The sequence below is a fragment of the Gobio gobio genome (genome assembly GCF_949357685.1).
Source record: "Gobio gobio genome assembly, chromosome: 24".
Lineage (NCBI taxonomy): Eukaryota > Metazoa > Chordata > Actinopteri > Cypriniformes > Gobionidae > Gobio > Gobio gobio.
In genome coordinates this window covers 28,315,127-28,566,761 of record NC_137120.1, presented here as the reverse complement: position 1 = coordinate 28,566,761, position 251,635 = coordinate 28,315,127, and the positions used below count along the sequence as shown (strand labels likewise).

Here is a 251,635-nt window from a genome sequence, read left to right as displayed (position 1 = left end):
AAAGAAAAGTGGTTCTTAAGTAGCACCAAAACATTGCTGGTCTAGAAGTAAGAACCGCTTGCGTCAGGGGCTGGGGGTGGGGTTACCGTGACCAACAAGACGAACACAAACTTGTGACCGCCATTTTTGAAATAGCAGCTAATGGAGCTAATAGCTGCTCGATTGTAATCTCCGTCTATACAAATTACGGCGAGCTGCACGAATGTGTTGGATTCGCGGTGTTTTGATGCCGATGTAGGATCATAAAGGCATGTGCATCAATAGTAACGCAACGTTCGCCATTGTTGATGGAAGGCTTGTTCGAGATGCATCGGCGATGTGCAGACTGATCGCTATATGATATCAAAGCACAATGAGAGCAGACGACTCCTTATGCTTTTGAATCACTCTTGCGGTATTTTGATGTCATACGCTGATCGGTCTGCGCAACGTTGATGCATCTCGAACAAGCCTGGTGTGTTTTAGAGCTTAGATCAGGCTCAAAAAATCAAGCCAGACCCTACCCATGCACGTTGTGTCCGAGTCCGGCCCGACCCGACACATTAACTGCAATTATGACCATTTTTTAATACGTCGGCATTCTGACGAGAACGAGCCTGTAATGAGCGAAGCGGAGCGGAATGACCAGGGTTGGGAATCGTGAGAAATTTTCCGGTTCTGGTTCTGGTTCCGGTTCCGCCTAACGATTCAGGTTCCGATTCCGGTTCCATTAAAATTATTAAACAACTAGTGGTAAAGGAAAAAGGCACAATACGCAACTCAAACAATCCATTTTGTGTTTATTACTTGCTCTAAAATTCATTTACAGGTTGGCAATGTCAAAAAAGTCCTGTACTGTACATATATTACAGTATTAATTAAGCCATTTTTTTTCTAATGAACACCTCTGAAATTGTCTTATTACATTTTATCTCTCTGTCTCTGAATAAAACCAAGTTATAAATTATATTTATTAGTTAAATTTATTAATTAGTTGTATATTAATTTAATAGTAATTCATTTATTCAGTGAACTTACCTAAACCATGGTGACTCAACGGTTGACATATATATATATATATATATATATATATATATATATATATATATATATATATATATATATATATATATATATATATATATATGCCTTTCAATATAAATCTGGTATAAGCCCTGTGGCACTCTGTGCCAGCAAATGTTTTGTCAATTGCTAGTGCAGCCTCCTTTGCATGTTATTAACTTTTCACATGTGTTACATTTTGCTTCATTATCATTCATTCTTTGGAAATGAATCCATACTTGTGACTTTCTCTTCGCCATGCTGGTGGTCAACGAGAAAATATCTGACGCAAAACCGTAAATGTGTAGCGCAAGGGCTTTCAGTGCTGAACTGCGTTGCACTCCTGGAAGTGGCAGGCAACGTAATTAATATTCATGATAAGGTGAGCCAGGGTTGCCAGGTTTTCACAACAAAACCCGCACAATTGCTACTCAAAACTAGCCCAAAACAAGCCCAATCGCTTTTCAGGGGGGCTTCTCCGGTGAAATTCGCATTTCCGGGGCTAAATATCACATAATTGGGGTTGCTTCAACCCGCGGACATGAAACACAGCCCGCGTCAACACAATTCCGCGGGAAAACCACGGACTTGGCAACACTGGCTGTCACGCTTTCAGCGCTTCGCACACACATTGCACCAGAACCGTTTTCGGAACCAAAACTTAGGAATTTCGCGCGGTTCTGGTATTTTTCAAAAATCAGTTTTGGTTCTGCATAAGAACCGGTTCTCGGTTCCCAACCCTAGGAATGACACTCAGCTCAATAATCCGCTCTATGCCAGCGCTCCACTCATGAACCCTCACCGGTCAAACAACGCTCACACAAATCCCACTCAGACATAACATTTATCTGTGCTGTAGTAGCCTACTATACTTGTGCCATTAAACAATGCATTTTGTTTCATATTTATGTTTAAGTATTATACTGTTATTTTTAAAGGTCCCATTTTTCCTGTTTTTTTTAAGCTTTGATTGTGTTTACAGTGTGCAATATAACATGTGTTCATGTTTCACGTGTAAAAAAACACAGTATTTTTCACACAATTTACTTATCTGTATACCGCTGTTTTCACTGTCCTAAAAACGGCTTGAAAGATTTCCCTGTTCTATGTCCCTCCTTCAGAAATACGTAACGAGTTCTGATTGTGCCAGCTGTTCCCGTGTTGTGATTCGACAGCAGCTTAGCGCACGTTGCCTGGAAAGGTCACGCCTCTTACCATAACGGGGAGATGCATGCGCTCAATGTTATTGTAAACATGTCTATATTACCATATCAATTTGAGCCACAAAGGTGATTTGACTCCGGGATGAAAATAACAGCATCTCGAACAACATGGCGACAAACACACTACAAACTCAACCGAACGCAACACTTCCTTTTCTCCACGTGGGAGAGCCACAAGACCACGCCCCCTTTTTTGCATACTCTTGTGGGCAGAGGTTAGTCAACAAACTGTTCTACTGATGTCATTAAAGCAGGATGTACAGGGATGTAGTCCAAACCGGCCATTCGCTGTAGGCTTTGAAAGGGAACTTCTGTTAAATAAAATATCTCGCTTGGAATTGAACTTTGAGCTTTTTAATTTTACAGGTATTATATATGCTCTAACAGCAACATTACACACTAACTAAAGTTTGAAAAATGGGATCACGAAGAACAGGACCTTTAAATTTCTTCTGATTATCAGGGTTTCCGCGGGGTCTTAAAAAGTCTTAAAATGTCTTGAATTTCAAAATCTAAATTTTAGGCCTTAAAAAGTCTTAAATTCTCTGAAGTTTTGAGTTCTAGGTCTTAAATAGTTTTAAACAGGTCTTAAATTGTTCTGCGTCCATGTAACGCTACCTCTAATGCTCATTGAAATGCTCCCGCAGCGCTTTTGTGTGTGTGTGTGTGTGTGTGTGTGTGTGTGTGTGTGTGTGTGTGTGTGTGTGTGTGTGTATTCCGGGCTGTTGTAGTTCTTTCTTTCGCTAGTCCAACTATAGTTCGCTGTATTACAACTACAAATGAGACCAGCATGCATCTTATATTGCAGCCAATCAGCTTTCATGTTATTGGCGCGGGTCTCTTTCGGATCGTACCAAAGACGCATCAAACGTGAAAGCGAAGGTGAATCTTTCTCACATCTCGCATAATGACCAAATAAAAGTATGATACTTCCGATAGCACTAAAAAGAGTTAATTAATAAGAGTTAGTTAAAATCAATGTAAATCAAACTCAATAGACACACAGACCGATGTCAGAATGGCTGTGGATTTTGTGCACGCGTTTGCCGCCTGTCAGCTCGCGCAAGTGTACCGAATGTGTCTTTCTAGGCTTAAACACATATATATATATATAACCCTAAATATATATAACCCTAACCCTAACCCTATCCCATTTATGTCTCCCCATTAACCTGATTATTACACTAATTAATTAGAGGGAGGGATTTCACAAGCGGTTAACAGTCCGCCGGCTTCCCGTAATGAGAACGATCGGTTTAAAGCAGCGCTGAACCATCAGCTGGACTAGAGGAGTTACTCTTGAACGATCATACACACATTAATATCCCTATGTTCTTATTGGCGGTTATGTCTTGACTCTTGAGTAAAAAAGTTTGGGACGTGTGTCAGTATTGTATCTGCACATTACTGTAGTTCTTAAAGTGAAAGCATACTAATATAGCTTATGTTGGTGCTCCTGTCTGTGTGTTAATGTTAAACAAACAACAACAGGGAAAAAAAAACGTTTGTATCCGTATCTTTAGGTTGTATTTATTTGTCCTATTGTAATTGGTTAATAAGTTTAGTACTTATTAGTAAAAACGTAGTTTTACTTGTATTAAGCAATTGCTTACTTATAAGATTTTGGGTATATTTCCCACCCAAAGCGATAATGTTATTAAAGCTAGATAGCACACCACTTTACCAGCCTTTTTTTGTAATACCAAACAAGATTCATGCATTGTGTTTGTTTTATTGTCATGTGTGACTATTGTGCATCTACAGTAATATGGTAAATGTGGCATCCTATGCAAAAAACAAAACTGGAAATGACCACCACAAAATCAGTAATTTTGATCTCAGTAGAAAAAAAAAATATATATATAGTGAAATCCTGAGATTGAGCTATGAGGAAGTGCAAGTTTACTAATACTTTGTTCAATTTGAATAAATTAATTTGCTTTGCAAGTAATTTTGTGATTCTGAATTTCATTTGTACGTTTTTTTTTATTGCGTGATATAGGACTTAAATATATATCCCTAATGGTCTTAAAAAGGTCTTAAAAAGTCTTAAATTTGACTTGGTGAAACCTGCAGAAACCCTGATTATGAAAAGTGCAAAGATGCGAGTGGGTCAGAAATGATTTTGGTGGTTATATTATATTTTGTTTAATATTAAGTTTTGTTTTGTAGAATGCCTTTCTTTAAAGTGAATTTCGTTTTGTATAAATTGTATCTTAATTTTAATAAAGGTTTCTTCAGCCAATTGCCTGGATTTAATAAATAAGAAGCAAATAGGCTATAGCAGACAATAAGCATGACTTGAAGTCGTGGGAGCGATCACTTTCATTGCACATGAACTGGAGCGCGTCTCATAAATAAACCGAATCTCAGCAGGCGACTTGCCTCCCAGACATGATATATATAAAAATATGTATAGAAAGCTTGAAATGTCCACTTTTAAACGAAACAATTTAAAACGAAAAGAAATAGGCTAGTTAAGCAATGCTCACTGTTCACGCGAGCAGCTCATGACTGGCGTCTCAGAGCGGTCCTGCGCGCTCCATCACTGCATGTGCTGTGAGTTTAACACTCATTTTAGACTAATCCTGACTTGTGCAACTTTGTACACATTTTTTCTTAGTTGTAGTATTAGCTCTTACTTTGCTATAAATATATATTATTTCTGATTATGACATAGCTTTCTGCCCACCCAATTGGGTACACAAAAAACACAAACGCTTGATCAAGGGCTCGGCCCGAGGATAGTTGGTTGATAATCTCGCCGGTTTGGGTCAAGTTCGGGCTCGGGCAGAGAATCTAAACTCAAGTGTGTTTCGTGCAAGTTACTTCCACACTGTAATACATTATAGATTACTTGTTACTGTTATTTAAAAGTAATTATTTACCTTACAATATTACTGTCTCAGAATTATGCGTTACATTACTCCTGCATTACTTTTGAGTTACTTTCATCAAAACAACTACAGAAGTAAAACTTAACATTCTAAAATGACAAAATGTAGACTACTACAGAGCATTTTACATCCAGTAGAAGGCTATCCAGGCTACTAACAATATAGCATATAATTGGCAAAGTGAAGGCTCAAGACAATGCAAGAAAGGATGAATCACAAACGATCCAAGTCTGTTAAAAGTATGGTAAAGGTATTGGCAATATCTGGGAAAAGCTTGGGTCTATTCATATTAGACACAACAGAACTGTAAGTAAACTTTAATGCCATGACAAGATGCACATTTGATCTTATTGTTGTCATTATTTTATTCTCTTTGAATTAAAGAGGTTCACAACACAAAACCGCCATGCACAAAGTGCAAGAGATGTTTTTTTTTTAATTGCTATGCTATTTCGCGGCGTCGATGGTTCTTTCGGTTTTAGGCAAAGGTTGCGTTTGACTGCATTGGCATTTGACTGTTACGTTCTTCTTGTTCTTATCTCTGACAAACTCGAAGTAATGCGCATACTTCCATCTTGCGAAAGTACAGTCGTCTTCTGCCATCTTCATCCATTAAGCCGAACCTGTTTAGGCTTAACTTTCGTTTGGCTCCGCAGCGTGAGCCTATGCTGACTGCGTGTGCGCCTCGTCTGTTTGAGGAGGTGTTTATACTCGACACGCTTGCCGTTGTGCTATTCTTTGAAACAACAGAGCCTTTAAGCCTTCTTTAGCAGCTTTTCTACTGGCCAGCGCGAGCTGTCATGTAGTCTTTATTTACAAACTTGGACACCACACGTGGCTATAAACTGACCACGAACGGGTAATAACTTACTTGCATTTTTCATTCGTTAATGTCTCACGGTCTTGCTGGTTTTTTTTTTAACTATTACATTTTGGGCTAAAAGTGGGTTGTAACCAAGCTCCCACAGTTTCTCTTGAAGCCAATACGGAAGTGACATATACTGACAGGCTCCAGAATGGAGCAGAATCTCATTGAGCCCCATGTTAAAATGTCCAACTTTACAGCAGAAAAAAACATGTTTACATCCTGGTACAAATTGTGGTTTTGGTCTATACGGCTAATTTTGCCCTTCATGACAACTGTGAGGGGGGTGAATTTTTTTTATAACTCATTCGTTTACATTATATAAAGCATGAAACGGAAGTTGAGATCGTCTTTTTCTCCTTATTGTGACGTATATCCGAGTGAAACGGCTTCTGACATTAGAAAAAATGTAGGGCGAGGCTTGATTTCGTTCTTCGGGAATTGATTGGATCGTTGGAAGTTGGGCATTGCTAACAAAATGGAGGCAGATTTGAAGTTTGCACTCAGTTGTGGAGAAAAACTCGATCTGTCTCTTAAAAAATGTATTTTCTCCCTAAATATTTTCTACACATGTAACTGAGCCTATTTCCTCACTTTTTGCTGGTTTATGCTACAGATTTTACTTATTTTAAGCCTTTTATGGCTTTATTTCTGTAAAACTTTTTTCTCAGCTTTCCCTTATAAGGGGGGTGCGCCGTAAGCGCGTTCACACACGCTGCTTTCCTAAGTGCGAGTCGTCATCACAAGCTGTTCGTCCGACTATATTGAGTAATTTTTACTTAAAAAAAGCTTTTATTTCTCATATATTTCTCTTTTTGTCTCAAGTACTTCTTGAAGAAGGTATTGTGTATACCGGGAAAAATGCACCTAACCACCATATTGCTACGATCAGTGACAGGTTTCTGAGAGGCGGTGCAGAAACATACATGCATAGCACATGACCGGGAGAGAAGAGAAGTCGTTTCGATGGGGGAGGGAAAGTTAACATATTTGATTAAAGATTATAAGGGTAAATGAATTTTTTAAAAATAATGAAGTGCACAGATAAATCAGTTATAGTAAACATTACAATATTAATATAAAAATGCGAATTGTAAAATTTTATTTCATGCCACCTTTAAAGTTCCGCAAAATTAAGGGTGTGGCCACTTTGAGTGACAGGTGGATAGCCATTTATCTCCTGTCTGTTAGTCATCGCGTCACTTCAGCTCTGCCCACGTCCCACCTTTTTGCCCATTTTCTGTTATCCGGGAGTGACGCACGATGACGCGGTGCCAAGATGGCAACGGCCATCTCGTCTATACTTTGCGCTTCAAAACCGCTCATCAGAATCCTATGGGTGACGTCACGGACACTACGTCCATATTTTTTTTTTACAATCTATGGTTGTAACGCAAGCGTTACTGAACATGTACCGAGTAAAATATTACTGAAAATGTATTAGTAATGCCTTACATTACTGCGTTACAGCTAAAAGTAATATGTTACTGTAATGCATTACTTTTGTAACGTGTTACTCCCAACACTGATGATGAAGTGACGTTTCACTCTTAGTTACCGCAGGCAGAAAACAAAAGAATAGGAAGAATCATCAGCAAAACTTGAAATGGCTCAGCGATTTACAAAAGAGCAAGAACTATTAGTGTCACTGTCACTTGATGGTGGATCTGCTGAAGAATCTGTCAGTGGTCAAAATATTTATTTTGAAGATGATAGTTTTGAGAATGTGTTTGAGATGGCGAATATGAGCCAGATGTTGGGAAATAAGCTCTGACGAGGACAGTGATGATAGTATAAAACATCTGCTCAAACTGAACCCTTCCAAGCTCCAAAAGGTAACAAAATATGCTTTATTATATTCTTCTGTAGTTGTTACTCTAGGTATAGATCCGGGTCACTAAAGACCCGAATATGTAATGATGATTGGCAAAACATTCATGCATTTAAGGGTTAAATATACATTTAAAAAACTAATATCATCCCATAACGCAAAATAACTTTTTGCTTGCATTTTCTTTCATATCAGCCCCCCCCCCCCCCCCCCAAGTTCTGAATATGGAATGACAAACAAATACGGTTTAATACAAATTTCTTTTAATTTGTGTTGTTTTTAGTGTTTTTAAAAGAATATGTTTTAGTGTGTGTTAGATTACAGCAAAGGTAATCTAAATGTAAAAAATAAAATAGGGGAGATGAGCATGTACAATTAAATATGCAATATCTCAGATATCAGCCGATAACCATTTATACATCTCTTTTTGCTCGCATCTGTTGCAAAAGTAATGGAATGACTAAGAAAAAAAAAAATTATCCAAATATATTCTTAGCTTTTCATTGAAAAGCAAAAATGAAAAGAAAAAAAAAATCCCCAAAGTAGTACAACTTCAAAACATAGATGCTGCTTCATTGCAGTATTAATATTTCACCTGACATTCATCCTGGCACCTTAACTATTTACAAATCTGTGCAAAATTTGCAATCTTTAAATACACTGAAATCATAATAGCATAACCACTGAGAAGAACATGAAACAGAACATGCATGTGGCATTCTGAAACGGACCAGCCATTAGTTTAAATACAACAACTGAAAACATTATTGCTCTCCTGCAGCAATTCGGCATAGTTTATGGTAGAGTTCAGAGTCCAGGAACCGCGGGTACGAGTTGTGCTCCATCAAGAAGTGAACTCTATTCTGGGCTGCTTTGAAGCTTGACTGTGTTGGGATCAGAAGGCTTTGGTGCAGGGACTCCTTGGTGTTGAAGTCCAAGTTGATCTAGAGAAGGAAGAATTGAAAGATATGAGAACGTGTGGCACAGCTTGATGAAAACGACTAAACTTGGCTGGCATTGACGAAACCTCACCTCCTTCGGAGACTCTGCCTTGACGAATTCTTCGAATATCGTTTTTGCCTTCGATCTGAGTTTTGATCTCGACCTGATCTTTCTAAACTCTTCGCAGGCCAACCAGAACTCGATATTCTCCTCGCAGTGTTCAGACTTCGTGAAAAGTCGGAAAGCAATTAATCCATCTGAAATATGAAAAAAGTCATCAGATCAGTTGGCATTTAATAACGTGGCTTATTTCCAAGTGTGTGTGTGTGTGTGTGTGTTTGGAAACATTTTATTGTTTTTAAAAGAAGTCTCATGCTCATCAAGCCTGCATTTATTTGATCAAAAATACAGAAAAAACTGTAATATTGTGAAATATTATTACAATTTAAAATAATGGGTTTCTATTTTAATACACTTTAAAATATCATTTATTTCTGTGATGCAAAGCTGAATTTTTAAGATCATCACTCCAGTCTTCTGTGTCACATGATCCTTCAGAAATCGTTCTAATATGCTGATTCATTATGAATATTGGAAACAGTTGTGCTGCTTGATATTTTTTTGCAACCTGTGATACTTTTTCAGGATTCATTGATGAATAAAAAGTTATAAAGAACAGCGTTTATTCAAAATGGAAACCTTTTCTAACAATATAAATCTTTACTATCACTTTATCACTTTAACCCATCCTTGCTGAATAAAAGTATTAATTTCTTTCACAACCGAAAGGAAAAAAAATACTGACCCCAACACTGTTAAAAAAAATATATATTTTAAATAAATGCTGTTCTTTTTGAACTCTTTATTTGTCAAAGAATAAAGCATCACAGGTTATATTAAGGTTATATCAATTATCACAGGTTATATTAATAAAAATATTAAGCAGCACAACTGTTTTCAACATTTATAATAAATCAACATATTAGAATGATTTCTGAAGGATCATGTGACACTGAAGACTGGAGTAATGATTCTGAAAATTCAGCTTTGCATCAGAGAAATAAATTACATTTTGAAAGTAGCCTAAATTACAATAGAAAACCATTATTTTAAATTGATATCAATTTTACTGTTTTTTATCAAGCGTGTGTGTGTGTGTAATGAACATAAATTTGTAAATATTTAGTAATAATTACATTTGCTGCTCAACAAGTTGTCCAGAGATTGTGCCCATTGAGTAACTTCTTCAGTTGTTGGTCTGTGGGAATATAAAGTCAGACATTTTAATTCATTTGAATTTAAATCAAAATATATTTTTTAAAGATTTAAGCTTTATTAAACGTTTAAAGTCCATGAATCCCACTTTGTTACATGTACAGAGTAATTAACTAAAGCGTCCATATGCTCACCCGTATGGTTTTCTTTGTGCCGTGGTTTGGCGTGATTCTCTCGTGGGAAACGTCTTGAACAGCATTCTTGGTGTCCAATTTGTTTTTCTGTTAAACACAATCAAAAAACATTAGCAACATGCGTATCGCTCGGCGTAAAACCAAATGCAACTTGATAAAATGCACTTCTCACTTTATTTCGCTTTGTTCTGTAGTCGTGTCAGGGTCCTTAAAGTAGATCAATCGCTCCTTGCTCGAATCTGGTCTGGAATTTCTCATTTTTGCCAATCTATCCATTACTATCAATTGAACTGAAACATGTTGTCTTGTAAGGTGCTGCTTTTATACACAAGGGCTGTGGGTGGGGCATCATCGGCAGGGGAAACATCTGATTGGTTGCCTTGCATCAGCATTTGAGTGGCCATGTACTTGTGCAAGTCTTGTTGGCAGGAGCACTGCAGTTCTTTCTTAAATAATCTTTCATCAAATAAAACTGTGTGTGTGTGTGTGTGTGTGTGTGTGTGTGTGTGTATATATACACACTAAACTACTGTATACGAAAAGAAACTAAAATACAAGGATTGTTTAACTCTTTTCGATCTTATTATTCCCATAACTTCCATTTGTGTTCGTAACTATTTTTGATGTCTACATGAAAAGTAGTAAAAATAAGGATTGAGGTGATCAAGTTAAGAGATGTACAAACCTGAGTCACTTGTAACTTGAGGATGTTAATGCAATATCCGTCTCAGACAAAAAGTCCTAAACAAACTGGAATGTTCCCAACCAACATTCCACATGGTTCTATTTGTGGAAGGCAAGGAGTGTTTATTTATAGAAACTCTTATCTAAAAATAGCTCATGTCTTTGTTACTGGTTTAATTACTTTGGATGTGATTCAAACCACAAAACTCTAATAAGCTTTGCCGTCTTCACTTTCTGACTAAATATCAGGCTAAACGGATAAGGCTGCTTTATGCATAAGTTGAAAGATTTTTGATTTATTAGATGATACAGGAGGAAAAAAAGCATTTCCTGAAGAAAAAGAGCAGTGGGTCACCTTTCATGTTTAGATAAGCTCTAACCCTCGCCTTTAAAGGGAAAAACATGCCTTTAAAACCTTCATTCAGAATCAAGGGCCTCACCAATAAACATATTGTGCTGTGGTGGAAGAGTAAACATCTGTGACAAGATAAGTTGTTTTGAAACCTTGACTTTAAATGGCTAAATTAGATCAACATGTTTGTAGCTGACAGACGAACCGTTTTTATTCATCCTTGAGCACGAGTGTTTGCGTTCTCTTGTGAGAGAAGAGCTTAATGCTTTAGCATACGCCAAACGAAGCACTTAATTGTGAGAAATGCTGCACAGAATCTATATCCATGACAAAATGCATGACTAGATGGCATTTTTTGATGTAACTTAAATGTCAGGTTTTAAAACCACATACCACAAGTGCGTTGCTCATCTCAGAAGGCTAATCTGTGAAATCTTATATACATGATCATGTTTTGAGAATGTACTTTGAAGCCTGATCTGTACAAAATTTCACAGATAGCTTTCTGAAATGAGCAATGCACTTGTGGCATATATATTAGCAAGTGAACATGTTGTTGATGTGTTAGAAGCAGGAAAAATGGGATTTGAGCGAGGTTGACAAGGGCCAAATTGTAATGGCAAGACGACTGGGTCAGAGCATCTGCAGCTCTTGTATCTAACAAAAGGGGTCCAAGGAAGGAACAGTGGTGAACCGGCGACAGGGTCATGGGTGGCCCAGGCTCATTGATGCATGTGGGGAGTGAAGTCTGGCCCGTGTGGTCTGATCAAACAGACGAGCTACTCTAGTTCAAATTGCTCAAGAAGTTAAAGGGTTAGTTCACCCAAAAATGAAAATTCTGTCATTAATTACTCACCCTTATGTCGTTCGACACCCGTAAGACCTCCGTTCATATTCGGAACACAAATGAAGATATTTTAGTGTAAAGCTGATGGCTGAGAAAGGCTTCAGATAGGCCTCCATTGGCATTCAGTACATTTACACTCCCAAGACCCATAAAAGGCACTTAAAACGTCGTTACAAAGTCCATCTCACCACAGTGACTCTACAATCATTTTACGATGCGACGACAATAGTTTTTGTGCGCAAAAAAAAATCAAAATAACACCTTTATCCAACTTGTCTTTGCCTTACGTGTGTGCCTCCACGACGCATGCGCGAGAATATGACGCAGATCCGGCGCTCGGACACATGACCCAGAAGCGATTTGTTGACAAGCAGAGGAAGACGCGCGTATCTAAGCTGTTGAAGTCTACATTGATCGTGCTTTAGGTCTCGGCGTAGTTCTCAAAATGGGACTAAAGTGTGCATTTCATGGATTCCCGAACCCCGGCGCTACGTCATATTCTCGCGCATGCGTCGTGGAGGCACACACGGAAGACAAGAACAAGTTGGATAAAGGTGTTATTTTGATTTTTTTTTGCGCACAAAAACTATTGTCGTCGCATCGTAAAATTATTGTAGAGTCACTGTGGTGGGATGGACTTTGTAACGACGTTTTAAGTGCCTTTTCTGGGTCTTGGTCTTGTGAGCATCAGAACTGGATCATAGAGCAATGGAAGAAGGTGGCCTGGTCTGATGAATCATGTTTTCTTGTACATCACGTGGATGGCCGGGTGTGTGTGCATCCCTTACCAGGGGAACACATGGCACCAGGATGCACTATGGGAAGGCAAGCCGGGGGAGGCAGTGTGATGCTTTGGGCTATGTTCTGCTAGGAAACCCTGAAAAGGGTTCATGTGGATGTTACTTTGACATGTACCACCTACCTAAGCGTTGTTATAGACCATGAACACCTTTTCATGGAGACAGTATTTCCTGGTGGCTGTGGCCTGTTTTAGCAGGATAACCATGCAAAAAGCATGGTTTGAGGAGCACGAGTTTGAGGTGTTGACTTGGCCTCCAAATTCCCCAGATCTCAATCCAATCGAGCATCTGTGGGATGTGCTGAACAAACAAGTCCGATCCATGGAGGCCCCACCTCGCAACTTACATGACTTAAAAGATCTGCTGCAAACATCTTGGTGTCAGATACCACAGCACACCTTCAGGGTGGAGTCCATGCCTCGACGGGTCAGGGCTGTTTAAGCAAAAGGGGTACTAACACAATATTAGATGGTCATAATGTCATGCCTGATCGTGTATATAAAATAAAAGAAACAAAGAATGTAAATATATTTATACTGTACAGACTTATATACACGCATGCATAAACATTTTAAATATATTTTTATTATAGTATGTGTATAAAGGAAAAAATATATGTTTAGATAATTTAGATATGGGTCTATATAGATATTTACAATATATAGTTATCCGTTCGAATAGACAATAGTCTATTAATAAATTATTTTATTAATAAAAAGAAATACCTAAAAATTACAAATTGATGTGTACAGTATATATTTATTTTAATTGATGGCGATCTCAAAATGTGGGATAATAGCATGCATTTAATGTCTTAAAATAGAACAGATAAAAGAAACAAATTCTCTGTCTGAACCTTTTGTGTAAACAATATGCATGTCATTGTCATGATGCACTGTGTAATTCACCTGATCCTATTCCCTTTGAACATGAAATACTGGTTCTCAGCCTTTGCTACTGGAAAGAGAACACATCCCTGAATAGCACAAATAGAGCGGTTTGTTCCTGTCACCAGTGTGGCATCAGAACTATGCATGTTTCCATTCATTTAGTCAACGAGATGCAAATATAGATTTGTGTATGTGATTAGTGTCAAAGCCTTATTTTCAGTCCAGCACTAAAGAGGATATGGAAAACGGCTTGATTTGCCTAGACATGGGACCATTAAAATTCACATGATGAACTTGAGGTTTTTACATGTACTTGCAGTACAAGTATGCTAACAAGTTGTGCGTGGGGTTTTCAAGAGGTTGCTAAGGTGTTCTGTCTGGTTGCTAGATCAAAGTTTACTGGCCTAATTCGAAATGGCCCACCTTCGTATCTTTCCACATGCAACATCCTCCATGATTTTATACATGAATAATTTGTCTTTTGCAACACAATGAGCTCTTTGACCACTTCCTATTTATGTCATTACAAATTGTACAGATGAATATCTGCAGCTCATGCAGGGATTTTTAGTGAACCTCAGCCAATCAGAAGATAAGCGTTTTTGGGAAAAAGATGACCTAGCAAATGGACTCTCTGCAACTCTGTTCCATATAAAGTCCATTTTTATGAGCCCATCCATCTCGCCCAGCTTTGCAGATGTCAGACCCAGTGTTTTTAAGAGACTTATCGTCTGTTATGGTGTTCAGACCGTAAATATCAGTGAGCGCCTTGAGTGGTTTGCAATGAGATTGTTGCCAAGTTTCCGTTCGAATAGACGATAGTCCAATAGTTTTACGCACAAGGTATTTCCCAGCAATGACACGCGTGCTGTACTCATGGGGGACTCCAAAAGTACCTTAACATGAAAACAAGAGCACTTCCTTTTGTTGAAGGCACTTGCTTTTGACATAAAAGAAGCAGCTTGCTTGGTGAACTTAAAATAAACTTTATGCATGGTATTTCGTGTATGTGTGTGGGCCTATGTGTCCAAGGACAATACAGGGAGTAAAAGTACAAAAGTACAGCTGTTCAGTTTGTCCTAAAACAGAAGTAACATTTTTTTTTGTCATGTCTGTAAGCTAGTATTACTTGAACAGACTTTCATATAATGTTCTACAACATAAATTAGACACAAAACCACGGTGTGGTTTGTAAACATAAGATGCTAACAAGCTACTATTCACGAATTTAAAGCAATAAATCAACCACATCCTAGCATGTACACAAATCTCTGAAGGTCTTCCTATCAAGTTTGCAGTGGTTTTCACCCCTCGCAACACACTTTTGGTCATGTTAGATCAACAGTTTTATGCTAGCTATTAGCTCTGCGTTAAAACGTAGCATGCTAAGGGCCAGATTTACTAAACAGGGCAAATTAGCATGATGGGAGTGGAAAGTTCGGCACGTGATCTACTGACGACGCGCAAATTAAAGAACACAGACGGAGCGAAATTAGGGATGGGCGATATGGCTTAAAATCCATATTGCGATATACATTGCAGCCTCTTGCGATAATGATATATATTGCGATTTAAAAATTATAATAGAACCATTTCAGAACGGGTTAGACCCTAAGAAAAGCCAAACTGCTAAATGTATTTAATTTTTTTTAAAGAAAGAAACGTTGTATGTAGTTTTGAGAACATTTATTGTGCAAAACTGTAATTATAACATATTGTTGCAGATAAATAAAATTCAAGTACACTAGCTGCAGAGACTTTAACACAAAAAAGCAGAATGTTTTAAAAACGTTCTGTGCGCACTTATACATATAACGGCAGTGAATAGCGACCAGGCTAAAACTTTACAAAAATTATACAAAAGTATCGCGCAATTATACAGGGAGATGTGTGCCAGATCTGTACCAATTTATTTGAGTATTTAAAAAAAATAAATGCAATTCAATAAGTTTATGATGATAATCATTATAAGTAAATAATACATACACATTTAAAGGCTGTATGCTGTTTAAAAGTAAACATTGTTTATAAAAAAGATCAAGTGAAAAATAAGCAACCATCTAGGCATAATTTTTATTATTATTAGTTGAGACGAATTATTATTACATAGAGACAAAGTTAAATCTACTGTAGGCTACAACAGAAGCCTAATATATTCTGAAAAATTTCTCACGCTAAACCAAACTTTTATTTTGACGGGTTGCCGTGAACACCTTTGAGTGTCTGTTCATTTTATGATATGACAGTTTTCTCAAATTAAATGGTAAATTCTCATGAAGTGATGGTTTATGCGTTCGTGTCCTCTATAGCAGTGTTTCCCAACCTTTTTTCAGTCATGGCACCCTTTGAAAATGTTCTCCATTTTGTGACACCCCCTCGCATACGTTACGCTAGGGGTGTAACGGTACAGATTGCTCACGGTTCGGTTTGTATCACGGTTTTAGGTTCATGGTTTCGGTATGGTTCAGTATTTGCTATGTTCAGGGAAAAAGGACTACTGTAAAATAAAAATAAAGAAAATAATAAGAACAAATAATTTAAATACAAGCAGCAGCACAAATAAATACTTTTGAGCAAAAGATACTAATAAAATAAACTATGCTTTTCAGGTTTTTCAGGTACGTCTAACATTAGTTTTCAGGTACAGAAAATGATCAAATGTAAAATAGCATTGCATATTTGACTGTATAAATTAAAGATTAATCCTATTAAACTTACAAAAGCTATTCAATCAAAGACAGTGAGCGAGTGTGTTTGTGTGCCCGCTCATCTGTGCGTTGGACGGCTTAAATCCGAACCAAGTCCAAACAATGGATGTTGCACCGGTCTTTTTTATCAGCTCCTCCATTTCGCTTTCAGCTATGTTTATTCAAGATGACCAATACGATGATGCATTGCTGCCAGTTGCAGCTCTTGGCTCTAAATTTCGCGGGTAGATTCTGTCATCAACGTGCATTATCGCGATAGTGCAATAGACGATCTCTATCGTAGGCCAATTTTGTATCGTTTATATCGCCCATTACTAAGCCAAATCATTTCCAAAATGACCAACACAATCTACCAAAAGCAGCGCAAATTAGCGCAAAAATAATGGCGCTAACACCAGTAAATTGACTAGCGCAAACCTTAGTAAATACTCTCCATAAATTTGCCGTCTGAAAGGAAAACTCCTACAAATGCAAAAGGTTTGTCCATGGTTTTTATGTTTTTTTTTCTTTTCAGCGCTAATTTTTCACTGCGCGTCTTTAGTAAATCCTGACAATAGTTTTTTAAACGGGTTTGCGTTGGCGCAAGCTGTCAGTAAATCTGGGACTAAGTTTCCTAAATCCTCATGTGTGATTGATGGGGAACATTATACACAGGAAACGACATAGAAGGCTCAACAAGCATTTGATATCAGTACAGTTTGGTGTGTGCATGTTGCTAATGCTAAAGGCAGTTTTTGAAATGAAGCAATTGATGCGTCCATGAGCTTTGCTTGCTGCTTAGATATGGCGAATTAGCATTCCAGATTGACTGCAAATTGACGTCACGACTGAACGGCTCTATATTTATAGCTTTTAAAATTCATTACGAACCAAATTGGGCATTAGCGTTCTGTGTGAGAAACCACGAAACGAATGGCTAAAGGCTTCAGTCCCTAAAAGGAGACAGTTTTCCGGTCACAGTTCTGCTTTGCCCTTGACCAACACATTTAAGTTTCTCCAGCGGGACAGTCCCTGCAGTTAGTGTCTACTAAATGGCAAGGCTTACAGAGGAAGGCTTGCGTCATGAACTATGTTAGCAACATTAGACATGCAATAGCAGAAATGTACGAGTTGCAAGATCTTATGACTTTTCAGTAGCTGCTGCAATGCACACTTCTCTGGCACTTATGAAGTCTGTCTTTCTTAATTCCCTGTTCTGTGGGAACTGAAACTCATCTGTTCCTGTTTCAAAGGTAATTGTTTCACTAAATAGTCATGGGATCTGTCGGTTAAAAAAAAAGGATCAATCCTATAATTTTGCTGTAAAGTTCACATTTAGTGGTGTTTTCGGTGTTTGATACAATATCGGTATTGGATGTACTGTCTTGTTTTCCTAAACATCCTTAAAACAAGATACATTTACTTGAGTGTTAAACTTCATTGGATAATCATGCATTCCACACAATATATTAACATCATATTGCTTATTTTTTATCGTATTAAGCGATATTGGATATTTAATTGTTTCTGTGTAGTTTTTATATTCAGAGCAATTTTATATTTAGAGCAGTAACTTAACCCTCTTGTGCTCAGACAAAAAAAAAAAAAAACATGGACATGATTTGAAAAGGTTCAATAGTCCTTAAAAAATAGCCACACTTGTATTGTTTGCGGTCAAAAATGACTGCATTGGAAATTAATGGGAGACAAATTTAATCTAGAGGAAACGTTTGGTACTGCGTCCACAATAAAATCTTACTGAAAGCTCATTTTTTGAGATGTCAACCTCAAATTTGGAACATGTATGTGTGACCCTGGTCCACAAAACCATTCGTAAGTCGCATTTGTGGCAATAGACAACAATACATTGTATGGGTCAAAATTATCAATTTTTCTTTTATGCCAAAAATCATTAGGATATTAAGTAAAGATCATGTTCCATGAAGATATTTTGTAAATTTCTTACCGTAAATATATTTATAAAAAAATTAGTAGTAGTAAAATGCCTTGCTAAGGACTTCATTTGGACAACTTTTAAATTATTTTTGGACAACTTTTAAATTTTAATGGGTTTGATATGTTTTGTTGTATGCGCCGACTCGCACGTGATCCGCGCTGCGCTCTCGTGTCTCTAGTCAACGTCTCTGGTCTAGACTATGTGTGTGCGCTGCGGCGGTGCGCGTGAAAGTAACATGAAACTAGACTTCATTCGCCTCGACTGAAAGCATATTTACACCGTCTGAATCATTTCCTATCGCACATATAGTGCACTATGTGCCATTCACCATGTAGAAAATAGTAAATGTGTGAACAGCTGACCGATTTCACACGCAGCTTCAGCGTCTATTTAAAGTGTAGGGGGCGGGCGCTTCAGATTCTAGAGAGCATTTGATTGGACAGAAGATGTGATGAGAAGGTGAAGTCTGCGATGATGTCATCAAAATCTGATTCATTTTACAGAAGTGAGAGACTGTAAGTTTTGAATGCTTATATCTCCTAAATTAGAATTCTGTCATTGTTTTGGAACACAAGAGTTTATTCATAAACTTAAGGCTAACAGTCATACTAAAAGCTAAAAACGTCCATTTTGATTTCAGGGGGCCTTTAATTCAGGGGGCCTCAATATTTCGATTTTTTGCACCCTCAGATTCCAGATCTTCAAATAGTTGTATCCTAACAAACCATACATCAATGGAAAGCTTATTTATTCAGTTATTATTAATATTTTGTGTGTGTGTGTGTGTGTGTGTGTGTGTGTGTGTGTGTGTGTGTGTGTGTGTGTGTGTGTGTGTGTGTGTGTGTGTGTGTGTGTGTGTGTGTGTGTGTGTGTGTGTGTGTGTGTGTGTGTGTGTGTGTGTGTGTGTGTGTGTGTGTGTTAACGCACATTAAAACAAACTTTGTTTGTTTTCAGTAATTAGCAAAATAAAAGAGAAGGAATCTGGGTGAACAATATGAAGGTATCACTATGAAGCAAACCAAAGACTTACAAGAAAATGGAGTCAAAAGATCAACAGTGTCCAATCTTTATTTTATCGTCCTAAAATATGACCGTGGACAAAACAAAAGTCAACATCCAACCAGTGGCTGCGGCTAATAAATAGTAGTACAACTTCATTTAAATTAAACGTTATAACGTTACAAGTAATGCCAACGTTTTTTGTGTGTGGCACACATGCTACAACTGTACTTGCTTTATTTTAATTTTTTTCATTCTTTATTTATTTAAACTTGACCTCTCTAGTAGGTAATTTCGTTCTGTAATGTGTGGCAATAAGATACTGATGTCGAAATAGGATAGGCCTACGTCAAGATCCTCTCACAAAAGTGTTCAAACCACCTCAACCAATAGGCTGAGGTAGTTTTTGTTACTAAAGTCATTGTAGGATAATGGCAGAGCAGTTCATAAAGATCTTCTGGAAGTGCCAGGAAAAGACGATAGTGTTGTCCCCACACTGTAGCTTCGGAAACCACCGGAAGGGCTTGAAGGAGCTGCGCCCTTATCTACACAGGAAGCACCCTCAGTTAAGAAGCACTCATGGCATTTCAGTAACATGTCGGACTTGTGTTTCTTGTCATTTTGCTTTGATATCAATGGCATGTTCCCAACCATTGCTCCTTTTTGTCTCCTGCTAGTTACAGAGGTTCCACGCGGCGGGGGCGCAAACTTTGGGGTTCTGGTCCGGCATACGAACCGGACCGTTCCAGTTTTAGCATTGGTGTGATATATCCATAGTCATCCTCGAGCATCATCCTCAGCAAGGGACTCGAGGAGGGTCTTGTACATCTCAGATCGTAGGAATCTGGGGTAAGAGTCACGTTCCATCAGACCGAAAACGATCTTCTGAGCCTCGTCGAAACACTGTGGCGTCGGATTCCTCACGTTCCTCTTGATTTCCTCCCGTGTGTGATAGTCGATGTTTATCTGAGATGCAAATGAGAGTCTTTTACGCTATGCCTTCACTGGAAGCAACTTATGAGATGGACTGTGCAAATATTGAGAAATTTCATTGGAAATATGCAAAATTAAGTCATAATTGGGAAAAATAAAGTTTTAAATAAAATTACTTACTTAAATTAACGAACTATATGCGTGAATATATTGCAAAATAGACAACAATGTGCCACTATTAGTATACAACAACATTACCACATTAATTACAACCATTAAGGTGTTCAGAAGCCATAGTTCATGCTGTGTAGGGACCAGTATCAAAAACATTGTTAATTTCTTTATTTCACATTCAAGCGTTGTTCCTTATATTTGTTTTATATCTGACATGGTTCATTTCCAGGTGTCTGGATCCTCTGCTGGAGGCTCCTGACAGTCAATGGACTACTTTTAGTACTTGTAAACTTATAATAATTATTTTTATTATAATATAACGTAGTATAATATAAATTATAATATGTTTATTTCTATTAATTATAATTAATAATATAACAAATAAAAATTATTGTATATAAATACATACATTGTTTCTTATATTATATGTTAATTCGTAAATTAAATATTTTAATTAAAGACTATAATAGCATTTTATTTATTATATGTTAATTAGTAAATTAAATACTTTAATAAAATATTATAATATAAATAGTAAATGAGTATAATATATAATTTATAATATTATAATAATAATTATACTAAATACCTTTTTATTTATGATACTATTTATTATAATTATAATATTAAGTAAATTATTATTACATAAATAATATAATTAATTATTTATTATTTGAAAATAGTTATTATAATATTTATATATTATATTATAATACATTTCTAGTAATTATAATAAATAATATAATAAATACAAATAATTATACATGCATAATGATTATATATTATATTATATGTTAATTAGTAACTTAAATATTTTAGTAGAATATCAATAGTAAATTAGTATAGTAAATAATGTATATTATTTATTATAATAATATTATAGTTATACTAAATACTTTTTATTATACTATTTATTGTTATTATTACTATATTAAATAAATGATTATTACAGTCAATTTAATTTATTGTGTGTGCGTATATATATATATATATATATATATATATATATATATATATATATATATATATATATATATATATATATAGCCTATAAATATATATATATATATACACATTTATATACATATATGTGTTGCATTGCTACTGTATATGCATACAAATACAAATGAAATATCTTTTTATTAATTATTATTTTTAAATATTATATTTATTATATTATATGTTATTTTATTATATGATATTATTTATATTACTACTGTCTATACATATGGTAAGCTAAAGATGATTTAGTGTTTGTTATTTAAATATAGAAGGTATAAAATTATTTGAAAAAAGATAGAGAAAATAAAGGTGTAGAGCAGCTCTGCAGCTCATCCAAAACTATATTGTGACACTACAGGCACTTCTAGTATATACATCGTCATTGGTTATATAGAGATTTACTAGCGTATAGCGACAGGGTGTTGTATGGTTTCCTCTACCTCTTTCGGAGATTCTGCTTTGATGAATTGCTCGAAGATTTTCCTCGCCTTCGAGCTCATCTTATGGGACGACGTTATCTTCTTGTAGTCCTCGCACGTCAACCAGAATTCAATGTTTTCATCGCTGAATTCTGATTTCAGAAAGGTGCGGAATGTGGCCAGGCCATCTGGAAGGAAGCAAATGCGGGTGCGCATCAAAACACGAATGGCGCGAATGGAAACCAGCACCTCTTTAATTTACTAGTGTTTTGGTTTACTCTCGCCTCAGCAAACCAATGCCAAAAATAGCTATCAGTGCTTTGAAAAAAAAAAAAAGAAGAAAAGACTTACATTTGGAACCGAGAAGCCGCTCCAGAGTCTGGGACCATTGTTGGGTGTCTTCTAAACTTAGCCTGCTGAGATCAGACGGGTTTGATTAGTTGACCATAACTGGATTAGGAGCAATAACTCATGTTTGAACTATTTTGGACGTGGTGTCCTTATATGTGTGTCACTTTTTCCTTACCTCTCCGGAGCAGATGAACTGGTGAACATACACTTTAGTCGGCACATGAGGTTCTTTCCTCTATGGAGAGAAAGTCATCTTTGTTGATGGCATTTCATCCTTCACACATCCAAACCTACGCTAAAGCATGCTGGGACTCATACTAGATAGTTGAGTAAAAATGCCTGAAAAACACACTTACAAGGTCTTGTTTCTCCTGAAGTCGTCTTTGTCCATGTTGAAATCCGTTGGGAGAGGTTGTGAGATTAGGCCAGGCATGGTAGAGCGAGGGCTTATTGCCCAGAAATCCACTGCCGCACGGTCCTGCTAGTGATCATGCTGCACTTGGTGCTCTACAGGTTTCCCTTCTGCGTATCCGGCTCTGCTTTTTATGCCCTGCGACGGTTGCTAAGGGCTTGTTTCACCAACAGGGACTCTGCGAACCACAGCAAAGAGGAAGCCCCATCGAACCATACCCCTCCTCCCAGTCAGTTGCTTGTGTGCGAAAAGTCTGTTACTTCATATTTTTAGACATGTAAATATACATGTACCTGCTGAAATGGCAGATAAGCAAATGACAACTTTGCATGTGTTGACGTTTTCATTAATCTACGGACGTAACAGCCTAAATGTAATGCCGCACAAATGAAAATAAGAGTCAAATGAGATGGTTAGGCTACTTCGTCTTTCTTTGTTTCACATTTTATTAGCACAGAAGAAGGATTCCTTCTCCAAACATAATGAGTAACTAGCTTCACCTGCACTAAAACAAGAGTTTAGATTGGAACCAAAAATACTTTTACCGCCTGGGGAACTGATGTTTTGCAAGATCTTTGGTTCTTTAGTTCTTTGGAAGAACCTATAATGAACTCCAGGGAAACACGTGGCCAGAAATATTTCTTGATAGGACAAGAGTTCTCTGCTGGACCAACTAAGCAAAATAGTGTTTTACTATTACTTTTTTAATGGAACCAAAATTGCTTTTGTTCAACAAAACAAAGTCATGTGGTGCAACCAAAATGCAGAAACATCTGTAGGTCTATGACTGACTGTGTGTGGTCTATACATCTCTGAATGTATCAGATAATTCAGGTTGTAAAATGTCATGTGGTACAACTTCACAAGAAAATGTAATGTTATTTATTAATAAAAGGGCATATGGTGTAACCAACATTCAGGGACCTGCAGGGGAAAGCATATACAACAGCCGGGGATTATGTCATGTGGTGCAACTCCACAAAATGAGTTATGTTATTTATTAATAAAAGGGCATATGGTGTAACCAAGCGACAACCTCCTGTCTTTCTGTCTTGAAGCCAACACGGAAGTGACTTAAACTGCAATTAATCGACGGGCCGCTAGAGACTGGCTCCAAAAGGGAGTCAAATCTGTATCTCCCCCATGTTAAAATGCCCAACTTTACAGCAGAAAGAAAATGTTACAGCCTGGTTTTGGTCTATACAGCTAATTTTGCCCTTCATTACAACTGTGAGGGGGTGAATTTTTTAATAACTCAACCTTTTAAATTATGTAAAGCCTTAAAGTTCTGCATAATTAAGGGCGTGGCCACTTGAGTGACAGGTGGATTGCCACTATGGTCGAGCTTGGTGGGCGTGGTTTCAGCAACCAGGCATCTCAGCTCCACCCACGTCCCGCCTCTTTGCCCATTTTCAGTTATCCGTGGCGTGCTGCCAAGATGGCAACGGCCGGCTCCGCCCACTTTAGGCTTCAAAAATGCTCTTCAGAAACCTACGGGTGACGTCACGGGCACCATGTCCATATTTCTTTTACAGTCTATGGGTGTGACCAACATGCAGGAACCTGCAGGGGAAAAACGTATGATATCATACAGACAAAATGTTTTTATGACAAGACAAGATGAGTTGAGGTTGTTTATGTCATGTGGTGCAACTCCACAAAAAAACAATAATATTTATAAATGAATAATTCATGATATTTGTAAAAATAGAAAATCTTATGAACAAAAAAAAATATATTATTATTTTTTTCTTATAAATATATTTTACAAAATTTTGTTAGAAATATCACAGTCATATGGTGCAACCAACATGCCAGTAAAAAGCATATTTTATGATAGATTCCTGTTGAGCCTCATGACTGTGTGTAAAGTGAGTATGTCTCTGAAGTTTTCAGATAATTTGATCTTTTTATGACAAGACAAAATTAGAATAGGTTGTAAAATGTCATGTGGTGCAAGTCCACAAAATGACGTCATATATTTATGAATTAATAATACAAATGTTGATATTTGTTAAAAAAAAAATTAACTAGGTAAAAACAGGGTTAAAAAATTTCCAGGAATAATGATTATTTTGTTTACACATGTATTCAATATGTATGGAAAATATTAGGCCTGTGTCGACGCTGTTAATTATTCACGTCAATATTTTTAGTCGACTGGATTAGTTGGGTACGATATGAAATTGTATTAGTACCGGTACTTTAAAAATGACAGCACTCTAATAAGAGCAGTTTTCTTAATCTGCGTCGATGTGTGACAGCTTGAGGACGTGTGTGTGTGAGCTCTGCTTCCACCGTTCACTAAACAATGGAAGCAGAACAGTCAAATATATACGAGCAGCTCAGGAAAAAAGAACGCAACAGAAAAGGGCGGCATGGCGAGTATTCAGGTAAACACAGGCGAATCGGGTGTTACAATGAATTTGGTCCATGCAGCTCTTAAAGGGCCGGACCTAATATTCTGTGTGAAGCAGGGCAGGGCAGGAACATAGGGTTTTTTAACCCTAAAACAATGAATAGTAAGTTGTCATATTATTCAATTACTTTTACAATTTTGTTGCCATGGTTTCGATTCAGTATTCAATTCAGAGGTATTTTAGTCTGGTATCGTATATCGAAGTCATAATTTTGGTATCGTGACAACACTATTCTATATAAAAAGTATTTGCTGACATTCTCTTTTTTTTTGTTATGTTGGTTTACGAACTTGTACCTTTTTACATTTTTACTCTTTTAGTTTTACATTTTGTCCAGGGCTTGTTTACATTTATACTTTTTTTTATATTACACTACTTAATGCCAACGTTGCAAGTTAAATTCAATGTTTTAAGTAAAATTGTTGAAAATTATTGTGATAAATTAGCCGATAGATTAATCGATAAATTAGTCGATAGATTAATCGATATAAAAATAGTTGTTAGTGGCAGCCCTAGAAAATACGTACTTGATGGTTACACCACATGACATTTTTAGTCATTAAATTTAAATTAAATTTAAAATTTTTGAAAAAGGTATAAAAGTTTTTCGAAACCAACATGAAAACTCGAAAGTACTTTAATAAAAACTAGATTTGTAAAAGATTCCCTTTATCATGGTCACTCATACATCATGAACCCTTTCAATGGACCATTTCTATGTTTTTTTTTATTTGTATGTGTATTAATCCTTAGTAAGTGAGCAAAGTTTTTTTCTCTATAAGTTTCTCCAAAAATGGATACAGGCAGTCAAGTGTTCACATTAGACTGCACGTGTTAATGAAAGACATCAAAGTCACATGACCGTCGCAATCTATCTCACCGCTCCGCTCATACTGTAACGCTGTCAGTTTCTCCATTGTGCGCAATTGAGCAATTTTGTGCCTCGGGCAATGTCAGCGCCTGAGAACATTACTCATTTCCTTTTAGTTGCCACAGTGACTGTGTTTTGGCAGCAGATGATGGTCAGATTGTGTGAGAGATTGTCATTCTCAGGCTGAAACTGACTAATTTACAAATATTGGTGAAATGGTTTGTCAATAATTGGGGCATCCGGTAGATAGTTTCATGAGGGGAGCTTCCATTAAACGTTCACCCGTATAAAATAATTTCCCCATGCCGGTGGTGTTACCACATGATTTCGCATCATTCTCATTTCTGAGTGACAACATACGTGTTGCGCTGAGGTGAGAAATGAAAGTATGGGAAAAATCTAATAATGAACTTACTTTTTAAGTATGAAACTATATATCCTGTTTATCACTTTAATTTATGTTTGTCAGTAGGAGACGATCTTAAAATGTCAACCCTGTTACCCTTGTGATTTATAATTTAATTAATATGAATGTGTAAGGAACAGTGAATGTTTAGAAGTAAATTAGACATTTTCAAATGATCAATTGTTTCTCCTAGACTGCAGTGACATTAAATATAGAAATTTTTCTTCTAAGAAAAAGTCAGAGATTTCAATTTGAATCAAATTTCTAGTTAAAAATGGAAAAATATAACACATTAATTATCATTCATTATTGAGATATACGTTAACAGTTTTCAGATCTGTTTTAATTTCTCAGCTATTTTAAGAGAAACATCAAGATAACTTTCTTCTGGTTGCATTTATATCATCAGCATCATATTTGAATGGCCAAATGAAACTTTTCCACGAAAAACCCCCTTCATAAAATCAAATAACGTGCATTCAGTAATATTTTTTTATTAAAAAGCATCTTAATCAAATAAAGTGGATTTTTTTCAATATGACGAGGACAGATATTTCTTAAAACAGTGGTGTCTTTATTACAGAATTGCTTTCCCCAAGAAAGGACATATGCTGCAGGCGCTCTACCATGCATCACACGGCCGTTGACATTCACTGTTTTGGTGGAATTTGAGGTTAATCAAACGTAGTTATTCTTAGCAGCTCAGAATTGCCTTTTTAAGCCTTGAAACTCAGGACGTAAGGCATTGTCACAGTGGGGTCAGGCGGTGACATGGATTATTATTGTACTTTATGGCAGCGTTTCTCACTTAAGGCCCATCTCTGCATCAGTTCGCTTGGGTCGGACATGTGACCAAAACACAATTCTTCACAGACTATGGAAAATGTCGTTTTTCTGTTCATAATTAGTCAGTGTCCATAGACGGTCTAAATATAGCTAATCCGCTATTTACAGTATGTTTGTGTGTTCTAAATAATCATAAAGATGGCATGACTCATTCTTTGCACATGAGGATATTGAATGGCTGAAAAAATAGTTTAAAAAGTTGTAGGTTGGATTAAAACATATCTCATGTATATGAAAACGGAGTGCATTGAATAGTTGATCTCAGTGTCTACAATTTGTTAATATAGTAATTGTTCTTAAAAATAGATAAATCCATATATATATACACACCGAACAGTCATAACATTATGACCACTGACAGGTGAAGTGATTATCTCTTCATCACGGCACCTGTTAGTGGGTGGGATATATTAGGCATCAACTGAACATTTTGTCCTCAAAGTTGATGTGTTAGAAGCAGGAAAAATGGGCAAACGTAAGGATTTGAGCGAGTTTGACAAGGGCCAAATTGTGATGGCTAGACGACTAGGTCATCTCCAAAACTGCAGCTCTTGTGGGGTGTTCCCGGTCTGCAGTGGTCAGTATCTATCAAAAGTGTTCCAAGGAAGGAACAGTGGTGAACCGGCGACAGGGTCATGGGCGGCCAGGGCTCATTGATGCACGTGGGCCCGTGTGATCCGATCAAACAGACAAGCTACTGTAGCTCAAATTGCTCAAAAAGTTAATGCTGTTCTGATAGAAAGGTGTCAGAATACACAGTTCATCACAGTTTGTTGTGTATGGGGCTGCATAGCTGCAGACCAGTCAGGGTGCCCATGCTGACCCCTGTCCACTGCTGAAAGTGCCAACAGTGGGCATGTGAGCATCAGAACTGGATCATAGAGCAATGGAAGAAGGTGGCCTGGTCTGATGAATCACGTTTTCTTTTACATCACATGGATGGCCGGGTGTGTGTGCGTCCCTTACCAGGGGAACACATGGCACCAGGATGCACTATGGGAAGAAGGCAAGCCGGGGGAGGCAGTGTGATGCCTTGTGCAATGTTCTGCTGGGAAACCTTGGGTCCTGCATCCATGTGGATGTTAATTTGACACGTACCACCTACCTAAGCATTGTGGCAGACCATGAACACTCTTTCATGGAAACGGTATTCCCTGGTGGCTGTGCATGATAATGCACCCTGCCACAAAACAAAAATAGTTCAGGAATGGTTTGAGGAGCACGAGTTTGAGGTGTTGACTTGGCCTCCAAATTCCCCAGATCTCAATCCAATCGAGCATCTGTGGGATGTGCTGAACAAATAAGTTCGATCCATGGAGGCCCCACATCGCAACTTACATGACTTAAAGGATCTGCTGCTAGCATCTTGGTGTCAGATACCACAGCACACCTTCAGGGGTCTAGTGGAGTCCATGCCTCGACGGGTCAGGGCTGTTTTGGCAGCAAAAGGGGGACCAACACAATATTAGGTCATAATGTTATGCCTGATATATATCATAGTTGACTTTAGGTTATGACTGTACCCTGTTACGATTATAATTAACTAAACTAAAACAATGGAATTATGATGGTAACAGGGTTGACTCATAACCTAAGAAAGTAACTTTAATTTTAGGTAACTTTAGGTTATGAATCAACCCTGTTTTATTAATGAATGTTTGTATTTATTTATTTTTTTGTTCCTTAATATTTGAGGAAAAATGTCTTTCTAATAAGCACTTTGTAATTTCATGATTTAAACTGCAACCCTGTCACTCAAGATGTTTTCGTATTATCTTTTTTCATATAAGGTAAAGTTAATGTTTTTGCTGTAACTGATTCCATGAAACATAATAATAACATAACATAATTTTCATAAAAGTTGTATAATAATTATAAAATAATTAGCAAAAGGCTGTTTAAAATGTTTTGAAAAGAAGACACCAGGACACAAACAAAAGTATTTGGTGTCAACTAACTATGTTTATCTTGAGATGTTACAATACAATTTATCAACACTTTTGTCTGATACAGTCTTTACAGAAATCTACTTTCAAAACCAACTTTTAAAAGGCACCCATTTCGCAGAACAGAACAGCCCATTTCTCAAATAACAGTGGAAATCATGTAATGCACCTTTATTCTCGATCATTTCCTGTAACGTTGACATTTTTATTTTTTCTCATTTATCTTATCGCTCAAAACCAGTGAAGTTGAGCATCTGCACACCACATATACTTTCTGTTCTCCTCAGTCATTTCCTCTAAACCACGTGCATATGTCCTCTTTCTGTGCGTCTGCTCATTAAGAAACCTTGTTCCAGTGAATTAGTTGTCAGTGGCACAGTAGGCCTACATTGGTTTCCTGGGTGCGTTCCTCAGGTTCTGATAGGCCTCAGATTTGAGGAACCTGGGGCAGGAGTCTTTCTCCATCAGTCTGTATATATGCATCTCCGCTTCATCAAAACAAGTGAGGTCAGGCTTCAACAAGGATCTCTCTATCTTCTCACGAGTGTGATGGTCGATGTTGACCTGTGGTGTTTAAATGGTGTTTAGTTTAAGCAAATATAGATTTTTTTTTACCCTTTATTAAGCCATTTTAAAATAGGTGTCATATTTTAGAAGTAATCTGGTGCCTTGCTCTTTCATGTTTGAATGTACAACTTTCCAGTTACCAAATATTCAACTACCATTGCACCTATTAATAAACTTTACTATGATGCAATGGCATTTCCGTGCTTCGTAATGCACTGTAACTGTTCCGAAAGGCCCTTCTCTTTTTAATGCTTTAATAAATGCACATACTGACCTCTTTTTGAGCCATGGGATGGAGAAACTCTTTGTAAATATCTGCTGCCTTGTTAGAGAGTCTGCCAGATGAAGTCATTCGCTTATATTCCCTGCAGGCAAGCCAAAATTCAATGTTCTCCGCGCTAAACTCAGACTGGAGAAATGAACGAAAGGCAGCCAGGTAGTCTGTTCGGAGAAGAATGTTCAAAATAATGTGAAATAATATACAAAGCTAAATAATAATATACATAAACTCTTAGGGGGTTTTCGCAGTGATGCCATAGAAGAACCTTTCAGTCAACAGTTCTTTAAAAAAAAAAAAATGCTTAGTGTAAATAACATTTTAATATAAGGGTCTGGTCATATTTGGCTGGTTTGGTTGGAATAAAACAAACTCTGGTGCTATTGCCCTGTAAAGGCCTTTGCACACTGAGTCAGAAATTTGCATGCAAAATTTTCGCACGTCAAAAAATAAATTCGACCTCACGTTATGTCAATCACGCTTGCACACTGCCTCCGAAACTTTCATCCGTTAAAAAAAAATTCGGAACAAGTTCGATTTTCTGCGTTTTTCGCATTCGTTTTTCCCATCTACAGTGCTGATGCCCAACCTAAAACTGCTGGCAATGGTGGTGAATGAATCGCCAGTGCTCAATACCTACAATTATATATACAAATATTATTGTATCAAAAATACTACAAATATTATTATATCACAGCTATAATTATAGCACACCAAGTCCCTGTAAACCGTGTGTGTGTGTGTGTGTGCGCGCTGATCCCTTACTGCCAGTGCCAGTCTCTGTTCAGGATCAATTGATTCACGGAAATTGGTGGTCTTCTTTTTAATATGTGGCTCCTGTATCACTAGACAAATTTTTCAGATGAAACATATGCGAAAAATTGCAAAGGCCTTTATGGTGTGTTCACACTTGTAGTTTGGTTCTCTTGGTTCTTTTGATCCCAAAACTGAAATTCACGTCCAAAATTTTTGCGTGTTAAAAAATAAAATTGTCTGCGTTTTTCGCATCCTTAGCAAGCGTTTTGTGAGGAGTTTTGACAATTACATTTGTAGGATGCAAATACGAAAAACTGAACATTTCGGTCTCTGCGTGCAAGGACCTTCAAGGCCTGTTCACACCAGGACGATTTTCGCGCGCGTTTATCGCCGACGTTTAACGCCTCGTGACTAAACAATGGGCGCCAATGTGAGTGTGCACACCGACGCGTAAAATGCCAGGCGTAAAAGTGTCATTTTAAAAAAAACGCCTTGGGTTCGTTTTTTTATTTTGACGTGGCGCGTTAAAAACTGGCCGACCAATGAGATCCGCGCTTTTGTTCACGTGCCTGGGGCTGCTGAAGTGACAGTAAAACACGACTTGGTGGCGCTCAAGCACAAAATCGGTCTTGCTGAGCACACATTGATACGACGAAGAAGTAGTAAGTAGACAAAGAAGAAGATGGGCTGCTAATGCTGCTTGCCAGTTAGCAAAAAGTGTGTGAATGGTTTTGGCCATAGACATAAATACATCTGTGGTTTTGGCAAGCACGTAAATACTGTCTCTCTTCTTCTTCTGTGTGACAAGCGAGTGTCAGAAGCGTAAAGTGCCACAGCACCACCTTGTGTACCGGGAGCGCTATCTACTGAACGTGCACGTTCACTCGGCGCATCGCCAGTGAAAATCGCTTGGGTGTGAACACTCAAGACGCGCCGAAAAACGTCACGAAAAACGCTGGTGATAAGCGCATGCGATATTCGTCCCGGTGTGTACAGGCCTTAAGGGTGCGTCCACACTTGTCATGTTTGGTTCGATTGCTCGGTTAGTGCGGTTCATTTGAACATATGTGAAGGCTGCCATCCGAACCCTGGTGCGCACCAAACAAGCAGACCGAGACCACTAAAAAGATGGTTCGCTTCCAAATTAACTCTGGTGCGGTTCGATTGATATATGAACGCAACACGGACCAAAGACATGTAAACGAACCAAAAACAGGACGTGATGTTACAAGATGCGACGCTACAAGTCAGCTGATTTGACGACGCGGAAAGATCGGTGTATCCAAAATGAGTAAAGGGCAAATGTGGAGCAACGAGAAAGTAAAGTGCCTCATCAATATATGCAGATCTTCGTTTCTGCATACAACGGAGGAAATCCTGCTGCTGTTTTGAATGTTTTGAACATTTTATGAGCTCTTCGTGAGTTCTCAGCTGGTAAAACTAAAACCATATGTACGCGCATAAAATGATCGTGCTTAATCCAGCACACAGCATTGTTTTGAATGTTCGGTAAGCAAGCTCCGTTGCGAAATATACGTCATAAAAGCCGACCCCTCAGGTTGTGACCGTGTCCCTATGCCTTTGGTTCAGTAACTTTAGGTTCGCTGTTAAAAATGCCAGTGTGAACGCTAAGCAGACCAGGACTATATGTTTTGTTTTTGTTTTTTTGTCCGGACCAAACGAACCGAACTTACAAGTGTGAAGTTTTTTATTAATTTGGTGCTATTATGCGCAGCTGAGTAAACAACACTTGGGTTTACTGTATGTGTATGGCATGAAGGCGGCTTTCTGGTGCTTGCAAAAGGACTCTTTTAAGCTTTTAACTGTCACTGCTCTTTTTGGCTGGACACCTGGCACTCTTTTTTTGATCGCCTTTTTTGTATAAAATATTTTTGTAATTATCATAAATTAGGTATCATTCGAAAGCTTATGAACTCAAAATTCATCCTGTGCAAACCGTTTTGAAATTGGACTTTGCGTTAACATGGAAATGGTACTTTAAATTCTTCAAGCAGGCTCCTCCCCTAGTGGGCGGTGTCATGTTTCATATTACAACATTTACTTGAACTACTTTATAATCAAAATCTTTTCTAATCTTGACAAAACACATATCATCGGAAAGGTCTGAGACTCAAGGTTCCATATTTGGTGACCGTTTTGTGATGGAAGTGACATTTGGACAGAAATTTACCGGAAAATGCATAAAAAAAACAATCAATGGAATTTCAATGACACTCGGTGGCTATATTTGGTATAGCGCCTAAACAAAATCTCATGGGAACTTCAATTTTTGTGATATCAACTTCAAATTTGGAACACAACTTGGTTAGACATATGGCTTTGATTTTATATTAATTTTAGATTCAAACATTTTTGTAAAATATATATTTTATATAAAATAAAAAATATTTAGTAAAGTATTTTTAATTTACAGTAAATTTAAACTTCCATAATATTTTAATACTTTCATATTGTGAATTTCATATTCCCTTCAGCAATAATCTGGCGAGAGTCTGCTTTAAAACAAGACCAAACTTAGGTCTATATTCGAAAGCATTCTTGAATTACAGCCCTTTAAGTTTGGATGCATTTTCATGTGTATGAATTGCACTCACTATATATAAATACACTGCAGGCTCACACTCGCTTAGTTAAATAATCCACACTATCATCCCTTACATGTGTTTTATTTAAGGCGAGGCACTACAGGTGAATAGGGAATTTTTTTTAAATGACAAGATATCACTGTGTAACTTCTCCAGTTTATTACTGGCATAAACATAGGGAAAAAAAATTATTACAAGTTTAATATGCAAACGAGGCCTTATATACTTAAATATGCACTCATTTGCATACATTTCCAAAAACAAAATCTGGAAATTGGAAAGGACCATGTTTCTTGGTTCTATTTGTTGACATATTAATTAGACGATAGGGCTTTTACAGAGGGGATTCTGGATATCTTATTTTGTGCTTTAGTAAATTAGATAATACTGACAAAAGCCTTAAAAAATAAATGTTTGCAATGTTTTTTGGAGTAAAAGGACCTATAACTCAGGATAGGAATGATATATCAACAAATCCCTCTGTAAAAGCCTTCAGAATATAGTTCAGTATAAGACTGCAAAAGTTGGTGCTTGTAAGTGCTACTGAAGTGGATATATCTGACTCTGAGTGTGAGGAAAAACTCATTTTGAGAAAACGGCCTTTAAAGTTTTATATTGTATAATTGCATACATACATTTCTATGAAATCCCCCAACCTATAGACAAATATATATTCAGTTCATTAATATCAGTAGTGTATAATATTTCAAACACATGGAAATTGATAAATTAATAAAATATGAATAGCAATAGCCTTAAGCTGAAGAGAACTACCTTAACAAACACACATAACAACAGTCACACAAACTGCAAAAGAACTGTCCCTGTTTGTTGTATATATCCATCTATAACTATTTGAATCTAATTCTGACGGGGTTTCATCGTCTAATCTGTTGATGTTTACTTTCTTTTTACTACCTCTTGCTACTTGGTCTTTTCTGTGAACGTTTATGAGCTGATTTCGGCGGTGTCTGCAGTATTTTCTCTCAGGCGGAGAATAGACAAGGAAACGGCAGCGCGTACCACGTAGTGAGAAATTCACATTGACCAATCAGATGTGGTTTTCGGCTGCAAACTTTCGCGGTTGGTTAGTTCTACAAAGGAAATTCCCATATTTGGATTAGACAGCGCTGTGTATGAGACTGAGAGCTTTATAATGATACCAAGCATGACATGTTTCTGTGAATGGAGACGGCACGGGAGCTCGCGCTAGAATAACTTTTGATGATTTTGTGTAGAAATCTAAAGGCGCATGTTGACAAAACATAATGAAATAACCACCTTAATGTGTAATGTTGACATTTTTTTTATTTTGACATGAAAGCTTACATGTTAAGGGAGCGTGAAACCACTGCATGAAAAACGATGTTTTCAGTTAGTGGTATTAGTATTTAGTTAAAGGGATCGTTCACCCAAAAATGAAAATAACAATAACTCCGATTTTATTCGTCTGAAAGAACGAAATAACTAAATACATCATAATCGGCTAAAACGCATGCGCGGGTTACTTTTCTTCCTGAACAAATGCGCACTCGAGTGTTGCTTTCACATTCACGTGAATCGCGGCACATTTGAGTGCAACCGAACTCACACCACCTCCTCCAGGTATTCTTGGGTTCAGTACCTCGGTGCGCACAGAGGTACGCATGACAGCTTTCACATTACAAATTTTTCATGGGAACCGTGCCCTGTTTCGGAGTAAACTGTCAGTGTGAAAGCACCCTTAGTGCGGTTCATTTGGGGTGTGTTCACACTTGGCATGTTTGGTTCGATTAACACATTCCCTGGTGCGATTGCTCTGTTAGTGCTGTACATTTGAATAAGTGTGAACACTGCCATCCGAACCACCTCTCGCATTCAGTTTTTTCTCGTCATAGTCGTGAGTTTGCCCATCACAGTTCGGTACAGGCATCAGAACCGCGCCTCCACGCAGCAGATTGTTTGTGTGTGACGGAGCGATTCCTGCTGCTGATTTTACTCCTTTACACATGTTGTAAGCTCTTCATGAATTCTTAGCTGGTCAAAATACCATCATAAGTATGCTACGCACATAAAACGAGCGCATTTATCCCAGGATGTTCGATAAGTTCCGTTTCAAAATAGTTAATATGTCATAAAAATCGTCCAATCAGGTTATGAATGAATCCCTATGCCTTTAGGTTTGGTATCTTTTGGTTCGGTGATAAAAATGCCAAACTGAATGCTAATCGGACCAGGACTAAATGTTTGGGGGGTTTTTTTGGTCCGGACCAAGCAAACCGTACTACAAGTGTGAACACACCCTTAAAGGGACACGCCGACTTTTTGTGACTTTAGCTTATTCCCTGTATCCCCCAGAGCCAGTCCATACTTACCATTCTCATCACCGTGCGTGCCATAACTCTGTCTGACGCACCCACCACTAACCTAGCTTAGCACAAAGACTGGAGGTAAATGGCTCCAGCTAGCCTACTGCTCAATAAGAGACAAAATAACGCCACATTTTCCTATTTACATCAAGGAACTGTGCTGCCGTACCATGGGTGCAGCGGCTCAATGATATTACACAGCGCCTGAAAATAGGCTAACTTCCGTCAACATAACCAACGTGACAAAGTGGGCCCTGTCCCAAATGGCACCCCAAACCCTTGCAGCCTTCCTACAAGTCCGCACTTTCATGACGTAACGGCACTTTGACTGTCGGGAAGAAGTCCGCTGCACCAGTGCGGTCTCGGCCGCAATCGACCGCAACGGCGCGCTCGCGAGCACCCTTTTGAGACCTAAAATGACAAATGGGACACCCTGCGGTCTCGTGGACTTAACGGACACGCACACGTGGCAGCCATTGTAATTCCACAAGACCGAAAGTGCACATGAAGTGAACCATTTGGGACAAGGCCCTGCTTGCACAGAGAGTGCTGGGGACTATTTTTGCACTCATGGGACAGCTCACAGCTCTTGATCATTACGCAAAAATGAGTGAATAGTCCCTAGTCATATCAGTCTAGAAAATCGCAACTTTTAATTTTCCGTCGGTCTTAGTACACGATGTGACTATACACATCACAACATGTAAATAGGAAAATGTGGCGTTATTTTGTCTCTTATTGAGCAGTAGGCTAGCTGGAGCCATTTACCTCCAGTCTTTGAGCTAAGCTAGGCTAGCGGTAGGTGCGTCAGACTGAGTTATGGCACGCACAGAGATGAGATTAGTATGTATGGACTTATCTAACTCTGGGGGATACGGGGAATAAGCTAAAGTCACAAAAAGTCGGCGTGTTCCTTTAAATAAGTGTGAGCACCAAACAAGCAGACCGAGACTGCTGAAAAGGTGGACCAAAGACATCTAAACTAACCAAAAACAGGAAGTAATGTCACAAGATACAACCCTAAAAAGGACAGAATGCTCAAGCATACTTGGTGTTTCTTGTCTTAGGTGCTACGTTGCTCATTACAGTTCGGTACAGGCGCCAGAACTGCATCTCCTTGTAGCAGATCTTAATTTGTGTGCAACATATAGGAAGTCTTGGCACTGTTTTGACTCTTCACGAGTTCTTATCTGGTAAAGGTACCATCAGATATACGCACATACATCAAGTGCATTTAGCCCAGCACACGGCATTGTTTTGGATGTTCTGTAAGCTCCATCATAATATATGCCATATAAGCCTTTGTTGTTATTTTATTTGTATTTTTAGGTTCATTCTAAAGACCCAAGAGAACCAAAGTACAAGTGTGAACACACCCTAGAAACTCTAATCACTATAAGAACCTTTAGTGTAATGCAAAGATTCCATGGATGGATGGTAAAGGTTTTTAATGGAACCATCAATGTCATAAGAACTTTATGTGTGTGTATATATTGAATAGTGGTTGAACTAACCTCTATTTTCTAGCAGATCAGCTAACTTTGGCCCATGTGTCAAACGGTCCTGTCTTAAAAAGACAAAGATATTAGTGCCATCCATAGTGAACAGTTTAAAATGTAAAATTGTGTGGTGTGACATGATGCAACATGCTATAGCTTCTTTTTCTAATTATTTTATGAAGACTATGAACATTTGTACTGTTTGAACTTAAATTTGTGTACAGAAAAATGTCACCGAAAAACCATTTAAAATGATCTATAAAGGCAAAAACATTTTCTACTATACATTCATATAAAGTTTGACCTAAAATTGTCTTATGCATCAGGTAGCCTACCCATGAACTGATTATTTCAGTTTGAATTGTTCTACACATGTAGATATAACAATATACATGGCTTATAAACTTACTGATAACTATCGGCTTCAGTCTTTTTCTGAATCAAAACACATCTGATGTTGTTTTTCTGCTTTTTTCTGCTCAACAGAACGTCCATTCTACGGGATGAAAATAAACATTGAGGTATCCATTCAAGCATATCAGTAGATTTAAGAGGTTTATGGCTATGCAGAGAGAAAAGTAAAATGATTTACGTCATTGGTTGTTTCTTATTCCGAATGAGATCCTTGAACTCGTAGATCCGAATCTTCGAGAAAAGCAGTTTAGGCATCGTGAGGTGGGGGGAAATATTCCTTCATAATGATCTGCTATATATGCTCCATGTTTTTGACAGACTTTTCCCATACGGTCGCCGGGCAGAAGGGTGGGATGTGTTCATACCTGAACATGTTCATACAAATCTCTGGATGCCAATAACACTACGAACCTTCCGTCTTTAATCCATGACTCATAAATATCACAATATTAGGTTTTCATGAATTGGGAACACATTATGTAATCATGATAAGTTTCTATGACAGCACGACATTTGAATGTATAATAATAACATTTAGGCCTTGAATAGGGTGTGTGATAAGAGAATAGTAGTTTCTCTAAGAAATGTTATATTGTTGGGCTTATGCTTTTTTAAATAAGATATTTAAGGAAAAGACGGAGATTTGAACGAGATCGGGGACTCGAACTCGGTCCGCCCAGAGCGCTTAAGGACAGTTGACTGTTTTTGGATGAAGAAAGTTTCTGGTCTGACTAAAACTTGACACATATGTAAAATATCTAGTAGTATGAGAGGCATCGTTCGATCTAATGTTACAAACATGTGAACCGGGTCACGTATCCTGTTAATGTTGTAATAGAAATCTTCAGTATTGTGCGATTCATTTGTAAACCGTCACCGCACCTCCAGTCAAGCCTTATCAATGAACACTTTCTTTGAGTTTCATAGTCACACCAAAAGTCAATGTTGGACTCGTTGAGGCGTATTGTTAGTCATGTGGGAGTGGTAAGAATCTGATGACTGTGTTTAGTTCATGATTGCTGGCTAAGCTAAATTAACTATGCTACAATAGCTACAAAATGCACACTTTAAAGGAATAGTTGACCCAAAAATGTAAATTAGCCCATGATTTACTCACTCTCAAGTCATCCTAGGTGTATCTTTTTTCAGATGAATACAATAGGAGTTAGCCTATATAAAAAAGAAATCTGGCTCTTTCTAATGGCAGTGAATGGCTGTTTCTGTTTTGAAGTCCATAAAAGTGCATCCATCCATCCATTATAAAAGTACTCCACACGGCTCCGGGGGGTTATTAAAGGCATTCTGAAGCGATGCGTTTGTGTAAGAAAAGAATCCACAAACTGTCCGCTAACTGTCGTACGTGTGTTCACGAGAGACTGGCGTTCCAGCGTGTGACGCAGGCGTAGCGTAAGTAAGGAATTATTGACGATGGGCCGTTGAAGTATTCCAAAAAAATGCACACCCAAGGTGGTACTGCGGTCACGACGCGAAGTTATGAGAGTGAGATAGAGAGAGAGCATGTGAATTACCGTTGTCTTTGCGTCTCTTTCAACAGTGTTCGGCATTAGCAATATACACATGCAGAACTGTAAGATCAGTGCTTTTATTACCTCACTAGTGAAAAATGTAATGTTGCTTTTCATTTGCTAAACTATTTTACTGATAAAATCGCCAGGGCCTGCGCTGACAACACGTTTCTGCGCGAGTGTGTGTCCTCACTATGTGGGAGAGCAGAGATAGCGGGAGAAAGCGAGTATATGCGTTTCGTTCATAATTAAACATAATTTTGTGGGAAAAACATGGAAATTATTTGTTGTTTTGGTTCTTTTGCTGTTATAGGCTGTCAAGACATTTGAAATAACTGAAATCATTTTGGCGAAGTGGTATGGAACTGTAATGCGGTAAAGACCTGCCTTGAACTACTTTTGCCGTGCGTTTCCCTGAAAATAATTGTACACCATAGAACATTTGTCGGAAAATCGTATTCAAGCATTCAAGTAGTATAAGTTCTGGTGACGAACACGGAAGCACAGAGGATAGCGCAAAACAAAACTTGGTTCTCGCGAGAACTACACTTAAAAATGAGGCACAATGTAGGCCTACTGTATTAATTTAACGGAATTTTCCGTATTTATTTTTTACAGATGTTTTACCTATTTGGAATTATTTCGAATTTCATTGCGTTCTATGTTAGGGTTAATGGAAATGTCCGTAAAATTACTGGACAATGTCCAGGTAATGAGCTGCCAGTACATTTTACGGACCGTCTTATGTCATACACTGGAACACGCGTACGACAGTTAGCGGAAGTTATGAGATTACAGTTTGTAAAGTTTGAAATATGGATATTTTTCTTACACAAGCAGATCGCTTCGCTTCAGAAGGCCTTTATTAACCCCCTGGAGCCGTGTGGAGCACTTGTTATGTTTTTATGTAAATATTATGGATGCACTGTTATGGACTTCAATAAACAGAAACAGTCATTCACTGCTATTATAAAGCTTGGAAGAGCCAGGACATTTTTTTAATAGAACGCCGATTGTATTCGTCTGAAAGAAGAAAGTCGTATACACCTAGGATGACTTGAGGGTGAGTAAATCATGGGCTAATTTTCATTTTGGGGTGAACTATCCCTTTAAGTCACACTTTCCCCTAGAAAATTAAACAAACAAATAAATAATACAAATGGTAAGGTTGACTGTGTGCATATTGACAAACTATTTGCAGTGTGAGTTTCTATCCGCAATCTAAAATAATTCAAACAATAATTAAAAATATATATAATTATAACTCATTTATTTGTTTAAGAAAATAAGTAGGCAGGTTATTGCAGTGTTTCCCAACCACGATCCTGGAGGCACACTAACACTGCACATTTTGCATGTGTCCCTAATCAAACACACCTGATTCAAATTATGATCTTATTAGTGGAGACGTAAAGACCTGAAATTGGCGTGGCCGATAAAGGCCGATAAAGTGTGCAGTGTTGGTGTGACTCCAGGATCGTGGTTGGGAAACACTGGGTTATTGTGCATAGGTTAGCATTTGACTTTTTTTTCCCTTTAACGGCTGCTTTATGTTGTGTGACCACCAGGTGGCATACATGGCAAAGAAAACACTCTCAAGGCACAGAAACATTTTATTTGGTCTTTAGAGATCACATTTTGCAAACAGCCACCAAGGGTGTGTCCATTGTTTTGTGAATTTAAAGCATTGGAATGTGGAAATTGCTGGAAGGAAAACTTAGAAAGAAACAATTGATTCATAGCTGTACAAAAATGACTATACATTTATGGTCATGCTTAGCTTTTAGTCTGTCCTAAAACTGAGTATCATTATATATGGGTGTACATAATTCTAAGACAATATTGAAAACCTTGAGATTCATTTTCACTGAAACCTGGAAACAAGAAATGTATTCAGTTTTTCACATAAATTGTGTTGAACACCATTTGTAATGAAACTTGCACTGATCTAATGCACAACAGAAGCTTGATAGAATTCTGTTTTCCTCATAATTGGTATGCATAGTAATGTGAACACAGCATAAGCTTTCTCTAGAGTTTGACTTTGAAGCTTCGTACTCTTCTAGCCATTATTCTCTGATTGTCTCCCATAGTGACTCTCCCTAACACCCACATCACCTTATGAAGCCGATACAAAGCATACCATGTGGCCACAATCAGAACTACACCGGTGACCAAGAGAACAATATACAAAGCCATCATGAAGCCACTGTATGGACCAGTCGACGGGACAGTCCACAGGTACACCCAACCATTGTAATGATTGTTGTGAACAATTTCAGGTCCGTTATCCAAGACAATTGTACTGTAGAATACCGGATCATTGTTGTAATAATTGCCTTGTTTTATGTAAATACGATCAGATGTAGGAGGAAACAGAGAGGCAGTTGTTGCAAAAGTGCTTAAAGTTGAAGGTTCAGTTGAAGTTGCTGCTTTTGTGCTCGAAGCCGAAGACGATTGTAGGGATGATGTTGCAGGAACCTCTGTGGGAATGCTTGAAGTCATAAACGTTGTTTGGAAAACACTCCGACCACACTGGAGCTCTTCATAGGTCAATGTTTGCAGCGGATGGTTTTGTAGGTGGTACGGTTCATAGCATGCTACTCCTTTGTCCAAGTCGTTGATTATCCTTGGGTTGTCGCGAATCCATTCTGCAATACCCATAATGCTACAATCACACTTCCATTTGTTGCCGCTAAGAGAGAGAACATTCAGCGCCCTTGTGTGTACAAAAACATCTCCGGAGAGATACCCTAGATGGTTGCCGTTCAGGTCCAGTGTTTCTAGTCTTGAGGTATTGCGAAAGATTGTCGCTGGGAGAGACTCAAACTTGTTACCATTAAGAATTAGAATCTGAAGACTAGTCAAAGTCGAGAAGAGCTCCGGATCCAACGCCCGAAGGTTGTTGTGTCTTAGGGACAGTTTCTTCAGGTTGGGCAGGCAACAGAAAAGATCCTTTGGTAGGGAGGTCAAATTGTCGTTTAAGTGTAAATTGAGAAACTGTAGGTTGGTCATGTTAGCAAAAAGGTTCCAAGGGACAGTGACGAGATTAGTTTCGTAAAGGGTCAATTCTTGGAGCCTCGGCATGTTGCCCATTAGCTGGTCAGGTAGGGAGATCAAGGGGTTCTTGTAGAGGGTGAGCTTGGTCAGGTTGGGTAAGTAGTAGAAACTCTCGGCTGGAATATACCGGAGTTGGTTGCCCGACATTGAGAGGGTGAGCAGGGATGGCAAGTGCCAGAAAAGACGTGGAGGAATCTCTCGGATGTGGTTCTTCTGTAGAGTTAACAACAACAGCTTGCTTAGATGGTCAAAGGAACCACTTTCCAGAGTCTCCAACTGGTTGGACGAGAGTGCCAGAGATTTGAGTTGCCGTAGGTTGTGAAAAAGCGTCCTTGGGAGGTTCCTCAGTTGGTTACCAGCTAAGTTTAGGAAAATCAGCTTGGTCAAGTTCTGGAAGACGTCGGCGTCCAGCTGGGCAATGCGGTTCTTGCTCAAATTTAGCTCGGTTAGGTTGACCAACCCCTTGAAGAGTTCTGAACTAATGGAAACTATTTGGTTGTCATCTAGCTGCAGTTGCTCCAAGTTGCTCTGCTCACTAAACACCTTGGGTGGGAAGACCGAGAGTGCGTTTGATGACATTTTGATGGACTGGAACTGTGGCGCACCATGGAAGGCTTCTGGTTGAATGGTGTCAAGAGTGTTATGCGTGATCATTAGTCGTTGCAGAAGAGAGAACGACTGAAAACTTCGGTCTTTGAGGACCTTTATGTTTGTGTCATTTAGCCAGAGTAGAAAGGTTGTGGTCGGGTCGAGAGGGGGTATTTCGGTGATGTTCCCAATGCATGTTGCGGAACCCCTAATATGACAAACGCACCCACTGGGACAGGGAGTACTGAGGGTGAGCTGAGGTAGAAGCTGAAGTAGAATAAACGTGAACCACATTGTCTCAAACTATGGAAAAAAAATAGGTACATGTTAGTATAAGAATCACATATTTGCCCATGTCTTCATTAAACAGTCGACCAATTATTATTTTCCGGAAATAAATTGCAGCATATTCTTTACTTGTGATATACACCCCTAAAAAAATTAAGAAGGAAAGAAACCCTGACCATGCTTTAAAAGAATAGTTCACCCAAAAATGAAAATCTTGTCCATACAGTGGAAGTCAATCGGTTCCAAAACAACATTGAAACTGAAGAATCAAAATCACTCTTTATTTTACAAAACAAATAAATTAATAATAATTATTAATAGTAATTATCTACCAATAATTCTGGTTGGACTTACCTCTCGCAAGTATTGAAGACTGTCTGGATGAAATGGAGGCGTTCATGCTTTTAATAACCATAATTTGGAAATAGCTCTTCCCTTTCTACACATATCTTGCTCTGCAGTGCAGCCCACATGGAAGACTGCATCCGTCTTGATGAGTTGCTGTTTTTTATCAGATTTGCCAGTGAAATAGTTTCAGAACTCATATTAATGTGCAGTGTTTTCATGTTTTGTTTTACCTTTCAGTCTTTATTATGAGGGCATTGTCTTCCCATTTGTCTCCCAATGTATATTTTTATTTTATCTATTTATTTTTAAATAAATGTTCAATAATGCAGTGTATGATATTAGGAGCTGTCCCTATTAATAATTAAAACAATGGCACTTTTTTTCTTATTCTTTTGATAAGGAAGTATTCAAATAAAATCAAATAACAATAAAAAATATTTTTTTTTTACCTTATTTTTGTTTGGCTGTTTTCAAGTTAGTTTAGTTTAGAATTTGCTTAAAGAGTGTTTATAATAAAAACATTTATGGACATTATTTTATGTAAATAATCCATATCCTTCATATGCTCATATGTGTCTGTAAGGGAAAATATCACATTTCATCACATCACATTTGGAAATGTTCAACAAAGTCTTAACACTAGAGGGAGGCAAACGCTCTTATCAAAGCAGAAGACACTCAGTTCTACATTTATTTTGAAATTATTCCAGTAAAAATATTCACTCATGCGTTTAATTATCAATAAAGAATGAGGTGAAAGCAACATCAATACATTTCACTTGAAGTTTTATTGATATGACATTTAAATAAAATACATTTTTGTTTTAAGAGTACGGTGTTGAGTACATTATGGCTATCATGACACATTATGACTACATATAATTCCATATCTAAAAATGCTCTGCTTGTTTGATACATCTTAAGGCATTAGTTTATTTTGCAGATTTTCTTGTTCCTGGCTCTTCACTTTAAGATCCTCAAACACAGTATTTCCAGAAACAGGCTTAAAAATAAAATGGAAAAAGTTAGTATGATACTAATAAGTGCATTTATATTTGACAGACACTTTTATCCAATGCATTTAAGATAGAGATATATATATGTATATGTATGTTTTTTTTTTTTTTTTTTTTTTAAGTAATACTCACAATCATCTCTTTTGCTGGTCATCGATCTCTCTTTTTCTATTGCATTTGACACCAATTTTCTTTCCAGATTTAGCTCCTCTTGGAGGGCCGCAAGCTGAAACAAAGATTTCAAACAATTAGCTTTCATATTCATATTTTTATTAATATACAGTATATGCCATACTGGGTAGATTACTTAGATTACAAATTGTAGTCCATTACTGAATACAAATTATATGTTGAAAATTGTATTTATTTAGCCGTAACCATGTCTTGGACATTGGGGGGGACCAACTTTTTTTATTTTTTATAAAGATTAAAGAAACAGAACAGTGAACAAAATTCTAGGTCTAATTCTAGTTGGGAAATAATCATTTTGGGACTATACAAATTTGACACAAAAAAAAACTAGACAAAAAACTAGACAAAACTAGACAAATTTGCAAGTCATATTTGCATCAAATATATCGTTAGTCTCGAGATTATTTCCGTTAGTGAATAAATGCATAGATCCGCAATTTGGCCATTTCTAATTATTGGGGGTAATTGTCAATGTCCATGGTGGTTATAGCCCTGTAATCTATTACATTTTAGGGTATGTAATCGGATTACTTTTAGATTAAATTTCACTTTACATTGATTTCAATAGGATAATTTTATACTATAGTGATATAACAATGGAATTTGTGTTCTTTTGAAAATGTATCATCAACAAAATGAAACACATGAAACAGTACATCAGGGTTTCCCAAACTCCAAGCATTGTATATTTGTATCTACACCCCTTCAAGTTTTTCCAATCCTGAATTCCTTTATTCTGCTGAAACCAAAGGAAGATATTTTGAGAAGAATATGAGTAATCAAACAGTTGATGGACCCCTTTGACTTCAATAGTATGGGAAAAAAAATACTATGGAAGTCAATGGGTGCCGTCAACTGTTTGATTAAATGATGAGAGAATTTTCATTTTTGGATGATATCCCTTAAATATATACTGTAAAACAAACTTTTTCCCATTAATTGCACATGAGCAAAATTAAACATACCTCCTGCAGCGCTGTGATTTTTCTGGCCAGCTCGAGTCCTGCGATTCATCAAGAACATGTAAGTAAGTGCAGGTTTGTATATTATAAGATGCTTAAAATTAATTTTCAATGTGTATACATATTCTAGTAGTAAGATAATCCTTATCAAATTGGTTTATTTACCTAGTACATCCTTTTCTTGGACAGGCATGATGTTTTTCCGTAGTAAAAATGCCAAAATCTGATTCTGGTTGTCAGAATCATCCTTTGAATGGAAAACCTGGTTTACTGTAAAAATGGATGCAGTTCAGCTCACAATTAAGAACTATGATCAAGAACTTAAAGGGATAGTTCACCCGAAAATAAAAATTCTGTCATCATTTACTCGCCCTCAAGTTGCACCAAACCTGTATGAATTTCTTTGTTCTGTTGTTCACAAGGGACGATATTTGGAAGAATGTTTGTAACCAAGCAGATCTTGGCAGTCATTGACCACCATAGTATTTTTTCCACACTATGGCAGTCAATGGCTGCTGAGATCTGCTTGGTTGCAAACATTCTCCCAAATATCTTCCTTTTATATCCAGCAGAACAAAGAAATGTATACAGCTTTGGAACTATTTGAGGGTGTGTAAATGATGACAGAATTTTCATTTTTAGGTGAACTATCCCTTTCATTTCAATCTGTCATTTAGTTTAAAATAATAAAAATGGACTCACCTGGACTTGCAAGGCTTCTTGTATGAACTTGGAGAGCACCAATCAGAAATAAAAGAGCAAAACGTGGAAGAAGACTTCCTGAGGGTTTTCTGTCCATGGCACTGAGTAAAAGCTCCTGGTGCGTATTTGCTCCTATACCTGACCGAACGCTCTACTGCTGGAGGCTCATCAGACGGGATACTTTTAATCAGGCGTGAAGACGTGAGAATGTGTCATCGACCGTAAATCAAAAGTGTGACGGTGTACGGTCTGTCAGAGGGCTATATCTAAAAGAGGGTCCGTGACAGCTGGGACTGATGTTGTGATGTGGTCTCAGGGCCAGCGACTAGCAATCAATCAGAGGCGGTGTGAGGACACGAGTAAATCACCGGCTCTACTGACTATCATTCATCTGTGGATGGCAAAATGTTCTTGACATTCTTCTTTTAATTTAACTAAAAGTAAGCGCGAGTCAGTGACTAGAATAACAAAAAAACAGTGTCATGATGGATATAATATATGATATAGCGTGTCATTCTTGGCTTTTCCATCTGATAGAAACTCTAATTGCATTAAGACTTAAAACATTGAGATCCATTTCATAATTAACAGGCCTGTTGTGTTAAAATAATATTTTTTCTTTATTTTCTGGGTTAGATTTTAGCTTTTTAACTATTTTCATTACATAACAATTATAGAAAAATTATTATATTATTTAAAATTAATAGGCCTAAATAATATTTAATAAATTAATATACTAATATAATTATATATATATATATATATATATATATATATATATATATATATATTATATTAGTATATTAATTTATTTATATATATATATATATATATATATATATATATACACTCACCTAAAGGATTATTAGGAACACCATACTAATACTGTGTTTGACCCCCTTTCGCCTTCAGAACTGCCTTAATTCTATGTGGCATTGATTCAACAAGGTGCTGAAAGCATTCTTTAGAAATGTTGGCCCATATTGATAGGATAGCATCTTGCAGTTGATGGAGATTTGTGGGATGCACATCCAGCGCGTTCCACCACATCCCAAAGATGCTCTATTGGGTTGAGATCTGGTGACTGTGGGGGCCATTTTAGTACAGTGAACTCTTTGTCATGCTCAAGAAACTAATTTGAAATGATTCAAGCTTTGTGACATGGTGCATTATCCTGCTGGAAGTAGCCATCAGAGGATGGGTACATGCCATGGTGGTCATAAAGGGATGGACATGGTCAGAAACAATGCTCAGGTAGGCCTTGGCATTTAAACATTGCCCAATTGGCTCTAAGGGGCCTAAAGTGTGCCAAGAAAACATCCCCCACACCATTACACCACCACCACCAGCCTGCACAGTGGTAACTAGGCATGATGGATCCATGTTCTCATTCTGTTTTCGCCAAATTCTGACTCTACCATCTGAATGTCTCAACAGAAATCGAGACTCATCAGACCAGGCAACATTTTTCCAGTCTTCAACTGTCCAATTTTGGTGAGCTCGTGCAAATTGTAGCCTCTTTTTCCTATTTGTAGTGGAGATGAGTGGTACCCGGTGGGGTCTTCTGCTGTTGTAGCCCATCCGCCTCAAGGTTGTTCGTGTTGTGGCTTCACAAATGCTTTGCTGCATACCTCGGTTGTAACGAGTGGTTATTTCAGTCAAAGTTGCTCTTCTATCAGCTTGAATCAGTCGGCCCATTCTCCTCTGACCTCTAGCATCAACAAGGCATTTTCGCCCACAGGACTGCCGCATACTGGATGTTTTTCCCTTTTCACACCATTCTTTGTAAACCCTAGAAATGGTTGTGCGTGAAAATCCCAGTAACTGAGCAGATTGTGAAATACTCAGACCGGCCCGTCTGGCACCAACAACCATGCCACGCTCAAAATTGCTTAAACCACCTTTCTTTCCCATTCTGACATTCAGTTTGGAGTTCAGGAGATTGTCTTGACCAGGACCACACCCCTAAATGCATTGAAGCAACTGCCATATGATTGGTTGATTAGATAATTGCATTAATGAGAAATTGAACAGGTGTTCCTAATAATCTTTTAGGTGAGTGTATTATGAAATTATATATATATATATATATATTATAATGTGTGTGTGTGTACAAAATGCTGATATGTTGTCTGTATTACTCATACATATGTTTTTATAGTTGAGAAATCTTGAAATGTGACATTTATACAGACCATAACTGAGTTTAAAAAACAGTGTGTGTGTGTGTGTGTGTGTGTGTGTGTGTGTGTGTGTGTGTGTGTGTGTGTGTGTGTGTGTGTGTGTGTGTGTGTGTGTGTGTGTGTGTGTGTGTGTGTGTGTGTGTGTGTGTGTGTGTGTGTGTGTGTGTTGTGTATAATTATTATGTATATATAAATACACACACATACATGTATATATTTAAGAAAATTTTTATATTTCTTATAAAAAAAAATTCTTTATATACAAGATAAATTATATATAGGCCTACAATATATACATGCAAATATTTCTTAAATATATACATGTATGTGTGTGTATTTATATATACATAATAATTATACACAGTACACACACACATATGTAAACGAACACAAACTTTTATTTTGGATGCGATTATATATATATATATATATATATATATATATATATATATATATATATATATATATATATATATATATATATATATATATATATATATATATATATATATATATATATATATGAATAAAAATATTTTTGTACAAAATGTTGATATTGGTATATTACTCATAATATTTCTATAGTTGAAAAATCTTGAAAGGGGACATTTATTAAACTTAAAATACCGATCATAACTGAGTAAAAAAAAAACTTTTTCACAAAAATTTCAGTTAGTTCTGACATGAGAACTGAAAGAATTCGCGCACTGCGCAGGTTTAGTGGGTGTGTTACGTTTGTTTGCTCGCGTGCGCGCGCTTCTCTGCGTGCCAGAATGTGAGCGCGTGCTTGCGTGGCATGTCCCGCCCTGCGATCCGTAGCAAACACACAGCTTTCCCTTGGTGTTTCGTGTGTGTGCGTGTGAGCTCACACAATATTGCTGTGGGTACAGAGGGAGGGACGGACAGAAACCTCGGGCTGGCGACAGAAACCAATCAGAGCGACACATTACCGAAGACATCGATCGGGATTTATTTATCTGACGGAAACCGCCATCAGTCTGTCAAACAATAACCTTCAGAAACCCCAGAGAAACATTAAGCGCTGACGACATGGCTGATTTTAGTATTGATCAGAACAACCTGCCTGGCGTAAAAGAGGGTGAGTGACGATGAAGAAGGTGGTGATGATGATGATGCGCGAGGCATTGTGTGTTTCTGCGTTAAAATAAACAGGCAAATGGCACGCGCTTGTCTCACGCAGAGAGAAACGCATTAAAACGCACGAGACGAGCGCGAGCTTCATTCAGATAGCCGTTGATTGCTGTCAGATTATTTAAAACCGACCAAAATGTTAGACATGGTTACATTATGTTGAATTATGAAGGTAAACTGTTTATGCCTGTCAGTACATTGGTCATTTTTTAAGATGTAACGTTACGGAAATATGTCCGTAAACAGAGCCATTGAACCCTAACCCTGTTATTAAAACATATAGTATAGACAGAGAAAGCGATTAATTTCTAGCCTGTTTTGTCTCAAATGTCATATACTAGATGGCGTGGAATGACTAACGTTAGCTTTAGTTGGTGTAACGTTAGTGTGAATGCTGGCACATGTGTTGACAGATTGGAGCAGATTCAGCATGAAATCTTCTGCATACTGAAGATGACTGTGGTGCAACACAAGCTGTTGATGGCTGATCATGTTATTAAGGGAAACGCTAGCTTTGCAGGATTTTAACCCACTAATTTTAACCTAATTTGATGCTCAAAGAGGATTATTGTGGTCGTATTTACAGACCTTGTCATTTCTGCCCCCAAATCCTGTGCTTGATAGTTTATTATCTGAGGTATGATTCAGTTATTGGTCTGAAAGTGAAACAAGCAATTATAGTAATTGGGGACAGAATGTTGGTTTCTAAACCTTGTAGTTATTTATATCCTATAAAAAAATGATTTTACCTGAAATACAGTCGATGGTTGAAGGAGTAGTTCACTTTAAAATGAAAATTACCCCATGATTTACTCCCCCCTCAAGGCATCCTAGGTGTATATGACTTTCTTCTTTCTGATGAACACAGTCGGAGTTATATTAAATATCCTGATGCTTCCAAGCTTTATAATGGCAGTGACGGGGTCCATTGAGTTTGAAGTTCAAAAAAAGCACATCCATCATAAACGTACTCCACACGGCTTTGGGGTGGTTAATAAAGCCTTCTGAAGCAAAGGGGTGCTTTTTTGTAAGAAAAATATCCATATTTAAAACTTTATAAAGTAAAATATCTAGCTTCCGGCAGACCGCCTTCCGTATTCAATTTACGGAAAAAGGGTAACTGTCTCGACGTATCATTAGAACGTAGCATGAGGTACATACATATGAAGTGGGACATGCCAAATTCACCATTTTAAGACATTTGATGTGTTTAAAATAAACTTCTTTTCGTTCAGATTGAGTTATTGGTGTGAAGCTGAAATCAATTTAGTTAATTAAGGACCACATGTTGGTTTCTAGTTATTAATTTAATTTAAATACATATTTTTAACTGTTAAATACAGTCCAAGACCATTTTAGGTCTAAATTCACAATTGTAAGGCGTTTGATGTGTTTAAAACGAACTACTCTTTCTGCTTGATTCATTTTATGATGGATAATAGTTCAACACAACAAACATGACGTTGGGCCTCAAATGCTTAAAAAAGCCATAAGACACCAAAGTGTCCCATATTCATGGAAAGTGGCCGTTAGACTCTTTGCATATGTATGAAATTCGTTGGTCACGATGTGTAAGCTTTGTGAATCATTGAGCCTATTTATACAACTAGAACCTAGATATACAGGCCTGAAAGACTAGTGAAAATGTGTTTTTCTCATTTCCATTTATTCTATTATATTATGTGTTCAAATTTAGAATATCACATTGTTATATTAATTGGTACCGCTCAAGCTACATAAACGTTTATCCAAAAGTGTACCACATTTCTCACTCACGGGTTTCTGTTTGTTTTTCCTTGAAGAATGTCCTTGTGGCTTTCTGTTTTCAGTTGTTTGGTGCGTTCAGCATTTTGTGTTGCAGCTGCTCTTTGCTCTTGGAGGCAATGTGGAGGATGTTTGCCTGGAAAACTTGCAGGCTTAAAAATTGTGCTGGTTTTGCTGCCTAGCTAAGATCTCTTGGGATGCGATTTCGTGTTTGCTTTGGAGAGCTTTCAGCTTTTCCTTGTGTAGATGTTGCTTGCCAGTCGCTGCTCGGGTGGTGTTTAGTAGTGCCTTGAGTATCATCATTCTTTATTTATTAGACATTTTAATTGATGTCATAGTCATACTGTTTGTGTCGCTTTAGGCTGTGTTTATTGCATTCTTTAGTAAGGCGTCACATCCTCACACATTTATTAAACTACACACAGTTTAATATTTTGACGAGGAAAGTAGGTTTTTAGTAAGATTAACATTTTGGGAGGAAAGAAATTAGTAGGCTACTTTTTATCAGCAAAGATGTGATAAATTGGTAAAAGGTGACGGTAAAGATATTTATCATAATTTTATAATAATCAATTAAGTTTTCAACATTGATTATAATAAGAAATTATTCTTGAGCAGCAAATTATATTAGAATGATTTCTGAAGGATCATGTGACACTGAAGACTGGAGTAATGATACTGAAAATTCAGTTTTGACATCGCGAGAATAAATTACATTTTAAAATGTATGAAAATAGAAAACGGTTCTTTTAAATTGTAATAATATTTCACAATATTACTATTTTTACTGTCTTTTTAATCAAATAAATGCAGCCTTGGGGAGCATAAGAAACTAATTTTACAAAACCACATACTTATAAAATGTATGTAAATTTATCAATTCAGACATTCAATAAAAACATTGAAAGCAAAAATATTTTTATCTTAGTTTATCTCATTGTCCAAAAATTGTCTAATTAATCAACATGTCCCGTATAGGCCTATGGTTTACCCAGTAGTATTTAACTGCATCAACTATTCCAGTTCTCATAACAGTAAGCCACGCAACTGCCATATAACCCAAAAAAGATTCCAGTGCAGGGTTTCCAGTTTTATTTCCTTCAGCTGAGACAGACGCGCTGTCCACCATGATGGGTTTTGAATTGCTCTAAATATGATTGGAATCACTTCGAAAAGGAAAATACAGTAATGTGCAGCAAGTCTAACAAATAATCTACATAAAATGAGAATGAGAATACGGCTGTAAAAGAACGTTGTGTTTCAGCGCGTTTGTTGAGGGAAGAGCGCGCCCACGGAGTTACACCTTCAAGACAAGCACAAGTTCGCTTGTGCATTCACAGCCTTTTGTGCCATTGTAAGTTGTAATATTATATTTATTATTCTGTGTATAAAATCACATACAGGATGCTTTTGGTTGAGTTAAAGGGTTAGTTCACCCAAAAATGAAAATTCTGTCATTAATTACTTACCCTCATGTCGTTCGACACCCGTAAGACCTCCGTTCATCTTCGGAACACAAATGACGATATTTTAGTTGAAATCCGATCGCTCAGAAAGGCCTCCATTGGCACAGTGCACGGTACACTCTCAAGACCCATAAAAGGTACTAAAGACGTTGTTACAAAGTCCATCTCACTACAGTGGTTCTACAATAACTTTATAAAGCGACGAGAATTAGTTTTTGTGCGCAAAAAAAACCTAAATAACGACTTATATCATGATGACTGATTTCAAAATAATGCATCATGAAGCTTCAAAGCATTATGAATCAGCGAGTCGAATCATGATTCGGATCGCGTGTCAAACTGCTGAAGTCACGTGACTTTGGCGATTCAAACCGCTGAATCGACTCACTGATTCATAACGCTTCGAAGCTTCATGATGCCTTGTTTTCAAATCGGTCATCGTGATATAAGTCGATATTTAGGGTTTTTTTGCGCACAAAAACTATTCTCGTCACTTTATAAAGTTATTGTAGAACCACTGTAGTGAGATGGACTTTGTAACAACGTCTTTAGTACCTTTTATGGGTCTTGAGAGTGTAAAGTGCATTGTGCCAATGGAGGCCTTTCTGAGCGATCGGATTTCAACTAAAATATCTTCATTTGTGTTCCGAAGATGAACGGAGGTCTTACGGGTGTCGAACGACATGAGGATAAGTAATTACCTTTAAGAAAAAAGCAATACTGTCAATACATTTTAAATAAATTCAAAGAAAGTTTGTAACTTTTGCTTATCTTATTTTGATCCCACATGAAAAAATAATATAGTATATTATAGTAAAATTACTCTAGTAAATACTATAGTGTTTTTGAACTGTACTATAGTAAATATACTACAGTAAATAAACAAAGTGTAGTAAATACTATAATATACTACAATATATTACAATTTACTGTAGTATCTTTACTATACTATGGTTCAAAAACACTATAGTAATTTTACTATAATATACTATAGTATTTTTTCATGTGGGATACCTTGATGTTTGTTTTTGTTCCTCATTTTTACACTATTTACTGATAATTGTTTTGGTATATAATCATATCAATATTAAAAAGTAGTATTTAAAAATGAACAAATAGCCTAATTTTCTGCCATATACAATTTCATAAAATTATCAGCTAGCTAACAACAACTTTGTTCTGGGTTCACCTCACTCAAGTCTAAACTAAGTGATTTATAGGCTATTTATTTTACTACACATTATGAACATAAATAAGCTGAAAGACTGTGGATAATTAAAACTAACTCTTACACCCACTCTTGCTAAATTGTGTAAGCACACGTGTGTTCCCATTTCAGATGTTCTGAGTAAATGATTAAACTGATTCGTTAGTTCAGTGTTGGACAGATCAGTTGTTCTAACCAGTCGTTAAAATGATTCGGTTCAAAGGAGTCATATAGGTCGCGAATCGGACATAAGCAGACGCTTTGTGTGCGAATCCCGTCTGTAAGAACATCGCGAAAGATTTGTCAACACACAGAAAACACTTCATAACCAGATAGGATTTGTTTCCCGTTTATAGAAAGTATGCTTTATGTCAGCTGGTCAGAGAATCAGTCAATGTTTTTTGAGCGCATTTCACACCCAGCGGTAATTTAAAGGAAAACATCGTCTGATAGCGCCACGTGCAACATGGATTCGGTCTTCCGACCTTTTGATTTTGATTAACGTAATATGTGAAATATTAGAAAGCTAAGAATACTGATTACAGAGAGCGTGCGAGCGGGGGAGGAGCTCTGATCGTTCTCTCTGTCACTCAGTTAACACAAGCGCAGCATCTATTCTACATCATTCATAAATCACAATAACTCATCAAATAAAGCTTTGGCGGGACAAAAATTTGTTTTGGCGGCCGCCAAAAAATTTTCAATGTAGGAAAAACCCTGTATTATCGTTCTCGTATAGACATGTGCCGGTAAACGGTAATACTATATACCGCAATAATGAACATGCACAATATTGTAATCGTGGGCACTTCAAAATACCGTGAATAATTATTTATTACGAATTATTCAGATTTTTAGAATGAATTTTAAGAATACTTTACCCATCAACCGTTTAAAATGAAAAACACGTCAAAGAGGAACGCGCACTGATGTAAATAGACCGTGCATGAGCCGAGCACATGGCGGAATGAGATGCGCTGAAGTGCACATTCATTCTTCGACAGCAGAGGGCGCTGACGGAACAGCAGAAATGCAGCCGTTTCCCCAGTAATCACATAACCTAATACATAATACGTAAAGACTTAAGACTATTCATTTTCAAACTTGCATTTTATATTTTAATCTGGACTAAATTACATGCCCTAGATATTGTTTGAATATGTTCTGACTGTTGTTCAATCACACACTTTACAAGGCTCAAGTATTTAACATTAGTTCCTTCATTAACAAACTGACAATGAAAAATACTTCTAAAGCATGTATTAATCTTAGGTAAATGTACATTTCAGCATACCTTTTGTTCTTTATAATTCTTTTGCACTTTAATCTGTTTTTAATATTTGTTTACTTTATACATTTTTGTGTATTGCTTTATTGTATTTAAATGTTTGGTTCTTTTGTTATAAGAAAGTGATTTAACCTGTTATAGTATGACAACACTTTTTTTGCAACTTATTTCAATATCGTGATAATACCATATACCGTGATAAAAGCTTCAGCAATTAATCGCAACATGAAAATTTGATACCGGCACATGCCTATTCTCGTATCATTTCCATCAACAATACGGTTTGATTAAAACCATTTCCTTATTGTCCGTGCGGAGGCTATTTCATGCACGACACTTGCATTCTGATTCTTTATAATGCAGCCTAAGCAATGCTGTTCAATAACTTGTTTGCATTATTTAGGTATATTCTTTTTATTTTTTTAGGCAATAGAATTTTTGGTAACATTTTACAAATAAGATTGCATTTGTTAATGCATTAACTAACATGAACCAACAGAGAACAATAACCTTTGTTGATGTTAGTAATAAAATGTTTGTGTTTATTAACAGTCCATTCACAGTGCATTACCTAATGTTAACAGACACAACTTTGGATCTAAAAATGTTGAGATTAACATGCACTAAGATGAATAAATCCTGTTGAAGTATTGTTCATTCATTGTTGGTTAAATAATGCTAACAAAAATTAAACCTTATTGTAAAGTGTTAAAAGTAAGTTGGCCATCGGAGTGTAAAATTAATTTGAAAAGGTAAGGAATCTTACACTGGTTCAAATAGGCTACTGTACTGTATAGGTTTAATTTATGTTGAAGTGTTTGGGACATGGCTTTTAATGGTGAGCCTTTTGTTTTTGTAATCAGGATCTCAAAGTCTATTAAAATTTGTATTTAGATTTATCGGCCAATATATCGGTTATCGGCTTTCAAATATAAAGAATTATCGGTTATCGGTATCGGCCAAAATGTTCATATCGGTGCATCCCTATCACTCACCCTCATGACATTCCAAACCCATAAGACTTTCGTTCATCCTCGAAACACAAATTAAGATTATTTTTTTATTTATTTAAATTAACAGAAGAGATTTCTGTCCCTCCATTTACAGTCCAGTCCATGCAACTACCACTTTGACGCTTTAAAATGTTCATAAAGAAATCGTAAAACTATTCCATATGAATTGAGCGGTTTAGTTCATTTTCTGAAGAGACTCGATCACTTTATATGATGAACATTGAATTTAGGTTTTTATTCAGTAGGGCTGGGTATTGACACAAATTTCACAATTCGATTTCGATTCACAAACTTTCGATTCAATTCATTTCTATATCGATTACTTTAGATATGTATATCCGGTACAATACATGGCCAATTTTCTCAAGGAAAAAAAATCTCTGAACTATGTTGTAAACTATGGGAGTCAGTTGGTACTAGGGTTGGGCATCGAGAACCAGTTCCAACTTGGAACCGTTTTAAAAATAACGATGCAATTGGAATCGTTTAGAAATTTTGTTTTCGATTCCGATCATCGGTTCCAAACGTGCAAGTTTTCGGAAGTGCTTGCCGCACACGTTTGTTCTGTTGCAGCCATGGAGCACGGTAAGCGGCGCTCAAAAGTGTGGCTTTATTTCACTTAAAAAAAAAAAAAGCCTGGGTCGGCACAGTGCAACACATATGACAAACTTATTTCTTGCGCGGGAGGATGCACTACAAATACGTGGTGTATAAATTAACGAGTGTAGCGTGTTTGAAATGCTGCGCAGGACTGTCCTCCTCAGGCAACCCTGCGCTAACCAACGTTATTAAAGGGATAGTTCACCCTGAAATGAAAATAAAGCCTTCTTTTACTTACCCTGATGTTGTCCCAGTGCCCTATGTCCTATGACATTTAAAATACTGTTCCTGCACGCGCTCCTTCCTATTATGGCAGTGAATGGCGATCAGCTAAAACATTACAAAAAATAAACAAATGTAGCCTATCACGCAACGATACAGGGAGACGCGCGCCATATGGAAAGTGTTCAGGGGGCACACTATAAGGTTTTGCGAGAAAGAAACCGTATTATTCAGTCAAAACACTGAGCTTGGCCGTTATTCTGAGCGCGCTCCTCTGTGTGCACTATGAGCCGTCAGCAGCCGCCGGCGCTCATGCCTACTATAATAACTCGCACTGTTGTCATTGCACCCAGGATAAGCACACACACACACACGCACCATTTTGAGAAATCAAGCTCAATAGAAAAAAACGCGATATATATTGCACGAGGCTACTGCGGCTTGGAGTGCGCACACACAGGAACACGCGCATTTGAACAACAGCTGGGTGAGTAAAAGATGGCTTTATTTTCATTTCAGGGTGAACTAACATTATCCCACCTTGTCATAATCAGGTAACTGATTGTAGTGTAATAACAAAGCCCTTGACCAATTGCGAATTGTGGTGAACAACAACATTACTGAAATTATTTTTCCGCCTCGTAGATAAATGTAGCTATACACAAATTGCCCACGCTAGTAGCAGTCCTAATATGACTGCTGTTAATGCTATTGTTAAACCGGGACTCGGTGTGAAACTCCATTCACCTTTGCAGCAAAGCAAGTGAAAATGCCAGCGGAGAAAGTCCCAAAACTAAAACTCATTATTGAATCAAAATACAATTTTCCTCTGTGAAATGAGCCTGTGACATGTTGTGACTCCACCCCTCAAAGAATCGGAATCGAGAATCGAAAAGAACCGTAATCGAAACTAAGAATCGGAATCGGAATCAGAATCGTTCAAATCAAAACGATGCCCAACCCTAGTTGGTACTACATTAGCCTACTAATAGTGAAGGTACAAAATTAACTGATTTGTATACAAACACTTAAATGACACTAAATTATGTTTTTTTTTTATAAAATAATAATAGTTATAATATTAACTTTACAATTACATAATCATATTTATACTCCAATTAGTTTTTTGAAATATAAACATTTGGCTGTCATAAAAACCTGCCAGATTTATTCATGGGCTACATACATGCATTCAATTGAAGAACATTAAAAATGACAATAAATATGTAATGTGGTGCATATAATTATCAAAATGCTCCTCTCTAGAGTTATTTTTTCTGGCTGATTAAAGCTTACTAACGAGTTTATGGACACTGGATATGTTTTTTCTGGGGTAAATGTGACGTTACATGACATTGTTTACATATTAGCCATTTTACTGACGTCTTTCTGCGGTTGAAACTTAAGCTATTCCATGTGACATGATACAGATTTCAGTAAGTTATCCTGTATCTTTTAAGACACTTTCAGATGATGATTTTCAATTTTACTTCACGCTGTAACTGGTATTAAGGCGGAAGAGAAGATCCGTTCATGTGCGCTCCGTGCTGCCGGTTCTTTTCCAGAGCGATCTCGCGCCAAAGCGGTATTTATGCTTTTGAATTTTGTAAAAAAATAGACGTAATTTGAAATCTGAGACTTTGTTTTATATCAATAGTGATAAAGCACAAAGATTATAGCGATTTATTGGATTGGGAGGTGCGCTACAATGTTTATTTAATTCATTAACTGAAAACAGGATGACTAATCGATTCTTGGGATTTAAGAATCGATACTGTTTGGTAAAAGTGAGAATCGATTAAAATCGAGAAATCAATATTTTTTACCCAGCCCTATTATTCACATTTAAACATTGATCAGCAAACATAAACAGAAGCTCAACCAAACCTGCTTGACGCACAAGAACAAACCGCATTGTTCCTAGTGGAAGCTCAAACGTGCTGCAAAACACAAGCATGAACCTCATTAGTTCAAACGTTCTGCGCAACACTCCTCATCGGTTCTTGTTGAAGCTCAAACGCGCTGTGTAACACGAGAATGAACCTCATTGGTTCTTGCTTAAGCTTAAACGTGCTGCGTAACATGAAAATGAACCTCATTGGTTCTCGAGGAAGCTCAAATATGCGTAACACAAGAATGAACCTCATTGGTTCTCGCATGTCAAGCGAACATGCCTGAGCTTCCATTTTCCACAACTGATGTATGAGTTGATGAATGTTTAAATGTGAATAAAAACCTCATCGTGATTAGATAAAGTGAACGAGTCTCTTCAGAAAATGTAATCTAAACTGATTGATTATGGATTAGCTTTACAATCTCTTTATGAACATTTTGAAGCGTCAAATTGTCAGTTGCGTGGACTGTCAATGGAGGAGCAGAAATCTCTCAGATTTCATTAAAATGTCTTAATTTGGTTTGTGTGTGAGTAAATGATGAATTTTTGGGTGAGCTAACCCTTTAAATAGTCTCATGCACGTAGAGAGGAAGCCCATATTAGATGCACACTCAGCAGCTAGATGCTTGTTGTCAATAGGGACTTTCTTGGTTCCTTCATATCAAATGTTACTCAGCCATTCTATAGTGCATTAAGATGCCTTAGTGCTTCACCAACCAGTAGAGTATAAAGGATATTTTGCGAAATGTAAAAGTTGGTCTTGGTTCCTCATGTAATGCTATAAATATCCTATAGTCTCAGTTCCACAGCGTATTTTTTTTATTTATTTATTTTTTTTTATTATATAAGATGCCACTGAAGTTGCTAATCAGCGGCAGATGGACGACATGTTTAATCACAAATCTGCAGCAGTGGCTTAATCTTATCCTCTTGTCTCGCCCAAGCTAAGAGTACAAACACGGACTGATATGAAAATCGCTAGCTAAATTAGTATGGCGTGAATTGTTTTTCACGTCAATATTAAACCTCTCGCTAAATTCACCCACAACTGTAGCACACAGTCTAATTATGGTGTGAAACTGGGTGCGTGTGTTTGGTTATATTAATTACGCTCACTTCTCAGAAACAGTAACGCCGTTTTCCTTGCAGACTGAAATGCAAAAGTTGCTTTTATCTGATTCAGGTTATCGGAGCATGTATCTGAGGCTTGAGGGAGTTCGTTTTTTTTTTTCAGTCACAAATTAAGTATGTGATTTCATCGCTTCTCCACCTGCGTTATGAACCGTGTCTCAATAGCTGGGAGGCTGCCAGGTGCAGAATCAGGCCTGTATAAAACATTAAAAGGCAAAAAAGAGCATGGTAAAGGGCGGATGTGGAAGACATGGTTTCAGTTTCTCAAGATAAATTTATAACTGAGGTTATAATGTCGGTTGCTTTGCGGTGTCAGACTAACACAGACCCCCCTTAAATGTGACCGTTCCACAGAATTCTTTTATTTTATTTCCCTTTTTGCACAAACATGATAGATGTATTTAAAATTCAGTTTGTTTTTAAGGTTTTTTTACTGGGAGAAATTTTTGATTTTCTGTCTAATATATTAAACCAAATGATTCTATATTGTAATGACCGATATATATCGCCCGATATATGGCTTTTTTTTTTTTTTTATATCGGCATCGGACGATCTTATATATATATATATATATATATATATATATATAAAAAAGATATTGGCCATCGCCCACCATGCTCTCTAAAGCCGTTTCCACCCCAGGACTAGGAACTAGGAACTTTGGGGTGGTACTCGGTGTGTTTCGACCGCAGGAACCAGGGTCTAAATGAAGTTCCGGGTAAAAATCTCCCCCTCAGAAAGTCCCTGTTTGCGAGGTAATACTTTTTCAAAGTTCAGGAACTTTCAGGGCTGGGACTTGGGCGCTGAATATGCTGATTGGTTGAGCTCACGCAGCATTTTTTTTCAAAAAAGTTCCTGGCACAAATTGTTCCGGGTAATTTCGGTGGAAATGGGGCTTAAAGGGTTAGTTAAATTAGTTAGAAAATTCTGTCATTAATTACTCACCCTCATGTCGTTCGACACCCGTAAGACCTCCGTTCATCTTCGGAACACAAATGAAGATATTTTTGTTGAAAGCTGATGGCTGAGAAAGGCTTCAGATAGGCCTCCATTGGCATTCAGTACATTTACACTCCCAAGACCCATAAAAGGCACTTAAAACGTCATTACAAAGTCCATCTCACCACAGTGACTCTACAATAATTTTACAATGCGACGACAATATTTATTGTGCGCAAAAAAAAAATTGAAATAACACCTTTATTCAACTTGTTCTTGTCTTCCGTGTGTGCCTCCACGACGCATGTGCGAGAATATGACGTAGCGCCGGGGTTCGGGAATCCATGAAATGCACACTTTAACCCCATTTTGAGAACTACGCAGAGACCTAAAGCACGATCAATGTAGAATTCAACAGCTTAGACACGCGCGTCTTCCTCTGCTTGTAAACAAATCGTTTCTGGGTCATGTGTCCGAGCGCCGGATCTGCGTCATATTCTCGCGCATGCGTTGTGGAGGCGCACACGGAAGACAAGAACAAGTTGGATAAAGGTGTTATTTAGATTTTTTTGCGCACAAAAACTATTGTCGTCGCATCGTGAAATTATTGTAGAGTCACTGTGGTGAGATGGACTTTGTAACAACGTTTTAAGTGCCTTTTATGGGTCTTGGGAGTGTAAATGTACTGAATGCCAATGGAGGCCTATCTGAAGCCTTTCTCAGCCATCAGCTTTCAACAAAAATATCTTCATTTGTGTTCCGAATATGACGGAGATCTTACGGGTGTCGAACGACATGAGGGTGAGTAATTAATGACAGAATTTTCATTTTTGGGTGAACTAACCCTTTAAGATATCGGCAAAGGACATCAAAAAAACAATATCAGTCGACCACTAGGGATGGGTATCGGGTAGGGCTAAATGATTTTGGAAAATAATCTAATTGCGATTTTTATTTTTTATTTTTTTATAACCAATATTGCGATTGCGATTTAATATGCAATAAATTTTTAAGCTCTTTATCTTCAGTATTATTCAACATTAAATCATTGTATAGTAATGGTGGGAATCTTTAGGCACGAACCTCACGATCCGATTCCAAAACAATTCTTGAACTTTTTTCTTTTAGATTAATCTTATTAATAAAACTTAAAAATTTTTAATTAAAACAATTGCATGTTAATAATGTTAAATATATAAACTAATATAGCTGCAAAACACAAAAGCTAGTCAATAATAAAGAGGAACAAAAAAGCATTACAAGCAATGAACAAAGAGTGCTTTCAGTATTTAAGAGTATCTGAACTGTGAGTGGTTTTTCTGTTTCAGCTTTACTGTTGTTAGGGATGGGCAACAGTAATCGAGTACTCAAACATGACAGCGATGATCGATCATGAAAACGATGATCGCCCTGACTTTAAAAAAAAATATTTGTCTATTTTTCTGATTGGTTATTCACACCTGCAAACTTGTCGCTTTTCGGCGACTATCGCCATTTTCTTGGTCAATTGGGTCATTTACGTGAATCGCGTAGAACCGGAGAGTTTTTGTTTTGGGGGGTAGGTTCTGTGCATGCGTGTAACGTTACCGAACGGTTTCTGGGTGCAATCTTTACCAGTTAACAGTCGGCTTGTTTTAAGCGCGGAACACACTTCAATCCGAGTTCCCACACAAACATATTAAGTATTTAGTCCATTTTATCTCGAAATTCAAATGAGAAATGCCGTTTTGACGCTCTATGTGGCGTGACTGGTCACTGATCACAGTTCAAGCGGCCGCACGTGAACGCGATCTTCAGTGAAGGCGATCGATCATTTCTTACTAAAGAATACACATGAATTACCATCTGAAGGTATGCTAAGGATACATTACAACGTACTGTCATGTGTATATATATGTGGTGTAATCGCTAAATCAGTGTTTCAACGGCGGAAAGACGTCAATATAACTGCTTATAAACTAAAAAATGTCATGTAACGTTAGCATCATATTTACCTCAGGCAGTCATTCAGTGTCCACAGAATTTTATTCACTAGAGAAATCAACTCTTTCACTAAATATATGCTCTATATTAGCATATTAATTATATTCTACTTAACCTGTTAGTGATGTCTTGATTGTTTCGTGCATGTTAAATAAACCTGTCATGAAAATATATTATGTATAAATTATTATATTTCAACAACGAATTGGAGAAAAAAAACTATTTTATAATTAGATTTAGAAGTTAATGCAAAAACTGCCTTATGTGAAGTTTACATGTTTGCATACAATGTGTTATTTGAGTGTTGATTATTATACCTAAAAATAAATAGCAACTGAATTTAGGCTAATAGTTTGGGCTCTATTTTGTTAACCTTTTAATATTAATGTGCAAGTAAGGGCTCCCTATATAATTTACAGAAATATCTTCAATAAACTTTTAGAATTGTATTCATTCAAGGACAGACACTTTTCTTCTTCTTCAGTAAACCACTGTTAAATATAAAAAATAAATAAAAAGCAATTTTGTAAAACTGCTCTACCGAACTCGTACCGAACCGTGATTTCAAAACCGAGGTATGAACCGTCAGTTTTGTGTACCGTTACTCCCCTACTGGTAGTCTTGTTTTTATTTTTTATCAATTATTTTTTGTGTCATGCGTCACAACACTTCCTTGAGTTCCAGGCGTTTCCGTGTTGTAAATAAAATCATTTTTAAAATATTAAATGTGTCATTCTCTTTAAGTCACGCTCAGAAATGTGTCATTTGCATATTAACACCCCCATTAACACATAAGATTACTTTTATGTTGTCTATATCTTTAATCTCATATGGACACGTTTGGTTGAGTTTAATAACTAGCTAGTAAAGCGCTGCCGTTACCATGGTGGTTCATTCTCTTCAGTTTCAGCTCACATGCAATGCCAGACATTATCGACTCTGGGTTATTTGAGACGGTTATATTCTTTTTAGATTTGCTATTTTCAGGCTATTTTCACTTTGATCAGGAAAAATTAAATTAACCTCTTAACAAGCGCCCCATTTTTGTGGAATTTTTTGAAAACGATATACCCAAATGAAAATGTCTGCAGCTCTTAAACCCTATGGTCTATATTCATAAACCTGGTCTTATTTTAAACTAGACACTTGAAATATTGCTACCCAAGAGTCATAATAACTCAAAGTAATATGGGAACAGAGTAATATACATGTAAATATACATGTAAGTGACTCACGTTTTTTGTTTTTTGTTTTCAATTAGGGAAAAAAATATTATAATTTAATGTTAAGAGCCTGAAAATAACTTAAATATAAAACTGAATGTCTAATCATGTCATGATTCAAATATGAGGATGATTCTCTCAGTAATGTAGCTTCTGTGAGCTTTTATGTCAAGAAAAGTCTAGGCGTCATTTCAAAAAGGCCATTTATTTCAGAACATTTGCTATTGTAAAGAGTAGTTTTTCATTCAAATAAATCTGCAATAAACTGCAATATACTACTAATTATAATGGATAAATAGTTACTGAAAAACTAAAGCAACTATTTACAGAGATTACAAAGTGTAAAAAACTCATTTAGCTGATAATAAGTGTCAGTGAGAGACAGCGCGCTCCACTGCAGTTGCGCCATGGAGAACGTGCAGCCAGCGCGCAAACAGTATTCACCAAAGCCTACTTACGCAAACTGCGCAAGATAATGCCTTTTGATTGGTTACTAAGTCCATCAATCAAACCTTTGTTGAAAAGGCATTGGCTGGGCACCGAGTGCCTTTATCCAACGAAAACCATGGGCGCAATGATTGACAGCTCACCAAGCCTGTAAGGCACTTCCTCTATATGATGCATCCCAGAAGAGTCTCTGATTGAAGGAGAGAGACGGGGGAGGGTTTAAAATACGTGGGAGAAGCTATTCTAGCAGGGGGAGTTTGCCAGACACGGAATAGAATCGATATTTCATTGAAAATGGACATGATTGATCACGCTAACTCAAAACTCTCTTGCAAACAACGGAGGATTTTTAGTTTTTTCCCTATTTTTTCGTTGTTTTGGATTAAAAAGTGGGATGCATTTTGAAGAATGGACTCTTACACAGAGATGTATGCGGGTGTTAATTGGATTCGTCCGATCTGATCTGAACGACAGGAGATGAAAGATGAGTAACGCTGATATTTTTCTAATGTTTACATGGCCGGTCCTTTAGTGTTTCATTTAACCCTTTCCTCTCTGGTGTATTTATTGCAAAAACAAGTTCAGAACATGAATCTTGAGTGTTTTAGCTTTCAAATGATGCATAGTTTGTGATAGTTGATTGAATATTTTGTATAAAACAAAAGTAGATAAAAGTACACACCCCCCCACTTCCGTCAACCCCCCCGTCCACGAACCGGTGCGGGTTAAGAAGTTAAGTGCAAGATGTGCAGAGCCAATCTGTCATGTGCAATATGCACCAAATATTAATATTATAGTAATGCACCAAATGAGAGGGTTCCCTGTATAGTTTACAGCATTAGTTAGGAGAGGTTAATAAAATATAACTATCAGTCTCGGCAGATATCAATCTGAATAATCGGTTATCAGTATCGGCAGAGCAACTGAGTATCGTGCATCTCTAATTGAAATCTTGTAACATTAATACAACCTCAGTGACCCTAAACTTTTGAACGATAGTGTAAATCCAATACTCACTCTAAATGCTTTGTTGTACATTCAGATAAATGCCATAACAATGTGTGAGATGCTGTTTATCCTGAGGTTGCATTGTGGACTTCCTGGCTGCACGGGATGAAAATGTGACGTAACTCTTTGCTAAAAGTAAATAATCAGATTTCTATCTCTTTTTGTCCGTCTGCAGTGTGCCGGGACTTTGCCGTGCTAGAAGACCATTGTCTGGCCCACAACCTTCAGGAACAAGAAAGTAAGTCCTTTTATAGCCTGTACTTTTTTTTTTAACTTGAAAGAAAGTTATTGCATGGAAGGTTTATGACCTGTAATCCTGAAGCTGTTTGTTGACACTAAATGAGTCATTAAAAGCCTTTACGGTTTTCCCCGTCCTTTTGAGAGCGTTCAATATTAATAACAGAAGAACGAAAAGTTCTAACTTGCCATCTTCCTCTTTTGCTGCGATGTGAGGTTTTACACCATCACCACAGATCACATCTATCATGTGTGTTTTGATGCTGTGAAAGATGCCGTACATGTCGGATGGCAACTGAAAATCACTCGCTTTCTCAGAAGGACCTAGACAAAATGTGGATGGCTGTAAGACAAAGCATTTGTGTTTTTGTGAATGGCTGTACCATTGCGAGGACACTCAAATCAAAAGGAACTTCCTCTTCCAGGAAGAGTCAGTATCTGTGTGTCATACAAAAACAATTTGTAGAAAGTTTGAAACCGCAAAAAAAAGGCTGTGTCGGTTTCCTGAAGAGACATTGCATTCTTTCAACTGTATGCTTTTGGAAAGATCTAAAAACTCCCTCTTTTAGATTTGATATGTGGGCAGGTGCTACAAACACAAGTTCTCTTGTGAAATGTAATTAATAAAAAGTCTGGCAAATTCATATTTTTGTGCGATCAAAAAAATGTGATAAGCTGCATTAATACAATAAATGAACCCATAAGAAGGCCCTTAACCGACCATGCCACTATTTTCTCTTCAGTAGAGCACTTATTTTAGTATTATTTATATACTATTTAGGAATATGCGATATATCGGCCAGCATATCGGTATCGGCTGACTATATGTAAATGTTTTACTGTTATCGTTATCGGCCCGATAAGATTAAGATTATTTAGCTGATATATTAAGGCCCAGTCCCATTTCTACCCCTTAGTCCTTTCCTTTCCCCTACCCCTTCGTTTTGCGCGTTCACGTGAAGGGGTAGGGGTGTCTCGATTCTCTTTTGGCTGGAGTGGTAGGGGTAAGGGGAAGGGCCAGATAGCCCTTCAAATGAAGATTTTTCAGGACCACACTTCGAACGAAGGGGTATGAGGAGTTTCCCTCCACCGACTAACGTTTTGCTTGAATAGGGGTCGACCGATATGCGGTTTTCAGGATCGATACCGATTATTACAGACCGAGTAGACCGAGAACCGATATTTTGAACCGATATATGTGTCTAGTGTAAAAATTGAAATTTAGGTCAAAATTAAGAATAAAAAGGCCTCTGACAAAGACTCCCTTTAAATTCTTTTACCATATCTTTAATTGGAAGAACTGTTAATATTAACAACATTAACATTAAGAATAATAACAACAACATAAAAAGTGCATGGATCATCCAGCAGCATTCTGTAAACATTTTGTAAACCTTAAAGAAGTACATTTAAACAACAACAAGCTACAAATGAACAAATAATGGAAAATAAATGTAATAAGCTCCCTGAAGTTTTAGAACTTTTTCCTGATGACACATTTAACATTTGTTCTTCTTACAAAAAGAAATAGGGCCTTTAAAGAGGGAAATGTGAATGAGAATTATAGATTGAGAAGAGAAATTAAATATTGAATTAAGAGGGACAAAGCAGTCTATAAGGAAGATTTTGAGTCAAAACTGAGGGCCAGAAAAAGGCCATCTAGGGTGTGTCTGTTTGGGAGGGGGTGTATTTAATAACAGGTCAGGATAGTAGCAAGCGAAATAAAAAAAAATTGTCTGGATTTCAGTTCAGATGCAGTTCTGGCTCAGAATTTTAATAATTACTATTCAAGATTTGATACCTATGATTTTGTACATGAAATTGAGCAGTTGAAAGGTGAATGAAGAGTAAAAGGTGAGCATGATTGTGACTTTTTTAACATGGGAGATGTGATTTACATTTTTTTAAACATTGTAAAATTTGGAAGGCACCTGGGCCTGATAGAATAGGAGGCTGATTATTTAAGAAATGCGCTGAGCAGTTAGGACCAATTTTTTATGAAATTTTTGCTCTGACCCTTAAACAATAGAGAATACCTGCACTGTGGAAGCAGTCTACAGTAATACCGGGACCAAAAAAACGCCACACACAGTCAGTTGAGGATTTTAGACGGGTGGCGCTCACATCTCTAATTATGAAATGCTTTGAAAAAACTGGTAAAGAAAGAAATTATGCAAAGAACCCAGTGCTCTTTAGACCCTTTTCAATTTGCATATAGAGATAACTGTGGTGTACAGGATGCAGTAGCCACCCTTCTACACTTAGTACTTCGGCATTTAGACAAGCCAAGAACATTTGCAAAATTACTTTTTATTGATTATTCATCTGCTTTTAACACCATTCAGCCACATATCTTAGTTAAGAAACTTATTAATGAATTTAGTTTGGATTTTAGTATGGTGGGATGGATTTTAGATTTCTTGGTGCAGAGAACACAGAGGGTCAAAGTAAATGACAGTGTTTCGAATTGGTTGGCATCATCTACCGGGTCACCTCCGTTATTATTTATTTTATATACAAATGACTGTACAAGTAAATTTGAAAATAGACATATCATAATTTGCAGATGATTCTGTAATTATTAGCTTATTGAGTGAGGGGGACTCAACGCATGGTCCTGTAGTTGATGATTTTGTTACCTGGTGTCAGGATGCTTTTTTTTTTTAAATGAAATGTTCTTAAAACTAAAGAGATGACTATTGATTTCAGCTAGAGGAAGCAATCTTCTCCGTACAAACAAACATCTATAAAAGGTATGAGTGTCGAGAGTGTTGAGCTGTATAAGTACTTGGTAGGGCTGGGCGATAAATCGATTTTATCGATTAACTCGAATGTGTAGTTTACGTCGATTTGTTTGAATGAAAATCGGTTTTCTTTTTAACATCCGCCGACGTGCGCCTCTGGCCTCCTGTAGTTCTGAATGGGCTCAGCACGTTTGCCAGAGATACACGAACAACACGGACAGTGTCATCTTACAACATACAGTGTCATTCGTAATTGGTTCGGGTTTTCAGCGTCAGTCGCAGAACAAACAATACCCCGCTGCAAAGTGTGTTTGAAGTCTGAACGGAACCGCGCTAACGTTACTCGTTTGAGCTGCACGGACGTTTCTCAGCTCGTAGCAGTAATAGACAGAGCAGCGGGAGCTCAGCTCACACACGGGCCGATCTCGTGACACCGTTACTACTAGGGGTGCTCCGTTTGATCGGCAACCGATCTCTATCGGCAGATAATCGCTTTGGGATGATTGATCGGCGGTCTCTAAATAGGCCGATCTCATGAACCGATCGCATGCTGACGACACATAAAAACCTGTGCCTGCCGTGAAAGCTAGGGCTTGACATGCAGCGACACCGTCTCATTCTCTTTCCGGCGCGGGTAAAATAATTATAATGCTGAAGGTGAGGTACAATTCATATTTCAATATGAAATAACTTACGCAGTCATTTGAAAATTTTCTGTGAGACGCAAGTTCACAAACAGCGCGAGTGAATCACCGCATGCGCGCGCTCTCTCTCTCTCCCTTTCATAATGCTCAAATGGCTTCACATCAGCGCATCGCGTCTGCACTAAAATCGAGCTGCACGGTTGACACAGGACGTGCCACTTGCAAAATCGAGACCGTGTCGCATCGTCACTAAAGTTTATCATTTGCATTTATTTTTAAGTCTTGCCAGTGTTCAAACCGCTCAGCACTCGCGCGCTCTCCAGACTGAGAGCGCGCACACACACACACACACAGGCCATCTCACAAAAAGCTTGCGAGTACAAATTGCACTGAAATGGTCAGATACACACAAATGTATGTACTAAATTACCGTCTTGATGAGTATGCACGTAAACCCCGTCGTGACTCGCGAGTGAACGTTTGTGCAACTGCATGTAACCGTATCCGTGCTCGCTCTTAAAGTGACAGCTGTCAAATAAACTGCTGCTGTCTCTGAGTTTCTCTTTGTCTTGTGTTGTTTGATGAACCTTTATGACACTGCTCTTAAATGACTAACTTTTGCAACCTTAAGTGTAAGGATTAATCTAATTTAATTTATTCAGGGAAGACCAATATAAATTTACATTTGATTTCTTATTAAATGTCTTTAGTATTTCTTACCTCAATACTAATGTTAGACCTACCTGAAAATGTGTCTTTAAAAACAAAAATGCACTGCATGATCAAATATTTAGGTGAGATAATTATATACATTTATATGACAAGAGTCACCTATTGGGGGGGATTCCCCCATTGTCAGAAATAAAATTTAGGCCCTGAATGAATGTCTGTAAAATTCCCTATAAATAATTCTACATGATAAAAAGAAGGCTTCAAATAGATTGGTATCGGTGATCGTATCTGCAGATACTGCTTCCTGTGATCGGCTCCAAAAATCCTGATCGGAGCACCCTTAATAACAGAAAAATAAAAACTTGCCATAGTTTTGTCCTTTGTGGCAGTAGCCAGTTTTGGTGTAAGTTTTACAAATAGCTGCCAATTATTAAATGTAATCAGTGTTTTGAGAGGCTACATCCCATTAAGCTGATCTGATGTGTGTTGGTCTGCCTAACCCCTCTTTGTTTGGAATCATTTTATGTTACTCTGCCTTATTTGGGAAAGATGGCCTACAGTAGCCTTAAAGCTACACTATGTAACTTTTCCGTCCACTAGAGGTCGCCTGTTCAAAACAAAGGCGTAGTTTGATGACGCCACGTTTGAGCGCAGAATCTCGGGACATGTGGTCTTCACCTCACAGCCGGTGGAAAACAGTCAGGATAGGACTCGGGCAGAAATCATGTTCATGGATGCGATTATTAACATTACTGTAGTGAAGCAGAGCAGGACCGAGTGTTGTGGAGCTGAGCAAGGCCGCAGGAGCGATTGAAGAGTTGCCGGCGGCACTTCCTCTTCTCCAGTGCTGAGTGTGAAGTAACGCAACTCTGTTTATCGTATTAGATATATCTGAGTGTGTTGAAAAGGAAGTTATGACGTTCGCTCAGCGGCTGCTATGACACTTGTTCACAATGCAGTGAGAGTAAAGTGTTTCACTGAATAAAACCGGAGACCGAGGGTGACGCAGATATGACTCAATCGACAGGCGACTCACTCACACACATAGCTCACACGTCCCGGCTCCTTGGTTAAAATAGCAATTTTCTCACGATTTACAAATAGTTGAAAACATTTGGGATATTCTAAGTACTCAACTGAACAAAATATATAACACTGGCCTAGTGATTTCTGGATGTTTTACTGCTAAAATCCTACATAGTTCACCTTTAAGTTATCTCATTTTCTAAAATAAACACTTGGTGGTTCTTCAAGATCTTGACTCTAGCCTATTTCTACAGTTTTTTTTCTCAATACAGTTAAAGGGTTAGTTCACCCAAAAATGAAAATTTTGTCATTAATTACTCACCCTCATGTCGTTCGAAACCCGCAAGACCTCCGTTCATATTCGGAACACAAATGAAGATATTTTTGTTGAAAGCTGATGGCTGAGAAAGGCTTCAGATAGGCCTCCATTGGCATTCAGTACATTTACACTCCCAAGACCCATAAAAGGCACTTAAAACGTCGTTACAAAGTCCATCTCACCACAGTGACTCTACAATAATTGTACGATGCGACGACTATTTTTTTGTGCGCAAAAAAAATTCAAAATAACACCTTTATCCAACTTGTTCTTGTCTTCCGTGTGTGCCTCCACGACGCATGCGCGAGAATATGACGTAGCGCCGGGGTTCGGGAATCCATGAAATGCACACTTTAACCCCATTTTGAGAACTACGCCGAGACCTAAAGCACGATCAATGTAGAATTCAACAGCTTAGACACGCGCGTCTTCCTCTGCTTGTAAACAAATCGCTTCTGGGTCATGTGTCCGAACGCCGGATCTGCGTCATATTCTCGCGCATGCGTCGTGGAGGCACACACGGAAGACAAGAACAAGTTGGATAAAGGTGTTATTTTGATTTTTTTTTTCGCACAAAAACTATTGTCGTCGCATCGTGAAATTATTGTAGAGTCACTGTGGTGAGATGGACTTTGTAATGACGTTTTAAGTGCCTTTTATGGGTCTTGGGAGTGTAAATGTACTGAATGCCAATGGAGGCCTATCTGAAGCCTTTCTCAGCCATCAGCTTTCAACAAAAATATCTTCATTTGTGTTCCGAAGATGAACGGAGGTCTTACGGGTGTCGAACGACATGAGGGTGAGTAATTAATGACAGAATTTTCATTTTTGGGTGAACTAACCCTTTAATTTAGAGTTAGTTTCATTTCTACAAATGGTGCAAACTCTGCAAGATTATAGATAAAAGATTCCCATTCCCCTGCCATTCAGTGATCGGCAATCGGCAGATCATGATCTTGGTGATCGGTAATCAATGATCTGCCCCAAAAATGCTGATCGGAGCATCTCTAGTTACTACACAGCGCTGGGAGATCCAGTTAGAAAGAGTTTGAATTCACCACAGTATAAATAACATCACTACTGCGAGATCTAGTGGAAGCGTTCAACGCAGAATTCTGTTATAAACCACAGATATCAGATCAAACACAGCTGATGTGGAAACAACATGAGAGAAGATCAGGGGTTTCAGTGACAAATCACCAACATTCACCATGATTTACTGTAGTAACACCACGTGGATTTAATGTTGTTGTCATTATTCATCTAAGGGTTAGTACAACATTTTGAGATTGAAATTCCAGCCCTTTAAGGGTTTTCAAGTGCTTCACACTTTTTCCGGCACTTCAAAGCTCTAAATATTATCCAATTTAAATTTTTAATGTTTTGATTTGTAAATTTTAAAGGTTAAAGGGGTATTGTATTGTGGAAGAAATAGTAATTTAAAAAAAAAAATTATAAAAATTCCTTTAATAATCACTGAAGCTGTTGGTCAGTTCAGTGTGAGACTATAAAAGAACAATGTTGTTAACCTATATTTAATAAGAGCAGAATATTTACATTTTCCCTATACTTTTTTGAACATTATCTACTGTTGTTAATAAAGAATAATTTTATCTGCATATCAATTCATAAACCTTTGATATGTATATTGTATATTGCAAAATATATGGTGCCCTAGTACTTGGATACCATTTTAGATAATAAGTTGAGTTTTTCACCAAATACTAAAGCACTGTGTAAGAGAGGGCAACAGAGATTGTACTGTTTGAGGAAACTACGGTCTTTTTATGTCGATAAAACATTGATGTGTATGTTTTACAGATCTTCTATTGAGTCTCTTATCTTTTTCATTACTGTGTTGGTTCAATTCCATAAACCCGAAAAAAAAGAACTGTCTGGAAAAAATTGTAAATCAGGGAAGTAAAATAATTGGGAAGAAGCAGATGAGTATGGCTCCGTTGTATCAAAGGCAGGTGTTGGGAAAAACAGAGTATATTGATGGATAAGTCACACCCTATGCACTATGAGTTTCACCTCCTCCCCTCTGGTATTCGTTTTAGAACTCCTTTTAGCAAAACAAATCGGTTTAGACCGATCGCACGCATTTCAAAATTCAATTATTTTATCGGTTTTGAAAATTACAGATAACCGTAAAAATGCTTAATATCGGCGCCGATAATCGGTCGACCCTTATGCTAGAAGGTCCTGGCAGAAGCTAGATATTTTACTTTATAAAATTTTAAATATGGATATTTTTCTTACACAAACCCATCGATTCTCTTCAGAAGGCCTTTATTAACCCCCCCTGATTACTATTATGATGGATGGATGCACTTTTTTGGTTTTAAGATTTTGGGCTGCCATTCACTGCCATTATAAAGCTTGGGTTAGCCAGAATATTTATTAATATAACTCCAATTGTATTTGTCTGAAAGAAGAATGTCATATACACCTTTGGATGACTTGGGTGAGTAATTCATGGGATAATTTTCCTTTTTGGGTGAACTATACCTAAAACAATAACACTAGTAGAGTGTTTTTTTATAATTGAACAAAAGCAGCTTCTTTGACCATTAAATCAACAGGCCTGACCTTTCATCAGCTTGTGTGTCACACATCAACTTTTAGTCCCAGTAGCAGATGGTGCTAAACTGAAAGAATTTCAGAGAACGAAAGCCAGAAAAGGTCTCGCTCTCTCTTTGTAATGTTCAAATAGCTCCTTGTAAGAAATGTTGCTGCCTTGACTGACTTGATCTATATCTATCACACAAATGTTTCAATTCTTGGCTTTTTTTTCCTTTTCTTTCTGGTACTCATTCTTAAATATAGCGTGTGCTCACAGTCACAGGATCAATAAAAAGCGTTCAGACTTTGGGAAGATGATGCACTGTGTCGGCTAGAATTGCGTCAGTGTCTACGATTTACTGCCTTGTCGACGCAGCACATTGACTCGGCCTTGAAATGGCAACTGGTTTGTTGTTACCCCTCAAATTGCCATTTCAGAGCATGTGCGCTCAGTTAAAATATATAATATGCAATGACATATTATTATATATGGCGTAGCGGTCAATCAAAGTGTTGTCTTTTTAATTATTAGTCCACAGTCATATTTTACAAACTTGCCAAACAAATGGCTAAAAAAAACGAATTTATCATTTGTTTTTGTTTTTATTATTATTATTATTATTAATATTGCATCAGTTGTTTTCAGTTAATTTGTTTTTTGTTTTCAAAAAATTGCACAAAAAACTAATATATTTTGTTTTTTATTATACATTTTTTTGCAATAGGTTTTTTTATACTGAATTTTTACATTTTAATATTGTGTAATTATAATTGTGCGTGTGTGTGTGTTTACGATATGACAATAGATTTTGTCGAATGAAACGGTAAAATGCTCATGAAGTGACTGGAGATGAGGTTCATGCATTCATGTCCTCATATATTGAGGAGGCAGAGGCTGAAAAACGTGTGTGTGTGTGTGTGTGTGTGTGTGTGTGTGTGTGTGTGTGTGTGTTAAATGAAACCACGCGTCTGCGCCATTCATTCACAAAGAGACACACAAAAACATGCAGGATTCATATTTAAATAGTCTTTTTGCAGTTTAATATTCACAGGTACTAGTATAGCAAATAGTTTTAAGTGTACTGACCAAGCCTGTAGCACTCCTCTCAGAAACTGAAGCCTCCGTGCCTCGATAGTCCCCAGGTGGCTGGTCCCAGTGTAGGTCCTAACCCCTGCCCCTCCGTGTTTTCTAATGGACGCGAGACAAACAATCAAATTATACTTCAAATAATTTTTTCCAAAAGTTGGTTTCTGTCATTTTAGGCAGTTTTTATCACGCTGATTTCATTTCAAGTGTTCGTTTTTTAAATAAGTTTAGTTTTAGTTAGTTATTTGATGCTATAAAAATGGGGGGTGTGACGTCATGATTGACGGCTTCTCTGAGTGAAGTCGTCATTGAGGCACCAACAGACTTTTTTCTGGATTTTTGGGAGGAGATTGGAGCTTTCGCACCTCTACTTCCTGCTCTCTACTGCGCAGACTCTGGTCCCGAGATCACTACTGCGCAGACTCTGTCCCAAATCTGCACAAGATGTCAGCGTCATATTCGGACCTCCGGAGGCTTCAGTTACTTCAGCGGAAGCCAATGAAGTCACGTCGTGTCGTCGTCCATATTTTTTTACGGTCTATGGTATTGACCCACGTTTTATTTATTCATCAAAACTTTGACAAATTCTGTGACATTCCGCGTTATGCAGTAAATTCCGTTTTTATGACTGGATTCCGTCTGTGTTTTCCCGTGTAAATGAATCCTTATGAAAAGTTATTTAGTCAAGAGTAGGGAGCAAATTTTTTTTTTTTTTTTGATTAACATTAAAACGCAGACAGCAGGAATGTTACATTATAATCTTTGATTATGCAGCAGACATTATACAGCTCAGTGCCTTCATTAATAAACCATCGGTTTGTTATATCGGCCTTTTTCGTGCATCTCTAAAATTAAGACATAAATAAGTTTTCTTACAAATTTGTATAAATATCATGTGCTTCAGATTTAAGATATGTGGGCAGTCGTGGGCCTAATGATTAGAGAGTTAGACTGGTAACCCAAAGGTTGTGGGTTTAATTCTCGATACCGGTAGGAAATTACCTAACGCGCCTTGTGTGTGTTCACTACTCACTTCTCCTAATATGTGTGCACTTTATTGGTTGGGTTATTTGCATTAGCCATGGTGTGAAGTGTGTCTGTGACATCTCAATGACAGGTTTCTCCTCTCTTACTCTTCCAGTCGAGAGCCACCTGGCCTCTAACGTCCACAAGAGCCGTCTGGTGCAGCAGGACCTGCAGGTGGCCAAACGTCTGCAGGAGGAAGAGGACCTGCGGGCCAAAGTCGAGAGCCAGAGACAACATCGCCGCATGTGAGTGACCTGAACACTTTGAAAAGCCTTTATGAGTCCAGAAAGATGCCGATATGTAGAGATTAAAGGTCAGACCGAACTGTTCCTGTTTTGTGAAAGAATGTGGAGACTGGAGAGGAAGGTTGTTCTTTTCTCTGACCTTCCCCAACTCTCGACAGCAGACATCTGATAGCAGACGCCTCATTGCTTCTTGTTTTTGCTGTCTGTTAAGATAAGTAGGTGTACTTTGAGTAGGAGTGGATGACATCAAACACCTAAATCAGTCCTTCTTGTTTTTTAAAGTTGTGTCTCCACTTTAAACACCGATTGTAATACAGATTAGTCTGGCTCCTGCTGCGCTTTGAGCTTGTGTCTGAACACGAAGGCCTTGTCGTCTCGTAGCACGCTGTTGCAGTAAAATGTTTTGACTTCTGCTCATGCCACATGCGGATATTGTTCCTTCCTGCTGGGCGACGTCTCAAGGCCTCTGAGCTGATGGTATCATCCGAGTTTGAGCATGGCAGAGCTCAAAGCCTGGGGGGAGACTCATTCCACAGCTCAGACATTGCAGTAGAAGATATTGCTACGTATTTTAGTCGTCCATTCGTTTGTTAGAAATATACACTATCTGTGCTCGGCAAGATTTTAATAGACACGTCAAATTGATCGACAATGTTACAAGATTTTTTTTTTTTTTTTCAAATAAATGCTGTTCTTTTAAACTTTTTATTCATCAAAAATGCTGGGGGAAAAACAGCATTACCGTTTTCACAAAAATATCAAAGGGATAATTCACCCAAAAATGAGAATTGTCATTTTCTCACCCTTAAGTTGTTCCAAACCTGTGCGAAATTTCTTTCTTCTGTTGAACATAAACAAAGATATTTTGAAGAATGTCGGTAACCGCATTTTCGAAGATTGTCGGTAATACAATGGAAGTTTCATTGACTTCCATTGTATTTTTTTTTCTATACTATGGCAGTCAATGGGTACCAGCACAACTGTCAACATTGGTGATAATAAGAAATATTTCTTGATTGGCAAATCAGCATATTAAAATGATTTCTGAAGGATCATGTGACACTGAAGACTTGAGTAATGTAAAAATGTATTCAAAGAGGAAACCGTTATTTAAAATTGTAGTAATATTTCACAATGTTACTGTTTTCACAGTATTTTTAATCCAATCAATGCAGCCTTGGTGAGCAAAAGAGACTCCTTTAAAAACAGTGCTAGGCCTGATAGTGGGCATTCCAAACAGAAGTGAGAATCCCTGTGCCCTACTCACTTAGAAGGGCAAAGCCCTTGAAGTGGGGACTTTGAAGGCAGCCGGGCACTTGTGTGTCATAATGAGTCCGCTTGGAACACACTTGGCGAAGGGAGCAATTAGGGTTGGGCGATGTCTACCAAATTGGCATCAGACGATGTCTACAGTGAAACGATGACATCGGGGGGTTGCGTTTGAACGGTAAGCTCCGTTAATGTGGCGCGCTCTCATCGAGAAAGAGAGAATGCTCACAGAGTTGAAAGGGCTTGAATGAAGCCCGTTTGGCTTCAGATAAAACTACTAGAGGATATAGCGCTGAAATATCATAAAATGTGTACCTTGAATGCAATGTAAGTCACTTTGGATAAAAGCGTCTGCCAAATGCATAAATGTAAATGTAAATTACCATAAACAATCCTGAGTGCTTGTGGTGTGATCCGCACCACTTTTTGAGGCTCTGCTCACTTCAACTAGAAACAGGAAAATGGTGCTAGCGTTCTGTCTCGCATCCGAATGGAAACATGGACCCCCGTCCACCATTTTAATATCATTGGTTTAGTTTGTGTAAAACATCTAGAAGCTTAATTCGTTTGGCGGTTTTTGCACAATAAAATCTTAGTGTTTAAATTGTGTTCATTGAACTGTTTTGAATGTAATTTGTATTGGGATCGGGAACATCTTCGATGCTGGCTCAACATCGTGATGTCTGTCAGCCAATGGACGATGGCATAATCTATCGGCCCAACCCTAGAAGTAATGAAAGACCACGTAATTTCCTCATTAGCTTCATGTGGAATGTTACCACGACAAAGTTAAGCACTGTAACTCTTGGAGTTACATTTGATGACCAGTTGTCCTTCAGAGAACACATTGCTAAGACAGCTCGCTCGTGCAGGTTTGCGCTCTACAACATTAGGAAGATCAGACCGTTCCTAACAGAACACGCAACACAGCTTCTTGTCCAGGCCCTGGTTATTTCTAGACTAGACTACTGCAATGCGCTTCTGGCTGGACTCCCCTCTTGTGCGATCCAAACACTTCGAATGATCCAGAATGCAGCGGCACGTCTGGTCTTCAACGAGCCCAAAAGGACCCACGTCACACCACTCTTCATCTCTCTGCACTGGCTACCACTCGCTGCTCGCATCAAGTTTAAGGCGCTGACACTTGCCTACAGAGCCACCACGCGCTCAGCTCCTGCATACTTTGACTCGATTCTACGACTCTACACCCCCACCAGAAGCCTTCGTTCAGCCAAGGAGCGAAGGCTTTTAGTACCATCACAGAGAGGCAAAAAATCCCTTTCCAGAACATTTTCAACGTTCCCAGCTGGTGGAACGATCTACCCACCGCCATCCGAAACGCTGATTCGTTGACAACATTCAAAAGTCAACTAAAAACTCATCTCTTCCATGAGCACTTAACCTCCTTTAAAAAAAAAAAAAAAAAAAAAAAATTCTCCTCCTCTTTCCCTCCCTACTCTAGCCTGTGCTACACTGAGAAATGTACACGGACTAAGTATTTCAGGCACTTGTTGCGCTCACTCGACTCTTCACGACCAATCGCTTATTGTACCCCCAAGTTGTAAGTCGCTTTGGATAAAAGCGTCTGCTAAATGCATAAATGTAAATGACAACAGGAATATCTTATTATTGCATGACAATGTAAATGTAAAATGTGTGTAATGTATCACAAGACAAAACAACTTGAATTATTCTGTTTATATGTTAACTCCAACTCTAACGCCCTATCTAGATTATAATTAATCACGAGGACTTGTCACCCTAGGTCACATGACCAAAAAACAATTAAATTACTTCCTTAAAGTGACCATCACATTTTCCCTTTGCTAACGGATTTGTGAAGGGATTCAGTCATTCACTTTCGTCGGGAACGCTCCTACAAATGGCGCCCCCTTTCTGAAGTGCCCTAAACGTGGCTTTGAGTCAAACTAATTACATTAACTAGGTTGTAATGGGATTGCTTTACTAATTACTCTCCGAACGGTAATCACATACTGATTACTTGTGAGTTAATCTCTCAAACTTGTATAAATCTTAACAGGACACCAGATTGTCCTTTCAGTTCTTTAGGATCAAATACATTTAAGCAATTTATTACACAAACATTTTGTCTTCTATCTGGGTGAAGTTGTTGCATTTTGTATTATTATTGATCATTGTATTATTTGTATTTATTTATATTAATCATCATATTTATATTTCATATTATATTCATATTTATATTCATATATTCATATTTAACATATTTCAATATCAGCAAATATTTAATTATTTATAATGTTGTTATTCATGTTCTACCCCTTTTGCAGTGTTTACAAAAATTTACAAAATTGTAATTTTATTCAGTGTCGTTTATTGTTAACTAAAACTATTAAAAATAATTTCCGGTAATTGAAATGAAGCTGAAATAAAATATAAATATTCAATGGAAAAAATTAACTTGGATGAAAATATACTATCTGAAGTGTAAGTACTAAAATTGCTAAAGTAGAAATCAAGCTAATTAGACTAATAAACATGACAAAAGCACATCATACAAATTACAATAACTAAAAACTAATTCAACATATTAATAAATACTATAATAGTTTATAAATTATGCTAAAACAACGCTGGTTTTATTGTTTGATTCCAAGTTTATTGTGAAAAAATTACTTCTTAATCATTAAAAAAATGTTCATTAACATCATTTAGCTAAAATGTATTATGGTGACAGCCATAGCTAATAGGAACATGTTTCTTTGTAGCCCATTGCCCTCAATGCAAGAGACTGGTCTTCCAAGAACAATTTCTTCTCAGACACAGGAAGAGAAAGCCATGGTGGCTGATTTGAGAAGCTCACAGTGTAGAAACTCAAGTGTTTTCTTTCCCTCTGTCCTGTCAGGGAACGGATCGACATTGAAGTGGCTCAGGAGATTCAAGAACAACTAGTCCGGCAGGCTGAACAACTGAGGCAGCAGGAAGAGAAAGATGAGGTGAGAACAGGCCGCCTTCCAGCCATTCACACTCTCGGGTTGTGTTGGTCATTGATACACTAGTGATTTAGCCACGCCCACAGCAGTCACGTTACTTCAACACTTCAGAGCACATACTGGCATTCTCAGTGTGTTATTCATCAGTAAGGCACTGGTGTAACCACACCCATGTTTGTTACATCACTGCAACGCTTGTCCCTCCACTCATTCTTCTGAATTTGTTTATGTGTTCCACTAGGCCATCGCCCGTAAGCTGCAGGAGCGAGAGATGAAAGAGGAGAGAAAACGGCAGAAGCAAATGGATGCAAACTTTGAAGAGGAGTACTATGAAGATAAAGGTGTGTAGAGCGCCTCCTAGTGGAAGGTGTGCAGTCGAGCAAAGATAAGGTTCGGAGAATAGAATATGCGTGTTCGCATCAACACATTTTGACTGCTGGAAAATCTGCATTTGCAAGGTTTTCTGCACTGCTGTTCGCCGAATCTACAGCTCACAATCAAATATTTTACCACAGTACTGAGTTTGAAATGCCTTTTCATGGTAGCCAGTGAATTCAATAAACGATCAACATACAATACTTTTTAATTAGTGGCACAAAAGCAAATATGCAACACAACCAGTAAAGTCTGATTCAGAAAAAAAATAACTTTCTTGCAATGAATCGGTCAAGACTCGCACATTATTGTTCTGAGCAGTGTTGTTATTAACTAAAACTACTAAAAACATTTGTTTATTGAAATAAAGCTGAAATAAAATATAGATATCGGATGAAAACATGAACTAACAAGAATTTAGAAATGTTGCCTTTGCAACTAACTGAAATAAGTACTATGATTACAAACTGAAATAAAAATAAATGTAAAAAGATTCAGAAAATATGAGCGCAAAACAACAAAAAATTAAGCGAATCTATAAATGAAAACTGAAAATATAAGCCAATTCAAAATATGAATATAAAATATGATAGTATATAAATAATACCAAAAATTACACTGGTTCTGTGTGTATTAATTGCTGAATCCGGTTACTGAATTAATAACTGAAATGTTTATGTACTAAAATTACAAAAACTGAAAAAAAGCTAAATAGACGCATTAAAAAACATTTAATAAGCTTGACAAAAAAAGAAATTAAGCACAAAAGTATACAAATATATCTAATTGAAAATATTACTAAAATTATAATAGTATTAGTGCTGTCAAATCGATTAATTACGATTTATCGCATCTAAAATAAAATGTATACATAATGTGTGTGTACTGTGTATAATTCTTATGTTTATATATGTGCATATATATTTAAAAATAATTGTTATATATATATATATATATACACACACACACACACAGTACTGTTAGGGTAACAGTTTAGGACCCAGGACCAGTAGTGAAAAAAGAAAACCAAGAGTCAGGAGTGCAATTAATTAAAGAAAAATTTACTGAAGAATAGTTGGCAGTTTCATCAGCAGAAGCCAGCTTCAAGTTTTACAAGGAGTTCGTAGGCCGCGCTCCCTCTCTCCGCTACCCGTACATATAGTTTCTCAACAGTTATACTCTTTTCAAGGACTAGCCACGTCATTACTGCAATTTGAATGATTCTGATTGGCTTAGAGAAAATAGATAGTCATAGTAAATTTCCACACATTGTCAGTTAATCAGATTCACGTGTCCATAGATCACTTGTTGACGCTTTCACCCCGCAATTAGGCACGTAGTGACCTTCCAGGTCTGGAGCAGGCGCCAGCTCGTCCAGAACAACAAATCCACCCATCTCTTAGGATGCCCATAATCCACCTCCAATACTGATCTGTAACATAGAATACTGCGCACATACACCGATACACAGTGTCTCCAAGGTTGGAGTTGATTGAGCTCCAGTTCTAACCAGAAAGTTTCCCAAAACATACTGATAACACGTGCTTTCTCACAGTGAGAGGTACAGACAATAGTACAGGCAATATTAGGATATATATAGTAGGGATGGGCATTTTTGTCAATTTCTCATTTCGATCATCGATAGGTCTCAAAAACGAGTACTCGAGTACTCGGGGGCGGGGCATGTCCGTCATTGAGATAATGAAAACTGTTATGAAAATGGTTGTTGACAAATACAAACGTGACATGAAAACAGGTATATGAAAACATGAACATATAAAACTAAAAATAACTGCTTGATTATGATGCATAAATGTCTTTGAAAAAGAAACATCTTTATAAAATGACCGTCTCAAATAACCAAGTCAGTAATATCGAGCATTGCCTTTGAGCAGAAACTGTGAAATAACACCACCCTGCAGAGCTTGCTAGCTGGTTAATAAACTCAACCAAACGCACCCTATATCAATGTTAATATGAAGATTATTATGAACCTATTACGACATAAATCAACACAAAAGGACGTGAATGCGCACGTGAACTTCAGCGTGCTAGATTTTACAGGCTATGGTTTGAAACGGAACATTTTGAATGCGCTCTTCCCTTAACAACACTGATACACGGACAACGAAAGCACACAGACACATTTTATTAAAATCGTGTTCTCATTATAATGCTATGACAGATTGACTCTGCACATCATGCACTTAATTGTATTATTCATGATCGAAGCGTTTACAGACATCACTGCGCGTTTTCAAACCTAACCCTAACCCATAACGAAAAACAACTTTAAATAAACTAGGTCTAGTGTTAAAAAATACGAGAAGAGTATAGCACTGCTCCATTACTAATGTCAATGATTCTGAGAAAGAAATAACCTATCTGAAAAGAATATCTGTCTCTAAACCATGTCGAGCTCGAGCATTAATGCATTTGAGCTGAAACTGAAGAGAATGAACAACAGCCGGTATAACGGCAGCCCTTTGCTAGCTTATTAAGCTCAACCAAACGCGTTTTATATTAGATTAATCAGATAGACAACATAAAGGTAATCTTCTGCATCTGCAGAAAAGGACGCGAATGCGCACATGAACTTCACGCGCTAGTCTGAGTGTTCTCGCTAGTTTCTCTGTGGATCAGCTGATACACGGGAAACTAAGCACAGAGAATTTACAGCATTTTCCACGGTGTTCTCATTATAATGCTATGTAGGCTATGACAGATTGGCGCTGCACATCTTGCACTAACCATTTAATGATCAGTGATTCCAGACATCACTGCAATGCACGCCTCAGTTTCACTTTATTTCGCCGCGATCTGGAGGTGTGCTGTATAACGCCAACCAATCAGACCTCCGGTACCGCGCAAAACGACGCAATAACCAATAAAATAAGAGACAAATATATATTTTTTCAGGGCGATTATCGTTCTCATGATCGATGATCGCTGTCACGTTCGAGTACTCGATTACTCGACCACTGTTGCCCATCCCTAATATATAGGTATATTGAAGCGGCAGTGGATTTCAGAATCCGCCCCCTTTTAGTATAAACATGCAAATATTTCTTAAATATATACATGTATGTGTGTGTGTATTACAATTTACATAATTATACACCATACACGCACATATCCTAAATAAGTTTGTGTTTACATAAGATGTGATTAATCGATTTGACAGCAATAATATAAATAATAATAAAATAAGACTAGTTCCAGATGTGATTTTTATTTATATATATATATATATATATATATATATATATATATATATATATATATATATATATATATATATATATATATATTAGTGCTGTCAAACGATTAAAATATTTAATCGCGATTAATCGCATTAATGCCATAGTTAACTCACAATTAATCACAATTAATCGCACATTTTTATTTATTCTAAATGTCCCTTGATTTCTTTTTGTCCCATTATTTTTTCTTATTTTAATGCTCTTATCAACATAGAAAAGTGGATCGGCTTGCTTTGTTCAAATGTTTGTTTTATTGAAAACAACATTGGCATACTGTAGTGTTCGATTTCACACCAACATTCTCACTTGAAGCAGTCATTCACACTTGGAGCAAATAATCGCTCACACAATGTAACACTGTCCATCAATAAAAGGGTGAAAAAAATACTTTGTTGCACAAACAGCCCCTTCAACAGCCCTTTCTAAGGGATCAAAACAGGGTGATACAAAATAAAATTACAAAGTGCACATGCAAGGTAAACTAGGACTCAGCCTATAGTGCAGTTAAACCAGGGGTCGCCAACTAGCGGACTCCGGTCCAAATCCGGACCGCGAAGCCTTTTGACGTAATGAAACAGTTAACGTTGCAATGCTCACTGTTGCGTTCAGACCCAGACGCGCGGTCAAGCATGCAGAATCACACCGGACGCGAATGACGCGACATGCACGCCGCTTAATTCGCGCCGCAGAATGTCTATTTGCGTCTTTGCATTGACTTAAATCACTCGCGCAAAACGCTTCATTCGCGTCCGGTGTGAATGCACCATCAGAGCAGAAAGCAGCGCTCAAGACAAGCACTTTTAGTTGAAGACCCCTGAGTTAAACCATGGCATAATACGTTTCTCATTTCGGCGTCTCACGCTTGCCATCCACGTCTACTCTTTTAATGGCCCAAACAAGTGTGGGCAGCCGCAGCGTGCCTGATGTTTTGTTTCCGGTCTATCTACATCCGGAGTGGTGTTGTAGTTTTTCTAACTTTACTAGTTGCTGCAACAGCATGTGAAAAAACTACAAAGTTTGTTAGACCAAAAAGAACGTTAATCTCGCGATAAAAAAATTGACGCCGTTAAAATAGGTTTGCGTTAACGTCGTTAATAACGCGTTTAACTGACAGCACTAATATATATATATATATATATATATATATATATATATATATATATATATATATATAATATTATATATATATATTATATATATATTTTTTTTCTTCTATGATTAATATTATTATATGCACATTTTAATGGTTACAAATATAAATAATTGTTTAATCATGTTTATTTTTGTACAGTTCTAATATGTTGTATATTTTATGTTACAAAATATTAGAATGTTGAAAATACTAATAATAAAATGTTTAAAAAAATGTAATGCAGTTAGGACCAATTATGTTAGGTTTTGACATTCTTGCACACATTCTTATGTGCATTGGGCTTTCCTGAGGTACTTATGCTTTAGGAAGCAATTACAGTAATGAACACATTTCATGCATTTCAAGCCTCAAGCCATCCAGATACTTTCATCAGTTTGTTGAGAAGTTAGACAAAATGTCAACTAACTTGACCGCATGTTAGTGTGCAACTTGCGTTTGTTTTGTAAACATTAGGGATCTGTGGTAAGGTTTTCCTGCCTCCATGTTGCATTCGTAATGAGTTTTACGAGTTTTTTATTTAGTGACTTATGCTACAAAACCGGACATGCAAGTTGTTCATGTCAACACTGCATCTGTTAACGCAACCCGCCCTGCATGGCTGCCCTTGCGTGCCAGTGTTTGCATTCATGTGTTATGTAATCATTCTCTCATGCAATCATTTGGACGTGTTTAGGGCCTCTTGCTGGTCAGCCAGTATCGTACCCATAGGGTCTGTTCGCCTCGTTAAGTACTCATTCAAACCTTTCATTCATAGGTGCTTAATGAAGAGTGTGTTTCCCCAAAACCCATAAAGCTTAAAGTGAAACTTCGGCACGTAATGCATTTCTTTGTGTCGTTGAAATTCTGTTCGTAAGGACCCTGCTATGACAAACACAGATTAGCACCCGCCTACAGGGCACAACATAAAAGATTCACCATCTCCGAGAGCGCTTTTGTGCAGGCGTATCTTTAGCTCTTTCTCTCTCGCTCCCTATCGAACCATGACAGCATAGCTAAGCTCTGTTCTCACACACCGGGATGCAAACAATTAGGCCGGGGCTGCGTTTCTGCAGTGATGTGTGGGGACATGTTTATCTGAACCCTCGACCTGTGAATCTGTGATAAAGAAATGGTTTTAGAAGGGTTAACAAGATATTTGCAGTCGAAAAGGTCGAAAGTTCTTGGTTTGTTGGCATTAATATGAACGAAAATGCACATGGGCCTTTTTATAAACGCCTAAAATATGCATTAATTTGAGATTTTGATGTAGAAAAAGGATTAAGGCATTGATATTTAGAAATCTCTGAAGATTTTAGAATGTTAAAATGAGAAATAAACTGGTTTGCAGCCAATAAACCAAATGTGAAATAACAGCTTAAAATACTATGAATCCGTGGTGTTTTGTTGTGAGGGGTTTATTTTATTGGTTAAAATAACATGCTTTCAGTGCCAACCCACATATTAATTCTTACTAAACAAATGCAGACTTTTCTGATGTGCTCAACTGGAGTTGTTATAAACAGGATACAAAATTATACTCTGCATATGTCAAATGCATTTTTTATAGATTTTTATATATATATATATATAATATATAAAATATAAAAATAGATTATATATATATCTGGAGTTGTTATAAACAGGATACAAAATTAACACCCTGCAAGTGTCAAATGCATTTTTTATAGATTTTTATATATATATATATATATATATAAATCTATAAAAAAATGCATTTGACACTTGCAGAGTGTTAATTTTGTATCCTGTTTATAACAACTCCAGTTGAGCACATCAGAAAAGTCTGCATTTGTTTAGTAAGAATTAATATGTGGGTTGGCACTGAAAGCATGTTATTTTAACCAAAAAATAAACCCCTCATAACAAAACACCATATATATATATATATATGGGTCAATGACATTATTTGCATATGTTTTGTGTCAAAGTGCATTATTTCCTTTTAAAATAATTAGATAAATTCACTTTAAAATCACTTTATTCTATAAAACCCATTTAGTTTGAATATATTTTTTGTACATTTTTAACTTCAGGCACTTCGAGTGCTCCTACAGATACGTGAGGCGCAGCAGGCGGTTAAAACGTGAGGGGCCCGGGGTGCATAACAGGCGTGCAAAGCGATCACTGCCAATAGAAAACTATTTTAAAAAGGTGCCTCTCACTGTAAAAAATTTGATCGGGGCCTAAGAAAACTATTTCAAATGGTGTCTAAAAGGATTAGTTCACTTTTAAATAAACTTTTGCTGATAATTTACTCACCCCCATGTCATCCAAGATGTCCATGTCTTTCTTTCTGCAGTCAAAAAGAAATTAAGGTTTTTGATGAAAACATTCCAGGATTTTTCTCCATATAATGGACTTCAATGGGCTCCAAACGGTTCAAGGTCCAAATGACAGTTTCATATCGATCGTAGGTGCCTCATTCTACTGATCCGTGCAGGCGGTAATCAGGCATCTACGTATACATCTATGACCAGGCTCGTATTTTGACCTCACTTAGCGGAAGTTATGGCGGAGCTCAGAGATGATCAAGTTCGTCTGATAAGAGGTCAAATAATAGCACAAATACTACTCGGTTTCTTGCAGAAACTGATTGTTTTGCTAGATAAGACCCTTATTCATCGTCTGGTATCGTTTAAAGCCCTTTGAAGCTGTACTGAAACTGTCATTTGGACCTTGAACCGTTTGGAGCCCATTGAAGTCCATTATATGGAGAAAAATCCTGGAATGTTTTCTTAATTTCTTTTCTACTGAAGAAAGAAAGACATGGACATCTCGGATGACGTGGGGGTGAGTAAATTATCAGCAAAAGTTTATTTAAAAGTGAACGAATCCTTTAATGATAAATTTTTTTTTTAACGAAATACTATGGCATTATTTTAGGTTCGAAACCTTTCATCAAACTGGCATAAATATCAGTAGTTTTAAAGCTGTTAGGAGAGTTGAAAAACTTTTGTCCAGCATTTTGTATATTCTCAAATGTCAGGGTGGCACAACTGCAAACATGGCTCTTTTATTATGAATTAATGATAACGGTAAACCATGATAATGCATCATCCAAATGATCCTTGTGGCAGAGTTAAGAGGTTTGCAGCTCTCTCTCTCATTTTATATCAGTTTTTATTTTTATTTTTATTTTTTTTAAACAACTTTTTTGAAGCTTTATTTGTTAATGACCCACACACACATATGTCACTTGACTATGGGATGTGTGGCATAGTTAATTTTGGACCCTGGCTGTAACCTCTTTATTTGAAGGGCTTGGTACTAATTAACAGCAATAGCTTTATTTACCATTACCATTTTTCATCCTGCATTATCCAGAGTGAACTAACCCTTTTGTACTAACCCGGTTAAGTTTTAATTCCCTCCTTGTTCTGCACTCCACCTTTTCTTTTACCTTCCACTCACTTTCACACAGCCTCCAGGAGCCTCCCGCACCTTCAACCAGACTTGCAAGAGCCGAGTACCCATTCCACTTCTCCAGGTTACAGAAAAGAGAAGCATCACAATTACAATCAAATTCTTTCCCCGTACAACTCTCCCGAGCCAGACAGAAAAAAACATCCCCGTAGTCGTCACGCAGAATGCGAGCCTGTTGAACTCGGCCGATCTAGGCATCCAGAGATTCCAAGCAAGGAAAGGATCCTAGAGTACTACTCACCTGAGCGGCGCACGAAATACTCGGAAGATAACTTGAAAGAGAGAAACAGACCTCTCGATCTCGATTGCACAGAACCTCGTAGAAGAAAGAAGCAAGATCAATGGGACGACCTGGAGCCTGTGGTGCGGCGGAAGGAGAAACCTCCCAAGGATTACTCAGCCGGCCAGGATAGGGTTTGGGACAAGGAGAGGAACAGGGATCGAGAACGAGAAAGGGATGGACAGAGATCCAAGGACAGGCCAAGAGATGGAAACCGGACAAGAAGTCAAGATCGACTGTTTAGCGGAGACGTCAAGGGGGTTGACAGGGGTAGAAACATAAACAGGGAGATGGACAGAAATGGCTATGGACATGGTAGCAGAGACAGAAAAAGAGAACAAGGGAGAGATGGGAATAGAGGGAGGCACAAAAGCAGAGACAGAAGCGTAGAGCAAGAACTAAACAGTCTCACCCCAACTAGAGGATTGTCAGAAGACAGCCTTGAGTGGGAGAATCTCAAGAGCAGGCCGAGGCTCCCGTCTGGCTCTAATGAGGTGTTTGAGGAGCCCAGAGGCCCTTCAAATGAGGGTCGGTCCCCTGGCCATTCCTCCAGAGAGAGAGGTATGGACCTGGGTCGGCGTGTTTGATTTGAACCTTCTTGGACTTTGCAGTGCCATCTGGTGGTGGGAGTGCTGTCAAGGCATACTCTGATTTCCTTTTTCCAATGCATTGGTGATTGTGGTTTGTGGGAATCTTGTGCACTAAATCTTGCCTGTGGCATGTTTGATCATTCCTTCTCGATCCCAAAAATAAAAATGGCTGCATGGGCTACTGTGTGAATAAATGATGAGGTTGATGTGTAGTTCAGTAGTGTTTTCTTTGGGCTGATATCCTCTAATGCCCCCTGCAGGACGGAAGGTTAGAGGAGAGTATGGCATGAAGGAAGCAACACATGGATTGGCCCACTTAGACATGCAAGACCTGGAGCTCAAAGACATGGAGGTGGCACGCAAGCTACAAGAAGAAGAAATTAAGGTATTTTGAGTGAATCTTCTCTGTGGTTTTAATTGTTGGTGATTGTCATAAAAAAAAAAAAAAGTAACCGTAAATCTTTTTTACAGGCGAGTCAAATTGACAAACGAGCCGCTCAAGTTGCTCAAGATGAGGTACAGCATGGTTCTTTTTTTCCCCCTCAAAATCAAAGTTGTTGTAACCTCCAGACCTAATTATTTTGGGTGTATTTTAAGGAATTAGCCCGACGGCTATTGGAGGAAGAGAAAAGGGAGTATAAGAAATCGAAAGAGAAGGAGAAGCAAGTGATAGAGAGAAGACGACCCGAGGTGGAATACAAGGTAAGCACTAACTTATAGACCTTATGTAACTGTTCAGGAATGAACTGCTCGTTTTAAAATCTTGCCAGTCTACTGACATTTATTATGACATCCGTTTCAAACATTACAATGCTCATGACTTTTTATAACTCTACAATAAGAAAATCCACTTCACCAGCTAATTACTCCTTGGCAGCGATGCCATAGAACTATACAGAGCTACCGCAAAAACGGTCCTGAATGCTGATTGGCCAATACAGCATTCCAGCCATGCTCAACCCTTTAAGATCATATTATATATAGTGATAGTGGCAGACAGAGGCTTCATGAAACACTGAAACAGTCTAACACGCGTCTCCACGGCGACCCCTGCTGGTCAGAACTGTGTAAATGCAACAAAAACCCAGGCCAAACATGCATAAAACACCTATTGCAAATGTTTTATTGAAAGTAAAATCTTTCAAATGCAATTAGCTACTCATCTATTAAAATTAAATATTAAGTGTATATATTAAGACTGTCCATCTGACGGTTTTCTTTAAAATAAGCATTTTTGTCAGGCTTCTATTGTATAGGTTTCTACCTAAGTACCGAAGTGGCTTTTAGAGGATGAATTCTTCATATGTTCTTTTTATCAGTTGTAAGGGCTTGTTTTGTTTGTTCCATGGATGGCTCAGATAAACAGGCCAATACGAGACTATTAACTACTATTATCCCTTTGAATTATACTTATGTCTAATTTAAACGTCTACATATGTATAAAACTGATCAGAGATCAGGTAAAACCCGCAGACACTAGTTCAATGGGTTCACAGAGAGCATCGCCCCCTAGCGGTGAACCATTGTCTTTATAAACTTTATACATTGGCTTCACGTTTTCTTTAGAGCAGTTAGCAAACCTGAGTAAAAACTAAAATGAAATAAATGCCTAAAAAAAAAACAAGAAAAAAATGACCACACACAAGTAATGTTCCAATTTAGCTACTTAAACACATACATTCTATGAATATGACTAATACTGATGATGAATGAATAGGCCTATAAGTTAAAGCTATTAAATAGCAGTTTTTGTTACACAAAGTAGCACTAATTTAAAAATACAAATTAACATGAAGTGAAAATAAAGTGGCATTTTGGGGTTATAGAAACAACAGTTACCATGGCGAATACACAATACCAACATGAACTGTTAATGAATCATATGACTGCTTTTATTTCATGACTTATGTTGCATGATCGTAGTTTTTCTTGCGCTTAATATATGAAGTGTTTTCTGCCGCTGGTTTAACTGGCAACAGGCTGCGCTCCAGACATCACATCATGGAGTGTTACTTAAAAACTTTTTATTCTATGCTAAAAACCTGCTATTTTTATTTGACTAAAAAATTATTCCGTTCTTCAAAGCTTCAAACGGATTCAGTGTATTTTTTGTATTTGTCATCTTAATTTGGTAATTATTCAAGTGAAAAATATTTAGTATAGGCCTATTTATGTTATTCTTTTTATTTATATTTTATCTGATCTGTATGCTGCTGTTTGCGCGGTAAAATAAACCAGTTAAAAAAAGTGTCTTTTTAATGGGTCACAGACACTCGCTTATTGTGTTTTCATTTAATGCCAATTCAATATTATAATCTTATCAGGTAACAGTTAATAATCGGATAATGAGCAGCTGTCGTTGGGAAAATTAGCCGAAATGAGCATCCCTACAGCAGTGTATTTTTTCATTTAATTTAATTATTATAGGCAACATTATGCCAAGATGACTGTCCTTCCTTTGCCGTACCTGAAGTTGCTGCATTTTGGCTGCTGTCTGTAGATTCCTTCATGCACAACTCGTATTCTTTCGGATGTTTCATAAGCAAATGTTTTAACAGCGGCTATTGTTTAGGGTCCTTGCCACCACGAGACAAATCGCCATTGCAAATTGAACATGTAGCTCGACTTGAATCGCCTTCTTTTGACTGAAAGTACTGCCAAACAACACATTTTCTGTTCACGAGTGCATTCGAACGGTCCACCTAGTAAACACCTTCCCATAATCAACGGCGGCCTAGGGTTCAAAAAGGGGTCAAAGCCTAGGGTTCAGTGGAAAAAAAATTCTAAGGTTCGACAAAAAGCAAACCCGAATCCTGGATTCGGTGCATCCCTAGTTTGAATATCGTTACACCCCTATGAAGCAGTGTTTTGAAATTGCCATCACGAATTACATATAATATGGTTTAATGGTTTAAATAAAAACCATACCAAAAAAATGTTTTAAAGGGTTGAGCATGGTTGGAATGCTGTATTGGCCAATCAGCATTCAGGACCGTTTTTGCAGTAGTAAATATGTAATGTTAAAAAAAAAAAAATATATATATATATATAGATGGATATATAAATGTAAATTTTACATTACATATTTACATGTTCATTTAAAAAAAAAAAAAAAAAACTTATTAAAAAAACAAACGCACACGTATTTTTATTATTTAAATATAAATTGTATACAAAATATTGTAATATTTATAATATGTATTTAATAAATATTTAAATGCATATGTAAATCATTTACAAAATTAATGTAGAGGTGTTTGAAAGCCATGTATAGGGTAAAACGGACAATATAATAAATGCTGATGCTGCTGAAATTCACAATATTCCATGTGGGCCTGGTGACGTAGACCCTGTCGACACTTCTGACATGCTCTCTTCCGCTCTGTCATATTAGCAAGTGCAAGAAGAGGTAGTACGACCACGGATGCGAGAAGAGGTGCGCAGCAGAGAGGACGAGCACCAGAGAGCACGCAACCACAAACCTGTGAGGTACTACATCTGACTCACTAACACCCTTGCACGGTCAGAAGTCCTACAGGAGTCTGACGTTCCTCTCGGTTCTTTGTTCCAGGCCTCCTCCTCCTACACAGCACTATGAGAACATAAACCCCAGCTATGCTTATGTGGAGAGCCCGTACACCCCTCGCCCTCCATCAAGACCAGAGGCGGCGTACAAAGGTTCACACTGCACCAGTACACCTGAGGTATCACACGTCAAATGCGAATGATTTTTTTTAATATACACATCTTTTATCTCGTTCTCTTTTAGGTGCCTACTACAGACAGTGACCATAAGCCTCCACTGCTGCCCAATCATGAGTCCGTTCGGCCCTTTACTTTGTGAATCAATAGAGAAGGAAGTGATTCAGAAACTACTTTGAGTTCACGAGGCTTTCGGCAGAAGCTACTGACACTTTAATTAGATTTTTTTTCCTCCAAGTTTCTCGGCTCTTCGTGTTGTGAATGAGTCTTTTACCCTGGAGTTATCAACTACTGGGCGACAGGGACAGTTCCTGTTTGCTTGTCTTAGTGTGGATGATTGGACAGGAAGGGATCTACTGCACAGCTCTTTTGAATATCCCTTTTCTTGGCATCTATCTTCAAGCCTGATCTTGATTCCACGTTGCATTGTCGATCAGGATACCGCAGAAATGTTTTTTTTTTTTTATTTAATGGAAAACATATTCTTGAATTGTGCTATATATTTATTGATTTATTTTGAGAGGATATATTTTATTTTTTAATTCGTATTATATTGTTTGACCCTTTCACCGGTCTATCCCAAGAGACTGTTAGCATAAACCGAAGCGATCAAATTTCTGGAGAACTATTTCATGCAAATTAGCAGCCCTGCTCTAACACATCTCGGCATCTCGATAAGCAGGTTCAGTCTTCAAACCAATCAAATATCAAGGTGAGGTTGTTAACGCTTCTTCATTTGCCCTCATTATAATTTGTGAGAGACTCGCCACGCACACTGTGGGCTCACGTACAGCTAGGGTTCGAGACGCTCAGCCTTTGAGTGCCTTTGTTATTCTGATATTTCCTGCAGTGTCCGTAGCGATCATCTCATCTACTTCATAGATGCTTCAGGACCTGCTAATGTGCTCTCCAGTGTTCAAATGCATGCTGGCTGAATGTGAACTCTGTGGGGGTCTATATGAATCTTGTCGTCCGGAAACAAAAAAAATGGCCAAAAACACATCTGTACTTTTTTTATTTTTATATTTTTTATTTATGATTCAATAAAAATCCTAAATACAAGTTTTTAGGCATGTAGTAGCATTGCTATTGGCACAGATGTAAACAGTTTTCTTGCTTGCATCATCATATGCAATTCATGCTAATATCTCAGTGTTCGGATTTACAGTGCTTTGCATTTGGTGGCAAACTTATATTAAGCAGGGACATAAAAACTGACCAGCAAACAGATCAAAAGCAAACATGTTTGACTACGGCAGCGGTTATCTGGCACTTTCCACAAATAGCGTACAAAATAAGGCTCTAAACTCTTGGGAAAAAAAAATATTTTTTTAGCAGAGGATCAATGAAAAGATGAACCTTCAGCAGTTTTGTTTTGTTTATTTGTTTGTTTTTTCAGCAGAGGATCAGTGAAAAATTAACCTTCAGAAGTTGTTTATTTGTTAGTTTTTTCAGCAGAGGATCAATGAAAAATTAACCTTAAAAAGGTTTGCTTTTTTGTTTTCAGCAGAGGATCAATGGAAAAAAAACACCTTCAGAAGTTTTGTTTTTTCAGCAGAGTTCCAATGAAAAGATGAACCTTCAGAAGTTGTTTTGCTTTTGTTTTATTTGTTTGTTTTTCAGCAGAGGATCAATGAAAAAAAAACACCTTCATAAGGTTTTTTTTTCAGCAGAGTGGCAATGAAAAGATGAACCTTCAGAAGTTGTTTTGCTTTGTTTTTTGTTTTGTTTATTTATTTATTTTTTCAGCAGGGTAGCAATGAAAATATGAACCTTCAGAAGTTGTTTTGCTTTTTGTTTGTTTTTCAGCAGAGGATCAATGGAAAAAAAAACACCTTCAGAAGTTTTGCTTTTTTTTAGCAGTGGTAATGAAAATATAAATCTTCAGAAGTTTTGTTTTGTTGTTTGTTTTTCAGGAGAGGATCAAGGAAAAGATGAAGTTTTGTTTTTTGTTTGGGCTTTTTTTTTAACAAAGAATCAATAAAAAGATGAAACAAAGCAAAATAAAACTTCCGAAGGTTCATATTTTCTAGATTCTTTGCTAAAAAAAAACAAAACAAAACAAAAAACTTATGAAGGTTCATCTTTTCATTGCCACTCAGCACAAAAAATAAACAAACCTTCTAGAGTTTTATTTTGCTTTTTGTTCCAGGACCAGTGAAAAGATTAATCTTATCAGGGGGTTATTTTGGTTTTGTTTGGGGGTTCTTCAGAAGTTTTTTTTTTTTCTTTCAACAAACAATGAAAAGAAACCTTCAGAAAAGTTTTTTTTTTTTTTTTGCAGTTTAAGCAGACTTGTCTAAATATAAAAACAATTTGTGACTAATTTTTATCAATTGTTTATTTCTAGCAAAGAAAAAAAATTACATTTTATAACTGATTATACAAATGAATAGTAACACTGTTGTAAATCTAGCCTAAATTCTCATTCACTTAAAGCTGATTAGTTTAGGACCAAATGTTGCCTTTTTGGTCATTCAAATAGGTTTAACAGTATGTTGTTGCTATATGAGATCATACAAAATAATAAATCTAGCAAGGGATATGTGCATTTATTTAATAGAAAAACCCATTTTGTACCCTATTCATGGAAAGTGCCGTATGCACCACTTTATCAGGGCATTTTTTTTTAATCCTTACTAATCAATTATTGCTTACATTCCATATTCCTGTCAAATGTGTTCTAAAGGGATTACATTCCGCTTCGCTTTTGGGAATGGGAATATGATTGTGTGGGCTACATGTAGCATCCTGTACAGAGACAACTTAAGACAGCAGCTACTTTTGTATCGCATTAGTGCCTCTTTAAGACCAGTGTTCGATCGCTAGTGCTCTCATGAAAATGTCAACATGCTAGTTTGTGCTGGTGCATTCCAATGAAAGGCATGGCCTGAAATGTGTCCAAAAACATTTAGGGAAAATATCATGTGTTGCCATGCAGCTATAGGCTTACAAGGTGATTAAGAACATTTTCTGTAAATTGTATTACTGAATCAGTTTTGAATCACTATGTGTGTGTTTTAGTGATGAATGTGCATATCTCTCTCTCTCTTTCAGTGCTGTGTCAATCTAGTGCATATCGCAGTGCGCTGTAGTATTTGAAAAGAAAATTGTATTATGATTCTGATACTAATTGGCTGGATTGGCCAGTGCCAAATGTTCAACATTCAGGGATTTTAAAAAAAGCATTGCTGTAAAACTGGACAATATCCGATGGTCACATGATCTGTTTGTTCTTTGGGGGGAAACTTCTGGTTTACAAAAGTTTTGCAAACTGACCTTTTCGCACCTGATATGCCATTGTAAATGTACGTGTATGTGTGTGACTGAGTGACAGACTTTAGAATTTTTCACTCAATGTATGAAGACGTTCATGCCATTTTCTTTTACAATCAGCTGCTGCTGGAAACGTTTGGTGACCGGCGAAAAGTGTTTGTATCTTGCACACTCATAGCTTCCACTGGCCAACTGTAAATATCAAATAAATTACTTTTAAAGGGTATGTCTGTGTCAATGAATGATTTGAAATCCACCATATCTGATTCCAGGATATAACCTGACAGAAGGTCTTGTACTGTATGTCTATTCGGTAAGATGTGTATTTTTTTATTTTATTTATTGCCAATTATTTGCCTCTGCATTTATTTGATCAAAAATACAGTTAGTGTAATATTACAATTTAAATTAACTGGTTTCTGTTGTAATATATCTTAATGTAACTTATGTGATGCAAAGCAGAATTTAGCATCATTAGGCCTACTCCAGTCTTCATTGTCACATGATCCTTCAAAAATCATTCTAATGCTGATTTGATGCTTAAGTAACAATTCTTAATGTTGCAGTTGCGCTGCTTAATATTTTTGTGGAAACTGATTCTCAAGATTCTTTGAAGAGGCTAGTTCAAGAAGAACAGCATTTATTATAACTTTTGTTGTAATATTACTTTCAAAAATGTGTTTGTCTATTTTAGCAATTTAATGTGCCTGTGCCAAGTAAAAGTATTAGCCTAATATATTTTTTTATATATTACCCCAAACCTTTGAATGGCAGTGTATCATGATTTCAAAGTATGTGTATGTACTTATATAAATAAAAATGATAACTTAAAACAGTTTTCAACTTTGATAAATTATATTAATTATTTCTGAAGGATCATGTGACACTTAATACATAATTATGAAAATTCAGCCTTGACATCACAGAAGTAGCTAAATTACATTTTAAAATATATTATAACAGAAACCAGTTACTTTAAGTTATAATAATTCAATCTAACTTTTTTTAAACTGTACTTTTGATAAAATAAATGCATGATATTAAAAGTCTTAGTTTCTAAACTTTTGACCGGTAATATACATTTAAAAAAATCTAAGTATCACTATCCAAGAAGCCATTTTGTTGTTTTTAATCATTTTTATTTGAATTATGTAATTATTTGTGAGAGGTTACTTTGTGGATACAACACTTTCATTAAATTAAAACTGGGTGGAAAATAACTTTCATACACATGAAGCCATCATAAACATTCATCATCTTTATTTGTCACTGACAATAGAAAACGAAGAGAAGCTATAAAACGAATAGCTATGAATGATCAAACGCTGGTGTCTTATTTTCTGAATAAAGGCCTCCATTACAAATGAATGAGGAAGTCTAAATGCCTCTCCTGGGCAGGTTCACCAACATGCCAAAGATTTTCACGGTTACTTGCATGTTGAAACACTGCAGATCCTATAGTTGTCCGTTGTCAATTTCCTTGTGTTCTACTGCCATCCAGCGGCAACCAAAAGTGTTTCTTGTAGACCAATACATTTATTTATGTGCCATACATCGTATTGGACCTTGTTCTCATTAGGATTGTAGATATGACTCCAGATACTCCTGGCAAGAAGCTGAATATCCGCAGCGCCCATTACTAGAAACAATGACTGAAATCCTAGTGTTCATCTCAGCCACGATTCCTAGCAATGTGCACTACAGGCCAACAACTCCAGGGAAACAGGTGTTATGCAACATCTGAAATAAAACACCAGTTCATTTTTGAAAAATCTCATCCACATGTCCAATATAAGGAACCTAATAACCTACCAGAAAATTATCTTGGAGCATCAATGGTTGATATTAGCTACATTTTAAGCAGGGACAGTGATAATTCATCTACAGTAAAAACGTATTTTAAACACTTCCCAATTTTGTATGATAAGCATAGGCCTATGCCGTTTTATGACCTAATATTAGGGGATTATATGGAATATTTGTACTTTTAAAAGGTGAGTTTATGACAGTGAAAGTATTACAAATTGAAATAGGCTACAACAAAAGCTAACTGGTCAAATTTGTCATTTGAACATGCTATTAATTTAAACCTATTAAATTTAAAATTGGACTAAAGAGCTATGAATCGTAAGGTGAAAGTGTTTGCCTCCTACAGTTCGTTTCATTTCTTGGAAGTTTATCTTTTCCTTTTCTTTTCTTATCTGATTTAGCAGTGAAAACACCGTGGCACAAAAGTAACATGCACATTGCATTTTCCTACTTAGTGGTTGTAGGCTCTCAAAAGTAGGATTTTGCGAGCCTACATAAACAATTTTGTTTAGTGAGAGCCACACAAATCCGTGTATTTTTCCCTTTAAAAAAAGAGAAGCATTAAACAGTTTTATTTGAACTTGGCGCGCCATCTTAAAAACGCAACGCACTGTGAGACGCGACGCAACTAGCAAACCGCCAGTCTGAGACGCGCTACATGTGTTAAATAAAAATAAAAAAAAACACGAACGCGCCATGACTGAACACCTAGGCTCTGTAAGTTTTGTTTGTATCATATTTAATATCACACTCAACTATGTCACTTAAACCGTCTGGCAGTTACGCAAACGGCTCCACGACAGTTCCCCGACTGTGACAGTTGCTTACCTGAGAGAAACGCAGCAACCGCGGTCCAAAAGCGAGTCTCGTGTCGAAACGTCGATAATTACACACCCAATACTCAGCAATGGCAACCTCCAAACAGTTTTAAACTGTTCACCTCAACACTTTCTCCTCTGTGAGTGAAAAGTGGAAGCTTTTAGGTGTGTCGGCGCGCAGGTGTGAATGTAGCTCTATTGGCTTTCCTTTAATTCTCGTCATTTACCCTTCTCGGGCCGATGAGCCTGCGGCACATCTTCAGGAAAAACCGGTACAGGTGGTCACATGAGGGTGTGTCGAGTCAGTGCTAATTAAACTCAAACAGGTTGGATATGCGTGTAAAAACTTATTCTGCTAAATAAAAAAATACCGATCAGACTATAGCTACTTGGAAAATAAGTCCACCATATTGGTTATAGTTTTGCTTTTTACAGACGCCTGAAACGCAAATCGAACTCGAAGTAGTAAAGCCATAGTTCAGTCATAAATTGTCATCAATTAGACAAGGCTACCGTCTTTCCTACAGAGCCCCTAAAGGGACATGGTGATGGAATGACATTTCATTTCCTCAGAAATTTTTTTTTTTTCATCACTGTGTCCCTTTAGTGGCTCCGTTTGTTACAAACCCCTCAAGACTTTCATTCATCTTCAAAACACAAATCTCTTTATGAATGTTTTCCAGTGTCAATAGACTTTCAATGGAAGGACTGAAATCTTCATTTGTTTCTGAAGATGAAGGAAAATCTTTTTGAACACTTTATGACAGAGTTTTCCTTTTCCAGAAAAAGTGTCAAATCTGTGGCGCTCTTGTAGTAGCTACAACTTGTGAAAGAAATCCATAATTCGCTCCACATTTGAAAAAAAAAGTTATGTTTGTAGCTATGATATAAGCAGAGTGAAAGCCACATAGATTCCCACAGTGTCGTTGTTGCCCCAGGCTGTCTTTCCAGGAATGACATCTGACAGGTTTGAGAGAGGCAGTCCTAGGGCGCATGCAGTTTTGACATGAACTTGTATAACTGATGTTTGGGTATAGGCGGTTACATATTAAAATATCTTTAGTAACTTTCAAAAATAAGTCGGTAAGAAACATTATTATGATATATGCTTGATAGGTTGATCTAATGATACAGTTCATGTACAATCAAACATTTAAAAATCTGAGAAAACCCAATATATTAATGTTATTTGATGTAAAAAAAAATATATATAAATTGTGATATATATTATTTTATTTATATATATTTTTTTTAATTTATGCAACTAATTGTTTACTCAAACTAATACACTAACACTTTACAACATGGTTCCATATGTACAGTATTAACTAACATTAACTAACAATGAGCAATACATTTGTTACAGTATTTATTCATCTTTTTTAACGTTATACAAATGTTCATGTTAGCTCATGTCCAATAACCCTTAAAAGGGCAAGACCATAAAGAGACATCAGAAAATGTAGTTATTATTTTCCATCTTATTAGGACACAAATAACACAATTGCATTATTTTTTTATAAACATGACTTTAATTTTTTATTTTAATGTCGCCCCTTTGGGGGTATAAAATCATTGAAATTGTGTTTTTTATTTTATTTTTATTACAACAAATGTATTACAACATTTTAGCCACATTTTTAAAACAATTATTCTCTCATAACTTAAAGTAAACATTCTTTGTAAAATTATGTTAACCAATAAATAGAATGCCTATTTATGAATATATTATAGACTACTGTATCTTATGTAAAATGCACATTTCTAGAGCCTATAAATTATCAACGTGACACAGACTTTGCTGAAAAACCTGTTGTACAATCTTTTTTGCTGTGAACTCTTTAATGATTTTTATAAAGATAAACATTTACTTGTCTGAAGCAACTTGGGTTTAGTTGATTATTCATACATCTTTTTTTAATGTTTATTTATTTATTTATTTTCACGTTAAGGTCAAAATGCTTTTTGGGGAACTTTTATTGGACCATCTCTCAATTATCATTGAATTGCAATGGTGCCATGTGTTCCCCAGGTAAGCGACGCACACGCACACGGCCAGCCACGTGATGTAAAAGAAAACGTTCATCAGACAGGGGTGTATTCCAGAAAGCAGGTTATGTGACATACAGTGGCAAGAAAAAGTATGTGAACCACTTGCAGAATCTGTGAAAATATCAATAATTTTAACTAAGTAAAAAAGATCATACAAAATGCATGTTATTTTTTATTTAGTACTGTCCTGAATAAGATTTTACATAAAAAAGTTTTACGCATAGTCCACAAGACCCCGTTTAAAAGTTTATGAACCATTATTCTCTATACTGTGTGTTCCCTGGATAATCCACGGCTGTTTTTTTGTTTTGTGATGGTTGTTCATGAGCCCCTTGTTTGTCCTGAGCAGTTAAACTGCCCAATGTTCTTCAGAAAAATCCTCCAGGTCCTGCATATTCTTCAGTTTTACAGCCTCTGTTTCATATTTGAACCCTCTCCAGTAGGGACTGTATGATTTTGAGATCCATCTTTTCACACTGAGGACAATTGAGGGACTCAAACACAACTAAAAAGGTTGAAACATTTACTGATGCTCCAGAAGGAAACATTGATCCCCTCTAATCGTTAGGCTGATTGGATTAGGATTGGAGTCGGATGCAGGTCTCTTTACATATACAGCTTTTGCATTCTTTTGTTTAGATTGTCTCCTCCTTTTGTTTAAATCCCTCCCCCTAAAATGTAGATAAATTACAGTGTAAACTCTTTTAGTCAGACTTGATGACCACAACGACCAAACATTACATGTCTCAATAAAGAGTAACTTCTGCTTAAAAGATATCCCAACATCTCCTGGTCTCTGCTTCTACAAGGACAAGAGTTTCCTACACCGCGTTGCCCTGGCCTAAAATCTAGTACTGCCACCTTGTGTTGATATTGTGAAACTGCATGATTTGTAAATGATGCGTGGCGGGTCACAGCTAATATGTTTTAATAGACAAGCGGCGGGCTGTTTGAAATTCATCCCTGGGCTGCATTTGGCCCGCGGGCCGGACTTTGGACACCCCTGGTTTATACCATCTGGATACTCAATTATCATGATCCATTGAACTCTGAGTTTTGGGTTTCAGAACTGCTGAATTGAGGTAGTTCAATCAACTCTTGAGTAAACTGACTCTGAGTTAAAGGTGAACTATGTAGGATTTTTGCAGTAAAATATCCAGAAACCACTAGGCCAGTGTTATATATTTTGTTCAGTTGAGTACTTAGAATATCCCAAATGTTTCCAACTATTTGTAAATCGTGAGAAATTGCTATTTAAACCGAGGAACCGGGACGTGTGGGCTATGCGTGTGAGGGAGTCGCCTGTCGATTGCGTCATATCTGCGTCACCCTCGGTTTCCGGTTTTATTCAGTGAAACACTTTACTCTCACTGCAGTGTGAACAAGTGTCATAGCAGCCGCCGAGCGAACGTCATAACTTCCTTTTCAACACACTTAGATATATCTAATACGATAAACAGAGTTGCGTTACCTCACTCATGACTGGAAAAGAGGAAGTGGCGCCAGCAACCGTGTCATAATAAAAGTCCCGCCGGCGACGATGCCATAATAACAGTCCCGCTCTTCAATCGCTCCTGCGGCCTTGCTCAGCTCCACAACACTCGCTCCTGCTCTGCTTCAGACTACAGTAATGTTAATAATCGCATCCATGAACATGATTTCTGCCCGAGTCCTATCCTGACTGTTTTCCACCGGCTGTGAGGTGAAGACCACATGTCCCAAGATTCTGCGCTCAAACGAGGTGTCATCAAACTACGCCTTTGTTTTGAACAGGCGACCTCTAGTGGACGGAAAAGTTACATAGTGTAGCTTTAAAGGAACACTCCACTTTTGAAAAAAAAATAGGCTCATTTTCCAACTCCTCTAGACTTAAACAGTTGAGTTTTACCGTTTTCGAATCCATTCAGCTGATCTCTGGGTCTGGCGGTACTTTTAGCATAGCTTAGCATAGATCATCGATTCTGATTAGACCATTAGCATCTCGCTCAAAAAGGACCAAAGAGTTTTGATATTTGTCCTATTTAAAACTTGACTCTTCTGTAGTTACATCATGTACTAAGACCAACGGAAAATAAAAAGATTTTCTAGAACGATATGTCTAGGAACTTTTCCAGTGTAATAATCAAGGAACTTTGTGACGTCCCATGGGTGCAGCAGACGCAATGATATTACACAGTGCCATAGAGTTGGAAAATGAGCCTATTTAAAAATTAACAAAAAAGTGGTGTTCCTTTAAGCGCGTGTACCACGACTATAAAAAGCCATGATCACTGGAGATCTGAAATTACGATTCACCATGGCAACAGCACCCATCAAAAAGACGTCTGCATACTTCCGGGTCAAACGTAAGTTTAATTCTTAATTGCTGTTATAATATCAGAGGTGAAAACTGGCAGAACGGTAAGTTATTGAACTCATTTTCATGGTATCCTACAGGCAAGAAATGAGTGAATTATATTTTATACTTTCATTTACAATCAGGTAAAGCTTTAAGCATAAAAGGTTCATGGGTGTAAATTAAAACTTTACAAACATTTGACATATTAAATCAATATTATTCAGTCTTTTTCAATGTGCAGCAGCTTTTTACACATAGTCTAGTGCTCTTTTCAGTTTTCACATAATGTTCTCTAATCCAACCTGTTACATTTCTGAATTTAGGTTAATGAAATTAACATTTCACTTCTACTCAGCCAACAGCAAGAAGGCAGAGGCTCACAAAATGATGGGAGCACCTGCACCACCACCACTGACAGAAGAAGAGATGAAGGAAGAATACAATCCAACAGAAAAAAAGAACTGTTGCTTTTGTATTTAGCAAATAAAGATGACCAAATAAATTGTGAATTAATTTGTTTATTTAACACCTGTGGTGTATGGCATATATTTCAGATTACCCTTCCGTATTCCATATAGTAATCTGTTTAATTTTCGGAAGGTGCGATGATGGGAATGTGTGTATCAATGCATCCAACCACATTGGAAATCCTAAAGGAAATTCTAATTATTAGGTCACTTCCAGAGGTTGCCTGATTTTTACACCACTGACCTGCAATCCTGTGAAACTCCTCTTTGATGCTCTCATGGGTTTGTGCCAAGCCTGTAGCACTCCTGTTAGAAACTGAAGCCTCCGCGCCTCGATCGCCCCCTGGTGGTTAGTCCCAGTATAGCTCCTAAACCCCACCTCTCCATGTATTAGAATGGACGCGAGACACACTAAACAATTCAATTACACTTCAAATTATTGTTTCCTAAAGTTGGTTTCTGTCATTTTAGGCAGTTTTTATTACGATGATTTCATTTCAAGTGTTCGTTTTTTAAATAAGCTTAGTTTTAGTTCGTTATTTGATGCTATAAAAACAGGGGGTGTGACGTCATGATTGACAGCTGAGATTGACGGCTTCTCTGAGTGAAGTTGTCACTGAGGCACTAACTGACTTTTTTTGGGAATTTGGGGAGGAGATTGGAGCTTTAGCTTTAATTTCTACATTTCTATAACTGTTTATTTTGCACCAACATAATGAATTGTTCTTCATCTGTGAGAGTGTGGGCGGGCTTTTGATAATCGCGCCTCTACTTCCTGCTCTCTACTGCGCAACTCCGGTCCCGAGATCGCTACTGTGCAGACTCGGTCCCAAGATGTCAGCCCCATGTGCGGGCCTACGAAAGCTTTTTTTTTTTTACAATTTTTTTACGGTCTATGGTTTGTGCCCAGGAAATGTCTCGGTTATGTATGTAACCCTCGTTCCCTGAGGAGGGAACGGAGACGTAAGGTCAGTGACTTACGAATGGGGGTTTCGCTTAGAAGCCTATCATCTTCGAGATCTTAGAAAACGCCCAATGGCAATGCAATGCCATGGGCCTGCGGAATTTGTAAAGCGTAACTCCACCCCACCTCGTGGGTATATAAGGAAGTACGCTGGCAATGTCGCATTATGTTACCTGCCGAGGAGCCGAGATATGAACTCCCGGCCGTTCCAGCGGTACAGCGGAAGTGGCAGAGGGATGTTACAAGGGTTAAATACGTAACTGAGACGTTCCCTTTCGTTCAGTCACTCCGAGTAACGTCAGTGACTGATGAATGGGAGTCCAGTATAATCACGCCACTCGGCTGTCGTCCGTGTGCCCTCACCCCTTGGGGGCATGGACGACCCTGCATCTGGTAAGCCAAGACAATGGCGTCCACTATCTAGTGAGATAACCTTTGCTTGGAGAGAGCCTTTCCCTTCAGCTTTCCACCATGACAGACAAAGAGCTGGTCTGAGGTCCTGAAACACTGCATTCTGTCTACATAAGCACGGAGGGCGCTGTTGCGGCAATTTTCTAATCAACTCTGAATAAGAGACAAATCTTCATAATTTAATAAAATGGTTTATTCTTTTGCAAAAGAAAAGTCAACAGTCGTACTGCCATCTGAATGTCTGCAGAGCATTGCCTGCAAGTCATAACAAAAGTGCAGCTCTTATAGTTGTTTTCAAACAAGGTCACACACAGCCCTCCTCCTGTAAATTTCCACACACACTCAAATAATCCCATATGTCTTTCATCCCACATTTCGGTGGACAGTAACCCCTAAGGTCACTTTGCTGGTCCCACCGTCTTGCTGATTTTAACTCGCAGTCCCGCATAGCAAAACATTATTTTATGTATATAATATTCTTTGATATATTAATATAATTATTAATATCCTTCGTTGATTAAATTCAGTCCCGCATAGCAAAACATTCTCTTATGTATATAATATTCTTTGATATATGAATATAATTATTAATATCCTTCGTTGATTAAATTTTCCATAACAGCGCGTACTGGACAAAGCAGTGCCAAGGCTGGGTCTGCCTCCTCCAAAGGCAGCGCTTGCAGGTTCACCACCTGGTCCCTGAACGGAGTGGTGGGAACCTTGGGCACATATCTGGGCCGGGGTCTCAGGGTCACATAAGCTCGACCGATCGCAATGGCTCAAAGGGAGCTCTCTGCAGGGTGGATAAGACCACTGCAAGGTCCCAAGAGGGTATGAGGTGAGTACGAGGAGGATTCAGTCTCCTCGCTCACCTCAGGAACCTGATGACCAGGTCGTGCTGACTTACCTTTTTTGTCTCTACAAGGTCGTGGTAGGCTGAGATAGCGGCCACATAGACTTTCAGGGTGGAAGGAGACAGCCTTCGTTCCAACCCTTCTTGTAGAAACGAGAGCACAGACTTGATCGGGCATTTCCAGGGGTCTTCTCGGCGGGAACACGTATAGGCGTGTCTCGTAGACAAGGCCCTAGCGGAAGTGATGGTAGCCACCAACCTACCGTGTCCCATCCAGAACTCACACGTGCAGGTTCCAGAGGTCGGGACGCGGGTGCCATAGGGCAGAGTCCTGCACGGGTAAAATATATGCATGTATATTGTAGATGCAGCAATAGAAAAAGAGTGCATGTGTTCTTCATTTTTCTTTCTTTCCTTAACTCTATAAATTATTTATCCTTTACAGTTTTTTACAATTGCTAGGACATATTTCCAAATAGGCTACTAAGGTAATTGTTTTTAAAAACTCTTTACACAGTGAGCACAACAGCAGTATGTGGGCTAATCTGTAGATCATTTATCATTGCTTTGACACACAATGCATTCAGTGACTACTTTCAAATTAAATGATTTCTTTTCACCATTAAAACTATGTACCTACAGACCAATTTGCACGTTTATTAAACTTAACATAATACAAAAATGAATAAGTTTCTACAGTAATATTGAAATATATTTTGAATTTTAAAAATAAAATACTATGAAAACAATTAGATGTAGCTGGACCGACACCTACACAGGTAGGCTTAGTCTTTCTATTTCATTACCATCTATACAAAAGGGGTAAACTCAGGAATAATTTTGTACTGTAATGTACTGAAAACTTTATTTAGATGGTATTTAATTTTAATTGAAATAATTCAAAACAGAGAAACTGATTTGGGAAAAAGTTTTTTATTTTGATTTGCTCCATTTGTTTTGGTTTATTTGTACAGCTGATGCATCAGTGATGTTTTATTCTCGTCACACACACTCAGGCAAAATCATCACTCCATCATTACAATATTGTATTAAGGCATTGACTTTTAAATGTTGTTTTCTCCACTGACATACAAATGTGATTCTATCCCCATGTGGTGAGAATATCTTTTGCCGTCCGCCATAATACAGCTGTATACCTCTTTCATCCATTTCCTCCACCGTCACTGTACAGGGCTCTGCAACAAACACATCTCACTGTCAGTGTTACAATATACATTCATTGATTCATCAGAACCAGATCTACAACTTCAACTACAAGATTACATCAAACTTACAAAAAATATTATAAATAATAATAATACAGTGAGAAAAGCCTCACATGTCTTTGATGTATATGGTGTAGATGTTCATACTTACTTAAACACTTAATATCTCCTCTCCATTCGCCTTGTTCACAGGTGTAGTATTTGGAGTCACGGTGATGCTGAACCAGTGTGTATTTATTAAAGCAGCCATATTCAACTCTCTCCCCTGAATCATATTCATATTTTATCATTTCTATTGTATCTGCAAATTCCACTTTTGGTGGAGGCCCACATTTCCCTGAGGACAAAGCAAAGTTATTTTTAATTTTGGACTATTTTTAAACCACAAAAAAAAAACTTGCCACACATGCCTTTTTATGGCCTTAAACCAGAACATATTACAGCTTTTTTCTTTCTTCCTTCTTTTTTTCAATTGCTAAAATCCCTTTGTCCAATCTGTAGTCACACTTTCTAAACACAATTAGCACAACATCCATCTGTTGTTATCATGCATGCCATCAACACAATTCATGTTGTTTTTACACAATATACAGTCAATTAACATGTTTCTAAAAATGCTTTTCACATAAACGTACCCCATACCAAAATCATGGATCTGTCTGGTCTTATTTACAAACGCTTAAACACAGCATGACAGAAATGAAGACCTAATGTTCCAAATCTTGAATATACTATTAAAAAATCTACTGCTGCAACAACAGCTCGAAAGTACTGGAAAAAAATGGTAACGCTTTAGATTACAGCACAGAAAGTACAGAATAAGTAAAATGAATTTACAGTGTAACTTTCGATAATTATAGTCAAGTCAAGTCACCTTTATTTATATAGCGCTTTTTACAATGCTGATTATTTCAAAGCAGCTTCACAGTGTTAACCAAGAAAATACAACATCAATATCAGAATGCAACAATGTAATATCATTGTGCCGCTGCACCCATGGTACGGCAGCAAAGTTCCTTGATTACTAAGCAGGAATGAGAGAATAGTTCCTAGCTAGACTGCACTCTAAAAAATGCTAGGTTAAAAACAACCCAAGTTGGGTTGAAAATGGACTAACCCAGCAATTAGTTTGTTTTAACCCAGCAATTGGGTTGTTTTAAGCAAACATTTAACCCAACCGCCGGGTTAAAAACATCCCATTCACTGGGTTAAAACAACCCAATTGCTGGGTTAGTCCATTTTCAACCCAACTTGGTTGTTTTTAACCCAGAATTTTTTAGGGTGTGGGTAAACCCAGCCTGATCTGCCGGCGATTTGATTTCGCCCTGCAACTCAGTCTGGAAACCGTACATTCATTTCTACTGCTTTCGTTACACTTTTGCAGGAACCAATCACAGACTGGCTTATCCACCTGGTGCGCTATTGGCGGGTTTAACACGATGACGGATAGAGAAGCGATGGGTCGTTGCCCGTTGATAACGCCTCTTGTAGTCTGATTGGTTGACGGACTATCCAACTGCGTACGGAGTCATTTAATTTATGCTCGTTTATCACGCCTCTTGTGCAGTAGAATATACATAGCAGACTCCCCAGGCCAATGTTCAATCTTAAATTGAGCTTGGTCTGGTGACAAGTTCCTAGCCATATCGGTCTAGAAAATCGCAACTTTTAATTTTCCGTCTGTCTTAGTACACAATGTAACTACACATTACAACATGTAATTAGGAAAATGTTGGCGTTATTTTGTCACTTATTGAGCAGTAGGCTAGCTGAAGCTGTTTTGTCACGTAAACTCAGGAAAAACTAGAGTGAGGACTCTCATATGCAGGAAAAAATTGGTTTATTCTAACAAAAAGAAACATAACACAAAACAAAACCCACGATGGGGCAAAACATAATCAAAATTACACATAGAAACTCAAACATACCAAATAGGAATCACAGGGAAACGGGAGACGTAGACAAGACAACGTACCGATAAAGACTGTGAACACAAGGGAACTATTTAAAGGGGAAGAAATCAGGAGGGTGCGTCGGACAGAGCTAACTCTGGGGGATACGTTGAATAAGCTAAAGTCCCAAAAAGAGCACCAGGGCTCATTCAATACCGGGTTTCGGTAGCCATAGTTTTTAGCATTTTGAAATGTAGAATTTCTATTTTTTTAACAACAAATGGTTGGGGCAGAAAATTAACTATTTGGCTAAGTGTGTGATGCAAGTGTTTTGCTGTGTTAAAAGTTTATAAAAATATTTTAAGTTTTGGTAAACGCTTGTTAGCAATTTTAAAAAAAACTGTAATGCAATGTACATTATAATATTTTTCTAAAATGCCTTATGTATTGAAAAGATCTGGGTTGGATTTTTCTATATAATGTATTATAACTAGATCTAAATTTGCATCTAAAGTTGTGTTTATCCATGAAAACTCACTGCCATGGTGCTAGTGCATAGCTATGCTGTTGCTAGGTTATTCTGGGTGGTTGCTAGGATATTGCTTCTTGGCCCAAGTCAAGAGAGACTTGTGTGCCGATCAATTACGTACCAAAGTTGAGCATTTACTTTAATATGATCAATAGTGATGCTTGCAAACACTGCTAATAAAACTCGACTAGTAAACCTGTGAACCTTACCTCCTACACATTTAGGGAATTGCTGCACATCCCATTCTCCATTTGGCGTGCAGGTGATTTTGCTCGGTCCTTGTAATTCTGATCCCCTCCCAACACATGAAAGAGTTATTGTGTCTCCAGGTCTGATTGAAACCTCAGGCCCCGGGTGTTTGTCTGATCTCATGTTTGCTGGCAGGTTTGCGACACACATTACCTCTAAAGAACAGAAAGATCTGATCAATCAATCATCCTCCATGTGAAAAACATCCTTACAACCCAATCTCATGGCAATTTGTACATATTTTACAAGGTGGCTAATTTGTACGACCTCACTCACTGTTTGCTAAATCGTACATAGGGGTGGGCGATATAGCCTCAAAATTATATAAGATATTTCAAGAATATTTGCAATAATGATATTTATGACGATATAGATAACAATATATGGAACAACATTTTATTGGTGATTTCAGCTGGCAGCAGCAGCATTTATTAGTGCAAACAAAATGAAGGGCATTTTCCATCCTTTTCCAATGAGCTACTGTCATTGATGAAAGATTTCCTAATTTGAAGAGTAAATCTATTGTCATCAGGTGGCAGCAGCAGCATTATAGTCACACAGCATGAGTCAAATGTACGCAAAGTAAAAAAGTAGCCGTGGTACAAGTTGGTAGTGTGTTCCCTGGAAATCTTAAGTAAAAGTATAACATAACATTTTAGTGTAACAATAACTAAAGTAATTTATGGTCTGTCTGTATACTCGAGTCTGATTGGCTGGAAGGTGTGCAATAAAATCGTTTAATGCACAGGTAGTACCAATTCAGTTGAATCACCTTTCTATATTAATGCACTGTTTACATTGAAGCGCACACACACATAGGCCTACATCACTTGCATACAGAGCGCGGAGACTGCGCTGCGCACACACACAAACATTCATTTATAGGGTTACATCGCTATTTTTAAGTAATAAACACACATCTTCGTTGTTAAGAGAAGCACTGAACAGACACAGGTACGAAATCAAATGCTACAATTCATTTATTCAAATAAATGTAATCTTCCGTACTACTTTATCTCTTTATCTTTATAACTGATCTAGCATTAACTGACAAAAATAACCGTTGATTTTACCCTTCTGGTCAAACATCAATAACAGCTTTAAGTTGTCAAACTTAGCAAATGACCATGGCATAAGCGCTTCACATCGGCCGGTTCTTTGTCTTCTTTGTTGGAAGTCTGACCACTTGTAACCAGACCACTTCCATACTACTGAAGTAGCTCCTTTTTAGGTAAATCATCATCAGAGAGACTGACATGCTGTTTTTACTCTCAGGGAGGTGTTGTTGTTGTACACGCTAGGGAACGTAAATGCGACATATACGTCATCGCATCGCTAAATCATCGCAAGATGACTTTTTTATCATGTAAAAATGGGCTTGTTTGAGATACACCTCGTCTCGCCTGAAATTCAGCCGAGACTAGGCGGCTGCAGTGAGGGGAGGAGTGAAAAAAGTGCAGGCAAGACGGTCAGGTCTCTCTTCTCGTAGTGGATCAGACACCTACAAGATCAAAGGTGGATATCGCGGGATTCACACTCGTGCGCTTTGCTGCTGATAAACTGGATGTAATTTAAGTTCTGTTACTTTTATATGAAAATATTATGAACAAGACATCCAAAGTTTTTGTTATTTATTTCCATTCGAAAGACGTGTTTATCAATCATTACTTACATGTTTTCATGTATTTTATAAATATGACAACAATCACATAACCCACAGAGAGCTCGCACTGTCCGAGAGTTTGGGAATATTCACACTTAAAAACATGACATCAGAGTTTTAAAATCAAACATTTAAAAAAAGAATATACATCACGGTTGTTTAAACCAATAAGTATTAAGCTGTGTCGTCAGCAAGTCGTTTCCCATCATGCTTTTGATCAGCGCAGTCGGTGGAGAGCAACTGCGCCCGACTGCAGAATCTGAGACTTCCACTTTGCCATCGCGAGAGTTTTTTGACACACGTCAGCATGAAACTGAATTAAAGAAGGAGTATACATCTATGACTAACAATCTCATGAAAAATTCAATATGATGCATATCCTGACTAAGGTCTGTTAGCTTGTGTGAGATTTGTGATTTAACAAATCAAATAAATTAAATTTTTCTACTTAATTCACAATCAGTCCCAGCTGTTGTTCATCATGTATCTAGTCAATGGTGTACCCACTAGGTAAGTGAATGTGATTTTAGATTCATTACATTTTAAGTGACTTTTTTTTAGTTAGCACAATGACACTAAAACACTAATTTGATTTTGAATCTAGAGAGCATCGTACAAATAAAAACTGTGTAGCGCGATCCAGTGAAAACTGATAATGTTTAACATTACAATAACATTTTAATCTAGCAAAGATGGACTAAAATTACCAATCAAATTCTAAACTTGCGGCTAAAAAAGTGTTTATTATTGGTACTAGTGCGATGCTATGCTGTTACTAGGTTATTCTGGGTGGTTTCTAGGACATTTCTTCTTGGTCCAAGTCACAAAAGACTTGAGTGCTGAGGAATTGCGTACCAAAATTGAGCATTTACTTTAAATGTGACCAATACCCTTACGGAGTTTATTCTAGTGTGTGCTATTAGTATACTTCTTTTAAACAAAAAATAATAAAATAATATACTTTCAGTCTACTTTTTATATATTTCTCAGAAATATACTTAAAAATGCACTAAAGCGTACTTGACTCATATTGACATAAAGGTCTAAGTATATTTGGCCTATACTTGTACTCAATCTTCATATCAACATATACTTAGAAGTATAATTAAGTATACTTGGCTTATAGTTGTGGATTGAGTAGCCTATTAAATATACTTTTTTCATAGTTTTACATACTGTCTTATAAATGTACTGTGATGTATTAAATGCTTTCAAGTTTGAATTTGAGACAACTGAGATTCCGTAGCAGTATTGCTAGGAATGTTTGGAAATGTTTGGCGCGTGCAGTTTGATTGCGAAAGTAAAGAGAAAAGTCAACAGGTCTCACGTGTGTTCTTTGATTAGATACATAACACTAACATTGTTTGAAAATATTGATTTATATATATTTACAATTTTATATTTATATAGAAAACAGATATGTCCCTAATTCATAATAAGTATGTGCATTTTTGTGTAGGCTAGTCCACTGGAAGTGTACATAGGAATTTACTTCGAATCTACTCTTCTCTTTACTCTCTGCTATTGACTGAATTTCTCCAAGTAGGTATAACAGCAGACCAGAGATCTCCAAAATGGGGTGTGAACTCCAAAAGTGGGCGGAGTCTTCAAATGCAAAGACTTTTGCTATTGGCTCTGACTTCATCCAATTGTCATTGACTTACATTTCAAAATAAATGTTCATAAATTAAACATTGTTTCTAGTATATATTATGACAAAAAGTTATAAAATATGCTATATAAATAAATATGCCTATATAAATAAATATGCTCTGTGAGAGAAGAGCCCAGGGTGTATTAGATTGTAGGGTAGGTTTAGGGGTTGGAATTTACTGTAGCATAGCATTGTAGGACATCAGCACTGTGATTGACATGACCAATTCAATCTTTAGAATTGGATGCACTGAACTGGATTGGGGGAAAAATCAAGCATGTATTTCATGTACAATGGGAGGAAGCCACACCCATTTTGTAGCTCCCACCCCGTTTTGGAGTTCCCACCCCCATTTGGAGATCTCTAAGCTGATCTCAACTCGACAACTGTGACACTTTGGGGATGTTAGTGGACTCGATCTACTCCATCTATGTTTTGATCATCATTCTGAATCCCATCGGGACGAAGTCTTTTCTCAGCTCTTTGTTTGAAATGTTGCCTTTTTTAATGAAACCACATTCAAGTGTTGATAAAAAAGGATGCGTGAAGCTAGAATAAAATGTTTAAAATGGAAATTCAAGTATAAAAATATAATACCTAAATAAGAACATAAAAGTATACTTGAAGTGTAAAAATAACATATAAATAGTAAACTATAAATATGATATAGTTCACTTAAAGTAAATGTACAAGTATACTTGCCGTATAAACTACTAAACTTCAAAGTGTTCTTTCATAAGCAAAAAAATTATTACAAGTATAAAATAGTAAACTACAAGTATTGAACATAGTACTTAAGTTTATTTTTCATCTCTGTTTTAGTGTTTATTTAAAATAAGACAAATCTGATATTATTGTAATCTTATATCTGTTATTTAACAGTTGAGATAGTTCTTTAATGCTGATCTAACCAGCAGAAGACACGAGCCCACATGGGGTGTGTTGTAACACTGCTTTAGATTGTGCCCCTATTAGAAAGGGTAACACTTTACGATTTTTGAGCCATTGATAAACTAATTCAGCACCGCCGCCACGGACAACACCTGCTAACGTCGCATTTAAGAAACCTCCGATGGTATAGTTCGGGAAACATGCCTAGAAATGGGATACCTTTAGTTAAGTTATACCTTTAGAGTCTTTGTAGCGCGCTTAGAGACAACGTTATCGGGAAATGCAGCCCTGATCAATTCGATAATGGTTAACATTACAATAACATATTAATCTAGCATTAGCATATTAGCATATTAATCTGATGTTATTCCTCTTGATTGACAAATATCTAAGAATCTCTCTTGATTTTCACCTACAATAATGTTTTTTTAAACTAATCTGTAAGATTTAAAAGACAGTTATCATCACCAATCAAAATCTTACCTTTACATGTTGGTGGATCTTCCCAAATTCCATTGCGGCAGAAAACCGTGCTTTTCCCATTTATTGAGATTGATCTTCGACATGCGTATGTTACACTAGATCCATCTACATAAAATTCTTCAGGTTTAGATATTATGACTGCATTTTCCACCTTTGGAGGAATGTTACAATGCACACCCACTGAAAAAAAAGTGAATTCATGAACTCCAGTAAGACTGAGATCAGATTGTTGATCGACTCTATTGTCCACTATATGCTGTCGCTGCTCCTCACAAACATGCAATGAGAATTGAGAAGCTCACCCACACAAACTGGTGTCTCCCATGTACCACTGACACATTTTATGAAGCGTGGAGTTGATATGAACCCTGGATCACATTCCACTTCAGCAGTTCCATGATCACGAAGGATTAGTTTTCCATGGGGAACACTGGGAAAAGCAACACATTCTTCCTCCCCTATAAAGACAGAAAACAGGGAGCACATTTCAGTACACTATCATTCGTCTAACACCTGAGACTGACGGTAATAAAACTCACGGATGCACAGAGGTTCTTCAGACCAAGAGCCTTCTCTGCATGTCACTGAATCCCACCAGTTCCCAGTGAATGGTTTATAACCCTCATTGCAGGAGTAAAATATTTCTTCTTGATTGGAGGGGAGCCAGTATGTGAACCCATGGTCCACAGATAATTCACTGCACAATTTCTGCTTTGCTATGAGGAAACAATTTCAAAACTTCTAAATTCTGATCTCATATGTTTTTGAGTCATCATTATGCAGATGTATAATGATTTGATTGGATATTGACAAAGTTCAAGGTAAAGACGAATGATCAATTTCTCTCAGTATGACTGACAGAAATTCAAAGATAAAAATTAAAGCGTACCCTCACAGACAGGGACATTATTATCCCATCTGTGAGTTCTGATTTATTCTGCTTGTCATTTCAAAACTGTGAACAAATGTTTTTACACTTTTTACAAGTGCAATATCACGTTATGCGAGCTAGATCACATGAAAATGCGTATAAATAATAAGAGTGTGCAATGTCGTGGAATGTATACGCCAAAATGAGTTTTGGCGTGCATATGGTCAAAATTCCTGTAGAAATTACAATAACTTACTGACAGCAGTTTGCCAGTAACTTACTGTAAACTAAACTTACAGTAAAAATATTGTATTACTATTTAACAGTGTACGCAGTTTTTCGTGTGCATATGATACACACTTTTATGGCGTATTATACGCACAAACACCCCACCCCCATCCTACCCAAAAGCGTGTCATATACACAGCATAAAGTGCGTATCATATGCACACGAAAAACAGCGTACCATATGCACGCCATTCCACAACATTGCACACTCGTACTATTGATATACGCATTCTCATGTGATCGTGTTGGTCATGCTGTTCACTTTCACTGTTTCGCCATCAGTGTATGAAGATTTTGAAACTGGTTCTATGTTTTCATATTTAATGCTTTCTCTAGTACATTCTGAGAGCACAACTGTTACACAAAGACATAACTGTGTATATTAAATGCTTAAGTAAATGCACAACTAGTCAACACTCTAGAGCTACAGTTAAATGCATAAATAACATTTATGTTAAGTCAATTAAATCAAAATGAAAAAGACATTCAAATAAACAACAACAACAACATCAAAAAGCACTTGCCTTGACATTGGACACAATTAAAGAAAAACAACCAAAAGACGAAGCCGAGGAGTTTTACAGGAACTCTCATTTTGAGCTCAATTCACAAGTGCCTTTTTCGGCCTGTCTCTGATACTTTTGCCTACTTGGGGATCAATAAGTTAATCATTTACCAAAGTCAAAAAGAGTTTTTTTCTTTTCAGTTTGTATTCCGTTTGACAATTAATACAAATCGGCTAAATCTACCTAAATTGCCCTCCAGCAAGAGGAAGATCCGTTTAGACCCGCTCTGACGGATAACAAAGTAAGTAGTAAAATTGAGAACCTGACTCTCCATTTTCTTCCACTCTAGATAGTGGTACCCTGAACTTAGCGAACCAGGTTATATTTATAATTTCTTATGAACATTTTAATTACTTTTATATTGCAATATTGCACAAGCAATATTTCCTGTAAATGAAAAGAAAAAACGAATATCTGATATAGCAATTTGTATTTTTCATTAAGAAACACCAAAAGAAAAGTTACTTTAGAGAAGAGAAATTTCTTGATTTATATTTATGCAACACATGAACAGGAAGCAAAGGGCAGGATCCAAAATAACGTTCACCTCTGAATCTGTTCCATAAAGCATTAGAAATGCTGAATGAGATTCACAACACTTTCAAACTTTTAAACATTCATTGTAAAATGTATTTGTAACTGCCATTGCAAAATGTGGCCATTAGAATTGAGCAATCTATTGAATTGATAAAAAACAGAAACAGAAGAAGAGTTTGACCCTCGACTGTCCTTAAATTGTTGTTGTCTCTTCTCTAACACTGAAAAAAAATGGTTGGAAATGTAAAATCTGGACGTCATTTACTGGATCTTACATTGTGGACTTTTGGTAAACACTGAATAAAGGTCTTTGACTTTATTTGCAAATGTCTGTCATGTGATAACAGATTCTTGGAACATTCAATGATACAGGGAGTGCAGAATTATTAGGCACGTTGATTTTCTAATCATATTTTTTTTCCAGGCACATTTGACCAATTCCAAACCACAGTAATCCTAATAACTACTATTGATTTAGTATTTAATAATGTATAAGTGATATATAATTGTTCATGAAGGCTGGAAATGAAAATCACCTTATATTCAGGTGTGCAGAATTATTAGGCAAGTTTTCTTTTACAGATAAATTGAGCCAAAAAAGAGATTTAACTCAGACTGAAAAGTCAAAAAGTATTAAATGCCCATGAGAAGGATGCAATACTAATGCAATACTAGACATTGCAGTTAAGGCATGACCATTGGACAGTGAAATGCTCGTTGGGTCAGCAGGATCTGACAAAAACAGGTGGTGAAGAAAAGACACCTATTAACTGCAAACAAATTAAGAATTAAGGTGAAGAATTAAGGGTGAAACCATCAGGAACCCTTTAGTCTCCAGCGCCACCATTTTCCAGAGCTGCAACCTACCTGGAGTCTCCAGAAGTGCAAGGTGTCAGGATCTCAGAGACTTCAGTTAGGTAAAGAATCCTAAAAAATGACCCCCGCTAAATAAGAATCACAAGCTGAAGTGTTGTAAAATACATGAAGAAGGTTTTTTTATAGGCTTTATGGACAGATAGGTTGAGAGTGACTCTTGAAGGACCAGCACCACATCCTCTAGTACCACTGTTTGAAGAATTCATCTTCCAGAATCTGGCAGTACGTTTTGGGAGTTCATTTTTAGTCCATCTCTGCAAAACGGACTTCAGGATGGACTAAAATGAACTCCCAAAACGTACTGCCAGATTCTGGAAGATGAATTCTTCAAACAGTGGTACTAGAGGATGTGGTGCTGGTCCTTCAAGAGTCATTCTCAACCTATAAAACCTATAAAGCCTATAAAAAAGCAGGCTTCATGTATTTTACAACACTTCAGCTTATGATTCTTATTTAGTGGGGGTCATTTTTTAGGATTCTTTACCTAACTGAAGTCTCTGAGATCCTGACACCTTGCACTTCTGGAGACTCCAGGTAGCTTGCAGCTCTGGAAAATGGTGGCGCTGGAGACTAAAGGGTTCCTGATGGTTTCACCCTTAATTCTTCACCTTAATTCTTAATTCTTTTGCAGTTAACAGGTGTCTTTTCTTCACCACCTGTTTTTGTCTGACCCTGCTGACCCAACGAGCATTTCACTGTCCAATGGTCATGCCTTAACTGCAATGTCTAGTATTGCATTAGTATTGCATCCTTCTCATGGGCATTTAATACTTTTTGACTTTTCAGTCTGAGTTAAATCTCTTTTTTGGCTCAATTTATCTGTAAAAGAAAACATGCCTAATAATTCTGCACACCTGAATATAAGGTGTTTTTCATTTCCAGCCTTCATGAACAATTATATATCACTTATACATTATTAAATACTAAATCAATAGTAGTTATTAGGATTACTGTGGTTTGGAATTGGTCAAATGTGCCTGGAAAAAAAATATGATCAGAAAATCAACGTGCCTAATAATTCTGCACTCCCTGTATGTTCAAAATGGGACCCGAAACGTTTATTTTTTATTTTTTAAATAGTATGTGGAAAAAGAGTGCTTGACCTTCAGAAAATGCTGACTGCGAAGATGTCAAACTACTGTATGTTCTGTAAAATATGTTATTTTCTTTTCTTTGAGGTTTGCAATTTTTGCAACCCTATACCATACTTGAAACGTGTAAATATTAAAACCCCTAATTTGATTAGTGTGATGTATTGAATGCTTTCAAGTTTTGCATTTTACTCAGTAGAGATTCCGTAGCTAATGGGCGGGGCCTGGTTGACGCGCTTGGCGCTTGTGTTCGAAGTTTGAGTCAGTAAAGTGTGACCTGAGAAATCAGCCATGCGGTCTCACGAGTGTTATTTCAAATAGATAGGCCTACATCACAGTAAAATTGGCGACGAGGATAAAGTTTAAATTATGGCGCTTGTTGGAAGCGTAGGCGAGTTTGTCCCGAAAGTGGAGTCTTGGTCGGCTTATATTGAACGGCTGGAGCAGTTCTTCGTGGCGAACGACATAAGCCAGGAGAAACAGGTTGCGACCCTGTTGAGTGTGATGGGAGCAACAACCTACGGTTTACTGAGGAACTTGGTACAACCAGAAAAGCCAAAAGATAAGTCGTACAAAGACATTGTGGACATTTTAAAGAGCCATTTCAAGCCAAAGCCTTTGCTGATAGCGGAAAGATTTTGTTTTAATCATTGCAACCAAAGAGCTGATGAATCTGTGACGGATTATGCAGCGGAGCTGAAACAATGTGCTGTGAGCTGTGAGTTCGGAGCAACGTTGGACGAGGCATTGCGTGACTGTTGTGGAATCTGCAACGAAGCCTGCCAACGACGACTGTTGTCAGAATCGAATCTGACGGAAAAAGACACGCAGCAGCTGAGAGGGTATGATGCGCCCAGGGGAAGTGCATAAAGTGGATGCACGAGCACGCCATTCCGATCAGAGAGGGAAGACGTGTTACAGATGTCATGGCAAAGATCACAGCCCTCAGGTGTGTCATTTCAAGGAGGCAAAGTGCCATAATTGTGGAAAAATTGGTCACATTAAAAGAGCATGCAGAGGAAAAATGGGAAAAAGTAAACGTTTTGCTGACAAAAACACTAAGTATGTGGCGGCAGAGGAAGCCGAGTTGCCCATGTTTTTCGCTGTTAAGTGATGAGAAGGACAAAAAGTCATTCACAGAGACATTTAAGGTAAATTGCATAGAATTAAGGATGGAAATTGATACCGGTGCAGCCGTGAGTATCATATCTGAGGAAACGTTCCAAGATGCGTTCCCAACAGAGCCACTAGAGGTCGCAGGAGTCAAACTTAAGACTTATACAGGAGAGATTATCCCTGTATTGGGACAGTTTAAAGCGGAGGTGAGCTATGAAGGACAAAGTGAACTGTTACCCTTAACTGTAGTAAAAGGGGAGGGGCCAGCTCTGTGTGGCAGAAATTGGCTACAAAAGCTTACCTTGAATTGGAAAAAAATGAAACGTCAGTCAAGTGCATCAAGCAAAGACACTTCAAGAGGTGCTAGATTCGTGTCCAGAGGTGTTCAAAGAGGAATTAGGCACGCTCAGTAGGCTTAAGGCAAAGATACTGGTGAATCCTGAAATTCCCCCACGTTTTTGTAAAGCTCGCCCACAGCCCTTTTCCATGAAGGCTCAAGTTGACGCGGAATTGGACAGACTGGAGAAGGCTGGAATAATCACGGCTGTAAAACACAGTGAATGGGCAGCACCCATTGTGCCGGTGATAAAAAAAGACAAAAGCATAAAACTGTGTGGAGACTATAAATTAACCGTGAATCAAGCAGCTACTACTGAAACGTAACCATTACCCCGGATTGAGGAGTTGATGGCTACACTGAGTGGAGGAATTGTGTTTTCTAAAATAGACCTAGCTTCAGCGTATCAGCAGGTTCTTTTAGATGATGAGTCCAAACAGCTGCTGACCATCAACACACACAGAGGATTATTTGTCTACAATAGACTACCATTTGGTGTCAGCTCAGCACCCTCGATTTTTCAAAGAATTATGGAGAACATCATGAAAGATCTTGATGTTGTCGTTTATCTTGATGACCTACTGGTCACTGGAAGAACAGAACAGGAACATCTGCTGAGGCTACAGGCAGTGTTGCAAAGACTCAAGGAGAACGGCTTGAGAGTGAAGAAGTCAAAATGTGAGTTTGGAAAATGCAAATTGAATATCTAGGATTTGTGTTAGACAGCAAGGGCCTTCATCCATCTCCAGACAAGGTTGCTGCGATCAAGGATGCACCAGCACCTACCTGTGTAAAGGAGCTAAGAGCATTTCCGGGTTTGGTCAATTACTATGGACGGTTTTTGCCTAACCAAAGTACAATGGCAGCTCCTCTCTACAGGCTGTTGAGAGAAAATGTAACCTGGGAAGGGAAACAGTCAGAGCAAAGTGCGTTTGAAAAATGCAAAGATTTGCTGACGGACAAAAACGTTCTGGTACATTATGATCCAAGTCTTCCACTTACCTTAGCCTGCGATTCGTCGACATATGGAATTGGAGCGGTTCTGCAACACACCATGCCCACCGGAGAGGAACGTCCAGTGGCTTATGCCTCACGAACTCTTGCGCCTGCTGAGAAAAAGTACTCACAAATTGAGAAGGAGGGACTGGCGCTCATTTTTGGAGTTAAAAAGTTTCATCAATATCTGTGGGGAAGGAAGTTCAAGATGGTAATTGACCATAAACCTCTGTTGACCTTGTTCGGAGAACATAAAAGTCTACCCACCATGGCAGCAGCCAGGATTCAGAGGTTCTTTCAGCTTATGATTAGCATATTGAGTACTGTCCTTCCGAGAAACACAGTAATGCGGATGGTCTTTCACGGGTTCCCTTACCTGACACGACGGATGTAGGCACAGCGGCTGTGTCAGAGAATATACATGCTTTAATCGCCGAACATTTTGAACAAGCTCCTCTGAATGCAGATCAGGTGGCACGTGTAACACGCAGAGACAAGGTGTTATCCAAAGTCCTGAAGTATGTAATGGAGGGTTGGCCAATGGATGTGGACGAGAGTTTGAAAGCTTATCACTCACGCATAAATGAATTGTCTGCAGAGAGAGGATGTGTGCTCTGGGGCACCAGAGTCATAATTCCAGAGAGACTGAGAAAAATTGTGCTGAAAGAAGTGCATGTGGGTCGTCCAGGGATAGTTAAGATGAAAGCTCTTACTCGCAAGTATGTGTGGTGGCCTAAAGTAGATGCAGATCTGGAACAGGTTAACAGAGCATGTGAGTCGTGCCAGATGGAACAAAAAGCACCACGTCAAGTTCCGTTACACCCTTGGGAATTTCCGGGTCAAAGCTGGAAAAGACTGCACATAGACTTTGCTGGTCCTTTCCAGGGACACACGTTCATGATACTTGTGGATGCGTATTCAAAGTGGTTTAAAATGCCTAGCCTCACCTCCCAAGCGACCATCACGAGACTAAGGAGGTTGTTTGCAGCATACGGACTGCCGGAGCACATTGTTACAGACAATGGAACACAATTTACGTCTGTGGAGTTCAAAAACTTCATACAGCAAAATGGTATTCTCCATTCAACGAGTGCTCCCGGTCATCCTGCTACCAACGGTCTGGCAGAAAGGTATGTGCAGACATTTAAAAGCGGAATAAAGAAACTTGCAGATTTGACAATTTGACTTGGAAGATAAGATCTCGCTTTTCCTGATGCAGTATTGCACTACTCCAAACTGCACTACAGGTCAATCACCAGCGTATCTTTTCCTTAACCGCCATGTGCGCACTCGTCTGGATTTTGTTCATCCAGATGTCACTGTCACTGTTCGCAGGAAGCAGTATCTCCAAAAGTTCTATCATGACCAAACAAGTGGTGGAGAGGTCTTTTTCTGAGAAAGATGCGGTTTACCTTCGTAACACCACAGGAGGAGGGAACAAATGGGTTCTGGGTGTGATAGTGAAGCAAACCGGGCCAGTGTCTTACAAAGTTCAGAGATGAGATGCTGATGTCACTTTCAGGAGACATGGTGATCAGTTGAGACCCAGGGTTTTGGGAGATGACAGTGGCGTAGCGTCTGGGCATGCAGGGTATGCACGTGCATATGGGCCCGGGCCAATAGGGGGCCCGCCCATGGGGAACTTTTAAATAAAATGAGGGAATTAATTTTTAATTCCTGGCCACAATAAATATATATTTGTATTCATGTCGTGTAGTAATTTCTTGTTTCTCCATAATGTCTAATTTCTCCGTAATTTATTGTGTGCGTTTATTATTTTTTGCATCCCGCGACTGCAGTAGAACTAGGTAGGCTACTCTGTCATTTTAATATATGACGCTGCATCGCCGCGCCAAAAAAAACAAACAAAAAAAAAAGGACAAGAAAACACATTGTGAGAGGTTATAGCGGCTAGACATCATAATTCCCCAGCTGAGTCTGCGATTTTCAGCTTTGCGATCAGTTGCCGATTTGTTCAGAGTGGTGCAGCCACACGTATACTTGCAACTGAGGAGAAGAACGCGATATAGCCTACGAAAGGGAACAGAGATTAGTGGAGAGATATAACAAAGACTTGTCTCCAACCCTTTCACAACAATTGATCGCATTCCGTGCATCCTTTCACGGAATGCTTCGGCGGAGCCCTCATTTTCAAAACTGAAGCTAATAAAACATTATTTGCGGAGAACAACGTCGCAAAACTATACAGTGACGTATTGCTGCCACATATTATATTTTTCCACTGAATTATGTAATTTTAATGACATCTTTTCTCGTAATAACGAAATGTTATTGATGATGATATTTTCTCCTGGGGCCCGTTTCAATAAGGAGGTTCAACCAACTCTGAGTTTAAACCTGAACTCTGAGTTGACTTACTCTGAGAAGGGAAACTCTGAGTTTTGGGTTTCAGAACAGCTGAATTGAGTTAGTTCAATCAACTCTGAGTAGACTGACTCTGAGTTTAGCACATGCACTATGAAAACTATGAAAAGCCACGATCAATGGAGCTACGAAATTACGATTCACCATGGCAACAGCAACCAACAAAAAAACGTCCGCATACTTCCGGGTCAATACGTAAGTTTAATTCTTAATTATTTTAATTAAGTTTAATTTTCATGGTATCCAAAAGGCAAAAAAAGATTGTGGCAGCAGCTAAAAATGAAAAATAGAAACTTAATTCAATCAGGTAAAGCTTTAAGCATAAAATGTTCATGGGTGTAGGTTTAATGACTTTACAAACATTTGACATATTAAATAAATATCATTCAGTGTCCAGTGCAGCAGCTTTTCCCACATAGACCCTTTTCACAGACTGTGATGACGGGTCATCAATATCGTAAATCCTGCAACTTTTTAAAAAAAATTTTATGTATGTACATTTATAACACTAATACTTTGTATTATACTGTATTACTTTTGCATCAAATTAGAAAAAACAAGTGACCGCTTCTGTGAGGGTGTTTCTAATAAAGCGTCTATGGTAGTGATGGTGAAAAATATATTTCTCTCTTTTCACTTCCGTTATCAATCTCACTCTATTTTTTCCCTCTTTTTGAAAGTTGTGAAATCACTATTGTTGAGTTTTTCTTTTGCTATTTGAGCAAATGGAGACACAACTATATTTAATGTATTCTCTCATTCACCGCTATAAAAGTTAACCCAACTATGATGACTTCAGCTTCAAAGAAACCCGGAAACGTGAAAAGAGTCTATGCTCTTTACACATAATGAAATGTTCTCCACCTGTTACATTTATTAATTAGGGTAATGACATTAAGTATTTGTAGGAAATAAAGATGACCATAAAAATTGTAAATAAATGTATTTAACAGCTGTGGTGGTGGTTATGGCATATTTCTTGTACTACACCAAAAAAGGTTCTATATGGCACCAAAAATGGTTCTTGGCTCGTAATTAGGGGAACCTTTTTTAGTGTTATATAGCACCAATTTTGGTGCTTCAGCGGTTATTCAGAGGTTCTTCAGAGGTTCTTCAGCGGTTCTTCAGTGGTTCTTCAGTGGTTCTTCAGAGGTTCTTCACTGGTTCTTTGACTAAGGTGCTATATAGCACCTCTGAAGAACCGCTGAAGAACCAATGAAGCACCAAAATTGGTGCTATATAGCACTAAAAAGGTTCCCCTATGATTACGAGCCAAGAACCATTTTTGGTGCCATATAGAACCTTTTTTTTTTTTAGAGTGTACCATCTGGCAGCATCCTTCCATCCCATACAGTAATCCGTTTTCAGAAAGTGTGATGATGGGAATATGAGTGGTATCTATGCGTCCAACCACTGGAAATCCTAAAGGAAATTCAAATTATTAGGTTACTTCTAGGTTCATCAAGTGAACGTCAGGATCCTGTATAAAAGGACATGTCATTTTTGTCACTTTGACAGTGAATGAATGTTCCTGCACTGCAAAAAATGCTTTTCTTACTATGTATTTTTGTCAAGTGGCAGATAATTAAATTTGTATTAAGTAAACTTTGCTTACTTTAGATTTAGATTAAATGTATTATTTTTTTATATTTGTACTTGAAATACGATCAAAATACTCAGTATGAAAAGCATTTGTGGCGTTTGAATGAATGAATTAAGTATTTAAACACCGCTGGTGCTTTAAAAAGGGGAGGAGACTGAAAGAAACTCTGGGTTTACCAAAGAAAACCTGCTCCTGACCAGGTTAGGTTCACAGAGTAAGTGACCCTGGTATAACTGACTCTGAGTATAAGTTACCTCTCTTTTAGAAACGGGCTTGACTTACCCTGCTTTCTCAGGTTTGACATACCTCCGATTCTGAAACAGAAAACCCAGAGTTTCCCTTATTTCAGGGTTAACATACTCAGAGTTTTCACTTAACCTCCTTTCTGAAACAGGCCCCTGGACATGTATAGTGATGTGTACAAAACATGCCTTTATGTGCATATTTATTTAGAACATAGTTAATTACCGCTCTCCTGGCGTTGGGAGAGAAGGGCAAAATGTTTGAATTTGCATGGTGGTGGTAGCTCAAAGGTTTTTTTTTTTTTACCACTTCGTTATTTTTCCTTGGAATTTCGTTTGTTGGAAATATGAACGTCTCGGTTACGTATGTAACCCTCGTTCCCTGAAGGAGGGAACAGAGACGCCACATCGGAGTACCGACGAATAGGAATCTCGCTCGCGAGAGCCAATCTACTTCGAGTGTAACTAAACGAGCCAATGCACATTGGCATGCAATGATTGCACCAGGTGCTCATGCCACGCCGCGCGGGTATAAATGAGACACAGGTGATTGCATCAAATCAGCCTTTTGCTGAGGAGCCGGGTAGGTAGACAGGCACCCCAGCAGGGTACAGAGGACATGGCGACGGGACGTGGCGTCTTCGTTCCCTCCTTCAGGGAACGAGGGTTACATACGTAACCGAGACGTTCCCATTCAGTCGGTCACTCTCGACGCCACGTCGGAGTACCGACGAATAGGAATCCCTACCAAAGCGCCATGGCTTCTGCCCCCATCCAGTGCCCTGTGTGAGCCACCTGAGCTCTCTTACCTGATGAGACGGGGCTCACACCGGGAAGTCCATCACTGCTGTTCCGCATGACCCGCTCAGTGATTATTGGATAACACTGGGAAAGCGTGCCCTAGAGAAGGGAACGCTGCGGAGCCCACATCGTACCCCGAAGGAGTTATGTGGAGTACAATGCTGAGCCGTAGCCCGCAAGGAGAAGGGGGCTCAGTCCCACTGCAGGGAAGGCTCTCCCAAGGGAAAGACACGGGCTTCCCGTAGGAGCGACCGTGGAAGAAATATGGGATCCCCGCAGGGTCACTCATATGGCCCAAGCCCAATACCGGTTCTCAAGGATTCAGCGGCAAGGGGCCTGATGCCAGACGTTCCGCCACGTCCGGCACCGAGGGCGGTGGAGGACTCACAGAGTTTGCTTCTGGAGAATATAAGCGCCGTAGCGCAGCAAGCCGACAAGAGCCGGGGCCTCTCAGTGCTTCTACCCGTTTGAGGTGAGAACACAGGAGGAGACCGGCTCTACACGTAGGCTATAGAATCTAGCGAACGTGTTGGGTGTCGCCCAGCCCGCAGCTCTACAGATGTCTGACAGCGAGGCGCCACGTGCCAGCGCCCAGGAGGATGCAACACTTCTAGTAGAGTGTGCTCGCACCCTGAGCGGACAGGGCACACCTTGTGCTTGGTAAGCCAAGGTGATGGCATCCACTATCCAGTGGGCCATCCTCTGCTTGGAGACAGCCTTTCCCTTCTGCTGGCCTCCGTGACAGACAAAGAGCTGATCTGAGGTTCTGAAGCTTTGAGTTCTATCCACGTAAACCCGCAGAGCGCGGACGGGACAGAGCAAAGCTAGGGCTGGGTCTGCCTCCTCCGGGGGCAGCGCTTGCAGGTTCACCACCTGGTCCCTGAAGGGAGTGGTAGGAACCTTGGGCACATAGCCAGGCCGGGGTCTCAACACCACGTGGGTATCACCCGGCCCGAACTCTAGGCACGATTCGTCGACCGAAAATGCCTGCAGGTCCCCTACCCTCTTGATGGAGGCCAATGCAGCCAACAGCGAAGTCTTCATTGACAGAATCTTTAGCTCTGCTGACTGCAAAGGCTCAAATGGGGCATTCTGAAGTGCTCGGAGCACCAGAGCAAGATCCCAAGAGGGTATGGAGGGGGGGCGAGGAGGATTTAACCGTCTCGCCCCCCTAAGGAACCTGACGACCAGGTCGTGCTTCCCAACCGTCTTACCTTCTACATGGTCGTGATAGGCGGATATTGCAGCAACATAAACCTTGAGGGTGGAGGGCGACAGCCTACGCTCCAACCCCTGTTGCAGGAAGGAAAGCACAGACGCGATCGAACATCTTCGGGGGTCTTCTCGGCGAGAAGAACACCACTCGACGAACAGGTTCCACTTCAAGGCGTAAGCCTGTCTTGTAGACGGTGCTCGTGCCGAAGTGATGGTGTTAACTACCTCTTGGGGTAAGTCACCTAGAACCTCCGCGTCCCGTCCAGGGGCCAGACATGAAGCTTCCACAGGTCTGGACGCGGGTGCCAAAGGGTGCCCCGTCTCTGAGTCAGAAGGTCCTTCCTCAGAGGAATCGGCCAAGGAGGGGCTGTCGCGAGGAGCATAAGTTCTGGAAACCAGGTCCGGTTGGGCCAGTACGGCGCCACCAGCAGGACCTGCTCCTCGTCCTCCCTGACCTTGCACAGAGTCTGTGCAAGTAGGCTCACTGGGGGAAACGCATATTTGCGCAGCCCCTGGGGCCAGCTGTGCGCCAGGGCATCCGTGCCGAGTGTACCCTCGGTCAGCGAATAGAACCACTGGCAGTGGGACGTTTCTGGGGAGGCAAACAGGTCGACCTCTGCCACCCCGAACTGTCTCCAAACCAGCTGAACCACCTGGGGGTGGAGTCGCCACTCGCCTGGGAGCGCAGCTCGTGAAAGCTCGTCGGCCACACGGTTGTGCACACCAGGAACATGAATGGCCCGAAGCGACCTCAGACACTTCTGACTCCAGAGGAGGAGATGGCGGGCGAGTTGCGAGTTGCGACATGCGACGGGAGCGCAGACCACCTTGTCGGTTGATATACGCAACGGTCGCAGTGTTGTCCGTGCGGACCAGTATATCTTTGCCCCGTAACCACGCTTTGAGGCGGCTCAGAGCAAGATGCACTGCTAGCAACTCGAGGCAATTGATATGCCAATGCAGGTGCGGGCCCGTCCAAACCCCTGACACTGCATGCCCGTTGTACGTGGCTCCCCAGCCCATGGCAGAGGCATCCGTGAAAACCACAGCGTGCCTGGACACCTGTTCCAGGGGCACTCCGGCCCGAAGGAACGAGGGGTCTGACCATGGACTGAAGGACTGGCGGCAGGCCGGTGTGATGCTCACCCAGTGAGTGCCGCGTTGCCACGCCCATCTCGGGACTCGGCCGTGTAGCCAATGCTGAAGCGGTCTCATATGAAGCAGGCCGAGCGGTGTTACTGCCGCAGCGGCCGCCATATGCCCCAGGAGCCTCTGAAACTGTTTCAGTGGAACCGCCATCCTGCCTTGAAACGTGTTCAGGCAGCTCAGCATCGACTGGACACGCTCCTCCGTGAGGCGCGCTGTCTGTTCGACCGAATCCAACTCCATACCGAGAAAAGAGATCCTCTGCACGGGGGCGAGTTTGCTCTTTTCCCAGTTGACCCGAAGACCCAACTGGCTGAGGTGTCTGAGCACCAGGTCCCTGTGTTCGCACAACTGATCCTTGGACTGTGCTAGAATGAGCCAGTCGTCGAGATAGTTGAGGATGCGAACGCCCTGTTCTCTCATGGGCACAAGGGCCCCCTCCGTGACTTTCGTGAAGACACAGGGGGACAGGGACAGCCCGAAGGGCAGGACTCTGTACTGATATGCTCGACCCTCGAACGCAAAGCGCAGAAACGGCCTGTGTCGAGGAAGAATCGAGACATGAAAGTACGCATCCTTCAGGTCGATCGCTGCAAACCAATCCTGGGGACGGATGCATTCGAAAATGCGTTTCTGCGTGAGCATCTTGAACGGTAGCTTGTGGAGGCTCCGATTCAGGACTCGCAGGTCCAAGATTGGCCGTAACCCACCGGTTTTTTTGGGTACAATGAAGTACGGGCTGTAGAAGCCGGTCTTCATATCGGCTGGAGGGACCGGCTCTATCGCGTCCTTCGCCAGTAGGACAGCGATTTCCGCACGCAGGACATGGGCATCTGCAGCATTCACCGAGGTGAAGCGGACGCCCTTGAACCTGGGGGGGCGCCGGGCGAACTGAATCGCATAGCCGAGCCTGATGGTCCGAATGAGCCAGCGAGACGGACTGGGGAGCTCTAGCCAGGCTCGCAGAGACCGTGCAAGCGGGACCATAGGGACCACCGGCGCACCCACGGTGGGGCAGCGAGGTGGAATGCAGGTACCGGGCTGGGGCGGCTGTCTCGTGGAGGCGGCCCGCAGCGAGGTGAGAGTGTGCTGTGCAACACTTACCTGATTCCACAGGTGGGCAGGAGGAACGTGAGGAGGTCGTCCACTGCTGCCCGCTGGCGAAGGGGGAGGTAGAGTGTGGTCCGGCGTTTGACCGGCCACAACTCTCCGAGCCCCCTGAGGACCCAGAGATGGAGGAAACTGCTCTTTTATTGAAAATTTGGGTACCGCTGGGGCTGAGCCCAGCGGCGGAACAGAAACAAAACGGAACACAAAATTCTCCTCCCGGCCCTCCTCCGGGGGATGGAGCGGTGCGGTCACCGTCTCCAGAAGAGCAGTCCTCCCCATCTCCGGGTCGCCCGTCTCAGGGCCGCTTGCCCTTGCCCCTGCCTTTGCCACCTCTCTTGGCAGGAGCCTGGACGGGCTGGGCGGCCTGCTTGCGCCCGGCTCCACGACGTCGCTTGGGTGGAGGCTGCTGCTGCGACGCGGGAGCGGAGGCAGACGCAGGCGGCCGCCCTCGGCGACGAGCAGACTGAGGTGCTGCCGGCGGCGGGGTGGAGACAGCAGCTGACCGCCGTGGCAGGATGTGACTGATGGCCTCAGTCTGCTTCTGTGCGGCCGAGAACTGCTGGGCGAAGTTCTGGACCGCGTCGCCGAAGAGGCCGGTCTGGGAGACGGGGGAGTTAAGGAACCTGATCTTGTCGGTCTCCCTCATGTCTGCCAGACACAGCCAGAGATGGCGTTCCTGGACCACCATAGTGGACATCGCACGACCCACGGCCCGCGCCATAACCTTCGTCGCACGAAGCGCGAGGTCCGTTGCGGTTCTCAGTTCTTGGAGAACTGCGGGATCGTGACCACCCTCGTGCAGGTTCTTCAGTGCCTGGGCCTGATGAACCTGCAACAACGCCATAGCATGTAAGGCGGAGCCTGCCTCTCCACAAGCCTGGTAGGCCTTTCCGATCAGATCGGACGAGTACCTACAGGCTCGGGAGGGGAGACACGGGTTCCCCCTGGATGTGGAGTTAGGGCACAGTTGCATAGCAACGGCCCGTTCCACGGGAGGAACCTGCGTGTAACCCTTTGCAGGTCCGCCATCGAGGGTGGTGAGGGAGGAGGATCCACCGGGCCGGTTTCGGGCAGTAAAAGGTGCCGTCCACGACCTAGTGAGCTCCTCGTGCACCTCCGGGAAGAAAGGAACCGGGGTGGGGCGCTGAGAACCAGCACGGGCCACCCCGAGAAACCAATCATCCAACCTCGAAGGTTCGGGACACGGTGGAGGGTTCCACACGAGCCCGATCTTCTCGGCGGCCCGGGAAAGCATGGCCATCATCTCCGGATCCGTATCGGGCACAGCGGATCTTCCCGAAGGAGCCCCCTGCGCCGACACGTCATCTCCAGAGAAGTCTGACCCTCCCTCCGATGCAGCGATGGACATCTGATCATCAGGGGGAGCCCCGAAGGATACGGATGGTGCACATCTCGAGGACGGCCCACCACGTTCCGACGGCAGCTCTGCTGGCTGCGGAGTGCGTGAGGGATGAGGGTTCCCCGGGGGTTGGTTCCCTGGGGGAAGCGCGCTCACCGTAACCCTCAAATCACCCGTGCTACTGCCTGAAGTAACCCTCTGTGGAGGGTTAGATCGAGGCAGAGGCACGGGGACTCCACCCCTTGCGAGATGGAGTCTAGACCGCAACTCCGAGATGGTCATGTTCCCGCAGTGAGAACATGAGTCATCCACCAACGCTGCCTCAGCGTGCTGAACGCCCAAACACGAGATACAGCGCTGGTGACCATCCCTTGGTGACAGGTAACCACCGCATCCAGAAACACACAGATAGAATGTCATCTTGAAAAAGACGCAAGCTCTATCTGTGTTTGCTCTTTCAGAAGGACGCTCTCCTTGGTGCTGAAGCACGCAGGGGGCGGGGTCGCGGCGACACAGTCAGGGGGTGACTCACACGCTCTCTCACACGAAGGCGCTCTCTTACCAGCCGTAAGAACGGCTTTTCAGCGCTCTCCACCTAGCGCACCGAACCAGCTGTGAGAACAGCCTTTGTGATTGCTCTAAACAAACAACACAGAGAGATGATCCGAAAACCACGCGACCGCTGCTGTGCCGTCACACCAACACCGACTGAAGAGATCGCTTCCGAAAGGCGGCTTCCGTCTTCAGTCAGGACTGCGAAGTAGTGAGTGATATCTGGCGTTACCATCTACCACCCGGCTCCGAAGCAAAAGGTTGATTTGATGCAATCACCTGTGTCTCATTTATACCCGCGCGGCGTGGCATGAGCACCTGGTGCAATCATTGCATGCCAATGTGCATTGGCTCGTTTAGTTACACTCGAAGTAGATTGGCTCTCGCGAGCGAGATTCCTATTCGTCGGTACTCCGACGTGGCGTCGAGAGTGACCGACTGAATGGGAACTAAATTTAGAAATGCTTTCAAGTTTTGCATTTTACTCAGTAGAGATTCCATAGCTAATGGGCGGGGCCTGGTTGACGCGCTTGGCGCTTGTGTTCGAAGTTTGAGTCAGTAAAGTGTGACCTGAGAAATCAGCCATGCGGTCTCACGAGTGTTATTTCAAATAGATACATCACAATTAGATTATTTTATAACAATAAGCGTAACATAAACATAAAAATTAAATAGTTAAAATTCATGATTACATAAAAATAGTTTTGGATCAAAGCTTGTGTAACAAATTACTCCAAGACACAAAGGCTGAAGATCCTAAAGCCCCGTTTCCACCGAAATTATCCAGAACAAATTGTACCAGGAACCTTTTCTACAGGACGCCATCTTTTTCTTTTTTTTTTTGTAGCTCAACTGTTCAGAATTAAATGCACAGGATTGTGGGATATCAAAGGCAGAAGGATACATTTATGCTGCCTTCAAAAATCAATCAGATGAAGTTCTCTCAAGAGGAAGTGAAGCTAACATTATATTCGGACATGCCTTGATGCCTTCCAACCTCGAAATGTGTCCTCCAAAGGCATTTTCCAGGTTTCGGACGCAGTGATAGAGCGAGAATGAGTAGAGACAGAAACCAAACAGGAAGAGAACATGGAAACAATGAAACAGGCACTAAAACATAAAAGTCCATACAAAAAAAAAAAAGACACAGAACTGAACTGAAAGGAGGGAAAGTGCTTGATGCTAAATGTATTAATACGAAAAGAAATGGAGAAAGAGCAGAAATGTTGTCACTAACCATTGACTTTGAAAACAACCTACCAAGAAGAGTTATGCTATAGGCTTCTTCAGAGAGAGTTTATTCCTCCGGTATTAAGATGCTTAAAATGTCAAAGAATGGGTCATATACTGGCAGTCAGCGCAAAGGAAAAGAAAGATGTGGAGGTAATCATGCATTTGGAGCGTGGGAAAGATGTGCCAGTTAAATGTTGCAATTGTGGAGGAGACCACACCACAGTGCAGCCTATGGGGGATGCGCTGTTCAAAAGCATGCAAGAGAAATCCAAAAATGTAAAACAAAAACAAAGTGTCATATGCAGAGGCTGTACAACGAACATGTAGCAATGGAAAACAGCACCGAAAGGAATAGCCCAGGAAACAGTAATGATCCTCCAAGTTCAGAAAACAGACAAACACATCAGAAAGGTCTACATGAGACCTCACACAAGTGCAGGGTAAAGGAGGGAACCATGTTAGTAGATAAAGTCAATTTTGTAGCATTCGTATGTAAAATAGTGTACATCGGATTAGATCAAAATGACAGGAATGAGAGAATCGAATGGAATCTTGGGATGTCAAGTACAGACTGTAAAACGTTATAAGAATTGATGAACCCGTTCATATATGATGTGTCTAGTGATTAAACTAGTAATGGTATTTACCATCTTTCAGTGGAATAGCAGAAGTTTAATAGCAAATGGACAGGAATTTAAGAAGGTCTTAAAGGACTTAAAGGACAAACGAGATATAATATGCATTCAAGAAACATGGTAAATGTCTGCATGGACTTGCTCCCCATTATTTATATCTGAACTTCTGCACTATTGTTCTCCTCGTTCTCTCTGGTCATCTGACTTAAGATATAATTTTATATATATATATATATATATATATATATATATATATATATATATATATATATATATATATATATATATATATATATATATATATATATATATATATATATAGTTTTATTTATATATCTATGGCTTTATATGGTTTTTGCATAATGCTTGATGAGTTTGATTGACAGATGTGTTAGGCAATTAGGTGTCAGGCTGTCTCATGTATGTCGCGCGAGCTGTGAGTTCTGAAGTGTGTTTACCAGCCTATAATTTGCAGTTGTGTGATAGATAAACAGCAGCGATGCAAATTAGTTAAAAACTCGCATTAACGCGGGAGAGAACCCATACATCAGACCGCAAGTTACGGTAAGACTTTTCAATTCCAAGCGCAGGTTAAATCTGTAAAGCCGGGAACATGTCATTAGTATATGTCAGTCATGATAGTGTAGGGGGAAGGTGCGTGGCATAAAGTTTTGAAGCAATTCGACCTGAGGTTCGAATCCGGCTTTTGCCGAACTCGCTGTACTTCCTTTTCCCATCACATATCAGATCGGAAAGGCGTTTATTTTCAATAAAAAAATGAAGAAAATATTTGAGTGTCTAACGTTTGTTGTAACCGCTGCTCATGTTTTGTATGTGGACAGGTTGTAGCTGCAGTTTTGGTTTATGTTGACAGTGACAGTGACGTGACACCCGTACGCATGAAAGTGCCCGCTCACTTTTGTCCAGGCCCGACCAAAAATAAAATTCTGCCTACGCCACTGCACTGTGTATTCTGACATCTTTCTATCAGAACCAGCATTAACTTCTTGAGCTATTTGAGCTACAGTAGCTCGTCTGTTTGATCGGACCACACGGGCCAGACTTCACTCCCCACGTGCATCATTGAGCCTTGGCCGCCCATGACCCTATCACCGGTTCACCACTGTTCCTTCCTTGGATCACTTTTGATAGATACTGACCACTGCAGACCGGGAAAACCCCACAAGAACTGCAGTTTTGGAGATGCTTGACCCAGTCGTCTAGTCATCACAATTTGGCCCTTGTCAAACTCACGGAAATCCTTACGCTTGCCCATTTTTCCTGCTTCTAACACATCAACTTTATTTTTGCCAAATATATCCCACCCACTAACAGGTGCAGTGATGAAGAGATAATCAGTGTTATGCACTTCACCTGTGTTACGGAGGGACTGAGATGAGAGGCGTGCGGATCCATATGCAAAGCTTTTATTAAAGATGTGTCAATAACAGACAGGGCTCAAACCAAGGCAAACAGGCATGATATGGACAAGACAAAGAGCATTCCAGGGACAGGCAAGGGTCATCAACCAGATAACTTCATCCAGGGGACAAGGCAAGAGGATAATCTGACTTCCAGGCTAAGGTCCAGGCGAGAGGCAAACAGTATCCAAACAGGGCAAGACAAATAGAGATAATCAAAGGCGAGCAAGAGTCCAGGGCAGGCAGAACACAGGAAACCAGGCTAGGATCAAAACACAGAGTAAGACTAGAACAGACTAAGAACACGGTTGGCTCTGTAAAGAAGCTATCAGCTAAACAGCAACATGTGCTAACAATACTCGGCAATCTGTGAGCTTGTGCATCAGTGTTTTATAGTCCTTGTGATTGACTACAGGTGTGGAACTAATTAGGAGCAATGAAACCTGGGAAATGTAGTCCAGGGTAACATGTAACTGTGTGCAGTGAAAAAGTCTTAATGGTGACCTCTGGTGGTGGGTAGATGGAAACGGCAGGCATAGGATATGTTACAACCTGGCAATGGTCATAATTTTATGCCTGCTCGGTGTGTATATATATGCCATAAAAGTCTGATATATGAAATATGATACTCAAAAAAATGCATATGCATATATTTAAATACAAGTTTGAGTATCATTTCATACGCACACATGCACACAGAGAATTCAATATAGCTAACTAAATGAGTAAATGATTGAAAATACTTTCATCTCTCCCTGTAACAAAATCCCGAAGCCCTAAAATTATACTTGTATTTAATTTAATTTTGATAATATTTTTTCACTTTTTTTAATGCAATTTATTTTATTTTATTTACCTTTAATGAGTTAAATTACTATATTTGATCAATAAATAAAATAAATAATAATTTAAGCACATTCTTTCAACTTAAATTCAGAATTACTCACAATTCCATGCTTAACCCAATTCATTCAGCTGAAAATATCTTAACAGTGGGTGTCTGCCAAACTCTTGTGGAAAAATAATAATATAACATGATATTTAATGAATTCTGCCACTAGATGGCCTTATAACTGTATATGGAGCCAATGAGCTGTTCCGCTGGGTCCTAAAGGCAGTTAAATCAGTATGAATTCAGATACACATTTAGACATTACAATATATATATATATATATATATATATATATATTTAGCATTTTTAGTTAGAATTCTGAGCATTTTTAGGTTTTTCTATGCGTACTGAAGCATTCCTCGCATTCCATTAATTCCTATGGGGGTCAAAATGAATCCAGTCAATGTTTTGTGTGTATTCGTGGTTCAAGTACAACAAAAGTCTTACATTTATTTTACTTTTAGTTCATGTTAACAAATGGTACTTGTGTTATCATTAATATATTATTCTATATATAAAAGTCTATATTTATTATTTACTGACATTTTTTATATATATATATATATATTTATAAATATTTTGAACTGGGTTTTAGTAGAAAAGCTTGAGCATTTAAAGTGGCAGAGGAAATAATATAAATCAACAAAATGTAATTGTCCGTTTTTGTAGATGCTAATATTTTCACCATTATGTTTAGTTCATGGGCTTTCAGTTTGTTTATTCCCTACAATGTAATTGTAATTATTAATCAGACACACAGGGAAAACAGAACCTAAACACAATGAAAACTAAATCACGTTACACATACACTATGGGAGTAGTGAAAAGCACATTTTTCTTAGGGTGTGCCTTAAGCCCAGTTGTTGTACCCTATGTGTTGTAGTCATCATCTTGAATGCTGGAATACATTTTTGTGCAAGAGCCAAAGCATACATTGCTCTGCATTGTGTTGTTAGTGCATTTTCTTTCTTTCTGTTTCCATATTTACTTCAGTGTCACACAAACAAGTTTTGTGTTCGAACATAAACATGAAATAATTTTTGCAGAATATTTATTTAAATGGGTATTTATTTCAAAGCATTTTACAATAATAAAATACATAAACAGGACATTTAAAAAGGTGTTTAAAATTTAATTATTTAAAAATAATATGATAAAACTTTCCCCAGGCTATTTTAAATGACCTTCACATAACAAAAAGAAAGAAAATGTGAATGGAAAGTAATGTTAAAAAAAAAAAAAAAAAAAAAAAAAAATCAAGGAAACTCGTATTTACGATAATTTCGAGAGCACATGAAGGCAGCATTAATCATGAGACATCTTTAGAAATAAAATAGAACTTTTCTTTCCAACAGCAGTATTAGTCACTGTTATGATTAGTGGATGACTTGCCTTCCCGACATATTAGTGTCCATCCTCCCACCCACCCACTTTTTTCCAGTTACAATAACAGCTAGAAAAAAAGGAGGAAACATCACACGATTATGAGTGGAAACAATAAATATATATTTTGGACTTTGTGAATAAGCAGGTGTGTCTTTGAAACAACAAATTGTGAGATTTATCATGATGCATTTATCATCAGATGGAATGTGCTGATGATGTATACAGTTTTCACACCATTTCACATGAAACATTATTCATCTCCTTGAAATTAATAAATAAAAATAAAAATGCAACAGTTTGTTTAAAGCAGTGGTTTTCAAACCTGTCCTGGAGGCCCTGTGCATTTTGGCTGCGTCTGAAACCTAGAAAATGCTGCCTTCGGCGAGACACATTTCAAGGTCAGAAGGCATCAAGGTATACCTACATCCGAATCTAATGTTAGCTTCACTTCCCGTCTCCCGAGAGACCTTCATCTGATCGAGTTTTGAAGGCAGCATAGACGTATCCTTCGCTGCCTTTGATATCCCACAATCCTGTGCGTTCCATTCTGTGACAGTTGAGCTGGGGAAAAAAGATGGCGTCCGAAAGTTGTGTTTGCTGGTCAGTTTGTGTGTAAATGTACGTTTTTTGTCATGTCATTTCTAGCGAGAAATTACTAATGTAGTAATTAAATATTTGTTTAGTTCTCTCCAAAGCTCTCTATTTTGTAGATCATTAAACTGCAGGAAAACAGTGTCATCTTGTGGCACGTCAAGCGAACGCTCCACTCACTCCACACTCATGAACCGCTTATGCTGTAGCTACTATACTTGTTGTAGCCATTAAAAACGTATTTGGTTTCATATTTATGTTTAAATATTATCGTTTTTTTTTTTTATTTAATCTATGTTGATTATGAAAAGTGAACAGCATGTGTAAAATAAGCAAATATAGCAGATAATAATCATGACATGGAGGCGGCGGCGCCACAATCAATTGCATTGGGTTTGAACTGGAGTGGGTCTCATGAATGAACCGAAACTCAGAGTATACTTGCCTCGCAGACATGGGAAATATGTCTACAGAAAGCTTGAAATTTCTACTTTTAAATGAAACCATTCAAAACGAAAAGTAATAGGGTACTTTCGTATGAAATGTGCATTTCTCTCTTGGTGACTCCACTACTCCTGAGATCAGCATCGCCAACAAAATAAAAGTGTAGGTAAAACAAATAGTTGAGTGGTTGTTTTCACTAATAGCGTTTAAGGATCAAGGTAAGAAATTGTGTAACACAAAAGATGCATTAGACTAACAAATTAGATAAATCGCAATCTACTTCGTTTAGCTAGCAGCCTATAGCATTATCAAATGAATAGGCTACCAACCTGCTCCATATAAAAAAGCAATTGTAAATCATCCAAAATAAACGCCATGATCACTAGATTTTTATACAGATGTTTCTATAATGATTTTGTAAATGGTGATCAGCAACCAAATATTGATAATACAAAGAAAATAAAAAAACAATACAAAGGCAGAGTACAGTAACTTTAAAATAGCTGTCAAAAGTCAAGTTTGAGCTCAAGATTTTTTTATGTAGATAATTTTCATAAGGCCTACTAAAACATCTAATAGCCAGATTTCCAGTGTCCTACCTCTAATTAATTTGACTGGACAACTTAAAGTCATTTTTCTCACACTCTGCAAGTTAAGGTCTTTTGCCTTTGTAGGGCAGTACAGCTTTAGAGGAGTTCAAGCTAGATTTTGCTGGAATAAAGCTACTACTTCCAAGAAAAATCTGACCCAATGTCCTGCATGAATGACATGACGATTGATTCACACCTACTCTTGCAAAAATAAATAGCAGCCCAGAATGCTCAGTTTGCATCAGTGAGCTTCAGGACACTGGACATACTGGACACAAAGTATTGACCGTCTTCAAAGAAATCTACTTGTGCATTTGTCTTTCAGTTTATCAATGGCTCTTCAGCTCTTCGGTTATATCATGTCCATTACTGGACTATGTGGCCTAATTATAGGCACATTTACAAACGAATGGAAAATCATTGGACACGGCAATGACAAAACTGTGACTACGGAAAACTACCAAGGACTGTGGATGGAGTGCGAAATATCCAGTTCGTCTGTCATACATTGCACAATTTTCAATTCCCTTCTTCATCAAACTTGTGAGTATCTGTCCAATGATTTTTGAATCCATCTGCTGTTTGACTTCTCAAACAGATGTGCTCTGATTCTTGCTGTGTTTTTTCTTGTTGTAGTTGAAATTCGGCTGGCTCGAGTAATAATGATCATCAGCATCGTCATTTCAAGCCTCGCCGCACTGGTAGCCATTTCCGGCCTTAGGTGTACGAGATGTCTAGACGAGAACGAGCAGTCGAAGGACAGAGCTGCCTTTGCAGGGGGAATCCTTTCTGTGTGCAGTGGTGAGTTCAACCCAGATTTTAAAAGTCATAAAGAAACTGTTTATAATTGTTAAATTACTGTTTACTATTTATTTTTTTGTGTGCTGTCAAATCGATTAATCGCAATTTATTGCATCTAACATAAAAATGTGTGTGTGTATAAAGTTAGACATAATCATATATATACATTATATATATATAATGTATATATCAGGTCAGGCTCGTTTTTTAGCCAATCATTTACACAATTTTATGTTATGCGATGAATTGCGATTAATCAATTTGAAAGCACTATTTTTCTATGAAAGAAATGTGATTTTTTTAAAATATTTTCTTATAAAAATCCTTTAAATTGAAACTAGTGTAGTAGCTAGTAAGTAATCTTGTATTTCTAGGTTGTTAAACTAATATAACTTTTTTGGAAACTGTTTAAATTTTTTTTTTCAGGACTCTTATGAATACAAAGTTCAAAAGAACAGCATTTATTTTAAATATAAATGTTTTGTACTAATGTAAATGTCTTCACTGTCATTTTCGGTCAAGTAAATGCATCTTTGTTGAATAAAAATGTATACATTACCATTTAAAAGTTTTTATTTATTAGAAACAAAATAATTCTTTTATTCAGAAAGGATGCAGTAAATGGATCAAAAGAAATTTATAATGTTACAAACATTCAAATATTTTCTATTGATCAAAAAATCCTGGAAAAAGTGTCATGATTTCCACAGAAACATTAAACAGCAACTGTTTTCAATATTGATAATAATAAGACGAATGCTGAATGATGCTGAAAATTCAGCTTTGTATCACAGGAATACATTTTATTTTAACATATATTAAAATATAAAACAGTTATTTCAAATTGTAATAATATTTCACAATATTACTGTTTTTACTGTAGGCTACCTATTTTACAGTAAAAGTCTAAAATTATATATCTGTGAGATAATATAAGAAACGTTTTACAATTGCTTCTGATGTTCCACATAGTAAGACTTAAGCCTTATGAATATGTGTATTCTTCTTTCTCATAACCTTTCTAGGTCTGTTTGCTTTGGGCATAACCAGCTGGTTTATGTATGGAATTGTTGATAATTTTTTTATTCAGAAGGACTCACCTGAGAAAAGGTAGGAGTTTTGTTTCTTATTGTTTCAATGGAGCTTCATGTTGTCATGTCTTTTGTGAGTCTAAATTATTGATTATGAATTCTATCTGTGCTTAGGTATGTGATCGGCAAGTCTCTGATTGGTGCATTTGTTGCATCTTTGCTTTGTTTATCCGGAGGCATGCTCTTATGCATCTGCAGCGTAACGCACCTACGATCCAACAGAAATCTCAGCAAGCATCCTGTCTCCAAGAATCCTGGAAAAGAATATGTTTTGTAGCATCTGAATACCAACTTAATCTGAACGGCAGTTACTAGTAACTATTGTGTACAGTATGTGCACGCATTGTGTTAATAGATAAGTATAAATACACTGCGTGTGTATGTCATGATACAAATATTACTTAACACTTTAATAGCTTTAATGTATTTTTAGATGTTTGGGATTTGTCTCCACATTGAACTTTAAACTCTGAGTCAGAGGTCTAGAAAACAAGAACGCTGTGATTGCTTAACTGCTGACCACAGAGGAAGGGATGTCATATTCCAGTAACAACAGTAACTTTTACTATTTTTAGTTTTTTACTGTTAGAAGATTCTAGGCTTTTGTGTACTGTAGATTAATATGCTAATGAAAAATTAGACAGCTTCAGAATTTGATGGTAGTTTGTCAGTTTTTTTATAATTAATTTTCATATATATAATGTAATAATTTCTGAATTACACAATAAAGGTTTGCTATCTCCACATGCAGTATTGGTTTTTATCCCTCCTTATAACTTCTGAATGATAATGGTGTTTTTAGCACTTTTACATTAGCTACAACATAAAAATATTTTTAATGCCAGGTCAATTCACTGACCAATTCATTAGTATGGAAGCCTGTTTCTGCCACAATTGAGTAAAAAAATACTTTCTTGTAAAAATGACTTAATATCTCGTAATAATGAGAAACTTTCTCGTAATAATGACTTAATATCTCGTAATAATGAGAAACTTTCTCGTAATAGTGACTTAATATCTCGTAAAAATGAGAAACATTCTCGTAATAGTGACTTAATATCTCGTAATAATGAGAAACTTACTCGTAATAATGACTTAATATCTCGTAGTAATGAGAAAACTTTCTCGTAATAATGACTTAACGTCTCGTAAAAATTTGAAACTTTCTCGTAATAATGACTTTATATCTCGTAATAATGAGAAACTTTCTCGTAATAAGGACTTAATATCTCATAATAAGGAGAAACTTTCTCGTAATAATGACTTAATTTCTCGTAATAATGAGTAACTTTCTCGTAATAATGACTTAATATCTCGTAAAAATTTGAAACTTTCTCATAATAATGACTTAATATCTCGTAATAATGAGAAACTTTCACGTAATAATGACTTAATATCTCGTAAAAATGAGAAACTTTCTCGTAATAATGACTTAATATCTCGTAAAAATTAGAAACTTTCTCGTAATAATGACTTAATATCTCGTAATAATTAGAAACTTTATCGTAATAATGACTTAATATCTCGTAATAATGAGAAACTTTCTCGTGATAATGACTTAATATCTTTCTTGTAATACTATGAAAGCCCGAAATGGGCTTCCATATGATAATGAGAAATTTTCTTGTGATAATGACTTAATATCTTGTAATAATGAGAAACTTTCTCGTAATAGTGACATATCTCGTAGTAATGAGAAATGTTCTCGTAATAATGACTTAACATCACGTAAAAATTATAAACTTTCTCGTAATAATGACTTAACATCTTGTAAAAATTATAAACTTTCTCATAATAATGACTTAATATCTCGCAATAATGAGAAACTTGCTCGTAATAATGACTTAATATCTCGCAATAATGAGAAACTTGCTCGTAATAATGACTTAATATCTCGTAATAATGAGAAACTTTCTCGTAATAATGACTTAATTTCTCTTAATAATGAGAAACTTTCTTGTAATAATGACTTGACATCTCGTAATAATGAGAAACGTCTCGGTTACGTATGTAACCCTCGATCCCTGAAGGAGGGAACGGAGACCTACGTCGGAACTGACCGATGAATTGGGATCTGTTTTCAGAGACCAATCTACTTAGAGTGATTAAAAACGAGCCAATGGACATTGGCATGCGGTTCACGCATTCCACACACTGCCCCGCTGCGCGGGTATTAATACGGAAGTGGAATACCGCATCATTGCTTTTCAACTGAGGAGCCGAGATAAGTGACTCGGCCTTCAGCTGAAGCACAGCACCTGGCGACGGGACGTACGTCTCCGTTCCCTCCTTCAGGGAACGAGGGTTACATACGTAACCGAGACGTTCCCTTTCAGTTGGTCACGTTCTACGTACGTCGGAACTGACCGACTAATTGGGATCCCTACCAACACGAAGCCCTGCCTGAGCTCGCTGGACCACTCCTATGTTGGAGTGGGAGTCAGGGCTCCCGGCAGGGAAGGACAGTCACTGCTGTTCCTGCAAGACCCACTCAGCATGACTATTGGATAATGCTGGGAAAGCATGCCTGTCTCAAGGAGATGGCACGCTGCGGAGCCACGGCCTTTAATGGAAGGAGAGGTGGTGAAATATACATAAGGACTAACCTATCAGGGTAGTGCTACCTATGGCAGTCTCTGGGGTGGATCCAACCTGGTCCCAGGGGGGAAGAACACGCCCAGAGACGACAGAGCGGGCTCTGTCAAGGGAAAGACACAGGGCTAGCCGAGTAGGGTAGCTGCTACCATGGAGAATTCACATATGGGGTAGCCGTTAGGGGACCGCTACATATGGAACCCAGCCTACACACACGTTCCACAAGCCTACGAGTGCAGGCCTGGCGTCAGACGGGCCGCAACGTCTGACACCGAAGGGGTGGCGGAGGAACTCACAGGGTTAGCCGTTGCCGGGGAACTCAACTGGAGCAAAATAGACGCACGTATCCGGCCCATTGGGCGGGAGTGGCGTTGTAAGCCGACACTAGAACGGGTACTTAGCGCTACTGGCCACTGGGGGCAAGGATGCGGGAAGATACCGGCTCTACACGGAGGCTATAAAATCTAGCGAACGTGTTAGGTGTCGCCCAGCCCGCAGCTCTACATATATCTGTCAGCGAAGCGCCTTGAGCCAGCGCCCAGGAGGAAGCAACACTCCTTGTGGAGTGCGCTCGCAACCCGAACGGGCAAGGCACGTCTTGGGACTGGTAAGCCAAGATGATAGCATCCACTATCCAGTGGGCTAACCTCTGCTTGGAGACAGCCTTTCCCTTCTGCTGGCCTCCGAAACAGACGAAGAGCTGCTGTGAGGTTATAAAGCTTTGAGTCCGGTCAATGTAAGTGCGAAGAGCGTGGACGGGACATAAAGCTAGGGCTGGGTCTGCCTCCGAAGGCAGCGCTTGCAGGTTCACCACCTGGTCCCGGAAGGGAGTGGTGGGAACCTTGGGCACGTATCCAGGCCGGGGTCTCAGGACAACGTGATAGTTGGCCGGCCCGAATTCTAGGCATGATTGGTAGACCGAAAGTGCATGCAGGTCCCCTACCCTCTTGATTGAGGCCAATGCCGTCATGAGTACTGTCTTCATGGACAGAATTTTTAGCTCAACAGACTGCAAAGGCTCAAATGGAGGACCCTGCAGTGCTCTGAGCACCAGGGCTAAGTCCCAAGAGGGTAACGAGGTTGAACGAGGAGGACTCAGAGGAACCTGACGATTAAGTCGTGCTTACCAACTTTTTCTTTTGAATGATTTTTGGTATATTTAAGGCTATTGTGACGTACACTTTGAGGGTGGACTTAATATCTTGTAATGAGAAACTTTCTCGTAATAATGACTTAATATCTCGTAATGAGAAACTTTCTCGTAATAATGACTTAATATCTTGTAAAAATTAGAAACTTTCTCGTAATAATGACTTAATATCTCTTAATAATGTATGGAAGCCCATTTCTATAGAACCTCATACCATACGGAGGCCCACTGTTTGCATAAATCAGTAGCTATAGCGTGGCGCGAGCGCACAATGACAGTTTCTATAATGAGATGTTAAGTCATTATTACAAGAAAGTTTCTCATTATCATGAGATGTTAAGTCATTATTATGAGAAAGTTTCTCATTATTATGACTTAAAGAATCATATTTTTTTACTCAATTGTGGCGGAAACGGGCTTCCATACCATTTGTGCTAGTTACGGCCAAAAAAATGGCAGGTTCATCTCATATAGTCAGGCAAAAATAGTCAGAAAGTGTCATTCCAAATATTGAGTGACCATATAGACCCAGTTACTCAAGTTATATTTATATTTATTACATGAAACTGATTCTAATTTTGGTATTAAGGGGTCAAATATTTACTTGATTCCATTTAGAATCTATTTCAGAGAGCTGTATATTTGACGGTTGTCCAAAGCAACAACTAGGGATGTGGTGTAAGTCCAATTTTTTATGCCCTTCCCTCACTAACTTCCCTCCGTCTTGTTCACTTGGATGTACGTCATTGCTTACATTGCAGTTACATTACATTGTCAAGTGCCCACTACTGGTGGAACCCTTGTTTAATGGCCCTTGATCACTTGGAATCTGCAATGGAGCTGATTTATTATTTACAGTTTTTTTCCTTACGAATTTGTTTTGTCGCTCCTTTCTACAGGCCTGTATGTATGCTTGGGTTGTTGGAATAAAATATAAGAAATTACACTAATGAAAATGATAACAATACAATAAACTATAACAGGATTAGTTCCTGAACATTAAAAATTCCTGAACATTTACTCGCCCTCATGTCTTCCAAGATGTTCATGTCTTTCTTTTTTCAGTCAAAAAGAAATGAAGTTTCGCCTTCCAGGATTTTTCTCCATGTAGTGGACTTAAAAAAAAAAGCAGAGGAAAAAGGAAAAAGCCTGACAATGTCACTGCTAAATAGTGAACACTTTTTAACGGTCGCTAAGTAAATTCAAATGTAGTTCCTACTCAGACAGTAAGCGATTTCAGGCGCAGCTATGCTCTTTTGGCGTACTGTTTGTCGCATAGCTACATTATAGTGAAGTATTCGATTTTTTTATGCAGCATAAAGCTTTTCATCGCTGGAGGGAACGGGATAATCAAAGCACTTGAAATGAGATGCCGAGCTTCCTTGGTTTGTTTCTGTTTGCAGATAAAACTACCATGATTAAGCCAAAGGGGATTATTGGAAGTTGAAGTGTCTAGTCCGGCAGTTGTAAATTTACTCACGCTTCGAACTGTTTGCGTTGTTGTTGTTAAATATAGCTAGTCCATAAGTGAAGCATCTGATTGTGTAGGCTATAGTATCCCCTACTAATTAAAATTATTTTAAAAAGGAACCAACTTTTAATTTAAAGCTGCAGTCCGTTACATTTTTCGCTCATGCAGTTAATAAACAGAACTGCATGCGTCTTGCGGAGGAACCGCTGGAGCTACTTCTCTCTGTTTATGTCTATGGCGAGTCACGCAGGGACTGTGCGCTTCCGCAGCGGTTAGTACCAGACCAATCTGAAATAGTCCCAATATAAACACTTATTATAAGTGTACCATAATGATTCAGGGTAAGACAAAAACACGATTTATAAAATGGATTCATGTTGTACATTCTCATTATATAATTTTTGTAAATCTTGAACACAAAAAAAAAGTTACGGACAGCAGCTTTAACGATAGCATCAGATGGATGTTGTGATGGTTGAAACGTATATTCAAATATTAGATTTTCAGGAAAGCTGCAGTATGATTTCTATCCTCCAGAGGGAGACGTTGAAACGTCTTCGCTTTGAGGGCTTTGTGACTCTCACTGGAAAGTTCTGTGTTTGTGAATCATCAGTGTATTTTCTGTAATAAAGACTCGACACTTTTGCATTTTTTTTAAGTTCTAAAATTCAGAAGCTCTATGTCGCTGTTCAATTAAATAAAAGTCAGTCAACTGGGGGTCGTCAACAATTGCTATTTCCTTCTTGTGTGGGCTGTGGGGAGGAGGAGTCAGCTCAGAATGAATGGGAGGGACGGGGGTCATTGCTGAAATGTCTCTAGTAATTGGTCATTCATTATGAGTGACAACGAAACTGCCTTCAATTCGAACGGTAGTTCAGCCGTAACTTTTATTAGCCTATTCCTGGTGTAATATCCCAAACCAGGCTCATCGGGATTGTTTATCCATCATTCGGAGCGCTGTATTTTGCGCACCATATTACGCAGAAGATGGATACGAACCCCCAAATCTACGGCTATTTGATTTGTATCCTCCAGACACTTCTGCTGTCATCTGCCTCTCTGGAACCGTTTGACCTGCTTTATGATAACGGAGTGGACGCTTTTAATAAAGGAGATTATGGCAATGTGGTGCGGTACATGGAGAGCGCGCTGAACAGTTTCTCTGAAGTGCGTCAGACCAAAATCACATGCAGACTGAAATGCAGAGACCAGCATCGCTTTGACAGCCTTCTGTCTGATAAGTTTTTCGAAGTGATTCTTCACAGGGCGCACTGTTTAAACGAATGCTTTGAGGGAAAACTTGGAGCTCAGTCCATGCATAAAGTTAGTGAGGATGTCTTTCAGGATTTCAATAGAAGAATTCCCTATAACTACCTGCAGCTTGCGTACAGAAAGGTGGGTACAAGTTTTATAGATGTAACAGACCACGGCTTGTTTGAATGAAACATTTCTGAGCATCCGAACGTTCGAAATGAACATTGTTGTGCATTATGTGTGTTTGAGTCATACATGTTGGGCATCATTCTAACAACGTTCGTAACAAGAATTTCCTTCAATGTTTTCAGTTGGAACATTAAAATCGAACATTTTGATCAACGTTATGTTCAGACAATTTTTATTTTATTTATTTATTTATTTATTTATTTTTGCGGTAGGCTATTCTAGTTGTCTATGTAGGCAGCTCACAATGTTTTAATACACAGCCTTAGTTTTCTATCGGTGAACGTCGTAATACGTTGGAATTGAAATTTAATTTATAGTACGACATGTTTGTTACGCAATCATGACAGCTGTAGCCACCTACGGGGATGGGACGGGGGAACACTCTAGAAAACATACAAGTCTCCTAACTTCAAATGATTCATATTCATATTAGTCTTTGCCCATTTAATGTCTACAACAGGCTCACTTTGTAAATTAAGCGCTAACTGAGGCCAAACCAAACCCACTTAAAGCCATAGTAACCATTTCCTGCAAAATGTATAAATCTGTGGTAAAATAGTGTATATATATTAATAACATCCAAAATAAAAGTTTGTGTTTACATATATGTGTAGGCTACTGTGTATAATTATTAGGTTTGAGTACACACACATACATGTATATATCTAAGAAATATTTGCATGTATATATATATATATATATATATATATATATATATATATATATATATATATATATATATATATATATATATATATATATATATTTACATAATTTATATGATATATACATATTTTATATACAAATATAACACATTTCTTAAATATATACATGCATGTGTGTGTATTTATATATACATAATAACAATACACACACATAGTATGTAAACACAAACTTTTATTTTGGATGTGATTAATCACGATTAATCGATTTGACAGCACTATATATATATATATATATATATATATATATATATATATATATATATATATATATATATATATATCTTACATATGTATATGTATATTATTTATACTATATTTATGATGTTACTTTCTGTCAGACTTAAGATGAACCAAATAAACAAAAAAATAAGATTAATGTAAAGAATGACCATTTAAAACACATATATGAATTTTGTGTATTATACAAAACAACAGAGAGATTCTGGAAGCTTCTTAAAACGACAAAGGAGCTATTTAACAGATATATTGCTATAATTTTGGTATTTACATAATATTTCCAAATTTCTACCATGTGGTATTTCATAAAATGTTTGATATGTTATTTCCATTTGTATTTTTTTTCTGAAAACCTCATTTCACGATTCGATACATATCACGGTACTGAACTCACGATATGATATTATTGCGATACTCCAGTAAATTTTTTGTTAACCTTTTACCATATATCTTGTTGATTTAAAATGCTAAATTTGGTATTACATTGGCGGTAGAAATGAATAGGTTTGGACTTGCACAGGACAATGGTGACAGAATTATTTTAGATGTATTTGCTTGCACTCTGTCACTGACTAGATATATTTTAAAAATAATGTTAAATGCCACTTTTTACTGGTAACAAAAGACATTTGGCATTATCAGGACCCACAAATATTATACATTATAATCAATGTTATATATATATATATATATATATATATATATATATATATATATATATATATATATATATATATATATATATATATATATATATATATATAGTTCATTGTAGTACTGACCCTAAAACTCTGTAAACTTACACAATACAGATACGTATTGCGATATATTGTGACACGATATATTGTTACACAGCTAGTCAATTCCATAGTAAATTGTGTGAGGTAGGTTTTCAAACTTGACCATACTGTAAACCCAGAGCTTCGAAATATACATAGGCAGAATAGGTTCACACAGAGAAAGGAATACACAGAAGACACCATAGTCAAAGCTTCTGCATATTATGACCCTTAAAATCTCCCCCTTAAAACCCTGCAACAATTGAGATATTTATAACAGTGCTTGGACGGCAGTCCAGACAGGTGGGAACAAAGCGTGACATTCTGAGAGCAGTGGTCTATGCTAGCCAAATCAGTCACATGCCTTTGCCCAGGGACAGAAAGTGATTAATAAAAAGAAAAGCACTAGACTCCAGTAAATGAAGTCGGCACAGTTCTACGATGACCAGGGCGAGAGATCAGACACATTCCTGATAGCACTCCAGGTCGATGAATGTCATAAAGAGATGTCTATGTGTGTATATATGGGGTGATGTTTGTGAAACATTCCACTACTCTTTGATATTTTCACCACACAGCCCTCTTTCCCATCATATTCCTGGCATAATGAGGCTTTTCGGCCTGGACGCAAGGGGCACAGGCGCCAACTGTTACTTCATTGACAAGCTTGTGTGTTTGTTTTTCTGGGTCAATCAGCATTTATCTTGGCAAATATTTTTCTTAAAGTGTGTTTGCTGTTCTGAAAGGAAAGGCACCAGCTTGTTTTGGGTTATGAATGGAGGAGTTTTGTGGCAGCAGTAGTGACCCCTGTTGCTCTGTCATTGGTTAGTTTGTCTGATCAGAGAAGGATCAAAGTACAGCAAGAATGTCCTGTCAGATCTGTTATGTGTAAAGCGATTCCCTTAAATTGTAGGAAAAATTGAATTGATAATATTGCATACTGCAAAATAATCATGCAAAAGCACATCTTTCTAATGAGTTGTGCTCGCAGGCTCACGTAAAAACAAATAGCATACTCGATTCAAGCGCAAATGACTCTTATGAGTCAGTTGAATTGCTCAAAATGACTCGCAGAATCAGTAACAGTGGTTCATCTGACTTACTTACCAAACTTATGATGTGATGTCTGTCTCAAAATGAAATATTCTTTTACCTAACAACCAATATTTTATGATTATTTAAAGTATCAAATTAAATTTAAAGTTTAAATATAAAAAAAATGTTTAATCAGGGAATATTTTGTTTAATTTTGTTCTAGAGCAATGGACTACCTTGAATTGAATGAGGCAAGAATTAGATCCCATATTTATTTTTTTTAGCATCAAATTCAATTCCTCCTCCCAGAGCGCCTTCAGTGGACGCATTGTGGGGGACTGTTAATTAATCTGATTATTTAAATCTTTATCTTGGGCTATATCAAACTTTTACGCTTAAAAATGCATTTAGACCTGATGAATAGTAGACCTGATAAACATCTCCTTTACCAGTTTACCTGTATAATTAAAGAGAAGGAAAAAATTTTAAAATCAGTTTTTGTGTCTCCAAAATGATTTTGATACTCACAAGTATCTGTGACCTCAATGTTGCAGTTATTGTCTTTCAATCTTTTCAGAAACTCACAAAGCCCAACCCATATCTATTGTGGTGCCACCAATGTTAGGGCAGATAACATCATGGGAAAGCCTTGTGAACTGCACATATGGCAGTTTCTACCATTTTCTTTGTTTATCGACCCAGCACAATTCAATATGCAGTGCTTGAAAACATGTTAGTTTATAATAGAACCCACTATATATATTTTCCTAAGTGATTAGACCTGTCGCAATAATCAATATATCGATATATCGATATATCGCACAATATATGTACATGACCTCGATTTTGCTGTCATCGTGTATGTTCTCTGGGACAGAGGCGAAAGTGGTTCTCAGGCAGTTCCTTCATTAAAAAAAAAAAGGCGCCATTTGAGGCGTTATAGTGTTTTCCTAACAACTACTGACAGTTTGGAAGAATAAACCCAAATGGACTCGATTTCAAAGCCGCAATCCCCTGTTCTGGTGCACATATAAATGTCAACGCAGAATGACGAGTGTTAAAGCCGTTTCACAAGGGAACATTTTTATTGAACATTTATTCAATTATTTTTTATTTTATTTAGGATAATATATGTTTTAGCCTTAATTTCCATGATCTAAAGAATTAAAGGGTTAGTTCACCCAAAAATGAAAATTCTGTCATTAATTACTTACCCTCATGTCGTTCGACACCCGTAAGACCTCCGTTCATCTTTGGAACACAAATTAAGATATTTTAGTTGAAATCCGATGGCTCAGAAAGGCCTCCATTGGCACAATGCACTTTACACTCTCAAGACCCATAAAAGGTACTAAAGACGTTGTTACAAAGTCCATCTCACTACAGTGGTTCTACAATAACTTTATGAAGCGACGAGAATAGTTTTTTTGTGCAATAAAACCCTAAATAACGACTTATATAGTGATGACCGATTTCAAAACACTGCATCATGAAGCTTCGAAGTGTTATGAATCAGTGAGTCGATTCAGCGGTTTGGATCGCCAAAGTCATGTGATTTCAGCAGTTTGGCGGTTTGACACGCGATCCGAATCATGATTCGATTCGCTGATTCATAACGCTTCAAAGCTTCATGATGCTGTGTTTTGAAATTGGTCATCACTATATAAATCGTTATTTAGGTTTTTTTGCGCACAAAAACTATTCTCGTCGCTTTATAAAGTTGTTGTAGAACCACGGTAGGGAGATGTAACAACGTCTTTAGTACCTTTTATGGGTCTTGAGAGTGTTAAGTGCATTGTGCCAATGGAGGCCTTTCTGAGCCATCGGATTTCAACTAAAATATCTTCATTTGTGTTCCGAAGATGAATGGAGGTCTTACGGGTGTCGAACGACATGAGGGTAAGTAATTAAAGGGTCACTTCAGTGGTTTAGCATTAGGCTTTGTATCAGTAGAAACCCGGTAGTATATTCAAATGATGGTACTTTTCCCCCTCATATCCCCCTGAGACGAGAGAATTATGCATTTTATTTCTGGAAAAATTCCTCCGATGACGCAAATATCGTAATTTTGCGTCATCGGAGGATTTTTTGGCCAGAGGCAAAGACTACAGCCACTAGATGGAGCTGTTCCGCATGTTATCAACCCGCCCACAGGGGAGAGATCTCACGCACAGAATGTAAGACACAGATGGCCGCACGGACAATCATAATAACGAAGCGCGGTGCAGAGTAAAGTGAGTGTTTCAACTTTTCAATTAATTCCTGTGATAGTTTAGCTTCCATATGCGATCTGAAAACGTGCCAGACTGGCGCTAACGTTACCTCAGCTCAGCTCTTCGTGAGGAATGAAATCTGACACTGCTGGGTCTGTGCCGTGACTTTTGTTCTTCTTGTTTGAAAGACACATTCAGTTTTTAATTTTAGTGTTTATTCTCTAACTGAACGAAATGATTGTATTACTATGAAGATCAAAACGACGGTGTACGGAGTGGGCTCATAGGGCAGCGAAGCAAGTGCATTCTGGGAGTTGTTGTCTTTCATCCACATGAGACAAAAATACATTTTCTGTCTTTTCTCAGTCTAGAAGGCACCAAATTCAAAAATGCATAAATAACCCAGTTTAAATACAAAGCTTAATGCTAAATCACTGAAGTTACCCTTTAATGACAGAATTTTCATTTTTGGGTGAACTAACCCTTTAAAAGGTTGTCATTTGAAAGTGTGTAGGTCTACTTGCATTATTATGCTGTTATATTAGGATTATATATTCAGTCTTAAAATGACAATAATATCGTTTATCGCAATTATTTCTGGGACGACATATCGCGAAACAAAAAGTAGTTATCGTGACAGGCCTAGATGTGACTACCCAAGTGCTTCATTCTAGCTCTGCAAGTGCTTGTGTGCTTAGCAAAATTTGCACCTGCGTAGCCTGAAAAGAGTGTGTGTGAGTGTGTCAGGTTTCCCCATCCACTCAGTGGGGTTCGGTTTGTGCCCAATCAACACGCTCAGCCAGACAGCATGGCACTTCCTCTGCCAAACATTTTCTGGATGACCTACTGTAAGCGGATAACAGTACAGCAGGAATGTGTGGGCATGTTGCCTTATTTCGTTGCACAATAAATGGCCCTGCCTGGGATTACTAAGAAGAAAACACGACCACTTTTCACCACAATCCAAGAGACTGCAAATTCTGTAAAGGCGAGCTGCTTCATCGAGCCAGATGCGTATCTCATGGGGGGCTGTGTTTTTCCAGATCACATGGCCAAAATTTGAGTGGAGATAAACAACAGGTTTATGCAAGTCTTCGACTCTGTCCGTTCTTGTTAATCTCGATTTACGTTGCATATTTGACTTTCAGTCCCTCATCAGTGGATCTTCTTTGATTTAGTTGCACATAAAACTGCGTCGGATATAACGCGACTCCATAAAGATAGGAGTTTCTCTGGTTTTAGGAGTCCTGCGGGGTCACAGGAAAGACCCAGAGCTTTTGGGCAAAGCCGATGAATGAAAGGACTCTTGGGGGAATTTTGGCAACGCCTGAGAAAAAGTGGAAAGCGGGATGCGGCGGCCAAGTCAACATCTGTTTGCTCTGACAAATGGCTGTCTGCAGTCTGGAACAGTATTCCTTTATCACTCTTGGCTTCTCTTGCGCTTATTTTGAATGAAATTATGGTTTCCTTCTATAGAGTCTATGAAGAACAGTGTTTAACATTACAAATATTTATCTAGTTTGTTTTAGACTTTTACAAAACATTAGACTTCATCATAGTTACTGAAGTAAAGTCATCTTGAAACCCAGCATGGTCCCAAAGTGATTTCATTAAGTAAATTTGAAACATAATGTTTGTAGCTTTTGCTGTAAACATGGTCTTTTGCAGTCCGCCACTGCCTGCATAGAAAAGTGGCAGGAAATCCATCAAAACAATAGCTCTGCGTGGGTTGCACCTGTGTCAGTGAAGAGGAAACCGTTTCTATTTTGGACAGCTGAGACACGGGTAGTCCCCTTTAAACTTTTTTGTGTAGTTAAAATGTCTGGCAGATAGAGCGATTTAAAAGAATAGTTCACCTAAGCATTAAAAGATATTTGGCAGAATGTACACGCTGCTCTTTTCCATAAAACATATCAGCACCAGGTGCTTGTGAAAAAGAAGTGCGCTTAGTTCTATTGAATGTGCACTTGTAGTGTATTTCAAATCATGCAGATCATATTGATGAAATAAAGGCCTCTTAAAGGGATACTTCACCCAAAAATGACAATTCTGTCATCGTTTGCCCTTTGGATGTACAGTAGTACATATGAAAGCGCTATATAAATGCCTCATTCATCCATTAATTTATTCTGAAGCTGTATGACATGTCATTGTAGTTCCATTTTCAAAATATGCCAAAAATATGCAGAAGCACAAATGAGATTTGGTCTGTCTCTCACACAAAGCTATTGCTTGGCTTTAGAAGACTTAGAATATAGAGCACAGACTTTTTTTGTCGTTTTTGAAGCTTGACAGCCCCTGATCACTGTCAGATGTTTCCATTATATGCAAAGGAGCTGTGCGAACAATCTGCAAAACATCTCTTGTGTTCCACAGATGAAAGAAAGTTACGGTTTGCACACAGAAACCCATAAAAAAGCCTTATCGCCACTAAAGATGTCATGGCCAGAGAAGTATGCTTTATATAAATGTGACTTTTAATCACTAGCAGTAATTCAGCATAACCTCAGGGGCAGTGTTGGGGGTAACGCATTACAAGCAACTTGAGTTACGTAATCAGATTACTTTTTCAAGTAACTAGTAAAGTAACGCATTACTTTTCAAATTTACAACAAAATATCTGAGTTACTTTTTCAAAAAAGTAACACAAGTTACTTTTTCACATTTATTTGACTGACAGCTCTCCTGTCTCCATGTTGAGAAAAATCGAGAGTAAGTGCAGCTGCATTGTGTGTAAATGTGTTATTTTAGTTCTAGACTAAATGTGAGCATTTATTAATCTCACTTGCACAGTAAAGATTCAGTACTCCTCAAAATGAATAAAATCAGTCAAATGCAATATGCAAATCTCAAATATATAAATGTTAAATAAAACAAATATTTTCATGCATTTAATCTACCATTATTGACTAATGTCGTGCTGCTGATCTTTGATGATTCAGTTAAACCATGAGCAAATATTATTCGATTTTTTGTTTTTATTGGTAGAACTTTTTTTCTCCTGCGTCCTATTCTTCCATAATCCAGAATGGCAGCACTGCAGAGCTGCGCGTTCTACTGTTCATGCGTGAATTCGCATTTTTCCTGAGGCTTATAATTTTAATTTTGGTATGAAGAGGTCTTTACATATGCACAAAAATATAACTTTTTTTGCTATAAAAAAAACAAAAAAACAAGGCCAGGTGAGAAAAAGTAACGCAAAAGTAACGTAACACATTACTTTTCTTAAAAAGTAACGAAGTAACTCAATTAGTTACTTTTTAAGGGAGTAATGCAATATTGTAATGCATTACTTTTCAAAGTAACTTTCCCCAACACTGCTCAGGGGTCACACACAGCAAGGGGAAATCTACAACTTCTTACTTAACTGTTTCCCCGCCAAACACAGAAATTTCCTTTAACAACATTGACAACATTGCGTGAGGGGCTGCTGACGGCTCGCACGCACTCACAAAAAAACAAATGATCATATGTAGGCAGATACATATGTAAAATAACGTGATCATCAATATTAAACATCATATAAATCTAAACTGCCTAATGTTACTGAATGAAACGTCGACCCAGAATGAGCTCTAGGACTGTGCAAGCATTAGGGGTGTTGATGGACTCGATCTACTCCATCTGTGTTTGATCATCACTCTGAATCTGATCTGGATGTAGTCTTGGACAAAAACGTGATTTTCTCAGCTTTTTGTTCAAAATGTAGCTTTTTTTATGAAACTTACCCATATTTAAGTGTTGATAAATTTTTTTTTTGTTTGTTTAAAAGCAGAGGGACTGCTCTTTACTTTGATACATTGCATGCTCAGATATTCATACAAGAAGATATTCTCTGGGCCATTACATTTCTGTGAAAATGATCAAAAACCCTGGCGGTGGCTGGCAACTTTTTTTTTTTTAAACGCTGGAAAGAGTTAAGATGTTCATTCCTTCATCTAACTCACCTCATTATCTACAGAACTTCTTTATTGCCTCGTTCATAAATGGTGAGCAGGTTGGCTTTAATTTCCATGACCCTGCTCTGACCTAGAACAGACTCCACTACATGTCCGCATCTGTTTGTAATAGGACACCTCCGCAGTAAGTTATTGCTCACATTGGTGTCAACAAGTACCTGAGCGGAATGCTAGTGTGCTGTTGTAAGGGGATGTAGAGGGCTGTTGAAAAGAAGGATGGTTGTCAGGAGCACATTTAAATATGGAAAAACGATCAGCCTTGTTTTTTGGACACAAACATAATCCTTTTCAAGTCATTGCCCAGTTTTATTGGCCGATGAGACCATTTTTCTTTGCTCGTTTTATTGATATAAAAAAATATATGTTCTGTGCTTATTTGCTCATGGAGTTGTTTTGAAGAGTTTTGAAGTTTGATTGAAGTTCTTCTGTTGGTTTTAATGTACATAACCGACAGACCTTCCCCTTTCTTTCATTTTAACTGCCAAAATTGAAGACAATTGCTCGGTGTGAACTCTGTTCTTCGAGATATTTAGATCATGCCCCTATGGGGAGGCCAGATTTCAGTCTCAACTCTCAGATCTCTACTGAAGGTCAGTTGTATGGTAAGGGGGTAATGCACACTACTCCATTGTAGGCTAATGGTTACATTGGAGAGAATATTGGCGCTCTAATCACTTTGCCCTGCACTTTCACTCTCTCATGTATTTAATCTTGTGGGATTTGCCTAAAAGCTGAGGGGATCTCAGGTTCGCTACATAAATATACCTCACTAGCCTTTTCAGTGTTGGAATATTTCGAAGTACGTTCCTGGAAAGTTTGTTGTCCCACACCGCTGAGATATGTTTTGTTATCTCTACATCTCTTATTAGTAGTGTGAGTTAAAGGCAGCATAACTTAGTGCTTATTGGGGGGAGAATTAGTGCTTAGTGCTTATTGGGAGAACATAAAACAGGAAATGATGTCATAGAGAGACCCCTGCAGACTGCCATGACTGTGTGAAGGTTCGTAAGTACCTTAAATTATCAGATAATTCAACCTTACTATGAAAAGGGAAAGTTAGTTAGGGTTGTAAAATGTCATGTGGTGCGACTCCTACAATAAACCAAATTATAATTATTAATGAATTAATTATTCATGATATTTGTATTCAAAAAAAATGTTTATTTAACAATTATTTTGAGAGTAATGTATTCGGGTCAATGACATGACGTGCATATTTTTGTGTCCAATTATTTTCTTTTAAAATACTTTGATAAATTCATGACATAGTTTGAATTCATTTTTAGCACATTTAAATAATACATATTATTTTATGTTTTGTTATCTTAAACCCCCAAAATGTCAGGTGGTTCAACTTTCTGAACAAATGAACAGACTAAGAAAACTATTTAAAATGGTGTCTTAATAATTCCATGTCAGGTGGTACAACTACAGTATATACATACAACAATTTCGTTGCACCGCCTGACATAAAAACAGTCAAAAAATTAATGTAAACACTTTGAAATGTTATGTAACAACTGAAACTTGTTTAAGCACTTTAAAAAACACATTTTTAAGCTTTATTTGTCAACGACACATTCAAAGTGCAAGGGTAAGATGTTACTTTTTACTACATGACATTTTTTGAGTCATTCAATTTAAACTTTCTTTCAAAATGGTATAAAAGTTTTTCAAAACCATATGAAACCAACATTAATACAAAAAGTACTAAAAACTAGATTTGTTTTTATTTATTTGGTTTTACCCGAAAATATAGCACTGCATATTTTCACCCTATAAAGCCAACTGAATCATATTTAATATGCAAAAGTCCTCAAAATTATCAACATGATCAAAACTTTACTGGAAAACCTGCCTATATTGTTATAAATATCTGAGTTACATTACAACCTGTCATGAATCTTAATTTTTGGCCATATAAATATCAGAATCTGCTCCAATATTGCATATTTTTGCTTAGTGTGGGCCTTTTTAGCTCCATAACACTATATTATACTATATGAGGCATGAAAGCATGATGTATCAAATATGATAAGGTTCAATAAACTGTTGAATTTAATAAAATTATATAGTTTTTTACTATTACTTTATAAGTCAGACTTTACAGGTAAAGCTTTGTGTTATACGGTCATAGACAAATACTATATGGAACCCCATCTGGTGGGGGTTGTAGTGTAAGTATACTGAGTACATGTGAATATCATCAGGGGTTTGGTATCATTTAACAAATGAAAGTGCACAGTCCTACATTGTGGTAGACCAACTTTAAACACAGACAGTGTGTAGTCTCAGCATGTCTGCTGAGATGATGATGTGGGCTAATAGTTGGGATGATGTGGAGTCTCAGACTCTAGCAGGATGTGACTCATGTGTATAATTGCTGGAAGCCACATTCTGGCCTGCTGGTTCAGTAGTCGAAGAAACAGGGCTTCCATTCATAGATCCTGTGACATCGACATTTAAACTATGGAAACTGAACTAAGTGTGATTCATGAACTCTGTAAGCTCAGGTCCTGTTCCATATTACCTTATTAACTGCCCTAAAGACTTGGGTTATCATCTTATTTGCTTTTCCAGGCTTTAATGTACATGGAAAAGTGTTCATTTTCTTGTACGTTCTTGTCTCGGGCAAGCTCAACATCACTATAATCATTGTTTTCCTCAACTCTGACATGAACGTTTTTTTCAGCTTAAATTTCCATTTCCAAGCGTTGAGATCACACATCTTTATGAGGCTTCTGTTGAATTCTCCAATCACTTTAGTAAATCACTGAGAGGGAGTTTCCTACACCCATTGGCTTTTGAAGTCACTTGTCCAAGCTTGAATTGTGTGCAATACGCCCATGAAAACTTTTGGTTTTGGCACACAAAATTGGTAATTATTCCCGTGGCTACTCTTGATTGGTCTACAGTGTTAAACTTTCACACTTTTTGTAAAGGAAAATAATTGAGATGCAGGTTAAACCTGCAGCTTTTGTTCCATTTAAAGCATATTTCATCTGTGCAGTCATAGCAATAGAAAACCGCAGACAGCCAAGGACCTCTGAACATCCGTTGTGTAAGTTCATTACTGTAAACATAATCTTTGCTTGTTTGGACAAACGGAGGGACTAGTCAAAATTAACGTACAGATGCAGTTGCAGATGCTGTCGAACTTGTTTTGAACCTGGAACATATATTTTTTTATATTAATCATTCCCTCACTTCCCTAACTCATTTATTCCCATTTAAGCATTAATAAAGAATAATGAGCTAATCTTTAATTTCAAAGAAAATCACAGATACTGTATCAGATGACAATGACTGATGAGACACATGTGAAGCATATTGCAGAATTCAAAGCATTGTTTTTAAGGCTGTTTTTTATTGGATAAAGGCCAAAGTATACTTAGTTTTTTACGATTATGCGAATGTCTGCCTACACAAATTTTGGCCTTGTTTTATAATAATAATAATAATAATAAGCAGGATGAATTTAAATCATATTGGTCTTTGTGCTTTCAATGTTATTATTACAGGCTATACATTGGGACATGTGTTTGAGACATAACGTGAGGATAGGGTTTATTTTGGGTCAAAACCAACTTTTCCAGAGCATGATTAATAAGCATTTAATATGTGCTCTTCATAAAGGCTTTCACTCATTTGAAGTTTTAAGAACCTGTATATTTGGCTTGATACCTATGATTATATGGTCCAGATCCTTCCAAAGATAACCTTACAAACAGTTACTAGGCCAACGGTGATACAAATAAAGATCTTAATGAGTGGTTGGGAGCTCTGCGTGGTGGCTCGGGATATCTTCATGTACAAGGAATGTTTATAGGCGGCAGTGATGAAATTTGTTCCGTTCTGTGGGCATTTAAAGCAGATGGCAGGCTGATAGTAGTCAAGGCCTTGAGGAACACATATGATCCTCAGACCCTGCTGGGGGTTCATGGGTTACATGTGCCACAAGTGCGTCCGCTGATTGAGTTGTTTGGCATGTGGTATCAATTAGAGAGCTGGTGCGTATGGAATTACCAGTTTGAGACTTCTTTGGTTCATGGAGATTAAGTAGTCTCATCTATCTTCAATTGCTTAATGGTCAAGTCTCCTGGTCGGCTTGGTTTATATTTACACCATAGGCAACATTCTTTCTAATTTGTTCTTTCATAAAAATTGTATGTTTGAGGTTATAGATTTATGTGATTGTCCTGCCAATGGGAACCTGTATATAGTGAGAAGGTGTTTCTGACTTTGACTGAAATGGAAGCTTTGTCATGGGAAACCTCAGAGTTGACATGATCTACCTACATCCCAGGTTGCCGCTGGAAAGGTATTACAAAAGTCTTCGTGATCTCATTGATGCCGCAGGCAGTATTTTTTTTCCCTAAGAAGACTTTTTCTACGAATATCCCTACTTTGTAACAGAGCCACAGAGGGTTGCATATCAAGTGAAGTGCTTATTCTCACACCATGTTTGCACAAAAGAAGTGCTGGAAACCGATATTTCATGTCCTGAGTGTGTTTTCAATCATTGCACGGTCAGTTGTGAACACACACCAGAATCTAAGAGCCCTATACCTTGAGTTCACCGAGGCTCTCATGGCCTCAGACTTCTGGAGTCTCAATGAGATTTGACATGTTTGAGAAAGCCGTAATACCCTCCTGCAAAGCCCTGCAGATTATGGACAGGCTAAAGTTTCAGTCTTTGTTGGATCATAAAAAGATCTTTTATCTTTGCAATCCACTAAATTCAAGTCTTGTAAAGCCATAGCTTTGTGTGAGCAACAGACTGAATTTTAAGTTGTTATGCACTGAAAATGATGTCCGTTTAAGCTCTCGAATTCCGTTTGCATCGGTTCTATGATTAAGAATGAAAAATTTAATTTTTCAGAAGAAGATTTTCAATGATTTAATTCTTGGTGAACTTTTCCATTAAGCCTCACCCAAGAACTGTCAGGGCAGAACATGGAAATTTGCTTTGAAAACAATTACCACTGCCCCTGGGTTTTGCACAGAAGCCAGATATTATGTCAGCCTGTAACTATAGCTTACTTTGACTAACTGTTTGGAGTGCCAGTGAAAGTTGAAGCATTTAAAGTCAAGCATTCAGCTGTACTGTAATTAAGTACGCCCTCCTGCAATTGCCCTAGTGGGAACATCAGCCATTACCTCACGAATGCTTTTGTGGCATGTTTCTTAAGCTTTTAAAAATCCATTCTAGTTTCCTCTCAAATCCAAAACCACAGGCCAATTATCTCATTCCTAAAGTTACCTGTCAGCCTTTCCCTATATTCCCAGATCTCCATTCAGCCACTCGGATGGTTGTTAACTTTGCCATTTTGTCAGCATGGAGCATGGGAACCACAATCTGAATTACACCTAGAGATGTCAATTTACATAAATTCCCATAATCAAATTAACGATCAATTAATAGGTTAATCGTTAACCATAACCTCTTAAATCCGAAGTAGGCGGCGCCAATAAGCTATTATTTTAGTTAAAAACCACTTGCTTAAAGGGTTAGTTCACCCAAAAATGAAAATTATCTCATTCATTTTTGTTTTTGAGAGCACAATTACAAAACATAAGTCTCACCATTAAAAACCATGTCCCAAGCACACAATTATAATGTAATCTCATTATAATTTTATGTAGCTTATAATGACAGATTTGCGCTGCACATGTTGCACTTAACTGAATTTTCCTTTTTTTGAAGTGATTCCAATCATATTTCAAGCTATTCAAAACCATCATGGCGGACAGTGCGCATCTGAGGTATCTCAGCTGAAGGAAATAATCCATTATTTATCAGCTTTAATATATCGTCCCAATTTTCTTATTGGGCCGATAAAGATAACATTAAAATGAAGATACATTGGCCGATACCGATATGGTGACCGATATAACAGGCATCTCTAGTCTCAAGTAGCAAAACATTTCAGTTAGAGATAGGGTGGCCAAATACATCTGGATTTTGGCTCGACAGTCTGGATTTTAAGCCCCCAGCCTCAAGCCAGACAGTACGTCAGAACTCATTTAATCCAGAATGGACAAAAGAGCACAAATTTATATAAAAGCAGTAGAGATGCTTTTCATGGATTTTGTGTCGCTGTGAAATGTTACTGTGCCAGATTATTTGTTTATTTATGTATTTATTTTATGTCCAGAAGTCCAGAGATGTTATGTTTTCAGGCACTGTGCACTTTGCAAGACAGGTTCACATCTCAGTGGTCAGTTTTTGAAACAGACATCACAGTGTCTTGAACAAATACAAATACTGTGAACAAACACTTTTTTGCCTCTTCTGTTACACATAGGTCTACAACAAGATATATCGTAGATCAAATTTGTCTGGCAATGAATAGAGTAGGCTATTTCAGAATCACTGTATCATGATACCATCGATATAATGGACGATATAATGTATTGTAGTTGCAAGTACACCAGAGCCCTATGCAATTATTCTTGCCTCACTAAATGCCGCTGTGTCCTACTTTTTGGTGTTATGGAAATGGCCACCCTAGTTAGAGACCAAACTATTCTAAGTATTTCAGGGCTGTACGTTAACTTTTTTTGCAAATAGCACTGGTGCTACAGAGGCTGAAAGTTTTGTAGCACAGGCCAAACAATTATAGCACATGTAAAAAATGCTATAAAATACAAAACATAGTATTTAAGAATATATATAATTACAACAATTATTATTGTTATATTTTACAGAAAATCATAAATCATTAGAAAGGTCTAATGTTTTATTATAAAATATTAAATTATGAAAAAAAAAACTGTGACTGTAATGTCTTAACTTTTGTCAGGATATCTTATGCTTCCACTGAGAGAGAAAAAAATACTGTACACTTCTCTACAACACAAATCTATCACTGTACAGAATATTATAAAATAATATCATTTCTGCCTCATTCTGTGATGTGAAGCACGTCAGATAACAAAAGTAAGTTATTTCAAACACTCATCTAAATGTTCTCTTTTGTTCGCTTGGAAAGAAGTTTTTGGTACATGTTGCTTTTGGCTTTTCGCAGCGTTGGTCTGGTTTCACACTCAACTTGCTTCTATTGAACCCTGGTGCATTTGCGTTCATCTCACCAAAAACGTGCACAGCGCATGATTTACTGTATGTGCGTCGCATGAATGCGGCTTTCTGCTGTTTGCAAAAGGACTCTTTTGAGGAGACAGTGGATTGTCATTCATTTGCCGCCCTGATTGCACTCGCTAGGCGTGAATACACTGCAGGCTCACGCTTGCTCGTATCCAAGGTAAATCATCAACACTATCATCCCTTACATGTTTTATTGAACTAAATACATCGTAATCCGCTAAAACACATGCGCAGGTTACTTTTCTTCCTGAAGAAGTGCACATTCAAGGCTGTATTGAGACGAGGAAGCATCAATTTGAGTATTGAGAAGCACCCTCTGTACTTTTATTGTGGCGCTTACTCAAGTAAGTAGATCTTATGTTCAGTAAAATCAGTTGTTTTTAGGGTTTTTGGACCCTTGGTTAATTATGTTTTTCGAAAAATAAACGGCTAGCCTATCTAATCCATTGCATGGCTTGAAGACATTAATTCATTTAACCATGAGCCGCACTCACTTCAAAACTATGCGCTCTAATGATGAAGTTTTATCAATTACATTTTTATAGACAATTAATCAATCGTTGATTAGTCGTTTGCATTCCTAATTACATCAGTGTTGCATAAAAGGTTAGATGCATTCCTTCCTCTCCTCTCCAACTGGGATTTGATGGCATCTAAATCTCTTGGGACATGTCAACCTTTCCCTGGACAAAATCCCTCGAACCTTGTAATACCGTTGAGTGGTTTAATGCACTGTATTTCTAGGCCAGGTCCTTCAAGCTTGATGAGGAGACTTTGAAAGTTTGCAACCAGAAAGATATGGATGACGTGGATTTTTTCCCCCACATTAGCCACATAGACCAATCATTGAGACACTACATCAGGGCTTATGAGGGTGATCTAATAGTCCAGAAAAACTCCTTCAACCACACCATCATTCAAGTTTGACCCTTTCGACTAATTTTACCCATCTTTCTATCCTGCTGCAGCCACAATTTTGCTTGAGGCTGTGGTTCGATATATGCGTCTAAGTCATAATAGCATATCATTACATACTAATTATGTCAAGATGACATGCTATTTGGCTTTGCGTCACACTTCTTCTTCTAGAAGCTTAATTGATTCACTGACCAAGCCTCCGGGTGTGCTTGTCTTGGTGCCAAGGAGCAGAACCGGGTGCTTACTGTACTTCCATTTTGTGGACTGCAAATGCACTGCAGTCTATTATTTTTTATTTTTTTAGGAATACAGACGTTCTGTTTTCTATTTCCATACCTGCTAATAGAGTCCATGTTTAAAGATGGTTATCATTGTAAAGCGATAACTTTAAATGCGTCATTGTGCCTTTAGTCATGTGTAAATGTTCCTGCATGGTCCACTAATGGAAACGCTCAATTGAGTCTCAGAACCTTTCAGAAACACAGTACATTACTTCCGCCCAGAGACGTCTATATTGAATCATGATTTTACGTTGCATGTTTTTCTTCTTTATATTATTACCTACAGATTATTGGCTCTGGTGGCTACTTGTTTTACAGCCCCTAAGGGCAAATTCCCAGAATCAGCATGGAATGAAGCCAAGGGTTTTCTTTTTATTTATTACCGCTGCTTTTAAGGATGGAACATGCTTACTTATAGCTGCACCTGTGTGAAAAGCCCAGCTTGTACTTAAGTCTTTCCTGTATAACCTGCCAGAAAGGAAATAGCACTGAACCGCCAGCACTTTTTCGTCTGGATCGTACCTTGCTGTCAGATTTGGGTGGCGGATGATGTAAACGTGTGCTATTCTGTTTCTTCAACCACAGACATGTGCTCTCTCAGTTCATGCATTGTTTGCCAGCAGACTTGCGTATGACCAATGTTTGATCACGAGTCTCCCAGAAATTGCTGAGAGCATGCATTGTGTTACCAGTTAAAGTGTGCGAAGCTGGAAAGCATTTGCGTTGAGTCCACTGTCACACTCACTTAAATGTAGACTGAACGCAGGTCTGGTGGAGTCATTACAGACTCGCTGTTCCGGGAGACCTGTTTTTGGGTGCAGTGTTTTAGAGGCAGATGAGAGAGATAAGACTTCTCCCCAAACACATGCTTGTGGTCACGGTACATTTGCAATATTTGCTCGACACACTCTTAAATGTTCCTAGAACAGACAACAGTATTGTTAGCCTTCTCTTGACATCTTTTTTGTGGGGTTCACCTGTCATGGCCCCTGTTGAATACAACAAAATAAACAAACCTAAGGAGGTTTGCTGGTCTTAGCTGATTTAAAGAGTACATAACACACAGTTTCTGCCAATCTCATGTTAATCTTCAGTACCTATTGAGTAATATTGCATCCTTCATATGTCCGAAGAGTCTTTAGTTTGATCATATTTATAAAAGACAGATACACTGTAAAAATTATTTCCGAAAACAGCCGAGCTCGTGGATGCATGCAGTGGGCGGAACTAAAGAGTCACAAGCGCGCACACACACACACACACACACAATACATCATAGCATTATCCCTGGATAACTTTCGATTCACTATACGTTTGTGTTGTTTACATTATATTCACTTACGTGCCGATTGCCAGCAAAACAAAGACATCCAGATGCAGGCATGGGAACAAACACACTTTTTTCAGAACTCCATAGCTGCTCCGGAAATACAAACTGCATCCACTGTTTCCTTAACGCTGGGTTATATGTGAAGATGAACAAGGTTATCTTTCCCTCACAACCAAAAACACACTTTAGTGACATTGTTGATTTCGTAGTCTAAAAACAAAATGACAGCGTTGCCGACGGCTTCCCTAACCCAAACTCGTTGCTCTTGCTCTCGCTCTGGTTGATGTGCACACACTCATCCGGGAGAATGAGTGTGTGCGACTTTATGACGTCACACAGGGCCATACTCAAAACAAACTTTCCGAAACTTATTTGAATCCTGAAGGAGTGTATTTGGCACAGAAATACTCTACTTTTTGACATTTTCCCATGTTTAGCATGAAAATCCAACGCTTTAACAGTGTAAATAAGTCAGAATACATGAAGTAGCATTAGACCCCCCCTTTGCTGGTCTGAGCATGCAGGTCCCTAAAACTTGGGAAACGAGGTTTAGGCTGTTTTTTGTTCACCTGTACATTTACAAGACAGCAATGTACTAAAAACGGAAAAGTTTTTCCTTTGCGTTTTTCACAGACAGATGATACTGTTGTCAGAACGATCACCGTTCACACGGATTCACAAAAACGACTCAAAACAGTTTTCTACATGTCAGGCCTTAGTTGGCGATGTCCCTTTACAAAGAAACACTACGTGCCTATAGACTGAACTCCTAATACATGCGCATTGCGTCAACATTTTAACAAATTCACATTTCTTGTAGTTTACATGGAGACAATAATGGTATTGTTTTCAAAACCTGGCACTTTGAAACCCGTTTTCAAAAGTTTGTGTTTTCAAGCCCCCAAAATGGCGTAAATGAACACCTAAAACACATTAAAAGTTTTCTGTTTTTAGTTGAAAATGGTGTCGTGTAAACGGCCCCAATAGTCATTAAAGTGATTGTAATGAAGCAAAACTGTAAATGAAAAAGATAATTTCCAGCTGATTCCAATAGTTTGACATTAGCATGCTGTTAAACTAAAAAGACAATACTTTGCATAAATACAAAACCCACATAAATAGACCAAAATCTATTCTAATCTATACTTAATTATACTTACTACATACTGAATGAAACATCCTTTCTCTTGACTCCTGCCATCTTGAATTAATATTTTCAAGTTTCAGAATCTGGCTCAAACAAGGTATCCTAAAAGGTAGAATAATGTTCCCAGACAAGCTTTAAAATACTAAGAAGGCAGCCAACTAGGTTTTAGAACAGAACACTGGCTTTCTTCTCTGTTTGTACTGCCCTTTAAGTGCCGTTATTTCCTAATCTGGTTTATTTTACCATTTTGTTTCAGTATATGAGGAGATTGCAGCATAGAAAATGAAAAAAATATACAAAGCAAAGATTTGAGTCGTGACTTTATTCAGGGCTTGTTGAAAGCCCTCTTTCATCAGCGTTTGCCACTGGTAAAACCACAAGCTCTTAAATGAAATTATAAATAGACTCTGGCATCACTTGTCAATGTTTTCACTTGGCCAGATATGCGTTTAGGCTTTTATTAGGACTATTTTGCATTTTATAGTTTAAGTCAAGTGGAAAATCTCTAGCTCTGAACACCTTTTATAAATAGTTTAAAACCATCAGGGGTGTAAGCCAATACCTCAAGATTGTTTTCTAAAGGTGTGTTGCTCCTGCAAACCTGTTCAGCGCCCCGTTTTTAAACCAGAGAGCTATTTACAGTTTGAGGACTGTAGTTTACCGACTTGGAATAAACCCACTACTGACATCTGCGTTTTAATAATCAAGGGCTTTGTACACTGGGATAGTGTTTATCCACTATATAATTAAACTTTTCCGAACGGAACAGATGTGTTAAGTCCTACAGCTTTTTGTGCTGCAGTTTATTTCAACAGGAACAAAAGGAACTCTGCTTTACATTTAACAGCTGCATAATTGTAAACCCTCAGCTCGCAAATGCCATGCCACTTTATAGCTGTGTATAGCTAAGGAATGCCGTGGGATGTTTATTTGGCCATGCAAAGTTTTGCTGTAAGAAATGTATCCCCCCTTACCCCCTCTTGGAAGCACATACAACTCTATAGTAGTGCTGAGATAATGAAGTCGATTCTTGTGTAAATAAATATCTAAACTCAGGAAGATTCGTCTTTGCTAAACAAATTTGCCAATTAAACTGAAACTGTGAGGTCTTGTTTCAGGGTCTGGGTAAACAAGGATATGACATTTTTAGTTCCTTTGGTTTACAAGACTCTGGGGAGATACACAGCAAGAAGCAACATTTAAGGCAATAATCTATGTATAACCTAATATATCTTTATTTATTCTTCCTTCCTCAACCAGGGATCTGCATCTTTTTGAGCTCAAACTTATACTTTGTAAGTTTGTTTTTCTTTGTCTCTTCATAAAAAAGATGTTTAACCCTTAAATGCATGAATGTTTCACCAAACATTATTACATATTCGGGTCATATTCAAGCGACCCGGATCTATATCTAACACGGAATGATCTCTACCGATAATCTAAAACTCTCCTGATATTAGAGTAGCAATTACAGAAGAATAAAATAAAGCATATTTTGTTACCTTTTAGAGCTTGGGAGGGTTCCGTTTGAGCAGATGTTTTATACCATCATCAATGTCCTCGTCAGAGCTCATTTCCCCAGAAAAATCAGCAATCTCAAATATATTCTCAAAACTATCATTTTCAACATCTTCAAAATCAGTATTTTGATTTCAAAATCTGATTTCAAAATCAGCTTCTTCACCAGATCCACCATCAAGTGACAGTGACACTAATATTTGATTGCCCTGCAGTAAACCGCTTTGCTGATGATACTTCCCATTCTTTGGTTTCTGCCTGTGGTAATGCCGAGTTCAGACTGCCCGATATTAGCCCCGATTTTGACTCGCCGACAGGTTTTGCGAAATCGCTGACAAGTGCCCGAAATCATAGGCAAATCGGTGCATGTACACATGAGTGACAATCACGCAGTGTGAATTATCAAAGACGCGATCAGAGAGAATCACAGATGAGTCGCCGATGCCTGTGAGATATTTGGCATGCTAAATATCTGGACCTGTCGGCGATTCAAACTCCTGCTTTGTGAAATGAGTTCTGACTGAAAATTGCATCGACGATGACCTACAGCCAATGAGAGAGCAAGAAACAGGGCAGCGGGAGGTTCAGGGAGGAGTTATAGACCAGAATATCAGTATTTTAATAGATATATATTTACAATTATATCAAAAGCCCCATTTCTACTGAAATTACCCAGAACAATATGTACCAGGAACTTTTTTTACAGGAACTTTTTCCCCCCAGACCTGCTACTGTCTGCGTTTCCACTGAGGTCTAAAGTACCGTGAAGATCAGGCAAATTAGTCCGGTGACGTATGACTGCGCGCGGCTGCTCCTCCCAGTCAACGACAGACAATAATCATTTTTGTGCGATACTGTCTGCAACAATAACAAGTATGGAGGAGATTCAAGCAGCGCTGCTTTTGCTAGTTATGTATTGGTTTACTAAATATGTAATTAACAAAACGGCGGAAAAGAGACGAGCTCTGATACTAAAGCGTATTCTGAACGCTCGTAAAGCTAAATTTAAAATAAGACAACGTATGTTATTATCAGCTATTACGGACATTGACCGTGCGATTGCTGAGACGAACGCGCGCCATTGGACAGAAAGAGCAAGACTGATATTTACTGAACACAGAACAAACCTCGCAAGACTTTTAAAAATGCCGGTTGAAATAAAATGCTGCGTGAGCTCAACCAATCAGCATGTTCAGCGCCCAAGTCCCACCCCCGAAAGTTCTGGAACTTTGAAAAAATACTACCTCGCGAGCAGGGCCGTTTGGAGGGGGAAATATTTACCCGGAACTTCATTTAGACCCTGGTTCCTGCGGTCGAAACACACCGAGTACCATCCCAAAGTTCCGAGTTCCTGGGGAAAATTCCTGCAGTGGAAACGCGGCTAAACAGAAACAAAGCACAAACATTTGCTTGAACAGCCGCAACAGCGCAGCACGGTGCAAAATTATTTATTTACGTCAAACTCTCTTTGCAGAACACAATCCTTGCTCTCTGTGTCTCCCAAACCATTTTCTCCACCATAATCTTTTTTCTTTTTCTCCTTTTTGCTGCAAATCAGCACACAGACAATTTGGATCGCAAGTTTCTGCACTGCAGTCTATATTTTTAATAACAATTCCAGTCTGACGCACGTATGATCTTGCGTTGTTTCCTTCTCACTTCTCGCGTGTGTTTGGTTGTGAAATGTAGTTTGCGGACGGGACAGAGCCGTCTGCGATTCTTTCTCTTGTACAGTCATGCAGTTTGAAACCCTGTCGCCGACCTATTGTGCAATGTGAACACAGCAGAAACTGAATGCTGGCCCACATAGTCATGCTGTCTGAAAAGAGCAGGGATCCGATGAGTTTGAAAATCGTGCAGTCTGAACTCGGCATAACTATGAGTGAAACGTCTCTTCATCATTGTGTATCAGACAATAAAGGTGGATTGCACTTATTTAGTCATCAAAGATACAATTGTTGTTGTGCAGATAAATTATACTTACACACCTTGGGTCGTTAGCGACCCTAAACAATTTTTTACAAAAAAATGAATGGGAAAACAAGCATTTTTTTTTTCTGCTTGTTATATTGTTTATAATAAATTGGTTTAGGAATGCTAAAAAGGTTGATGTCTAACTTTAAAAAATGAATGAGGAGGAGTGGTCCCCAGGAGGAGTGTAGTGAATGACGCCCCGGGTCACTTAAGACCAGTGATATGTGTTTAAGAGTTAAAAATGTAAGTAGCCTACATCTGGAAGTTCATAATTAAGATTATTTTTTATTATCAAGAGGATATCAGCCTTAATCTTCTTCAAGCATGTGTTACAAATCACATGCTTTGCATCATCATGCAACCAAGACTGAGACAGGCTAACCATGTTTTATTTGGCAAAGAAAAGACATGCCCTCTTTCAAGATAAAGTTAAATGTTTTAATTGTCCTTATGGCTTTAAGCTAACTCGTTAAAATCAGTTATATTTACAGACACAGTAAAGTTTCTACCACTAGAGCAGAGATGCTTTTAATGAAGGAACCAGAAGGCCACAAAAATTGTTGTGGCTTCTGATGTTAGTGTGTTAAGTGTACTCTGAAATCGAAGAACAACAGAACTGGTCTGTTTTATATAAGCGGCAGAACGAAAACCAAATGTAGTACATGAAACATGTATCATTACTTCAGCTTCTTAAGAAAGTTAGATTTGCAAAGACATTGTATAGCTAATAAGAAATGCGTGAGAATGTTTAAGTTGCATCCTTAAACCAAAAAACAATGTAGATCATCTCATGGGATGCACAAGATCATTGCATTTCCTTGAAGCATTATTAACATATGGATGCGATCAGTGTGGTATTGCTACAATGACAAATAGCCTTGTGTAATGTGGGAGGTACAAAGTTACATTAGTACGAAATGGCTTCATATTTGTTAACTTGTGAAACAAAGCCAAATAAAATAACTGCCATCATATTTTGTACATCAAGCATTAACTGAGAATGTATCCCTTATGTGGCTCCGTCATCCTCTGGATTCAGCTGAGCTTTCCATCCATGAAGTGTTATTGAGATTTGTAAGTTAGTAAGTCAGCTTTGGTGATGACAAGAAAATGTGTCCATTTTAAGGTTATGAAAAGTGAGCTCTGTGAAGCATTAGCATATTTATTTATTTAGCATGAGAAATAATGACTTGTTGGGACACAATATGTTGTATAAAACCAGTTTATTTAAACAGAAAAAGTATGCATTTGTTTAATTTATAATTGTTTGCAGCTTGAATTTGTATTTCCACGAACTTGAGTGCTGAATATTGACGTAACTTTTTATGTTAGTACATCTAACCTACCCACAAACAAACCTAGCGCATTGGTGTTTTATTTTGATACTGGATTCTAACATTGAACATGTACTGAATTGTAAGTTATAACAAATAAAACTACGGGATGTTTACAGAAAAAAATGGCTGTAACTGTAAAATTAAAGATGAGTTGTATTTAAACATAAGTGAAAGTAATAGCTGTAACGTTATTAGGATGAAAGCATCTGTTTAGTGTCTACTTGAATTGCAGTAATTATTTGTAGATGAGCCGTTAGGATCCCTTGTTTCTACAGTTTCTACAGTACAATTGTCTTTCTGCTTGTTTTTGCAAGGGGAGTGTGTCAGATCCTGCCAGGCATGACCTTTGACCTTTTGCAACCAACCCAGATCAAACGTCCTAGGATTCTTGACTACTCCAGAATCATGGCACCGGCCGCCAGTGAAGTCATCAGCCAGAGGGTTTAGGACCCCTGACCTATTGACTCACAGAGTGTAATCAGAGATGACCTGTTGTGTTTCCATGTTGTCCTTCGCCTCTCATAAATATGACAAGCCGAACTTCCTCCTTTTGATCCAACCCATTTCTGGCAGAGTATAAGTCATCAGAGTAGTTTTGTTTTTGTTATTCCTGCTCATTTTCCCATCTCCCTCAAAGCTGATTCTGTTGTCTTAGTTGGAAATCACATCAGATCTCCTGTGGATTTTGCTCCTGCTTTCACTGAATGCTTTTACATGTAAACTGTAGGCAAACTTTACCATTTTTGGGGAAAAAAAGCTGACCCGAGACAGACCCAATGAAAGTAGACCTTAGTCCGAATGCGTAAGCAACCATTATAGTCCATTGCACGTAGAAGCGCGGATTCAGAGAGAACTGAAAAAGTGAGATATCGTTGTAATAGAATTGTTTTAATTGATAAAATTTTGCCCGACATAGTTTAAAAGAATCCGGGTCTTCTCGGGTCCATTCGTGAAAAGCACATTTGTTTTAAATTACCCGAGACCCGAGGCCACTATTCCCGAACCTGACCCGTGACCAATGCACTTGTCGAAGTTTTGGACCCAAACCATGAAGACCTCTAGTCCGAACATCTCTTCACAACTGAATATTTAAAACATTTTAACAGAACAGGCTTAAAGGAATAGTTCACCCAAAAATTTAAATTATCCCAAACTTTACTTGCCCTCAAGCCATCCTAGGTGACTTTCTTTCAGCCGAACACAATTAGAGTTATATTAAATAATATCCTGGCTCTTCCAAGCTTCGTAATGGGAGTGAATAGTGCCCAAGTTTTTGAAGCTCCAAAAAGTGCAACCATCCATCATAAAAGTAATCCATACGGCTTCAGTGGGTTAAAAAATGCCTTCTGAGGCAGAGCGATTCGGTTTTGTCAGAAAAAATGTATGTAAAAATATACAAAAATGTATAAACTGTAATCACTGGCTTCCGGCAATGAGCGCACATGCTTTCACGAGTTCCTGCGGAAGTGTGACTTCTGACTCCATGTATGATGGTCATGTGGTTTTGCATTTTTTTTTTTAAACGTATTGTTTTAGACTTTTAATTAGTGACCGGCGTCCTCTGCTCTTCCGTGTTCGTCAATTCTCAGCTAAGCTTACGCTGTACCTATGTCATCATATGTTGGGTCAGAGGTTACCCTTCCTTTAATGTGTCATTAGCCTCTTTGGTGAGGCACTATACACTCACCTAAAGGATTGTTAGGAACACCATACTAATACTGTGTTTGACCCTCTTTCGCCTTCAGAACTGCCTTAATTCTACGTGGCATTAATTTAACAAAGTGCTGAAAGCATTCTTTAGAAATGTTGGCCCATATTGATAGGATAGCATCTTACAGTTGATGGAGATTTGTGGGATGCACATCCAGGGCACGAAGCTCCCGTTCCACCACATCCCAAAGATGCTATTGGGTTGAGATCTGGTGACTGTGGGGGCCATTTTAGTACAGTGAACTCATTGTCATGTTCAAGAAACCAATTTGAAATGATTCGAGCTTTGTGACATGGTGCATTATCCTGCTGGAAGTAGCCATCAGAGGATGGGTACATGGTGGTCATAAAGGGATGGACATGGTCAGAAACAATGCTCAGGTAGGCCGTGGCATTTAAAACGATGCCCAATTGGCACTAAGGGGCCTAAAGTGTGCCAAGAAAACATCCCCCACACCATTACACCACCACCACCGGCCTGCACAGTGGTAACAAGGCATGATGGATCCATGTTCTCATTCTGTTTACGCCAAATTCTGACTCTACCATCTGAATGTCTCAACAGAAATCGAGACTCATCAGACCAGGCAACATTTTTCCAGTCTTCAACTGTCCGTACCTCGGTTGTAACGAGTGGTTATTTCAGTCAAAGTTGCTCTTCTATCAGCTTGAATCAGTCGGCCCATTCTCCTCTGACCTCTAGCATCAACAAGGCATTTTCGCCCACAGGACTGCCGCATACTGGATGTTTTTCCCTTTTCACACCATTCTTTGTAAACCCTAGAAATGGTTGTGTGTGAAAATCCCAGTAACTGAGCAGATTGTGAAATACTCAGACCGGCCCGTCTGGCACCAACAACCATGCCACGCTCAAAATTGCTTAAATCACCTTTCTTTCCCATTCTGACATTCAGTTTGGAGTTCAGGAGATTGTCTTGACCAGGACCACACCCCTAAATGCATTGAAGCAACTGCCATATGATTGGTTGATTAGATAATTGCATTAACGAGAAATTGAACAGGTGTTCCTAATAATCCTTTAGGTGAGTGTTTTGTGGTTGTGCTACACCTATAAGAAAGCAAACAACACTACCTGTGCTTCACATCAGGCATTTTTCTTGAAATATTCAGTTTGGCTCCTAGTTGTTGCTGTAATTTATGTGCGGTGGATTTGGTTTGGAAATGCCTCCTCAGCCAAAGTGTTATTAAATGAATCGCTCACTATCAGTCATAAATCAGTGTGTTTGCTGAGTGGTTGTGAAAGCCGGCAAGAAATGTGGCTATGCTGAACCTTTGACATTCAAGATGTAAATATTGATCATGCTCTAACAACCACCCAGAATGCACTCGTCACTGCATAACAATGAGCTAACAACTACTCTAGAAAATAGTTTTTACTGAAATTTTATTGCATGTTCACAACTTGAAATGATTCATTGATTTGTTTGATCTTCTTCCTGGTAAGAAACTTTGAACAGTAACTAGAACCTAAAAAACAAATGTTCTTTCCAACAATACCTCCCTAAAATAACTTAAAAAACAAATTAATAACAGTCACCCTGTTTAATAAAATAGTCATCCCATCTTAGAAAGGGGTCACCTCCCTGAACTCCCTCTAGAAAGCAATTTATTCCCATTTGTCGGAGTACAGTGGGTGTTTTCTTCAGCGGGGGGCTGGGATGAATCTCTGGTGGAGATGCTTTTGGCGGGTCCCGGGCTGAAGGGGGCTTCTACTTGGCTCATTCATCGAAGTGGTTTGCCAGCAGTGTTAGTAGCCAGGCTACTGTCAAAACTCAAGCTCTCCACTGCTCCAAAGATAGCACCTCCTCAGCTGCTCTCCCTGGGTTAAATAACATGCCCCATGCTGTGATCTGAAACGAGAACCCTCGCTTGGCACACTATGGATGCATTTGGAGTTGGCCTGTACTAACATTGCCATAAACCAACAAACGAATAGGTTTGCCAAACCTCATAACACTAAACTTTTTTACAAACCTCATATTTTAGCCTGTTAAAGATGCATAATGCGGAACTTCAACTTGAATTAACAAACATTAACGGGCCTTAAAGGGATCGTTGACCCAAAAATTAAAATTCTGTCATGAATTAATCACCTGTATGTTGTTCTAAACCTGTATGAGTTTTTTTTCTTCAGTTGAACACAAAAGAAGATATTTTGAAGAATTTTGGTAACCAAGCAGTTGACTATAGCCATAGACTTTTAGTAGGTTTTTCTCCTACTATGGAAGTCAATGTTTGCCGTCAACTGTCTGGTTACCAACATTCTTCAAAATATCTTTCTTTTAATCACCATGTCGTAACCAAGTGAATGCTTCGAGAAACAGGACATTTTGGCATATCGTTTGTCTATTTCCGTACCACTGTCATTGTCACTTGTCCAAAAGTAAAAACTTTGTCCATTAATTTTCTCCATTGGGTAATTGACCTTAAAAACATATCTGACTGTCATTTTTAACAGTGCTTCATGCGATTGTAGTTCTTTCCTTTATTAAAGCAGTTATGTACACAGTCTTGAACCTTTTGTCTGATTTGAAAAAGGTTGTGATTCACCTGTAAAAATCCCACATAGGAAAATGTGAATGGAAAAATACTACCAGAAGTAAAACCACTGAAAAAAGGGGGCGGGCACTTATTAAACATCAAATATTTTCTGATTGGCTGTTCGGTTGTCACGTCGCACAGCAGTTTCACGTTTAGTGTGGACAGGCAAACCGTTTGTCACTGGAAACTTGCTGCATCAGGCCCACAATATTTGTTGCGTGGGAAGTTGAATCCGGGCTTAACTGTACAAACATCAATCAGATTTTTTAAGCTTTTCTGTCTGAGGATATTTATGTTGCTTTGGGAAAAGTCTTCAAAGCAAACAAAATAAGAATGACAACCGCAAAAAAATGTTGCACGGTTTTCTCCTGTTGAACAATAAAACAGGTCCCATTGACTTAAGAAACCTGAGCCATACCTGGGGTTTACTTTGAGTTTGCATTAAAAACTTGTCACCAACACCGTGAACAAATCATTCATCACTTGACACTCAGAACCTTGGGGTTCCCAGAATTCTTTGAGGCCTCTATAAGGGCTGTACAGGAGCATTCACACCTGACAAGGTCAATACAGTAGTCTCTGCTCAGTTTTCTCACACTCACTACAGAGCTAAAGAATCAGATGGGCATCTGCAACATGACAAAATACAGTGCACAGACCTCCAGGGAGGAAAATCAAGGGTGCTGGTGCTTTCGTGGAAGAATGAAAGGCAGCTTTGTGAAGTCACAGCCTCCTTTATAAAGCTCTGTTGTGTGTGAATAAAGTCCAGGCCTGCTTTAGATTTAACTCTTCAGTACAGCTTCCCCATCCCGCTCTGTTTCCAATCCATGCGTTTAAATGGTGCACTGATATGCCTCATTGGAACAAGGGCCGTAATAGGCTCTTTGACCTCTAAAGGAACTCATTCGTAAACATTGTCAGGAAGAAAAGTGCTTTGTGATGTATATTGAATAAAGCTTTTACCAGTTGAAACGGATTCAGCTTATAAAAAGCGTCTGATGGAGGGGGAGTGTAAGTTCGTATCAGGCCCGTATTTGAACTAGAGATAAATTAGGTTGTTTTTTGATCAAATTTTCCCTGCTCTCCCCAGCGGGGAGTCTGGTCATTAGGAGGCCAGCGTGAGTCCAGGCACGCTGATCCGAGGGGGCTGCCCTCTCTCAGGCCTAGGGCTCTGCAGGAATGTGGAGGGAGTTCTGACTCACCCCTCCGCTCAGGGCCAAGAGATCCCACAGAGTGACATGAAAGACGAGGTGCTGGAACAAAAGATGTTAAGGACTATTAACTGTGTGCATTTATCCAATTTTGGGGCCAGATAGTCTTTGGTTTTTATAAATCGAGTGAAAGCTAGATGATGTTTCAAGAGAATTTAAAATCCATCCATAACATAAAACTTGTTTTCCTAATGCAACAGGACAATTTAGGAAAGCTGCCTACCATGAGTTATAGAACGATTACTATTTTATGGCCTTTTTAAGCCTTAAATGGGATTTGTAGAAGTGGAGAAGCAAAAGAAAAAGGTGGGATTGGTTTGGGAAAGGGGAGCTTGGATACAACTACAAGTTCCCACAATCAGCCGAGAAACTGCTATGAGATGAATAGAAATGCTAATGGGTAGTTTTCTCCAGGTATTATGAACCTTCCCAGTTGGATCATGTGGGCCACGTGCCCAACATTAACTCTTTTAACGGTCATCAACATAGTAAATCCTGCAACTTTTTTTGTATTTTCATTTTTATATATTTATACATTTATAACACTAATACTTTGTATTTCATTACTTTTGCATCAAATTACAAAAAACAAGTTACCGCTGCAGTGAGGATGTTTCTAATACAGCGTCTATGGGAGTGATGGTAAAAATGAACATATTTTTCTCTTTTGACTGCCGTTATCAATCTCACTCTATTTTTTCACTCTTTTTGAAAGGTGTGAAATCACTATTGTGCCGTTTTTCTTTTGCTATTTCAGCAAATGGGCACACAAACATTTTTTTAAATGTATTCTCTCATTCACAGCTTTAATATTTAACCCAACTATGACGACTTCCGCTATGAGAAACCCGGAAATGTGAAAAGGGTCTATCATTATTACATATTCGGGTCTATATCTAACATGGATTAAATATATACCTGTCGCAATAATATAAAACTCTCCTGATATCCAATAACAATTACAGAAGAATAAGATAAAGCTAATTTTTATTACTTTTTTTTTCAGTTAAGGACTGATAAATAATAGTTACAATGGTAAAAATAAAGCATATTTTGTTACCTTTTAGAGCTTGGAAAGGATCATCATTACTGTCCTCGTCAGAGCTCATTTCCCAGTACATTCAGCATCAGGCTCATATTCACGATCTCAAACATATTCTCAAAACTTGATCTTCAAAATCAATATTTTGATCTCTGACAGCTTCTTTAACAGTTTGCGTTCAGTTCTTGCTCTGCAGTAAATCGCTGAGCCATTTCAAGTTTTGCTGATGAAGTTTTGCTATTCTTTTGTTTTCTGCCTGTGGTAATTATGAGTGAAACATCACTTCATCATTGTGATGACATTGCCACCTTGTGGAATAAAGGTGAATTGCACTTATTCAGTCATCAAGACTCAATTATTGTTGTGCAGAAAAAATATACACTGGAACACCTAGGGTCATTAGACAAAAAATGTATGCAAAAATATTTTTTTCTTGTTATGTTTGTAATGAATTGATTGAGGATTACTAAGAAGGAATCAAACTTTGGAATGAGGAGGGTAGTAAATGATGTCCCGTGTCAATAAAGACCCAAGGTATGCATTTAAGGCTTAAACTATGACTTGGTGGCGCTCACAAACAGACTATGGACTACATTTACTAAAGACACACAGTGGAAAATTAGCGCTGAAAAGGTGTGGACAGAGTTATTTTTGGATGAACTTATTGCATATGCATTGTAGGAGTTTCCCTTTCAGACGCAAAATGTATTGTAGGTGACTATTTAAATACCTTAATTCCAATGCGAAGTGATTTAATAAGGTTTGCACTCGTCAATGTACTGGTGTTTGCGGCATTATTTAACGCCCCAAAAAAGCATGTCTTAAACCAGACGTTAATTTGCGCTGCCCTTGCTAGATTGTGTTATGCGGCTGCGTCCATGTTGTTTAATTTGCGTGTCGTCAGTAGATCACGCGCAGAACTTTCCATTCCCATCTGCGCTTTTATAGGATTGCGCTCTCACGCTAATTTGCCCTTTTTAGTAAATCTGGCCCTTTTTTGCTAAGCGACAGTGAATAGCGGATGAAGAATCCTGTCTGCCATTTTTCATTCAAACTTAATTTACTTTATACAATTTGAAATATTAACTATTATTAATATATGTAGCAATTGCAGTATGTAGAAAATAAATATCTAGATTATGCTGTAAACGTATTGTTCATTGTTACCAAAAAACTAAAATAAATGTAAACAAAGAAAGTGATTAGACCAGTTGCATCTCTAGGGCCTGGTTTCACAGACATGGCTTAGATTAAGCCATTAAGTCTGGTGCATCTTGAGACAAAACAATAGCACTGACATATTTCAAGATCAGTGCAAGTTTCTTTCAGTTAAAATAGTTCAAACATGCATTTTAGTCGGAAACTAGGCTTAATAAGCATTGTATGTAAAACCAGTTGAAAGAGTATGAGATGTTATTGTCTGAAGGGTTTCTTTCAGACACAACAAAAAGGGCTGTTTACCAAACAAAAAGGCCTACAGGTTAGTCCTGACCTTTAATCTAACTTTTTAATCTTTTTAATGTACCCTCTAATTATGTACAAACAAATCAACTACAGCCGAGCACCTCATCTAAACAAAAAATGACCAAACCATCTGAATACACGTACACAGATTTCCATTGAGCGGTAGCATACAGTAGCTGGATTATTATAGGCCTATTTTTACTCTGTGCTTTTTCCAGCTATCCCATGTCTTCACGTGTTCGCTCTAATGAAAGAGGCTGTCTGTTCCATCCTGCTTTGAAGACATTCCTCAGACATTACCTTATTAAACCAAGATGTGTATTGAGTGGGTGTGTCCCGGGGCACAGAGAAAAGGGCTAGTGTTTGTCAGCGCTAAAGGAGGTGTGAGGAGGCCACGCCCCAGACGTATGACATCATCCACAGGATTCCCACAAGTCTGGGCTGTTTTCTGCGGCACGTGTCGTACATGCCCCACAGCCATTTGACTTTGAGGTTTTAGCTGTAGTGAAGAAAAACAGGGATCAATCATATTTGGGTGGAGAAAGTGGATTTGTCCTCATAGTTGACTTTGTGGAACAAAAAGTGATCTACCGAGAGCGTGATGTTTTGTGTCACAATAGCTCAGTTCAGTTTGAGGACAAGTGGGGTATTTAATAAAAAAAAAAAAAACTGTTATGTGGTCGTTTTAGTGGCATTTAGTGGCACAAATTACATGTTGGCTTTAAAGTTTTAGGTACCCTTTTGTTTTTAGGCAGATGGATGGCTGTAGATGGTTAAAGGCTAACTAAACCCTAAACCAACTTTTTTAGATAATGATCTGTAATACTGGGGCTTTATTAATGCTGTTCATTGATTCGAGTAAATGTTTTGACATTTGGGTATAAAGTGTTTTAATTCTATAAAATATGGTGTAAAACCGTCAAAGTGCTGCCCTTTTAAGGTTGAATGGTGGTAACAGTTGAATTTTCCTATTGGACGTTGTGGTACATCGTGACGTAGGATGGTTCTTCCAACGGCTCACTATCCGCGCCCCTGGCACGAGCTCACCACGCCCTCAGAAATTTTTCCCCAATCACATGATGAGAACGGCTTCACTCCAGTACCTCATGTTACATGAAGTAGAATCATTATGAATGAAACTTACTTGACACTTGCTTTAACATTGTGTAATGAAGAAAATGCGGTTAAATAATGCAGTTGTCAGTACACGTAAGGCTTTTCTTGCGAGATTATTGCCGCCCGTCATGTGTACAGATAATTTTCATACATGAGTGGTTGCCGCGGTAACGAACAACAATACCGTAAACGTGCTGGCCGTATATAGTCTAACTTTTATTTGAGGAAATCTGTTTATAATAGGCTATTAGGTTTGAACGTATTGGTCCTGCACTGTTTATTGATTCAGTTAATTTGAATGAAAATACATTGAAATACAATACATGTATCGGATCTATTTTTAGTGGCATTCAGTATAAGAATTTGACTGTTCATAGATTAGGTCAGTTCTCTTGCGCTGCTGCTTCGCTAGCATCATCTGCATCGGGAGTTGACGCAGTTTGAGCCAGCGGCTGGCATTGATAAGGCTCTGGGTCTGTGTCCACAGACAATTCACCCTCCTCCACTTCATGCGAAGGTAGGAGAATGACCGCTCTGTTGCAAAGCTGGCGTCACTCCAGTCATTCTCCATCTTTGCGACTCGTGAGTCAGACAGCTGTCAATCAATCCGTCACCACGTCACCTCAGGTGCACGCCCTCCGCTCAGTCCCGCCCTCGGTTCATCCCCTCTGTCTCCGCTGGGCTCTGCCCACTTTTCCAGTATTTTTCAAATATTGCCAGTGGGTGGAGTTAAGCGCTGAGCTGGGGTTTAGTTACCCTTTAAATAAGTGCAAGAAAGTAAAGACAGTATCCAAAACTATATCCTTACCTTAGCCCCATTCACAATGGTAAACTTGTAACAATGTGCTATAATTTGAGTGGTATGGTGGACTTCCGTGGGAAATTCAAGCAAGTCTTTGTGTCATTACGTCACGTCTGTATACATAAAGAAAGAGCCCGGCTAGTAGAAGTAACGCACGTGAGGAGCATGTTCTTCAGCGGATCATATAGCCTTTTCTCGCAGCAGCTGAAATAATTAAACTTATCCATTTGATGGCGGATTATAATCCAGAAAGGCCCAAATGACATTATCAGTGACAACTGGAGATTCACCCATAGTCAAAAGCAAAAGAATAGACTGTACGGAAATTGAAATCTACAGGTAACGCTAATAAACATTAAATGCAAAGTCACTCAATGCTAATGCTTTTAACATTAACAATTTGAGAGCAAAGTATAACAATAATAATAATTTGCACGGTTTGATGTTATATGAGCTATCGTAAGATTCAATTACCATTGGTAGCGCGATTTATTGTAATGTTTTGTTTTGTAAAGTGGCAGACATGTTACTTGCTTGTTCAGATGACATCCGAACAAAATTCCGGTGAAAATTCTTATTTAGGTTACACTCCAAGACGTAGAATCTGTGCCGCACATACTCCTCAAAACATTAGATTCATCCACGCTGAGGAGCCGTGCCGACGCACAACTCACGTACAGATGATAACTCCGCAAATAACTGCAATTGCAGGTTTCAAACAGAGATGGCGACACAGAGGCAAAACTTACAGATGGCAACTTTAAGCAATTTTAATGTAATTTAAATTGTAATGACTTGAACATCCAAGTGAATTGTACTTAAAGTCCTCGATCTTATTTACTTTGTTAGCACACATTACAGGTCTTAGGGTGAACAATTAATCTGTGCAAGTTAATACACAGAAAAAAAAATGGTTTGCCGTGGTAATCTTTAATCAAAATCTGAAAAGTAACTTCCAGTCTGGAATGGCGTTCCCTTTCCGATGATGGCTGTGTGACGGCTTGGGTTTGAATATCCTTAACCACTCCCCTTTAGTCTGCAATGAGCGAGAGATGGAGAGGAGGAGCACTGAAGTGAAACCCTGCCCTCTATTCAATATTCCGTTTCACTTGGAAATACGTCACAGCACTGAAATAAAATCAGTTGCAACTTCTGGTTCACTGGGACTTTAAAACAAGGATTGTACTTTTTTCTTTTTTTTACAGTGTGTGAATTCTTAAAATGGACAATGGCATTTGATTTGAAAATACAAGAAATGCTGCTGTTTATATTTCTGAAACTACTGCCAACTACTACTACTACTACTGTTAAATATAAAACTCCCACTATTCCTTGTTATTATTGCTAGGTTAGGTTTACTTAACTCGAAAACATGTTTGTGATTGAATTAATGTGAAGACAGAAAAATAGACAACTATCAAAATCAACCCCTCTTGTAAACACATTGGATTTTGGTGCATTTGAATAGATTCTTGTGGTTTCTCTATTGCTTAGTGTTGAGTGAAAACAGGCCAATGGCAGTTTCAGCTTGAAGCCAATATCACTGCTTCAGTCAATATGTTCTGTGCTTGAATATGTTAGATATTAGCTTATCCTTAGATTCAACAATAAGGTTTTGTTTGCTATTTGATAGACATAAATTAAGCTTTATTTATTATTGTAACACATAATAAGTGCTTTTAGTTGTACACAAGCTGTCAGGTTTATTCATCCGGATTCTAATCCAAGAAGAATAGTATTTGTAATGCATTGTTTATTATGAATACTAATAGCTCCAACAAATTGCTTCTAAATTAATAAAATCATTTAATAGACTTTAGTGCATTCCCTTAATCCAAGAAAAGCACATTAATGGATGCTCTCTTTTCTTGTTTACACCTAAAACATTATTTAAAGCTCTGAATTTTATAGTTGATCTCCACCAAAGAGCATGATTTTCTCACTACATAAAAGCAGTCCTATTAACATGTTGTTGACATTCTTCATCTGAAAAAAAAAGCATGCATGCTTCGTTTTGGCTAAGACAGTATCCCACATCAAACAGGATGTTTGGCTTTTTACAGCCAGTGAGTAAATGGTTTGTAAACTCTGGCTGGAGATGCTGAGAAAAAAACGTCTTTGGTGTATATTAAAGAGCAGTTACGAGGGCCGCAGGTGCTCTCTGGAAAATATTTACTCAAAAGGCACAAATGTAAGCTGAAGTCTGTTTGTGCGATTACGAACAGACTACTGGTTCATGTCGTTTGATTTTTACTTTTTCTTGCACACTATGTTTGTCTATGGGGTGTATCCCTTTGATATAAAATGAAGGAAATCTTTTTGTGCATACTAAATGTTTATATGTAATCGGTTTACTGATAATATCAATATAAAGCCAGCACTGTGGAATTTGTGTGTTTGTGAAATTTGTGAAAGTGTCTCAGCTGTAAAAACCATCTGTTGAAGTCATTTAGAAGTGAACTAAAATGTTTTCAGGGGACTCACTAGCAACAGGGTCAGTGACTCTCTTTGTTTAGATGTTATTCCAGCTACTCCTTCAGTCATGCTAATTAAGCTTAGCGCACACTAAAAGACTGGCATGTGACACTATTTCATGTCTCAGCACGACCCTATTTCTGATGGTTAGGTTAAGTAGCTTATATGTTATTATGTGAGGTTCTATGCTATGTTAGCTTATATAGGTTATGTTTGGTTCAGTTAAATGTTTATTATCTTATGTTATAGGTTGTTAAGTTAGCAAATATGTGTAATGATATGTTAGCTTATAGCCTATGTGTAATGTTAGGCTATGTGAGGTTCTATGTTATATTAGCTTATGTTATAGGTTATGTGAGGTTCTATGTTATGCTATGCTAGCTTTTGTTATGAGAGGTTCTATCATGTTATGTTAGCTTATATTATAAGTTGTTATGTGAGGTTAGGATATGTTAGCATACGTTATAGGTTGTTATGTGAGGATCTATGTTATGTTAGCTTATGTTATATGTTGGTATGTGAGGTTCTATGTTATGTTATGTTAGCTTATATTATATGTTGGTATGGTATGTGAGGTTCTATGTTATGTTAGCTTATGTTATAGGTTGTCATGTGAGGTTCTATGTTATGATAGCTTATGTTATATGTTGTCATGTTATATGTTGTCATGTGAGGTTCTATGTTATAGGTTGTCATGTGAGGTTCTATCTTATGTTATGTTATAGGTTTTCATGTGAGGTTCTATGTTATGTTAGCTTATGCTGTAGGTTATGTGAGGTTCTGTTATGTTAGCTTATGTTATGTGTTGGGATGTGAGGTTCTATGTTATGTTAGCTTATGTTATAGGTTGTCATGTGAGGATCTATGTTATGCTAGGTTAGTTTATGTATGTTATTATTATGTTATATTGTTTGTAATGTTATGTTAGGATCGCTTATATGTTGCATGCATGTTATGTTATGTTAGGTTATCTTTGTATGTATGTTATGTTAAGCTATATGAGGTTGTTATAATATTATGTTGGGCTAAACTCACACAATACAACATATGTTAGTTTAGGGCAACATAATATTATATCATAGCAGAATGATCTTGTAATACACACCTAAGCTGCATTTGGATGTGTAAAATGTGTAACAAAACATTCAGAACAGAAAAATCTTTTGAAATGTTCACAACGCCTTAAGGAACATAACTAACAGTTATTGTTTAAAGCTGTTAAGACCATGCATAAGAGGTTATTTTTACTGCAAAGAGAAAACTAGCTTTTTCAAAACATTCATTCACTTAAAATATGCTGGTTGTAAAAGTGCCATGTGCTTCTACATCCCTTTGTCTACCAGGTTTTTGGCAGAGTGAAATATGACCAGTATTTATGAGGCAACAATTTTATATAAAACATCAAACGCACATGCATACAACTACATTTCAAGGTTTAAACCTTTTTAGTCTCAGAAATGTTGCGTGTTTGGTAAATAAGATTGAGAAACAGCTGCTTGAGATGTAAATGTGAGCCGACAATGTGCCGAGCCGGGCTAATTCCCAGCTGCGTTTGAGCTTTTGTGACTGGCTGGGCCCTTTTCCCGTCACCTCTTGTGAACTCTTTGGTCACTGTTCTGTGACGATTACAGGATTTGTCAGGGCATGAGGACTTTTTGATAGGCTACTGTAGCGGCCAGGTGACAACATCACAGTCGGATCTGAGGGGCCAAGTCTCTTCTTGGCTTCGTCTCCTGGAATCTGACCTTCTTAAGAAGAAAATCAGACAGGTCAGCATTTGGATGGGATACAAAAATACCCCCGATATCCAACCAGGGTCTTTGCAATTAATTCGCAGCTGGGACACAAGAGTGCATGTGGACGAGGGGGTGGTAGAAAGAAGACACAGGAATGCAGTCGACGCCAGCTTGCTCTTTGGCCTTTCAGAGGTAACCAAGCATATCCTCCTAAGCCTTTAGCCTCCCTGCCTCATTCCGTAGCAGATAAAAGACCAAACCTTGGCTGAGTCGCAAAAGATAAGGAAAAAAGAGGTGGGTGATTCAGGGTCATCCATTCCACTGTGCAGTGGTACATCTATGGTAGTATCTGGAGACATTAGAAGCTCCATAACATTGTACTAAAGGTGCGGTCACTTTATAAAAATGACGGTAAAACTTTGTTTGCAAAAAAGGTACATTGTATGAAGCACAGCACACACAGAAGTCACTTTCAAACCAAGAATCTTTCTTTTGGACATGCCAAATTTGCATTACCAACTTAAACCCATTGGGAAATCTTTCGCCCACACGTGAAATTCCAGATTGCGTGGATTTCTTTTGAAATGACTGGATTTCATAGCCTAGAAACCTAGACGCACCTTAGCTTAGCGGCCCTCTAATTTGTAGCCAGGGTCGTCTAGCAACTCTCCGTTGGCTTGCGAGTAGGGTTGGGTGATGTCTCCTAAATTGGCAGTTGACGATGTTTACTGTAAAACATCGTAGTTTTTTTATTTTTATTAATACAAACATATAATTTACTATATCTGTATATTATATCTGCTACTATTTTCTACTTAAAAACTATATAATTTTGTTATTTTACTAACCCAAATAATGACTCATCCGCGCTAGGTTGCACGTGAGGGAAAAAAGTAGCTTCCTTCCACTTAAGAAGAGTTGTGCACTTTTTATTTTAATATATCTCTTTACATAAATACTATTTTCTACTTTCAAAACTATAATTTAGTTACTAACCCAGTGTTTTGTGTGTTGTTTTACGTGAATAATACAGAGTGAAGCACAAAGCTTTGTTTACAAAGGAAATAAATTCGCAGCCATGAATGGATTCATGCCGAATGCAGACTGATCTCATGAAATAGCGTATGTATGACACGCCAATTCGCTATGCCATTTTGGCGTGCTATCAAGACGCATAATCGCTTTTTAGCATTTCATTCTATCCCCCTACACTGCTCCTACCCCTAAACCTACCCATCACACACACAAACACACACATACACACACACACACACTGCCCCTAAACCTACCCAACACAAGAAACATTCTACATTTTTACATTTTCAAAAAAGCATAATTTAGTATGTTTATAAATCCATTTACATTCACGCGGAATCACACGGCGTTGACATATCCGCGGAATCACACGGCGTACACATACATGCGGAATCACACGGCGTACACATACACGCGGAGATGATGTTCGTTTCGGCGTACACATACACGCGGAATCACACGCCGTAGACATACACGCGGATAGCTCAAAATGCGTACAGATAACACGCCATTTGGCTTTAGAAAGTGCCGTGTATGTTTACGCAAAGTCATGATGTCATGTTGCCGAATGAGAGAGGTAGGCTGAGCCCAATTTAAGATTTGTCAGCTTTTTTATTCTGTTTTGCGATTTCCGTGAATTTTAAAGCTACACTGTGTGATATTTTCCCCCATCTAGCAGTTAAAAGGTAAATGACCACCCAGTGAATATTAGTTTCTCTTCGATTTCATTTTAACTCCTACGGTGGCCGATTTAGTCCAAGATTAATATGGCTTCCAGTTCGACCTCGTCCACATTCGACACGGTGCCATCGAGTGTTAAAACGCGAAAGGCGAAGCTTGAATTTACGGGTATGTCCCTCTTTGGCTAATGTACTTTCAAGATGGAGGGGCTACATGGCGACCCGCATTCGAACCCCTTACCCGTATGTATTTTCAATGGCATATTATAAACTTACGAGAATACTTTATTACTTGAAAGAAGTAAATATGCATTAATGAGCACATATTTTTGAAAGAACTAAGTGTTTTTAGCTAAGAATAAACTAAAAAAGTTACACAGTGTAGCTTTAACAATAGGCCTAACGTTAGTCCATGTTATCCCACATGGACATACATCTCGTTTCTTTTCTCAAATCTTCACTCGCGTCGCACCCATTTTCGCAGGGAATTATAAACGTTTCTTCCTTTCGTTTGTTTATAATGAAGTCTATTATACCCATTCACGTCCTTGACTGTGGGAAAGTAGAAAAAACACTGTAGGACAAATAGGCTACCTTTTTACTTCATTTTATTTAACACAGTTTGTGCTTGTTATTAGACTCGGTAAGGCTTGGTAAGTTTGGTAAGACTTGGTAAGTTTATTTGAATAGCGCATTTCACACACACGGGCCATTTTACTTTAGTTTTCTCTGGCAGTGAATAATCAAACATAGCTTAAATGTCTTGACCCTGTGGAAGATAAAATCCGCTCTTCAGAACTTGTGTTGAAGAAGTGCTGCTTTGCAACATCAGGAGAACACATGAAGACAAAGATATTTGAGAAGGTTCTATCAGCTCGTGTTTCATTTCGCGCAGAGCATCTTTGAGGGGAAATTAAAAATGTTTTAACTAATATTTAATTTTCTTATATCTTTAGGTTACCATTATTTACTGATAATTGTTTAAATTTTTTACAGGCTGTGGTGTGTTGTTTCACTGACTGAAGTGCTGAAATAAACACGCATGCTTATGAAATGTATGTTTGAGCCTTGTTTATTATTTCAAAATGTAGGCTATATCTGGCATAAACTACAGTATTTAAAATAGAATATATGCATTAGTTATATTCTCAATTTTATTTACAGAGCAATCCCTGCAAAGTTTTTAGTTTAACTATAGAAGAGGATTTAGTGTGCGTCGCACTCACAACAAGACTCGCAATGGGGGGGGTGTGGCATCATGATGGTGGATGGTAGATCACGATCTACTTGCGAGCTGGAAAAACCAAACTCTGGTCAGGCTAATCACATCGTGTATAGAGTCTGTGGGTGGGCTTAACATAAGGACGTGCGATACTTGTAAACAAAGAAGCTGGCGAACAGCGTTTTTTCGAATCGGCTTTGGCCGTGACTCTGGAAGACTTGGAGTTAAGCTTTTCTTTGAGAAAAGAACAAAGAACGGCACTGAAGTCATTCTTAAGAAAGGAAGATGTGTTCTGAGTTTTGCCGACCAGATACAGCGAAAGTTTAATCGATCAACTAGCTCTGCTTCACCTTCTTCGTAGCTCTGGTTGGTTGTAGCGCTATCCTATTGCATGCAGAGGGAATTTGAAAGAAAACCGCTTATCCCGCCCCTCGCATTGAGACCTGCCAATGGTGTGTTCCCAGACCCAACATCTTGATGTGGGTCTGGCTTGTCAGGCTATGGATTTCACCCACGAATATTCAATTCGATTTACGAAATGGTACATGTGACCATACCATGGTCTCTCAAAGTTCACACAAAATGAAAATTCTGTCATCGTCTCATTTCACTGCAAACTTGTATGACTTACTTTCCTCTGTGGAACACAAAAGGAGATATTTTGAGACATGTGTAAGTTGCTTTTTCCTCAAAACAATAGCGTGACCAAGGGACGCTTCAAAAGGAATAATAAAGCACCATATAATGTGGTCCATGCAACTTGTTTGCTATATTTGAGAATGTTTTGTTGAAAGATAAAAATTTGATATGCAAAAAGTGTAAAAAGTCAAGATCTGTTTGAGCCTGAAATGAGTCCTGATGCCGATAGTCTTCCGATGTATTTTGTTGTAGTAAACTCCAAAAGATCCATGCGTTACGTTTTTTTTCTTCTGTGAAATCACAAATGTTGCCATTGTTTTGTAATGAGTCATTTAGTATAAACTTAAAACAGAGTTTTATTAATACAATATATTGACCTATGAAGGATTAAAGAAACAGATGACAATCCGAGATCTGCAGAACAGATTTGAGGTCTGCAGTTCATAAAAGCCGAAAAATAACAGCTGACGGCTTCTGTGAACTTATTTTGCCTTTTTTTTTCTTCTTCCAGTAATATAGCATAATTCATTGGAATTATTAATCAAAAAGTCCCTGGTTTATTTATTTAAATTCGTAATCCCTTTCAGAGGCCAAGATGAGCATGACTGCTGAAAAGACCAATTTTTATGCTTGTCCGAATTGGTTATACCATGATTAATTTTGACAGTGATTTGTTGTCGTACATAGTTGTCTCTTTTATTACGCACATGGCGTGGCCATTTTTTATATATAATTGCTTTTTTGGGACATGATCTCGCAATTACATCTTTATTTGACATATTTGCAAAGTAATTTTTTAACATTTGGACAGTGCATTTCAAAATTGCGTCAAGAAAGAGCCTCCAGAGTTCATTTTTAAAAAAGTTTGTGTTCTCTTTGTTTGAAACAGCTTGGGCAACTGGACAAAGCTGTGTCTGCTGCTCATACGTATTTCCAGGCCAACCCTGAGCATGTGGAGATGGGCGAGGACCTGGAGCAGTACAAAGCCCAGACGGGGGTAAAAGAGGAACATCTTATTGACAGGGAATCACGCCCACATCAGGTGAGTGACTGTCGACCCCAATTACTAGTGATGCACCAAAATGTTTTTTTAAGCCAAAAACCGAAAGCAAAATTAAAGTTTATTTAAAGGCCCCCTGAAATCAAAATGGAAGTTTTTTAGCTTTTAGTATGACTGTTAGCCTTAAGGTTATGAATAAGCTGGTGTGTTCCAAAACAATGACAAAATTCGCATTAGGAGATATAAGCATTCAAAACTTAAACTCAAACAGTCTCTCACTTCCGTTAAAATGGATCACAGATTTTGATAACATCATCGCAGACTTCACCTTCTCATCAAATCTTCTGTCCAATCAAATGGTTTCTAGAATCTGAAGCGCCCACCCCCTACACTATAAATAGACGCTGAAGCAGCGGCTGAAATCCGTCAACTGTTCACACATTTACTATTTTCTACATGGTAAAAGGCACGTAGCGCACTATATATGCGATAGGAAATTATTCAGACAGTGTAAATATGCTTTCAGTTGAGGCGAATGAAGTCTGGTTTCACGTTACTTTCACGCACACCGCTGCAGCGCACACACATAGTCTAGACCAGAGACGTTGACTAGAGACACGAGACGAGAGCGCAGTGTGGAACATATGCGCTAGTCGGCGAATACAACAAAACATATCGGACCCATTTAAATTCTACATATGGCGTTGCAGCAATATGGAGGAGATTATGATGATAAACGGTTAGAGATTAGGAGGAAACTCTGGCTTTACCAAACAGAAAGGCTCTAGTCAAACTGTAATATTAACGAAACGCTATTGGCCGTTTCAAAAAAGGGGAGGAGCTGCTAACAGCTTGAGCCATTTCAGGGGAAATTACGTCAACACATTGAATAATGCTGCGCGTTTCAAGGCACTTCAGTTGGCCTTTAAAGGTGATTTGCTCCAGAATTTTTTTTTTTGTTAAGCTGGCTGAAAGTCTCTTCACATCCTGATAGCAATCACTAAGTTAAGTGGTCTAAATGACCAAATTAGACAGATGTTAGTCGCTTAGCGCCACAAACAAACAGCAGCCACATTTTACAGATCCTCCTGAACCAAAACAACAAGCTTATGCTGCGTTCACACCATAACTATTATAATTTGAAAGAGATGGAAACCCGTGACATTTTAGTCAGAGCTGTTTGTGACTGAATGTATGCGTTTCAATGGCAACACTATCAATACCGAAATTAATCTGCAGCAGTCAGGTGGTACAGGTCAGTGCTCTTTAAGTTGTATACGTTCATTATTATTGTAATGTTATGTGCTTTGAGACATGAGGTAGTTTAACACCGTCTCTCATGATGCTTTTGTTTGCTCCCTGCTGTGTGCGTTCATGTGTTTTGAAGGAAGCGTGGCTTTGGAGACGCTCTGAAGGGAGGGTGGGATCGTATACTTTCAAAGCTAGCTTGCTATTTCAAGCCTCTCCGAAAATTGCCTTAAATTGTATTAAATTCAACTTTTTTATTAATATATTAATCTGTTGTTGACATTTAAACATTTAAACTGTGGCTGTAATAAAAACTTTTCACGACAGATTAATTCAAACATACATTAAATAATAAAGATCACATTTAGAACACATAATATAGTCCATATATTTATCAAAATGCTCCTCTCTAGTTATGGATGTTGAATTGCTTTTTCTGAGGTAAATGTTACGTCACATTGTTTTCAAGTTGTTTTATTGACATCTTGCCGCTGTAGAAACACTCACTGAGTGATTACATGAGACATGATACATTTCAGTAAGTTGTACTGTATCTTTATACATACCTTCTGATGTTCATTCATGTTTATTTCATGCTATAACTTGTAGTAAAGAGGAAGAGATGATCGGTTCATGTGCCGCTTGAACTGAGGTGGCTACAGCGATCCATCATGGCAATGAAACAGTGACATTTATTGTTTGAATTGACAGAATTTAAAAGTCCAGCCTTTGTTTCATATCAAAAATAACAATTTGCAAGAAATAACAATAAACGATTATTGGATGGAATGATACATTCAAGTTTTTCTCACATATCAACTGTGCACGGCATAAACTAAAAGATGAAGATTGATTAAAAACGACAAATCAGCCCTCCAAATCTGTTTTGGCTGAAACCAAAAATTAACGTTCATTCAAACAATTTTGGTGAATCACTACCAATTACGCCACAGCTTTATGGCTCTCGAGCCTACAAAAACACCCTAAAAGGTCTGAAACACCAAGTTCAGTATTATGAATTGCTTCTTTGTATTTACAGAGAGCCTTTTTTGCTGGGGTGAAGCTGTACGACAAAGGCAACTACGAAGGGTCTGTGACACTCTTTGAAGAGGCTCTGACTGAGTACTATCGTGCCGATGTGGAGTGTCGGGCTCTCTGTGAAGGGCCGCAGCATTTCGAGGAGCAGGATCATGTCTTGTACAAATACAACCTCTACGAGCTAATCTCAGGTACAGATGCTTTTGTACTCAAAGCTTTTCTGCTTCCTCTTAATGTGGTAAAGCTATCATCTGCGGTCTTGAGAAGTGTCTGGGAATTTTCCACTTTCAAGTGGTTCTTTGGGACTTTCCATTGTGGATATCATGTCTTTAGAGATATTTGTGTTTCCAGAAATTGAGATCTTCCTGTTCCCTGACCTCCGTGTAGGGCTTTTCTGAGTAGGCAAGTGCCTGACCTTTTTTTTTTCTGCAGTACAATCTGTTTTTGTTGTGTCTGACAGGCAGTTCATGATAGAACAACAATGAGCAGCTTGTGAGAACAATAATGAGCAGCAGTGACACATGGTTGCCCTATACAATGTTTTGCACATCAATCTTTTAACTTGAAAAACTTCTTTGGATCAAAGATGAATCTACTGTTTTTTTTTATAACTCATCAATACTGAAGCAGCTAAAGCAGCTTTAGCTTTTGAATTTACATTGGGAAAACAGGCTTTTGTCTGATAAATATGCACAAAAAAGCCATGTTTTGTCTGCACTGCATTCTTTCTGAAAACCAGAATACTGTTTTGAAATCCAGCAGGCCACACGCAGTCTAACTGAGATTTAATGTTAGGTTACACTTTATTTTAAGGTTAGGGTTAGGGTAATGATGCATAATTTACTGTTATTACTATAGTAAGTGCATGAAGTAATGTGTAACTACGTCAACTTCAAATAAAGTGTTACCTAATGTTAATATCAACGTGATTTTAAATATTTAATGTTTTGTTTTATTTACAGTTTAGTTTATCAGTGTTTGTTTTATTACAACCAATATTGACGAAATCAGCATATTTGAATGATTTCTGAAGGATCATTCTGAAGACTGCAGTAATGATGCTGAAAATTCAGCTTTGACCACATAAATAAATTACAGTTTTAAAGGTGTCATGAACTGGCTTTTAAAAAAAAATGTATACTGTTGTTTGAGGTCTACTTGTGACGTTTGCGTGGTTTTTACATTCAAAAACATCATAATGAATAAGTAATAGGCTCTCTCAAGGCACGGTTGGTTTTGATGGGCGTGCCGCACTGAAGACTTGGAAGTAAACGCCACGGCTAGGATTGGATAAGCTTTGCATATTTAATGAGCTTCGGCTCCCACATGAGTACGCGTGAGGCATTGTTTTGAAAGTGTGTGACAAACGGCAACCGGAACACTGGAACAAACACAATGATTTATCTCTCATCCACCCGCAATTAATATGAATGTTATTTTATATTACTTGGCCCGCCCCATCGGTGGATATATACGCGTGCGCCAACGTTGCAGACAGCATGATCAAAACTTCCGCGATTGTATTTTTCCTTCAAACATCAAGTCAAGAGAGTTTATTTATGATGATATGTATTGGTAGCCCGTCTGGAAAACACCCGGACGTTGGGCTGCCCTGTGACGGTGGTAAGTTATGTTTAGTTAGACATGTACACAATGTAACATTGTATTTGATCTGTAACAATGCAATACTATCACATATAAAACATTTTTACTCACATTAGTGATTAGCTTCATGCATTCATGAAATATCATCCTGTCTGCAAATCCAGTCTCTTATTTACAAACGAATCCGGTGAAATTAACATACGTGCAATGTCTTAGTCTTCCCCACGTGAGCTGGAACTTTAAAAATAAAAGTTTAACCACTCATTCATAGTATTATAATCCAAAGGAAGCTTACGCATGGACTGTGTTCTTCCACAACCAGGCACAGCGCAATGTATTACTCTCTTCGCCATGTTTATAGCTTGGTAGCGCAATCCGTTTAGCTCCACGAGTCGGTGGGCAGGGCTACAGAAGCAGGCGTACATATTTATCTGTTTAGGGCGACGTTTCTGCATTACGTCAGTGGTCAACATATTCTGAGATCTCTCGTTTTCTGGGCCTGGTGTCAATAAAAGCTTTTCTTTGACTAACAAGGAAGTTTTCAGCTCTGAAACGTACAGGATATTCTTATATCACGATGAACTTTTATATATCAAAGGCTCAATGGAAAGTTGATTTCTCAGTTCATCACCCCTTTAAATATATTCTAATAGAAAACAGTATTTTTTAAATTGTTATAATATTTTAATAAAATAAATGCAGCGTTGGTGAGTAAAGAGACTTATTTCAAAAACAGTTTTAAAAATGTACTGGCCTCAAAGCTTTTGAACTGTAGTTTATTTCATATAGTATCATATATTTATTATCATATATATATATTATACCCAGTTATTGACAGAACACACAATTCCAGCTGCTTTCAGTTCAGGTTTAAGTAAAATTGCTGCAATAGTAGTGTGAAGGGCAGAAATATAACTAATGGACATCTTTTAATAATAAAACAGGGGGTCATAATTCACCAACACTTATATCATCCCCCCAACATTTGGCTTATGAAACAATGCATCAAGCTGCCATAATAGTTCTTAATTATTGCTGATTGCATGCTGTTGATTAAGGAAAGATGTGAAAAACTAACATGATTGACATGAGTTTATGGCCTAAATGTGGAAAACATTTTAAGGAAGATTGAAGAATTAGCCAGTCATGAGAAGACTTGTTCTTCACAGGACTTGTCAGTGTTTCTGACATTAGCTTCAGGGGGTTTTGTGCATGGCGGAATGTCTCCGAGTTCACCAAGGAATCCCAGGAAAATATTCAGAATGATGTCACTGACATTTGCTGTCAGTTCTGTGATTTATTGGGTGTGTGATGATGTCCATTTGAGAGCATGTGTATGTATGTTTTTTGTTAGCCTGAGGACATTGTGTTTGGGTTTTCGGTAAGCAACAACCTGACTCTGTTACAACAAAGGACTCATTCTTTGCCATGGCATGGATTTTTTATTTTGTTTTATAATGTATTCTGAGGTGTACTTATATTGTTAGTATGATTTTTTTACATCATAAAATGTCATAATTTAGAAATAAAAGGCATTTTTTCTATACTGATGTTTGCCCTGTGGCTGAATGCCCTGTTTCAAGGGGCGTGTCTGCTGTGAGACTTCAGTAAAAACGCCCACTGTTGTGATTGGCTGACATCTTTGAGTTTCAAATGAGTGGAGGGGGCGTGGTTTAACAAGGTCTACGAGGCACAAGGCTGTGCCAGAGAGACGGATGTCACTTCTCATCAGTTCTCTCAGCACGTCTCAGTTCAGTGAACTGTTGTAGTTACTAGCATATACTAGCCCCCCTTCTGCTTAATCTCACGCCACGTTTGGTGCCTCTGCTGTGGGCCAGATGCAGTACTGGGGGTCGGTGATGTTGAAGGCCGACTGGTCAGTGCAGCAAGTTTATCTCTAAAGATGTGGCTCTGCTAATGTTGAGCAGAAACTCACGACTGTATGCACATTTTAGAACAGATAGACGCGACGAGGACGTACAAAAACACTGACTCACAAGATAGAAAACAGCGTTCTGTCGGGAGAGAGAGAAGCCGCAGCGTGAATAATAAAGTTCTGTGTGAACTTGAATAATTATCTACACATCAGAAATCACTGATCACAGATCAGAAGGAACTGAAAAAAGACTTCTGTTTTCATTTGTACATCCAAACACTGAGAAACTGCCAGCATTCACTCGTTCACAAGCCATGATCTCTCAAGGACAAATATAGCGCTCGCATGGGCGTGTCAAATTCTCTGGGCGGAGGAAAGGGAGGTAACCGTTCCTGTTATGACGTCATAACAGGAAAATTCAAGATCAGCTCGTTTGAGCTGTCATATTAATGTTGAAAAACCTCATAAAATGAAAATTTCATGCCATGGGACCTTTAACAAAAGGCTGGGCTTCTTCATGATTTTCATGTCTTTTTCTTAGGTTATCATTGTTATATTTACAAAAGAAGTCTAGAGCTAGTTACATGCGTGTGTGCATGCATGAATAGACTAACTCAGAACAAATACTACTAAAGCCTCTCCATCCCATAATATGCCTGTTAAACCCGTTTTTGATAGATGCTCTTACTCATCTTTTTAATTTGTGAATCTGTTCCCACTTTCATGTGGGAACAATCTGCCTATCTACCCCACCATGAAAGCCCTTTAAAGTCTTCTCAGCTCTCTAATTGAATCTACAACCTCATCCACATGAAATACACCAGCAGCACCTCAACCGGTTTGACATCTTTGATATGATCCCAGTTAAATGATCTCACTCCATGCACTCTGGGAGAAGATCACATTCTCAACTACATCAACCACGATTACAGTGTGTTATTAAGCCATTAAAACCCGCCGCAATGCCCTGTTTCTGTTTTTCCACAAGTAATAGTACATAGTTCAAATTCAAGCATCTGTATGTGTGTTGTAACTGGTTCAAGATGGAGAATACAAACTGGCTAGTGCTAATATGAACTTAAGACCCTAAACCATCTGTTACTTTGTCTTCCAGATCATTACACACAGGTTCTACATTGCGAGCACGAGTGTGTCCGAGATTTGGCCACCCGCCCCGGTCGCCTGTCGCCCATGGAAAACTACCTGCCACTGCATTACGACTACCTGCAGTTTGCTTATTTCCAAGGTAAACATCCATATATGTCAAAACTCTCTTGAATGTTTCCAAAAGTGATTCAACTCACCTTCACAACTTCTAGTTTTGGACTGAAACTCTTTGGGCTTGATTTTGTATCTGACCCCAATTCTCTTCTAGGACCTTGTACTCCGGATAGAAGATATTGGCAACAACAGTACCGACTTCCATTAGTCAAATTGTACAAATAGCCTGTATCGGAAAGAAAACGTAAATGGTAATTATACTCAAATAAAAGCACCTTGCAAATAATTTTGAATTGACAAAACCTCATTAATCATAAAATTACTCACTCTAAAGAAGAAGGAGAGTCAAATAAATATTTCAGACTTGATTGATTTCTTCTTGGAAACGTCAAAGCTGAACTTTTCACTCCTACCTTAAGAAAATGAGCTCTGATATGAGAAATTGTATTTTTACAGACACTTTATTGTTCATAAAATGGTAAGTTATTCAGGTGTGCAAATGGTGTCTCTGTTGCATGTCTCAAAGCCGTGTTTCCACTCCCTCAGCCCTGTGGAGTTTGTTCCATTGTGGTCACTGGCCTGGAATGCGAATGTTTCCGAGCGCGTAGGTCTCCAAAAGGAAATAAACGTGACTGTGTGGGAAAAGATGACTCCAAAGAATCACACTGGATGAATAATCTCCCAGATGAGCCAAGAAACAGAGCCCTGGTGGCTTCATTAATACTTAATAACTGTTTCTGTTTTCTGTGTGTTCAGCTGGGAGGAATGAAGAGGCGCTGGAGTGCGCTTTGACTTACCTGTTATTCCACGAAGGCGAAGAGTTCATGACTGAGAATGTGGAGTATTACAGGGAGGTGCTGGGACATGATGGCCAGCCTCGGAAGGTGAGACACAGCAGTGCAACACGCAGAAAAAAATCAAAACAGGAAATGATGTCACAGAGAGGACACCTCTAGTCTCTTAAAATATCAGTTAATTTGACCTTTTTATGTCATGGCAAGGTCATTTCAGGTTGTAAAATGTCATGTGGTGTGATTACCTAAAAACAAATATTTAAGGATAATTCATTATATTTGTTAAAAAATGTGTACATTCACTGGTATTATTGATATTCTATTATCCTTTTTTTATTAATATTTTGAACTAGTTTTATTTTCTATTTTCAGTTTATTTTAGCTAAAGTTTTAAACTAAATGAAAATGATAAATGTTGCCTTGACACCAGCTGAAATGAAATAAGTTTTAAATAATGTTCTTTTATTTCAGTTATAGTTTACTATATTTTGAGTGTTTTTTTTTTTCTTTTCAGTTATAATAATCCCATCACTCACGTGTATTCAGGTACAAACAGTGGCGAGGCCACAAATTTTAAAGTGAGTGGACCTTGGTGAAATAGGGTGGACCAATGCCTACTCTCATTTTACAATTAAGATTAGTTAAATGTGATTTATTGTCAGCCAACAGTTTTAGGAAAACAACGAAATCCATTCATACATAAAATAACCAATGAACAGAATAAGAACAATTAACAAAAATAAATAACCATAGCACATTAGCGATTTGGCAAACGATCCCATGTGTATCTAGAGCTTTGCAGCTTTCTATTTACAACATCGTTGAGCAATGTAGCCAATCACAGACGTGTCTGTTGATTTCTTGAACGCAATGGCCAATGAGATATGCAGGTGAGGTAGAATTTACTCACTTTTTCTTGTTTTTGTCCAGTGCCGAGTTCTGCACGCTCACAAATCCTCTCATTTTAACAGAGTGTAGACATTATGTAAACAAGAGATTCATTGTGCAGTGTAGACAGCCTCATTGATTATAACAGAATTATTGATTATTGCGTCATCTTGGTGATTTAACGATGAGTGACAGGTTTTTTTTGTGATTATATTAAGGGAGTGCTCTTTGCACGCATTCTAGGCGATATGTAATCAATTCAGAATTTGAATAAAACTTTTGTTTTTTATGCCTCACCAACGGCCACAAACATGATGTTAAGTTTTGGGAGTGGCATCTGCTAAATTTATGTATTTGAGCGATTTATTATTGTTATGCATGCATGATTTTTTTTTTTCTCCTTTCCCACAAAATTTTTTTTTTGTCTCTCAATTAATTGAGTGGACCAGCCGTGAATTGGGGTGGGACAGTGCCACCCTGGCCCTTATGCCGCCTCACCACTGGATACAAATATGGTACTTTTTACTTGATGGTTACACCACATGACATTTTTTGTCATTAAAGATGGCATGACATAAAAACTCACCCCTTCTGTTACATCACACCTTTAAATTGAAACTTTTCTTGAAAATGACTTTAACATTTAAAAAAAACATATCAATACAGGGCTCGACATTAACGCTTGTCCGGGACAAGTGGATTTTTTGAAGCGGCAAGTGAAAAATAATTTTACTTGCCCGACGGACAAGTATCCTGGTTAAAACGTAAAAACAAAAAATAACTAGGGAATCACCAAAGTGCAATAATGATTCTGCATTCAGTTAGTGTCTCACAGCAACAGTGTGTGTTAGTGAATGATTCAGCGTTTTAATGAATCGGTTGAATCAAAGATTCAATGACCTATTCGTAAACGACCGCCAAATTCTTGAATGAATCAGCCGTTTCACTGAATCGACTCAATGACTCGCTCATTAAGACGGTCACATGCTGCCACCTACTGGTGGTTTAGTTTCATCTTTCCAACATTTCTTATTTGTATATTCAAAAATATTTAAAATAATCTCATAACATTATTTAATGCAGTTGTAATTATTCAGTGTAAATGATTTAATTTGATTGGTAACAGCCTATAGTGTCTTATTCTAATTTAATTTATAGATCCAATTTAAGAATATAAAAGGAAAGCTGAAGCATATCCTATATTTGATAAGATTATGGAAAAATGCCCTTTATAAAAAGGTACAAATATGACAAATATGCGTAATTAAATATGTCAAAGCTGATTAAACACTGGTGAGAATATTGCTTCAGAATAGATTATATTTACAAAAAAAATTCCGGACAAGCGAATGTTTTACTCGGACAAGTGAATGACAGATTTACTTGTCCGAAGGACAAGCGTGTGAACAGGCTTAATGTCGAGCCCTTGCAATACAATGAGTTCATTTCTAAGAGCGTGACATATTTTTTGAAGTACATTTTTTAAACTTTTCTTTTTCTTGGACACTCTTATTTGTCGTTGATGCCATTTGACAGTCATGATGTGGAAATAATAGTAATGAACTGTTACGATACTTGTGTGCACTTTACACATCCACTGTTTACTGACTAATAAATGTACCTGTATTGTTATCTACAGATAATAGATTCCCTTTAGTTAATGCTTGTCTTTGAGGTAACCTACCCTATAGGGACAGCCCCACTGGAGCAAGTTCAGGTTCGTAACAGTAATAGGTCTTGGACCGCTACTTGCAACGTTTGAACAGATCCAAATCTTCCCGGTCCAGATCTACACTATTATGAAATCACTCTAGTAGACTTGTTCACCAAGTGCAGAGATTGGAAGGAAGCCATGTGTGCATAAACACATTGGAACAATCATGACCCTTTAGTGAGTTTGGTATTCGAGATGTACAGTAGTGGCTGCATGCACTCTTGAACCATCCAAAAGAGTTTTTCGTTGGAAAACCTGGAAGCTATTAGCACTGTAAAAGGCACATGAGTTTGAAAATATCTTTCAATGCAAAATCCTTTAGCTCATAACAGCCGAGTACATTCTTTTCCACTCCATTGCAGAGCGTTTCCATCTATCTGGATTGGTGCCATGTCTGATTGCCCGATTTCTAATTCCTCTGGGTCCTTGTTAACCCACCGCGGAGATACTGTGCTGACAGCATAGTCTTCTCGAACAGGGTAGAATAGCTTCCCTGAAACAATTTGCGAGCCGTTTGCATTCGGAGAATAAGAAGCCGCAAATGCTACCAATGTAATTCTTCCCCCAAAAGGGCACCAAGGCTGCCATTTAATGTGGTCTCAACCACACTTAGAAGCAGCAGACTCTGCTCCAGTTATAACAAGCTGCTTTAAACGAGTGCCAGTGACCGCTAATAAAAAGTCCTGGAGAATGCCAAGAGAAATCGTGCAGGTTGTGGAACGGGTTAGATTTCAGACTGAGGCTATGCCGTAAACACCCCAGGTCACTTTTTTATTTTGTCGGGTCGCAAATAATAAATAATTAGGACTGTAATCTTCAACCTAAGGCATGTAGGAAATGCAATCATCCTTGCTATGCTTTTTATGCAACAGGAAGCTGAACAGTACCTAAGGCGGCACAAACAGGAGTCAGACCTGCTCCTCATCGGCAGCAATAACATTGGAGTGAGCTATACTGAGGGGGTAAGTTCACAGAATGAGCCAGAAATGGTTCCTTAAATTCCTTTCTTCTATGCCAGTTTAATATGCGTAGACATATATAAGCTAGTCATTTGTAGGTTGATTTCTCCAACAGCCAAATATATTAGTTTTTCTCAAATTATATTTATTTAAGGGGTCATGACATTTTATCATTTTAACTCTTTTCCCGCCAGTGTTTTTAAAAAAAATGGGCGCCTCATTTAGGGATAGTTCACCCAAAAATTAAAATTAGCCCATGATTTACTCACCCTCAAGCTATCCTAGGTGTATGATATTCTTCTTTCAGACGAATACAATCAGAGTTATATATATATAAAAAAGTCCTGCCTCTTCCAAGCTTTATAATGGCACTGAATTGATATGCAGATAAAATTTACTTTTATTAACCGAAAAATTGTAGGGATTTTTTTTTTTCTTATTAAATGTACCATTGTTCTTTTATAGTATCATACTGAACTAAAAGGAGCACTCTTTACTTGATGTCTGTGTAATTTAGTCACAATTTGAAGAAAAGTTTTTTCGTTTTTCATGAGACTTCCTACTTTTTTTTTTACATATATTAAGGAGTGGAAATGTCTAATAAGTCAAATAAAGTGCTCCTATGCCACCACCTAATGTTATAGTGGAAATCTCATGTCTTTTTAAAACTACACTGTGTAACTTTTTGTGTTTATTCTTAGCTAAAAACACTTAGTTCTTTCAAAAATATATGAGCTCATTAATGTATATGTACTTGTTTCAAGTAATAAAGTATTCTCGTAAGTTTATAATATGCCATTGAAAATACATACGGGTGAGGGGTTCAAATGCGGGTCGCCATGTTGCTCCTCCATCTTGAAAGTACATTAGCCAAAGAGGGACATACCCGTAAATTCAAGCTTCGCCTTTCACGTTTTAACACTCGATGGCACCGTGTCGAATGTGGATGAGGTCGAACTGGAAGCCATGTTAATCTTGGACTAAATCGGCCACCGTAGGAGTTAAAACGAAATCGGAATTGAGAGGAACAGAAACTAATATTCACTGGATGGTCATATACATTTTCACCGCTAGATGGGAGAAAATATCACACACTGTAGCTTTAAAATAAAAGTGCTTATTTTAAGTGGCCTACCCCTTTAAACCTAAAATTAAATTTAGATCATATTTAGAGCTTTTAAGTGCTGGAAAAAGTGTGAAGCTCTTGAAAGCCCTTGAATTTCACTTTCAAAGAGTGAAGATGAATAATGTAAAAAAACCAGAAAAAAAATTAAACTTTCGATTTCTTCCACAATACTATGGGGTGTTATTGTAATAGTAAATGTCATATGTCAAATCTCATAAAAAATGTCAGATACAATATAACTGTGCCTCATTTACAAATCAAAACGCTCCGAAGCAAACATATAATCCGCCAATTCAATCCGGGACGCCATTAAAATAAACCATCTACATCTACTAGATCTTTCTGAAGTCTGTACAGAGACACAAATGAGTTTTTTTTAACTGGATGTGTTCTTTACTCTTGTCAACAGACTCAAACTCGTGGATACTTGAAAAACTAAATGCGCATCTGTGTACTTTATCCAGTGTAGACAGCGCCAGTGATTTTAATGGATTCTATTTGATTTTGATGTGATACGGTCGACGCTCGCATCCGGTGTAGGCAATTGTCAGCCGTTAAGTGACTGAATGCCAGTGGGCGTGGCCTATATTGCAATGTTGTATAACTATTCGTCGATGTCTTGCTTTGGAGGCAGTCATATGCAAATGCCTTTGTCTGTGTGACATCACAGATCCCGCAACAGCCAAACGAGCTTGATTAAATAAATGCTTTGTTTATGATGAAGATGTTTTAAGCTATGAAACGTGCAGGGTGTTTTAATGGTACAAAGACCTTTTACCCCTTTACATTTTGATTTAATTTAAAAATATTTATTTTCCAAAACTAAAATTTACATTAAAACCATACCATACTTAATCAGTTAGATTTTGTTTTGACACAAGCCAAAATGACATTTAAATCGGGGTCAATATAATAATTGTTGGGCTTTTTAAAACTTAATTTAGTCATAAACAAATGCTATAATAAAAAAATACATTTCACTCAAGATAAAACTAAAACATTTAGTTTGCTAGTCAATGTTCAATTTAATTTAAACTTACTTTAAATAAAGAGGAATATTCTCTCTGAAAGACTGTTTATCGTGGGTCCGTGTAACGCTTCACAATTCAATTTTCAGACCATATCGTGCAAATGCAAAAAATAAAATATTGAAACAAACGTCCATTTTTTCAATTTTCTCGGTTACTTCATCAGTGGATTTTTACCATTTTCTCTCCTTTTTTCAAATTTCCTTTTGCTAAATTATGACTTAAGAAATTATCTTTTGAATAAATTGAAATCTAACCGATTTTATTTTCCTTCTATTTCCCCCCCCAATTTACGTGGACTGTGCCATATAGCGGGGGGAGGTCGCGGACTGTTTTACATCGTTTATGTAGGCTATAGCCTGCGTGCACGTTGAGAAGTAACTTATAGTTTAAAAGGCTAACACAGAGGACGCCATAGTTTTTATTGTTAATAACTGTGCTAAATGTAGAATTCTGGTCTGGCCATCGGGAGCAGCGGGCAAACCGGTGGCCTGGCTACTTATTTCGCCCGCTGCTTTGTATTTATCTATAGGCCTACTTATTTGTTATTAGTGCACGCACACACACACACACACACACACACACACACACACACACACTCACGTGCACGCACGCGCACACACACACACACACACACACACACACACCTACTTTATTATATTGATGCATGCCTCAATGTACCCGAATGATTTAAGGACTCGCCATTTGATAATTAACGGCTTGTAATGAACCGAGTTAATGACTGCTAAATTTAAGGGCACGAGAAGATGTGAGAAGCAGTATATTCAATGAAAAGTTCAATGTTGCCGTGGAAACGAAGAATGATGATCACTCAGTGAAAACAATAACATCGGCAAAGGAGTTTATTTAGGCACAAATATTTTGTATGTTTGCATGTAGGCTAGGCTAAGATGTGAATAAAAGCTAACAAAAATTTGCCGAACTTTATAACTTTAACAAAATTATAAAGAAAGAAAAAGTGAAAAGACAGTCACAGACATAGGCTACCAATTCAGATAGATTTTAAACATTAATAATAACTTCTTCTACTCTACAAGAAGAAAAAGTGAAAAAAGAGAGAGAGCATTTTCTTGTGGTGCCCCCCTGAGCACTTGGTGCCCTATGGGCAGCGCGTGTTGCGCGTAATGGGAGCGGCGGCACTGTGCATTTGTCACACTTCCATGTCTGAAAAGCAGAAGCAAGCTCAGCGTAAAATAGACTCTTCCGCTGCCTGTATCAGTGGCAGTGCCCATAGCACGAAAGTATCGTAATTTATTGATGTAGCCTGCAGTTCATAACAGCCACGGGTAACAGGTGCAATGGACCGCTCATGTTCGCATCAGTGGCATAACTTTAACCTAGAAATCACGGACCCCGGTGCACAAATATCATAACTATCTAAAATAGGCCTACTGTAATATATTGTATGTTATACTGTAATACATATAGTGAGGAAAATAAGTATTTGAACACCCTGCTATTTTGCAAGTTCTCCCACTTAGAAATCATGGAGGGGTCTGAAATTGTCATCGTAGGTGCATGTCCACTGTGAGAGACATAATCTAAAAAAATAATAATCCAGAAATCACAATATATGATTTTTTTTAACTATTTATTTGTATGATACAGCTGCAAATAAGTATTTGAACACCAGAGAAAATCAATGTTAATATTTGGTACAGTAGCCTTTGTTTGCAATTACAGAGGTCAAACGTTTCCTGTAGTTTTTCACCAGGTTTGCACACACTGCAGGAAGGTTTTTGGCCCACTCCTCCATACAGATCTTCTCTAGATCAGTCAGGTTTCTGGCCTGAGTTTGAGCTCCTCCAGAGATTGTCTATTGGGTTTAGGTCTGGAGACTGGCTAGGCCACGCCAGAACCTTGATATGCTTCTTACAGAGCCACTTTTTGGTTATCCTGGCTGTGTGCTTCGGGTCATTGTCATGTTGGAAGACCCAGCCTCGACCCATCTTCAATGCTCTAACTGAGGGAAGGAGGTTGTTCCCCAAAATCTCGCAATACATGGCCCCGGTCATCCTCTCCTCAAATCAGTGCAGTCGCCCTGTCCCATGTGCAGAAAAACACCCCCAAAGCATGATGCTACCCCCCCCCCCCCCCCCCATGCTTCACAGTAGGGATGGTGTTCTTGGGATGGTACTCATCATTCTTCTTCCTCCAAACACATTAAGTGGAATTATGACCAAAAAGTTCTATTTTGGTCTCATCTGACCACATGACTTTTTCCTATGACTGCTCTGGATCATCCAAATGGTCATTGGCAAACTTAAGACGGGCCTGGACATGTGCTGGTTTAAGCAGGGGAACCTTCCGTGCCATGCATGATTTCAAACCATGACGTCTTAGTGTATTACCAACAGTAACCTTGGAAACGGTGGTCCCAGCTCTTTTCAGGTCATTGACCAGCTCCTCCTGTGTAGTTCTGGGCTGATTTCTCACCTTTCTTGGGATCACTGAGACCCCACGAGGTGAGATCTTGCATGGAGCTCCAGTCCGAGGGAGATTGACAGTCATGTTTAGCTTCTTCCATTTTCTAATGATTGCTCCAACAGTGGACCTTTTTTCACCAAGCTGCTTGGCAATTTCCAGCCTTGTGGAGGTGTACAATTTTGTCTCTAGCGTCTTTGGACAGCTCTTTGGTCTTGGCCATGTTAGTAGTTGGATTCTTACTGATTGTATGGGGTGGACAGGTGTCTTTATGCAGCTAACGACCTCAAACAGGTGCATCTAATTTAGGATAATAAATGAAGTGGAGGTGGACATTTTAAAGGCAGACTAACAGGTCTTTGAGGGTCAGAATTCTAGCTGATAGACAGGTGTTCAAATACTTATTTGCAGCTGTATCATAAAAATAAATAGTTAAAAAATCATATATTGTGATTTCTGGATTTTTTTTTTAGATTATGTCTCACACAGTGGACATGCACCTACGATGACAATTTCAGACCCCTCCATGATTTCCAAGTGGGAGAACTTGCAAAATAGCAGGGTGTTCAAATACTTATTTTCCTCACTGTATATTCTAGAAAGAAAGACGCATTCAGCCTTACTCAAAGGCAGCGGAAACATGGCCAGTGGGTTCTTTACGCAATCCATTCCCCGCATTCTTATTTTGCTTCTTATGTATTAAATATACAGGCCATTAGTTTATGAAACCTTGATCAAAATTAAAATACAATTTATAGAAAAAGAAATTCACTTTAAAGAAATGATTTCTGCAAAACAACACTCAATAAAAATCATGTCTGACCCCACTCCATGTCTCCAGACATATTGCACGTCTTATAGCCTATATCTTACTCATGCTGCTCACTTTTCATCATCAACATATGAAATCTAAATAGACTACGTTTTGCATTTAGCCTACTCCACTCCAAACGCTTCAAAAATGTATTTTGTTTATTAACGCAAAGTTTTTAATTTCAAATTTAATTTCTAAATTCAGTTCATATTTTCAACAAACGAAATTCCGAGCCAAAATAACGAAGTGGTAAAAAAAACTGCAAAAATGAAAAATATTAAAGAATTTGCGTGCGCTTTTGTCGGCATGAGTAAGATAGGCTATAAGACGCGCAATATGTCTGGAAACATGGAGTGGGGTCAGACATGATTTTTGTTGAGTGTTGTTTTGCAGAAATCATTTCTTTGAAGTGAATTTCGTTTTCTATCAATTGTATTTTAATTTTGATCAAGGTTCATCTAATTGCCTGTATATTTAATACATAAGAAGCAAACCAAGAACGCCGGGAATGGATTGACATGTGTAACGAACCCACTGGCCATGTTTCCGCGGCCTTTGAGTAGCCTAAGGCTGAAATAGCGTCTTTCTGTTTTTAATACATTTTTTGAATATATGTCTTAATTACATTAGGCCCATTATAGACAGTTATGATATTTGTGGCTGCACCGGGGTCCATCATTACTAGGTTAAAGTTACACGCTTATCATTAGTGATCCATGGCACCTGCTACCCATGGCTGTTATGAACTGCAGGCTTCAATCAATAAATTGCAACAATTTCGTGCTATGGGCACTGCTACTGATACAGGGAGCGGATGAGATATTTTTATGCTTTCAAACAAGTGTGACAAAGGCATGGGCTAAATACATTCTCTAATGTGGATAGAGACATATATACACACATCACTATACAACACCTTATTAGGAGAAAATACGTTGTTTTAATGAGAAAATTGTTGTTTTTACGACATAAAATCTTGTTATTACGAGAAAAGATGTCGTTTTAACGACATAAGATTTTTTTATTTATTTATCCTTTGTTTTACCAGGGTAGTCACATTGAGACAGTAGTCTCTTTTGCATAAGATCTCGTTATCATGACATAATTGTGTGAAAAAAAATAATATGTATGTGGCAGCAATGCGTCACCGTAATATTTACATAAGGCAAAATGTTTAAAATCTATCTGAATTGGTAGCCTATGTCTGTGACTGTCTTTTCACTTTTTCTTTCTTTATAATTTTGTTAAAGTTATAAAGTTCAGCAAATTTTTGTTAGCTTTTATTCACATCTTAGCCTAGCCTACATGAAAACATACAAAATATTTGGGCCTAAATAAACTCCTTTGCCGATGTTTTGACTTAGTGATCATCATCATTCTTCGTTTCCACGGCAACATTGAACTTTTCATTGAATATACTGCTTCTCACATCTTCTCTTGCCCTTAAATTTAGCAGTCATTAACTCGGTTCATTACAAGCCAGCCGAGAATGATAGGCTTTGATATGCCTATGTATATGTAGGCTATATAATGATATGCTGCAAGTCAAGAGTAGCGGATTCATAATTTGTATCGGTTAATTATCAAATGGCGAGTCCTTAAATCATTCGGGTACATCGAGGCATGCATCAATATAATAAAGTAGGTGTGTGTGTGTGTGTGTGTGTGTGTGTGTGTGTGTGTGTGTGTGTGTGTGTGCATGCGTGCACGTGAGTGTGTGTATGTGTGTGTTCGTGCGAGCACTAATAACAAATAAGTATAGATAAATACAAAGCAGCGGGCGAAATAAGTAGCCAGGCCACCGGTTTGCCCGCTGCTCCCGATGGCCAGACCAGAATTCTACATTTAGCACAGTTATTAACAATAAAAACTATGGCGTCCTCTGTGTTAGCCTTTTAAACTATAAGTTACTTCTCAACGTGCACGCAGGCTATAGCCTACATAAACGATGTAAAACAGTCCGCGACCTCCCCCCGCTATATGGCACAGTCCACGTAAATTGGGGGGGCGGGATAGAAGGAAAATAAAATCGGTTAGATTTCAATTTATTCAAAAGATAATTTCTTAAGTCATAATTTAGCAAAAGGAAATTTGAAAAAAGGAGAGAAAATGGCAAAAATCCACTGATGAAGTAACCGAGAAAATGGAAAAAATGGACGTTTGTTTCAATATTTTATTTTTTGCTTTTGCACGATATGGTCTGAAAATTGAATTGTGAAGCGTTACACGGACCATCGTGCTGCCTTTTTAAAATATGCATAATCTTTTCTGTTCTGTACTAAAAAACAAACAAACAAAAAAACTAATACAATAAAACCCCTCAGTAATTTCTGCAGTCAGTTGATTTTTCTATTGGGATTATTGAGGGATGTCTTTTTGAAAACATAATTTCTGAGATCCACGTTGCGGTTTGGTTCGTAAATATAGGAGACATTAAATATCGTAAAATACTTTTAGGCAAAGGGAATGGGCCAAACCAGTGAACAAGGACATGTTTCAATCTTGTAACAGCTGGGAGAGGGAACAGGTGCACCAGTAAGATTTGAGATTAAACAACAAACCTACATCGCCCCCTTGTGGTGGGATCCTCAAACAAGCCCAACTGTCATCGACTCTTTATTTTTCTCTTCAGAGCTACTGGAGCAGTTCGGGCGGTAGAGAAGATTCTAACAGGTAGGTGTTCTTACTGATCTAATAAAGCATAATGAGAATCATCATGTTCAGAGTTTATGTCTTGAATATGTGTCTTTAGGATTCCTTCTGGGACAGATGGCTGGATGGACTATGTGCCGATATCAGCAAAGAGAAATGTCACAATGTCTATGTTACAAGAACTGCGGGAAGGTGACGTGCTGTTTACCAATTTTAAACGATCTAGACTTAAAAGATTATAACGGGCGAGATAAAGCTGCACACCATAAACATAACTTGGAAAAAATTCCAAAAGGGGACCAAAAATAGGCTTCAATTAAGTAAGCAGTTCATTCAAATATGAAAATCCTGTCATAATTTGCTTCATGAAGCTCTTGTTCACACAACAACGGTTATAAGTGACTGTTACAATATCATAGAGACCTCAAAACAACGAAAAAATTATTTAAAAAAGACGCTTTCAATCTGGACCAACATACTGGTTACAACATACTGGTTCAGCACATTTACATTACAACTATTTTAAGATGTTTCAACATTTTAATTAGTTATTAAAAGGAAACTTGTGTTCATTTGTGTATAGGAGGTCCATTGCTGTATGAGAATGTAAGAGTTTTAAAAAACTCCCACACCCTGAATGGAAGTCAAAGGGTGCTTCTTGATGATGTCATCAGTGAGGACCAGTGCTCCGAGCTCAAACTTCTGGCGCACGTGAGTGTATCGCCACTATTGGTGCTTGTTTGACCTAATAAGCATTACTGTACATCTTTATAGTAGCATTTTATTTCAGATGACTTTACATTTAAATGCTGTAATCGTAGTTGGAAGTTTTATATGAATATTTTAATTGGCAGAGTGTCACTGCAGCTGGTGACGGTTACAAGGGGAAAATGTCTCCTCACACACCCAATGAGAAATTCGAAGGGGCGACAGTACTGAAAACATTGAAGGTAAGACCTTCCTTAGTTTTTAACATCGACTGATTTGTGTTTATAAATAGTGTGCCACATTTTAGCAGGATCGCTAGGTTTTGAAATAGCTTCCGTTATGAAATGGAAGTTGTGATGGTCTTTTCTTTCCTAATGTGACATATAAAAAAATGTAGGGTGGGACTTGATTTTGTCAATCAGGAATTGATTGGATGGTTGTGGTTTGCTATTGGTCGATCTCATGTGAGTGACAGGTTGTCCCGCCCTCGCGCTAGTAAACACATCGATCATCAGAGAGAAGAAGAGGGAGAAGCTATTTTAAATAAAGATTAAGAGGTTAAAGGAATAAAAAAAATTATGATGAGCATTGATAAATCATATAATAAATACAGCAATATTCCACAAAAAAGAAGAAATGTCTATTTTAATTTCATGTCGACTTAAATCACCTTATGTATGTTTTGATTGGACAGTCATAAATAATTAAAAGTCCTGAGTATAACAATAATTCATTATTTATCATTTAACTTTGCAGTATGGCTACGAGGGACGTGTTCCTTTAAAAAGTGCCCGCCTCTTTTATGATGTCAGCGAGAAGGCCAGGCGGATAATTGAGTCATATTTCATGCTAAACTCCACTCTGCATTTCTCATACACACATCTCGTGTGTAGGACAGCCATATCTGGTACGTCACCTCAGCTATTAGTTTCTACCTCAGCTTAAATCACAGTTTGATCACTTGTGTCAGAGTATGCTACACATTGCATCATGAAGTATGATTATACTCGTATATACAATATATATTTGTATATATATTAGTGCTGTCAAATTGAATAATCGCATCCAAAATAAAAGTTTGTGTTTACATAATATCTGTGTGTAATAATTATGTATATTTGAATACACACACATACATGTATATATTTAAAAAACATTAGCATGGATATACTGTATATATATTTATATCATTTATATTATAAATATTATATAACACATTTTTCTTAAATATATACAGTCAAACCAAAATTTATTCAGACACCAACACTTTTCTCACATTATCACAGTTTATTCGCTATAGTTTAGAAAATGGTAATAAAATATGACAGGAACTCAGAGTTAAACTGTGTCAGAACAAATTCGTCTTGATAATGTCAGATAACATTGATAGAAAGGTATGTAATAATGGATTACAATCAACCAATCAGCTGTTAAATTTAATCGATTTTATATATATCATAAACTTTTTTTTATTTAAATGTTTTATTTATTACTTTTTTATGTGTCTATTTGTATGTATATATATATATCTCAATTATAAATATACACACACAATTGTTTTATTTATTAATTAATTTTCTATTTGAAATATTTCACTAGGTCAGCAGGACTACAGAAATGACCTCAGTCACCCAATACATGCTGACAACTGTCTTCTGGACCCAGAAGCGAATGAGTGCTGGAAAGAACCACCCGCTTACACCTTCCGAGACTACAGGTAAGAAGTAGTCAAGTGTTAAAACTGCTTTAATCCCTCTAGATTACATGTAGATGTACTACAAGCTGATTGTAATTTGTGGTCATTTCAAATAGTTTTACAAGAAATAGTGTCCATCTTATTTTTAACATACGAACGAGCGCGGCCAATTGTAACCTGAATGTGTCTGGCTTCCAGTTTTATTTACTTTCATTTATTTTAGCTGTACAAAAATGGCCTGTTATGCTGCTTATATCGAAAACTGGTTTTTCTTGTTATTTTAACACTGGTTTGTTGCACAAATAGTTTACTGCACTTTGTTTTTATCAATAGCAGCTAATGGATCATAAGTCTCGCACATTCACGGGAAATTGCATACTTCCACATTTTGGGTAGATAAAATAATAATTATCTTTCCCCTGTTTTTGTCTGTCATTCAGTGCCCTGCTGTATCTGAATGGTGATTTTGATGGTGGAGAATTCATCTTTACAGAAATGGATGCCAAAACTGTTACTGTAAGTAACAATAACTACTGTGCATTTTGCTCATCTGTCTGGTAGAGTTTAGCATTTAAAAGCTCTGTTTCCTGTTGCAGGCCTCAGTGAAACCCAGATGCGGGCGGATGGTTGGGTTCTCATCTGGCGGTGAGAATCCACACGGTGTGCGTGCGGTCACTAGGGGGCAGCGGTGTGCTGTGGCACTCTGGTTCACTTTAGACCCCCTCTACAGGGAGCTGGTGAGAACACTTGTTACGTTTGTGATAAAGATGACATTTACTGTTAAATTTCGGTTTTAATAATGCTTAAGATATAATATGAACATGGTTGCGTATTGTTGTTCGGGTCACTAAATCTTAGTTAGAAATGTTGGAAATTAAGTGCAAGTGGAATTTTCCACTGCACATCAGGCAAGTCCTTTAGGTTGCCCACCATTACAGAAGTGCTATAGTTATTGTCAAACCACCAAACCACTTCCTGTTCTCACAACACAGTAACATGATGCCCATTGTGTTCATACACAAATCACATGCGTGTCTAAGCCCTTTGGCCTGGAGTATTTCTTTATGCGTCAGTGAACCCTGACCACTTTAAATGAATAAATACCTGAATTGCACCTCTTTGTATATTATTGATACAATAGGGGTCATATTTTAAGAAATGTAAATTTTCCAATATCTTTTTAAATAAAACAGGGCATTGTACTATGACAACGTCTGTAAGAGTTCAAAACATCCAAAGTGACCATTTATAAAAAACGGGAGAAAAAAAAAGTGTGTAATACAATTTTTTAAAACTCTAAAAACAACAAAAAAACAACAACAACATGCCTGAACATCAGTGGTGAGGTGATGAGGAAGTAAGAAATTCTGCATATACTTCTGAAGAAACCAAGCATTCAGAAAGAGCAGTTCGAGTGTATTTAACTAGGTCACTGATTATTATTATGTGCGGCAGATTTCAGTGTGGAATTTAATAAAGCCATGTCTTTATTATATTTGCCATATCTATATATAACCTCACAAAAAATTGCTGCTGTTACTCCTGTTTTGAAGAAATCAGGGCCTCATTCATGAAACACGAGCAGAGCGAATTTTTGTGCAAATGGTTCGTAAAGCCATTCTGATGTAAATTTTTGGATTCATGAACGTGTTCGTATTTTCAAAATGTTAGTAAGTACGAAATGTACACCTGCTCCCTACATCGTGTAAATGGTGCTCAAAATATCCAAATGTTTAGGCAAACAACAATTTCAAGAGTTTGTTTGCCTATATAGCTAGGTAATCTTAAAGGTCCTGTTCTTCGTGATCCCATTTTTCAAACTTTAGTTAGTGTGTAATGCTGCTGTTAGAGCATTTATAATACCTGTAAAATTATAAAGCTCAAAGTTCAATGCCAAGCGAGACATTTTATTTAACAGAAGTTCCCTTTCAAAGCCTACAGCGAACGGCTGGTTAGGACTACATCCTGGTATTTCCTGCTTTAATTACGTCAGTAGAGCAGTATGTCGACTAACCTCCGCCCACAAGAACACGCGAAAAAGGGGGCGTGGTCTTGATGCTCCCGCGTGGAGAATAGGAAGTGTTGCGTTCGGTTGCGTTCGTATAGTTTGTTTGTTGCCATGTCGTCGAGACGCTGTTATTTTCATCCCGGAGTCAAGTCACTTTTGTTTGGCTTTCCCAGGGACGCTGTACTTAGAGATCATTGAGCGCATGCATCCCCGTTATGGTGAGAGGCGTGACCTTTCCGGTAACGTGCGCTCTGCGTGCGCTAAGCTGCTGTCGAAATAACAACACGGGAACCGCTGGCACAATCAGAACTCCTTACGTATTTCTGAAGGAGGGACTTCATAGAACAGGGAAATCTTTCAAGCCGTTTTGAGGACAGTGAAAACAGCAGTATACAGACAAGTAAATTGTGTGAAATATACTGTGTTTTTTTACACGCGAAACATGAACACATGTTATATTGCACACTGTAAACACAATCAAAGCTTCAAAAAAACACGAAAAACGGGACCTTTAAACTACTGAGGTTGCTCTCCGCAGTGGAGGGGCTCGAGGAAGTGGCTTGCAACTCAAGCTCTAACATACCCCCAAAGTACTAATGTTTGAAAGATATGGATAGGTGCTTGTAATTTTTTTCTTGTCATTGAGAATTGAAAACGGTTCAGCTTTGGGTAAAGCGCAATGCTCGTCACTGTCACTTTTTACTTAGCCATCCAATCACAGTGCAGGAGGGTCGGGACAAATGCCACATCAACAAACCATCACATACTTGTACAATGAATGAACAACAATAGAGAAGTTAGTATTGCTGGTATTGCATTTTTAAATTCACTAATTCTGTAAAATAAGATACTAGTAACACGTTAAAAACCAAAGCATTTCAGCTCGAAAAACGCTCCGCCTCCAAAGTGCTCTCAAGCACCCCCAGCTAGGCGTTTTAAGAAGAGCGCCTGGCATTTTCAGTCTAAGAAGTTGTTGAATAAAGTTGTTATTTTTGTTTGGGTGTTTTTTTATGCAAAAAAAGTATTCTCGTCGCTTTATAACAGTAAGGTTTAACAACTGGAGTCACATGGACTATTTTAACGATGTCTTTACTACCTTTCTGGGCCTTTAAAGTATTTTTAAGGCCAAAAATGGAAATTCTGTCATTAATTACTCACCCTCATGTCGGTCCAAACTCGTAAGACCTTCGTTCATCTTCGGAACACAAATTAAGATATTTTTGATGAAATCCGAGAGCTTTCTGACCCCTGATAGACTGCAATGTTATTACCACTAAACACAGTGCAGCGATTGCCCAAATTACTGAAACTTTTACGAAACTTTTATATCTTCCACGTGTCCTCTCTCATGGTGTCCCTCAAGGCTCCGTTCTTGGTCCTTTTCTATTCAGTATTTATTTGCTACCCCTATGTACAGTACATCCGGAAAGTATTCACAGCGCTTCACTTTTTCCACATTTTGTTGTTACAGCCTTATTCCAAAATTTATCAAATTCATAATTTTTTTCCTCAGATTCTACAAACAATACACCATAATGACAACATGTTAGAAGTTTGTTTGAAATCGTTGCAAATGTATTAAAAAAAGAGAAGAAAAAAAAATTCAAATGTACATAAGTATTCATAGCCTTTGCTCGATACTTTGCTGAAGCACCAATTACAGCCTCAAGTATTTTTGAGTATGATGCTACAAGCTTGGCACATCTATTTTTGGGCAGTTTCTCCCATTCTTCTTTGCAGAACCTCTCAAGCTCCATCAGGTTGGATGAGGAGCATCGGTGCACAGCCATTTTCAGATCTCTCCAGAGATGTTCAATCGGGTTCAAGTCTGGGCTCTGGCTGGGCCACTCAAGGACATTCACAGTTATCCCGTAGCCATTCCTTTGTTATCTTGGCTGCTGTGTGCTCAGGGTCATTGTCCTGTTGGAAGATGAACCTTCGCCCCAGAACGCTCTGGAGCAGGTTTCATCAAGGATGTCTCTGTACATTGCTGCATTCATCTTTCCCTTGATCCTGACTAGTGTCCCAGTTCCTGCTGCTGAAAAAACATCCCCACAGCATGATGCTGCCACCACCATGCTTCACTGTAGGGATGGTACTGGCCAGGTGATGAGCGGTGCCTGATTTCCTCCAGACATGATGCTTGCCATTCAGGCCAAAGAGTTCAATCTTTATTTCATCAGACCAGATAATTATGTTTCTCATGGTCTGAGAGTCCTTCAGGTGCCTTCTGGCTTACTCCAGGCAGGCTGTCAGGTGCCTTTTACACATACAGGCCTGATTGGCTGCAGATATGGTTGTTCTTCTGGAAGGTTCTCCTCTCTCCACAGAGAAATGCTGGAGCTCTGTCAGAGTGACCATCCCTGGTCACCTCCCTGACTAAGGCCCTTCTCCCCCGATCACTCAGTTTGGCCGGGCGCCCAGCTCTAGGAAGAGCCCTGGTGGTTCCAAACTTCTTCCATTTACGGATGATGAAGGCCACTGTGCTCATTGGGACCTTCAATGCTGCAGAAATGTTTCCCTTCCCCAGATCTGTGCCACAATACAATCCTATCTCAGAGGTCTAAAGACAATTCCTTGGACTTCATGGCTTGGTTTGTGCTCTGACATGCACTGTTACCTGTGGGACCTTATATAGACAGGTGTGTGCCGTGAAGCACTATGAATACTTTCCGGATGCACTGTATGTACTGTATGTATGTTGTTATCTTGTTGCCATGTCTTTACATCATTATTTCTCTTTACAGCGACCTTGAGCTTGAAAAAGGCGCTTTATAAAAAAAAAATTCTAGCATAATATACATTATATAATTTAAATTACTGTTTAATTTTACATTTAAAACATTAAATTATTGAATAATTGGTTAATAATTCAAAGGTTCTGAGTAAATTATGACACACAAAACCTTTTCTAACATTAAAAAAATGTTAAAGAAATGTATGACGTAAAATATGATGAAACAATCTGTTTTAAATCAAATTGCAGGAGAGGCTTCAAGCAGATGAGGTGGTTCAAACCCTGGATAATCAGCACATGTGGGATCACAGCCTGCATATAAACCCAAAAGACGAGTTATAGTCCATCAGCCAATGGAAGAAAAAGCACAGGGTTCATGTCAATACCTATTTATTTAATGATCAGAATGATTTTATTTTTTTACTGTGATATTTTTTTGTTTCTGACTGTTTGTGAGAATTTTATTATTATATAATATTTGTGCACCTCAGTTCACAATTGCTTATTTAATAACTTTCAAGTTAACATGAAATCAAAAACGAATCGTTCAGGTTATTCAATGTTATTTCCATTCTGGTATTGAACGCACTTTTCATGATCCAATGATTTTTTTGGTGTTTTTTTAGGGTTGTGAATACCTTTTTATATTGACTTAAAAAAAAGTATGAAAGTATGGTTTGACTTTCATTTTATTGAAAGAAACGCACCCTTCATACCACCAAAGAGTGAATTGACACTGTACAACAACACATGCATACATTCTTAATAGCTGTTTTAGATTGATTTTATATTCAAGATTATTTAACTAGACATAATCCAAGTTATCTAATGAAACAGACTATGAAAAATGAGGATTTGCACAGTTATATACTCACTGTACACTCTTCTGTGATATTAACATACAGTAGCGGTCAGTTTTTTTAATAGTGCACTGTGATTTCTTTCACATTGTGACACCACAATGCTTTCAGATGAGTTAATTTATACTGTTTACAATTGAACTGACTCAAGCTATGATGTAGTTTGATCATAGACGGCTATGATAGCGAACGTCAGCATTTGCTATTAGGAACTTTTTTCATAAAAGATGCTATTTGTTCCTGTTTCAAGGAATTTGAACTTAAATGTGGCATATTAATTGTCCTTTCCTTTCAAATTCATTGACTCGTGTCACTTATCTCTGTGGATAGTTGAAATGTGCTTTGCGCACTTGCCTCAGCTCTTGTCGAATTTGAACAAGGACGATGGTCACTTTTTCTCACTGATATTTAATTACATGAGTATTTAAGTCTGTTTTATGTATTGCACAATGATGTTTGCGATATGTATTTTAAATTAAAGACTGAATTAAATTTGTGTCCTTGACTTGCATACACCGAATGTTATGCACATTATGCAGTACAAACACATACAAAATATATGGCGTGAAGAAAAAAATGCCACCATTACATTTTCTGTTTCAGTTTGATGTTGGGTTTGACTTTAAAACAGTGGATATTGCTTGCCCTTAGGTTTAATCTTTTCACATACTTTAAAGGGATAGTTCACCCAAAAATGAAAATGATCATGATTTACTCACCCTCAAGTCATAGGTGTATGACATTCTTCTTTCAGACGAATACAATTGGAGTTATATTAAAAAATGTCCAGGCTCTTCCAAGCTTTATAATGGCAGCCCAACATTTGAAGCCCAAAAAAGTGCATCCATCCATTATAAAAGTAATCCACACGGCTCTGGAGGGTTAATAAAGGCCTTCTGAAGCGAATCGATGGGTTTTTGTAAGAAAAATATCCATATTTAACACATTATAAAGTAAATTCCGTATTCAACCTATGAAAAAAGCATAACTGGCGCGCAGATGACATATTATGGATATTTTTCTTACACAAACCCATCGGTTCACATCAGAAGGCCTTTATTAACCCTCCAGAGCCGTGTGAAGTAGTGTTGCCACGATACTGGAATTTCTAACTTCGATACGATACCTGGAAAAGTATTGATATTCGATACCACAGGGGGAAAACGCTGCATATACTGTCAAATAGATCATTTTGTTGCAATAGCTTATACACAGCACAAGGAAGCTTGACTTCAAATTTGAATTTAAAAAGTCAAGTAAACAGTAATAAAATAAGGACAAATAAACAAATTACTAATGATAGCACAAAGAAATATAATAGAATAAAGAAACAAATTAAATAGACTGCTTTATTTTTTCAGGCATGTCCAACAGTAGTATTAACCCCTTAACTGTCACTTGCCCGTATACGGGCATTCTACATTTACTTCACTATATTACTATTAAATCCTAATCTAGTCATGACAAACTATATATAATTGGAAACGTCTAAGACTCAAGAATACATATTTGTTGATGATTTTAGAAAATATATATTTTGGAAGAGTAATGGATTAATATTTGACAAGAGTGACAAGAGTGTGCATCAAAAAATCTGTATCATTACAGGAGTTTTCACCTTTGTAACAAAAAGTCAACAACCACACTTTTAATCATTCAAACTTTGATTTTCATGCTAAAAGTTCATAACATAAACATTGATTCTAGTATTTAGCCAAAAATATTCAGAAAATAATATTATATATAGAGAATATCTGCCAGATCAATCTTTAGGAATCACCAATATGGTGTGTCTAACCCCTAGTGGATTTTTGGAGGTTATGCAGCTAAAAGTCTTACAGAAAACGAATTTTTTGAGTTTTTGACCTAAAATTTTGAACACAACTTGGTTAGAATTTTGGCTTTGACTTTCTGTCTTTTTTAGGCTGAAACCTATATTAATTTATATATTTTTTAATAAAATAAATAATATTTATTTTATTATATTTTTATAAAAATAAACTTAAATTTCAATAACTTTTATATAATTTAATTCTATTTTTCCACTTCAGCAATAATCTGCCAAGTGTCTTCTTTTAAAAGAGACCAACCATAAGTCTTTAGTCCAAAGGGTTCATGAATTACAATCATTTAAGTTTGGGTAGTGCATTTTCACGAAATGTTCAAAAAGGGTGACAGGTAAAGGGTTAAGGTAAGAAACTGAATAAAAACCTAAGTTATCAAATTTAAAATTACATTGGATAATCATCATTATAAAAATGAAATACAGATTAATCCATTAAAGTTACTCAAGTTAATCAGTCAAGAGCAGCAAGTGATCGTTTGTCTTTTTGTAGTTTGAATGACAACGGCTGCTGTCCCTTTAAGACCTGACGCACACATGCTCAAAATACTGTTCCTGTTACACATTCTTCCTGAACTGTTTACAACTGTGTTTACGTTAATAGTCACCAAGATACGCATTGTGACATCATTTTTGCACTTTTATGTCAGATGCGGCTTTATTACTGTATGTGTAATAAGTAATAAAGATACAGATACTGTACTGTAGAAAGGAGTATTGGTATCGTTTCAGATATTTCAGTATCGATACATATCAAAATAATATTTTTGACAACACTAGTGTGGAATATGTTTAAAATGGTACACTTATTATTATGGTACATTTCTAATAAGTGTTTATATTGGGACAATTTCAGACCAGACTGGTAGGAACCGCTGCGGAGGAGCGCAGGCCCTGCGTGACTCGCAATAGACATAAACAGAGAGAAGTAGCTCCGGCTGCAATGTTCTTCCGCAAGAGGCATGCAGTTCTGTTTATAAACCTTTATATATTATACAATTTTTAGTAGACCTCTTCTACAGGAAGACGGCATCAGAAGCTATTAATATAACACTCATACGCATGACCACACAGGAACCCATCTAGATGTGTTTGCCAGACTTTTAAGAGCTTTAACCACCATGAGGAAACGAGAAAGCTTCAGGTGTTGAAGACTCCAAGTGCTTTTTTTGATTGGTGCAGTTTGATAAAGTTGAATTAATCATTTGACTTTATCTTGTTTGACTTTTATTTAGTTTCAGGGTGATTTATTATTGTGAACCCATTTGTTCCTGCGTAGACATGGATCGGCTGTGCAGTACAATCTTTCTTATTTTAGTCATAGGTAAGTAAGATTTGTGCTATTTTAAAAGCGTTTTGTTGTTGTTGAGAAAATTGTTTGACAATCTCTTGTAGAAAGTGACAAAATATGACAAACGCACTCCAACAGACTCTTATCTTACACTTACTGACAACATTTCAAATGGTCAATTCAGAAAATGACGGCTGGTCAAAATAAAATAAAAAAAGATTGCATGTTTTCAGACCTTGATTATAGTGGAGTAGCTTTTGTTTCAAAGCTATTATCCAACTAAACTAATGTTAAAAACAAGAAACCATCATGTTCACAACAAGCTCAAGATCAACAATATCGCAATCATATATCTATTTTTGTAGGCTACTTTATTGATATTATTGTTTGTACTATCTTTTTCTTGTTTGTACAATCCTTTATTGTTTGTACCAAGTCCCTTTTTTCCTAACCACAACAGGAGCTTTGGTCAGGAATGCTCTTCAAGATGATCAACTGAATGTCCATTTGGAACCAAACAACATTCAAGTTTGTGAAGGAGAATCAGTCACAATGAACTGCACTTTTCAACCCGGTGGAAAGTACAAAGTGAAATTGTACTATAGCCAGACACATGATTCAGACTGTAAATCTGCAACAGAAAAGTTGCGTATTAGGAAACAAATTAATGACACTTGGTCAACATTCAACATTACTTCCATCAAGACCAATGACAGCGGATGGTACTTCTGCAAGGTTACGAGAGAAATTCCTGTTCTCTTAGAAAACTGCAGTAATGGAGTACGAGTTCGGGTTGGTGAGTAGTACATGCATCATTGCATCATATTATGATGTAAAATGAATATGATGTTTTCTTCGGTTATGCACATTATGACATTCATATACATTTTTCACCCAAAATGTTCCGCTGACAATACAATTTTTCGTAAAAAATGCATAGGTCTAAGTATTCAAATTAAATACAAACATATAAAATGTATAAAAAATCCAAAATAGAAGCATTTTCACTAGTGGTCTGTTACATCACACCTCATTGATTAGAGCTTGATCTATGAATAGTGACAACTTATTTCCGCAAACTATTTATTAGGCAATTCCAGCGTTAGACATGACATTTGCAGTCAAAACTTGAAATATACATTCTCAGAGAATGCATTTAATACCAATATATTGGACCATTTTTATATATTCATAACCCCTTAATAAAGGAGTCCAGACATTAGGAAAATAGCAGTCTACAAACGCGTTTTATATTTTAGATGAGGGAAATATACATGCTTTATGGACGTGACATTGCCTACATGACATAAAATGACAACATATTTTTTAGGAATTCTGTCAATTACACTGCATAGCCAAAAGTAATAATACCCACTGAATGAAGAAGGGTTGGTTCTCCACAGAACATAAAATATTTATTTTATTTTATTTTTCGTGCTCACATTTATGAGGAAAAAGAAATGTTATGGCCGTGACAGATCTCCGTTACGGACCTCAAGCAGGCATTAAACCTCCAAATATTAAAATCTGCGATACCAGTACAGTAAGATTGCACAATTAAATCAACTTTATTATGCTAAATCGCTGTGCGAATCATTTCATGTGCGTTTGATCCACTTAATCTGCCACTTACACAGGCGCTGCAGCAATCTGTCACGCTTTATTAAAGAGCGACATCTATTATTTGAATTTTAAAGTTGAGACCTTTTTTCGTATTAAAACTATCAAAGCACAAAAGATGATTACGATTATTGGATATGCACGTATATAGGCCTACGGTACGCCTAAAACGGATCACAGTAATAGTCATATGCATATGATTTAATATGAAGCGTCTGTAACGGTCACGTTCGTAATGCATTATTATGGTTGTTCAGAGCAAAGTAGTGAGATGGATTGCCGATCCTAATAAGCATACACATAATTTAAGTTATTTGTATTTATAATTGTTATATTATGTAAACTTAAGGACGTGACGTATGCACTGAAGCCTCTTAATTATAGCCGTTATAAATTCAACAGCCAGTGCTCCTCCATCTTTCTGCAAAATGCTTACTGTTAAAATAACAATTCAAAATGGGGGTCTTTGATCCTTCTTTTGAAAGCATTAAATATGGTTGGTTGAAAATACAATTTTATCATTGTTGCTCACCTCATATGTGGTGGACAAACAAGGCAATTTTCTTAAAATTTCTGTTTCAGCACATTAAATTGGATTTTTAAATCATTTTATAATGTTTCCTGTGGTGCACTTATATTGTTAGTAAGATGTTTACATCATAAAATGTCATAATTTAGAAATAAAAGGCAATTTTCTATCCTGATTTTAGCCCTCTGGCTTAAACACTCTGTAAAATTCACTCTGTGTTCACCCGCTTACCGCGTAGAATGATTTTCGTCCCAACAATCCCGCTAAATTTAGACCTCGTTTCCTGATTTAAATTTCTCCTAAAGAGAGTGACTGGGATAACAAATATGAATGTTGGCTATACAATAATTTTATTTGTTATTTTTGTCTTGTCATGATACTCCCAACACCTTAAAAAATGTCACAGAGAATAATAGGCTAATGCAAATACGACATCTGTCACTCAAAATTATAAGCCAAAAATACAAATATAAGAAAACTGTCGGTGTACTAGTAGCTAGCCTACTGCAAAATCAAATGACGACAGTTTCATTACTGAACGTCTCTCCTCCGAAATCTGACCACAAAGGCTGAATGTTCTCTCTGAAGGTAGCCTACTCTCGTGGACGGGATGCAAAGAACATACAGGGCAGGGAACTGGGAACTGTTTTGTTCACTTCAAGTTCAAGCGCGGATACGTTGTCAAAGGATGTCGGCAGCGGCCTGGCTATTGTCAGACCACCCGCTCCTGTCCAATGTACAGCAGATTTACCGACCGCTACCGTCTTTGATTTGGAAATTTACTCCTACGCCGCAAGAAAACTGATCGGGTCCCGCGGTTCCCGCTTGCGATTGCCTTGTCTTGCGCTGGAGGCGGTCATATGCAAAAGACTGGTGCTAGGTGACGTCACCTTGCCCCATAGGATCCACAATGAGCCGTATTTGGAGCTTGAATAAATAAATGCTTAGTTTAATGGGGAGGATGTCTTAAAGGGTTAGTTCACCCAAAAATGAAAATTCTGTCATTAATTACTCACCCTCATGTCGTTCGACACCCGTAAGACCTCCGTTCATATTCGGAACACAAATGAAGATATTTTTGTTGAAAGCTGATGGCTGAGAAAGGCTTCAGATAGGCCTCCATTGGCATTCAGTACATTTACACTCCCAAGACCCATAAAAGGCACTTAAAACGTCATTACAAAGTCCATCTCACCACAGTGACTCTACAATCATTTTACGACGCGACGACAATAGTTTTTGTGCGCAAAAAAACATCAAAATAACAACTTTATCCAACTTGTTCTTGTCTTCCGTGTGTGCCTCCACGACGCATGCGCGAGAATATGACGCAGATCCGGCGTTCGGACACATGACCCAGAAGCGATTTGTTTACAAGCAGAGGAAGACGCGCGTGTCTAAGCTGTTGAATTCTACATTGATCGTGCTTTAGGTCTCGGCGTAGTTCTCAAAATGGGGTTAAAGTGTGCATTTCATGGATTCCCGAACCCCGGCGCTGCCATCTTGGCAGCGCGCCATCGGGCGTCACTCCCGGAAAACAGCCATATAGACCAAAACCACAATTTGTACCAGTCTGTAAACATGTTTTATTCTGCTGTAAAGTTGGCCATTTTAACATGGGGCTCAATGAGATTCTGCTCCCTTCTGGAGCCTGTCCCTAGTGGCCAGTCGATGAATTGCAGTTTAAGGCACTTCCATATTGGCTTGTCCATATTGGCTTGTTGTTGTTTTTTTCTCTACAGATGCCAACCGCACACATGAATATACGAATCAGATAGACAACCAGACGCAAAACCCCACTACAGAAGATTCACCCACAACTTGCTACAGTAATACCTTTCTATTGGAACCAGAAACACTGAATGTCCATTTGGTACCAAAGTACATTCAAGTGTGTGAAGGAGAATCAGTTGCAATGAACTGCACTTTTCAACCCGGTGAAAAGTGCAGAAAGTACAAAGTGAAATTGTACTATAGCCAGACACCTGATTCAGACTGTAAATCTGCAACAGAAAAGTTGCGTATTAGTAAACAAAATAAGGACACATGGTCAACATTCAACATTACTTCCATCGAGACCAATGACAGTGGATGGTACTTCTGCAAGGTTACGAGAGATATTCCTGTTCTCTTAGAAAAGTGCAGTAATGGAATACAAGTTCTAGTAAACAGCACATGTATGATCAAGGCCTGTGTATAAATCCAAAAGATGAGTTACTTATAGCCCATCAGCCAATTGTGGAGAAAGCACAGGGTTCATGTCAATACTAAGTTATTTAAAGTGTCCCTATTTTGCTTTTTTTCCAGATATTACCTTTCATGTAGTGTGTAATATAACTATTTGTAAATGTAAAAGGTCTGCAAAGTTTGAAAGATCAAGTTCATGATAAATGGAGTTATTGTCTCCCAAAAGAAAAAAAACGATTCTGAACTGCCTGAAAAAAGGTTTGTAACACATTTTCATAATGCCAGCCTATGGTCCTCATTGGCTGGCTGGCCATGAACAACATCTACTTTAAACCGCCCTCAAACACTGTAGATGTAGCTTAGGCCTGGAAGAGTTTGGTTCACGTGAGCACCACGACGCATACGCACGAGTCTCTCTGCCGTAGAACTAGGAAGCGCTTGACAATTAGTGAATTGATCACCTTGCAATTTAATTTTGATGTGAAATGTAGTTTTTTAAAAACATTTTCATTGAGGAGTCCTTAATCCTCATTACGTGTCGGTGATAATGTGGTGATTTCGTTATGTAATTAGGGAAGGCAAATTAATTGTAAGTCCAAATATTAATTTAATAATAATACTTAAAATAATAATAATATAATACATTAATGGCAAAACAAGCCAATTATCGTCTTGATAATATCGTCAATATCTCTGGCTATTGTCGATAAATAATACTATCATCTATCGGCACAACCCTATGCCGCATTATGCTTTCCCCCCGGATATTACCTATAATTTAGTGTGTAATATAGTAGTTTGTGAATGTTTGAAGGGTCAAGTGCATGATAAATTGAGTTATTGTCTCCCAAAAGAAAGAACCGATTCTGAACTGCCTGAAACGTATTGTCAGATTTGTAAATTTGCATAATGCCAGACTATGGTCCTCATTGGCTGGCGATGTACCACGTATCCTTTGACCTGCAATTTAAAACAAAACTCAAAGCTAAAAAGTTACGATTGTACAATAGAATGTACTTCTCAAAATAATCATCATCAACAATTTATTTAAACATTGTTTATTTTCCCCCATATTTTTATTTAGTAAATCTCTGTGATTACATTTTAAAACATTATTTAAATTGTTAACGTTTTATGTATTAATTTCATTACCACCATTGTTGATAGTATATTTGTTTTAAATCAGTACAGAATCCAGAAGAATTCAAACAGTTAAACCAGAATTTCTATAAATTATTAATGATACATATAAGTTGTAAAACTAATCTACAATCAATTAAATATTATTTTATAGATGTTTTTGATCAATGACATTTGAAGAAACAAAAATGCTTTCAAACATTTGCTCAACCAAAAAAAAACCCCACTGTTTTGATTGTTTGATACGGTATACTGTGAAACTGTGATATTTTCTGAGAGAATTATCATACCGTGAAAATCTCATACCATTACAACCCTACTGTGTATACAGGTGTTGAGGAAGTCACAGAGCTGAAATTCAGATATGGTAATAGGGGTTTCGTTTCCGACACGCTCTGTAAAAGGTCCAATCAGAGCAGAGTAGACCAATCATCTGACCAATCAGAGTAGAGTAGACCAATAACAACAGACTGAGCCACCTGACTAAACAGAGCTGAGTAGACCATTCACAGCAGACTGGGCCTTCTGACCAATCAGAGCAGAGTAGACCATCCACAACAGACTGGGCCATCTGACCAATCAGAGCAGAGTAGACCAATCATCTGACCAATCAGAGTAGAGTAGACCAATCACAACAGACTGAGCCACCTGACTAATCAGAGCTGAGTAGACCATTCACAACAGACTGGGCCTTCTGACCAATCAGAGCAGAGTAGACCATCCACAACAGACTGGGCCATCTGACCAATCAGAGCAGAGAAGACCAATGATCTGACCAATCAAAGTAGAGAAGACCAATCACAACAGACTGAGCCATCTGACCAAACAGAGCTGAGTAGACCATTCACAACAGACTGGGCCTTCTGACCAATCAGAGCAGACTAGACCATCCACAACAGACTGGGCCATCTGACCAATCAGAGCAGAGTAGACCAATCATTTGACCAATCAGAGTAGAGAAGACCAATCACAACAGACTGAGCCTTCTGACCAATCAGAGCAGAGTAGACCATCCACAACAGACTGGGCCATCTGACCAATCAGAGCAGAGTAGACCAATCATCTGACCAATCAGAGTAGAGAATAGGGTTGTGCCGATGGACGATATCATCGTCTATCGTGATGGTTGACCGACATCACGATGGAGTGCCACCATCGTGATGCCACGCCCCCGTTGTGAGTGCGACACACACTAATCCGCTTCTATAGTATTAGTTAAACTAAAAACTTAGCAGGGATTGCTCTGTAAATTAAATTGAGAATGTAACTAATGCATATATGCTATTTTAAATACTGTAGTCTATGCCAGATATATATAGCCTACATTTTGAAATCATTTGAGGCTGAAACATCCATAAGCATGCGTGTTTATTTTAGCACTTCCATTAGTGAAAAAACACAGCCTATAAAACATTTAAACGATTTTCAGAAAATAATGATTACCTCAAGAATATAAGAAAATTAAATATTAGTTAGAAAAATATTTGATTCATACCATTTCCCCGCAAAGATGCGTCATATAGGCCTACCGCTCAGCGCTTTGAGAGGAATGGGACACAAGCTGGATAGACACCTTTTCAAATATCTTCATCTTCATGTTTTCTCCTAATGTTGCAAAGCAACACTTGTTGTAAAAGGTCTGAAGAGCAGATTTTATCTTCCACAAGGTCAAGATATTTAGGCAATGTTTGATTATTCACTGCCAGAGAAAACAAAACTAAAATCACCGGCGTGTGTGTGAAATGCGCTATTCAAATAAACCAAACTTGACGCGCCTTACCAAGTTTAATAACAAGAACAAACTGTGTTAAATAAAATTTGAAGTAAAAAAGTATTCGTCCCACAGTGTTTTGTTATACTTTCCCACAGTAAAGGATGTCAATAGTTATAATAGACTTAATTATAAGCAAAAGAAAGGAAGAAACGTTCATAATCCCCTGCGAAAATGGGTGCGACGTGAGTGAAGATTTGGGAAAAGAAACAAGATGTCCACGTCCATTGGGATAAAATGGACTAGGCCTATTGTTAAAATTCACGGAAAATCGATTGACCAGATCCAGATCGCAAAACAGAATGAAAAAGTGCTCTCTGACCATTATTTCCTTTGTAGGCTAAACAAAGCTTTGTGCTTCACTCCTGTGGTAATATTCACGTGAAACAGCATTCAAATACAAAACACTGGGTTAGTAAAATAACTAAACTAATTTTTAAAAGTAGAAAATAGTATTTATGTAAAGAGATATATTAAAATATAAAGAGCTCAACTCTTAAGTGGAAGGAACCTATTTTTCCCCCTCACGTGCAACCTAGCGGATGAGTCAGTATTTGGGTTAGTAAAAATAACAAAATGATAGTTTTAAGTAGAAAATAATATTTATGTAAAGAGATATATAGTAATGTGCAATGTACATAATTAGTATTCATAATTAGTGTTTTGACCACGTAAATCTATTGAAGAAGACCTACTTAAATTATATTTAAGTCTTCTTTTACAGTATATAATGCACAATGTTTGCCATTAGGGCTGGGCGATATGGAGCAAAAATTATATCTCGATATATTTTGCTATATCTCGATATACGATATATATCTCGATATCTTTACCGGAAAAATAACCCCCCAAAAACTACTGCAAAAACAAATATGCAAAGTGCAAAGAGGTAGGCAGTTCATGTAGGAACAAAGTAGGGATGCAACAATACAGTAAGTCCACAGTTCAATACATACCTCGGTTTTTTTTACCACGGTTTTCGGTTCGGTTCTGATGGCTAGTCGCATCAGATTTTTGCTATTCTATTCTTAGCCGAACAGCAAGAGCTTAAGGAGGAAAAAATACTATTTTTTTATTGCAATACTCTTTCTTTATTTTACATAAAAGACTTGAAAAACCTTACTTAAACTTAAAACTTTACTTTTAAAAAACATTGTACACATTCCTAGTGTACTGTATAATATAAAATAAATATATATAAAGATTTACACTGGCAGCTCAGAGCTGTACAGCAGCATTTAAGTATGAAATTGAATGAATAAATGTAAAAATAAAACACTACATAGACTTCACTATAAAATACATTGATTCTTATTAAAGCTATTGTATTAGTTTTTCAGTCAAGAGCAGCGAGTGATTTTCTCTTTGTCTTTTGTTGTTGTATTAACATTAAAGGGACAGTTCACTCAAAAATGAAAATTCTGTCATTGATTACTCGCACTCAAGTTGTTTTAAACCTGAATAAAGTTATTTCTTCTGTTGGACATATTTTTAAGAATATTGGAAACCAAACAGTTGCTGGTGACTGGTCCCCATTGTCGGAAATAATAATATGGATGAAAATCGCTACCATCAACTGTCTGGTATTCAACAGAAGAAATGAATACAGGTTTGGAACACCATTAGAGTTGGTAAATAATTACATAATTTTAGAGGTGAACTGTCCCTTTAAGGACAAGTGGCAGCGTGTTCACTATAGGCTGCCCTGCTGTCGATCAATTTAAGACTTGCACGCATCTAATAACTTATACAGACACACGCCGATTTTACTTTCACTTTAGACATAACCGACTGTGTTTATGTTAACTTTGTTTGTATTTGACATTATTAGCGCAGTAAGATTTAGTCCAGTAATCACTTTTGTTTGACAGGCTTTTAGTGCGCGCGCATTACTTAAGCCGCTCTCTCTCTCTGTAGTGTACAGTCGCGGGAGTTCTTGTCTCGCAAAGTAATGTCGACTAGGTAAACTGTATTTTGAATCAAGTGTTTGAGAACCAACTGTCGGCATTCATGGCAGTAGACATCTGTCTGCTGTTCGTCCGACTTCTTAAAACCGAAGTATCTCCATATAATGGAGCCAGTTGTCCAGACGAGTTCTGTAGCCTCCGAGCTGGTTGCGGACGCCACCATATTCAATGAGACACGCGAGGGGAGGGGGAACAAAAGCAAGGAGGCGGGGGGCGAGCACAGCACAGAGAACGCAAACAAGCAAAGTGGCGGAATCAGAATTAAATATAAACAATATATCGATATATACGATATGTCAAAATCCATATCGTGTTACAAAAATATCTCGATATATTTTAAATATCGAGATATCGCCCACCCCTATTTGCCATATATATATATATTTTTTTTTTCATTAAAGATGAATATATACATGTCTGTCCTTGCATTCTTTGTGATATAAACCAGGGGTTTTCAAACTGGGGTCCTCCAGAAGGTTCTAAGGAGGCTCCAGAAAATTTCAGAGAATAAAAAGCAAAAATGGATAAAGTCTACGGAATATTCTAACAGTTTCATTTCTAAATGTTTCTCTCCTTTCTTGCCATAGACATTCCAGAATTGTATGTTTGCTTTGTATCTTTCTAGTAAGCTTTTCTCACAATAGTCCCCTTTATCTTGCTCACTGGGGCTGTAAGGCAGTTTTCTTAGCTGCTTGCATACATTTATTGTGAAAGTTGTTTATACAAATAATTTTTAATTGAAAATGTTCTTCTTCGGGTTTATACATCCAACATTAATAATCAATTTAAGTTGGGAAACAATATGTTGTATTTATAATGTCACACTTACTATATTTATCTAACTGCTTAAATGTTTTTTCGTACATAAAATAAGATGGATTTTAGGAAGGGGGTCCCTCATAAAGGTTCATCATATTTGGGGGTCCTTGGCATCATAAAGTTTGAAACCGCCTGATATAAACTATACAGATAATGGCGTACAAACAGATGAAAAATGTTTAGAAATCTCTAAAGAAAAAACGTCAGTATTTTCTTTCCGTTTCACGTCTGGTTTGACTTTAAACAGTGGTTTAGTCTTCTTGCCTTTAGGTTTAATATTGAAACTACACTCAAACTGTGTCACAGTTCTCTGCAGGTTGTGTACTTCATGTATAAGATGTCAAAACAAAACTCCAAAAAGTATTGGGACACTCGAGTCACACTTTAAAAAAAAGAAAGTCTAAATGGCTCGCATTAGATATCCAATATTAGACACAAAATATCAATAAGTGTCATTTATTTGAACTAAATGTAGGACAAACACATTCCAAGTGAAATATTTCCCAAAAAGAACTGACTTCAAATATTCACTATACATGTCAAAGTCACTGCAAAAACGGCTCAGAAAAGTGACATTAATTTAGCGCAAAATCAATAGCAGTTAAACACTCAAAACTGTGACTTTAAAAGTGTTAAAAAAAAATTGTTCTTTTTGAGCGATGATCCTGCGTGTGAACAGAAGCGTGCGTCTCTGCTGAGTTCCTGGGACGCCTGATGTCAGTTGTGTTTTTTTTTTTTTGTGGTACTGTTTCTCATATCATGTTCATGCGGCTGACCTGCTTTCACGCCTATAAACTCTCACATTTTTCACCCACTATAAGAGCGGTAAGTGTGCTGTTGAAATGCTTTTAGAACCATTATTTTTCCAGTTGCAGACCTGATATGTAAAATGTAAAAATCAATTTGTTACAAACATTGTTGGCTTGAATAATGTCAAGTAGAGTTTAGCTTCTACAGGAAGACAGCACAATGCTTTTTATAAACTATCAATAGCGACCTATTCATATGCATGACCACACAGGAACCCGTCTAGATACTTCTGCCAGACTTCAAGAGCTTTAACCACCACAAGTGAACGAGTAAGTTTCTCATTTTAAGCTTCGCATTTAAAGACTCCAGGTGCTGTCTTTGTTGAAGTTGGATCTTTGAATTAGTCTTTTTCAGACCACTTTTGAATTGACTCTGAGAGGGTTTATTATTCAAGGCCCTCTCTGTGCCCAACTTAGGCATGGATCGACTATGCGCTCGAATCTTGCTTCTTTTAGTCACAGGTAAGTGGAATCTCTGTTATTTTAAATGCCTAGTTTGATTGATCTACCGTGTAGAATTGGGCAAATATTTTGGGAAGCATAGTTTGAGACACTTCATAACCAAAATATGACCACGGCTAGTAGTCACAAAAGCTTTATCTCCGCAATTATTAGATTTTGCGTCAAAGTCTGATTACGCAAATGTGTTTCTCTAGCAGTGGTTTTGTATGGTAGTTTCAATCATCTAGTTGAAAAACCTCATCATTTGCATAATTTAGTAAATGCTGTCCTTCAAACCAAAATTCTGTTTTATATGTTATACATTTATGCAGTTTATTAATTATATTATTTCTTGGCAATGGTTTGATGCATTTTACATTTTTTGCCATTTCATTAATCATTTTGTGATTTATAACAGTTTTATTGTTTAAATTTGGCTGTTAAATAGCTTATAACATGCAATTTAATGGTATATTTCCATTGTGACAACATGTCCCACTATAGAAAAATTAGCTGTATTTGGACTACATCTGTTCCTGGACTAAATGCTTTTTTTTTGCAGTCAAAACTTCATATTTGAGTAAGAAACTGACTTTCAAAAATAAACCTACCCTGTTTGATATTCACTTGCCCTGGTCTACTTTTTTTATACCTTCTGCTACAATTGTTTGCTGATTCATTATGGGAAGATTATGTGTAAAAATTGACCCAAAGTAGCTTATTTGAATTGTAATTAAAGTCATATTGTCGTAAGATATTTTGCGTTTAAAGGTGTCAGCCAACTAGTATCAACTAACGTTAAAAAACAAAACAAAATTCATTTTTCCGTGTTCCAATTCAAAAGTCAATGTTCCAATCATACTATTTTTACTTAGCGGCAGATAATAAATTGTTATTCTTTTCTTTTTCACAACAGGAGCTTTGGTCAGGAATGCTCTTCAAGATGATCAACTGAATGTCCATTTGGAACCAAACAACATTCAAGTTTGTGAAGGAGAATCAGTCACAATGAACTGCACTTTTCAACCCGGTGGAAAGTACAAAGTGAAATTGTACTATAGCCAGACACCTAATTCAGACTGTAAATCTGCAACAGACAGAACGCATGAAAAGTTGCGTATTAGTAAACAAAATAATGACACTTGGTCAACATTCAACATTACTTCCATCAAGACCAATGACAGCGGATGGTACTTCTGCAAGGTTACGAGAGATATTCCTGTTCTCTTAGAAAACTGCAGTAATGGAATACGAGTTTGGGTTGGTAAGTAGAGGGTTTCATCATGTTATTATTTAAAAATTAATACGATTTTTTGGTTACACTTTATTTTGATAGTCCCTTTAACACAATCTGTTGACTCTAACTAACGTTGCACCAACATGTCTACTAACTCTCATTAGAGTGTTAGTAGAGTATTAGTAGACTGGCACACTGTAAACCTGAATAAGTTGGAAAAACTAAAATCAGTTGCCTCAAATATTATCAAATAAGTTAAGAAATTTAAAGTTTAAGTAAGATTTTGCAGATTTTTATTTTGAAAATCATACATTTTAATTGCTCTGAGCCATGTAATCTCACATTTTAGTAGTGTACACTTGACTTGCTTTAACTAGCTAATATAATTCAATAAATGTCCCCTTGCTAATTGGTTACACAATGCTTTGGTAGCATTAGCATAGCATGGCACTTGCTGAATGTGGACAGCAATAAAATACATTTAACAAATATCTGTTCTCAAACTAAGCTCATGCTCCACTTGTCACCATGATGGTAACCCTACAAAAACAAAACATAACAGAAACTCTTCTAAACTAGCATAGCAAAACATAAAACTACTAAATATCCCACTTAACGTTAATATTGCACAAAAAAAAGCATTAAATAACACTTAATTTTGCCATTTATTGTCCCTTTTGAGTGTCATGGCAAAGCATGCTGAGAAATAGAAATCCCTGCCCAGTTTCGGTTAAATTTAAGTTAGTCTAAATTAAAACAAACAAGTTCATAAAACTCAAAACAATTCAATAATTCAGATTGCTTAAAATGTGTCAGTTTTGAGAAGTAAAAAAAGAAAAAGAAAAGTTCTAAATACTCATAAAAGTACATTTGTTTGAACTTTGTTTGATTCCTTCAAAAAATTCCTTCGTGTAGTGCATTTAACTACACACGGTCATGTTGGAGAAAGCTATTGTGTGAGGACTAGCGCATACTGCGCGGATTGCGGTTATATCCGCGGGTCAGGTGGGTAAAGTAATAAAACGTAACATTCTAAAAATTGCGGGTGGATGAGAGATAAATCATTAATATGTTGATTTTAATAATGACGCGGAACTCTCATTTCACGGTAAAACGCAATGAATGCGTGTCATTCTTTAACTTGTCATTCGGTTTCAGCTCATCTCAAGATCAGAGACTGCAATGCGAGAGAGAGCGGCATCAGCACTGGTGATATAATTTAGTCTCCGTATTTTTAAATGAAGACAACTGTGTGTTGAGTTTCAGGAAGTGACGCTGAACATTTAAAACGCTTATAAGCTTCATTTGCAGCAGTTCGCGGAACTTTGCGCGTCAGCTGAAGAGATACCAGCACTCGAAACACATAACCAGAATGAATGGAGTTTGCACATGCATCACTGTCATTGTGATGTGTATGTGAAATGTTTAACGGGACTTTATATACTTGATATCACCGAAATACACCATTGAAATGTTCTCAAAGCTAAGCGCAAAAAATAGCAGAACGAGCTGTAACTGTTGTGTGCGCGTGATGCGCAGCGCTCGTGCTTTCAGAGTTGAGTGCTTTCATTGATTTGCGTAATTTAAATCTCCCAATTTAATCACAGGCTATTTATAGCTCCTAACTTAATGAAACAAGTAGGCCTGTCGCGATTGGTCGATACAGTCGACTGTGTCGACGCTGTTAATTAGTTGAAGTCAATATTTTTAGTCGACTGGGTAAGTTGGGTACGATATGAAATTGTTTAAGTATCGGTAGGCCTACTTTAAAAATGACAGCACTCTATAATAAGCGCAGTATTTCTTAATTTGAGTCGATGTGTGACAGCAGGAGTGAGGACGTGCGTGTGAGCATCACCCGTTCACTAAACAATGGAAGCAGAACAGTCAAATATATACGAGCAGCTCAGGAAAAAGAAAGCAACAGAAAAGTGCGGCGCGGCCGGGACGTGCTCGCACACGCTGACGGACTCTGACCAGAAGCGCGCACAGCAGCCTTTCACTCAGACAGATCGCAACCCCAGTTTCGCGGATTAATGGGTTTGAATGGTAAAAAAAATATGTAAAAATGCACGTCCTGGCGAGATTTTGGTCCGTGCAGCTCTTAAAGGGCCGACCTAATATTCTGTGTGAAGCAGAACAGGACAGGAACATGCCGGCCAAGTGAGTTTTTAGGGTTTTTTAACCCTAAAACAATGAATAGTAAGTTCTGTCATATTATTCAATTACTTTTACAGTTTTTTGCCATGGTATCGATTCAGTATCGGTATTGAGGTATTTTAGTCTGGTATCGTATCGAAGTCATAATGTTGTTATCGTGACAACACTATTCTATATAAAAAGTATTTGCTGATATTCTCTTTTTTTTGTTTTGTTGGTTTACAAATTTGTACCTTTGTACATTTTTACTCTTTTAGTTTTACATTTTGTCAAGGGCTTGTTTACATTCATACTTTTTTTATAGTACACTACTGAAGGCCAACGTTGCAAGTTCAATTAAATGTTTTTAAGTAAAATGGTTGATTATTGTGATAAATTAGTCGATAGATTAATCGATAAATTAGTCAATAGATTAATCGATATAAAAATAGTCGTTAGTGGCAGCCCTAAAAACAAGCTGTGTTACTATGATGAATGATTCGCTCAAAATGTAGCCTAGATCTGTGCGACAAACTTTATCTTTATTAAACACAAACACATCTCTCGTGTTTCCTCACACTCCAGCAGTTACTCCTCCTTGTGCTGCATAGGTTGTCGACCCTGGTTTAGGTTATTTAAGAAATGTAATTTCGCCAAAGAAGGGTTTTTTTTAAAGCAACCTACTTCAGTGTAGCTTATATGTTATGATAGCATTGCGCTTAACACTGAAAATGTGAATAATTGTAATGTGACGATCGTGTGTGGCTGTGGGTGTAAAACAGAGAAAATCATGTGCGGGTGATGGTTTGTTTGTAACAGCGGATTCGGTGACGTTAGAGCTGATCTGTGCATCTCTAGTATGCCCATCTCTACTCTTGTTCTTGTTCCAAGTTTCCTTCCTGTCCAATATTTTTTTGCTTCTTACAAAAGCCACAAAGCCTTCAGAAGACAGTAAAGGCTTGTGTCATGCCTGAGCTGCTGAAGCTGAAACTTAAAAGTTAAGTTGCACAACATAAATGCAATGTTTAGGCATTTATATTACTATTATTTTGATTTATAGGTTTAATGGTAAATATAATAGTTAATAGGAGTTTTGAATTTATTTTTTATTTATATATTTGCATTTTGAATATAATATGGCAATTGAATGCAATAAATTGGTTTAGTTTTCACATATATTGATGTATGCAATTTCAGCAATAAAACTTACAATTTTTCTAAAAAGGAAACAAATTAGTTGTTCACTTTAAGATACCGTCTTATTTTCTCTTATATATTTAGTATTGCTCTTTAATAAAGAAAAAGCACCTCTTATCCGATTACTCGATTAACCGATGGAAAAATTGGTAGAATACTTCACAAAAATATTCGATAGCTACAGCCCTAGTTTGAACTAATACATTTAATTTGAGTTTGAGTTGAGCGCTTACAGTGTAGGGTTAGAATAAGTTGACATATAGTTGTAAAGTTACTTATAGTCAGTAGAATGTCTGTTGGAGGACCATTGCAATAAAGAGTTGGCAGATATTAAGCACACAGTCTACTAATACTCTAATGAGAGTGCAATGTTACTTATAGTCAACAGAATGTGTTAAAGGGACCATCAAAATAAAGCCTTACCAATATTTTTCAGGTTCTGCACTTTCTGACCACTAATCGAATGTCAGATTTCTTCCATTGAATCACAAAATGCTCGTTTGGATGATCAAATCCAAATCAAGCCGGAGAACATGATGATCAGGTTTTACACAAACTTAATGAGTTTGTGCAGCTCGAGTGCTGCTATCATTAAAGCAGAAGAGGACAAACTAAAGACTTTCATTTACAGTTTTCACTTCAACTTTTCACTAAAATTGTTTCTATGGAAATAAAGACAGTGTATACCAATAACCAAATGTACAATTTGACAACAACTATAGTTAATAGTAGGGGTGTAAAAATACCCTCATGTCATGATTTAATATATCGCAATAGGGAAACTCACGGCACAAAACTATTGCGATACTCCAAAGACATATGGGAAAAGGTTAACACAATATGTACTGTTGATTAAAATGCTAAATTTAGTATTACATTTGGGTTGGAAATGAATAGGCGTGGACTTGGTACTGGAAACCTTATGCACAGGACAATGCTGACACCAGAATAAAAATATTCATGATTCTGAAGCTGAAAATACAGAATTATTTTAGATCATGTATATGCTTGCACTCTGTCACTGACTAGATATATTTAAAATAATGTAGGCCACTTTTTTACTGGTAAGTAACATAAGAAATTTGACATTATCAGGACCCACAAATATTCCCCCATTGCATTATTATACATTATATTCAACATTATATATAGTAGTTTAATGCAGTACTGACACTAAAACTATGTAAACGTGATTTTTTTTCCACACAGTAATTTTTTTTTTTTTTTAATAATACACAATAGATACATTTGATACAAAGTTGCATTTTTGTATTGCGATATATTGTGCAATGATATATTGTTATACCCCTAGTTAATAGTATTCGATGACTTTGCTTTGTCATAAGCGTTAGCCAAGACCATCAAAGGCGAGTCTAAGATTTCAATATTAGGGGGGCTCAGCCCCAATGTCCTCTGCTTCTAACGCTAGCACTGCGGACTGAAGAACACACAACATGCTGACTTCAAAACCAAAGGAGCCGCCAGTTTTTAACCTGTTAAGGGAACTGAGGCCATCACAAATTTGTGTACAGATTACGAAGCGAATAACTTTAACTAAAAATGGCCTAGCGACTCCCCTGTTATATTGTTCATAATCCTTTATTGAAATGAATAAATGTAACAAGAGATTCAGTTTTAACAACGTTCACTATTGTTGTCTTTTCTCTACAGATGCCAACAGCACCCCAGAATATCCGAATCAGACGCAAAATCAGACTCAAAATCCCACTACAGAAGATTTACCCACAACTTGCACGACGAGTGGTGAAGAATCTTTAATATTTTGCTTTATACACAATTTTTAAATACTCACTTTGCATTTTAAATTAAGAAACTTAAACAATTTACATGTACATTTCGGTCATGTTTAAACTCTGCAAGTAGTCAAGAAGTAATGAAGTGATTTAGGCTTCTGCATATTAACTTTTACTTTTACTACAATTGCAAGTGTAATTTTGTCTTAAATATGAGTAAACTTGTTCTCAAACGTAAGATTTGCAGGAAATAAAGCTTCAAAATTAAATATAGGCATTCCATTGACATTGTTGGCGGTCCAGAATTATGAGACCACTAGATAAAATGCTTCAGTTTAGCTTGTTTCTAATTTAATACAAATGAATCTGAAATATTTCTTATTCATTTCATGTCATATCATATTTCTTTTAAATCCTAAACCTTTCTGTTTTATGTCCATATTTAAAGGGTTAGTTCACCCAAAAATGAAAATTCTGTCATTAATTACTTACCCTCATGTCGTTTGACACCCATAAGACCTCGAAATCTGATGGCTCTGAAAGGCTCTCCATTGGCTCAATGGCACGGTTCACTCTCAAGACCCTTAAAAGGTACTAAAGACGTTGTTACAAAGTCCATCTCACTACAGTGGTTCTAAAATAACTTTATAAATCGGCGAGAATAGTTTTTGTGCGCAAAAAAACCCTAAATAACGACTTACATAGTGATGACGATTTCAAAACAAGGCATCATGAAGCTTCGAAGCATTATGAATCAATGAGCCGAATCATGATTCGGATCGCGTGTCAAACCGCCAAACTGCTGAAATTTGGCGATTCAAACTGCTGATTCAATTCACTGATTCATAACGCTTCGAAGCTTCATGATGCCTTGTTTTGAAATCATCATCACTATATAAGTCGTTATTTAGGGGTTTTTTTGCGCACAAAAACTATTCTCGCCGATTTATAAAGTTATTTTAGAACCACTGTAGTGAGATGGACTTTGTAACGACGTCTTTAGTACCTTTCAAGGGTCTTGAGAGTGAACCGTGCCATTGTGCCAATGGAGAGCCTTTCAGAGCCATCAGATTTCAACTAAAATATCTTCATTTCTGTTCCGAGGATGAACGGAGGTCTTACGGGTGTCGAACGACATGAGGGTAAGTAATTAATGACAGAATTTTCATTTTTGGGTGAACTAACCCTTTAAATTAAAGTTTGCATCCATTTTCAATGTGCTTTCAGTCTTTTGGATCCCACTGCATGTACAGTTTGATATCTATGGAAGTAAAATAATGCCTTGTTGAATTACTTGAAAAACTATGCAGTGCATTAATAATGATTGCATTTTAATGCATTGTATTTTTAGGGCTTGCATTTTTATGGGCTGAAATTCAACATGGTTGTATAAAGATGTGAATATTTCAATTCAAAACATTTCACACACATTTTCATTATTAAAAATTCAATCATCCAAATTCACCTCTCGGATTTCACTTCCAAAATATTAATTCTGTTTAAAAATACAACCTATAATATTCGACAGGCATTTTTCGGTCCATTTTATTTTGCTTTACAAATTCAGTGGTTCAAATGTGACAGAAAATTCAACATTTCACATCTGGGAACTGCAGGAATAGCAGTAGATTACCGAGCATAATCTCCATCTGCTGTTAGTCGACCTCACCAGCAGGTGGTGCAAGCGGCTGTTGACAAAGACCACAGCAACGTGTAGAGAGAGTCATACAGAAATGTAGCAAGCGATATGTATTTGTGATGATTATCAGGGCCAGTATATATATGGAAAAGCTGATAAAGACAAGTCTTTGCGGTCACTTTTGTATATTTAAGCAGCTTTATGTACCGCACATAGATAAGTCGCACATTTAAGGACCGTCTCTAAAGTTACATATGACGTGTATACACGATTCTAACCTCATTAGCATTTCTAGAAAATGACTGACAGTCCAAAAACCAACTGTAAAGTGTTCATGTAGGTGTCAGGCATGATGCACACCATTTACATTTTTTAAATTAAAGAATTGTCATATGTTCCTTTAGAGACGGTCCCTAAATGTGTGACTATCCTCCAATGTCATTGTCAAGCCAACTTTATGCCAGTATATCACTGGGAAATATATTCTGAGTCCACCTGCTTGCCTGTAGCCTATGTAGTATAGCCTACATCCCCAATAAGGTGCGAGTTTGGTCTTTATATCACTGTATTAAGCTATGTTAAGCATCCCAGCGAAGTCCTGGAGTATGACGCATTGTGGGAACCCCAGTACTGCAGCACAGCGCTGCAATATAAAGTTAAGGAAACTAAACAACCGAGAGAAATATATGTCTACCTCAGATGGAACGTTTGATCTGTCCGTCAGCATCGGGGGAATAACATCATAATCTCATTCACGGTAAAGAGCTTACATTTACAAAAGTGGTAATCGCGAAGACTTAAATGTAAACACAGCTTTTGTGGCTTTTCCATATATATATATATACTGGCCCTGATAATCATCACAAATACGTATCGCTTGCTCCATTTCTGTAAATCTATTTAATCTTCGTCAACAGCCGCTTGCACCACCTGCTGGTGAGGTCGACTAACAGCAGATGGAGATTATGCACGGTAATCTACTGCTATTCCTGCAGTTCCCGGATGTGAACTGTTGAATTTTCTTTCGAATTTGTACCACTGAATTTGTGGAAGCGAAATAAAATGGACCGAAAATTGCCTGTCGAATATTATAGGTTGTATTTTTAAACAGAATGAATATTTTGGAAGTGAAATCTGAGAGGTGAATTTGGATTATTTGTTATCTCGGTTTGAGTCACGTGCAGGGCCTGAAATTAACTTTTTTGAGCACCTGCCACAGTGACTTTTTTCCAGCCACTTTTTTTCTCGTTTTTTCGTCCCATCTCACCAACAGTTTAATACTCGCACATCCAAACGTAGTCAGAGAAGGACCTCATCTTCTTTCCGATCGCATGAACGTAGTCGCATCCTCTCAAACGGCCCAATGAATCACTCAATTCATTGGCTACCTGCCAACGTGGCAGGTAGATTGACAGTGTTACCCGCCAATTGCAAAATTCACCCGCATTTGGCGCGTGGTCGGGTGTTAATTTCAGGCCCTGGTCACGTGACTCCGCCCCGTCAGTCACATCGAATGCAGTTTAAAGGCACACGGAAAAATTCAGGAGCTGAAAAAATACATTTCATACGGATAAATTAATCGTTGTTCTCTTATATGCGCTGATACACACACACCCTGAAGCCAGATCACTTTCATTTGCGTCCTCACAAAACTTTGTCAATTATATGCGTTTTAAGGCCTGCCCGTTTGAACACTGAAGCGATTTTTGACCATCGGATGAGTGTCATTATATTGCGCTGATATATTGTGACACACACACACTCATACAGACAGTAGCTCGCCTCGCACATCACGTGAAGATCGCGCGCGTAGAGGAGCGCAGAAACTCATTGTCAACGCTGTCCTGTGATTCATCACTAAAGTAGCTTAGAAACTCAACCGTTATAGCATAGATTTGTCTACCTTTGAAGTAACTACACACCACAGCTTCATAATTAATAGAGACGTTATTCACACACACAATCACTCTCATTAATGCATTCAAATAAATGTAATGCAGGCCTACTGTGCTAATTTATCTGTATCTGATGTAACAGTTATAACAAACAGAAATCTGTAAGAAATGTTACGACCCATAGACAATATCTGCTGAAAGTGAGCTGTTTCCTTCAAGTATTTTAAAATCAACAAGAAATGCACTTTCATTAGAAAAAAATATCCCACCTCTAATAGTAGTAAACATATTTATGGTACAAACCTTATCAGTGCAAAAAAAAAGGAAAGCAAAAAAAAAGAAGCCAAATAATCGTTCATTAATCGTAATCGAAGTAAAATATTCAATAAATCGAGATTTTGATTTTAGGTCACATCGTTACAGCCCTAATTTTTAATAATGAAAATGTGTGTGAAATGTTTTGAATCTTAAATATACAACCATGTTGAGTTTCAGCACATCAAAATGAAAGCCCTAAAAATACAATGCATTAAAATGCAGGCATGGTTAATGCAATGCATATTTTTTCCAAGTAGTGCAATTCATCAAGCTTTTTTGTTTAAAAAACATTTGGCATTATTCTACTTCCATAGATATTACATTTTTGGAGTTTTGTAATTGAAATTATGGCCAAAAAATACCTGCTAAATTAATAACTTGTAAATCAGGTTCATAAAGAAAATTGCTTGCATTCCTTTCAAAAGTTGGAGAAAAAAAAACTTAATCTTTATGAATATAGAATAAATACTGTAACCATAGGAAGAGGCACATATCTGAAAGAATGACCTTTTTTCTGTCTTTTTTCTTTTCGTCATTTACAGTTACAAGCCCCGCACTGTCATCATTTCCCCCCAGCTTTGGTCAGTGGTGGATATGGCTAGCGATGGCAGTTGGATGCGTAGTACTAATTGTGTCAATTGTTGTCATATGCATTTTCACTCGCAAAACTACAGGTACATCTACAATGACTCAATGTTGCATTCAAATAACATCTGTGATTTGCCAAATATTGTTTGATCTTAAAATAATTTATTTTAACATAAATATTTTAACTTAACTTTGACCAAAGCTAAAGTTAAGAAGCTTAAGTTTGACGATGTGTTTTACTGCCTGTCTCACATTAATGTTTTATATGCTGTGTAATGGCATAAGCATCATAATGTTAAAGTTAAAAGAAATTATAACTTTACTTATGCCAAGACACACTGTAAAAAGAACTGGTAGCTGTGCAGAATAATTCTATAAAAATACAGTAAACTAATTTACAGAACCAAAAAATTCCAACAGCCCTTTTCTGCTTATTTATACTTAGATTTCTTATTTTATTAATTTAATAAACATAAAGAAAAAAAAACATTATTCTTAAAATGAAAAACCATTAAATGTGAAGTGTCACAGTGGATTCTGGGAATTTCAGTTTATAGCTTTTCACTGTAAATGACAAGATGCGTTTTTTTTACTTCCAAAAACGGTAACAGGATTGTACTGTAAAATTCTATAAAGCAAAAACACGATCAATCACCAGCAAAAAATTGCTCAAGATTGGGTGCTCGACAAAAGAAATAATACAAATCTGAAAAAAGTTGGCACAAAAATGCAAAAAAATTACCTTTGTGTGAGTCTATTATACATTTCTTGGGTGTGCCGACTTTTTTCAGATTTTTTACTGTAAAGTAAAATTATATGAAATGGTTAGATCTATTACAGTTTTCTCCATAGTAAGGGAACTTACTGTAAGCCATTTAACAGGTTTTTACAATTAAAATAATTTTTTTCAGCCTTGTGAATGGTTGCACGAATCAAGATACTTCTAGTTGTAATGAAAATCATTCCACAGAATTCTTTTAAAAGTCACACCGACTCATCGGGTCATTATAAAAGACCTTACTAAGAAGCAACAACACATCAGGAGTCTTTGTTCAAGGTCATACGTTTCCCTGGTCACAAAGTAAGCGCTGAATGAGTGTGGGTGGCATGTGGTTAAGCATCAACTCAAGCAAGAGTTAGTTCGCTCCAGTTGATGACGATTAAACTGCGTCTCATTGTCTGTGGTTAGACTCGAGCAGTAGTGCAGCATAAGCATGCACACCAAAACTGCTTTCCTCCAGACCCTCAGCGTGGCCTGTGCTTTGCACTGTTAACCATTTGATGTAACTCTAAAGTGATGTTATGTGTTTCTAGAGACCATTTATGAGAACACCAAACCAGTGGAATCGGGCTGCTGCAGGCGAAATCGGAATCAGATGGACATTCACAACTTGCCTGCATCCAAAAAAACTGAAACCATTAAACCGCTGAGGAAGTATGACACTCTTTCAAGCAACAGAAACCGCAGGCCATAAGCATCACATATATAAGAATTGCCCTCTGAAAACTATGGAAGCCCATTTCCGCCACATAAGGGAGGGGGCGGGCCGGGGTTCTTAATATGACTCATTTCCACTATGTCATAAATGAAACTTTTCGGGCCCTATTTTAATGTTCTTAGTGCATGGTCTAAAGCGCATGTCGCAAGTGCACTTAGGGCGTGTCCGAATCCACTTTAACGATAGGAAAAATGGTCGGCGCACCCGGCACATGGTCTAAAAGGGTAATGAGTAATGGGTGTGTTTTGGGGCGTAAAGTGCAATAAACCAATTAGAGTCCCATCTCCCATTCCCTTTAAAAGCCAGTTGTGCTCGCGCCATAGCAGATTCACTATTTACATGGCAGAATTTGCGAGCGGAAAGACTGAACGCTTCTCCAGAGAGGAATCCTTTTATTTTTTTATTTTTTATAAATGCTATGAACACACCTCGTTTTCAGACCAACACACCCATGTGTGAACAGACTATTTAAACAATGAGGTGCTGGACGTGAAAATGAAAATGACTGCATGAGACTGAAACTAGCAAAAACACTTGCGTCGTGCCTGGCGCACGTTGTGCCGGGTGTATGATAGGGCCCAGTATGTCATTATTTTGACTTTGTATTTCATAATTTTGACTTTTTATGTCATCATAATGATTTACAAAAACATGATTTTACCCCCTAATGTGGCAGGGATTGGCTTCCAAAGAAAACTGTATAAATGTATATCTTACTGTTTGCACATATTTAATTATGTATAGTAGCATTTCTCAATAGATAGCTGTAAATATAGGCCTAATGCTGATTTTTTGTTGTTGTTGTATGTTTCTTGGTTGTATGACTCACAAATGGCATTGTAAACTTTAAAGAATTCATGAGAAAACCTTATCTGTTTTGTTGAAGGACTTTCAGTTGTATCATAGCGAAACATTCTGTGGTTACAATTAATTGTGAACATTATTAAGTAAAATGTTTCCCCACTCACAATAAATAAAGCACATTATTGTCTATTTTGACAGCACAACATCAGTGATTTCAGAGATCAAGAAATGGTGGGTGACTATATAACAATACACACACTGTGACAGGGGCAAAAGAGGGAATAAGAGGAATCGAGCTGTTTCATACTAATGAATCATTAATTCTTATGAAGTCACTAAAGGAACTGAGAACTTTCTTTGAACTTCCTTTGTTACCACATAACGTGTTCATTCAGACCCTACTCGACGCCACGACACGAAATAAAAGATTATATCCCAAACAGTCACTACAAGCCTCAATGAGAGCGACAACTTTACCTCAGATATTGACAATACATTATTAAATAAGAACGTTTAAAATGTGAACTCTACTTGACTCTACTTTCAAAGACTGTATCAGTCAGTCACTGAGTAGTCTAAGTATTATGAACAATGATGAAATTGTTAATATTTTGATTATGAACTTACCCACTTGGATTCGTGCGCAAAACAGTAGGCTAGTAGTGCGGTTGCAGGGAGAGCAGAGAGCTCCACCCACACAATCTGTTGATTGGCTGCAATTTAATATTGTGATTAAAATTAAAAGAGACAACATATTTCTATTTCAAGTAATTACTGTTCTTTTGAACATCAAAGAATCCTGAAAAAAGTAGGCTATATCACGGTTTCCACAAAAATATTAAGCAGCGCTCAACATGTTTTCAACATTGGCAATAATCAGAAATGTTGTTTTTAGCAACAAATCAGAATGATTTCTGAAGGATCATGTGACACTGGATTAATGATGCTGAAAATCCAGTTATTTTAAATTGCAATATTATTTCACACAATTACTGTTTTTACTGTATTTTGATCAAACACAGCCTCTTAAAAATAAATGTTCGTAAAAGGGTTTTTCACAGTGATGCCTAAAATAACCATTTTAGGTTTCCCAAGGAACCTTTAAAAGGTGCAGTGTGTAATATTTATGTGGATCTATTGACAGAAATGCAATATAATATACATAACTATGTTTTCAGTGGTGTATAAAGACCTTACATAATGAACCGTTATGTTTTTATTACCTCAGAATGAGCCGTTTCTATCTCCATACACCGCGGGTTCCCTTACAGTGAAATTGCCATTTTGCGACACACTGTTTCTACAGTAGCCAACGGACAAACTCTACAGAGCGCTAGCTACTCTCTGCTATCGTATTGAAAAGGAGGGGTGAGCGGTGGGCGGTTGCAATTCGCAACCTCACCGCTAGATGCTGCTAAAATGTACAAGAAGTGACCAGTTAAAAGAACCACTTTTTACCTCAGTGAAAAGTATATTTTATTAATCTGAAGAGACTTTTTCCACTATAAAGAATGGTAAATGGTTCTATGGATGTTAAAGTTTCTTCATGGAACCATAAATACCAATAAAGAACCGTTATTTTTAAGAGACTTCTTTCAAAAACTTTTATAAATCGTATTGACCCCTAACCTTTAAAACAGTAGTGTCTAGATCCAAGTAGATCCAACAGTAGATCCAAGATGGTTATCAAGCAGCTATATGAAATGCAGAGGTAGGATAGGTACTGCCTCAATATGTGACGTTTCAAAGCAACTTCGGATTACCAACAGAAAGTGGGGCACAGTCCTGCAGAGAACAACTCTGCCCCATTTGCAGGTGCATTTAATGCGTAAAAAACCATGAAGGCCTATACCAAACAAGGTCATGCTCACAGACAGGAATTGACGGACTTGGGTGCCTCAAAAGCGCAGCCTCAAAATGTATCAGATCCTCTATGACCTAGATTCAACAAAAACTGAACAGCAGAACACTCACGAAGCTAGAGCAGCAATTTGGACACTAACTATATCCTAAATCAATACTTTGTGGGATTTTCCATGAACCGGGTTCAAAATAGGCCTTCAAGCTCTTTGAAAATGAGGAGGCGCTTCACCTGTCATGAGGGCAATATTACATGAGCTGTTTTATTTTGTTAATTTTCTTGCAACCCTGTTACCAAAATTTCATTTTGAGACTATCTAAACATATAGCAGCAACCCTGTTTGATTTCACTTGTTTTTTTAAAAATGAAATAAACATCAAATTTGACAGAAATGTATAACATTTAAAAAAAACAGTAAAGCTAAAAAAAATGGATAGGGTTGCATATTTGTTTAAATATTAAGCTCCCATTCAGTAGAGTACTGTATCTAGTCTGAGATCAAATGTTGGTTTACTATTAATAATTTATATTTCAAATAAAATGAAATTAAAAAATATTTGTTTAGTCTTTTTGCATTACAATAGATAACATGGATGGTTCAGACCAAAAGGTCAGGAACTTGGATATTTCATGTGTTTAAAACTAGCTAGGTTTATTTTTTGTTAGGTGATATTTTATTTAACATATCCAATAATTCTCACAACAACAACTAAACTTTGCAGATTCACTCGTCATTGGTCAGCTCATTAAAGAAGTCGAGGGCTGCGTCAGAAATCACATACTTACCTACTATATAGTAGGCGAAAAATGTGACAAAAGAAGTATGTCTGAATTTACAGTATAAAAAAGCTTACTTGTAAACCCTGACGCTCAAAATAATTAATTGGTTTGAGTAGGACAAACTTAAATTAAACAAATTCAGTCAAATTAACTTTTATGAGTATTTAGAACACTTTCTTGCTCTTTCAAGTTCACAGAGCTGATATATTTTAAGTAAACTGAACTGTTTCATTGTTTTGAGTTTTATGAAATGTTTTCTTTTAATTTAGACAAACTTAAGCTGAAGCATGGGCTGGGATTTCTATTTCCCAGCATTCTTTGCCCATGGCACTTGAAAGAGAGAGTAAATGCTAAAATTTGATAGAATTTCTATTACTGTTTGTTTCTGCTAATGTAGAAGAGTTTCTGTTAATGTGGGTTTTGGAGAGTTACCATCATGGTGACAAGTGGAGCATGCGGCTTGGTTTGAGAGCAAGTATGTTAAACCCTTTATATTGCTGAACTCATTCAGCATGTGCTATACCATGCTATGGATGACATGTTAGCAAGTAAGCATTTTCTGAATTAGCTTGTTATAGCTAGCTAAGTTAATACTAAAAAAAAATTCACATTGAGGTTACTTAAAAATTTTAGTTTAATGTATGAATTAGTGTACTCAAACATTTCAAGTTCAGAACAATTAAAAATCTGCCAGTTCTGCTTAAACTTAAAAATGTTGGGGCAACTGATTCGGGTTTACAGTGTACCCATGGCCCACTTCTTCCAGCAAGATTCTGAAGTGTGCATACGATGGAACTTTACTATCATGAGGCCAGAGGAGTTTGTGAATGTCAGTGACAGCATAGCGAATATAGTACGTCCAAATTACCTACTACACACACTGTGTAGTTTGTGTGACACACAACATACTTTAAATGTTTTAGCGGCCGTGAAGTGACTACTTATTCAAAATAAGTACCTCAAATGTGATTTCGGACACAGCCGCTACCTCAAATGAACTTCTCTCAGCTCAAGGTTAAATTCACAGATTAGTTCAACAATCTACTCATCGATTAGTTTCCTTTTAAGATTAAAAACAATGGGCCTGTCCACATTCCCACGTGCGGTCTTGGCCACTTGAGAGTGTGTACATGCTACAGGAAGTCATAAAAACACCAAAGCTGAGTGCTCTTATCACACACTAAACCCACACTATCTTGAACAACGATTCAGAGTGTATACCATCATGCATCACATTCAGGAACTCATGTAGGCTACATGCCTTTAAAGGCACAATATGTAAGATTTTTGGATTAAAATATCCGAAAAACCCCTAGAAAAATGTTATATATGTTGACTTGTGTACTTACATTATCCTAAATGTTTCCAAGAATATTTAAATCCAGAGAAATAAGCTATTTTAACCAGGACACGGACCGTGTCCATGCGTCACCTATCCCCCGAGAAAATTTTGATTTCCATGATCTACATATGTGCATTTTAAGATGTTCTGAACGCCAAAAAATTAGATAACAATAGCTTGAAAACCATGTCAGTTTTTTCCATTTTGTGTTTTATGAATAATTTTTGTAGACATGTTAATTTACTGAAGGCTAACAGGAAAGCTAGGTAACTAAATGTATTAAATTTATTCACAATATGTGCACATTCATTACTAATATGCCCAATACAGGCTGAAAAAAGCTGAGCTTTTTTATTTACTGAATGCTACAAATGGAATTATATTAATTTACAATATGCACACATTCATTACTATTAATCTTATGCTACTAATCTGAAGAAAACGGCTTTGTTAATATTTCTTGTTTGTTAATTATATTATAAATGACATCACATAGGCCTATTTCAATTCAAAATGGCGAAAATAGACGTTTATTCTATGTCTAGTTTATTCATTTGCCTGAATATTTTTGTAATTTGTTTAACATTTCTGACTTAAAGAAGCAGCTGTCAAATATGAAATGTTTAGTTTAGCCACTTACATATCTCGCACTTGACGTCGAGTCGTGTTGCTAAAATTCGCGCTCAGCCTCGGCAGCATCTGTGCGTACATAAAGCCTGCCTACTCTGATTTGATTGGTTTTCTCAAATATTTTATATTAATAAACAGACCAATGAGGCTCAGATCAACGCACACACCTCTGCTTCTAATAGGCCCTTTTCACACGACGTCACGCAACTTCCGTTCTGACTCAAAGCAGTGTATGTTTACTTCCGCCGCCAGCATAACGCTACGCTATGGAGTTTACTCAGTCCCTTCAACACCTGCCAGAATTACATCTGGATGATGTACATCGTCTTGCAGACAAATTTTCACTCACCACACGTTCCAAACTTGACAAAGGCTACAAATTCTTCATTGAGCAGTACCTGTTTGCGTATGAAGGTAAGCATTTTGTATTGTCCTGCCAAACTTACGTTAGCGGAGGAGTTAGGATAACGGTAGCTGGTAGTTGTTAGCTTTCTCTTCTGCAGTGAAAGTCCAAATTCTTGATTAATTTAATGTAATACAGACCTGCAAACACTTGTTGCAATCATGTTTATTACTGATATTATTATTTAGCTATAGATTGTGTATTGTTAGATAAAAGTCAGTAACGCATTCATGGTTAATGTTGTGCCCTTTCACCAAAACATTGCATTGGAATAGTTTAGAATGTAGTTGTCGATGAGGTGACAGTGAGAGGGCGTTGTCACAGGTCCATGAGGAAAAATGAGGAGGCTCATCATCTTCAGGTTTTTCTGATTTTCATGTTCTGCTGCGGTTGCAGACTTTGCAGTATCCCACAAAGTTCCAGTGTGGTTCAGTGTGTTTCTCAGCCAGATGTCAATGAGTGTGTGGCGCCAAAATCTAGATGACAATCTTACATTTAAAAACAGAAGAGGGTTGTAAGGCTGATAAATATTCTGTGTTATAAGCTATAAAAAGTTGGTGTTCAAAGTTCATAGACTTGCTTT

At 37.9% G+C, this 251,635-nt stretch overlaps 10 protein-coding genes across 12 annotated transcripts; 4 read left to right on the top strand and 6 right to left on the bottom strand.

Moving 5' to 3' along the window:
• Positions 1–8,106: 8,106 nt before the first annotated feature.
• rgs2 (regulator of G protein signaling 2) lies at positions 8,107–10,499 on the bottom strand. The gene is made up of 5 exons (XM_079807675.1): positions 10,381–10,499; positions 10,209–10,295; positions 9,996–10,057; positions 8,890–9,056; positions 8,107–8,801 (listed from the first exon to the last, which is right to left on the bottom strand). The coding sequence occupies exons 1-5, from the start codon at positions 10,482–10,484 to the stop codon at positions 8,622–8,624; spliced, it is 600 nt and encodes a 199-aa protein (XP_079663801.1). The 5' UTR covers positions 10,485–10,499; the 3' UTR covers positions 8,107–8,621.
• Positions 10,500–19,463: 8,964 nt separating this feature from the next.
• Positions 19,464–23,720, bottom strand: rgs13b (regulator of G protein signaling 13b). Of its 2 annotated transcripts, none has more exons than XM_079807509.1 (5): positions 22,660–23,720; positions 22,479–22,538; positions 22,304–22,368; positions 21,974–22,140; positions 19,464–20,390 (listed from the first exon to the last, which is right to left on the bottom strand). In XM_079807509.1, the coding sequence occupies exons 1-5, from the start codon at positions 22,734–22,736 to the stop codon at positions 20,202–20,204; spliced, it is 558 nt and encodes a 185-aa protein (XP_079663635.1). In that variant the 5' UTR covers positions 22,737–23,720; the 3' UTR covers positions 19,464–20,201. The 2 variants fall into 2 exon arrangements, with proteins under 2 accessions (XP_079663635.1, XP_079663634.1); XM_079807508.1 differs by having other exon boundaries at positions 22,304–22,365; positions 22,660–22,970.
• On the bottom strand, positions 23,577–38,009 carry LOC307120471 (regulator of G-protein signaling 21). Its single transcript, XM_079807507.1, has 6 exons — positions 37,850–38,009; positions 37,667–37,753; positions 37,273–37,325; positions 30,046–30,212; positions 29,593–29,768; positions 23,577–24,278 (listed from the first exon to the last, which is right to left on the bottom strand). The coding sequence occupies exons 1-6, from the start codon at positions 37,924–37,926 to the stop codon at positions 24,245–24,247; spliced, it is 594 nt and encodes a 197-aa protein (XP_079663633.1). The 5' UTR covers positions 37,927–38,009; the 3' UTR covers positions 23,577–24,244.
• Positions 38,010–40,799: 2,790 nt separating this feature from the next.
• On the bottom strand, positions 40,800–43,506 carry LOC307120558 (uncharacterized protein). Its single transcript, XM_079807658.1, has 2 exons — positions 43,488–43,506; positions 40,800–43,148 (listed from the first exon to the last, which is right to left on the bottom strand). The coding sequence occupies exon 2, from the start codon at positions 43,137–43,139 to the stop codon at positions 41,229–41,231; it is 1,911 nt and encodes a 636-aa protein (XP_079663784.1). The 5' UTR covers positions 43,140–43,148; positions 43,488–43,506; the 3' UTR covers positions 40,800–41,228.
• A 952-nt stretch (positions 43,507–44,458) lies between these two features.
• uts2d (urotensin 2 domain containing) lies at positions 44,459–46,450 on the bottom strand (the record flags this gene model as incomplete). The annotated part of the gene is made up of 5 exons (XM_079807065.1): positions 44,459–44,484; positions 44,630–44,714; positions 45,655–45,692; positions 45,817–45,921; positions 46,354–46,450. The coding sequence occupies 5 exons, from the start codon at positions 46,448–46,450 to the stop codon at positions 44,459–44,461; spliced, it is 351 nt and encodes a 116-aa protein (XP_079663191.1).
• Positions 46,451–49,334: 2,884 nt separating this feature from the next.
• On the top strand, positions 49,335–96,967 carry ccdc50a (coiled-coil domain containing 50a). Of its 2 annotated transcripts, XM_079808520.1 has the most exons (12): positions 49,335–49,635; positions 66,050–66,112; positions 76,310–76,439; positions 80,593–80,683; positions 80,922–81,021; positions 88,893–89,735; positions 90,025–90,149; positions 90,236–90,280; positions 90,362–90,466; positions 93,159–93,253; positions 93,336–93,442; positions 93,534–96,967. In XM_079808520.1, the coding sequence occupies exons 1-12, from the start codon at positions 49,587–49,589 to the stop codon at positions 93,551–93,553; spliced, it is 1,773 nt and encodes a 590-aa protein (XP_079664646.1). In that variant the 5' UTR covers positions 49,335–49,586; the 3' UTR covers positions 93,554–96,967. The 2 variants fall into 2 exon arrangements, with proteins under 2 accessions (XP_079664646.1, XP_079664645.1); XM_079808519.1 differs by lacking the exon at positions 88,893–89,735.
• A 10,248-nt stretch (positions 96,968–107,215) lies between these two features.
• LOC307120584 (complement factor H-related protein 1-like) lies at positions 107,216–116,847 on the bottom strand. The gene is made up of 7 exons (XM_079807688.1): positions 116,725–116,847; positions 115,581–115,757; positions 115,344–115,499; positions 115,042–115,221; positions 110,311–110,505; positions 107,832–108,017; positions 107,216–107,650 (listed from the first exon to the last, which is right to left on the bottom strand). The coding sequence occupies exons 1-7, from the start codon at positions 116,792–116,794 to the stop codon at positions 107,457–107,459; spliced, it is 1,158 nt and encodes a 385-aa protein (XP_079663814.1). The 5' UTR covers positions 116,795–116,847; the 3' UTR covers positions 107,216–107,456.
• Positions 116,848–116,917: 70 nt separating this feature from the next.
• LOC307121025 (claudin-1) lies at positions 116,918–141,963 on the top strand. The gene is made up of 5 exons (XM_079808410.1): positions 116,918–117,007; positions 139,652–139,869; positions 139,963–140,127; positions 141,153–141,237; positions 141,333–141,963. Exons 2-5 carry the CDS (start codon positions 139,659–139,661, stop codon positions 141,493–141,495), a joined length of 624 nt encoding a protein of 207 aa, XP_079664536.1. The 5' UTR covers positions 116,918–117,007; positions 139,652–139,658; the 3' UTR covers positions 141,496–141,963.
• A 5,299-nt stretch (positions 141,964–147,262) lies between these two features.
• p3h2 (prolyl 3-hydroxylase 2) lies at positions 147,263–219,046 on the top strand. The gene is made up of 15 exons (XM_079808514.1): positions 147,263–147,829; positions 191,022–191,174; positions 193,420–193,609; positions 198,014–198,145; positions 198,877–199,004; positions 202,389–202,478; positions 210,521–210,561; positions 210,641–210,732; positions 211,124–211,251; positions 211,395–211,490; positions 212,005–212,155; positions 212,848–212,965; positions 213,385–213,460; positions 213,541–213,681; positions 217,939–219,046. The coding sequence occupies exons 1-15, from the start codon at positions 147,422–147,424 to the stop codon at positions 218,029–218,031; spliced, it is 2,037 nt and encodes a 678-aa protein (XP_079664640.1). The 5' UTR covers positions 147,263–147,421; the 3' UTR covers positions 218,032–219,046.
• A 13,414-nt stretch (positions 219,047–232,460) lies between these two features.
• Positions 232,461–246,237, top strand: LOC307121103 (uncharacterized protein). Its single transcript, XM_079808521.1, has 7 exons — positions 232,461–232,541; positions 232,738–232,795; positions 232,871–232,987; positions 233,883–234,230; positions 239,211–239,303; positions 243,688–243,819; positions 245,048–246,237. Exons 3-7 carry the CDS (start codon positions 232,945–232,947, stop codon positions 245,206–245,208), a joined length of 777 nt encoding a protein of 258 aa, XP_079664647.1. The 5' UTR covers positions 232,461–232,541; positions 232,738–232,795; positions 232,871–232,944; the 3' UTR covers positions 245,209–246,237.
• Positions 246,238–251,635: the final 5,398 nt, after the last annotated feature.

Bases quoted from the DNA above. Each gene is read 5' to 3' on its own strand.
- rgs2 (XM_079807675.1), bottom strand. From the start codon at position 10,484: ATGGATAGATTGGCAAAAATGAGAAATTCCAGACCAGATTCGAGCAAG. The intron at 10,296-10,380 runs GTGAGAAGTGCA...TGTGTTTAACAG, and splicing joins ACAGAACAAAGCGAAATAAA to AAAAACAAATTGGACACCAA. The intron at 10,058-10,208 runs GTGAGCATATGG...ATATTCCCACAG, and splicing joins GCACAAAGAAAACCATACGG to ACCAACAACTGAAGAAGTTA.
- ccdc50a (XM_079808520.1), top strand. From the start codon at position 49,587: ATGGCTGATTTTAGTATTGATCAGAACAACCTGCCTGGCGTAAAAGAG. The intron at 76,440-80,592 runs GTGAGTGACCTG...CTGTCCTGTCAG, and splicing joins CAGAGACAACATCGCCGCAT to GGAACGGATCGACATTGAAG. The intron at 90,467-93,158 runs GTAAGCACTAAC...CTGTCATATTAG, and splicing joins GACCCGAGGTGGAATACAAG to CAAGTGCAAGAAGAGGTAGT.
- LOC307120584 (XM_079807688.1), bottom strand. From the start codon at position 116,794: ATGAGAGTTCCTGTAAAACTCCTCGGCTTCGTCTTTTGGTTGTTTTTC. The intron at 108,018-110,310 runs GTAAGGTTCACA...CTTTGTCCTCAG, and splicing joins ATTCCCTAAATGTGTAGGAG to GGAAATGTGGGCCTCCACCA. The intron at 107,651-107,831 runs GTAAGTATGAAC...TGTTTGTTGCAG, and splicing joins AGGAGATATTAAGTGTTTAA to AGCCCTGTACAGTGACGGTG.
- LOC307121103 (XM_079808521.1), top strand. From the start codon at position 232,945: ATGGATCGACTATGCGCTCGAATCTTGCTTCTTTTAGTCACAG. The intron at 234,231-239,210 runs GTAAGTAGAGGG...TTTTCTCTACAG, and splicing joins TGGAATACGAGTTTGGGTTG to ATGCCAACAGCACCCCAGAA. The intron at 239,304-243,687 runs GTGAAGAATCTT...CGTCATTTACAG, and splicing joins CACAACTTGCACGACGAGTG to TTACAAGCCCCGCACTGTCA.
- LOC307121025 (XM_079808410.1), top strand. From the start codon at position 139,659: ATGGCTCTTCAGCTCTTCGGTTATATCATGTCCATTACTGGACTATGT. The intron at 139,870-139,962 runs GTGAGTATCTGT...TTCTTGTTGTAG, and splicing joins TTCCCTTCTTCATCAAACTT to TTGAAATTCGGCTGGCTCGA. The intron at 140,128-141,152 runs GTGAGTTCAACC...TAACCTTTCTAG, and splicing joins AATCCTTTCTGTGTGCAGTG to GTCTGTTTGCTTTGGGCATA.
- rgs13b (XM_079807509.1), bottom strand. From the start codon at position 22,736: ATGCCTGGCCTAATCTCACAACCTCTCCCAACGGATTTCAACATGGAC. The intron at 22,369-22,478 runs GTAAGGAAAAAG...GTCTGATCTCAG, and splicing joins AGTTCATCTGCTCCGGAGAG to CAGGCTAAGTTTAGAAGACA. The intron at 22,141-22,303 runs GTAAGTCTTTTC...GCTTCCTTCCAG, and splicing joins GCGGCTTCTCGGTTCCAAAT to ATGGCCTGGCCACATTCCGC.
- LOC307120471 (XM_079807507.1), bottom strand. From the start codon at position 37,926: ATGCCTAAACTGCTTTTCTCGAAGATTCGGATCTACGAGTTCAAGGAT. The intron at 37,754-37,849 runs GTAAATCATTTT...TTCATCCCGTAG, and splicing joins AATAAGAAACAACCAATGAC to AATGGACGTTCTGTTGAGCA. The intron at 24,279-29,592 runs GTAGGCCTACTG...TTTCCCCTGCAG, and splicing joins AACGCACCCAGGAAACCAAT to GTTCCTGCATGTTGGTCACA.
- LOC307120558 (XM_079807658.1), bottom strand. From the start codon at position 43,139: ATGTGGTTCACGTTTATTCTACTTCAGCTTCTACCTCAGCTCACCCTC.
- p3h2 (XM_079808514.1), top strand. From the start codon at position 147,422: ATGGATACGAACCCCCAAATCTACGGCTATTTGATTTGTATCCTCCAG. The intron at 198,146-198,876 runs GTAAACATCCAT...CTGTGTGTTCAG, and splicing joins GCAGTTTGCTTATTTCCAAG to CTGGGAGGAATGAAGAGGCG. The intron at 213,461-213,540 runs GTAAGTAACAAT...TTCCTGTTGCAG, and splicing joins TGGATGCCAAAACTGTTACT to GCCTCAGTGAAACCCAGATG.